We start from the raw sequence: 231517 nt of genomic DNA on the forward strand, positions 1-231517 counted from the left end.
AAGGAACTGGGGTTTCTCAGACCCTCGCTATGGTTAAGAATGTGACTATAGGCCAGTTTGGTTACTTCTCAATAGCTGTGACAAAGAACCACAACCAAGGCAACTTATAAAAGAAAATGTTTACTCTGGGACCTGCTGTCATGGTGAGGAGCATGGCAGCCGTCAGACATGGTACTGGGGCAGTAGCTGAGGGTTTACATCCTTATCTGCATGTAGGAGGCAGAGAGAGAGCTAACTGGGAGTGGGTGGGCTTCTGGAACCTTAAAGCTGTCCCCAGTGACACATTTCCTCAGCTAAGCCACACCTCCTAATCCTTCCCAAACAGTTCTACCAACTAGGGATCAAGTATTCAAACACACAGGCCCAAGAAGACCATATGCAGCAAAAGGAAGGAAGGAAGGAAGGAAGGAAGGAAGGAAGGAAGGAAGGAAGGAAGGAAACTATAGAGAGAGGGCCAGCATCTAGGAAGGAAAGGAGGAAGGAAGGAAAACAGAGAGGTGAGCCAGCATCTAAGAGTCCTTGCTGCTCTGACAGAGGACCCAAGTTCAGTCCCCAGCACCCATGTCAAGTGGCCTGTGGCCCCAGTGCTAGGGCGTCCAATGCCTTCTTTCTGGAATCCTCAGGCACCTGCACGCACAAGGCATGCATAAACAGAGACACAGACATACCTTTATTACTGTAAAAATGAAGTCAGAAACGGACCAAAGCCAAGGAGTGCTGAGACCAGACGTTGCAGAGCCGTTCTGTGCAATCCAGCCTCAGAAACACTGGAGATGAGCATCTGCAGTGTCTGGGTTGGGCTTTTCTGCAGGCTCCCCTTTCGGAGCTCAGCTTTGAGCATATAGACTGGAGCGTTAGCCGAGATACTATAAAAAGCCAGAAATTTAGCAACAGTGGAAAACCACCTGTTTGCAGGAAGTTGGGTTTGGCTTTTAGACTAACACAGTCCTGAAAATGAAGGTACCCATAGGACCTGGCTCTTTTCATTTGCGAGTGCCTACTGCCCTCTGCTGGCAGGATGTAGGAACAGCCAGGAATTGACAGAACATTCTACAACTTCCAGTGCAGGGCTCTCTAATGGGAAAACAGTCTCCCAAGCCTGTCGGTCCACCCTCTCTAAACTCCAGTTTTTATGTAACAGCACGTCCAGCTTCCTGTTTTACGTATCGTTACTGCGTATATATTTTAATGCTTTCAGTGCAACGACTAGCGCTTTGGTGACTTAACATAGTGTTTGCTTTCTTCATGCTTCCAAGGGCATTGGGGAATCATACAGTTAAATACGACATGTTTCCAAGACTTTAAATCTACGATTTACTGAGTGATAATATGGGGCTCTATTTTGTTGCAGCACTCATGAAAAAATATTCATTTTCACCAAAACAGAATCAGAAGTGGTGGTACAGGAATATCATTCTAGTGTCTTGGGAAACTGAGGCAGGAGGATTGCAAGTTCAAAGCTTGCCTGAGTTACAGAGTGAGTCCAAAGCCTGCTTAGGTTATAGGCTTGGGAAATGCCATGGGATGGAGGAAGAATGGCCGATGGATAGGGTGGAGTGTCGCAGACTGCGTCTTCAGCTATGACGTTAGTCATGACGCCATTCAACACTCGGAGGCCATGTTCACTCATACAAGATGGGATTGTCACCAGTCTGTCACAAGCAGGGGATGCTCACAAGTTCCCATCCCTTCTGATGATTTATAAGCAGTTAATGGCAGTTCCTTCAGTAGTGTAGCCACTAGAAGGCAGCCATTCTCTGTAACTAGTCGTTTACCCATGTTCCGGGATGAAACCTTTGTTAAAGTCATTGGTTTACACACATGCGCGCACACTCATACACACAATTTCATACATGCATGAAGATACCACTTGAAACCAATCATTTTGTATGATTAGTATATTCTAATAAAAAGCTAATAAAAAAATAGAGCCATCCTGGGCAACTTAGTGAGATCCAGCCTCTAAATAAAAGGTCAGTCAGTACAGCTCACTGGCAGGGCGCATGCTCAGCACGTCAAAGGTTTTGGGCTCACTGGCAGGGCGCATGCTCAGCACGTCAAAGGCTCCGGGCTCAGTTCTCTACATGCAGATTTCTTCAAAACCTCCAAAGCAGTGTCTGTGCCTTTTAGAATATTACTTTGTTAAGCAAATTTGGGAAGAATGTTCAAATTTCATAAAGGATTCCCTGGAGTTGAGAAGCATTAAGAAAATGCCAAAGGAAGCCATTCATTCTAAGAACACGATCCCCAGACTGTGTAGACACGTGATGCTGTGGGGCTCCGTATTCTCTGAATGAAGGACAGCAAGGACCTCAGCGTCCCTTCTTACATGTCACTAGAGCCACCCTCTGAAATGTGCTTTGGACCATAAAGTCTTTCCGTTTGTTGCAGGTAGATGTTGCACCTTTGATCCCAGGACACAATTGCACCCCATCTTCACACAGCCAGGGATACCCAACCACCCCAGCCTGCCTGAGGTATTCTGGCCTCTCTTAGCTGTCCACTCTCTCTCCCTCACGCCTGTGTGTGGTGACGGTGTTTACGATCTGCTGTCCACTTCCTGTCTTCCCCAGTGAGTCTGTCTTGATCATTCCCGTGTTCTCAGTGCCTGGTGAGTATTTATGTGTCAACGAATGAGTGGATGGGTTGAGTTAACATCCAGACGCGAAGAACACGGAGGTGGATCCAAGCAAGGCCACAGCACAGAGCTCATTTCTGAAATGGAAACAAGGTCCAGGCTTGACGGTGGCAGAGAGGGTTTCGACTGGAGTCAGGTGACAGGTAGAGTTCCGGCTGCATTTTCCCTGAGCCTTGAGATGGCTCTCCACGTTTGAGAGAGGAACAGGAGAACAGCTCAGGAGCCTGGACCACTGGCCTCTGCTGGGAGCTGGAGTTATAAAGGCCACCAGCCACTCGTGGGCTGTCCGTCACTGTATGGGTTCTGATTCAGCCAGCTGGAGAACTCACGAGCAGCAGGCTAATGCCTGGCCTGCCCTGAGCCCATCTCCTGAGCCAGGAAGATCAGTCACCGGAGAAGCTAGATGAGAGCTGTCCCCAGGAGAGGTAGGGAAGAAGAAATGCTTGTGTGGCCTGGGGCAGGAGCTAGCTGATGGCCTGACTCATTCTCTCTGTCAGCGGTGGCCTCTCTAGCGCAGGATCCCGGCAGCTGACAGAGGAACCACCTTGAGGATGAAGTGGACCAGGAAAGGATGAAGCCAGGACTCTTGGGGACCATCTCAGGGCAGCTCGACCTGCGGATTCTTTAGGAAAAGGGCCACTCTCTGGGCCACAGCATCCAGCTCACTGGGGTTAGCTGACTGAAGGAGGTTGCTCTTTGGAACAAAATAATGCTTCAGGAAGTGCTGGCTCACACATCTGTGCAGTTTCCGGACTAGCCGCAGGAGGCCTTGGTGGAAGGCCTGCCAGTCCCTGAGGTGGGGGTATTTCTCGCAAGTCCAGAAGAGCACAGTCTATGGAAGAGAGCCGTTGAAACAAGGTGAGTTTACAGGACAGGAGGGACAAGGCGTCCCGGGGAAACTGGATTCACCAGCAACTACTGAGCCACTGCTTCACCGGGCCTGGGGCTTTCCTAGCTCACACCTCCAAGTTATTCTCTCTACCTTTCCTCTGACACCGGAGCATCCACACTCTCCTGGTGAGTCATGGAGGCCCTGTGCCTCCAGGGGAATGTGGAAGCCCCCATCTCCCAGAGCAGAGAGTTCTGCCAACACAGCAGCCTCTTCCTCTGTGCACCCACACTCTGCAGCAGTGACCTCCATCTCAGGAGGTGGCCTTTGGCCTGGTCAGAGTGACCTGCTCTCCCATGCAGGTCCAAGCACCTTTGCTTGATTCCTCTCCTCCCACACACTCCATGGTGCCTTCATCGACTCCATTGGGAGCCTTCTGACATTAATTCTGAGTGCTGCTCTCTGAGATCTCCAAGCATCAAACCGCAGGCCCCTTTCACCCTCATCCCTGCTTGCCTGCCGGTGGATTGGACAGTTGGCCCACACCCTCCCTTTCTAACCAACTCTTCTTTTGGCCACCAAGACAATGGTCTCCTCTCAACCAAGCTACCCCTCTGCACGACATGCACGACCCCCCCACCCATGCCTGCTCTGCTTTGGGGATCCCTGAGGGACCCTCTCTGGCCTCTTCTGCTCTTACCCCTCCCCCACCTAGCACTCCCTGCAGAGCTGCCTTCTCAGTAAGATGAAAGACTCACGTGGCATCTTTTCCAGCCCAGACTCTGCCTCTGACCTGCTTAGTCTTGCATATTGGCAAGTTACCTCAGTTTCAACATGCCCAGGCTGAAATCAGGACCTCTGCCACAAACCTGCTCTGCCTTAGACCTGCTTACCCAGCCAGCTGTGTCAGACACAACCTGGGGCAGCCTGCTCACTGTCACAGCCCGACCTACCCATCTTCCTGCTCATCGGTCAGACCTGCCACTCAGCTTCCCTTCCCTCCCACCATCCTCTCCACCACACTTAGGTAGAGGTCTAACCTTGTCTGTGCCTATTCCAACTACAAGCCGATCTAAAGTTCTCTGTAGACTACAACTCTTCATTGTTTCTGTTTTTGGGTTTTTGTTTGTTTGTTTGTTTGTTTGTTTTGTTTTGTTTTGGTTTTGGTTTTTGTCAAAATAACAGTTCCTCTCACTGTTGGCAAACTAAGAATACAAGATATCGTCTAACTATGTGGCCCTGGCTAGCCTGGAGCTGTGTCAACTAGACCAGTCCGTTTGTATTCACAGACATCCTCTGCTCTTGCCCCAGGTGCTGGCCATGTGAGCGTCTGGCTGAGGGTACACTCCTGAACGCACTCTCTGAGGTGTGTTCCCTGCCTCACTTGCCGGCCTTCTGAGCGACACTTGTGTCGAGAACGGTGGAGAATCAGGCTGAGTGTCACCAACACCGACACACAGGGAAAACAGGGCTCTAAGGCACAATGGAGGACTGTTCATCTGGGAAGAAAGAACTCCTGTCTTCTACGGCAATATGGAAGGACATGTGTTAAGTAGAACGGGCCAGACTCAGAAGACGGACACTGTGTTCCTCCCCACACGTGGAAAGGAAACAACGAGGTTGATCTGAATATGGCGGGATGAGCGCTGAGAATTTGGAGAGGGTTGGGATGAAGAGGGTCAGGGGGACGTGGTAAGGGAGGCTGGGGTGAAAGGGGGTGGGAAGGGGTGAAGGGGGCAGAGCAAAGGGAGCTTGGATGCGAGTGGTGGACCTTGTACACACATGCAGAGGTGTCACACCAAACCCAATTCACACGTGCAACTAAACATAGCAGCCAAAAGTAATCACTTTTAAAAGAGTGCATATTTGAAGTCCTAGATGGATGGAGAACACCTGCTGCTCATCCAAAGGACCCGAGTTCAGTCCCCAGTGCTCTGGTCTGGCAGTTCACAGTGGCCTGTAAACCAGCTCCAGGACCTGACGCCCTCTTCTGGGCCCCTAGCGCACCTGCATACACGTGACACACACTTACACAGACACATATACATAAGTAAAAATAAAATACATATTTGCGATTTTTAAAGAGTGGATAATCTCTTCAACTAAAGTGGGCCTGGGAAAACAAAGGAGGGAGGAAGAAGGGGGGAGGAGAGAGAGAGAGAGAGAGAGAGAGAGAGAGAGAGAGCAAATATGCACATACATACACACATACATTCCAAAAAAGAAAACTGACCACACCTCTCACCAGATACAATTATGGTGCCAAAACCTAAGGCCTGAAACTCTGGAGCTAGAGAAAGCATGGAGTTATCATAGGCAAAACTTTTTCAGAGAAGACCTGACAGTACAGTCAACGAAAGAGAGAGCAGGTGACTGCGAACATGGAGACACCGAACTCAGATGTGTCTGCGCCGCAGAGCCGTCACCAGGTCAGGCGGGATGGAAGGGGACGTTAGCAAGCTACACACCACTGATATTCAGAATACAGACAGAGCTCAACCGTGGGAGAACAAATAACACCTCGAAAAGCAGACAACTGAGAAGAGGTGCCATTTCTCAAAAGAAAACACGCAGATGGACAATAAGTCACAGTCTTCAGTCAAAGCCAGAGAGATGCCACCTCATTAAAGACAAAAGATGATGTAAGAGGAGGGGACGGTAAGGACAGAGGCAATCCTGCAGGGCTGGCGAGAATATAAATCGGTGTAGCTCTGTGGAAAACAGATCAGAGGGTCCTACAAAATAAAAAAGTTGGCTATGCATACCAAGGGAATGAAATTAGAACACTAAAGAGACCCCTACACTCTATGGCTACTGCGGTATTATTCACAATAGCCAAGAAAGAAAAAAAAAGACCAACCTTGGTGTCCATCAACAAAAGAATAAAGAAAGCATGGTTTGTCTATACTGAGGAATACCGCTCATTCATGAAAATGGGTGGAGTCCCACTATGTGTCAAAGGCTCCAGACACACAGACGAGACAGACATCCGAGACAGACATCCGAGAGAGGAATGCTCATCATCTGACTTGACAGGGGGGATATTCTGTGTCTCCACTCTTACTCTACACCTCACAAATATGGGCTACAACATGTTAATTTGTTCAATAAATCATTCCTAGTGTTACATCAGAAGAAAGGGAGGCGGGACCAGGCTGAGGAGGTCAGGAAGGCAGAAAAGAAGACCTAGTTTCTATGATGCACAGTTGGGGCTTATGTCTCCATGAGCAGAGATGCTTGCAGTGTGGAAATCTGAATTTCCGTGGCTCCATCCTGATCCCATCGCATACCGGGACCCACCTAGAGACAGTTGCCCCAACTCCCCCCACCACGCCCGTGCTCACCTGCAGGTGGTGGGTGGTGATGACTGGCCTCCTCCCTGGACACCACACATCCTCCTTCAGCTGCCTCAGGATCTGAAAGCACTGCCTGCGGCAGCCTCCATCTTCATCTAGCTGCTCAAACAACACCTGCTCTGCCTGGGAGAAACTCAGCTGCCAGTGGTAGATGGACTGGGCTACCAGGTTGAACCCAAATGACTGAGAACAAAACAGGAGTGGGGAAAATGAGAAGCATGAAGCTGGCTAACGTGGAGAGCAGCTCATACCCCCAACTTGTGGTATGTCCATACAATGGAATATTACTCAGCCAATAAAAAAAAAAAATCAAGTCCAGTCATTCACAGAGACATGGATGGGACTGGAGTATAATATGCAAAGTGCAATAAGCTAGCAAAAGACAAACAGCTAGAAAACAAAAAGCTAGAAAAATTGACTATTCTCACTCACACGTGGATGTCAAAACATGGAGGCCTAAAGGCATCATGGGAGAACACAAAGCATCTTGGTACACTCAGGGAGCAGGGCTGACTCAGACCCCTTTCTGGCAGTTGTTTCTACCCATGTCAGAGCCCTTGAGGACTTAACAGCCTTTGCCTATGGTTTTCTAATAAGAAACCTGCATTTCTGACAAGCTCACCCTCAGTGCTGCTGTGGTGGGAGGGGGCTGCATGCATTGGAACAGCAGCTCCAAGGAACTCCCTGCTTCCCTAGGAAGCTGTTACAGGGTCAGTAATGTGATCAGCAAAGCTGACAGCACTCTACTGAACCCCCTGCCTGCTCACCCGTACCTTGATGCACTCCACTCTCTCTGGGGAAGGCCACCTCTTCAGACACCGAGGCCACTGGGCTTTCTCAGGCCAAGTGGTGGGGATCTCCACGGTGGGGGCCAGCTCCAGCTCCACCTGGCCTGTGGACGTTTCCACGGCAACCCAAACAGTAGTGCGTTTTTCTAGCACAGTGACTTTGCCTGATGGGAAAGAATGGGAGGGACACTTGAGCAGGGAAAGCCTTGCTCTACATGCACAACAGGGCAGGAAGCATCGAGCAAATGCAATGGGAGGTGTCAGTGTGGCTGTCACAGTGACGCCAGTCAGCCAAGGTCGGTCACAGTGTTACAAGGAAGGCTCAGGGCTGGCGGGTCTTTGCGTGTCCTCCCCACTCTCCAAAGCTTTGAAGCACATGAAGATGCAGGATCCTGCAGATGTGTGTGGCTCCAGCGCTTGACCCTCAGCCGGGTACAGAAAAGGACTCTTTCTCTTTCTTTCTCCTCCCTCCCTCCCTCCCTTTCCTTCCTTCTTTTTTATTTATTTATTTTTATTTTATTTTAACAAGGGCTCTGGTATCCCAGGCTGGCCTTGAACTTTCTATGCAGTGAACAGATGGTCTTGAATTTCTGACCCGCCCCCCCGCCTCCCAGAGTGCAGTGGTCAAAGGTGTACCAACATGTCACATGTATGCAGTGCGGGGATCGAGTTCCAGGTCTTGTCCATGCCAGGCAAATATTCTACCAACTAAGATATGCACCAGCCCAGTCTCAGTTCGCCACAGAATTAAATAATCCACACGTACCTTCTATAACACCTGTGAGATATGACACGATGGAGACTTTGAAACTATTCTGTTCAGTCAAGCAAACATCTACAAATGTGTCATCCGACACAGTTCTGTAGTCTGTGTAAGTAAGATTTGTGTGTGTGTGTGTGTGTGTGTCTCACTTGGTAGAGGCTGCATACAGTTTACTAGGCAAAGGTGCCATCATTATCTGGACCAATTTTCTGATAGTCGATCAGTATCTTTTTCGCCAGTTGGTCACTATTTCCAAACCTAGAGCAGAGGATAGTCTTGGACGTATTTCTTTGTGTGTTTGCAAAAGCTTATTTGTTAAATGGCCAAGTAAGCACTTCATAAAAATAAATAATGGATAAATGGCCCTTTAAAAATAAAATGCTCTCAAATTTCCTGTTCCCAAGAACAACATGAAAATGCCTGTTTCACCCAACCCACCCATACCCAGCAGGAGCTGGTACTCAGGCATTTTTAGTGTTTCTGTTGTTGCTGGGATTCTTTGTCATTGTTGTTTTCTTTTAGGCTTATTTTTAATTATATATGATGTGTGTATTATGTACACACACACACACACACACACATACACACACACACACACACACACACACACACACAGGTATCATGGAGACCAGCAGAGGGCATCATCCCCTGGAGCTGGAGTTACAAAGGGTTGTGAGTCACTGGGGGTGGAAGCTGGGAACCGAACTCGGGTCTTTTGCAAGTGCAGCTGCTGCTCTTCACCACTGTGGATCTCTCTGCCCTCAATTACATAATTTTAAAAGACAGGTCCTCACTATGTAACCCAGATGGCTTCAAACTTGCAGTAATCCTCCTGCCTCAGCCTTCCCAGTGCTGGGATTGTAGGCATGTACCAGCCACCATGCCTGGCAATCTGCTAGAATGTTTAACACTTTTTCCCTTTAGCTATTTATATTCTTCCCCCATAGTTCCTGTGTTTGTGCTGTTGGTCTTTCCTTCCTTTCTGATGTCTGTTTGTTTTCCTTTGTCATTATTTCATGTTGACCAGCTCCTCTTCCCGACTGGTTTATAACTACTTTCATAATTAAGGAACTCAGTCCGTTTTTCCCACAGTATGCACGTGTGCTTATGTGTGTGCATCTGTGTGTACACATGTCACCTTATATTGTGGCTTCAGTGTTTGCAGTTGTCGAGGTCAGTGTGTCCTCAGGATGAAGGGCTTCTGCCTCGGTAGCTTGGTGCTTTCTAAGCGTTTGGTCTCCACACCCCGTGTGCGGTTGGCATTGCTCAGAAATGTGCTGATGACCAAGGTGTGGGGTGGGGGTGAGTAATCTGCTGCTTTCGGTGAGTATGACGAGGTTGGGGATGAGCACCAAACCCACAGCCTGAGGTTTGCTTGTCAGGGCAGTAATTTCTAAGCCACACAAGTTGCTGAGAATGAATCCCTGTCCCGGGGATTTCATTAACAGACCAGTGCCCCCTCCCCCTCCCCATGGCCACAATGCAAAAGGTGACTGGCTGTAGCCCCCCCATTCCCTTGATTGGCTCACCTGAGAGGTGACAGGTTCTCACTGCATTTTCCACCAGCGTCCGGAACACCTGGAGGACTTTGGCTGGCACGATGTCCCCCTTGATGTTCACATCTGCCTTGTGCCATTGCCACAGGGTCTTCATGAACATCTCGGTCTCCAGCCACTGCTGCAGGCCTTCGGGGTCCCGCAAAGGGCAGGTGAGCTTGGTGCCCTGCAAGTTGTAGTACCGCCAGCGCTGCGTCCCGGTCCCCTTGTACCCTGCAAGACCTTTCAGTGGGACTGTGACGTGGAAGAGGCTGGGGGCCAAAACCTGAGGTCAGAAAAAGAGAGGAGCTGAGCTCACACACCGGGGGAGGTGACCAGCAGAGGGGTGCAGACCTGTCCAGTCAGGCAGCTCAAGTGACATTTGATGAGGTGCACAGAAAACACCTGGGGATTGCTGAGAAGTACACCTTTGCCTTTGCCTTTGTTTGTTTGTTTGTTTGTTTTGTTTTGCCACTAACCCACCTGGGGCTGTGGCAGACAGCGTGACTTGACTCAAGGAGTTCTGGGGTTTTCGAGGCCACAAGTTGAGCATAAAGAAAACCCAGAACTTTGGAGGGAACCCGAAGTTCAGGAGAGAAGGAAGGAAAGCGGAAACAAACCCTCCGAGTCTCACACGCAACCCAAATCTCTGGCTGTGCCCATCCCTTCTGAAGTTGCACCAGCAGGTAACTTGGATGCCACTTTCCCTGGTGTGGTGAGGGACTAAAGCTCAGAGGGGCGACAGACCACCTGGGGAGACCGACAGCAAATGGCAGAGCAGAAACTTTGAGTTCTTGGGGCAGTTTGTTCAGTGGTTCTAGCGTTGGGATAGCTGACTATCTGTCATTAAGAAGACTGTGACGGGACATTAAAGTGTCATGCTTTCTTTCTGCCTGTCACAATGACCCAGGGTCAGTGTGAATGACTAACCCTTACGGAATCCAAGGTGAGATGAAAGTCTGTCTGTCTGGACAATGTGAGCCATTGAGATGATTCTGTGTTCGGTGGGAAGATGGATGGGAATCCGCCCACTCCCACCCTCCAGAAACCAGTGAAGCAGTCCAGGAAGAAAGCAGGCAGGTCAATGCAGAGGACACTGGAAACTGGGTGACCGTGCAGATGTTTCCGAGGGACCCTAAATTCTGTGCCCAGGCAGCTCACTGGCAGCCTCTTTGTTCACCCAGCTACATCTTCTATGAGGAAAGTCATAGAAAGTCCAACCGTAGCGAGCTTTGGTCCCTGGTCTGGGCAGTGACCAACTCATCGGCAACTGATCCTGTCTTGCTTTCTTTCAGAGAGCATTTGGTGCTTTAAGATACAGGGTGACTTCTGGTGTTCAGAGGCTGAATTAAACAGGGAGGTCAGACACCTGAACTACAAAAGCATAGTGTTCACTCGATTTGAATCCCTTGCACATAAGTTCAAGGGCACAACTGTGCGGCTGGACAGGCAGTTTTGCCAATACGGTGCTTGTCCTGTGGGCATGAGCACCTAAGTGCCAACCCCAGCACCACTAAGTCAGGTGTGGAGCTGCGTGCCCAGCCTCACAGCACCGCGGAGGCAGAAACAGGCAGGTCTCTAGGACCTGTTGACCTATAGCCACTATAAATGAATCAGGGGCACCAGGTTCAGTGAGAGACAGTCTCAAACTGTAAAATCAAGAGCCACGAGGGAAGGCAGCCGATGCTGACTTCTACAGCTTCCACAGGTATATCCACAAACATGGAACACACAGCTGAACAGGCGCATCCACATCCACCCAACACCCACATTCCCCCTACAACAACCTCAGATAAAGACTCAAACCACTGCACTGCCAGGCACACACATGCTGCTCAGAAAATACTTACCCAATTTAGTCCAAAATAAAATTAAAGGCATTTTTATGTGTCTTTTGTTCTGGTTTTTTTAAACAGGGTCTCCCATATCCCAGGCTGGTGTCAAATTTGATATAGATATTCCCTCAGAGCTCAGAGCCCCAGTTCATGGCACTATTTGGGGAGGTAGTGTGGCCTTGCTGGAGGAAGTATGCAACTGGAGTGGGGAAGGGTGTGGGGTGGACTCTGAGAGTTCAGAACCTGGCTCCACTTCCAATTCCCTCTGTTTCATATTTGTGATTGAAGATACACTGTGTGCTGCCATGCGTCACCTACTATGTGCTCCCACTGTGTGCTGCCATGCCTCACCTACTATGTGCTCCCACTGTGTGCTGCCATGCGTCACCTACTATGTGCTCCCACTGCCTCACCCACTGTGTGCTGCCATGCCTCAGCCACCATAATAAGGTCAAAGGAATTATTTCTTCCATAGGTGTCTTTGGGCACAGTATTTCATTACAGCAACAATAAAGGAAAACAACACACTAAAACAGATGTCAAGGCTGACCAAGCATCCCATCGTCCAGTGCTGGGTGTGCTGGGGATCGAACCCAGGGCTCCGAGCGTGCCAGTCAAGCACCTTACCAACAACTACATCTGCAATCCCATTTCAAAGCTCAATATCCAGGACATAATGTTAGTTAACACTGGATATATTTTGTCCGTCTCACTAGGACCATATAAGGGGACGGTTTTGGCCCAGTGTTGTGCTCTCTAGTCCTGGGCTGCATTTGCCTGGTCGAGGCTGTCCTGGGAAGGAAGACATGGGCAAGCGTTCTGAAATGACAGGATCAATGCCAGCCTTACAATCTTCACCCTAGAGTCAGGTTCCTGAAATCTGATTCTGCCTCAAAACCCACAAGTCGTAGAACCTTGCGAGTGGGCCTTGTGTCCACCACCCTGAGAGGCACAGGGCCAGTCACAGTTCCTGGTGCCAAGCTCTTTCTTCATAGGCTGGATGTGTACGTGCTGGTCCTTAAAACCAAGGATCTTACAGACTGGAAGGGAAAGGCCTAAAACTAAGGCAAGGTGAGAGGGGTTTGTATGCGGAGTAATGAGGATCCAGGGGCACACAGAGCCTCCCTTCCTGTTTCTCAGTGGAGTGAGAGGCTGTCCTGCTGACAGGCTGAGTGTCTTAGGGTCTGAGTTAGATCCGCTGATGACTGTCATGCACTGGCTTTTGGTGAGACTCAGTGGGATCCCTCAGCAAGGAGGGGCTACGGGGGCTACAGTGCATTCCTATAGTTCCTCAGAGCTGCCTCAGAGCCTTCCTGCCCCCTCATCACCTGTTCCCTAGTCTATCACCTTCAAAGGCTTCCCCATGAGTTAGTTCCCTCACCTCCCTCTGCCTAGTTTCTCATCCACTCGGTTGTGTTTAATGAGTGAGCAGGTGCTTACATGAGCTTGGACCACAAGGCAGCACGCTTCGCCATCAGTCTTTGGAGTGAGATCTGGCTGTGAGGCCAAATAGGACTCAGTCAAGCCCTTTGGCTTCCTCCACCCTAGCACCTGTGATCTAGGAGTGTGTGGACTCTCACACGGGAAACGTCATGTTTCATGTGTGTAAGCTGTGCCTGGAGCAGCTATGGAAACCTGGGGCAGTACTATGTTCTCAGTGGCCTAAGCACCTCTCATACATGGAGTGCCTCCTGTCCAAGGATTTGGGTGTGTCCTGGAGCTCCTCAGACAGGGAGAGCTCTGCTTACCTTAATGTGGTCATTGTATGTGTCAGAGACAGGAACGGCTTCGAAGCGACTGTCCTGGTGGCTGATTTCTGCAGTCAGAAGGTGGATGGTTTTCTGCACCTCCTCCACAGTCTGAGAGATCTGCTGTCGCCTCAGGTCCATCTGGGTGTGAGGAGATCAGAAAAACAGTTAAAGAGCCTGAGGAGGCACCAGCACACAGGTGACAAAGCAAAGGCACAGTACTGCCTGACCCAAGTTCAGGGCAAAAGTCTCGCCGCCCAGGACTCCAAAGGAGTTGAGCTGCTTAGGCCTGACAGTGACCAACATGACGCTTGCTTTCTTCTGAAGCAGGTGCCGTTGCTCAATATTTATCCAGGACTTATTCCTGGGCAGTCATGAGAACAAAGGATCACCACTTCTCAAGAAGCTGGACCACAGAAGCAAACAGATTAGATAAAACCAGCAAGGCCAGCGGCCGGTTGTCTCAACTGACACACTGGCTTAGGCATGTTTAAACGTAGAAGAGGCTGTCCACTAAAGAGGGATTTCCCAGGAGGAAGGTTCATGCAAATCTCCAGGTACTCACCCCCACATCACTTCAGAGGGAAAGAAGAGGGGGAGAGACAGGGAACCGAGAAGGGATGCCGGGAACTGGAGAGATTTCCTGCCTGGTGTCTATTTTCTTCACAGGGTAGGAGCCAAAGCAATGTGGGAACAGGAAGCTGGAGAGGTGGTACTTCCCAGGGGATGAGGGATGGCTTGGGTCCATGTGTAAAGATGGCCAGGTTGTGGGCTATGAGTGGACTCAGTTGTAAGATAGAGAGGATCATCTCTTAACCCGCTGCATTAGGCTGGGGTTGTAAGTTTGGGGTGTACTAGGCAAGACTAGAAGGGGTGGAAGCTTTTTAGTCACTGGGAAGGGAAGGCATATATTCAGGCTGCTAGATTACAGAGCACTGAACAGGGTCAAATCTGCTAAATGAGTGTGGTGGGGGAAAATGATGTAGGATCATTACAAGTAATGTAATACAAAAGCCACGTGAGATGTTCTGACTACGTGGAACACTGCAGTCAGAGTGGCTGACACTGGGGATCAAGGTTAATAATCCCAAACTCCCCAAATCTTTAAGTTTATGGATATAATTCCACAGAACCTGAATGTGAGAAAAATCAATGACCCCCCCCCCCCCCCCCACACACACACAAAAGGCAAGTGTCTAGGTTGCTCTCCATTGCTATGGTGAAAAGTGTATGATTTGGCTTACGCATTCCAATCGTATTCTAACAGCAGGGAAGACAAGGCAGACACTCAAGCAGAGCAGGACCGTGGACACAGAGACTCAAGCAGAACTACAGAGGAAAGCTGTTTATTGCCTTGCTCTCCATGGCTTGCTCAGCCATCTTGGACACAACCTGCCACCTGCCCAGAGGTGGCACTGATCACTGTGGGCTGCCCCCTCACACACCAATCATCAACCAAGAAAGTGACACCACAGACTTGCCTGCAAGCTTGTCTGATGGAGGCATTTTCTCAATGTTCCCTCTTCAAAATGATTCTAGCTAGGTGGGGCTAGCTGATTCAAGGCTAGCCTGGTCTAAAGACTGACTTCCAGAGCAGCCAGGGGTACACAGAAAAACCCTGTCTCAAAGACAACACCAAAACAGCAGCAAAGACAAAAAAAAAAAAGGACTCGAACTTTTGTTTTGAAAAAACAAAAACAAACCAAAAACCCGGCATGCTAAGGGAAGATCCATTATGGTAGTGGTATTACCAAGAAGGAACGGGAGCAAAGTACCCAGGGGAACAGCCCTCCTCGGGGAAAAATTCATTATGAACTTGGCCACAGACTGGGCAGTGACTGGGCAGAACAAGACTGAACGCGTCCTGGATGGTGCCTATAACCACCCTCATTACCTGGGTGCTCATCACCCTGCTGTGTTCTGATCTGCAGACGTGAAAGTCAGAATAGAGGACTCGGTTGTCTAGAAGGCAAGACTACAGATTTTTCTCCGCCACTTCTTATACTTAGGTGCCTTAAACTTAGCATCTTAGAATTATCCCAACCTCAGAAATCATCTGATCTGGTGTCACCGACTAGAGAGTACCAGAGTAGCAGGTGGCTCTCTTACTTCACCCTGGCAAGTAGAAGAAGTAGACCAAATGCATGGGATTTCCCGATAGCATTTTCAGCACTGCCTGCCACACCCTCCATGACAGTGCTGTGGGTACAATGGGCCTCTGATATTCTTCCTGACCTAGAGAAGGCCTCAGCCTGCAGTTAGGGCTCATGAAACAAGTCTAGAACTGCTGGTTTGTGGGTACTGACTCTTCTTGCAGGCCACAAGCACATAAATGTAACCCGGCAGGGGCCAGGCAGTGATGTGGGCATAGACCAGAGTCCCAGACGTGTCTGTCCCTGTGGTGCCTTGGCTGCTGAAGCACGGTTCAGCAAATTCACACTAGGTGATGCTTGGCCCAGTCCCCTCACACCACTGGGCATGCGTGCAGTGTCAGGTTCTCACTAGGACAGGAACATCACCGAGCCATCTATGGAACCCAGATGATTTGTGCTGGGGTTCCCGGACCTGTGGCAGGCTGTAACCCCAGCCTGGACCCTGGCACTCCCCTGGGCCATTGCCTTCGCTTGTCTTGACTGAACCCAGAGAGAGAACAGGAGGATTAAGATTGGACTTCTGGGTGAGGGAATGAGATAAGGCCTCAGGGAGACATCAGGGAGTGATTGGTGAAAGAGGGCTGTTTTGCCACAGTGCAGGCCCCTCCAAGACCAATTCAGAATTCCCCCCCCCTTCAAATGATTTCTCAGATGTCAATGAGCCAGCAACACAGACTCCTCATCAAAATGTATTTCAGGTAAAGAAAAGCTTGAAAATAAATATAAGAGGGAAATGAAGAAATGGATGTAAAACAAAATTCAATCTGAGCTTGATCTTGGGGGCCTAACCAGGTTCACCTACCTTGCTGATAAAATCTACAGACCAAAAGGGGTTCTTTTTCTCTTTTCAAAGGCTACATTTGTGGGTGTGGCAGAGTCTAGGAAGAACCAAGCCATACTGAATCAACCAGGTACAAAAGGCTGGATGCTCCAAGGTCACGCAGAGCAGCAGATGATACCTTCCCACCACAGTTTGCCCAGGGCCTCGTCTCTCCAGGTGTGTCTACGTGCCTGAACTCACGGCTCTGTCTCATCCCAGGCTCCCTCCCTCCTTCTCAGCCTCTGGCTTATTGTTGACCCACAAGTCATTTGTTACTATTAATAGTTCAGGTTTGTGAATAATTTACTGTTTCAAATATAAAGTATTGGGAATTCAAGACTGTTCCCTGTAAGGACGCCATGCTGACTCATGGTGTTATAACCCCGTTCCTGGAACTCCGTGGAAGGGCACTTAAGTAGCGTTCGGGAAAAGCTGTTCTGGGGCCTGGCTGCATCCAGAACAGGTGGTCTGCATGCATGAGCATCAGCCAGGTGGAGGACAGGGAGGAAAAGATGGCCGAGAACTTCCTCCCAGACAACAGAAAGTTAGGCTGTTAGTCTTGGAACTGCTTGGGCCCAATAACTGGTTACACAGAACAAACAGGCACCTTCCCTGTCCTTGAGAGCTTTCTCTTTAAAGAGAGAAAGACATACATTTAATGACAGATGCAGAGGAGACAGTGGGCCTTTCTCTCTGCTAAAACTAACTCTGTGAAGAATGCCTCAACCACCTGGCATTTGTTCTCTGAATACACCAGCAGCGCCACCACCACCAGCAGCACCACCACCAGCAGCGCCACCACCAGCAGCACCACCATCAGCACCACCACCATCAGCACCACCACCATCAGCACCGCCACCATCAGCACCGCCACCATCAGCACCGCCACCATCAGCACCGCCACCATCAGCAGCACCACCATCAGCAGCACCAGCAGCAGCAGCACCAGCAGCAGCAGCAGCACCACCACCACCACCATCAGCACCACCACCATCAGCAGCACCACCATCAGCAGCAGCAGCAGCACTGTGGAGCCTAGATTCCTATACAGACACCTTAGTATTTTGAAATGTCTGTGAGAGAAAACTTTAGAAAATGCTCTAGAGACCAAACAGACCATGAATCCAGGTTGGATCCCACGTCGGGATACCATTTATGATTTCTGCCATCGAGAATGCCCAGAGACAGAGGTTCAGAGGACTGGGCAGGTGAAATCTCTTGAATGCCAAGCTACAAAAATCAGGATGTTGCTGGTTTTCTGGAAAACATGGGACCCCAGGAAGATGCCAGTCCACACTGCCTCTGTGCTGGGGAACCTCTTTGCTGGTGATTGTTTTTGGTACAGGTAGATTTTCCTTATTCTCGCTTGATGTTTAAAAAGTGCACTCATGTCTCACCGTGATAATAATCTTTCTTTTGTTTATATATAAAGGCACAAAAGCCAGAGACCAGTCTCCCACCTCTCAGTTTAAACCTCTTTGTTTAAACATTAACAATGTACCTTAGAAGCTTCATGTGTAAGTGAAATAATGGAACAGATTAAATTAAATAATATTTAAGGTCCCTAGAAAGTCTAACATCAAAAGAGTTTAAAAATGACAGTAGCCTTTTTCTTTCTCCTATCCCCATTTCCCCCATTCTGTCTGTCTGTCTGTCTATTTATCTGTCTGTCTATATTTCTTCTTTTGTCTTGAGACGAGGTCTCACTATAATAGTCCAGGCTAGTCAGGAAACCACTTGATAGATCAGGCTGGCCCTTGAACTAACAGAGCTCTACCTTTCTCTGCCTTTTCAGTGTTGGGACTGAAGGTGGGTACCACCACGCCCAACTTACAAATGAAATAATATTTTTTATAAAGATTTTTTTTTAAAGTTACATGTATAAGTGTTTTGCCTGAATGCATGTCCATGTACCACAAGTGTGCCTGGTATACATGGAGACAGAAGAGGGTATTAGATCCCCTAGAACTGGAATTACAGATGGTTGTGAGCCACCATGTGGATGCTGGGAGTCAAACTTGGGTCTTCTAGAAGAACGGTTAATGCTCTTAATTGCTGAGCCATCTCTCTAGTCTCCAAACAATATTTTAAAACCATCATCAGTTTTGTAGCTTAAAAAAATTTTTTTTTGTCTTAAGTTTTTTGGTTTGGGGGTGTTTGTTTGCTTTTTGAGGCAAGGACTCATGTAGTCCAAAATACTCTCAACTTCTGATCCCCATGCCTGCCATTGTGCCCGACCAGCCATTTCCCGGTGACCCCATTCAGATTCTCGCTTTATGGAGAGAGGTCTGAGGCTCAGGTAATTAACTGGCCGCTTGAACCTCAGACACAAGACCCAACACAGTGAACCTCCTGTGTCTCCAGGAGCAGGGGATTCCTTCTGATCAATGTCCATGGGGTAGAGGATGAGAGGGTGTGCCCAGGAGCGGCCAGCGCTGCCTCACCTTACTCAGCAGGCAATGGTCTAAGTCTCCCTCGGGATGAGACTTCGTGGCTTCTTGGTCAATCCCCAGGATAGCGGCGACCTTCTGCTTCTTCTCCCGATGAAGCACCAACCTAGTGGGCAGCTTTCCCAGCAGCGTTACTCTCTGGATGAAACTTCTCTGCAGCTGAGAACACGGACCGGGGACTTGGCTTCTTCTCGCCTGCTCACTGCAGTTTTCCTTTCCAACATGGGAGAAGTCGGCTGCCATCTTTCAGGAAACTATAGGAAGATTACAAAGGAGATGTGATGAAAATGAATTGGAGCCTATCCTGTTTTGTTTTGTTTTTCTTTATCCTGTTGTCCTGACACCAGGTGCACCCTGGTGCCGGGTATCTTTAGATCTCCTCCTTGTCCTTATCTTGTTGACAGTAAATATCCCTTGCCCTCCACTCCTGAAAATTCTGCAATTGATTTACTTCCTTACCATAAACAAATAAGAAATTGCAAACAAGTCACCTGGTTTCTCATCATGCCCGGCACACGCCTTGTCAATCAGATGAGGGCCAGGGCTGCCATTTAGAAAATCGTGAGCTCAGAGACACTTGAGTATACAGAGGCAAGCTCACATGCTCACACACACACACACACACACACACACACACACACACACACACACACACAGAGAGAGAGAGAGAGAGAGAGAGAGAGAGAGAGAGATTTACTTACAAACAGGCAGACAGACACAGGTAGAAAAAGTAGGGCAGAGAGTCCTGCCTCTCACCTGCTGACCTTAGACTGTGATCTTCTATTCCCACTTGAAAACGCTGGCATTCAAAATATACTCGGCACAAACGGGCCCCTTAAGAGTCTAGGACACATCTAGCTTTACCAGTAAAAACTCATCCTAGAAAACAGACAGCAAGTTTCCAGTCTGACTGGCTGGGGCTAGTTTTAGTACAAGGGGGAAAATATCCCGGCAGCCGTATCTTCCTGAAGCTCCTGAGTATCACTGTCTTTGACCCGAAAGACTGGCAGCAAAACTGGCAATCCAGTTTACAACTGAGCAAGACTTCTAAGCCCAGCTCCCCAAACCAACCTCCACAAGGCTCAACCTCAGCCAATCCCGCCCTTCCACTCTCTCCTGGGGCCCAGAATTTGCATATCCTCCCAGACAGCTCCAAGGGAAAGCCACACCAGACCCCACCCACCTCCTTCCTCCCGGCCCAGGGCTGCCTTCTCTAGGCTCCTTCGGCCAATTCAAGGTCTTAGGAATCCTGAAAAGGATCTGCAGAGGTCCTCGGAATCCCCCTCCGCACTGCCTTGAGTTCCCACCTGCTTTCCCGTGCCCTGGGAAAAGCCCTTCTTTTTACAGCATGTGCTCTGAAATAGTTTGGGAATCTCTGTCCCTTGACTTCTGTAACCATGGTCATCATTCTGAATCTACCACATCAGCTTTTCACCAACGAAACAAGAAGCCCTCCCTAAATCCGCCTTTTGGAATTCTCTTTCCATATCGCTTTCAACTCTGCTGAAATACTCCCACATGCACTACCCCCGCCCCCACTTTTGTGTCTGTCTGCCTTTACTTCTGCTTTTGCTGGGATCACTATGGCACAGCTCCTGTCCTAAGGTAGGGCCTTTCCCCATAACAATCAAGTTGCCCCGGGTTTCTGGAGTCCAATGCCCACACCTCCACCACTCTGGGTCTGACACACACCCATCTCAGTCACTCAGGACTATAGATTCAAACACTGTATCTGGAAACTTCTTGTGCTCCAAGATGGAAAATGGAGAGGGGATTCAGATAATTGAGCTATGGGAGGAGCCCAGAGAAGGAAAGACTCTGTGAACTCAGGGCAGCTGCCTGCCATTGTATTCCCAGCATTGTGAGCACAGCTTAGAGTCACAGCGTGGCCTGGTTCCCCGTGGGTAAGGTCCCCAGGACAGGGCTATGGCACAGACAGGGAGAGGCGAACAGGCTTTACGGGCAGATACGGATCTCTAGTTAATTGGACCATAGGTCAGCAAGTCTGTTGAGTAAGGGTGTGCCTGAAGCTCTGTGCCAGGCCACCAAGAGGGACCTAGTTAACTCGGGGTTTCCTCCGTCCTCAGGAAACAGAAATCCCCCTTCTTTATAACTTGCCAGTTTGAAAGTGGAGGTCAGCTTTAGCTCAATTCAGACTGTAAGGACTGGGCAGACGAGGTGGCTCAGTGGATATAAGCGTCTGCCACCAAGCCAGAGTACTTGAGTTCAATCTCTCCCTACCTCCCAGGACCCACACGGTAGAAGAGTCAACTGCCTCACATGCTCCTACACACACATACACAAATAACAGATACATAACTATATAATAGATTGTGAGGACCAATAGCATGTCTAAAGTCTGCTTACCAAAGTATTCACAACATTTATTTATAGTTTTGTATTGGGGGTTGGGAAGCACAGCGTGCCCACAGAGGTCCAAGGACAAGTTTGGGTGTCAGTCCTCAGGTACCTTCTACCGCTTCCCCAAAACAGCTTTCGTCGTCTGGGAACTTCCCCACTTGCTACCAGGCCTTCTGGGCTCTACCTTCCATTTCGCGGTTGCTGGATCACAGGCATGTGCACCATACCCAGATTTTTACATAGGTTCCGGGGATCTGAACTCACGCCCTGGTGCTTGCAGGACAAGAACCTTATTAGCTGAGCCAGTTCAAGGTCTTCAAAAACCTTCAATCAAACCTAACGGTCACTCTGAGGCTCGAAGCACCCATGTCTGAAAGCGATGTCTAATTGAGTGGCAGACAATGTGACAGATCAGAGAAAGATTAAACAGAATAAGACATGCCCGGCAGTGCAAAAAGAGGGACAATTATAGAGAGAGGCTGCAGAGAGAACAAGCTAGGCACAGGCGAAGACAGAGCGAACCAGAGAATGAGGAGCCAGAAGGTTAGAACAGATTGCCAAAGTTAATATGAGGCCAAACAGAAGAAGAATTCAGTCAGGATGAAAGAGAAGCCAGACTGAATCGGTCATTTTGGAGAGAGTTCGAGCCATAAGAGCTGATTTGAATCAGCCATCCAGCGCTCAGGAAGACCTAGAAAGGGTGAGCCTATTCAGCAGGAAGTTTCAGAGGCTGAAAACACTCTAGGCCTACATGATTGGACAGAGGCTAGAAGCTCCCGGACCTAGGCCTAGGTTAGCAGCCGAGGCAGCAAGCCTCGGAGACGGCAGCAGGTGAATAAAAGTTACTTTTGCAATCTACTTTATTCGCCAAAGGCGGGGGCCTTCCTGTAACCCGTGGGGTCACTCTCCCATGTCTGTCCCATCATTTGTCACAATTCCACCAAAAACCTGTGTCTTTTCCTCGTGTGCTGAGGTCATTTGACATTTTGTCTGGGTTCAGAAGCAAGGGGTTCCCAGACTCACACACGTGTGTGGGTGAGCAGAATCTAACATACGTCAGAGCCTGTAGAAATAGAAGAAGCTGAGACCTAGGGTGAGTTCAGGAGCACATACCCAGGACAGGAGGGGTGGCTCAGTCCATAAAGTACATGTTCAAATATGAGGGGTTAAGTCTGAATCCCAGAACCTGTGTAAAATGAGAAATCTCCCCAGTCCATGCTAGTACCGAGGAGATGGAGAAAGGAGATCTCTGGGGCTTGCTGGGCAGCCAGTCTAGCCTACTCAGGGAGCTCTAGACCAGTGAGACTTCCCTGACTGGGGAAAAAAAAGAGTAGAGGAAAATCTAAGAAACTATACCTGAGGCTGACCTCTGACCTCCACATTCACAAGAACACGAACACGCACACCCAGAAGGAGCAAAGCAACAGGAGATGTGTCTGCACCTGAGGGAAGCCACCTTTCACAGCCTAATGCTGGCAGGAATGCTGAAAAACAGCCCATTGAGAACCTGCTAGGAACTCAGAGTCCTATTCCTATGAAAGCCACCGCCATCTGTTTTCGAGCTACCGAGATTATCCCAGCGCTCCAGAAAGAACAGCACCCCTCACAAAAAGAAAGAAAGAAAGAAAGAAAGAAAGAAAGAAAGAAAGAAAGAAAGAAAGAAAGAAAGAAAAATTGGATGCTTACTTAACAGCAATGGTTCTGCCCGTGCTTAGCCAGAGGTCAGTGAGAGTGGGAAAAGTCAGGCTACGAGGTCCAGCTTTCCACACGGCAAAGATGATCTGGCTTAGATGCAAAAATGAAATGGGACCGGAGAGATTGCCCAGCTGTTGTGAATCCATGCTGCTTATAGAGGACCTGGGTTTGGTCCGGGCAGCTCACAGCTGCCTATAATTCCAGCTCTTGGAGATCTGTCGCCCTCTTCTGGACTCCTTAGGCACTGCACTCACACCAGTGCGTACCTGCATTCACAGAAATTTTAAAAAGATAAATTGTTTAAAAAGAGAGGAAATATGAAAAATGATTTTCTGTAGGTAGGAGCAGGAAAATTTCCCAGGTCTGTGTCTGTCCAAGTACACAAGTTCACTAGGATACTTTTCCTCATTCAGTGGGCTGAGTCCAGAAATCAGACCAGACTTTTTTTTTTTTTTTTTTAAACCACAGAGGACAACCATCAAAGCCATGAAGCTCTTGTTATGGCTTGGATAACATTTTATTTTCAAATCAAATCTCTCTGCCTATTTAGGAAAAAGAAAAAGAACACTGTATTTTCATTCAAAACTCTTCCCAATCCACGATGCCACCCAGTCATGTGAGGCCAGGCTATTTTTAAGTTACAATCACCTGAGAAAGAAAGAGGGCAAGGAAAGCGGTTCAGGAAGTGGGCAGCTTTTTGCTCTTTTCTGTTTTTCTGATGCCGTCTGGTAATTGCTGACCAGCTCACCTCAGTTTCTGGGATGCCTGAGTCAGGAGGAAACACCTGGCTGGTGGAATCCATCATTTCAGCTCTAGGGCGTACAGAGGAAAGCCTCTCCCCTCCCCACACCCATTGTTGCTTACGAACCATGACAAGTCTGTCTGAGTGCTTGCTCTACAAAGACCAACATGAGGATATAGTGAGGGTAGAAGTTTCCCCGTCATAGATTTATGCAAACATGGCCATTTGATCTTTGGCAAAAGAATAAGCAAAACAAACCCCACCGAAGAAAAGATATTCAACAGGTGTTGTGATCAACGGCTGGGGTTAGCACTGGGTGGCGTGAGCAATGGATCCACCACAGGAGAGGAAGCCAGTCTTTTTTGAAAAGCCAGATTGGCCATGGATCACAGACCTCAGTGAAAAACATGTACCCCAAAGCTTGTGGAAGGAAAGGCAGGGTAAGCCTTGTGACTTTGGGTTATACAAGGATTTCCCAGAAGTGACAATCCAGTTAGGCTCTGGCCTCATTCATTGTGAAAGGGACATGATGTCCAACAGGTGTGTGGACGCAGGAAAACAAATTCTCAGGAGAATGGCTTTTGTGGTTTAACCGGCCCAGCCTGTGGTGATCTACAGCAGCCCAGGAAGAGCGGAGCTCTCTGTGGAAGAACTCTGGGGTGTTTGACAGAGCTAGCCAAAAGCATCTTAGGGGCTCCACCCACCAACCCATCTACTATCTGCCCCAGACAGAGACTCCAACCTTTCAGCACGCATCTTTGGATACTTTGTGTCTTACTTTCCCCTCCTTAACACAAGCCTAACCTGTGCTAGGGAAGCTGTATGCCCTGCCCGCCCTGGGTATCACGCAAGTTTTTGAAACAGATTTCTGCTACTTTCTTCGCCCCCACAAGCACCAGAGGGCAGCTTTATCTTCTCTCTTTGATCACAGGAAGCTGGCTGTTACTTGGTCACCACCGGACCCCTGAGGGCCTCTTGCCCTCTACCAGCCCTCGTCAGAAGACTTAGTAAATACTCTGTAAATATGACTTCTGAAGCTTGGTGCTCAGAGTTCCTGAGTAGAGGGGTCAGCGAAGGGACAGGGGCATCTCCAGGACTTGCATATTAAAGCTCATCCATTAGCAGCATGGTCGCCAGAATCCTGATGCTGAGAGGAAGTATGGTGCCCGATGAGTTGGACACTACTAGGAGGTCATTGTCTTGGGGAACACTGACTGTCCTTGGCTGGATTTATGATATTCTCATAGCATCTTGGGTTGGTTTTCCCGAGTTTTACAAAAGAGCAAGACTGGGGTCCGCTCCAAACTCTGGCTTTGTGTCCCACCTTGTGACTGTCGTGCGGCCTTCTGCCATAGCGTCCGGAACCCCCAGAACCAGAACTTAACAACTTTCCTTAAAAATTCACGAGCATCGAGTATTTTGTTACAGTGGCTTAAAAATGAACTGTTCTAGTACCCTAATTAAGAATGTGCTAAAATGAAACTTCCTTCCACATTTTCCTTTGGGACTACAGGATTCCCAGGAATATTCTGGGTTCTTCTGGGAGAGTAACAACCTCTCAAAGCAATGCTGGGGGCCTCACCTTCCACTCTCACTGTGGAGAGCACTGTGTTTGTTGTTGACTTGTGATTGAAAAGGTCAAGTGCTGAGAGAGCGTGGCTCTCCCCAGACGGGCCTCTCAGAGTATATGCTAAGAAAATAAGGCTTGGCCTTTGGGCAGGGACTCCTTCAATAAACGTGACCAAGGTCAGCCCATCCACACAAAGGACATCGGTGGGACATAAAAGGAAGAGATGACAGATGATCTTCAGTACCAGTCAGCCTTTGTGATTAAGCTACTCAGAAACTATAACCAGGACTGGGCCTAATGGCAGGTACTAATTGAGATAGCTGTCTCTCAAACGGCTTTACTTCCTAAACTTACTGTAAAATAATTTTCAAGGTTTCTTGGACCAGGTCTTGTCTCAGTGCCCACACTTCTTAGGGGTCAGGAAGGATATACAGGGACACACTGGTCCACAGTCTTCATAGAACAACTCTCACATCAGGAAGGACAACATGACACTTCATGCCCTAGTCAATGAAAGGCTATCACAAAGTCCTACTAACAAATGATGTGTAGGCTGTTTTCATCTTCTAATGCAGCATCCATCATAGTCACTTCCCAGTGCATTTCCCCTATCACTATGGCAACCCCCATCCATCATAAGCAACTAGTACAACAGTATCCATCAGAGGGAAAAGGGAGGCCCCTTATCTCCAGCTCATGTGGTCATTTCAAACAATGACCTTGTCTCGTGGTGAATTCTGATCATATTATAACCCTGGATAGCCAGCAGCTGACGCTGCTGGAAGGCTCCAAGGACTTCTGGACTTCTTTCTGGCATGAAGGAGTGACCAGATTTCAGTTGCCTTTTTAATGTCCAATGAAGAGCAAGATTATAAAGTCTCAACTTCTGTAGTCAGTCTATGCCTTAGTCATTAAATGATGCTACAATAAAGGCAGAAACAATGCTGACTGACACGGGGCAGCCAAAGGAAACCTATAGCTCTGTGCCCAGGCCAGCTCATATAAATCCTATTGATTAACTACTTCTAGAAGTTTCCCCAACCAAAGTATTTATTATAACTTCTTCAGGTTAATGGAGACAACCCTGTTAGAGATATACCCACTGAGGCATGGCTGAAATTACTCTGCAGTTATAATATCTTTTCACCATGAGCTGGGGATATAGTAATTCTTCATTTAGTTTATAACTCCAAGTTAGGGAAGAGCCCAGAAACCCTATAGCTAAGGCAGACAGAAGAACACATAAATAACACTGCTGTCTGTCTTCATGGGTCTTCTGATAACTTGCTGTTATTGCCCTGTTAAGTGGGTTGCACATTTACCCCTTTAAAGCCTCAGGTCAAGTCTCAGGGGCAGCAGAGGGCATCTGTATTCAGCTGTGGGGCATCGCTGACGCTCTACACTGAACTTGGCGCTTCAGAGTTGTCAATATATGAGGCAGACAGAAAGCATCTAGTCAAGGCCAATGCAGTCACTGCAAGGCAGGATGTCAGGGAAAGGTAAGTCAAATGCACGTGTGCTGGACTATTGTTAGCTAAGAAGTCATGGAGGAAGCATTTGCAGCGAGTCATGAATGGTAGGAAGACTGGTGAGACAGTTTAGAAAGATGTTCCAGATAAAAGCAGGCCAACACCCAGAAGCCAATGAAGTCAGGGCATCACCCTGGGATGGGCAAAGACCAGCAAGACTCGGACAAACAGCAGCTGCTCCCTTTCATTCGCGTTTCCTGGGTTTTATGAGGTGTCTCATGGAGACATCAGATTGCACACAGACACATGGTGTCACGTGTGTGCAAAGCTCTATAGGAGAGCAGAAAGGACTGATAAGGGGTGCTGTGGATATGGGGGGGTGGCTATGCTTAAAGTACAGCATATATCTGTAAAGAAATGCCCTTATCCAAGCGACTACAATGTACAGTGAACACACATCAATAGGAATTACAAAGATAAATACAAAAACCGCTCTAGAAAAACACAGCAAGGAAGCAGGTTAAACCTTGACAGAATGTATTTTTTTTAATAGGATATTAAAGATTTTTTTCTTCTTCTTTTTAAATTTATTTTGTTTTGTTATTTTTAGTGCTGGGCACAGAACTCAGGACCTCACACGCACTAGGCAAGTGCTCTACCACTGAGCTACATCTGTAGCCCTGAGAAATGAAAGACTTTAGACAGTCGGGAGTGGGGGGATTTTTCCTGAGTTAGGAACATGAGCTGGGTGTGTTTTGATGTTTATTGTTTATTCATTAATCCCATTCATATTTCAGTATTCATCTCTGCTGTAGCATTGCAACTTATAGCGAAGACTCTTGGTGAAAAGCCAGTGTTTCGTCGGGCCCCAGGGGCGTCAAAGGGGACTTGAGGTCCTTCGACGTGTCGTCAGCCAGAACCTTAGCTGCTGCAGCATTCCCACACTCCCAGAACCAGAACCACGTCTGCTATTTCCAAGGCCTGGCTCCTGCCACTCAGCTCCTGTACCAGTCTTGCCTGGTGAGTTCCTCCAGAGCCAAGCCTGCCCACACCGTCTCCACAGTGCCAGGCCTGGGCCTGGATGTGCAGTACACGTGCACTGCCCTTTTCTAATGTAGCTTACAGCACCCCCCCAGTAGATGAACACGAGCACAGAAACCCACAACTGGTCAAAAGACGCAGAGAATAGTTGCCGGTGGGTGTTCTGGCTTCTATCCACAACATAGTCTCTATGCCTAAGGCACAGGGAACATTGCAGAAGCGGGTGTAGAAAAGTTGTAAGAGCAGGAAGACCAGAATGACCGCTGGGAGACAAGTATGTTTGGGACATGACTGAGGAGCTACAATCACGAAATCTCAACGCTCCGGTCACTTAAAGAAGATCAGTGTGACAACACAACTGGAATGCCATTGTGGATGGAGAAAAGCTGCAGGCAGCCAATGCCTGCTGAAAGAAGACTCAGTTTTCTCTATGGTCAAGCCCTCTGATCCATTACACTAAACACAAGCATATCAACAACTCTAAATAGACTCATACACACACACATACACACACACACACACACACACACACATACACACACACAATTAAAGATGATGAGGTCATGAGTTGGAGATAGTTTGGGGGAAACATAAAGAAATTGGGGGAAAAGGGAAAGGGTCCTCTGAGTAAAATTCTCAAATAATTAAAAAAAAAAAAAAAAAGTGTCATAGACTTGCAGCTGTTTGGTGCCCCCTTCCTAACACCTTTTCCCTAAGGGAATTTTTCTAAATAGTTACAAGCAATCATTTAGTTTCATAGCTGCCCAAACAAATGGGCAGTTACACATGAGCAAAGAACTTACAGAAAGAGGTTAGGGGATGGGATATCCATAGTCTTTAGTTAGCATCGATTTCTGGATCTAAAAGTCTATGCCTGTGTGAGCCAAACCTATGCCCAAGGCTGAAGAGACCCAAGGAGGCCCCACGTTCTCAATTCTGCTGACTAAAGGCTCTGGGAAAGATGGAGTCAGAACTATGCTCTTGGCAACAGCCGGGAACTTACTGTGATTCCCGCTGTCTGATTATTTGTTGATGAACAGTAGAAGCTGTGTGACCAGAGACTTCGGTAGTCATTCACAGGAAAGAGTGACTTCATAGAACTCCTTCAGAGAAGTCACTGAGCCAGCCAGAACCCTCCTCCTAGCAGACAAATGTAACGAATGGGCAGAATCAATAAGGGAAAAGACCTGACTAATGAACAGAGAAGTATGTGCTATACCACACAAGCAGGGGATGTGAGGATGGCCGGGAAACTCTACACGATAAACAAAGAATCTACAAGGAGATAAAAATAAAATAAGATGATAGTAAAGAACTGAGGACCTTGGCCTCCTCTGTGACAACACTCGGGGACGATGGAGACCGTGGGTAGAAGGTGGGAGGGAAATGCTATCACAGGAACAGAAGGCGGCAAGAATGCTCTCGGGTGCATCAGACTTCAGAAGGCACACAAGTGCACAGCAGTCCGGAAACCCCATCCACACTTGGGAAGTCGACACACCTGTTTGCAGGTGAAGGCTGTCTGATCCCTACCTCACACTATAAGCAAAGCTTCAAGCGGATGAAAGACCTAGCTGCAGACAGTGAGACCACAACACTGACAGTAGCGGGAAGCAGGCAGGACAGCTCATGGCTTTGGATTTGGCAATGGCTGTGATACTGAAAATGGTGGCAACAAAACAAAGCCGATAAATAAGACCTAAGACCCTCGAGTCAACGGTGCTGTCAAGAAAGTGAACTGACAACTAGAAGAAAGCCGATATCTGAATGTCCAATTTGAAACTGAAGTCTGGGGTAAACACGGGGTCCTGCATTCCATAGAGGACAGACAGCCATGATTTCAAATGGCCAAAAGGCTTCAAGAAGACCTAAAAATGGCCAGCAAACACGTGGAGAGATGACGATCATAACTGCTTATAAGGAAACACAAATCAAAGCCATAGGAAGATGTCACCTCCATCATGACAGCTGGGATTAAAACAGGGCGTGAACACGTATGTTTTACCAGTGGGAGGGAGAAATGGTACAGCCCCTGTGGAAACTCATAGGGCAACCCTTCCCCCAGATTAAACACAACCTCGGGATAATTTAACATTTCATCCCTGGGGATATAGTCGAAATCAAAGTAGAGGCTTGAAGAGCTATTCATGTGACCACACACATTCATGGCGGCATCGTTACAACGGCTAAAAGGTAGAAGCGATGATGTCTATCAGCAGTTGGATGAACAAACAAAACGTGGCCTATACCTAAGACGGAGCCTCGGAACCTCGGAGACAGTATTTGACATAGGTTACAGCCTTGAAGAGCGTATGCTGAAAGGAGTCAACCAGTCAGCAAAGGACAAATACCGTGTGGCTTTTCGTGTATGAGACCCACAGAGTAGACCTGCAGCTGCCAAGGGCTGTGGGGAGCGAGGCCAAGATGAGAATGAATGCGCATGTCCAGTTCTGCAACGAGCAGTTTCTGGAGACGGACGGCAATGACCATTGAGCAAAACCAGGAATGTATTTCCTGTCACAGAACTGTTGACTTAAAATGGCTGAGATGGCCGATGTCATTTCATCTTTCAAACCACGACAGAAAAAGAGATGTTGTATGGAGAGAAGACACAAGGCCAGGGGCCGCTGGGAGCGTTCAGCCAGCCCGGGCTTCAGGGTGAGTTCCAAGCTTGCCCGGATTACAAAGGGAGACCCTGTCCCAGACAACCAGACCCAAATCCTCATTAAGACAGGAGAGTGTAAAGACATCAGAGCCCCAACCACCAATCAAGACACTAAATCTCAGTGGGTTGAAGTTCTTCGTGACTCCTTTGGTTGCTAAGCTCTTCTGCTGTCTGTAGGGACTATAAAACGTAAGATTCAAACGAGAATGTACACAAGCCACTGCAAACGATATATCATCATCACTCGGGGGCAGATTGTCAGAGGCTCAAAGGGTGATGGCAGAAACACAGTGGCCCCAGGAGAGGCTCACACAATACCTCTCAACAGGAAACACCATCAAAATAAAGACAGGGGCAATCTTATCAAGCACCCACCGTGAAGACAAAGACAACCTTAAAACTTCTAAAAAGGTATGCTTACACGTCAAAAAAAAAAAAAAAAAAAAGTAAGAAATAACTGCATGCTAATAATCCTGGAAAGGAGGAAATTAAGGAAAATAATTAAAAAAATCAGCAATGGAGACACTCACAGATGTGTTCACTGATCTAAGTAAGTAAAAACAACAGTATACACGCAGGGGTCAGAGAGACAGTTACGTAGGGTTACTCTGTAAAACCTTCAGGTTTAATCGACTTAAAGCCAGAGGTAAATAGGTGATGTCCCAAAAGGCAATTAAGGGAACCGGCAGGAAGGCAGCAATAGACTCTGTAAAGAAAACCATTATAAACTGCACAGCTGTTAGTTTTGTCAGCAAAAAAAAAAAAAAAAAAAAAAAGCTGAGCTTGCTTTTTTAAAAAAAGGATTTATTTTTTCAGTATATATAGGTACACCGTAGCTGTCTTCAGACACACCAGAAGAGGGCATCAGATCCCATTACAGATGGTTGTGAGCCACCATGTGGTTGCTGGGAATTGAACTCAGGACCTCTGGAAGAACACCTAGTGCTCTCAAACGCTGAGCCATCTCTCCAGCCTGAGCTTGCTCTTTTAATTCATGGTTCTTTTAAATTTCCTGAAACTGTGTAATTCATGTAACCATGCATGTATTCCACAACAAAACACCAGAAAAACACAGAAAACATGCCCAGGGAAATCCAAACTCTATACGTGGAAGGATCTGCAATGTTTGCTGTTTTTTTTTTTTTTTTTTTCTCCAGAAACTATAACAGGCAAAATGGTCCCCATAGGGTTGAAGTTAGTCGCCTCTCTTCTTTCTCCCACAGTTCATTTCCTTTCACCCTTCTGCCCAACCTCCTAGAAGCATCCAGAACATCTGGATCCCTAAGGCCTGAAGGTTAGCACACTCTTTCTTTTTTGAGATTAAGCACAAGACCTACCTTTAGGTGAGCCGTCCTGCTGAGCTCTCAGCTCCAGCCCAGGATGGCTCATTTTATTGGTGGAGACAACAGGAGTAGTGAACAACTGGGGGAAAGAAAAATACTCAGCGCATTCAAAACTAGGTAAGGCTAGACCATCACATCATTCTGCTTCATGCCTCAAAATAAATTCTGAGGAAACCGAGACATTTAACATAATAATGAACCCAGGAGAAAGAGATGAGCTCTTATGCATGGGGACTTCAGGAGAAAGAGATGAGCTCATATGCATGGGGACTTCTGTGGTCAGTGCCTCAAACTGGTAAAAACTGAATACTTCAACAGCTGGGAAGCAATGGCTCACACTTTTAATCCCAGCACTTGGGAGACAGAGGCAAGCAGATCTCTGTGAGTTCAAGGCCAGCCTAGTCTACAGAGTGAGTTTTGGGACAGTCAGGGCTACATAGAGAGACCCTGTCTCAAACCAAAAGCAAAACCAAACAAACAAAAGCATAAAACTTCAAAATTAGGAACCATAAATTTGAAGAAATAATGTTCAAAAAAAAAATAGAAATGTTTAATAAACATTTGAAGGACCATATTTCTAGGTGTCACTAATGTGCAAAGTAAGTCCTAAACAGTAAGACAGCCCACCTTAAGGTAGCCCCTTATCCACCCAACAGACACCCCCACCACAACTGATCATTTGACAAAGACTGGGAAATTTTTCTAGTGTCCAAGAGATTCTGAAAATTCTGCCTTCATATATTACAAATAGGAGTAAAATCTTATAAATGTTTCCATTATAACTTACAAAATTGTGCCTACTGATCCAATAAATTATCAGAAAGAAAAAATGGGAGGGATGCTGTCTACATGCATTAAAATGAAGGAAATTTAGACAGGAACTGAATAAGTAACAGTTGGAAATTAACTGGCTAAGTAAACTACAATAAGGCCAGGTAATAAAACTCTGTTTTTAAGCAAGTAGTTAAAAAAAAAGACAATTTAATAATAAAAAATTTTCATGAGAAACATCACAAAGCTTCGGAGTGACTATATCTAGTAAGGTTGCACAGAATTTGTCTTTGTTTTGCTGGGACGGATCTCTCCTTTAGCTAAGAGATGGAGACAGACGGCTCTAAACCTTAGGTTCTCAAACTGTGGGTCATGAGCCTTTGGGTCATGTATTAGATGTCCTACATATCAAATATCTGCATTATGCTTCATAACAGTAGCAAAATTACAGTTATAAAGTTGCAACAAAAATTATTTTTGTGTGTGTGTGTGGGTCACCACAACATGAAGAAATCAGAGTTGCAGCATTAGGAAGGTTGAGAAACACTGCTTTGAACTTTTTAAGTATCCCTGGCTAGGCTTGAACTTGCCACCTGCCTGGCTCGTCCTCTCCAGAGGTAGAATTAGTCAGTTATACCAGCACGCCTCACCAGTGTTTTCAATGTTAGCTTTTCTTGTATTACCCAAGATTATAACCAACAATTATCATTTTTTTTTAAAAAAAAAAAGAGATATTATAAATCACAGAACCCAGTACTCCAAGATGGTGGCATCGAGCACGCTCAGAGAAACCATATAACAGAAAGAAAAAGCATGTAGGAGAGAGCTATAAGGAGAGATAGTGCATGGGAACCAGCTGTGGCAGCCTGCCAAAAAAAAAAACCGTGGATGTGGCCTGCCCATCAACCCTAAAACTGATGCACTTGGCATGGAAGAGAATTTGTCTCCTGCTCATCACCTAGGGCTCCCTTGGGCTACTGTAAAACCAACACTCTTCCCAGGCACACTTGTGAGCAGAGAGAGAGAGAGAGAGAGAGAGAGAGAGAGAGAGAGAGAGAGAGAGAGAGAGAGAGAGAGAGAGAGAGGCCCTCAGTACCAGCTCATCCCCTACTTACCACCGTACCTTCACGGGGTCTGTAGTCCTTTGCTGGAGGAAGTGTATTTTGTGTAACCCTCCACCCCTCCTACCAAAGGCAGCAGCCAGGCCCAAGATTCCTCAGAAAAGTGGGAGGGGCAGTCAGCTTGCTCCAGGGGGCAGGTGGTTTTACAGACATTCCTTCCCAGAAAATGACTTCCAGGACCTTAAAGAAAAGAGAAATGACCTCGTAAATGTCACTTTTGCTCAGTTACATTATTAGTTGGCAAAGGAGTGGCTCTAATCAAAGTAGGAGGCCACTCATATAAAAACTAACAAATAAAAAGGGGAAAAAAACCAACAAAGCTTTCTTTTAAGACTGCTGTGGCTTGACCCTTGAGTCTTTTCCGTATGCTAAGCACAGAACCTGTCACCCAGCCCCGCCCTATTTATTTTATTTTATTGAAAATGGCTTACAGCTGCTAGATTCAAGTAATCGGCTCATCTCAGCACCCTCAATAACTGCCACTGTAGGCACGAAATGCTAGTCAAAATGAAAAAATGTATTCAAAAGCCATCACTTAAAAAAAATATGTGTCATGCCAAGCAGTAATAGTGCCTTCCTGTCTTTAGTCCCAGCACTTGGGAGGCAAAGGCTGGCAGGTCTGAGTTCAAAGTCTTAAAAACAGAACAAAACGAAACAACAACAACAACAACAACAAACCTCCTTGATAGATCTGAGTTCCATACCTTATGGTAGGCCCTACTATGTGAGCTATTTATAATCATCAAAGCAGATTCGCAACCTAAAGGCTATTAGGGTTTTCGGTTGCAGGTGAGGAAAGGGAGGGGCCATTCCAGTCTAAAGCCATTGTTCTTATAAGTTCAGTTACTAAGACTTCAGAGGGCACTGACGTGTCCTCAGAGAATACTTTGAACTATTCCACGGTTAAACAGACACTGACCACGAAATAAAAGGATGCCCCGTGCAATGTGAAAAAGATTTTGATGGCACTGGGCAGGCTTCACTGTCTTCCCCGGGTTACTAACGTGTCTATTCATCCTCCTCAGAAAGCAAACGTTGCTGTTATTAGCTTATCGCCCAGATCTGAGGCCTTCCTCTCCATCTTGGAATACTTGCGCTCCTTCTGCTCTCTTTCCACTTCCTAACCACACAAATCCTAGTCCGGTCAAAGGCTCACAGCAGAGATGCCTGTTTCATTGATTTTTGACTGTCCTAAGGCTACTACAAGTCTTAGTCCTCACATTTCTTGAATGGACTCAAATGCAAAGCAGGTTAACAGTGTCCCCGAGGTAATTACTAAGAGCAACCCCTAGAAACACCCCAAAAGTCATCCATTGTCATAACAATGTCTTACTCTCCACAGCCTGCTAATGAGGGCTCAAACTCCTGACGGGCTGTGTAAGTGACTATAGTCCTACATGCCAGCTCTGCTCGGCGGCCTCCTGTTCTAAGAGCCAGGGATGGGGTGAAGGTGCAGCTAACAGTCTCTCACACAGCACTGCACCTGCTTGAGATCTCTCCCTTCCGAGGAAGGGAGAAGGGCCAAGGAGTTATGTGAGCCTTGTCATCCCCTGGGAAGGTCGCTGTCTCTGGTCCCCATGATTTCACCTGACAGTTTTAAGAACCCTGAGTGGCCTTAACATGGTAGCATGGAGTCAGAACCCTCTGAACAGTAGTTAGTGTGTCAGGTCTCACTAAACAAAGCCCAAAGAAAAGGGAGCTCAGGGGGAAAACAAGTACATGTTATCTGCAAGTTCAGCACCTGTTCCAATGAGACCTGGGATATGGCAGATGCTTGAGAAGTCCCTGAGTAAATACAATTCTTCCTGATGCTCTAGGGTACAAGAAGCTACTTGGATCTTCTAGTCATTTATACACATCCATTTGTGAGTAAGCTTCCAGCTTCCAGAGGCTTTGAAAGGAGACCAGGTGTACAGTACCCCTTACTGCTCACATGACAGGTCATGGGATGCCTGCCAGCTGTGTATACAGACCATTCCCTTCTCTGCGTTACATGTCTTACTTATTCCATGTGACCTAAACAGTGCCCTTTTCCCTCCCTCCCTCCCTCCCTCCTCTCTGGCTCGCCCTAGGTGGCTGCTGCATCAGGCCCCACCTTGTCATTGCAGGTCAGCTGACTCTGGATCCAGCCCTTCCCAGCCCTGTAGACAAGGGTGGGATGGTAAATTCCTTCTCTGTGAAAGTGAGTTTACGAAACAGGCTCTTTGAAAATCTTGCAGAGCCAGCAGTGTGGAGTTCCACAGCACAGAAGACTCAGGACATAACTGTGGTCTCAAAGATGTTCTGGGATCTGTTTACCAAGGGGCCTTTTTACCTTCAGGAGTGTCTAGATGGAAAACAAACTCCAGGCTTGTCAAGTGTCCCCTCAGGCCACGTTTCTGGCTATTTTCATTCATCTGACTAATCTAAAGTATTAGCTGGAAGCTAACTTAAGTCTAAAGTATTGAAGTTAACCCATGAAAGCCAGCTTTTGAGTCCTAACAAAGGAATCTAAACACTGATTTAACAGGGGTTGATTTTTTTAAATGTATTTATCTTCAATGGTTTGGAAAATATGTCACAATTTTTGCAACTATTTTGCAAAAAAGTAAATTGACCAAACTGACAGCACTCCTGAACTTCCAATGTGCTATTAGATGAATTATTATTAGATGAGTTATTAAAAAGATATAAACATTACAACATTGGTGATTAGATCCAAAATTCCTCCAAAGAACGCCTTCACAATGCAGCCTTTGAGGACAGGAAGAAGGTCAGTTAAACACACAGATGGGCACACAAACACATATATTGTGTGCACCATATACACAACCACACATAAAACATTACCACTTCCCAAACATCACACATACACCACAAAGGCCACATACACATATACACATATATTATACACACACACTCATACACATACGGCACCATCGACATACCACACATGTACAAAACACATACTTCCACACAACTCACACACACCACAAATACAGATACCGTAGGCAAACACACACACTCACACACGCACACTCCTCCATCTCCACAGAGCCTATGGGTTAGTAATGAAGATATTGTTCTTTTAACTTACAAAGTTAGCACTAGCATGGAAAAGTATATGCTCCTTAAGAGAACCTAAGAAAACTGAACAACAGAACTGACCTTGCCAAGGCAGCTGCTGAGCATTAGGAGACAAGCGGAATGGCTGAGGGCTAGTATAGTGGCTAGTTCAATGGTAGAGTTTGGCTTGCAAGAGGTGCTGGGTTCAAGCCCCAGCACCAACACAACAAAAAAAGTACAGCAAATGAAACTCAGAAATCAAGACTTGTTAGCTACAACGGTGTTTGTGAGCAACTCAGCTTCTTCCTTCAAACAACAGCCATACTGGCTCTCAGTGGAGACCATGGTTCATCCACACAGGTAGAGAAGATCAATACTCAGAGATTATGGCTGCCATCCATGGTTTCTGTCTGCCTTCTCTGGACAATTAATCATTCCATTGAATTTGCAATGTGTTGAACTACTAGATCAATAATAGTTGATCCAGAGATTCTGTCTGCTTGATGTCTTAATGACACATATTTCAAGAGGTGATAGGCTAAAGTCATTCACATTCCAGTCCCCAGAAGCTGCCTTTTCTTTTACTGCAAGCAATACTTCTGCACTTTAGGTTTAAGGTTAGGGTTAAGATTAGGGTTAAGGCCTTTGGAAGGGAAGATTAGATCGAATTCTTGGGCTGGATTACCCAGGAGCCAGGTTTTGAGGGAGGCAGGAGATCAGAGGGAGAAACGGGCTCATCATTGATCAGGAATGATGACATCAGAGCCAAGGAATACAGCAGCTTCAGGGAGCTAGCTACCAGAGAGAAGGAAGGAACCTTTCAGCAGAGAATCAGGAAGAAAGTCCTGTGGGCAGACATCTTCATTTCTGAAGGAGTTTGAAGACTCTTACTGTATTTTGATCTTCAAAGCCATCATGTCTGAACACAGTCTGAACACAGTGCTAACTAGCTCCATCCAGTTGTAGCAGGAGACAGATACCGCCTCCACCCTTCACACGTACACCTCCACATCATGCCTGAAAGCTACTAAGCCCTTAGAAGTCATCTTTATGGACAAGTAGCTTGACAGGCACTTTTAAACCACTTTTCTGCACCACCCTCTCTACACAAGCAAATGATACTCCATCCTCTCCTTGACTGCAGCGTCTCTTCCAGAGCACTACAATCAGAGCGCCGATTTCCGGGATAATTTCCGGGAACTTCAGAATCGAAATTCTGTTCTATGTGCTGCTTTGGAAGAAGCATGTTATAGACATACCAATCCATCTGGGGGTCACTGTTCTGATAGTGTGCATTCTTTAGGAAGTGGGCATGGCATGTGAGGCTTTAAAACATTTGGTGACCATGGTTAATGTTTTTTTTTTTTTTTTTCTTTCTAGAATCGTCCTCAGGGTATTGATGACAACCTCAGGGTATTAGGGCTCTGTGTGACGAGTTGTATGCCCGATGCCCTCCAGTAGTAGGCAGTATCGAGTGCCTCTTCTATATTCAGATCCATGGGGCTGGTGCCTGACGCACAATGGAGGCACGCTAGCATCCACACATGCTAAATGGTGTCCGTAATAATAAAAGTGACTCCCAGAAGCAACGAGCGTCTGGTATAAACATGCCTGCCAAGAACAGAACAGCTTCAGCCATTCTGAAGGCTCCCTCTTCTGAAGGGACAGCTAGATCCCTACATACGTGTACATTTCCAATATGTTGTCTGCCATTGTTCAAAATTAGGCCTTACAATGTTATACTAAAAAAAACTGACAGAAAAATTATTCCGTGATTATAGAATATGCATATTTTCAACCTGACTTGCTAAAAATCCAGTTGAGCAATTTTATGCTTTTATCATGACATTAGTAAATTCTTTTACTTCAAGTTTCAATATTTGGTAGTCTGACTAATTTTTCTGGAATCTTTTTTTTTTTTTTTTTTGGTGCTACTTATCTTTTTTGATCAAGATTACAATTAATAATTTTGATATCTTGGAAGTCCAGTTGTTTACTGTTTTTTTTTTTAAAGAATGTCTTAACTAATTTTTAAAAAAATTCTTCACTTTCCCATGTGAATTTCAACATCATTTCTGGCTTATATAAAATGTTATTTTAATCATCATTGCCACTAACCATTAACATCTCTAGTAATACTGCCTGAAAGAAATCAACAGGGCCTTATCTTCCACTCTGGAAGGTAACCAGGGCCGAGAGCAATAGCCTATAAGGTTCTGTGGGTCTTCTAGACAACCCTGACCAACAACTGGAGAGAGGTATTCTCAGCCTGGGGTTGGACTTCTTGTTAGGTATGACTCTTGTCAGCTCAGAGGGGAAATTCTTATTTAAACTCCAGGTGTTTATTTATACACTGGTTTCCATGTATCATGGCTATTTTTAGGTAGATCCTCACTGTTTCTTAAAGGTGTTCTTTATGAACTATCTATACAAGCAAAATACGCTACCTAACAAGTAAGATTTCTGTGGCTTTGTACTATCAATATTCATTAACAGCCATCATAGGTAATAAAGTCCATCTTTACAAAGGCAGAGAAATAATTATTAAAACTGTGCTTAGAGGACTACCCAGGGAAAAGGAAAATGTAATAATTTATCCAACAAGAGCAGCTGACAGCCAACCTGGCCTTATTACATGGCACATAATTCACACTGGGGTTTGTCCTTTTACCTCTTAGCTGGGAATTACCTGGACTGTCACTTACTTAGCCAGGAGCAGGAGGAACTTCAACAGCAGCAGGGAATGAATACACCAGAAGCTAAGCCGTGGCACTGCTTTTTCTGTGCCTAGACTGATATGTACATTTTCCACTTCTAATATCAAATTTTCTCTAATGGGTTATTGTCACTCTTTGTAGTCTAATATTAATTGTATCCCCAAAATTGTTTACAGAGGGGTCTACATGTAGCTTATAGGAGACTACCCTCAGTTACTTCTGATTGGTAAACAAAGATGCCAGCAGCCAATAGTTGGGGAGAAGAGAGAGAGGGTGTTTTAGGTTTCCAGGGCTTGGAACCTCAAGGAGGAAGGAAAGAGAGAAGCCATGCCTACGAGTGCAGGACAGAAAGGCGGAGCTGTCATGTAAAGGGGCTGGGTCAGAAGCAGTCAAGATGGAACACAGAAATTAGTAAGTAGTAACTCGGAACTATCGGTGGGAGGTAGATCCTAACAATATGGAGGCTCAGCTGCTGTCTAGCTATTGTGCCGCTTAAAGCATATTAAAATATAAAGGCTGTGTGTGTATCTTTTGTTTTGGAACATAAACCATTGAGGTGAGAAGCAAGCCTGTGTCAGGATATAATTAAAAATAACAATACAGGTTATATTATATAAAAAGATCAAACCAATAAAAATTTACTGCTTTATTGTAGACGCTTTATTCGACAAGAACCAAGAGTTTCTGGAAGCCCTTTTGCTCCTCTCCTAAGGAGAGCTGACCTCCATTTCCCAGAGAGGAGAGCAGCAGGACTTTGTACTTTGGAGTGCGGGACACCGTTTACTGAAATCTGCAGATGCAATGCTGCAGGGAGTTCCATAATCTTCCTGATAGCTAGACACAGGAGTAGGGTCCTCACGGCGTCCCGGCCAGCTCGTGTTCTCCATAGAAACGGCTCCCGCATAACCGAGGACACAAAGGAAAAATGACTTAACAAAGGAGCAGATGGATACAGTAGAAACTGAGACAACATGGAGGAGTCCAGGAACGGATTTGGAGGCTGGCACAGTTTCCAGGGGCATCTCCAGAGCACCTTTCCTTCACATTTGTGTGTTTTCTACTCCCAAGAGATTAGCGTTCACTAATCGATTGCCCACATGTGGATTCCTGGCTTAGATGCTTATTTGAGAGTGTTCATTTTTTTGTGAGAAACAGGTATTAAGTGTGATTTTTGATTCATTTGGAAATCCATGGAAGCACTTAATGAAAACTCACCATTTTCTTTAAAAAAAAAAAAAAAAAAAAAAAAAAAAACCAAACCCACCATCCCTTTTAAATAACAGTAGAGGCGGATGTTGAGCAGGGTTCCAGCCCTGATGTGCTGTGCAAATCCCCCATTGCACCCTGACCACACTGAAAAGAGGATCTTCACCCTCAAGTCGTTTAAAAAGTGCTTAGCGTGTCACTCGCTGACCACCCTCAGTCTGCAAAGTTCCGTTGTTGACTGGGCATGATTTTGAAGTTATTGCTGATGACTAGAATCTCACAAAAAAAAAAAAAAAAAAAAAAAAAAAAAAAAAAAAAAAAAAAAAAATTCCTCAAATGCTTCTACGTGGGGACTGGAAAAATCGCACAACAGAAGTGTCAAAGGGAGCTTCAGTGCCTCGGCCCATCCTCTGATGACAGATAACTGCTCTGCTGATTCTGGCGTATGTTAGTGAATGACCTCACACTAAAGGCACAAGCTGCCTGGCAAACCAGTGAGCTGGGAACCAGCTGATGAGCCCAGGGGAAGCTGGGAGCTCTGTCCACATCAGCCTGCACCAGAAGGTTTCTGGTGGGGAGAAGCAAGTGACAAGGATGGCGTGAAGCTTTCTTAGGGAGATGACATCTCGGGACGGTCTGGCTAACTCTAGTAAAAGTGTGAGCAGTTTCACACACCAGCTCTTAGGTGCCCGAGGAAGGGAAGCAGCGTGAGTCACAAGTCCTACGAGGCGGATCTGAGCTGTGCAGCCAGAGAGGCATGGCGCCGAGCTCAGCCTCAGTCCTGAACAAGTCAGCAAGGACTCTCCCTTGTGGAATCTCTCCTCCAACCGCCTCTTCTGTCTGGAAAGTGTCACTGTGGGCCGAGTGCGTCTCTGGTGCTGAAGCTAGACGAGGCCCTAAGGATGATGGGGCTTTGCTTCTGGGCAGGAATGTGGGCTCTTCACTTTATCATCTGCGTCTCCTCATCTGCATCGTAGAACTCTTCCTCTTCCTCACTCTCGCTCCCCAAGCTGCTGGCCTTGTCTGAGGGCTGCAATGGCAAAGGAGATCTTGTAGAAGGTGATCTTGTCATGATGCCATGACAGACCTAAGTGAGAATTACCACCCAGCCACTCACGGGGAAATTTTGCTGTTGTTTTGAGACAGGGACCCACGCAGACCAAGTTAGCCTCCAATTTGCTAAGTAGCTGAGATCAGTTTCTAATCTTTCTATCTCTACCTCTCAATGGGGTTTACAGGGGTGCACCACACTCCCATTTTAGATGGTTCTGGGGATCAAACCCCAGGGCACCTAGATGGTTACAGCATGTGTCTCTATACCTGTGGAGGATCCAAGGTCTGTAGAGACAGTGCTTCCTCTCTTAATCTCCTATATGAGTACATTTGAAGGTCAGAAAATGTCTCCAGCAAAGGGCTGTTCAGAGTCTCTGGCAATAGCAGGCTCAGGAGGCCTGAGGTTAGGCCTGTGGCTCCAAACACGATGAAGGGCAGGGACCACTGCACGTCCTTCTGTGGGGACAGGAAGTGGAGCAAAATCAAACAAACCCATCAGCCTCTCAGCAGATCATGTCAATAGTCCTGTGACCAAGAACTGCCAGGTGTATAGTTGAGTCAGCACCTTCCCACAAGAACACCACACACCATGATTTCTTTGCTCTAAGACAATTATCCACGGAAGTCACAGAATGTTTCCTCAGGCACACAGAGATGGGTCTGAGTGAGCCAAGGGGCTAGATGAAAACATGGACTAGAAGTCTTGGGTCAACCATGCCAGGCAAGTCATGGCCATGGCTATCTGTGAGCATGGCAGGCTCACGTCGATAGAGCTCACAGGAACTCCTCAGTCCAGCTTCCACCTGAGGGAAAAGTCTGCTCCACACGGATCTCCACGTTCTCTTCATTTGACGACTACCCCGGGCCATCTACCGACAATAAACTTTGCAGTGGTCAAATGTGTTATAATGACATCATCGAGAGACCCGAGATTAAAAGAGTAGAAACCCAAAGAAAAAAGCCCCATGGCACACAGAGTTCGTAAACTATTTGAGTTGAATATGTTGCCGCTAGCAACCACTTCAGATTCAAAGGTTACCCCCCAGAGAAAGTCAATGATTTCTCTCAGCGCACAGGCTCCTGACCACAGTGGGCTGGCTCTATCATTTAGGGTAGTTCTTGTCAAGATCCTCTAGAAAAGTCCCTAAAGGCAGTGTCAAAACCACAGTATAAGTAATATTCGAATGATATTTTATTATGTAATAATAATATTTCATGATATGATACTCTAAAACTATTTCAGGATGTTTAACTATGTGCATGTGTGTGCACGGATGTGCTGGTGCCCATGACAGTGGTGGAGCCCCTGAAGTTATAGGAGGTCACAAGCTGCCTGTCTTGGGTACAGGGATCAAACTTGGCTTCTCTGCAACAACAGCTGTGTTCTAAACCATTGAGCCTTCTCTTCAGTCTCCTTTATAAACGTTCTAGGATTCAGTGTCTTTCTTAGTTTACTTGGGGAAATGTCCTGGACCCTTCCCAAGGACACTGAATAACGAAGGGGCAGTCTGACTCTCAGAAAATACAATATCATGGTTACCACATGTCTGACTCTGAGTTCAAGCCCCTGCCTGATCTCATAACTGTCTATCAGTTAAGACTTCTATTGTCCCAGGGTTGAGACAGTCTGTTATTTTAAAGACAACCTTTATCATGAAAGCTGGGTCTGTAATAGCTTGTCAGCCTCACAAACAGGACTTGGGGTATCTGCAGGACCCCTTTTCTCAGATCTACTATTCATGTCTGACAAAATCCATGAGAGACCTGCAGGGGCCCCTAGGGCTTTCACTGGACTGAACATTTAAGACCTGAGGAGTTTTAAAGGGGCCATTTGTTTTCCTGATCCACACTCTGGTTTTGAGCTACGGAATTTAAAAAATGCCAAAGAGGTCAGGGCATGTGTGCTGCTCGGTGTCTTTGGCTTTCTGTTATTCCCCCAGCAGTGAGCACACGTTTAACCTGCTTCTAAACACTTCCCATCTAAAGAGCTGGTGACAATGCCTACCTCTTACAGCGACTATGAAGGCTACATTCAGTAACGTGTGCGAAGTACTTAGCGTAGAGCCCAGCACTCCACAGAAGACTGTGCACATTAAGTGACTTCTGAATGTTGGCGGGAAGGGGAATGCTGGTATCACAGACCCTCCAGTGAGTCCAGGGGAACAAAAAGTCAGACATACCCGGGGGAAATGGCTCGGTCCATCCACCCTGACAGAGTACGGGGCTCTGTGTTGGAAGGGCACAAGCTTGGCATTTGTGCGGCTGCTCTTGGCCAAACTCACTCATTACCTCTGTCTACACAAAGCACAAATGCGTGCTGAAGCCCAGGGCCAAGAACAGAGACAGGAGGTACAAACCAACCAGGGAGGGAACGAAGGGGGCAATAATCCCACCAACTCGGGAAAACATGGAGCACGTTCCGAGGCCGACGTTTCTGGAAGGCAGGAGAGAAACCAAATTAACTAAATAAATACAATCATTACGTCTGGCGCGGCGGGGGGGAGGGGTGACAATTTAAAGAGCCTGGGTAGAAAGAATACGATGAGCCCAACATACTAAATTCCTAAGGAGAACGTACAGTGCCCCATTAGAGCTTTCTATGAGGCTAAGGAGTTTGGTAATGACATCACCCTGTGCGACAGCACTAGACTCAGGAGGCTTCTCAATGCCCGAAATGTGACTCTTGAGGATAAGGAGAGGAACTGTTATTTAAAGAACAAGGTCTTGCTATGGCTGATCTTGAACTGTACCAATCCTCTTGCCTCTGTCCCCAAGCTCTTCAAATTGAAGACATGGGCCACTAGGTCAGCAGAAACTGACTTCACAAAGATGTATTTACTTTCATGTGTGTAAATGCTTTGACTGTACGTATGTGCCCCATGTCCATGCAGGGACCGTTGCAATGAGAAAGAAGGTGTTGGATCCCCTGGGGCTGAACTTTCAGACAGTTGTGAGCTGCCATGTGGGTGCTGGGAATTGAGTCTGGGTCACCTGCAAGCGCAGCCAGTGCTCCTAGCCACAGAGCTATCTCCAACGGCTGTAATTTTTATCCATTTAAAGTCACAAGAGGATAACAAGAGCCACAGTAGTCAGAAGAACAGAATTAGCATCTGAGCATGTCTCATGGGAAGTAGTGAACTTTAGTTCTATCGGGTCAGATAGCCACAACCAAGGTTTTCTTATCCAAAATCTTTGACTTTTTTTTTTTTTTGCTTGTTTTTTTTTAAACTCAGGTAAGCCTGGTGTGTAAATGGGAAATGATACTGTTAGGCAACCCAGAACAACATGAGCAGTTTAGGCAGAAAAGGTAGTGAGGGAACAGAGAATGGTGCTGCTTCCAGATAGGCCAGCCCTCCACTTCTGCCTCAGCCCTACTGTTAGCCTGGGAAGTGTCCCTGGGTAGATGGTCTGGTACCCAAGTTACTGAACAGGTTGCAGAAGCAAGGATGAGGAGACAGCAGTAAAGCAAGCTGTTTCTGGGGAAAGACTTCACATCCACAGGGGGAAGGCACTTGGAGGCCTCTTGCTTAAGGAAGCAGAAGGGGTTCTTTTCACATGGCAAAGGGTGGACACAGGAAGGACCAGCCCAGGGCACAGGAAGCAGAGCTGAGGCTGCAGCCTAATCCCTGAATCTGGATTTATTCTTGTCCGCATGAAGGGATATTAGGATTAAAGATGTTCTTTCTTATACAAGCCTGCATATACTACCCCTCTAAAACAACCAACTCTGAAACTGTAAGCAGGCCTCCAAGTAAATACTTTCTTTTATAGGAGTTGTCTTGGTTGTGTTTTCTCTCACAGCAATAAAACAGTGTCTAAGACAATGGGTGATTAAATGCTCTCATGACCGACACATGCCTGCACAAAGGTAGCAAATCCCGGACGTCACGAATGGGGCACAGTGCTAGGAGACCCTTACCTGATGACAGTGGGATACAGCTCAGAGGTGTAGATGTAAACAATGTTGAAGGCAGCACTGATTGTCAGCTTCCCCAGCAGGGACAAGGAATGACTGTTGACCACCGCAAACACACCCGTGTCTGAGGAGGACAGACAGTATTAGCGAAGTCCACAGTTTTTGTGGGATGTTCAAAACCTAAAATACCAAAGTATTCCACTGAGGTGAGGGATAGTCTCATGAAGCTTTTGAAAGAAGATATGACAATGTTCTGAAGAGAACAAAAGGTGAAAGAAATTTGGAGAAACTTTTTTTTTCCTCCTCAATTTCCTGCTTGGGTTATTAATTGATAATTAGATTTGAATTTCTTAAACTAGTTACACAAAAAAATAAAAGCATTCCAGTCTCACATTCTTACTGAAATACTATTGATTATCCTATGGCTCTTTCCTTTATTAGCCGGGACTCTACAGTTGTTGTCTGTCTCCGGTGAATCTCTTCTCTTCAAAAATCCACACACTTCTGCCTTCGAAATAGCAACTTTCTCCTTTTGAGAAGAAACCAGTTCTCAAGTTCTCTGTGTCTCCTGTCACATCAACCTTGCCACTGAACTTCTTTTCTAACTCCCAGCTGGCTGCCTTCCTCTCCTCAAAGTCCCCAAAGGCCAGCAGCACTGTCTCATCTCAGATGTAATTGCTTCTCTTATTGACACTTCTGCCAAACAGAAGTCCTTGTCTCCTCCTTGGGACAATGTGGCTCATGAGTCCCTCTTCCCTTAACATCTCAGTGACACAGCTGTTCCTCCTGTACCACCACTGGCTCTGCCTCCCAGTCCACTGACGGGCCGGCACGTCTCGGGCCCTCTCCTGTTGTTACCCACTTTCCATTCCGTTTGCAAAAGTGTATTTCAAGGTATTTTGTGCTAAGGTTGGTGCGCTGTTTATTCTTGTCTGACCCAGAATTCCCTGTGGGATAGGGCACACTGTTGATCATTGTTGAGCTAAGAGGCAGTGGAACTCCATCTGGCATGAATGTGGTGGGAAGAGTGTGTTCATGCTACCTCAGCTGCCAGCGAGGAGGGTGTTGTAGTAAATATTAAAAATAAAAAGGTTTATCTCTTTATTGGCCCTGAGGTCTCACTCCTCAGGCCCGACCCTGATAGGGAGCTTCGAGCACCTCATCCCTTGCTGAGTCACCCCCACGGCCCAACCCTGCCCACTCAACTCCCTTCCCTGGCGGTTTACTACCGCCTGTTCTCTGCCTCTGTCCCGAAACCCCAGAAGAATACAACTCTACAGTCCGATAGCTTTTCATGCAGGTTTATATATTCAACTCTCAATCCACAAACCCTCTACACAACAAGATTACATCAAATAGACAAAGATACAAACTGCCCTTCTATATGAGATACTAGACCCATAAAATCCTTAAAGTTCATAGCATTTTTAACGCCAATCAATCTCACTGAGTCTAGCTGGTCCTTGGGAACCTCCATGTTGCCAGGACCTCCACTCTCTATCGTCTGAACTCCTCGGACCTCTCAGCCCTCTCCACCTCCTTCGCCCCGCCTAGTCACTGGCTTTCCTTGATTTTACTAATTAAAGTGGGAAGGTTCAGTTGAAGTCACCTCAACAGTATGTGACTAGGCAGCCCTTCTTGGGGAAGTGGAATTAACATTAAAATACAAACAGCTTTAGGACAATCTAAGAGGGCATATCACATATCCAGTCCAAAACCCTGTTCATCTACTTTAACACGGTGTCGTGAGACCATGAACAGGCATCTTAAACATGTAGGACTACATTCAACACTGCCAAGATACTTGGGGATGACCATGGCTGGTTTAAGTGATACACAGTTAAGCTACAAGGCCTCTCTAGAAAGAGCTCATGCCTCCCAGCATTTGCTCCAAGGTATGTGTCTAGGACCCTGATCTCACTTCCTCTACTAACAATGTAACTGAATCATTCACTTCGCCATTTAGACCAATGATCAGGAAATATGAGCCTCTTCGCTATGTTCTAGAAAACTGAATCAGGAAAAAAGTATTGAGTAGCATGGATCAAAAACAAAACTGTGTAATTATTTGTGTCGATCGAAGTTCCCCAAATACAAACAAGCAAGACACCTATGCTGAAGACTCTATGTGTCGGAAAGAGTAGCTAGAACTTTGTATTTATGGAGAGTTAGAATGGTACAGATCATAGTCCAATTATCAGGCTTTCTTTAGTGCCCCCATTCCCCACCGCTGTCTTTGATCTAATGTCTTTTGACTATAAAGTAAAGCCTTGTAAATGTACCATGGCCTTCCACCAACTCCGAGGATAGAATGTCACCAGACAGCATCTGAGTGCCATAACACAACTGTTGTTTTGGTAAGTTTGTTGTAACCCTGCAGCATCCCACAAATGCAATTGGTAGACACATTTATTCTTTCATTCTGTGGCTAGTAAATGCCTGTGACTGCTTCTTTAACAGGACATGCTATCCTGGGCACCCTGGATTGATGGGCTCTTGAGGTATGTTGACTTTTAACTGCAGACATTTTTTTTTTTTTTTTTTTTTTTTTTTTTTGGTAGGGAAGGATTTCCCCCACACCCTGCACAGTGGCATCTTTCAGAACCACATGAAGGCAACCTACATCTTTACTAACAGGAGAGAAGATTGCCATCTGGAAATTTAAAATCACATGGAGGACACAGAGACACTCATCTAACCTCCGACAGAGTCCAAAGCTGCAAGAGGGTTCCCACGTGAGGTGGAAGACACCTCCAGCAGTAGCTCATTTGGGGAGGCTGGCTCTGGCCACAGGCCAAAGCTAGTCCATCTGCTGCCTGAACCTTCTCTCCTCTGTGCCTGCCAACACACCTGCAGTCACTGCTTCAGGGGGAGGCCACCTCTCCCCTAAGATGGCTTATGTCAACAGCAGACAGCTTTCTTTGTTGAGGTTCCTACTTGTGCAGCTGCCCGGCTGCTGGCTGTGCTCCGGAAGGCTCTGCAGCCACCGAGCTGGGCCCCTGCCTTCATGACCTACATTCCTACTCATTCCCAGTGAATGGTCAAAGTGTTTGGGGAGGAAGGCGAAGAGATTTAGAGGGAAAACTAAAATGAAATTACAGTTTTTAAAAAGTGGATTTGCATAACATTTGTTTCTTTGCGTGTGCTAAACTCCACAAGGCCATAACTTAGCTCCCACAATGCAGCTTTGAAGGACAGAGTTTCCAGGACTCTCAGGAACCCTCTGGAGCCATCAGAACAAACGTCTTTTTTTGTCCATTTATTACTGAGTTGTAAGATTCCATTCTCTATATTTGATTCAACCTCTCACCATGTGTGTATACCTTACAGATATTTTCTCCTAGTCTGTGCTTTACATTTTTCCCTTTAAGGGTGTTTTGTCTTAGGGGACTCATGTTTCCTCTGCTGCTCAGGTTGGCCTTGAACTCCTAGCTCAAGCAGTAAACTGTTGGTTCTAAATAGCAAACTTCACCTCAGTCATTCTCTTCTTTCACAGAATGATAATCATAAGCCAATTAGTTTCGTTTTGCTGTGTGGTGAGACAGGGTTACAGGTAGCCCAGGCTGTCCCTGAACTTGCTGTGCATCCAAGGATGACCTTGAACTCTTGGTGGTCTCTCCTCCTCCTCCTGAGTGCTTTTCTAAAATTCAACCCCTCCCCCCTGGTCTATCCTATCAAATATTGCACTGTCTTCATTACTATAACTATATAGTAAGTTAAACATGATAAAATTCTACAACTTTTTTATTTGATAAAAATTATCTTGGCTAGTCTAGAATCCTTCGAATAGTCATATTTGTACAAATTTATTCTATCAATAAAAGAGTACTCCTGGACACTTGGTATCGTGGTAAAGATGAATAGGTTTGGTAAGAGACAAAGTTTAAAGAGCTTGGTGATCTCCGTATTTGTGAATATTATTATTGCCAATTCAGTTCTCTAGTGCTCTTTAGTTCCTCCTCCCATGTTTTATGTTATACTTTACACATGCTATGGAGATCTTATCTAAAATTTTTAAACATTTTATTACAGCTCTATTAACTTCACAGTAGATTATTTGCTAATAATATATAGAAATAAAATTATGTGTCACATGATTCTTATTAATTCTATTTTTTAATGTTTAGATTTGTGTGTGTGTGTGTGTGTGTGTGTGGAGAGAGAGAGAGAGAGAGAGAGAGAGAGAGAGAGAGAGAGAGAGCAGATCTCTGTGGGTTTGGTTCTCTCCTTTAACCATATGGTTCCAGGGCTGAACTCAAGTCACCAGGCTTGTTTTCCTGTCTCAGCTTGAGTCCCTTTCCTTTCTTCTCATGGTTACTGGTCTGCTTCTGACCATGTTCCATAGAGAATGGGCATCCAGATGAGAGTGAATATTATTCACCTTTCAGTGATGAATGCAGCATTTGCTAGAGGCTTTCCCTTGATTTCATCTGTCAGGTTAAGGAAATTCCCTTCTGCTTCTAGCAGCTAATATTCCTTTCTCTTTCTTTCTTTCTTTCTTTTTTGATATTTTATGTATTTACATTTCATATGTTATCTCCTTTCCCGGTTTCCCCTCCGGAATCCTCCTATCCCCTCCATCTCCCCCTGCTTCTACGAGGGTGCTCCCCCACCCACCCTTCCACTCCAACCCATCCATTCCCACCTCACTGCCCTGACATTCCCACACTGGGGGATCAAGCCTTGACAGGACCAAGGGCCTCTCCTCCTTTTGATACCAGACAATGCCATCCTCTGCTACGTATGCGGCTGGAGCCATGGGTCCCTCCATGTGTACTCTGGGAGCTCTGGGAACAGAGGGGTGGGGTCTGGTTGGTTGGTATTGTTTTTATGAGGTTGCGAACTCCTTCAGTCCTTTCTCTAACTCCCCCACTGGGGACCCAGTTCTCAGTCCAATGGTTGGTTGAGAGCATCTGCCTCTGTATTTGTCATGCTCTGGCAGAGCCTCTCAGGAGACAGCCACATCAGGCTCCTGTCAGCATGCACTTTTTTGCATCCGCAATAGTGTCTGGGTTTGGTGTCTATATATGGGCTGGATCCCCAGATGGGGCAGTCTCTGGGTGGCCTTTCCTTCATCTCTGCTTCACACTTTCGCCCCTTATTTCCTTTAGATGGGAGTCATTCTGTGTTAAAAACTTGGAAATGAGTTGGTGACCCCATCCCCCAACCAGGGGTCTTGCCTAACCTCTGGATATGGTCTCTACAGGTTCTCCCTCCTTTTGTTGGACATTTCAGTTAATCTCATCCCCAATGGGTCTTGGAAGCCTCTTGTTTTCCTGGCATCTGGGACTTGCTGGTGGCTATCTCCAATTTCCCATCCCCCATTGCTACACACCTCTGTTCAACTTCCTGACCCTTTGTATATCACCCCCATCTCCTCTCATACCTGCTAATATTTCTTATGGAGGATGTAGGCTAAACTCCAAAAAGTACATTTTCTGCCTGTGTTGGGTTTTTTAATATGGTGAATAACGCTGATGGCTGCTTGTATCTGAAAGGTAAAGTTTGCTTTTGTTTGACTTAGTTCTCGGGGTAACTGATGGCATAACGCGAACTGCTGGGAAATCAAATGAGTTGGAATTTCTTCTTATTTACGTGTTTTGTAGAACCTAGGCAATCTCTGTGGGAACGTTCCTAACCTCACACTCAACTTCTCTATAGTAAAGGGCTGCTTGCTCTCACATGAGCTTTCTCAGTTCGCTTCTCTACAGACTGGTCCTAAATTGGATTTACTAGCGCAGGAATATTTGTGACGTTTTCTGATTGCCACTGTCCCTTCAGCGATGGCTCCATCCTCATGTCTGAAATCTGTGATACGTGTCTCCTTATTTTTTTTTTTAAATTAGTTTAGAGGTTTATTCATTTTAATTGATCCTAAACAAAAATATTTTGGTTTTCTTGATTTTCTCTATATCATTTTTCTGTTTTCATTCCTTGCTTTTTTTTTTTCTTTTATATTTATCACTTCATTCTTCTGCGTGCCCTCTGCTTTACTTGGCTTTCCCTTTTTAGAGTTTATCTTCTAGAGACAAAATTGAGATTATCAATCTGTTCTTTTGAGTGTTGGTAATTATATAAATGCTCATACCTGAGCCTTACAAATTTTCTACATGAGTTTTGATATAATATATTTAACATGATTTAACTGAAATACCTTGTAATTCCTTTGTTATTTTATTTGACCTGTGTATCTTTAAAAGAGTGTTGTTTAGTATTCAAATGTTTAGGGTTTCTTTCCAGATACTTTTTGTTACTGATTTCTAGTTTAATTTCATTCTGGTCAAGCAATATTTTTGTAAGTCTTCAATACTTTTTATCCTCCTTGCTTATGTTCATGGCCCAGACTATGGCATCCTACCAGAGGTTCTGTGGCTTTTCAAATGGAAGCCATGCTCCCTTGCACGAGGGTAAGGTGTGTATGAATCGGCTGGTTGTGCTTGTTCTGTCTGGATCTCCTACTTTTTCAGTCAGTCCCTGGGTCAGCTATTGCAGGATCAAGTCTAAGTCCTGCACAGTTTTGTCTTTGGGACTCTGCATGCTTTATAACACACACACACACACACACACACACACACACACACACACACACACATACACACACATATACATACACACACATACATACACACACACATACATACACACACATATACATACACACACATACATACACACACACATACACACACACACATACACACACACACATACACACACATACATACACACACACACATACACACACACATACACACACACACACACACACACACACACACACACACACACACACACACTAGATCCTTACACAGTTACGAAAAGGCCATTCTTCCAACATGTATTAGAAATTTTATCCATTTATGAAGCTCTTAGTCATCATTTCTGCAGATAATACTTTCCCTGGGGCCAACTTACATATCAAGCCACTTGATGTTTTCCAGCAGCTCACTGTGCTGTTAGAGTTTTATTTGTCTTTGTTTGAATTTTATGGTGAGCAGTTTTCCTATAATTTTAGCTATGACTGAAATTCACGGTATCCAGTCTGGTGTTGGGCTCATCTATTGCTTTTGCATGCTGCGTGCTTCCTCTTGAGCTGTTCTGTGCATGTCTTCCTTACGGCTTCATTTATTCTCCTGTCCATTCCAAGGATGTTTCCTGTCTACTTTGGCACATGGGACACAATCATGACAGTCTCTTGGACTTGTCAGCTTAAGCACACGGAGCACAGTCGAGGTAGTGGCTTGAACACATGGGCATCGTTACAGTCGCTGCTTAGATGTCCTGGCTTCCTGGTCCATCACTCATGCATCCCGGGGTTGTTTCTGCTGATTACTCTCCTTGTCAGGAGGTTTTCTCCTGCTTATATGGATGCCTGGAAATTGACTGAAATCTATGCATGACTGATCCTTGGTTGGGTGGTGGGCTCCCTTAGTGACTTTGCCCTATGATGCAGCTCAGTTACTCAGAATCAGTTGATCCTGAAGTGTTTGTGTTAAGCATTTTGGCAAACAGCCTTTCACTTAGGTCGCTTCACTTAGGTCGCTTACTTTTGGTCTTCTCTAATGATTAGTGTCTAGCTAAAGCATGCGCAAAGCACTCATGACCCTGGGTTCCAGTGATGGCTCTATGTGCTACTGCCTGATGATTTCCTCCACTCCTATTTGGTGGTTCTTTGCAATTCCATTTCATTGTTCTCCCCGTTTCTGTCTGGTGGTCCTCCCAGACCAAGCTTATGATCTTCCCCACTCTTGTCTACTGGTCCTCCTCAGCTCCCTCTCACGGTCTTCCCTACTCATACCTGGTGATTCTACCCAGCCTATCTCATGATCCTTCTCACTCGCCTGGCAGTCCTCCCCACTCATGTCACTCCATCTGACTCTTGTCTAGTAGTTTCCTTTTGTCCTCACAAGTATCCTCCACTGCGTGCACAGAGCCCGGGGGATCTTTCTGAAGACCTCTGGAGGTCTTTCTCTGTGTTTTCTACTCCTCTCAATATTTTTGCCCAGAAACATTCAGCCACTTTAATATCTATTTCTCATTTTTTTTTTTTTTTTTTTTTTTGCCTAGGAACTTGTAGACATGCTAAATAGCTAGTTCTTTGATTCTCTGACTGACCCTGAGCAAGGACCCTCTTGGAGCCTGTCTTTGTTTGGAGTCCTTCTCTTGGGGAGCATTGGCATATGTAGCCTATTGTCCAATGACTAAATATGAACATTTTTGCCGTATATTTTTAGTTTTTTAAGAATAGGTTTTCTATTTCAAAGTGGGAAGACAGCTGCTCTCTTCCTATCATGGCTAAAAGTCCAAGCGCTTGTCAGGTCTCCTGTTGCACTGATGCTCATTAGATTTCAAGCTGTCTGAGGCCAGGACAGGAAGTGGGCCTAGGTTACAGGCAGGACCTTGTATTTATAGATGCCGGAGAAGTTGGGACAGAGATGGGCAGATGACTCTGAGGAAGGAGATGGCACATGCTGGTGACTCTGGGCAGTCAGAGCACATAATCTCCAACTTCAATGTTGCTGATTTGGCACATGCTCACATCTTCCAGAGAGGCTACAGCTGCTGTGAGCCTCACCTACAGTGGTCAGTGCCACCCTGAGGTCAGTCTTTTAAACCATGGCTAATCCCCACCAGGCCTGCCACTGGAGAGTTAAGACCTGGCCGTAATCACACAGTGGTAATGCTCAGACACCACAGCTTCACTGCTGAAATCATGGAGGTCGGTACATCTCCCCGAGAGCATAGGCTGTGCTGTGAGTCAGGGATGGAATTCCAACCCCTCGCCGTAAACACTCTACCTGAGTTTCCCTATGTGGTGACACATAGTGACCTTCTGTATATGGACAGAATCCAGCACTTAGTCAACACTCCAAATGGCAATTTATATTGTAAGATTAATTAGGACCCTCCTCTAAGCAAGACTACAGACCAAGTAAAATGTGTGCTGACCAATCTGTTTTAAAAAATGAGTAAGTGAGGAGAGCACACCGGGAGGCTAACCAGGAAGGAAACGCGTGAATAGGAAGCTTCTCTCTCTCAGTGCTGAAAGGTTTTGGATTTTGGAACATTTTAGATTTCAGCTTTTTGGATTAGGGATATTCAACTTATAATCACAGGCTGCAAGATACTAAACATTTGGTTTTTAGCTTGTTTTCTGTGTCTCCTAGAGATATATTGTTAACAGTATTCACAAACACCCCAGAACCACAACCATAAGCAGATGCTAAAAAGAAGCCAGTGGGTAAAGGGCACCTGAGTTGGCAGAAAAGAGAGAGTGCAGGTGTGAAATGTTAGGTAAAGAAAAGCGGGGAAATGAGCAGGAGCGTGGTAGAGAAACGAGTGGGAGCACAGTAGGAAAATGAGCAGGAGCACGGCGGAGAAATGAGCAGGAGCACGGTGGAGAAATGAGCAGGAACACAGCAGGGAAATGAGCAGAAGCACAGGAGAAATGAGCAGGAGCACAGTAGGGAAATGAGCAGGAGCACGGTGGAGAAATGAGCAGAAGCACAGGAGAAAATGAGCATGAGCACAGTAGGGAAATGAGCAGGAGCACGGTGGAGAAATGAGCAGGAGCACAGTAGAAAATGAGCAGGAGCACAGTAGAAAATGAGCAGGAGCACAGTAGGAAAATGAGCAGGAGCATGGTGGAGAAATGAGCAGGAACACAGTAGGGAAATGAGCAGAAGCACAGGAGAAATGAGCAGGAGCACAGTGGGGAAATGAGCAGGAGCATGGTGGAGAAATGAGCAGGAGCACGGTGGAGAAATGAGCAGGAGCACAGTAGAAAATGAGCAGGAGCACAATAGGGAAATGAGCAGAAGCACAGGAGAAATGAGCAGGAACACAGTAGGAAATGAGCAGGAGCACAGTGGGAAACAGTCTTCAAGCTCACATGAGCTGTTAATAGAAACTGCAAGGTTTATTTCTTATTACATACTAATCAGATCTTTCATAACCTATAGTTTGAAACTCTGAAAAATAGATTTAAAAGAAACAAAACAAAACATCTTAAAGAGTAACTATAAATAGTTTGAAGACTTTCTATTAAGCTTAGAGAGGATTCCAGAAAGAAGAGAAAGGGTTATGCACAAAAAGTTGGCCATCTGTTCTCTGTCTTTAGTGATGAATCACACGAGGGGAAATAGACTCAGTCGTAGTGAAAGAGGATTGTTCTAGTAGTCATGGTTATTAAAAACAGAAATCGTTTACTAAGGTACACTGCAGAATTTCTTTCCTGGGAAATTGTTCAAATTTGTCAGGCTGTCCACCTTTTCCAAGCATAACTGCTATGGTATGCTTATTCCCCAAGGCTGTGGAAAGCATTGCTTCACTGTATCTTGAGCATGTTCATCAAGGGGCACAATCCGCAGAGGGTTCCATAGCTCTTAGGACAGATGGGGATAGAGGGCCAGCTGATCTGGTTAGGACATTGCTCATGTGTGTTCATCTTGGATTTTTGTTTTGCTTTTTTACAGTGGAGTCAATGTTAAGGAAAAGTCAAGTGCAGAGTCCCAGGGGTGAGCTGCCTGAATGTGCAAGGAAGTAAGAGAGAAAAGAGATATCCCTTGGCCTTGGCTTCCAGAATGGGATGAGGCACAGAAAATGTTTATGGCAGTATGTCAAAAAGTTTTGTTCTCCAATGTGAGGCACAAATATGACAGTCATGGTAGAAAACTACATCTCCAAGTTGTCTGCACAAAACAAGCTCTGCTGAGCATAAAGCATAAAGCAGTTAGAAGCCCGTTATCTCTTGCCTTAGACAAACAAAAAGAGAAGCTGGCACTGGTATAGGATAAGAAATGGGCAAGCATCCTGAATTCTCTAGTTTCCGTGAAAACAAAAAGAAGTATAAAAAGAATCAACAAAACCAAGGGCTAGTTCTTTGAGAAAATCAACAAGATTGATAAACCCTTAGCCAGACTAACTAGAGGGCACAGAGAGAGTATCCAAATTGACAAAATCAGAAATGAAAGGGGAGAGATAATAACTGAAATTGCGGATATCATCAGATCCTACTACAAAAGCCTATACTCAACAAAACTGGAAAATCTAGAAGAAATGGACAATTTTCTAGACAGATACCAGGTACCAAAGTTAAATCAGGATCAGATAAACCATCTAAACAGCCCCATAACAACTAAATAAATAGAAGCAGTTATCAAAAGCCTCCCAACCCCCCCCCCCCAAATGCCCAGGACCTGATGGGTTTAATGCAGAATTCTATCAAACCTTCATAGAAGACCTAATACCAAAACTCTCCAAACTGTTCCACAAAATAGAAACAGAGGGAGCACTACCCAACTCATTCTTCGAAGCCACAATTATGCTCATTCCTAAACCACACAAAGATCCTACCCTACAAAGAAAGAGAAGTTTAGACCAATTTCGCTCATAAACATTGATGTAAAAATACTCAGTAAAATTTTTGCAAACTGAATCCTAGAACACATCAAAACCAGCATTCACCATGATTAAGTAGGCTTCATTCCAGTGATGTGAGATGGTTCAATATACGGAAATCCATCAATGTCATCCACTATATAGACAAATTCAAAGAAAAAACCCACATGATCATCTCTTTAGATGCTGAGAAAGCATTTGCTAAAATTTCAACACTCCTTCATGTTAAAAGTCTTGGAAAGATCAGGAATTCAAGGCTCATACTTAAATATAGTAAAAGCAATATACAAACCAGTAGCCAACATCAAACTAAATGGTGAGAACCTGGAAGCAATCCCACTAAAATGAGGGACTAGACAAAACTGCCCACTCTCCCCCTATCTATTCAACATAGTACTGGAAATACTAGCCAGAGAAATCAGAGAGCAAAAAGGTCAAAGGAATACAAATTGGAAAGGAAGAATTCAAAATATTACCATTTGCAGATGATAAGATAGTATACTTAAGTGACTCCAAGAATTTCATCAGAGAACTTTTACAGTTGATAAACAACTTTAGCAAAGTTGCTGGATATAAAATTAACTCAAACAAATCAGTATCCTTCCTCTACTCTAAGGACAAACAGATTGAGAAAGAAATTAGAAAATTGACACCGTTCACAATAGTCACAAAAAATATAAAATACCTTGGGGTGACCCTGACCAAGCAAGTGAAGAATCTGTATGACAAGAATTTTAAATTTCTGAAGAAAGAAATTCAAGAAGACCTCATGGAAAGATCTCCCATGCTTATGGACTGGCAGGATCAACATTGTAAAAATGGCCATCTTGCCTAAGGCAATCTACAGATTCAGTGCAATCCCCATAAAAATTTCAACTCAATTCTTCATAGAGTTAGAAAGAACAATTTTCAGATTCATTTGGAATAATAAAAAACCCAGGATAGCTAGAATAGCAAAAACTATTTTCAACAACAACAAAAAAAAACCCATAAACAAAACAAACAAACAAAAAAAACTTCTGGGGAAATCACCATCCCTGACCTCAAGCTTTATTACAGAGCAATAGTGATAAAAACAGCATGGTACTGGTACAGAAACAGGCAGGAATAGAATTGAAGACCCAGAAATGAACCCACTCACCTATGGTTACTTGATCTTTGACAAAGGAGCTAAAAACAATCAAAGGAAATAGGACAGCTTCTTCAACAAATGGTGCTAGTTCAACTGGCAGTCAGCATTCAGAAAAATACAAACCAATCCTTTCTTATCTCTTTGTACAAAGCTCAAGTCCAAGTGGATCAAAGACCTCCACATAAAACAAGTTACACTGAAACTAATAGAATAGAATGTGGGGAAGAGCTTAGAACACATAGGCAGAGGGGAAATTTTCCTAAACAGAACATCAATGGCTTATGCTCTAAGATCAAGAATCAACAAATGAGACCTCATGAAATTGCAAAGCTTCTGTAAGGCTAAGGACTGTTAAGAAGAGAAAGCAGCAGTCAACAAATTGGGAAAGAATCTTTATCAACCCTACATCTGATAGAGGGCTAGTATCCAATATATACAAAGAACTCAAGAAGTTAAATGCTAGAGAATCAAATAATCCTATTAAAGATGGGGTACAGAGCTAAACAAAGAATTCTCAACTGAGGAATATAAAATGGTTGAGAAGCACCTAAACAAATGCTCAACATCTCTAGTCATCAGGGAAATGCAAATCAAAACAACTCTAAGATTCCACCTCACACCAGTCAGAATGACTAAGATCAAAAACTCAGGTGACAGCAGATGCTGGCGAGGATGTAGAGAAAAAGGAACACTCCTCCACTTTTGGTGAGATTGTAAACTGGTACAACCACTCTGGAAATCAGTCTGCCGATTCCTCAGAAAACTGCACATAGTACTATCTGAGGACACAGCTATACCACTCCTGGGCATATACCCAAAAGAAGCTCCAACATGTAACAAGGACACATGCTCCACCATGTTCATAGCAGCCTTATTGCCAGAAGTTGGAAAGAACCCAGATGTCCATCAACAGAGGAATGGATACAGAAATTATGGTATACACAATAGAATACTACTCAGCTATTAAAAACAATAAAATTCCTAGGCAAATGGATGGTACTTGAAGCTATCATTCTGAGTGAGATAACCGAGTCACAAAAGAACACTCATGGTATGTACTCACTGATAAGCGGATACTAACCCAACAAGTTGAATACCCAAGAAGCAATTCACATAGCTTATGAAGCTCAAAGAGAAGGAATTTCAGAAGGTAGATGCCTCAGTTCTTCTTAGAAGAAAGAACAAAACACTCAAGGGAGGAAATAAAGGGACAAATAGAGGAGCAAGGATTGGAGAAAAGATCATCCAGAGACAGCCCCACCAGGAGATCTACCCCATATGCAGCCACCAAACCCAAGCAACTATTGCTGATGCCAAGTAGCACTTACTGACAAGAACATGATATGGATGCCTCCTCAGAGGTTCTGCTAGAGCCTTACTGATACAGAGGAGGATGCTTGCAGCTAAACATTTGACTGAACAGAGAACCCCAATGAAGGAGCTAGAGAAAGGACTGAAGGAGCTGAAATGGTCTGCAACCCCATGGGAAGAACAAAATTATCAACTAACCAAACCCACCACAACTTCCAGGGACTAAAATACCAACCAATGAATTCACATGGAGAGACTCATGGCCCCATGTGCATATAAAGCTGAGGATAGCATTTTCTGGAATTAATGGAAGGAGAGGCCTTTGGTCCAGCAAAGGCTCCTTTTCCCAGTGTAGGGGAATGTCAATGTGCTGAGGTGGGAGAGGGGGGTTGGGAGAGGGAGCACCTTCATGGAGGCAATGGGAGGGGGAGGGGGAATAAGATTGGGAGAAGGGGATAACATCTGAAATGTAAATGCAGAGAATATCTAATAAGAAAAAAATAGGAAAAAACAAAAACAAAACAAACAAACAAACAAACAACAAACAAACCCGGCTGTAGTGCAATCCTTGCCCAGCCGTGGCACAATCCCAGCCTAAATCGCTGTTAAATGGAGAAACAAAAAAAGGTGTGTGATCTGTTTGTGGCACAAAACTTGAGGTGGTGACCAACAGAGGAGCAGGTACATCGCAGGGTCAGGAAGAGTCTGGGCTGCCTGATCGGCTCTGGATAACACAGTAGAGCAACTGAACTTCAGGGAGTAGCAGTTCAGCAGAGGGCGCCTAACATACAGGCTGCTCTGGGGAATGACCACTTCATGCTTCCCAGAAGCTACCAGACTGTCTCCATGATTCCCATCCAGAGCACAAGAGCCACACGACAGCGATCAAAGTCCCCAGACTCAGCTCAGGGTGTTATCAGCCCATGTACCCTGGTAGCAGAGCTGGTCGGACCCTCCTCACTGAAAGCCACACCCCTCTGTGCAGGTACCGGAAAAGGAGCACAAAACATAAAAGCTTAGAAAGTTGCAAATCCCTATGTATCTACAGAACTTTCTCCTCTTTTTTTTTTAAATTATTGAAACAGTGTCTAGCTCTGCAGCCCAGGCCTGCCTCCAATCTGCTACATAGGCAAATCAGCCTCCATCTTGAGATCTACTGCTTCAGTCTCCTAAGTGCTGGAATTGCGAGCATACGCCAGCTTTACGGAATTCCTACATGGGGTAACGATGTTAAATGGGACAACAAGGAGACATTTATTTCTAATTCTAAGTAGGGTCTCATGCATCTGACCTCAGACTTGTAATATAGCCAAGGATGACCGTGAACTTCTAATCTTCCTGCCTTCATCTCCAGAATTCTGGGGTTGCAGATTTGCCACCATGCCCAGATTCTGTGTGTTCCTGGGGACTGAACCCAGGGTTTTGTGTAGTCTAGACAAGTGGTCTACTAACTAAACTACATTCCCACCCCAAAGGAATAGCTTTTGAAGCTATATTGTTTAGAAAAGCTACAGAATTATAAAGGTATCAACGCTCCCTACAAATATACTTTCTTTAAAGTGTGTGTGTGTGTGTGTGTGTGTGTGTGTGTGTGTGTGTGTGTGTGTGTGTGTGCGCGTGCACACGCACCACAGCATATGTGTGGAAGTCAAAGAAAAACTTGTGGGAGCTGTTCTCACCTCCATCATGTAGGTTCTTGTGATCAGACTTAGGTCAAAGGCTTTGTGGCAAGGGCCTTTACCAGCTGAGTCATTTCAGGAGTCCTTAGTCATACTTTAAAATGACCAAGGACTAACCACTGTGATGAACAGTGAATGTTACTCTATGGTGTTGCTGTTATTATCATTATCATCATCATCATCATCATCATCATCATTATTATTATTATTATTTACCTCAGGGTACCAGGTAGAGACATTTAGGGGGTTCTAATATACCTCTGAGAACCAATGTCTAACCTCCAGTTTCCAGACTGGCAGGAGTGTGCAGTTTCATTTGCAGCTCAGAAAGAGTGTCTTTCAGTGCAGAGAGGGCCTTGGCCTTTCCCGTTATCAAGTAAACAACTCCAACATCACCAGAGCTGCATCCCAGACACCCCAGATGGTAGCTCAATAGCTTGAAAGAATTAATAGCACACCTCTGAGCACATTATTCACCCAGAGAATAGTTCAGGCAATGCAAAGACTCCAGCCCATTATCGCCCGCACAATCGCTAAGTGATATGCAATCACAGAAATGAAGCATGGCATATGGTAATCCCTTTACTAGGTTGAGATTCATTGTAATAAAAGTGCTGTTCAAAACCCTCATGGAAATTTGAAAGGCATACCTTTTTTTTCTGGAAGAAACATCACAATAAGACAGGCCAGTCCTCCAAGGCACAAAAACGCTGCTAGTGTTCGCTTCCGACCAAACCTAAACAATGGGAGGAAATCACACGGCTCTCCAAAGAATCTTATAAAGCCATCTTGCCTTTCCTGAAACTTTCCTCCTTAAATGTTCACAATTTAATTTCTTTTTTTTTTTTTTTTTTTGAGTGGGTGGCAAATGTAGCTGGTTAGGAGACAGATGAGGATGTAAACAAGTATGAGAAGGGGACTCCACTGGCCGGCGGGTTCAGATCACGTACACAGGGAGCGAACCATTGTATTTCCGAGAGTGTGCCCTGTGGCAGGACTATTTTAGATGCAAGCCGCCTCTTACCTCACTCCGTCCCAAGAATAAATGTGTAGGCATGTGCGGTTACACGCCCTGTCCTTTAGAGACTAATCTAATAAAGAGAACAGAGCCCTCTAGTTGGTTTAATTCTCTGGTTATAATTCTTATGGTGATTAGTTAAATAATTTAAATTCAAGGTTTGTTGGTCTTTGTATCAAACTTTTAGAGATATAGGCAGGAAAAAAAATCTTGCTAGTGGTTTCAATTTAGGTAAAATGTATTGTACACTTCAATTTCCAAATAAGAGGACCCAGGTTTGGAACAAAGATGTGACATTAATCTTTATTCTGAAGCAACAGGCCAGGTCCTCTGCCAGGAACCTCAGTACCTATTTGTAATTCTGATAACTAATTTGTCAGGGTAATGTTAGGATTGCTGGTTTTAGACCAAGTACAAATGGAGGCTTAGTGGGGGAACTTACTAAAGTCAGAAAGCTAACACGTGGCTCAGACTAGAAGGAAACCCTGGTCTCCTTGACTCCAAAGGTGCTGAACTTCTTCCCTACAGATTTCAGCCCTGCCTTGAAGCAGTAGCTGCTGGAAAACAGAAAAGCTCTGGTGTCTTTTTAACAGCTAGCATGTAATGAATTTCAGTGACATTAGCCATGATAGGCAAGCCCTGGGCATAGGCTACCCTCATGAAAGCTTCCTGGTAATACTAGAAGTGGCCATCAGAGGCATACACAGGAACCTGTAGCTTCAAAAGAAGAGGATGTGCCCTTCCAGGGATGCTGAGTGTGATGGCTGCCCTGCTTCTGGGACCACAGTGAGAGTAATGGTGACCAGCAGAGGACTCAGACAGGTGTCTGCAACGCTCTCTGGGAGGAAAGCCTCCAACTGAACAGAGTCCTGCATTTGACTCTCAGCTGAAACATGCTGTCAGGAGAGGTAGGTGAGTCAGGGGTGGGCTATAAAGGGCATTGCTGCTTATGACCCATTGCTTTTGATGGCTTTTCCCTTCAGCTCACTAGTCCACCCCTATTCCCAGCAATGTTGGGACAGGTTGGCCTGGCACCCAGCATTTGTCTGCTGGTCTTTCTCTTCATCTCTTCAGATACTGGCCAAGAATATTTTCCTTGACACTCTGCACAGCACTGATTCTCTGGCCTCCATGCATAACCTGAAGGCATGGCATTCTCTCTGTCTCTCCTCTGCCCGGATTTCCAGCCTTCCTGCCCTTTTATTTTTCTCTCAAACTTTAATAAAGTTGTCCTCAAGCTTCCTTCCAAGTCTGTTTTTAACTTCTTTCATTAACGAGGCTAAATAACCATTAGAGGACTCTTGGTTTCCTGCCTGATAGTAGAGCGTTGGGTGGTGTTAGAGTTTGGGTTGACATGGTAATGTCTAGACAATGAGATAACTCGCCTGGTCCATCTGTCATTAAAAAACAGAGGGGAGAAAGACAAAGATGCTGATCTCTGTAAAATAACTTGGAATTTCACTCCCTTGCTCACAAGCAACAAAAGCAGGATATACTCTGTCCCTTCCTAGGAGATCTTAGGAGGTAGGGAGTCTTTCTAGTTCTGTCAGGTTTTGTCTTAAAAGAACTTGTGAATTCTGAGTTGATGGGATTCTATCTCCATGGAGCCAGTCACCAGATTGCTTATGCTATGAATCTGCACTGACTACTCAGAGACTATGAGTTAAAGCCTACATAAGCATTCACATACACAAAACCCAAGAACCACTACAATAAAAGGCAAGCTTAGTTGTATTTGACCGGAGTGAAAGTCTGCTAGGCAGTGCTGGGCACACACTGTCTAAAGCCTTAGAGCATAGCAATGGGGTATGCGCAACTGGAAAAATGTGTCCGCTACAGCGCACACCTCTGTGGTATGCCTCATGTTTTCCATACTCACCATCTTTGGTTAATCAGGTAGATGCAGAGAGGGTAGGATGGAATCTCTATGAGGCCAGATAAAGCCAGGTTGGCATAAATGCTCCCCCCTAGGTCACCCGCACTCAAGGTGAGGCCGTAGTACACCAAGCTGCACACAAACCTGTATTGGAGATCAAAAGACTGAGAGGCAAGAGAAAAGTCCACAGGACAGAAACAATCCCCCTCCCCAGGAGAGATTAAACAGTACCATTCAATAGAATACCCTCTGCTTCAAGTAATGAGTCTGACTCTCCCACTGAACCTTCTGTCTTCATCTAAACTTCTATCCTATTAAGAAACAAAAGCATAATGGGGCTTTGTGGGTGATTTATGTCTACGTGTTCTACAAAGCAAATGGATGTATAGTTCCTGCTTGAGAAAAGACATTGTTTCTGTCTCCTCAAGCGTTTCTGCACTGCAGTAGAAACAATGGCCCTGTTCTTACTTCATTGGGTTCAGCAATCTAGGGAACATGGCCTGTGGTCTGGTGATATTATCAGAAGGGCTGAACAGAGCCTCCTATGGGCAAAGCCAATGGGGGATGGCCAGAGAATGGCCTGGATCCTCTGGTGGGTCATCTGCAGGCCACAAAGCCTGGTTCTCCATTTCCCTAGAACCCTAGACACTTCCAATCCCAGGTCTTCAGTGGGCGAATATACTAGAGACCAGAGTAGAGGAGAAAAGGCCAGGGTCACAGCAGAGCAGGACCTCCTGGGAAGAGCAACAAGGAGGGAGGCTCTGGAGAGCCATTAACTCATATGTGCACACCTCCATTGACAGTCACACTCAGGAAGCACCTCCCAGCCCTGGTATTGTGCAGGTCACATGCCTGTCCCCTGCAGTGGGGAATGATGTGCCATGGGGCTCAGCTCTACTGAGTGCCAGCCGGATGCTCCAAATCAGACTGAACTACTTGGGAAACATCGGCGATTAGCAAGCTGCTGTATTAACATCACAACACAGAACAACTGGTCCTAACAACCTGAGTCTGGCCTTGACTGGTATATGAACCCAGCTAGTAAACCACAAGTTCCTACCCAAGCAATAGATTACCTGGGATTTCCAACACCACTGGTTGTATAATGCCCTTTACTTCCTTATATCACACACACACACACACACACACACACACACGAGCGCACATGTATTCTCGCTTACATGTAAACTTTAAGGGTAGATGCTTCCTCCAAAGCAGCTGATGGACTTGTGATAAGCAAACACACAGCTGGGTAGAGCTGAGTTCCTGTGCTCTTGGTACCTGCTTTTTTAAACTAGTAAGACCCTCTAATCAGCAGTGTTGGTACTACACTGCAGGTTTGATTTTCAGTGGTCCTCCATACCTCTAACCCTGGGCCTTGGTTTGACATTCACCATGCACTTATTGTTCCCTGGGACACAAGCCACGTAATTGTCCCTCTGAGACTTCATTCTTCAAAAGGAGCCACCTAGATGCAGCTTATATTAACTCAGAAGCATTCTGAGAGGCAGGCTGGACTATGCTAAGCCAGCGAATATCAGGCTCAGAGTGTTAACACTTCATCTACAGACTTGATGGGTGGTTTTGTCCAGCCCTGGGAACCTATGAGGGCCAGAGATAACATTTCCCAGAGAGCAGAGGGGTTCACACAGCAAGCACTGAGGGGAAAGAGCCTTGGTGTTTTGTTTTGTTTTTGTTTTTACAAAGTAGCCTCGCACTGACAGGGTGGCAATCTTTCTGCAGCCCTGTTTCTTCAGGTAACCCTGGCAAACAGGTTATCAAGAGACCTGTAGCATTCAAACTGAAGATTCCATGAACACCTCTCAGAATTACCAGATGAACATCAGGATCAGAGTATGTCCTAGCAGGATCCGGTAACGGAACAGATCCAGGAAGCTTCCAGTTTCCCTGTAGCTCCTGTTGGCCGGATGTGTTAGTGAGAATGTGCACTTGAGCTTGCGGTTCCTCTTGGCAATGAGGTACAGAGCCTCTTCCGCCTCTCTCAGCCGACCCTGGGAGTATAACCAACGAGGTGATTCAGGAATGAATCTGAAAGACACGTCATTGAAGGCTGGATATTCATACAGGTGCACGTGCAGGGGAAGGAGAAAACATCCCCTCTATGGTGGCTTCCCTCACTATGGCTCACTTCCTTCGGAAGCATAAGTGACTTCCCCAGTGACACAGGAGGGAGAACAAAGGGGGCACTCTGAACACTGTGGTGACAGTAAGTGGTGGCTCATTTTTTTCTGTTGGAACTGAGCTTTTCAAATATTGGTTTCAATGAAAGTAAATAGTTTGCATTTCCTTTTAAATAAGTTTCAGTAAGTAGATGGCAAATCTCCAGTACTGGAGGATGCGTGTTCCTCACAAAGCATGGGCCAGGCCCAGTGCTGAATCCCTACTAGATGTTGTTGATAGACATACGGCAGTGGGTATAGCCTGGCTTTATCTTTTTCTGATCTCACTGTGTAGAACAGGTTGACCTCAAACCTGCTACAAAGTTCAGAATAACTCTGAACTCAAGACCCTCCGGAATGCTGGGATGATAGATTTCCTCCACCATGCCTAAACAATGAGGTTTTTAAGCTCTGAAAAAGTCCAACATTGAGATAAAAATCTTTATCAAACAAAACATTTCAAAGGTGTTTGTAACATAAGATGACATGTGATTTAGGAGGGAGCAGTAAGATTGCACAGGAGCATGAAACAGTATAGCATATCTTTGTTACTTCTGAATGTTCACTGTTTCAAAATGCTCAAACCATCCAGCACAGTAGCTTTGAAGTGTTGGGAGAAGTTTTGCTGTTTTACCAGGACTGCAAAGAATAACTTCCAGTTACAGAACAACAGACATTTCCTCTGTGCTAGGCCACTAGTCTCCTCAGAGTTTCAAAACTTAGGTATGGGATTTTCATCACCCTGTTTTTGGGGGGCTCTCAACCAGGGGGCAGAATGAAAGCCTTTTGTAAGTGTGTGTGTGTGTGTGTGTGTGTGTGTGTGTGTGTGTGTGTCAGGTCCTCTGATCTATCCATCCGTATTCCTTCGAAGCACAGTCTCTCACTTAACCTGGAAGTAATTTTCCTTGGGTTACTGGGCATGTGGCCACATTTTTACACGGGTACTAGGATTTGACCTTAAGTCTTCAAGTTTGCAAGGCAAGCACTCTGACCTACTGAACCATCTTTCTAGACTGGACACCCTCTTTACTAAACATAACATCACAGTACTTTAGTTTTTAAAGTCCAACCTAGTATTTTCTTCCTTAAGTCAAATTTTGTCGAATAAAATAGGTTTTCCCCCCTGAATTCCTGCTACTTCTCAGTAAGGATGGTGAGAGTGGCCAGCACTAGAGGACCTGGAAGCGTGGTAGGCAGACATCCAGACAATAACCACTGAGTGGGCATTTCCATTCTATACAAGGCAGGGTAACGGATGCCGAGAGGAACGGTGTTGAGACAAAAAGGAGTTTCTACAGAACATGGCCACTGGAGACAAGGACACTCATGTACAGCCCTGGACTGTCAATCAAAGCCATCTATAATGTCTTGTGAAACCCTTTAGTCACTCCCTTGTTGCCATTTAACGACTGATGTTGACCGATATGTAAATAACCAAGTCAGTGCTGCTCTGTTGGAAGCTGCATCTGCCAGTGATCAAGTTTGACCCACTGACCCAGATGCATGTAGACCTACTGTGTACATGAACTGATGGAGTCTTTATGTAAACAAAAAGAACTGTTAGGAGACAGCTAACCTGCCTATGCAGGGAAAACATATATGGAGAATTTAAACTGGGTGAAGTTGGAAGGGATGAAAATAGAACCAGCAGGAAGCATCTCAAAATCCAGATGTGATTATCGGTTGCTAACGGCAGCCATGTACTCCTGGGCCTCTTTGTGTTTGTAGAATGGTTAATTAGCAAAAAACAAAACAAACAAAACCCTGCTGCCATGACACCACCAACCATACTGAAGATGACATTTGGGAGTGAGGATGCTTCTAGAAGTCATGCATCCTTTCTCTCTGCTCCCCACTGTTCATGTCCTGACATCAATTCCCAGTGAGGACAGCTCCTCATCTAGCACTAAGCAGTAACTAATTCAGACTGCAGACTCAGTGAAAACAAAGAGACACATTGGCTGGAAGCATCCATTGAGTTTGCAATGCCATTGAAGGGGAGATAAGAGTCAGGCTAGGTGCAGAGGTATGAGCTTTGTTAAATATTTGAAAAGAAAACTCATTTACCCACCAATACGTGGGTAATTTGTTTTTAAACACGTACAATGTGCAAATTATAAAGTGTTATTATTTCCCTTTATAATAAAATCACCTCCGGGCCGTTCATATAACTCAGTCCTGTAATGAGGGTTTTCTTTACTACAGCTAACTATTTTGTGGCAACCATTTCTGCATTTAACTCTTCTTTTGTTCTCGAAGACACATAGAAGCAAGTTTCAGTTCAGATCTCACTGTAGACACAATAAATAGCTACTAAATAACAGAGCCACTGGAGTTAAGATACTGCCACAGGTCTGTCTCACTGTATGCCACAGAAGAAAGATACCGTTGGAATAAATCTTTGTTTATGCAAACGATTTTGGTCTGACACCTTAGAGAAGATACAGCTTTCACCCAACACATTAAAGCTTGCTTAAGTGGGCTGAACGTGGTGGCTTACCACCATAATGCAACACTTGGGTGATTGTTTGTGGAGCCCACCCTGGCCCGGGATTTATTCTAGTATTGCTCTGAGCACTCCTGTAGACAAGGTATCTCTGTGGACTTGGAGATCCTGGGATGAGACTCCTGTGCACGATGGACAGATATTACTACATGGTCAGCACTTATACTAGGCTCCGCAGTATCAGATCTCAGTCTCACACCTAGCCCGTGGTGAGATCCAGCTTGAAGATCTTTAACTTAAGGCATCGGGTTAAAAAATAAGAAAAAGAAAAAGAGGAAAAAGGAAAGAAATTTCCAATAGTCTGAAGGCCAAATGCAGTTTACTGGGAAATTAAACACGAGATACCAATTTGAACTAATTAACTAGCATCTCTCTCTTCAAGGAGCTGGCAAGAATCAAAAGTTTGCAGTTTAGCTCTTCCCAGAATTCGCTGCAGGCAAGCTCCTGGAAGACGTAGTGCTGCTTACTTGCCTGCTCACATTCTTCCAAGACATTTCTGTTTATGGAACAAAAATTCCAAAAGTCTACTTACAGAGATAAGAGAAAGACTACTGTTCCTTGCAGGTTGACCAGAAGAGCCAGGGTCCTCCAGGAGCGGATGAAGTATCCTAACAGGGCGTATTGGGCGATGCCAACAGCAAAGAAGAGACCGCCAATCGACCCTAAAGCAGGGAAGAGAATTGTCACTGGCGAAGATCACCATGGCACCCTTTCCAATCTGATCAGTGTACATTTTCTCCTTGTGAGACGTCAGCTCTGCCCTACTAAGTATACGAGGCAGAAGGGGGCGGGAAGACTGCATAGCACCCAACTTCTAATGAAGGGCCAGAAATCTGTGAAAATGGAGGGAGGGCAGCTGAAAACATGCACCCTGTGTGGACAAGATGCAAGTCCAAGGCTTCAGTCAAGTGCTTTCTGAACTGGGTGCTGCAGTGACTTCTGTCTGCACCTGGGGCTGAGGCTGGAGATATTTTTCCCCCAGTGGGGGTGATATGACTTTTGGGTCATGCAGTTCCTGCAATGCTGATCTTAATATTTTAAAAAAAGGTTGTATTCTGTTTTTATTTACTGTTATGTGTGTGGGCTTGCGTGTGCCACAGTGCACTTGAGGAAGTTGGGAGATTCTTTGTGGTAGCTGGTTCCTTCCTTCCACCACGTGGGTTCCACAGATCAAACTCTGATAGGCTTGTCAGAGAGGGTCTGAATGCACTGAGCCATCTCCCATCCCCTGGCTCTTAATCTGTATTACAGAAGCTATTCACAAAAATATTAACTTAAGCCACCCAAGCTCCCCCCTCTTCTCTCTACTTAGTTTATCATCATCAGATATACGAATCCTTACATTTTCCTGTTTCTCACCTGCCTCTCCCAAGTAGGAACACAAACTGTTTGAAGCAAGGATTTTTGTCAAAGCATTCACGAAAAAATACCAACCCCATAACCGTAAAGAAGCCTAAGTTTTTCTTAGTCTTATTTTTTTCTATGCTAATCTTAGAAACATGTTTTCTTTGATCTTTGTTCATAACAGCCTTGATGACAAACCATGATGACTTGTATAGTGTTGGCCCTGGTGAAAAAAAAAGAGCCAAAGGGGTGTGTGTGTGTTCAGCGTTCTGAAAGCAGGATTCAGGGGGTGAGGGAATAGGGACAGTATGGAGTCCCCTGATGTAAGGCAATCAATACCTATTTGCAGATTCATAAAGTACATCAAATAGCACTTGGCTGGCGTCCAAGAATAAGGCTTCTGTCTCTGTCACTCAGTACTCACCCATGACCACATAGCCAGGGGACAATGTAGACTTGTTTCAGAGGAATCACATTTAAACCTCAGTTTTACCAAATACTAGAGGAATGGTTCTCAATCTGTGGGCTGTGACTTCTTTGGGAGTCAAATGACCCTTTCACAGGGGTCACATATCAGTTATCCTGCATATTAGATATTTACCTTGTGATTTATAACTAGAAAAATTACAGCTATGACATAGCAACAAAAATAATTTTATGATGAGGGGTCGCCACGGCATGAGAAACTGTATTAAAGGGTCGCAGCATTAGGAAGGCTGTACTACAGTGTGGTTTTGAACAAGTCACTATATCACCTTGAATGTTTGTCTTCTCATCATTGAAATAAAAACAATACTGGCCTCAAAGGGTAATGTTCATTATGAATAGCTTCCAAAAATAATGCTTGTTATACAAGTGTTATATTTGTAATCTCTACTTATCTCCGCGCAGTGATGGAATGTCAGGCAGACATCAGTTTAAGGGTGGACGGGTTTATTTTGGCTTACACTCTGAGAGGGCGGGAGTCTGTCATGGTGGAGGAGCTCAGCAGGGAGAGTGTGAGGCTGCTTGTTCAAGTCTGGGTGGACCAGGGGTGGAGAGATGAACGCGGGCGCTCATCTCTTGTTCTTTTCTGCCTTCCTCAGTCTGCACTCTTAGCTCACAGGATGGGGCCGCCTTCCTCTGGGTGGGTCCTCCCCTCTCAGTTCATCTTCTCTAGACTCTATCTCAGCCATGCCCCAAAGTGTGCTCATTAAAGTCTTTCCCAAAACAATCACAGTTGGAATGAACTACCACAGCCTCCTATTACAGTCTGGGTTTGGGTTTGTACTCTGATGTATGACAGGGTCGGGGCAGGGAAGACATGGATGCCTCGGATTATGAGCATCTACTTTAGAATATTTTTCTGCCTTCCTTACCTTTCTAATTCTAAGAACCTCCCAACCACACTTAACTGGAGGACTGATTCTATCTTATGACTCCTGTCAGTCAAGTGGAGGCTACCATTCATGGTTCCCTTAGCTGTTAAGAATAATCCTTGCTGGACCAGTCAGAACACATCATTGCAAATACTGCTGGGGGTCTCACTTCTGGCTGAGAAAATTTTCGGGCAGGATGGAGAACAGAGATGAGAAGCACCCAGGTTCCAGAAATCTCCTCGGCCTAGCTGCACTGTCATGGGATGCTGAGCGAGCGGGCTCCCTCTCTATCCACACTCTTCAGAGTTGAGCATCTGTCACAACCAAATGGACATAGTGGACAAGGGGGATGACCCAAAGGTATGCTGTAGCTCGGTGGATGACCATAACCAGAGGCTTCCAGCTTACACACTGTCATGGCGGCAGCAGGTGGAGGTCCAGACAATAATGTCAGGTGTAGGTGGAGAGAAAGTAATGCTGAATCTGATGGGCTATTGGATGGTCACAGCTGGGGTCCAGCAAGAATCCACACACATACTTGTAACTGACAGTGGGCCTGAGGAGAAGAGCTGCAGGCCTGACATGACTCAAACCGTTGAAGATGTGAGGATTACAAGTCCCTTTGTCATTACAGTCCTGGAATACCGTGTCTGGTCTACTCAATGGTTCTGTGCCTTGGGGTCTTTGTGCTTTTATTCACATTAGTTTTCCATTTATTTCTTAATACATTTCAAGTCTCTTGTTCCTGCTCAGTTAGAATCTGCCTAAATGTCGGCAGGTTAGAAGATACTATTTAGTTCTGACATTATTCTGTAAAAAGCACGAGTGACTGCCCTGGTTTTCAGACCCAGACCATGAAGCCACCCTTAGGCCTATCTCCCCATCTCTGCTGGTCCCTCTCCAGGTCGTGGCCATCCAAATCTAACTCAGCTTTCCCCCTCCCTCTCTGCTGCAGTTCCTACCTAGTCTGAACTATCACTGGGTTCACATAGCCAACTATACGGCTTCTTCAAAGACACCGCGGTTTTATTTTCTCTTTTCTATGAACACACATCCAGGAGAACAATCTTTCTGGAGGTTTTCTGTGAGAGGGAGAAACAGGAGGGCTTGGAGGGCGGTAAGGCAAGGGAGAAATGTTGTAATTATAATCGCAAAGAATTGGACTTAGTTCTAAAGAGTAGAAATGGTATTCTCTCATAATTTTGTCACTTAAGTACATTTAAAAAAAATCAGCCATAAGGACAATTTTGTTCCCATATTGGTACAAAATATTGTTTGTACCAATGACTGTCAAGTAAATGAAAAATTTTTTTTTTCTTTTTTAAAAACCTCCAAAAGTTATCAGTGCAAATTTATAATCTAAAAGGTAGAGAGGTTTGGATATAGGCATATAGGCATTCTCCTAAGATGATATTTGAAGTCACATAGTGTGTGCATGTGTGAGTGTGACTTGTATATGCATGTGTGTGTATGTGTCTGTTTGTGTCTGGTGTATGCATGTATATGTGTGTGTCTCTGGTGTATGCATGTGTGTGTGTGTGTGTATGTGTATGTGTCTGGTGTATGCGTGTGTGTGTGTGTGTCTCTGGTGTATGCATGTGTGTGTGTATATGTGTATGTGTCTGGTGTATGCATGTGTGCGTATGTGTGTGTGTGTAGTATATGCATGTATATATAAAGTGTATGTGTCCGTGTCTGGTGTACACGTGTGGTGTGGTGTGTGTGTGTGTGTGTGTGTGTGTGTGTGTGTGTGTGCAACACAAGGATGTGTGTGCAGGTGCCTGTGCCTGTTCACGTGGAGGCTGGAGGCTGATGTGTGTCTTCCTTTGTTGCTCTCTACATTATGATTTGAAATAGTCACTGAACCAGAACCTTACCATTTCCCCAGTAGAGGTGACAGACATACACTGTCATGCCTGGCTTCTCATATGAATGTTGGGGAATCTGAAACCAGCAAATATTTTACTCACTGAGCCATATCGTCGGCCCCCAGCCTTTAGGCTGGCTACTTTTATGTCAATATAGCACAAGCTAGAGACACTTTTCAAAAAGGAATCTCAGCTAAGAAATGTCCCCACGGGGCTGGATACTGGCGAGCTTGTGTCATATTTTGTTGATTGCTGAGTGATGGGCGGTGACACTCTGGGGCTGGTGGTCTTGGGCGCTGTAAGCACACAGCTTGAGCAAACTATAAAGAGGCAAGCCAATAAACGGCACTCTGCCATAGTTCCTGTGTGCAGGTTCCTGCCTTGAGCGCCTGCCCTCACTTCCCTGGATGGCAGACTACAGAGTAAAGTGAAATAAACCCTTTCCTCCCCAACTTGATTTTAGTCACGGTGTTTCATCACAGCAATAGACACCCCACCTGAGACAACCTAATGAGATGGCTCAGTGGGTAAAGGTGTTTGCCATCAAGCCTGATGCCCTGCATTCAGTCCCCTGGTGCCACACACGATGGAAGGAAAGAACTGACTCCTGCAAGTTTTTCTCTGAGCATGTGCATATGGGCACATGTGCTTGCACACACGTGTGTGTGAATGCATATACACACAAAAATAAAAAGTGTAAAAAAATTAAGTAATTCTTTTTACTCTACATGTGGTCTTGAGAGGATACTGGAGCTATTAGAAAGAATAAATACAAAATATGGTCTCAGTGTAGAAATTTAGCATCAGTAAGAAATGCTACAAGGATGCCCTCTATTGACCAGAGAGAACAGTAAGGATGAGGAAAGCCATAAACGGGAGTCATTAGGATGAAGTAAGGGGCACCTGGAGAAAGAGTTCTGGGTTTTCTGGCCCTGCCCTATTTCCCAGTGTAAGGAGAATGTGCTGAATGCTGTTCTGAGCAAATGAGCCACTTGCCAGTCACCTGCAGACAGGTCATGAGGTGGGTGGCCACCTGTCTGTGAGGCAGGCCCAGGGAAGGCTTCCACCAGGGAATATGTCTGACACCTTGAAGCACTCACTGGCAGGAGCTGGAAGCTAGTACAATACAGGCTGAGCATCCCTAATCTGAAAACCCCTAATCCCAAGTGTTCTAAAACCAGCAACAGTTTGAGAGCTAACACAATTCCTCAGGTGGAAAAAAAAAATCATTCTTTACCTGGATATGATGGTTTAAACCCAAAATAGAGACACTAAAAATTCCACACGGCATCACCCCCGGGGCTACGCACATTAAGCAGCTATGAAATGTAAATGCATTTTGTGTTTAGAATTGGGCCACATCTCCAAGGCATTTCATCATGCATAAAAATGTGGAATCTGGAACGCTTCGGGTCCCCAGCATTAGGGTGAGGAATACTCAACATATACATATGAAGTGCCTCAAGTCCAAGGTGTGTTTTTTGATTCTCCCTTAAACACTCCCATCCAGAGCTGCAGAAGGCGAAGCAGTACCTGCAAGTGCCCAGTAGGCGGTGCCCACGCACTCATTTAGCAAGACAAAGGCCACCAGGGACATCCCTCCATTCATCATGCCCACCAAGAAGCGAGTTACTGCAAAGAATTCATAGGAGGGGGAAAATCCATTTGCGATAGCAAATAAGATGTCAAGAGCAAAACCTGGGAAGAGAGGAACAATATTCAATGACCCAGAAGCAAAACAGCATTTGAAGAAAATAATAAATTATATTCATCAGTTTGTAGAATAAACCTTTGTAAACTTAAATGTCCTGAGATGTCCCTCCCCCCCATCAATTTGCCTTGTAAATGATGAAGAAAAACCAAGGTTTGCTTTCTTTGTTTTACAATTTCTGTCAATCACACCGTTTTCAGTTATTTGTAATAATGCTAGAAATTGAAAATCCTCGCTCATATTCGGCCTGTCAGGACAGCTACACCAGGTCCTATAGAGCTCATTTGAAATAAATCAATACAGAAAAAAACACGGGAAAATGGAAAGGAAGGCTGTGGCAATCCTTCACTGCTCTCTTTAGAAGCAGGGCACAGATTACAATTTGGGGGTTGCAGAAAGCACTGTCCAAAAAAAAAAAAAAAAAAAAAAAAAAAGACTTTAACCAAAGTATCTGGTCTTAGCCAGGTGAGCTCATTCCAGGAAAGGAGTTGGCCAGAGTCAGCGCTAGTGCAGCGTGGCCTGTCGCCAATGCAATAAACAGACGCTCTCTGTCCACCTGCGAACTCACAGAGAACGTTAAGGAAATAACCACCCTTAGTATGTCCATAAGGATCTTAGGAAAATAAAGCCTCTTGTTCAGTGTACACACAAGGGGACAGATTACCTGTGAGATAGACCTTTTTCCTTCCAAAGCGATCTGAAAGCTGACCAAAGGAGATAACACCGACGAACACCCCGCTGAAGAAAAAGGAGCTGGCCGCACTGACTTTGTAAGATCGGTTGGCAATTAAAAACCACTAGATGAAGAAGACGAAGAAAAGAAACAGAAAGGGCACAATTTAGGCCATTAGACAGCAGTGAACTAAATTAGTCTAGTAAACAACCCAGACTGGAGCACTTTACAGCATCAACCACCATTAGCCAGAGTTTTGTATCATCTTAGATAACATCCAAGGAGACAGCTTCAGAAACACTGGAAACCACTGCTGCCATATTTCCAGAGCATTCTTCATATACTTCTAACAGAACTGACCACAGCATGTAAGTGCTAAACGCATATCCGATTGTTGATTACAGCTTTATCCTGAGTCCTTGGCAGTTTTTGGAGAGGAGATGCCTAGTTCCATTTCCATTATTTATTTTTTTTTTTCTGATGCCTGCTCATCTCATGGCACATATGAAGTGACCAGTGAGTAATTCTTTCATTTAACAGATTAGTGTGTTTAAAATTCCTTAAATATGTTCCTCAAAAACTTAAAAAAAATGGGAAGGGGGCTAAAGAGATGGCGCAGAGGCTAGAGAGCACTTGGCTACTCTTCCAGAGGACCCAGGTTTAATTCCCAGCACCCACATGGCAGCTCACAACTGTTGGTAGCCCCGGTTCAGGAGATCCAATGCTGTCTTCCAGGTTCCGAGGGCACCGCACAGACAAACATGCAGGAAAAAGACTCAGAACATGCCATAGTCATACACAACGGAATATTATTCAACTTTTAAAGCCAATGCAGTCTGATTCATGCTACAACCTGGATAAACTTTGAAGACCTTATAGTAAGTGAAGAGAGCAAGGCACAAAGGAATAAATGCTGCACGAAGCTAGTCACATGAGGTACCTGCAAGAACAGTGGTTAGAAGGACTAGAGGAGGAGCAAGGAAGCCATTGTTTAATGGGAACAGACTTTCCATGTAGAATGTTGAAAACCTTCTAGAGATGAACAGAGTGATGGTTGAAAAATAATGTCAATCACTTAAGGTCACAGAATTATAAACATTAAAATAATGTGAATATACTCAAGGTCACAGAATTACACGCTGAAACAGTAAAACGGCACAATGAGAAATTCATAGAGATGATTATCTGCTGTAGGACGATTATGAACTTAGATTCTGAATAGCATCATTTTCTGACATCTGTCTAGTGACAGTTAATAGTAGAGACCAGTACAGTATGTCACAGAGATACTAACTTTGGAGGACACAAGAATATTTATAGTTCATCTTCCCAGTGCTCTTGGGCCACCTTCTCCTTGAGAATGCTCATGGTGGCACTTTACTGAGCTGCCTGTTTCTGTTTTTTATGTTACCCCTTCTCCAGGCTGTGACAGTACTCATTAGGGCTCCCAAAGTATATCTTGTCTCTCTCCTTGCTCTGTATCCCCTATAAGCATGGGCCGATGAAGGTCTTGACAAGACAATCCTAAGTAAGGTTCATGAAGGACAGGGTATAATGTGTGTCAGAATATCATATAAGAGTTCTGAAGAGATCTCTGGCATTTGAAGAAGAGTTTTGCTCTGTGAGAAGTTAATTTACTTTGGATACACTGCTAGCTCTGTAGAAGAATGTTCACCTCAGGAGAAAAGACAATGGTGACATATTCTGAAATGGAAAAATGAGACATTAGATGTCATGCTGTCCTAGAGAATTGTTTTTAAGTATGATTACCCTCCTAATTCAGACGGTTAAAGCCATCTTGTTCTTAACGTTCATGCTTACATGCTTGTAAAAGCTGGCCTTAGCCTTCTTTTCTCTGTTCTTTAGGGATTGACAATCTGTCTACATGGTGAAGACATTGAGGCAGACACTGAGCTCGCTCTGTTAATGAAGAAGAACTGACTATTCTGCTGACTGTGTTTACCACATTTCTCACACCCACTAAAGAGGCTACAGTACTATCTCTCAGCAACTCAACAGCTGCCAACTCGAACACTGATTTTAGGAAGAAATGGCCCAAGGGACAGTTAGCCAGCAAATTCCAATCCTGATTCTCAGGCTGCCAGTCCCAAGTGTCAAGTCATTTCTACTAATCTGTCTTCAAATCAATGTTGGTTAGGCTAATGCACACTCCCATGTCTCCTGAAATTCATCCATGAGTGACCAGAAAAACCCAAAAGCAGATTTTTCCAGTGCCAACTAGAGAGTGGCTAGTTAGAAGATGAGGTATCTCCCTCACAGAGTTCCATGAACGAGAGAGTTGGAGGCAGGCCTTACAGCTCTCCACGACCCTGTCTGTTTTATATGGTTTGTTTCAATGTTTCTAAAGTATCATTTAAATTTGTATTAATTAGATACTATGTAATCAAAAAGGTTTTACTTTGTCCAAACTCTACTAAGATGAAGTAAAACAAGATTGCTGGTTTTGAAGACAATGTATATTTAGCCACCTGGTGTGGGCTGAATGGATACATCAGTTGCTGGCTCATTTTCTTACCCCGTGGTTGATGTTTAGTGCCAAGATAAAATCCAAACCAGGACACAGGGAATTAAACGATAAAAAAAAAAAATCAAAAGATATGACAACTCTGACATTCTCAAGCAACATTTTAATGAATCTTTAGATTTTAAAAATCAAAATGTATAAATTATTCAAGTCCTTATTGGCCAGAGATTATTAAGGCAGTTAGTCCTTTATTTTTTGTTAATGGCAGGCCAAATTCTAAAGCAATTAGAATGAATGTTCTCTTTGCACTAATTCATTTCAAATTGAGGAATCACTTACAAATCCATATTAATAGAAAGAAAGACATATAAAGACATACTTTTTATCTCCTCATGTTGACCTGACTAAACAATCTACATCCATTTTGGTGCGTGTGTTCTCTCTAATCACTAAATAGAAGCCATGAGTATTTATTGTATTTATTTCAAAACAAACTGGAAGGGTCCGGTGTCAAAACCAGATAGCATACTTTGCTCAGCTACGGAAAACAGGCCTGAGAGGAAATCAGGCAGAGTTCGGGCCACAACCAGGAGCAGATGCCTCTACCATAAAAGATGAAAGGAATAGAAACATGTCCAACACAGGTGCGAACCCCGCACCAGGTGCTCAGCAGAGCCTTCCAGCTCCGGAGAGGAGCAGGGGTGATGAGAATGAAGGTGGACTTCCTCTTGGCTGGGTATCAGTGACATGTTTGGGAGGTTTTGTTCAGTCTTCAAGCTTGCTTGTCTAAAGGCTGAGGATAAAGGGGATGCCCCCCATAGGCACTGAAGTATGGGTACAAATCTTCTCTGGGACAGAGGTGCGAAGCTGACTGTACTGAGGCCCAAGATGTAAAAATCCCACTCCCTCTGCATGCATATTAATAGGAAAGAAAGATAAACAGGGTCTTCTAGAAGATAACAGATTCAAGTTAGGCCGGGAGATCTGGTGCTCACAGAGTCGGAGTCTGGGAATAGGAATTACTACTGAATGGACCATACCAGTCAAACACAGGGAAAAGCTTGCAGATGAGTTTTAAAGGGAGTCGTAAATTGTGTCTTCAGCATGTCTTGGATACATCAAATCCCGTGCTTGATGGAGATGTCAGGTCAAATCAATCATTTCTCTGACATGGCAGAAATATTATCATCTGAAAAAGAGAGCCAATGTGCTTCCCTAAAATGGACTCCATGGTCGGGCATAATTCTTAGCAAAGTTAGCAGCCAAGTAAAGAAAGAATACAGACATCAAAGAGCTGTCAAACGGGCGGGCTGCACACTTTACAGCTAGATAATTAACCAACCGACTCTTCCACATTCTCCTCCTCCTGTCCCCACAGCCACCTTTCCAACAGAAATGACAACATACCGGGAAAGTTTCTATTTTTAGCCCTCAGCATGTGTTCTATTCAGGAAACATGCTGGAGAATCAGCTATCAGAAGAAAATTAGGAATTAGTAGATCTTGTAACTTAGAGCAGTGATTTTTTTTCCAACTTTCCTAAATGCTGTGACCCTTTCATACAGTTCCTCCTGTTGTAGTGACCCCAACATAAATTCACTTCTGTTGCTATTTCATAACTATAATTTTGCTACTGTTCTAAATTGTAATGTATACCTGTGTTTTCTGATGCTAGCTGTGCTTTCTGGTGGTCTTAGGTGACTTGACTTAGAGAAACAGACTAAAGTATTGCTGGAAGGTAAGAAACGAGGAAGGGGTGAATGGTCTGTAGCCTCTGTGCTTAGAAACAAAAGGCTGTCAGGGTGGGGGGAGAAGACAATGTTTTAAAGCCACCTTTTACTGTGGCTTTTATTGTAATTTTTCATTTGTGGCTTGCCTTATGTCCCAGGGTGTGCCTTATTCTGTGGTGTGCGTGTGTCTTAAATACAAATGCCCAGTAAGGTTTTTGATTTTAACCTGGGTTTGTATCACCGACTTGCAGTCTGAGTATCATACTCAGGTCCCAACATGACACCAGGTGTCATTATTTTCCTTCCACGCTGCATAGTGCAGGGTTACCTCATCCTCCACGACTGCCCCAGCCCACAGACACTGCAGGGCATGCTCCTCAAGTGAGCAGAACCAGTAGAGGGGCAGGAAGGACCTCTCTGCTGGCATTGAGAACTGTAGTGTGTGCAGCCTGACTCTTAGCATCTCAGCAATGCCACAGGCCTGTCTACTTCATGTTCCCCTTGTGGCCAAAATGACCCACTCTCTCCTACGTCTGTTTATCCTCCTAGTTTATGGTGACATTTTATGGAACGGTAGTTGAGAGATGTGGTCTCAAACACAGGCTCCTCTTTGCAAAGGGAGCTTAGCTATACGTGGTAAGCAAAGAGCTATGCACAGTAGGCTTTTATAAGCATCAGGTCATTTCCCTCCTCCAGGAAGGCCCAGCCCTCTCTTGTTCTTGTTTTGGACCAGGGCAGGTGATGACTCAGCAGCACCCACTCCAGAGTGATATGTGACATACAGTCTGCCTTGCAGGAGCCCCAGTGAGGGCATGACATCGCTTCCAAAGGGAAGCAAACATTTTGGTTTGTGCCAGGAAGTCTTATTCCTGTAGGAAACTGGCATTTCTTTGTACATTGCTAGGCCCCTGCCCCCCATCCCGAGCCTCCCCATCACTGAACTCCTGTTCTTCCTCTGTAACATATGTCCACACCCCAGCCTGACCCTTCTCAGCAGAACTGGCCCTCTCTTCCCCCCTGCCATATCTTCCCACATTTTCTGCATGATGCAGAGTGAGCCACGTGCTTCCTTGTCTCTCTCAATCGATGCCTTGAGTGTCCTGAGGGCACACTTGAAACCCACGTGCTGATCTCACAGTGCCTGCCAACACTACTCCAACACTCACAGAATTCTGTATGTAAGAGAAGATGGTCTTACAGCTATCTTCACAGACAGACGACTTGTGTTTCTGGGTCTGGTTGACCTTGAACCAGAGGTGTTCCTGCTTCCACCCTCTGACTGCTGGGATTCCATCCTGCTTCCACCCTCTGACTGCTGGGATTCCAGCATGCACTACCGTGCATCTTGGCACCGTGACTTCCAGCCTTGCAATTTTGAGTTTACTAGTATGCAGAAACTGGCTAACTGGCCTTCTTGCCTTCAGAGCCACGGAGGGGCACTTGGAGTTTGTGGGGCTGACTTCTTTCTGTAGTCAAACTGCCGCCTAGACTACTTTGTTTTAAGTTTGTCTCATGTCCATTAATGCACAAGTATTTCTACTAAGAACAGTACCCGTCGTCATACACAGATCAGTGTCACGGGTGGGCACACAGTGGATCAATAAAACTGTGAGGCAGGTCAGAGAGTCATGGCACCCCTTGCCTGCTTCTGAGTCTCCTCTGAAAAGTGGACTTGTAATGGGGCTCAGTATATTTTACAAGTACCACCTCAGCTTTCCAAGAATTGGGGGTAGACCTCTGGTGGTTAGTCCAAGTGGTCAAAATGCAAAGGAAGACAATGGCAGTTCCCTGGTTTTTATGGCAGGCTACCTAAACACAGGCGAACAACACTGGCCTGAATCTTGAAGAGACACTTTGGGAAAACCAAGTTGTAACAACTACTTCCATGCCCAGACACCTGGCTCATGGATATTCCAAGACTGAGGAGATGGAACAGAAAGCAGTTTCCTAACATCCCAAGGAATGACCTTGAGGGCCCTACGTGACCTTGAGCAGTTACTGATAGCAATTCCACACAAACATCATCACCAACCTCTTTGCCCTTGTCTTCTCCATAAAAATTACTAATGGCTTTGTGCAGGCAAACCTCACTCCGGGAGCAGATCAGGTAATGAGAGCTCCCGAGAGTGGGGCGTACTTGGACCGGGCATCTCCAGAGCAGTTTCATGGTGATTAACTAACTTGCTTCATTCCCATGTAGTTGTCACTCTGAATCACCACTTAATGGGTGAAGTGTGCAGGCGAGAACAATCCATAGTACAGGCGTAAGGAAGCAAGGCATTAAAAAAAAAATTAGTGCCTACAGCAATTAATTGCATTGAATTTTTCAAATAGTTTTAATACTCTGCCTTTTGACCCCAGGGTCTGGCTTGGGGAAAAATATATTAATCTCAAGATAATAGTCAGTCAACTTCAGCTCTTCAATATCCACAATGATATTAAAGATTCCAACCTTGTGCTTTTTGGTTGCAAACATTAATTAAGCATGATAATTGTGTGTCTCCATGATATTTGGTATTTTCTGTAGGAGTCAGAGCTCAGGGAATAATTTGAATACAGCAGACAGCAATTTGCTACATAAATTCACCCCAATGGCTATTAGCTCATTTGAGAATAGTCAAGACTGCTAGATTAGAGGATTTAAAAAAAATTAAATACCGTGTTAATCACACAACCTTTTATTCACCCTTCCCAAACTGTCCATAAAACAGTCTTGAAGATTGAATATATTAAGATGTTGGTAGAAGCTGTAGACTGTGGATTTTAACACAATATCCTAGACTGTAGAGTTCTGTAAGCACTATCTTGGTATCTCTGTAGACAGGTAAAGAGAACTTCATATTTAATTTTATTTAGGTTTATTTAATATTAATAGTCTGGGAGATGTGTGCCCCCAGGCATTTGTCAAGGTCAGAGGACAAGTGGCTGGCTTTCTCAGTCTTGTGTGGGGCAGGCATCAAGCTAAGATTCTTGGGTTTAGCAGCAAGCACACTTTTTCTCAGCCACCATCTCATCTTTAGACCAGGATGGCTTTAAACTCGTAATTCTCTACTCATTGAATTCTGGGGTTACAGGCATGTTCCACCATGCCCAGCTTTTTTCATTAAATGCCTCTGTGGTATTTTCTGTAGTATTGGAAAGCATGTTCCTTCATGTGGGTTAACAATAAAGCAGGACAGAGCCTGGCCTCTCCCACTGTCCTGTACAGGCTTGTGTGTGCGAGACAGTTGTTACCCAGGCTCCCCAGGTGTAAACCCTACGTTATATCTCCTTGGAAAAGGCAAGTGTGGAACACCATTTATAGACAGTTGCTCCCTTGCCTGCCTGCTCTGTGCTTCAGTAGATCACAGGAGTCAGGGAACCGGCTCCACTCTTTACTAGCAGGACACCTGGCCACTTCAGAAATGCATTATCCTTGTTTCTCTATTTTTCTAAGAGGCACTCTCAAGCAGGTGAGTGGCAGTGGGAAGACCACAGTCTTCTGTCTGATATGTGCCCCACACGGTCTCCTCAGAGTCATCGTGCTAGAGTTCACGATCACCAAACTGCCGGCCATATTTTCACTCCGCACTTCTTGTCACTTGAGTGAAGTTAATACACAGCTCAGGAGACTGAGTGACTGGTCATGCTTTCCAAACAAGGGCTTCCAGAGCTAGTGGAGGCAGAGCTCAGCTTAGACCTCTCTTCAAGGACGGCAGAGTTCCTACTCTTAGATGTGATGGGGCTGGCTCAATAGCCTCAGCAGTTAAAAGCACACACTGCTTTTTGGGGAGACCTGAATTGAATTCCAAACATATTGGGCAGCTCACAACTGCTTATAACTCCAAATCCAGGGGATTCAATGCTTCTGGCCTCTGCAGGCCTCTGTACTCATGCACACATACACTATGAAAGCATCTTAAATATGACACTCTATTTAGGACATGCTTTAAAACTAAGGTTTATATGGAAACGTGTTTGGAAGCCACTAGGCAATGGAAAGAATATAAAATACTAGATCCCAGGAGAGAAGCTTATCTTGGATATGGTTTAGGGCAAACCCCTTGACATCTGTCTTTGTTACTTTTTCTACTGCTATGGTAAGATACCACAACCAAGGTAGCTTAGAAAAGAAAATGTGTATTGAGGGCTTACAGTTTTAGAGGCTGCATTTATGACCTCCATGACGGGGAGCATGGGGGACAAGCAGAATAGCATTGGGCTGGTAGCTGAGAGCTCACACCTTGATCACCAAGTAGGAAGCAGAAAGAGCTAACATAGAATAGCACCAGCCTTTGAAGCTTTAAAGCCTATCCTATAGTGACATACCTCTCCAATAAGGCCACACCTCCTAATCCTTCCAAAGCAGTTCCATCAACTGGGACCAAGCATTTAGATATATATGTCTAAGGGGGACATTCTTATTCCATTGTTGATTTATACAGTAGGGTTACTGGGCTATAAAAAGCCTATGGTATAGTCTCTGACCCATGAGCTCTGAAAGGCAGTCACATTATCTACCTCTCCATCTTTTCTTTGACAGCCGCCCTCCCCTAGGAAACCTGAGGCAACTGGTTAAGAGTTGAGATGCTCCACAGATAATCGTGACTCTAAACATCCTGTAGAGGCGCTACACATCTGCATTACCTAACTGTTCAGCAGAGTAGCCCTCCTCTACCTCAGGTCTATACACACTAGAGTGTTGCTGTAAATATTTAAAAAGAATGGCTTAACCTTTTAACCCCACCCCCCACAGCGGTCTCACTCTGCAGACGCCACTCTAGTGTGGAGCCGAGCACATGGACTTTGTCACTCAGTCCACAAGCCACACTTTCCACAAGATTCCCTTCCCATATGGTTCACTCCGCCTGCCCTGCTGCTTCTGTCCCAAATAGATATGACTGCCTGGTATGTTTCTTTCCACTACACCCAGCACAAACACTACTCTAAAGCCCAGTAACCTTTCAAGCAGGTTTATATATTAACTTCTCAATCCACTAACTCTCTACACAGTAAGATCACATCCAATGGACAAAGATACAACTGCCTTCTATATGAGATAAAAAGACCTATATAATCCCTTAAAATATTCATATCTACTATGATGGTTTGCATATGCTTGGTCTAGGGAGTGGCACTATTAGAAGGTATGGCCTTGTTGGATGAAGTGTGTCACTCAGGGGCTGGGCTTGGAGACACTCCTCCTAGCTGTCTGAGGATGCTTAGTCTGTTCCTGGCTTCCTTTGGATGAAGATGTAGAACTCTCAGCTTCTCCTGCACAATGCCTGCCTGGATGCTGCCATCCTCTTGTCTTGATGATAATGGACTGAACCTCTGAACCTATAAGCAAGCCTCAATTAAATGTTGCTATTTATAAGACTTGCCTTGGTCATGGTGTCTGTTCACAGCAATAAAACCCTAAGACATCTATGTAATGCCACTTAAGTCCACCTAGATCCAGATCACTTTTCTCCAGCTCCATCTTGATTTTTGCCCTTTCTCCCTACCCCCTTTTTTATTTTTCTACCTTTTCTCCACCTACCTCTTCACTGTCCAATCATGTATCTCTTCACATCAATCTACACTAAAGAAATGTTGGAGGTGCAGGCTCACTATATGCAGGGTAATTTGCTCTCTGCAATGCTCTCTGAAGGTAGAATATTGATGCTCAGGTAGGAGAGGAACATAGCATGTGCCTTTATGCCCCAGAGAGACAGTAATTACAAACCTATAATCAAGATGAAGAACAGCATACACACTGAGATATGGGCATCTAAGTAGTACTAGTGAGAATGAGAGGCAGACAAGGACTACAGGAAGAGAGAGAAAGAAACCAAGAGGAAGACAGGATGAGACACAGAAAGAAAGAAGCATCCAAAGAGGACAGAAAATTAGGGTCTCAGTATGTAACTCTGGCTGGCATGGAACTCACTATGTAGACCAGGCTAATCTTGAACTCGTAGCTATCCCCTGCCTCTGCCTCCTCACTACTGGGATTAACGGAATGCACCATCATGCCCAGAAAGTCAGAGACCTTCCAACATGAAAGCTTTACATGGAAGAGAAATGGGGAGCTCAGTTCAGAGAGTGCAGTGATGAAGAAACCTGGAGTCAGAATGACAGAGACAGGAGGAGAAGCAGTCAGGGGAGGGGAGGAGGAAGGAGCCGACACAGATGCAGACGGACAGACAGATGGTGAGAGAGACTGTAACGTACAGATACGCTCTAGTGGGACAGATACATATAGTGTGAAGACAAGGCCCATCTGAGCCCTTTATTTATTTTCTGGCAGGGATGTACTTGCTGGAGAAGCCACTTAATCCCATTTCTCCTTCACCAACCACCTCTGTCTCTGTGGAGAGAGCTGTCTGAGCTCCCACTTGGGAACTCCCACTTCTGTCTAGCCTCAGTCAGTCATGAAGCACTGCTTGCTGTGAGGCTGCAGAGGACCAGCACAGGATGTGGTGAGACAGATGGCCTAGTCCTGCTGCCCTGATGTGCAGGGTCTAATAGCTCTCTGTAGAGGTAGTCCTTTCAGTCACAAGGCAAGCAGTAGTCGCTCAATAAACACTGGTTAATAAAGGTATCCTTCCAGTAATAGAAGGGCGGCTAATTATTCATTTCGTTAGTATTAATTTCACTCAGTTCTGCTACAATAGGTTGTATGCCTGAGGTGCTGAAGTACAGTGTTGCTCTTTTCTAAATTAAAAGTATTTAATGAGGTCAGTGGGATAGTCCACACAAATATCAATGAGGCTTAGTTTTCACAGGCCTATAATCCCAACTTCTTGGAAGGCTGAAGTAGTAGTCAGCCTGGATGAGAGTGAATTCAAGAATGGGCAGGGAAGTCTGCTGAGATCCTGTCTCAAAATAAAACGTAAAGAGAAAGATATGAAGACAGCTATGGTAGAACACTTGCTTAGCATATGCAAGGCTCTAGGTTCAATCCCCAGTACCACAAGAAAATTAAACAGGAAAGAGCTGCTGCTGGTGAACTGCATGGGCTTCAGAATACACACATTAGCTCAGTATATTTTGCCAATGCTCCCTACAATCTGTACTCAGCAGTCTTGTCTCATGCTAGTGGGGGGAGAGGATAAACAGTGCTCAGGATACCTCTAAGAAAGAGTCAGGATTCTCAAGCCTGCAAGAAAGTTGCCTGGGAGCTTCTCTGCTGGTGATAATTTGGTTGAGCGGTGTTTGCATGTAGCAGACTTTGATCTAAGACTCACTTGCATTGTAGTGTGATAATGGACTTGTTAAAGAATAGATCTACAGCTCTCATCCACTTCACAATCCTAGGGGAGACTAAATGGAACCAGGCTTTCCTAGAAAGATGACTAGTACCAGACAGACAGTCAGACAGACAGACACCACCCCCCTCATCTTTTCTTCCTTTCTCCAACTTTTGTGTATGTGTGTGGGGGATTGAACCCAGACCCTTGTGCATGTTAGCTAAGAGTTCTACTATTGGGCCACATCTCTAACCCTTAACAAAGGTGTCTCAAGTACTTTTAAAAATCAAAATGACCTGGGAGGATGCCTACTTTCTAAGGGCAGAGGCACAAGGCAAGAACAAGGTTGACATGCTTTTCCTATTCTCCCCCAAACACTGCTGAGTATTACACATGAAACAAACACAAGATGACTCTGAAAAGTAGAAAAAAAATCCATCTAGGGACCCTAGATCTCAAGAAATGACACAGTGGAGTGCTCCCCAGTTTCTCCAGCTTCACATGCAAGACTAGATGTTGGAGAAACCAGCATGTCAAAAATGAGACAGACAGAAGGGCCCAAGCTTCCATAAAGGTATTGGTTGAGTGCTCAGTAAGCAGCAACTAGTACTGTTAAGAGTGTTAGTGTCCCTGTAAGTACCCAGTAGTGCTTCAGTTTTCTTCCAGATATACTAAGCTTGTTAGGGCGATGATGTCAGAGTTTCCCCCAAGCTCCAGACTTCCAGTGAAGCGGTCAATTCTGGACACCCTACCAGACCAGCATCCTGGCAACCCTACTGCTTAGAACATTCCAGGTAGAAAGAAATTGCAACCACAATGAGTGCTGAAGCTATGACCCTTCAAGAGGCCTTGCTCAAGCTGTGAGCATCAAAATCACAGCTGCTTAGAGAGACTTTGCTTCCTCCAATGCAAGTCTTGGGGAACCCTACCTAAGCTTCAGCCGGTCTCACTCAGGCTTGTGATGGGTGAAAGTAGAAACTGCAACAAAGCTGAGCCTAGTAAAGATGCCTGTAGACTCATATACATGCCAGAGGTGACTCCTAACAGGAAAAAGTCCCCAAAGTATCTATAAAGACAGAATTATTATGTGCAACTTTATTATGTAAAACATATGTGCAAATGGAAGAGAAATGAATTAATGCAATAATTTGGAGAACAAGCAAGCAAGAAGAACCAGTCCAATCTGTCAGAGAACAAGCAAGAAAAACCAGCTCAATCTGTCCCAAGCTTATTAGCAGCTACAATAACATAATCCTAGGCTAGTCAATCAGCAGAGATTTATGCTGAGTGGAAAAAAACAGGCCACAATAGTCTCCAGCAATAAGATTTGGGTCTTTATACAGTTCTTCAAGTGACATCTCCTAAGCAGTGAGGTTTAGGAGAAAGTATCTGTGCTCAGAAGGCACTGTGAAAGGGTGAGCCATGGAGAGAGGCAGGGTGGCTCTAAAGGCCAGCAAGAGAAGCCACAGCAATGTCAGCTGTTACCTGTCGTCGGCTGAGATATCATTAAATGGTTTGATAGGGAGACTGGGCAAAGAGTAATAAGGAATTTTTCTGCGTTATTTCCTGTGACTGCATGTAAACTCACAGTTATTTTCAATTACATTTTAAATTAGAAATAAAAAGGACGCTCCATTGGTAAGCTGGGGGATAATTTAGGTAGTAAAATAATTAAGGGCTGTAACAATCAATCTATAAATCACTAAAGATGTATCTACACAGACATACTTTTGATAGCTATATAAATCTAATATACAGACAGATGGGGAAAAGAAAAAGATGCCAGCTTCCAGACCATGAGCATCATCTATACAGGATCCCACAAGAATCATGGGTGGCCGCTAAGCTGTGCATGGAGGTCTGATAAACAACAGTGACCGTGACCTGAAAGTCAGTCACCGTAGACTTCTTATTTCTTAAAAAACAAATAACAGTAACTGTTCAGTGAGTAGGGGAACGCAGATGATTCCCGGGAAGACATCAGGATCATTAAGGCAGAGGCAACTGGCCTGAGTCAAGACACAACCCACCAACCCAATACAAACAATATTTCAGTTTTTAAAAGGGGAGGTGAAATGGGAATTTCCGGTTTTATTGGAGATTCAGTGGTGTCATGTGACTTTTTTTTTTTCTTCCGGAAACCATCTTATGGTAGGATGCTTTTCTGAGAACAGACATGTGGTGTTTTTCTGGAAGCTGTCTGGTGAGAGGGCTTGTGATGTTTTGTTGGAGTAGACAGTTGAGGGAGCTCTTGATGTTAGGAAAGTGTAAGTTTAACCCAACAGGCAGTGGACGACACTCTGGCAGTGGCTCTCTTTGCTGATCTTTGCTGTGTGTGCACCAAAGAACTTCTGGTGATATGCTGGCATCTTCTTGAGGCTTCTGCAGACTTATGTCAATCGGTAGAGACTCGAGGTTTTTCCTGGATAGAGCCACTGCTACTGACTCATGGGCTGGACTGGCTCTGCAGATTCATGGTAATGGGCTGGACTGTGGGCAGTGAAGATAAGAATTGCCCCAAAGAACTACATCTGAACAGTCCACTTCCACCTCGATCTATTAGCCATCTTCCTCTCATAGCTCCGGTTGGTGGGCTATAAGGGAGGCTGAAGCATTTAAGATCCCTCAACTAAAGTAGGTTTTGAAAAATCTAAGCCTACAGGAAGAGTGTGGTTTGTTTAAAAGAAAACAGAGTCACAAAGACAAGAAAGGTGAAAGCTCACAAGACCCTGAGCAGCTCAGGACAACTGATCCTAGTAGAGGATCCTGGATTAGATTTGACATATTTCGAAGAGAAAAGAATCCTGTTGTGGGAGGTATTAATCACGTGACACAACCGGACATGGATAGAACACGAATTCTAGCTAGGTGTCTGTCTATCTGTTAAGTTGGTAACTGAAGTGTAAGTTGATAATCCTCCCTCTTAAACTGACAGTCTTAATTCTCTTTGTAAAAGAATGTTACTGTTCTCAGGAAACACTGGAATACGTAGTATGAAAACATTGGTGTGTGCACCTTTAAAATGGCTGAAAACCACGGAGAGCTACAGTGCTGCAGAAGCAACAGATGAAACCACAGGATGTAAGGGCTGGCACTTATCCATGATTGGATAGAGAGAGATAGGCAGAGAAAGGTCGAGGAGCAGAAGTAGAGGCAGGAGGGTAGGGGAGAAAAATCAAGGTGGAGATGGAGAAGGAAGACCTAGATCCAGGTGGACTTAATTGGCATTAGGTAGATATGAATATTTTAAGAGATTCTATAGGTCTTTTTATCTCATATAGAAGGGCATTTTTGTATCTTTATTCATTGGCTGGAACCATATTGTGTAGAGGGTTTGTGGGTTGAGAATTTAATATATAAACCTACATGAAAAGTTACCGGGCTTTGGAGTCATGTTTGTGCCAGGCGGTGGAGGAAAGGAACATACCGGGGTGGTCGTATCCACCTGGGACAGAAACAACAGGGGCATGGAGTGAACCATGCCTGAGTTCTCAGAGGTGGCCTGGAGTGCCAAGTGGTGTGGGAACCCAACTGTGTCTCAGCTTCGAACTAGAGCGGCGTCCACGGAGTGAGACTGGGGGTCCCAATAAAAGGTTGAGCAACCAGTTTAATATATACTGCAACACAGTGCCATTGTTTAAATCAGTTAGTTTCCATCACTCTTCCCCTCCCCCAACAGAGACAGAACTTAGGGCCTCATATGTGATAGGCAAGCATATTACGTTTGAGCTGTATTCTCAGCTCTGTCAGTTGGAAATTATTCACAAAGAAGGGCAGAAAATATTAGGCTACTGTTGCCAGTCAAAAAGGACCCCATATATGTGCACCCCAGTCTGGATTCAGATGGTATATTCTTTCTTGGAATCAGCATGAAGAGCATGGGGTTCCAAGTTAAGACAGATCTAGGTTCAAATGCCAACACTGTCATTACGGGTTAAGCTTGACCCCAGAGTCTCAGTTTCTCCACCAGTCAAATGAAGAAAACAGCCAACCTCCACTCCAGAAAACAGCCTGTCCCCACTCCAGAAAACAACCTGTCCCCACTCCAGAAAATCACTCTGAGTGAATAAGACAAACCTATAAAATATCACAATGTCTGATGTCGGGCAAACAGCCACGGCTGCTACTGGTCTCATTACCAGGCCAGCGGTGGGCCGTTACCGAAGTTGCTGTGCCGCAGGCATACAAAGACGATCAAGGCGTGATTTCTTAACGCTGCCCTCAGTAGATGGTTCTCAGCTGCTTCCTCTCGGGTTGGCTCTACAGCACCAGAGTCTCTTGGTCAGCAGCGGCCCCACAGAGCAGGGTTTCCTGCTTACACTGGGGAAACCATCTGTACTTTCTCCCGTGCAGCCAAGGTGTCCTGTGTCTCCATACAGCCTGGTGCTAAAGCACAAACTCAGCGGGTTACAGGTCACTTGCAGGTTTTTGCCTTACTCAGCTAATGTGGCTTTTAATTCACTTTGTAAAGGTCTCTACAGTCAACATAGGCCCTTTCAGAACGGATATCTTTTGTCACCTGGCTGGTTTGGTGGCCCACTTACCTCAGAGGCGATAGAGGTGAAGCTGTTGCTGAAATGCACGTGCTTATGAATCTCACTGCCATTGGCGGTCAGAAGCCAGTCCCCAAAGGCCTGGCCTTTGCCCGCAGACTGGTTGCTGTGGCTCTGGTTGGGCAGGAGTTCCGCCATGTCCCAGTGGTATGCTGGTGTGGCTCCAATTAGTGCAATGAGGATGGCTTCTGTGGCCACATAAAGCTGGAAGTAAACACATAAGAATTAATGCTGCGCACACAGACATGAACAGCAGAAAACCTGGGGAGCCCGCAAACCTTGAAAGATAAAGTGATTGGGCTAGGGAGTGAAGCTCTGCTGGTCGAGTGCTGGCCCAGCACTGCATAAACCATGCATGCTATCTCACTTCTGCGTACCCAGCACTTAGCAAGTGGAGGCAGAAGGGTCCCAAGTCCAAGGTCATCCTCAGTTACACGCTGAGTTCAAGAAAGCTTGAAATACCTGCCATACTTACTCAAGAAGACAAAGAAGCAAAGGGCAAAGAAGAGAGAAGGGGAGAGGGCTGGAGAGATGGCTCAGCAGCCAAGAGCCCTGGCTCTTCTTCCAGAGTTTATTCCTAGCACCCACGTGGCAGCTCATAACCATCCATAACTCCAGTTCCAGGGAATCCTATACTTACAGGCACCAGGCATGCAGATAGTACACACATATACATGCAGACAAAGACATGAACATGCATAAAGTAAAAATAAACAATCAAAGAAGAAGAGGGGGAAGAGGAGGGAGAGAGGAGGGAGAGAGAGAGGGAGAAGAGAAGAAGGTTGTGTGTGGCTAGTTCTTCCTTCTGTGTTTTGTTTTGTTTTGTTTGGGCTACAGAAGTAAACCACATCCGAAGCCCGGAAGAAAGAAAGGTGAAAAGGCACCCCATGTTAGGAGAGGGTCATCAGCGGTGCACTCACAGAGCACGCTGTGCTTCCTGAGACCGTTTTCCTCCCATATCTGCAATGTGTCTGATGCTGCAGGCCCTGTGTGCTATGGTCCAACGCTGGCTTAAGGCCCACATCGCTGGCTCTGCTTTAAATGATCAAGGTTCCAGTTATTTCCTTACAGCACAGGGTTTTCAGCTCAGACAATCTGTTACCAGGAGCCCGAGGCTCTTGGCTTGGGATTCATGATCTAAAGACATTGTTTTAACATGTGGCATTCAACTCATAAGACTTAAAAAGGTCCACAATCTCAGGCATATTCAGATTGCAACTTGTAGCTGTCTAATCTTTGTTTACTCTAACCATAACTGTCCACTAAAAAATGCAGCACCAATTCATATGCCATCTGCTGATCTAGATCTTGTGGCTTCTTCAATTGGGTTTATGGGGTGTTGAGCCCTATCAGACTTTACTGATACGGACATCTGTTTGTGTTAGCTCTCATTACTGGATGATTATTTCAGATTTAAAATTCATTAAGAAAATACGTAATTTGTCTACAAGTTGAGAAGAACGTATTTCAAAGAAATAAGATCCCTGTTAACTTTGAACTTGGTCTTAAAATAAACAGACTGTGTATCTAAAAGATACAAAGCATGTGAATTCTATCACTGTGTGGCCATGAGTCCACATGCTATAAGGGATGACTCAGCACTTGAAGACAGGGAGTCTGTCAGAAGATTCCTCTTCTGTCTACCAAGAACTCTAGACTGGGCTCTTTCCACACCATTCTGTAGGGGGAGTGTTCAGCTAAGCAGGTAAATACAGGCGCCAACAGCGCTGCCATTTATCTGAGGCAGATGATGGAATTAGTTATGGACAGAGAAAGAAGTCAGGATATGTTGCGCACTGTATCAGAAACCAATGTAAAACTTGGGTTGTGATTTCTTCCCTCTTGGTAAGGCTGAAGGGAGACAAGGCATTCCCAATCTATTTTAAGTCTATAGACTGTGGACTTCTGGGAGAAGTGCAAAGGTACCATGGGTCCGTATGCTGCAAGATTGCTTATGAGATGCAAGGGAAAATCTGTTTCTAGGCTTGCATACTTCCTGGAGCTTATTTGCATGCTATTAAGGACATTTAGAAGAGGAGGCAATCAGCTTATAAAAATAAAAACCTTAATAACCACAAGAACAAATAGATTACACATCTAGCAGTAGCTATAATTACGAAGCCACTTTCGTCCACTTAGTAACTGCCCCTCTGATTACAATCTGCTGAAATTTAATTGATGGGTATAAAAAAAATGAAAAACACGGGCCGAGGGAATGTAGGAGATGACTCAAAGCACAGCCTTTCATCAGGTAAAACAAACCGCCACGTTCCCTCTCTGACTGTGCCCCCTTCCACTTCTGTGCATTTAGTATCCTGTCCCTGGAGGCACCATCTCCTGTCAGCAACAGCAGGATGCTCCCTTGAATTCTCTGAAAGTCCGCTTCATTTACCTGCTCCCTTCCCAACTCCGCCTCCTCTCCAATGGCCCAGTTCTGCTCATGCGTATTTGTTATGTCTGATTCATCTTTGGGCTTCCAAAGTAGATATCCCAGGGTCCCCACACTCAACAAGGGTCTGAGTAAATGGCCAAGAAGGATACCAGTGATAATAGCACATGTTTTTATGTTGGCTATGTGCCATTCCTAGTCTAGGTTTCTATGAAAATGTGTTAGCACATAATGGTTTTATCTGGATTGTTTTAGGACAAGCAATATTTCAGATAGAGAAGAAATTCTCTAAGGGGTCCTCTCCTTTGAGTTGTGTCTCATTATGACGGTCACACCGTTCTTGGTATATTCTACAGTTTGGGGGAAGCAGTTCAAGATGAATGAGTGGTGGAATCTAGTTAACCAGCACTGCGAAGTGTGAGCTCACATCATCACTAGTTGTTTGTAAGAGTAGCGCACACTCTTCATCCTCTCTGCCCTTCTCCATCTCTCACAGCGTATCCTTGGCCCCTTTATGGACAAGTGTGAGTATGCATGATGTGATATACACACACATTTGAAGTCCTTAATACATGTGTTCATCATTTTATGTTAACAGAAAGGCTGACATATAGAGTTCTTCTATGCAGTGCCAGCCCATGGTCATGCTTGGCTTTGTGACTCATCAGGGAGACATAGTAGGCAGGTAGCACCGTGCTGTGTAATAAACGTTACACAGGGCACCATGAGATGAGGTCAGACGTGAGGTTCAAAGCCCAGGAAATGTCGGTCTTCCACCCCAGAGTCACATCCTGCAGTTACATGGTCATATGAAGTCAAAGATGCCACAACCATGGGAGGTACCACACAGAGAACATGTGGGGGCTTTTCCTTGGTTCACCAGTTTTGACTGTGACACAGTTCACATCCTCCTCTGTCCCCCAAAGAATCAAAGTGGCCTCTCATTCTTTACCACCACTCTGCCATGTATGAACTCACCCACATTTTTGTCTAATGAAATCACACCTATTAGCAGACGGGCTTCAAAGCCACAGTGAAAAACCACCATCTATGTGCGGGAATAACATCTCAGACAAATCATTATCTCCCCTGGCTCTAGCTCCGGAGAGGAACAAGTGCCCCAGATGGCTGGATTCCCCTCCCCCACCCCATCCCCACCCGCCCCTGTGTAATTAAAATTACAAAAATGACTCGAGGGTATTGAAAATTTGTTCTGAAAGTGAAGGTTTCTGAAGTAATTTTGTAGTAACACCATTATGGGCTTTCACAATGTGTCTGGGGAAACCATCACACAGCCCTGCACTGTGAAGTCACGGTAATGCCTGATGTTTACTTTGTGAGTTGGAACAAGATACAGAGCGATTAAAAACCATTCAAGGTTTCCTATAACAGCAAAACCAAGACGAGAGTCGGGTCACCTACCTCCTGGACAGATGGTTTTCAGGGGAATGGAAAGAGTATAAGTCAAAGCTGATTTCACTGCTGACATTACTATTAGTCCTCATGCACTTGGGACTTGGCTGTTTGAATGGTCAGCCAGAGACACTGTGTGAGTAAGCCCCCAGTCATGAAAGCAAGGCCATATGCCTGGTGTCTGTAGCAGAGAGCACTCTGAGTTGTTAGTGACTGTCCTACTGATAAGGATGTATTCGAGGGGTTTTAAATGTGGACCTCACATGACTACACTGTCACCAGCTCAGTCCTGAAACTCCTCAACAAACTTCTGGTCCAAACATACTAATGGGTGCAGGATTATTTTCCTATCACCCAGTTGCTCACTAGTCCACACTCAAGCTTTCTGCAGTGCCCTACTCACTGCCCACGTGTGACTTCCCATGCTCAGCTACACCTCTCCAAGCCTACCACATTCTTGCAGTGCAACTGGATGCTAACGTATGTCTCTGTCCAAAGCACTCCTGTCTAACAAGCCTCTCCAGAGGGTCCAATGGAATACTTCTCTACTGAACAGCAAGTTTGTACAGTGCTATGGGAACAGTGTGCACCAGGGCTTCCCAAACTTTAATAGGCAATTCCTAGATTAGGGGTGCAGGGGTTCACTCATTTGTTTTAATGTAGTGTATGGTGTGTGTGTGTGTGTGTGTGTGTGTGTGTGTGTGTGTGTGTGCATGTCAGTGGAGACCAGAAGAGAGTATGGGATCCTCTGGAGCTGGCTACAGGTACTTGTATGCTGCCTGATAGAATACTGGGAATCAGACTCAGCTCAGCACTTTAGGGATATCACACTATGGTGTCTGGAAGAAACTGAGATCTATTTTCATGATCTCCCCCCTGACTGGGCTATTGCTTTTGTTAATAATTCCTTTTCCCCAAACTTTACCACACCCACAGCAGCCTCTCTTTTCTTACTCCAATATGACATATACAACTTTTCCCTGGAAGAGCCACAACTCCTGAGCCATCTCTCCAACCCCATCCAATACACATGGAAGCAGAGATAGGAGGTTTTCTCTGCTTCTGCAATGGTGTTTTTCCATCTAAAATTACCTCCAGGTTTCTCTCCAAACCTAAGCTTCAAGTTCAGCTGCTCAGCTTTCTGAAGACTGCAGCAAACCCTAGTCTCCATCCTTTGTTTCCAAGGCACTGTCTGGGTGCATTGATCACTGGGGGAATGGTATTTGCATAACCATGTGTATGGAGGTAAGCTCTAACTTTCAAAAGAGCTGTGAAGACACATTCATGTACTATCTAAACCCTCTTGTGCCACTATGAAAGTAGCACATTATATGCATGTTTACACTGATTCCTTCCACAGTGGTATGGCAGAAAGTTAACCAAACCCAGCAATTTTGGGCCAGGCATGGTGGTGCATGTCTGTAATCACAACACTTACGCAGCAGAGGCAGAAGGATCTCTGAGTTTGAGGCCAACCAGGGCTACATAGTGAGACCTTGTCTCAAAAATAAGCACAGAAACGAACAAAGAAAACGATTCTGGTGTCTCGGTTTTTAATCCTACTGAGATTCTGGAAAATTCTTTTATCAGTACTTATTTCTGTCCTTCAAGTCACATGAAGTTCATAAGAACACAGAGAGGATGCACAGGAAAACGTGCATGTCATACTTGTGTAAGTGCAGAGAGGCTGCTGACGGGGAATTGAAGCTCAGGGGAAGAAGGGATTCCTGGCAAAAGCAACAGCCGCTCAGGAGGGGGAGCAGAGAGCACACTTCTTAGGGTCCCATGAAATTACCCTAGAGCTAACCCAGCTTCTTTCCAAACTCTGCCATGGGATGTCCCGAAAAGTGCTTTGGGCCTATTTGCTTTACACTTTTATTCACTGGTTTCTTCTAAATCAATTCAATTTCTAAAATTTTGTCACATTTGTATCTATTGCTAGGGGTGGGGTGTGGACATCAGAGGACAAACTGTGGGGGAGTCGGGTTCCCTTCTTTTACCATGTGGGTTCAGGGAATTGAACTCAGGTCTTCAGGCTTTGCACCAGACACCACACCTGGCTAAACTAGCTCACCAACCCTTAATTAAAATCTTTGTAAGTAAGTCAACATAAAAGTACAATGTGTTATCAACACAGCTATCATTTGGCAGATGGAACCAGCAGAGGTACACACAAACTCATGTATTGCCTGGGATATTCTTGTCTAAGATGACCTCCAAAAAATATTGCAGGCAAGATCTAGGGAGGGGGTGTGGATGTGAAGGGCAGCTATTTTTGGTTTTGTGCTCAGAAGGTTGGGGTGGGTGCTTCTGTGTTCCACATTCTCTGTCAGTAGTGGCTTGCTCAGGTCAAGCAGTACAGCAGCTGGGCCTGCAACTGCTCCTCCATCTGGGTCTGCCTTCACCTGCTCTGACTTCTTGTCCGTGTTTAAGTTTATGATCAGAGGCATCTTTTTCATTGAGGATGCAAGCAATGAGAATGGCATAGATTCTGGTCAGTTCTGATAAGCCTCCAACCATATCCCCCCTTCCCAACAGCCTGCCCTACCTAGTCTGAGCTTCAAGATTACATACCAGTTCCTATATCAATGTGTGTTCAGGTCTTAAAAGCACAATGTTCACTAGTTACAGACACCTATCTCCCAGCCTAGGTGTTATGTGCCGTGCCTTACAAGCTAAACTATAACAGCATCTTAAGCAAAGATGGAAAAAGTATTAGTATCATTCAACCTGAATGTAAGTACATGTGTGTTTGTGAAATATTCTCTACATTATTTGAAGTAATTTAAAATCACAAACAATTTTTAAAAGAAAGTGAATTAAAAAGAAATACAGTGAAATAAAGCAGTACCATTAGGTCATGTTTTCTCTCTGTGCTTGAGAAGGGGAGGGTCAAACAGGCAAGAGGTGGGGTCCGGAACAAAGAAGAGCCCAGCATCACAGTGTGTGGTTCTGAACTGAAAACATGAACTGATAAGCGAGCTAAGGTATAGTCATATGTCAAGGATCATATGTGGTAGTTGTTAAAAATAAAATATAAGCTGTTGATTTGCGACTATTGTAACAGGCCCCCAACCTTAGCACAACTAATGCCATACTGAAGGTACCATTCTGACCTTAGAACCCAGGATATAGACACTACACCTGCCAAAAACAAGAGCAAAGACCTAATCCGCCAAAGACCTAGTCCATAGTTCCAGGATCCTGGAAAATCCCTAGATGTACTAATCTTGCTCTTTGGCTTCTGTAGCTTGACTTTGTGCTAACCAATGTGTATCTATTAGTATGTGGTATTTGGACATGACAGACAAAGGGCAGCAGGTTTGAGGCTGCACGATTTGGGCCAGCTCTCTGTGCAGCTGCTGGCTGGCAATACAGATTTTCTAATGGGCTTTAAGAGTGTCTGTTGTGTCTTCTCTGGTGGAGTTACCTCTCAATAGCAGCAAGGCATCTAAGCATCTCCAAGAGACAAACCCAAGCAAGAATATGTGTTTCTGGAAAAAAAAAAAAAGAGCTATATGTATATTTAATAAAACATTGGAAGGCCACAAACCAAAATGTGACTCTAGTAGATACTCTGAAGAACTTTTTTTTTTTTAACTCTTCTTTCTTTTTTCAATAATTTTTCTTTCCCTACGATCACCAAATACGGCCTGTGGCATGCCTACAGTTCTTGAGAATGCAGACATTGGTTTGCTTGAGTTTTGGTCAAGGAAACAAGAGAGAAAATTGCTAACATGTGTGCCTTTTGGTTTGCTGACCTCTTGGTCATAAAATACCTTCCAACTGTGGTAAGGACACAATCCAATGTTCTAAAAACCTCTAGGTCTACAAATTATGCCAACCATTATTACTAAATACTACTAAAACCTTTCAACTGGAACCCAAAGGGATAGCTACAAATGCACCTTTAACGATGCATTCAGTCTATATTCATATTCATCAGATACACTCTGAGTGTTAAAGACTAAAAACACTATCTAAATTTGCAAAACAAACTTTCCCAAAGGGTCTTTTGCATAAGGCCACTCAGTGACTCTGCAGCAGGGGTAGGTGACAGGACCTTTCCACTCTGTTCACTTCAGCTACTTCCCTATTTGTAATGCCTTCTTTTGTCCTTCCTTGAAAGGTGACACCTGCTCTGTTGGGGCACCATCACAGAGAGAGCTGTGTGTGGCCTTGCCAGGCATGCTGTTGAGATGTAAAGGCAGCAGACTAGATGCTTTCTGGACCACATTCCACTTCTTGAGATATTCCAAACCCAAAGGAGTCCTCTATACTGCCTCATGGACCTTGATGGCCTCCCCAAGAGGAACTACACAGAGGATTCACAACTTTATCTATGTTACACACGAGGACAGTTCAAGGCAACCACTGTTCCTAAAACTATACTCAGGGACGTGTGGCTTAGGGTCCCACTCACTTAAACAGTTAAAGGGAATAGGTCAAAAATTCCCAGTTGATCATAATCCTCAAGAGGCCTGTGATGGCTATCCTTAGTTGTCAAGTTGACTCCATCTGGAACGAACTAAAACACACGTGGCTGAGCACATCACTGAGGGTGGTTTGCTTGTTTTTTAAAATTAAATTAGTTAAAGTGGGAAGCACCTCTTTAAATCCATATCTTTTGAGGTGAGAAGATACATCTTTAATCTGAGCCACGCCTATATAAAGGACATGAAAAAAGGAAACTTTTGCTGTTTGCCTGCTTGTTCTTGCTAGCAAGTTCATTTCTTTACTAGTGTAAGAGCCTATTTCTTTGAGATTCTACTGATTAGCTGAGACATCCAGCCTTGTGAACAAAGTAACTATAGGACTCTTGGACCTTCTGTTGGTATAGAGCCATCGTCGAACTAGCTGAGCCATATATGTATATTTCATTCTATAAGTGCTGTTCCTCTATAGAGAACCATGACTAATACAAGTCTCAACCAAGCTCCAAGCCCAGGAGTAGCATACAACTTATTCCAGCTCACAGAGAACTCTGGTGACTAGTCATTATGTTCTGGAGGCACCATTAGAAAGTTCTTACTAGATAAAAACAGGTCCTCTTCCTGGCTGAACTCCATAGATAGGAACAGGTTCTTCTCGTGGCTGAACCCTTCTGTTGCAATGGGCTGGACTTAGACCATGATACAGTAAGGTCTTCAATAATGCTTATGATGGGACGCACATAGCTTGTTTATGGCAGGGACTTCAGAAAAGCCAGCTATCCTTTCAACCATATTGCATCATAAAGTAGTCTTCCTGTGGAACTCCTGTAGAGGAAGGGACATGGGAACACATACAGCCCACACCTACAAGATAAACATTTATCCACGTGAAGACCTGTGACCATAAATAGTGACCATAAATCAACCAACGGTTGCTGAGCAAAAACATCATGGGCTTGGAACTCTCCCTACCAAAGTACACGAAACTAGGTCGACCATTAATAAAAGCACAGGGGGAGTGGGAATAAAGTATAGATCAGCAGCAAAGCTCTCGTGTACAAAGCACAAGGCCCTGGATCTCCAGCTGGTCATGGGGGAATAAAAGTCCAGAAAAATTGACAGGTCCTGACTCCGAACTGGTCTTTTCAGTATCACACTCAAAATGATTTTATTCTAAGTTGGCAGCCACCTGGTAACGACACTAACACAGGAAGTGGAGCCAGAAGGGACTGTCAGGAGAGGGGATATACACTTGGAACTCCTGGTTAGACAGGATATTGTGAAAGGTACTAATAGATGTGAAGACCAGACGTTGCAGTTACAGTTTTTTTTTCTCCATACTAATTATAAGAGAAGGGTTTCCAATGATCATCACTTGAACCACTGTTCTGCCTCGTGCTGAAGTCAATTGAACTTTTGAAGACTTGAATGGGGAAAGAGAATTAGTAGATCAAGTTCTACCTTCAAGCCTCTTGAGCGAGGAGCTAGCTTCATTTTCTGGCCCCAGTGGTAGGGATCAAACCCAGAGCCTTACACATGCTAGGCTGACTTGCACATGCTAGGCTGATTTGCACATGCTAAGCTGACTTGCACATGCTAGGGCTTTACCACTGACTTGCTTCCCAGGGACTCTGAGCCATTCAGGCTGGCTTTGAATTTGCCTGGAAGAACCATCCTTTTCCTGCCTGGGTTTCCATAGTGCTGTGATTACAAGAGCCCAAGGACCCCTAGAATCAAGAGTTTTAGGTTGAGGTGTGCAAATGGGTTCTGAGAATTCTATTCAAGTAGTCACACTATGTATATGGTATCATTACTTCTCTATACCAAAGCTGGCCTCAGATCTTAATAAGCAGAGAGAAATAAATTCCCGTGCATGGAAAGTCCCCTTAATAGGAAGTCCCCTCAGTCTCAGAGAGGGTGGAAGGAGGCCGTCCTAGACCTGATCTTTTGTGGGCAAGCTGTCCATGCTGTCTCTGTCTTAGCCTGCAAGGTGTTAAGAGCCAACGGGTTAGGGTGAAGACTCCTTTTGATTTTTTCCCCCCCAGCGGATCCCAGGTACTGTTTTTCACCTCTAAACTAGCTTTGGCGATGAAGTGTCAGTGCCAGGCTCCGGGTGACAGCCTGGAAGAGCTCAGGGGCTGGCCCGCCACCGCGCGGCGCCCGACCCCTCCCGCCCTGCGCTCTCGCGCCACTTCTGGGGCCAGGCTGAGCCGAGAGCGCCCCGGGGGCCGCGGGGAGCCGGGGACTCACCTGCAGCAGCACGGCCAGCAGGAAGCACAAGTACATCTGATAGAGGCCCATCTCGCCCACCGCCTGGAACGCCTCCTCCACCTCCATGGCGGGCTCGCGCCTGAGGACCCGGCCGCCACCGCGACGGAGGACCAGGCTGCTCGGGGGCCGAAGATCGGACGACAGAGGGACCGAGGACTGGGTCGAGCGGCGGGGACGGAGAGGGAGGACCTGGCGGCCCGCAGCCGAGGCGGGGACAGAGGGCTGGGCCGAGCCGCGGGCAGAGGGCCGGGCGGAGCTGGGGCCCAGGCGCAGGCGGGACCCTGCAGCCGACCAGGTCCGGGGCGCGGCGGAGATGCGAGGCTGGTCGTCCCGGCGTGGCCTCCCAGCTTCCTGTCAGAGGTGACAGGAATTTTTGGCGAGCGGTTGGCTGGCGCGCGGAAGGGAAAGAGGAAGTGGGTGCGGCGCGGGCGGCCACGGCGACTCACGGGAGGGGCGGGCAGCTCCACGCCGCGTCCCGCCGGGTTCGCCAATTCGCACAAAGCGGTGGAATGCGGGGGCGCTCGGAGCTCTAGAGCCTTGGAAGGAGGGCCGGGAAGCATGGGTCCCCTTCCTCCTTTGTCCTGCTTTAGGTACAGGGTCCGAAGTAAGACACACTTAGAGAAGTGCCCTCTAGGCCCACAGACAAGAGCAGGGGGTCAAGGTTGCCAAGATCTGTCAATGGAGTTTGGCAAAGGGCTGGAGAAGTGTGGGGACAGATTACTAGTGTTAGTCTTCTCATGTCCCCACTCCTAATCCTGTTTTGTTTATAAACTATTCCAAGTATCTAAACCAGCATTTCTCAATCTATGGGTGAGGACCAAAGACCCTTTCACAAGGGTCGTATATCAGATATCATTTACATTTACGATATTTACATTACGATCCATAACAGTAGCAAAACTACAGTTATGAAGTAGCAAAAATAATGTCATGGTTAGGGGGGTCACCAGAACATGAGGAACTGTGTTAAAGGGTCACAGCATTAGGAAGGTTGAGCACTACTGATCTAAACTATCTCTCAGTTTGACTTTATTTTCTGTTGGTGTAATAAGAATAGCAGGACAGGAAAAACTTAAGGGAGAACGTTTATTTGGCAGCAAAGCTTAGAGCCCATCATTGCTGGGAAGTAAAGGCACCAGAAACTTAAGTAGCTCACAACATGACATCCACAGTCAAGATCAGAGAGCAGGGGACAGACGTGCACACCAATGATCTGATATTTCCCTCTCATTCATTCAGACTAGGCCCCATCCCAGGAAATGGCCTCACCCATTTTCAGGGTGGGCCTTCCTATCTCAACCCAGTTTTAAAAAGAAAAAAATCCCTCAGAAGCACGTTCAGGGCCAACTTAATCTAGACTGCTCCTCACTGAACTGAATGAATGGGAACTCTCTTCCCAGTTGAGGCTAGGAGTTCATTATTAAAACGAGCCATCCCTTGAATATAACACAGAGCAGAGCATAATGGATGGCCAGGAGGTCCCCTGGTCTGGCAAGCATCCTTGTTGGGCTCCCACAATTTCAATTTCGCATTAATTAAGTCTGCTGTTTATAACTGTCCTTTTGTGGTCATCTACCAAATGATTGTTAACAAAATGATACAGTGTTGAATATGGGAGGGTTGGAAGTGGCGAGTGTAGTAGCCACTTAAGATGAACTGGAAGTGTGTAAGCCAGTGGTGGTGGCAGCAGCCACAGAGGCTACAGAGACCTGTTATCCCAGCATTGGGGAAGCAGAGGCTAGGCTGGTCTGCAGAGTGAAGTCCAAGGCAGCCAGGACAATGTAGAGAAAGATAAAAAGCAGCAAAATTTTTCTTTCACCATATGGATCTAGCTTTCTTGTCAGGCAGTGCTCTGAGAGAAGAAGAAAAGGGAGGGAGAAGGAGAGGAGTCACATGGCTTTGTTTCTTCTTAAAGAACTTTTACTACTTTTTTCAAAAGTGTTTCAATTTTTATTTACAACAAACAATTTTGGGAATAAACTTGCACATTTTGCCTCTTGAATCTGCATAATCTGGCTGTGTTTACACCCCACTTTTCATTATTTTTATTATGCTGTACTTTACTTAGTATGTCTTACATTGTTATTTGTTGCATAATTCCTTATTTGTTTTGCATTTCCCCATGTTTTTTTTCTAACCAGGAAATATTTGAATATAAAATTGTAGTTCGCAGACTGAATTTTTCCTATATTTTGTTTAGCTTTGTCACTTTGCAATTCTTTTCCTAGCTAGATAGCTTCAGTGTTTAGCTTGTTTGCTTTCAAGTCTCTCTCTACCCATCTTTGATCTATTTGAGATAAGGACTACCTTAGCCCAAGTTGGCTTCAAATGTGTTATAGAGCTAGGGCTATCCTTAAACTCCTGAACCTCCTGCCTTTGTCTTCTAAAAGGCTAAGAGAGCATGCCAGTCTACTACACCTTGCTACAATTCTCCTTTGTAAAGAGTAATTATAGAAATGGGTATACAATTCTCTAAGTGCTATTGTGCCATTATTAACAAGTTCTCCTAAGCAACAGTTTGATTTAAAATATGTTGTGATGCTGCAATTTGTTAAACAACAAGTTATATTTCTGAGCATTCTTTTTAACTTTCCAGTCGAAAGTTGTGCCTTTTTAATATTTTTTAATTTATTATTCATTTGAATGTTTTGTGCACAAAGACAATATTAAATCCTGGAACTGTCTGACTCTTCCTGGGACCCAGCATCATTGTTTTACAGTGTATTCACTGTAAAAACCTGCACCATATGTGTTGAAAATAACACATGGTTCCCATTTGTTTTGGATTCAGAACATTCTGTAAGTACATCATACTTGTGATCTTACTAAAATCATTGGCATTCATACTAAAGGCTTATATCAGTTTTTAATAAATATATCAACATCTTCTAGGATTGTTTTCTTTTTAGATTCTCTTCTTAAATTTGTAAGTTAACAGGAGGACAAACTAAATCACTTGTTAGTCATTATTAATACTTCCCTTAAAGTCTCATCATATTCTTACTTTGTTTACTGTTTCTTCTTTTGGATGTTGATGGAAGAAGAACTTTCTTTTTTCATTCACCTTGATATTCTCTTGTTGAGGTTTGGTCAGTTGCTCTGTATGCTAAATACTGTTATGCTAAATACTGGCCTTGTTTGCCTCAGAGAAAGGAGATTCTCATAACCCCCTCCCCAAGTTATCCCTGATTGGTCAATTAAAAAACCTATGGCCTATGGCTTAGTTAGGAAATAGGAGGTGGGGCATCCATAAGGAGAAAGAATTCTGGGATAGAACCAGGTTGAAAGGCTACCAGGGGAAGACGTGAGGAGACAGACACACTACATGTTACCTGAGCACAGGTAACCAGCCATATAGTAAGTGTGTATTAAAATAAATGCGTTGTCTTAAGTTCTATTTATTCAGAGAAGAACCTAGCTATATGGCCAAGGATTTTAAATTGACAGGTGATACATCCACACAATACACAAGATAGTCTCTCTACAGTCTTTTTCCATCCAACCTGACAGCCTGTTGTTTGTTCCTTTGCTTTGTCTGCTTGCTTTGCTTTTGTTTTGTTGAGTTGTTTTTCAGATAGTTAGCCCTTGGTAGCCTGAAGCTTGATATGTAAACTAGGCTGTCAATGAAGTCACAGAAGTTCACATGCATCTGCCCCATTGCTCCTTCTGCTGCCCCTCTGCCTCCTGAGTGCTGGGATTAAAGATATATATCACTACACTAGGCATCTTAGTAGGAGAATAAATCTCTATATTTGTGATGAATTACATAGTCAAAATTATTTCTGCCTCTTGTTCTGTTCTTTTAACTTTCTCTGTCATCTATTGTATTACTACATTTATTTTTAAAGACAAGGTTTCACTATGTACCCCTGGCTGGCCTAGAACTCACTCTGTAGACCAGGATAGATATCAATTTAGAGACACACCTTCCACTGTCTTCCAAGTACTGGGATTTAACCTTTTTTTTTTTTTTTAAATCCATCTTTCTTTTGCTACTCTGAAAGCTATGAATCACATCACTATTAGTGTTTTGTAAATCACACCTACATAACTGTGTTTTTCTACAACGTTCATATTTCTACATTCTACATAGATAAAATCTATGTGTGTATCCTCTTTGCAAAGTGATTAAGAACTTGTACAAGGTTTTTGGGAATATTGTATCTGAGAGAACTCAGGGGGACAGAATGATGTCACATTCTGGAAATGTTTGTAAATGGCTGTCAGCTTGACAAGTTTTAAATTACCTAGGAGACAACCTTCTAGAACCGTCTGTGAAGGGTGTCTCAAGGAGCAGGGCGCAGCCAAAGCACCAGCCCTTCCTCCCTCAGCTTTCTGAGCCTCTAACCCAGGGACGCGAGGTTCATGTGAAGAGTTTTGATTAGAAAAATTCCGAACACTTTTTATTGCTAAGAATAATTATTTTTAATGTAGAAGTGAGAAGGCAGAAAGGAGGTGTGTTTCACTGTAGTGACAGTGTATTCGCAGACCTAGCCCAAGCTCTTTTAATAGCAAACTGGGAAGCTATGGGCCAGCTCACAGATGCTCTGTGTGTGGAAAGTGGCAAGTGATTTCTCTTACAGGAAAGACAGTGGGACTGTGTTGCTCTGCAGTAGCGCCCTGGCATTCACACCCTGCACACCCTGTGTGCAGCCATTATTTCAAAGGCTGCGGGCGCCATCTTTGCCTCCCTTCAGTTCCCTCAGATGTGCTCTAGTTGCAGAAAACCTAACAAGGCTTCAGCCCATTTTGGACCAAAGAGAGACATGTATTTAATTTTTTTTCTTTTCTTTTCTTTTTTCTTTTCAAAGACAGGGCTTCTTTGTGTAGTACCCAGTGCCTGACCTGGAACACTTTTGTAGACCAAGCTGCCCTCAAACTCAGGTTCTCCTGGCTCTGTCTCCCAGGTTAAAGGTGTGCGCCGATACACCCAGCAATGAGCATTTAACTTTAAACCCCTTTCTTTGATAGCATGGAGTGTTTGAGTGAAAAAAAAAAAGCCTTAAAATTAACATTATATATGACATATAGTTAAATTAATATATTGTTAAGTAGAAGGTGAGCTCTTGCATCCTGTACTCAAAAGCAGAAGTATTTTCAGTTGACCAAAGCTTGTTCTGTATGGTCAGTCCCTGCTTTTAATCGGTGTGTGTGTGTGTGTGTGTGTGTGTGTGTGTGTGTGTGTGTGTGTGTGTTGGGGCACACATGTCAGAAGAAATGGTCCTCTGAAAACAGACAATGCAGCCTGCAGAGTGTGAAGCAATGCTTCCTGGGCATCAGACAATCTGGCTACTCTCCTACAGGTAAAGGAGACTGACATCTCCTTCTAAATTGGAGAGGTCTGATTTGCATAATCTAATTTGGCAGCAGTGAGGTGGAAAATACACTTAAGACCAGTGGGAAAGTGAAAGCAAGACCCAGAGAGAGAACTTAAACCCAAAGAACCACAGATGGAGAAACAAAGTCACATCTAAAGTGAAATCAGCTAAAATGGATAGAGATTATATTTTGCAAATACAATCACGGTGAAACCAGGATCTGCCTCTAAATTCAGTCCTGAAAGCCAGAGTAAAATAGTGGAGGAGCTGTTAGCTGAGGCAGGGACCAGAAGTATGGACGTTTGTGGTAGAGGTCTATTCCAGAATGGAAGGGCCAACATTGCTCTTTTAAATGACTATTGTCCCTTTAAGATCCTGCCCTCCCCCCTTAACCCAGCCAGGTCCCTGCTGGCTTTCCTTGCCCTAATTTACAGTTAGTGGCAGAGCTTCTGAGCATGCGCTCTAGTAAGAGCCAGGCTAATTAAAGGTCTCCTGAGGTTCAAGGTTTTGCTTCTGTGGCTCTCGGCAATGGCTTCCATTTGAGCATGTATTTCCCTCATCTCACCTCCCTCACCCCACCTCACTTTGGTTTTCCTTAAGTCTATTTTTTTTAAAAAACCACAATTTTATAATATCTGTATCTTTATTTATAAATCAGGAACAGTACATGATGTTTTTTTCATAATTAAAAAATTAGAATAATGCTTGGAATACAGTGCCTATCAAATGCCCTTTGAAAGCATGGCTATTTTAAAAAAAAAAAAAAAGCAAAAGATCAATGTTGAAGCCCGTGTCACCCATCACTATCTTCTTCATGGTGAACCTGTGTCCCTGAGCTCTGCCCTGCCTTTTGTTTCATTGGTAATTTGGTGTCCCATGTGGCTACTGAAATTTAGTATGTGAGATATCAGATTAGGGTACAGTAAATGTTCTACACCAACTACATATATATCCAGGGGAACAAGTCTTCCATCATCTGAAGAATATTTTCCTCTGCAAAACCTTCATTCACACTGCATTGTGAGTGTGGCACAGGTAAAGAGAGCTGTTGTACACATATCTGGTTTAACAGTAAATGGCTAGAAAAACATACCCCATCTATGGTTGGAATGCACGGGTCACAAAGTAGCCAATAGTATTTCCAGGATGGATCCCTAGGAGGAAAAGGCAAGAAAACAAAGGAAAAAGAAAAGTGTTCCCTGTGAGATGGATGCATGCCTCTGTCGTCTAGGCTTTGGAAACAACAACTTTTATTCAAAAACCGTTGCTAGACTGGTGAAAAACATTCAACGGGCCCCCAAGTAATGTGGAGAAATTGGCTATTTCTGGATCTCTAGCCTTAGCAGTAAAGTGTAAACAGAGCCAGGCTGAGATTCAGGAGGTTAAAGGAGAGAAATATGAGGGAAATTAGCCATTAATTATGTTTGAATTTAGATAGTAGAGTGTTTTGCTTGCTAAGAGTCTAATTTTACATGTTGTCCAAGAGGCACGAAGTCTAGATAATAGGCCATTCATTCAATTCAGCAGATCCATCCCCCAGTGCCCGTCTTTAATGAAAACGTCAGTGGTGCTGCTGTTCCTGTTATTGCTGCTGTTTCTTGCATCGAAGAGTTCTATAATAGGGGAAAGAAACTGAAATGTTGAATTTGGTGTACTCATGGGCTCAATAAATTGAGGATATGATTCATTTGGATGGATCAAAATTTACCCTGGTATAGAAACAAATGCCCCTCAGTTTCCCAGTGTTTATGTATGGAGACTTGCTGAAATTGCTCCAAACCAGTGCAGCTGATGGGATATTGCACGAGGGTGAAAATAACCCACATATCTCTGGGCTGACCTGCATGGGTTTATAAATCAAGAACAGCAGTGGTTACTGCTTGTGGGGAGCAAAGTTCTGTAGACTTCAGAGAATGGAGTTTGTTGTTCTTGGTCTACTCGGGCTCAGAAATAAGGTATCATGATTCTGAGAACCTCCCACACATTCATCATAGTTGCTGATTTCTGGCTCAGTAAAGAGATGGTCTGCTCTAGTGCTAACAACAGTGTTCAGTGGAGGGAAGTTTTTTTCCTTGCAAGCTCACTTAGACTCCTGGGGAAGACCTCTCCTTCCCTCCTGGGGAAGACCTCTCCTTCCCTCCTGGGGAAGACCTCTCCTTCCCGGCAGTACTGAATGGGATGACAGGGTGAGAGCAAGGAGGAGGAAGAGGAAGTTGTAGCACAGGAGAACCACTGGCTTGTTCTGTTATCTGAACATGAAATCAACCCCAGTCAAAACAGCAGCTTGGGCAGATTGTAGAGGAGGATGGTACCCATTAAACCTTTGCTGTACTGACTTTTCCCTAGGGTCATCCTCCACAGGAAGTATAGAGCGGGATCTTTCCCTGCGGTGAGAGTCATACTACAAAGTTATATTAATGCACAAATTCACAAAGAGAATTTACATGATTTTCAGAACCAAATTAATTCTTAATTTACTGTCACACAGCTAGTTGAGCCAAAAGATCATATTGCGTTTTAAACAATATAAACCCAGTCTTTCTCAGTCTTCATTTACATAAGAAGGGTGACTTACTCTCAGCCAAATGGAGCAAATCAAATCCTCCTGTAATTTCTCTCTTCCATCTGAAGACTGAATATTCTAAGCCTCATTTTCCAGTTCTATGGTTAATATGCTATGGCCCACCGTATATTTTGATCAAGTTTTCACCTCCCCAAATTTCTTCCAGATTTTTCTACCCACCTCTTTACCCACCTAACTTTGTCTTCTCCCTCTTTCTCTCTCTCTTTCTCCATATATGTGTTTTCTCTCCTAGCAGAAATTTGAGTATTTTTTTGATTTTATTATTTTTTAAACTTTTTATTGACTGCGAATTTCACATCATGCACCGAAATCCCATTCATCCCCCTGTCCCCTTATGTACCCTCCGCCCACGCAGCCACCCTCAGCCAAAATAAATAAATAAGTAAAATAAAAATAAATAAACAAAAACAAATAAAAAGCAAACAAACAAAAAGACCCCCCTCAAAAGAAAACCCGTCTTATTGTGGAAGCTGTGGTGTGTCAGTGTGTCCCACAATACACCCTTTTGTCCATACATCTTTACTGGCAAATTTCCATTACAATGACTCATTGGTCTGGTTCCTGGCCTCTGGTTTCTGTTACACCATCAATACTGGATCCTCATTGAGACTCCTTGCCGACATCCCATTGTTAGCCTGTGTGTCATGGAGATCCTGCAGCTTTGTGTTTGCAGGACTGGACCCTTCGTGACCTTCAGCAGTTCATAGATGGAGTAACGGTTGAGGAGGGCCATCTCAAAGCCCTGGACCTGGGCCTGGCTTGTAACTGCGTTGCTCAACCACCATCTCTCCACCTTCCAGACCAGGGTGAGCTCTTCAGCCTTGTTCCAGTTAGCTCACCCAGTACCACAACCAGCAACACACACACACACACACACACACACACACACACACACACACACACACACACGCACGCAAAACCTCTTCCACTCTCATGCCCTCAGGGCCAGGTCACCTTTGTCACCAGGGTCATCTCAACTGTGCTGCCCACACACGCTGTGTGAGGGCCAGCTCTTCCACCTGCTGCAGGTCGCTAAGCGAGGAGGAAGGCATCCCTTCCCACATTCACACCACCTCAGAGCAGGCAGGGGCATGGACAGCTCTCCAAAGTCATCCCCTCAAAGCCAGCTTACTCCATCCCCACCACCAGGGTCAGCTCTACTGTGCTGCCCAGGCAAGCTGTGGCCTGCTCTTCAGAATCCTGCAGCCAGTGGGGGGGGGGGGGGGGTGTCTCATTACCTCAGGACCTCCTGCAGCTTGTGGTGACCTGCAGGGCTGGAGGAAATCTCTCTTGGGCCCATGCCACCTCATGGCCAACAAGGGATGGGGCCAACACTCCCACCCTCTGACTAGCTCTCTCACATCGCTGCCCTGTGCTGCCTGGACTAGGTTCAGCAAGAAGGAGTGGGACCAGCTCTCCTTAGTGCTGTAGCCAGTGAGGGTCAGCTTTGCACAGCCCTTGGATATTAACATGGTACCAGGCAGCAGCCTAGATCAAGGATGTCTGCATGGCCTTTGGTGATAATGTGGGGTACGGACATTGATGTCAACACAGATTCTTGCTGATGCACATTCACAGACCCAGACATGGCCCTTAGCAGCAATATGGGTTTGGATTTTACTATGGCCTCAGGTGACAGGGCAGGATACTCACATCAGGCTCTTCCTCTTCACCCTGTGTCTCCAGATCCACCTATCTTCATAGTGTTCAAACCATTGGGCTTCTGCAGTGGTTTGAATAGGTATGGCCCATGGACTCATGTGTGTAAATGTTTGGCCCATAGGGAGTGGCATTATTAGAAGGTGTGGCCTTGTTGGAGAAGATGTTGCCTTGTTGAAGGAAGTGTGCTACTGTGGGAGTAGGCTTTGAAGAATATGCTCAAGCTATGCCCAGTGTGGTACACAGTCTCCTTCTTGATGCCTTTGAATCAAGATATAGAATTCTCAGCTCCTTCTCTAGCACCAGTCTGCCGCATGAGCCATTATCCCTATCATGACAATAATGAGCTAAACCTTTAAACCTATTAAGCTATCCCAAATTAAGTGATTTCTTTCATAAAAGTTTGCATGGTCATGGTGTCTCTTCACAGCAGTGAAACCCAAACTAAGACAGCTTCTCTTTCCTATCTCTCCACTACATACTTGCACATCATAGTGGCTCCCACTGCAGGTGAGCCACAAGGCAGGCGTGGCCTCTGAGTGTCTTCAAATGTTTGCTCAACCCAAATATTACAATGGAAATACATTCCTGACCAAAGTTAAACACAGTGCAATAAAGCTGTAATTCAACAAAGTCATGTGGAAAGTCACACCAAAGCAGTGACTGGAACTAACTTCTCAAAAGTGTGTGTTCCCACCCATGCGTACTATCACAGACTACTCTTGGATATAAGTTGCTGTCTGTGGGACACTTTCTCTTAGTATACATTAGCTTGGCAGTCTTGTATTCTGGTTTTTCTGTCAGAAGAATCAATGTTTTGTGTCTCCAGTTCTACAGTGATTTTGGGGTTCAGACAAAGGCAAAAGTAAGAACCTTGCCATATCTCCAAAGCTAGAAGCCCCAGTTGGGCACATACAGTAGCTCAACCAAGCAACCTTAGCCACAAGCACATGCAGACCGCTTGTCTATTGTGTTTGGAGCCAGAGAATGGGATTGTGTTTGTCAGTTCATGGAAGGTTATTTCTTATGTCATGACCATTCTGCCTCTGACTAGAAAGATCTTACACCTTAGGATACACTTACTATAGTTCAGGGTATGGCTAGTTACAATGCCCACCTCCTTAAATACTCTACAATCCGCTAAATGCTATTCAGTCCCTTTGTCTTACTGTGTGTAGTACTTTTGCAAGCAGTGTAGTCAGTGTTTCCACCAGACACACTTGTAATCTTTTAAATGGTGACATAGCTGGGCTATTAATGACACATTCTTAGCCTCTCTGTTCAGTAACATATCCCTAATAATGTGGTCTTTGCCACTGTCAGTGCCCTGGGGGACCATTTTTCTCTTCCTCTCTGCCATCCTTCCATGGTGTATACATTGTCTGTTGAAGATGAAGTGACAACTATGTTGGGAGGGGAGAGGATAAGGAAGGTGATACTTTGGCAACAAAATGACTGTGGCATAAAACAAATGTGTAGCAATGATAACTAGAGATGGTTGAAGTCAGTCCTTCCTTATTATATCTTGTTTTTTTTCTCTTTTCAGCTGTATTTCTGAAGCAAAAAAAAAAAAAAAAATAGTGTCTCTTAAAACAACATAAATGGAAAGATACTGGCTCTGTGTTAATTTTGTTTTTAATTTGTTAGATATTAAGATGCAAGCCGGTAACTAAATATCACTTAAGCAGAGAGGTTTTACCCATAATGAAGTGCTTTGCACAGGGGGAGGACGGTCTGAGAAAGACATTCTGTTTGTTGTCAAGTGTAGAAGGGCAAGATGAATTTCTCCCCAGAGCTCTTTGCTGGCCCTGCCAACAGGTGCCCAGCTGGCACTGGGTATGAACATGACAGCTTGACGCATTCAACTGAGACCCATGTTTCCATTTTCCTTCAACCGGGGAGCAGCTAAGAACACGACCTCTAATTCCCTACTGTGTGGAGGATCTATAGAAGTAAATGAGCTTCCGGTTAAAGGCTCCAAGTAGGACTGGCTCCAGTAGTTTTGGTTTTTAAAGTTTAGCTGCAGAATAGGTTGGGAGTCCCTCATCTGAAATCACTGGGACCAGAAGTGTTTCAGAATTTCTGATTGTTCTTCTCAGAGTCAGGAATATATGCATCTATGATGGGATGCTTTGGGGAGGGAATCCAACACTGAACATGAAGAAGATTTTGTATTTCATGTCTAGCTCACACACAGCCTGGTGGTTATTTTACAATGTGCTAAATTGACTCGTGGATCCTGAGTCCTTGACCACGTGAACAAATTCGGAAAAGCTGACCGTCTGGGAGATTCCAAATTTGGAAATTTAATTTCAGGATCAAGGTCAGGCTTTATGTATTTTTTAATGAGACCTGTGTTCCAGGATGCAATTCATATACAATGGAGAGAAGGTTTGTTCCCTTTTCTGTGAACTCTAATTTGTTTAATTTGACCTAAACCTGACATTGCTGCCGTAGGCTCACAAGTAATTCAAATTAGCCTTTGAACATGAATGTTTTCTTTCTAATTGATAGTTCTCTTTTTATTTTAAGCATCTCTTATATTCCATTAAGGTTCCCAGAGGATCCTGTAAAACAAGAAAGAGCTGGTAAGATGGCTCAGAGGGTAAAGGTGCTTCCAGCTCAGGCCTGACAGCTGTGACCCCCAGGACCCACATAAAGGTGAAAGGAGAGGGCCAACTCCACAAAATTTCCCTCTGATCTTCACACACATATGCCATGGAATACACACACGCACACACACACACACACACACACACACACACACACACACTAACACTAAAGAAAATAAAAATTAGGTTGGGTGTGGCGGAGCACACCTTTAATCCTAGCACTCAGGAGACAGAGGCATATTTCTGAGAGTTTCAGTCTAGCCCGCTCTACATAGCAACTTCCAGGTCAGTCTGAGCTATAATCTGAGATCTTGTTCTAGTTAATTAATTAATTAATTAATTAATTAATTAATTAATTAAATGCAATCTAAAATAAGATTGCATGATGATAAGCACTATGATAAGCATTTGAGAGATCCTACACTAGCATGGGCGGGTCAGGGAAGATGGACCAATTAGGCAGGTGGACCTTACTTGCTACAATTGTGAGCACTGGCCAGAGGGGCTCCTACAGCCCAGCCCAAGGCCCTGGTTTGCAGACCAGAAGTCTTACAAGCTGTGGGAATCAAGAAGAGCAGAAATGTGTTTACATTTCTCTCACAATCACAACTACTCCCACATGTGCCATTTTAAACATGTATAGGATATATTTCTCTAGGTAATTATTAAAAAAACAAACCAAAACATTGAAACACAAAATTAACTGCAATAAAATATCTACAGAAGAGGGTGTAGGCTTGCATCCCATTTCTCTCTCTCTCTCTCTCTCTCTCTCTCTCTCTCTGTGTGTGTGTGTGTGTGTGTGTGTGTGTGCTTCTATTTTTCTTTTTATGCCTATCATTTCTTATATATTTATGTTATTCTTTAAATATGCCTTTGATTTTTTTTATCGTACATTAGAAACATTTTTGGGCAGGTGGTGGTGGCGCACACTTTTAATCCCAGCACTTGGGAGGCAGACAGATCTCTGAGTTACAGGCCAGCCTGGTCTACAGAGTGAATTCCTGGAGATCCAGGGCTAAAGAGAAACTCTGTCTCAAAACAAACAAACAAACAAACAAACAAACAAAAAAACCCATTTTTCTTTCTTGTCATCTTTCTTAAAACAGGGTAGATTTTGTTTCTGTAGGCAGTTCATTTACTAGCCCATCAGCCTGTAGAAGTGCAAGCCAGATAAACCCTTCCCCCCTTCCCCTCTCAAGTGTCTTTGGCCATGGTGATTCATAGCAGCAACTACAACCCCAACACCCTTCTACAGCTGTGCCAACTGTTGACTCTTCCTGCTCATCCTTCTGTTTCCTGATTAGTGGCCACTTCCTTCCCAAAGCCACACCCTTGGCTTGACTAGGCTGGGACATTCTATGAGCCACTTTCTTCTGTTCTCTGTCATTTTACCTCAGAGCACTTTGGGACAATTATGTATGGAGGACAGAGGCAAGGCCTCAGTTACGGTCAGAGTCAGGGTGCACCAGCACCTCAGACGGAGCTGTCTGGTGCAAAGGGGACATGGGGGGACCATGGAGTGCACTGAAGGAGTCCAGAGAGCCTTTCCTGCCAAGGCACTCCATGAATGGCCTCAAGAGTTTTTCAGAGGGGGGAGGCAGCCAGATAAAGTTCTCATGTTTAAATCTGTGGGCCTCTGCTGGTTACACCTCCATGACTGACGGATTTCTTAGTTACTGGGTCTCTAGCTCCTGATACTTCTGGCTGTTCAACAGGAGAAAGGGATGAGAGATGTCTGAAGTCACCCTTTAATCACAAGTTCCTCTCACCCTATTCTACCATCCGTCTCCTCCCACTCAACCCAGATAGCGTTGTTTGTTCTGTGTACACGTGGAGGTCGCTCCCCATCTGCCTCCGTGTGTGGGACGTTCCCTCTGCCTGACTTTTACAATGCAAGTACCACTTTCGGAACTAATGCTTACGAATCTCGCAGACTCACTAGCTTTACTGTGACATTTCCACATGTGTAGACTGTGTCTTGCACATCCACCCCCCCCCTTCCTTCTGCCTTGTCTCTTGTCTCTCCTCCTGTCCCATTCTTCCGGTCACCTTTGATTCCCTAATAGTTCCCACCTCTATTTCAGGGTTTCTGTTGGGGGGTTGTTTAGTTTGTGTTTGTTTTGAATGTTTGGTTGGTTGGTTTGTTGACAGGGTCTAACTTTGTAGACCTGGAATCTACAGAGATTTGCATATCTCTGCCTCCCTAGTTCTGGGATTAAAGGCATGTCCTACCACCACCAGACACTTTTTACTTTCTTTGTGCTTCTACATACTAGACAAAACATATACCATTTTCTTATATCTAGCTTATATTACTTAGCACAGTTTCCTTCAGTTCTATGTGATTTCCTGCAAGAACATACTGCGTTCCTCTGTATGGTGAGGAAGGCAGCACATCGTCATCCACACATCTATTGATTGGCACTAGGCTCGTGAACAGAGCTTCGGAAAACATAGGAAGACTCTTGCTGACTTCCTTTCATATACCCAGTAATAGGGTGGCTGGGCCATATGTAAGATCTATTCTCAGTGTTTTGAAACACCTTCAAAACTGATTCCCATAGTGACCGGATGACCAAACTAATTTGCAGTCCCACCAACAATGTATAAAATTTTCTTTTCTTCATCTCCTCCCCAGAAAGTATTTATTTATTTTGAAAATGGCTGTTCTAACTGGGCTAAGATGAAAGGTCATTGTGTGTTTTGTTTGTTTGTTTCTTTGAGATGCAGTTTTTCTCAGTAGGCAGGCTGACCTCAGACTAGCAATCCTCCTGTTTGAGCCTCCTGAGTTCTGGGAATGATTCCATGATGTCTAAATATGTAGAACATTTCTTCACACATTTGGTTATTTGTATTTCTTTTGCTGCTAAGTGTCTGATCAGATCACTTGCCCATATTTTATTGGCCTTGTTCTTTTGTGGTTCAGGCTTTTGATATTCAGGATATACAAGTACCACTTCTAAGGAGCCTCTTCTGTCCTGGTACCTCCCACAGTTGGTCATTTTGTTCCTATCTCCTTTATCAATCAGTAAATAAGGTAAGGACTGAGTCTCTTACATTCTCTGTTATGTTCCTGGTCTAGCATGGTGCCTAAGGCATAACTCATCATGAATGTACTGAATAAATGAATTAATCTTAGCAATAAACTAGAGCTGATAGTTTTACTAATTATCCGTTATACCAAAAATAGCTGGAAAAAAATAAATTGGAGTGTTTTGAATGTGACAGTGGTTCGGTACATGAATCATAGGAGTAAGTGTGAAGTTGAGTTTGATTAAATTTCATTACAAAAGGCCTAGGCACTGAGAGAGGGGAAGGGAAGGGGGCAGGTTTGAGAATGGATAAAAGATAAGAGAATATGAGGAGGCAAATGCCACACAGGGTATTTAACCCTTTAACCTGCGTTCCCTGGAGAACTTAGACATTTCTATATTCTATGTTTTAAGTCTGAAAATTTTTATACATTTTATAAAAATTATATCTTAAAGTGAATTTAGCCAACCCACTGGGACCCCCCAAATCACTTTTTTTTATTGCTGATACCTGGGGACCTAGCCTCTAACACACAGTCCTTCACAGAACGGTCTTATTTTGACCTACCTCTCCTGTTTCTCATGTTTGGAATCTGAACGCATACTGTGCCCATCCCACTGCCGCATCCTGGAGCTATGTAACCCATTTAACATCATGAGAACTCACGGCTCAGTTCGCCTCATGAATGATGCTGGAAGAGCTAGGGCCTTAGAGACTCCTTGCAATGTGAGATGCCAGACATGAGCCTTGGAGACCAGATGCAGACTGCTACACTTTTAGAGGGAACTGCGAGACACCCACACATTCCACTTCTTCTTTTGCTTTCTGGTTATGAGGTGAAATATCATTTCACCATGTGCCCTACGATGGCCTCTGGTACCCCAACTAGAGACCCCAAAACAGTGAATCTGCTTGATCATGGTCCTGAGTCCTTAAAACTGTGGCCAAAACAAACCTTTAATTGTTCAGGTATTTTGTTAGGGTGTGAGAAATCAATATGCTTTCCTAACTTCCTGGAATCTCCAGTTGAGCTTTGGCTTTATGTTCATGGTACCATGTGTCACTCGGGGTTTGTGGCAGGGATGGTGAGCCTGTACTGTACTACCTGGCCTCTTCTCTTTCCTTCGAAAAGCGTTCCTGCAGAAGAATTTGTAAACTCATGAATAGTTGCATACTGCGTGCCTGCAAGACCAGCTGTATGAAGCCAAGGTCTGCCACTGGTGCTGCTGTTTCAGTGCCTGAACCACAGCTGCAGTATGAGACTGGACAAATATAAACATCCCAGAGCGTTGATTCCTGAGGTGGACCTGGGTATGCAAGGCATCTGGGGGCTCTTTTATGAAAGGGCTCTGTCCTAACAAGTCTTTGAACCAAGGGCTGGGGGTGAATTGCAGCATGTGAGAGACTTTGCTTTAATCCTCAGTACTGAAGAAGAAATAAGTCCTTTGAAACCGATTAGCATCATTGTCCTTTGGGCCTGTGTGGGTGGGGTGGCCTTGGAGAGCTTCATGATGGACTCCGGCATCTGTCCTACTGTGCCCACTGAGGACCGCTTGCCTGCTCCTTATCCCTCCTTAGCACTTGCATCTTTTCTTGGACGCATCTTTATATATGCTCTGCTTTTGGTCAAGGGTCCATTTTTAAAATCTTTCCACTTGGCTACTCTCTGATTCAAATTTCCACTGTGAAACTGACTAAAAAGCAGCCAGTAATGTTCTTGCTGTAGCCCGAATACATTGCCATCTTGAATATTTTCTCTACACCAGAAAAACTAGCCCATACCTCTGACTTCAGTCTCCCTCAGAGTTATAGATTATCATGATATTGTGGTTTGAATTTGATGCTTCCCCTTAGAGACTCATGTTTTGGACACTTGGTCCCTCTCTGGTAGTCCTCTTTTGGGAGGTTCTAGAAAACTTAGGAGGTTGGATCTAGTTAAAGAGAAGAGTTCACTGGGGGTTAGTTCTTAGGGATACATTATTTCTGGCCACTTCCTTTTTTTTCCCTCTGCTTCCTGTCTTTCCAGATGTGAATAGTTACTCTCTGCCACAGATTTCTACTGCCAAGACATTCTGCTCAACTGTGGGGCAAAGTGATTGAACCATGAGCCACATGAACCTTCTTTTCTATAAGTTGTTTCTATAAGGTGTTCTCTTAGTCGGGGTTACTACTGCTCTGATGAAACATCATGACCAAAAGCAATTTGAGGAGAAAAGGGTTTATTCTGCTTACACTATCAAGGAAGTTGGGACAGGCACCTAGAGGCAGGAGCTGATGTAGCGACCTGGAGGGATGCTGCTTACTGGGGTGGCACCACCACAATGGCCTGGGCCCCCCTCCATCAACCACTAGTTAAGAAAATGCCCTACATACATGCCTACAGCCAGCTCTTACTGCAGTATTTTCTCAACTGAAGTTTCCTCCACACGGGTTACTATAGTTTGTGTCAAATTGACCTCTAACTAGTCAGTGCAGGCCTTTTCATAACAGCAATACAAGTTATTAAGAACAGAGGATAAAGAAACTGTGCGACTTTTTAAAAGATTGTTTTTATTTTACGTGTATGAGTGCTTTGCCTATGTGTATGTGTGTGTGCCATCTGTGTCTGATACCACTGGAGATCAGAAGAACATGTCAAATTCCGTGGAGCTGGAGTTACAAGTGCTTGTGAGATACCACATGAGAACCATATCTAGGTCCCCTGCAAGAGCATCATGTGGTCTTAACCAGTAGGCTATCTTGCTAGCCCTGCATACAATCCCTTCCCCCAAACAGTATGAGGATGCCCTCTGCTCTGATTCTTGGTAGAATCCCATTTTCATTCAAAATCTCATTAGCATGGCCTTTTCTAAAAGTCCACTTTCCTATTAGAACTTTGGTTTTCTAAGCTACACCAGAATCCCCAGTATGTTCTGTTTAGCCCAATCCAGGTTCCCTCTAGCTTTCTCCTCCATGTTTTTCCAAGATCTTCCTAAAAGCCAGAGTTAAAGGTTCCTCTCTGTCATTGGGAATGCCTATAATTAATGACCTCACTTTTGGTACCCAACTTCAGATTGGTCGGTTTCCTGTCTCTAACAAAATATGGGAAGTGATTAGTAAAGGAAAAAGGTTTACTTTGGCTCAGACTTTCCAGTCTAGAGTGAATGGCCCCCCAAGCTTTGAACTAGTGTAAAGTGACGAGATCACATGCAGTGTCCCAAGCTGTCCTGGAACTTACTGTGTAATGTGGGCTGGTTCTCCTGCTGCAGCTTCCTGAGTGCCTTTCTTCTCTCTCTCTGTCTCTCTCTCGCTCTGTGTCTCTCTCTCTCCGTGTTTCTGTCTCTCCATGTCTTTGTGTCCCTGTCTCCCTCCCTCTTCTCTCTCTCTCTCTCTCTCTCTCTCTCTCTCTCTCTCTCTCTCTCTCTCTCTCCCTCTCTCTCTCTGTGTCTCTCTCTGTCTCTGTTTGTCTCTGTCTCTGTCTCTGTCTCTGTCTCTCTCTCTCTCTCTCTCTCTCACTCTCATATGTCCAGCTCAGGAGCAGAAAAGAAAGAAATGCTGGTTGAGAACCTGGTGGTTGGTTGCTCAACCCATGAAGGCAGATGTACCAGCAATCCTAGTCAGTCATTGAAGGGCAGGATTCCTGGAGAGACACTGGTCTTCAGCCTGTGTTAGAAGGCTGAGAAGTTGGTTTCAGTTATCAGCAAAGGATACCACCAGCAGCATCAGACTTCCGATACAATAGATGCATCCAGATCCTGCCAGCAAGAAGCAAAGACAGCTAGCACTGCGCTTCCCCCAGACTCTGTATCTGGGCCACTGTCAATGTGCTTCTCACTCTGGGGAAGACTCTTCCTCCTCTCAGTTTGTCATTCCCTAGAAATGTCTTCAGAGACCTGCTTGGAGCCATTCTTTTAGCTAATTTGTGCTGTTACAGGACTTTACAAAAGGTCCCACCTTACCTCTCGAAGGTTTCACCGTTTTCCAGAAGTTTCATTCAAATAACTAATGCTTAACATAAGTCCTTTTGGGAGACAGTTACCATCTAAACTACGACAAAGCCTCTTCCGTTTCCCAGTGGCAGCTGGCATCCCTTGACTTCTGTTATTTACTCCCGTTTCTAGTTGGGTGGTCACGTGGCCTCTTCCTCTATAAAACTGTAATTACACTGCTCTCTCATTTTCCCATACATTTCAGATCCACTCAGATACCCCTGATTATCCCATATCAAGATGGCATCCCTTTACCAGGATCCTTAATCACACCCACAAAAGCTAGTGGCAATGCTCTTGGGTTCCAGGGTTTAGGGAAGGGTTACTTTTGAAAGCCATCACCTATCCTATGACAGTTCTGTTTCTAACTTGAACTTTCAGATGGCCTTCCTAATGTTTTGTTTTTAAGTAGATGCTCTTTTTGTGCTCTTTATAATTGGTTTTCTTTGGAATTCTAGAAACTGTTCACCAGATTTTGGCTCTGAGTGGGTCATGTCTCAATCTCTTGTTCTTCAAACTGTTCTCATAAGAGAAAGTGCACTGTGAGTGATCAAAAACAAACAAACAAACAAACAAACAAACAAACAAAAACCCCCCAAAAACTGATTTCAGCTTTGTTTTGTCTCTTTTGAAAGATGTTTTCAGTGCAATCAACTTAAATAAATCTTTATCTAACTTGATCTGCTTGTGAGCTCTCACGAAACAAGACTTCCAGAGATTTTTGGTTGGCAAAGCAGGGAAGAGCAGGCCTCAGCTCTAGCCTATCTGGTGCCCGCTGCCTGGTTGAAGTTGGAATCTGCACCAGGAGCATCTGTTTCTCTACTGCTCTCTACAGAAGCAGCGCTGGAAATCCAGCTCTGTGCTTTCTCTCCGGCTGTTGTATACTAGCCCCGAGGCCCACAGGCAGCTCCAGGTTAAAGTCAGGTGATTGATTTTCTCCGTGTATATGAGTGTCTGTTAGCACGGGTGTCTGTCTGTGCCCCATGTGTGTGGAGCAGCAGGGGCTGGAACAGGGTGTTCGATCCTTTGGGTCTGGAATTAAAGGCAGTTGTGAGCCACTATGTGGGTTCTGAGACTTGAATCCGGGTCCTCTTGAAGAGCAACAGCCGCTCTTAACCAATGAGCGATCTCTCTTGCCCCAAAGTCAAGTTATTCTTAAGGAAGTGAGGTAACAGTGGCTCACAGGAGTTATGCAAGCCTCTCACTGGTGCTTCAGAACTTTCTCCCATGCTTCAGTGGACGTGAACCTGCATGGAATTCTGAAAGCCTTGCTTTCTTAGTGAGTCAGGAGACTTTGGCCAGTTAATTGAAATTCTTTGAGCCTCAGGGTACTCATTAAGAAAATGATGAAGTTGGAGTGCATCAGCGATTTTCTGTAAGTAGTGAATGTGTTTTCTAAACAAACAAAACTTAACAGAGAATCCAAATGGACCAAACAGGCCAAGGTGAAGTTGTTTCATTCTTGAAGGACAGGGGCTATGTGGATAGAGACACAGGGGAGCAAAGTGGGCCCAAGGACCATCGCTTCCATCTTTTTAACCTGAGGAACACTTGAAAGCTTAGACTTGAAAGTTCCCTACAAGCATGCCCAGAAGCCCATTTCCCAGTGATTCTGGATACTGACAAGTTGACAATTAACACTGAATAACCATCATAGACTACACGTGTTTCCTTTGGCACTCCACTGTGCTTCTCCATTCCAAAAGCATACTTTACAACATGTCACCATGGCCCAGTTCTACACATTCCAGGGACTAAACATGACACAGCAAAACTGGCAAGTATGTGCAGTCCTCCGTGTTCTTCCTGTAACTTCTCTTCAGTCCCAAATCGCCCCATCTATCAGCTGGGATATCAAAAACATCCAGGTGGAGAGACTAAAATGATAAATAAATAAATGGAGAGAATGTAAATCTTTCAGTAGAATTGAAGCTCGATCTGATAGTCAGTCTTGATCGACAACTTGACCAGGTTTTGAATCAACATGGGCATGTCTGGGAGGGCATTGCCAAAGAAGTTTAATGAGGAGAGGAAGACCCATCCGACCGTCGGGCTAATCCTGAGTGAATAGAAAGGGAGAAAGGATGAACCAAGCTGAGCAACAGCATTCATCTCTCTCTGCTTCCTGGACACAAGGTGACCAGCTGTCTCATGCTCCTGTCCCCAGGACCTCTGACATGATAACTGTATCCTTAAAGCCAGCTGTCACACGGTCCTGTCTCTATGACCTCCTTTCCACAATAAACGGAATCTCCTAAAACCTTGACTCAAACAAACAAACAAACAAACAAAAACCCTTCTTCCCTTAACTTGCTTCTGTTAAGTATTTTGTCCCAGGGATAAGAAATTAGCTAATAAATAAAATTCAAAAGAAATACTAAAATACTTGTTGTAGACTCGAGTGACCTTTCTGGGTATGTTGCTATTGACATGTCTTGTCTGACACCTCTTCCCAACTGGATGTCTGGGTCCTTCGCTCTCCCAGACAGAAACAGTAGGTTGGCAAAGAGAAGCTCTTCAATTGCTGCTGCTATTTGGTGGCACGTCCCTTGGAGCAGCAGCATCTGATAGGTGAGATCAAAAGCAAGCAGGACTTAGTGTTATGGCTCCATGTAGGCCTGGACTAGATGAACTCTGTGGTCCTGGGGGAGTCAGGGAGTCAGGAAGCTTTAGCCCTTGGCAGCAGCTGGCACTGCAGTGCCTCGGCAGACCCTGCTAGCAGGATTCTTTAGCTTGTTGTCAGCAGCCAAAGTTACAGCTCCTGGGCCTGAGCTGTCTGAGACCTTGAACTCTGAAAGTGTGGCAGTTTGGGAACTCTTCCAGTGACCAGGGCCTGCTGTTTCTCTTCACTGGCTCCACTGGCCCTTTGCCTCACTATCCTGGTTTCCGCCCTGGCTACTGTCTAGGACTGTTCACCTGCCTCTTGTTACAGCCACCGTCAAAGGAATGGAACACATCTCCTCGGGAAGGTGTTAGTTCCACTTGCTTTCTGCTGTGGTCAGCTGACAGTCTCGGGGTTCTGCCTTTGAGGTAACAGGTTGTAATAGAGCATTTGCAGCTCAGCATCTGCCACTGTCAAGTATCTGGCCACCTCTGCCATTTCTACACTTCAACATCAATCTGCTGGGCTGTGACTTCCACTCTGTCCCCTCTGCCCCTGTTCCACTGTCTCTGCTTCTTCTTTCTTCATGTTCTCAACTCAGCCCACACTCCGGAAGATAGACAGAAAAAGCTGCTTGAGCCCTTTAAGTGGCTTAATGTTGCCATAACAGGGGAGAGTGGTGGTGCAACCAATCGGCTGTGTGATCCAAGTAGCTTGATGATGAAATCAGAGGAACGAGAGTTGTGTTAGCCACAGCAAACCTCAAGTAAAATTAAAGGTTGGTTCACAGTCCTGTTCCAGGAACAGAAAAAAGGATGCAGGGTCACCTAGAGTTCAAGGTTGGTGACATCAAACTGTCTGTCTCAAGCTGTTTGAAACAGTCCTGGCTGAGATGGCACCTTCAGAAGGTGGCACCATCAGCCGTGAGTGTTGTGTAGTTTCCTCAAGGCATTTGGGGAGTCCACAAAAGCGCTGGTGCTGGCAGAACAATCTGGCAGGTCGTTTGGCTGACAATCCTTTTGTTTAAGGCAGTGAGGCCAGCGAGGGAAGAGGCCAGCAGTTATGGAGTCAGGTTGCTGTACCCGTCATCTTTGCTTATTAAAAAAAAAGTCAGAAAGTATTTACAATCAGAACTTAAGGAAATCATTACCCACACTAATAGCAATTTTAACAGATGTTAACAATGCTTTGACAGTGCCCCCAGAGAAATGTAGTTCCCCCTCATCTGTCTTCATTTACTATGAAAAAAAATATGCATGTCTAGCTGAGGAAAGTGACATCAATACAAAACTGAAATTTTGTTTTTATAATGTACTTGATACTTCAAATCGCAAACTTAGACAATATTTCATTTTGTGGCACCACCCTAGAATGAAATTCTTCTATTTGTTTCATTGAACAATATAGTTTTCCCCACTTAACTAAGTTTATGATGCTTTCTGGTGTGTGTGTGTGTGTGTGTGTGTGTGTGTGTGCATGTGTTTGTGTGTTCATGTGTGCGAAGGTACATGTGTCTGTGATGGTGAATGTACATATTTGTCCTCATACACAGAAGCCAGAGGACAACTTTAGGTGTTCTTCTTCAGGTACCATCCACTCTTCCCTAGTGACAAAGTGTCTGGCTTAGAATTCACCAAGTAGGATACTGTCTGTCTAGCAAGTGCCAGGGATCCCCTGAAGGCTACTTCCCTCAGAGCATTTGCTGCTTAAATATCATAACTAAGGTGTGAGAGCCAAGCTTTTCTATTCTGATAAGAGGGTTTCATTTGTTCCCTGAGTTTCATTCCAAGGACGTCAATGAAGAGATTGATGAACTGTCAAAACCATTAAAATAATCAGAAAGAAACAAAGTCAATTCAGAAAAAAATAACAATAAGAAATGTTTTTGTTGTTTTTTTTAAAAGATTTATGTATTTATTCTATATAAGTACACTGTAGCTGTCTTCAGACACACCAGAAGAGGGCATCGGATCCCATTACAGATAGTTGTGAGCCACCATGTGGTTGCCGGGAAATGAACTCAGGACCACTCAGAAGAGCAGTCAATGCTCTTACCCACGGAGCCATCTCTCCTGCCTCAAGAAATGTTTTAATGACTTAGAGAAACCACATTGAGGATGGCCCCATAGGCATATATATTTAAAGACTTGGTCCCCAGTTGGTGGAACTGTTGAGAAAGATTAGAAGGTGTGGCCTTGGTGGAATAGATATGTCACAGGGACGGGCTTTGAGGCTTCAAACCCTTCTGATCGTCACCAGTGCTCTCTGCCTCCTGAATGTGTTGGAAATGCTGTCTCTTAGCTCTTCCTGCCACCACACTCTTCCTCTACCACCACCCATTCGACTCCTCAGGAACTGGAAGCCCAATGAGATTCTTTCTTTTCTGAGTTGTCTAGGTCACGGTCAAGGTAGTGCCATAGCTTTCTGCCATGCCAGTTACATTTCTCCGCTTTTCTGTTTTAGATTCTCAATTTTGAGGTAGTATATGCCTATGCCTGAAACAAATATAATAAACAGAATGTAAGTAGCGCCCACGGTCAGGACACATTTAGTCAGTGCTAGGTAGACAAGGAAAAGAACCATTCGTTATAACTTCTTGGCTTTTAGTTACTTTTAGAAGGGCTAACCTCTCACCTTATTTAATGTTATTTTTTTAAAGTCCCTGTTTGATAGTTCAGGCATCGGGCCATATCTGAAGCAGGTTTTCAGTTGGTTGGTGCTGTTCTTTCTTGATTTTTTTTCTTTTTATTTCAGACTTAAGTTTTGATTGGATGTAAGACACTGGGTGTAGAACAGTGGGTATTGACACACAGAACATATATGTCCACAAGTAGGCAGGTATCTTTTCCTATCAAGTTATCAACACAAAGGGATAAAGTAATCTCGTCAGAATTGAGTTGAGTCTCCTCCTTTTAATACAAGGCAAGATTTCTGTTCAGTCATGAAACCCCAAACAAGTGCAATTAACTGAGAGAAGATAATCCCATCATCCAACAGAGCTAGAAATTGCTGCTTATCTAAAAAAACAGAGGGGCTGGAGAGATGGCTCAGTGGTTAAGAGCACTGACTGCTCTTGCAAAGGTCCTGAGTTCAAATCCCAGCAACCACATGGTGGCTCACAACCATCTGTAATGGGATCTGATGCCCTCTTCTGGTCTGTCTGAAGACAGCTACAGTGTACTCATATTAAAAAATAATAATAATAATAAAATAGATAATCTAAAAAAAAAAAAAAAAAAAAAAAAAAACAGAAAAACCCATTGAAAAGATGGGATACACATTCATGTGGGCAACCCTCAGAAGACGGTAGCAGAACAGCTACAAAGAATGTGAAGACGGGAGCTTTTTCTCCTGGACGCCTGGGCTGAGGACACGATGTCGGGAACGGCAGCGAAGTTTCAAACGTGACTGACACGCCGACCACGACCAGCAAAGTGGTCCCGATGACGCTCATGCCCACCAAGCCGCCAGAAACCTGTGAGAACTTCACCAGCTGTGATTCCTGTGTTAATGCCACCATTACTAATAATATTACCTGCTTTTGGATATATTGCCAAGAAGAAAATAAGACCCATTGTTCAAGTGAAGTAAGTAATTGTACCCTGGTGAACAGCACTGAATGTTCTGTAACTCCTATCATTCCAGTGCCAACCAGTTCTACAGCTAAACCCACAACTCAGCCTTCCTCTCCTACTACACCTACTCCCTCAGTTGTCACATCAGGTACAGCAAACACCACCCTGACTCCAACCTCACAGCCAGAGCAGAAGTCCACTTTTGATGCAGCCAGCTTCATTGGAGGGATCGTCCTTGTCCTGGGTGTGCAGGCTGTAATTTTCTTTCTCTATAAGTTCTGCAAATCTAAAGAACGAAATTACCATACTCTGTAAACAGACCCATTAAATTAATGTGGACTGTCAGTTAACTTGTGTAACTCAATGAAACCAAAATATTCAACAAGTCCCACATGGAAGACGCTGTTCCAGGATCTTTACATTTCCAAAGGATGCATACAGGATATTTTGGAGCATTATCATTGAAGAAAAGTCAGTTAAACCTTTTTGCTCAACAGGAATATTTAAAATATTCTGCATGAATCCATGTGGCTGTCGTCTTTTGTTTAAAATGGCTGCTGCTGTGGGATTGTGTTCTTTCCTCTGACATGCCAAATGTAACTTCCTGTAAGTTGTGGAAAGTGCTGTCCTATGCAGGCGGCTTCTGACTCTGCAGTTTAAATGTAGTCCTCTAGAAACCCGAAGTCTGTTAGTTCATTTTAACTCCAGATGTAACTTAGGGCCAGAATGGCGGAGAGTGCCAAATGACCACCCGTCAGGCAGATTGAGGGCCATCTCTTCAAGCAGAGATTACATTTATTTAGTACTAAATTATCCCTAGAGTAAAATTTTGTGCTTGATAAGTTGTATTTTATAGATTAGAAATAAGATGCCACACGGGGCATTCCAGATTTAGAATAAGGAAAGGATACACAGACATTAATATGCAACAGGTCTTGTTCATAAAGTACCATATTAGGAAATCAGAACAGTGCCTTAAGACAGACCGAGATGTCGGCAGAACGGAAAATGTGTTCACACTGGGAGGAAAGCTTGGTCTAAGAATGTAACTTGGTGTGAGCAGCAGAAACCTGCATTTAGATAACATACTGTTAATATTTAATTAAAAAACATTGTTTTTTCCAGGGCTGAGAAATAAAATAGAAGCTAAAAAATAATTCTAAGCTGAAAGGATTCCTTATATCAAACCATCTAACATTTTTCTTAGGGCTGTTGAATAGGCCTAAAATTGATTTATCTTTCTTTGTACACAATGTATCCAAATATTAGTATACCTTAAGGATTCCCACCAGGTTTTCCCGAAAAGTATCTTACATGAGACATGAATGAAGTAGTTGTGGATAGAATCATTTTCTAGTTCTTTAAATGAGACAATCAGTTTGTTTCCTAATAGATGTGACCTGTGTAACTTAAAAGCCTGAGGGTTTGAAAGAGATTGCTGTAGACTTCCAATGATGATACCCTGGCTGAACAGGCTTTTCTCTTTCTTTGGCCTTTACTACTTTTCTTCCTTCTTGGTTTCAGTTCTCATGTGCTATAATCATGCATACTTTTATTTCAGTAGCTTCTGTAAAGCACTAGGTTTTTAGTTTGGGGGTTACTTCTTCCTTGCCTCCAGCACTGCACTAGTCTAGAGGCTGTAATTGGAAATAGGCTTTTGGTTTCCTACATCATTGAAGTTTTTGTGTGTTCGTTTCTTTCCAGTAGCAGAGTTTAGCACTTGGTTTTCAGGGTTTTATAATAGAAACGGCAGGTTGATGTGGGTTGGTTCATAAAGTGAAACTTATGAAGTCTCGATTTCCTTGTCACCTGCTGGTACAGCTGAAGTTTGTTTTACTTGCACATTTGTACATATATCTAATGTTTAAGTGCCTTACTTGTTTAAACTCTGGCTTCAAAGATTTTGGGGGAAAGATAGGTTTACCTCACAGTTACGTTTTCATTATAATAGTCTAGGTTCCTCACAAAAATCTATTTCAGTGCTGTGGCTAATGTTTTGTGAGTTTTAAGTGAGTGCTAATGTTTTGAAAGTACATAGAGTTTCCATTCCTTTACAAAGGTGGCAGAATTGGTTTAATTGTCATTTGCTTCCATGTGACTCCTTGTCCCATATAAATGTCAGTATATGTAGCAAGTTTTATGAGAATGTAACTTAATTTGAAGCTCCTGTAGTTTTGAGCACCGCTCTAACAGTAGGAAGTTAGTGACATTTTGCAAGTCTCAACATAAGCTCTTGCCACAGAATTCACAGCTGCCCTGACTCTCTCCCATCTTTGTTTAGCAAGGTAGTATTTTGAGCCATTAATGATTTTGGGTTTTTAATCCAGAAGGTAATAGAAACCTTTTCAGAGTTTTCATCTGATTTGTCCTGAGGATCTAGTTCTATCACATACCTTGTTTAACCTTCCCTCTATTTGCTGCACAAGCAGACACTGCTGTACTTAGAAATTTCTATTTGAGTTCATTAAAAACCTACAAAACTAATATGTATGTGTACCAAACTGATTTAAAATAAACGTGTTTATTAGTCAAAAAAAAAAAAAATAATAATAATGTGAAGACGGGCTCTTTATTCTTCCTCTCCACAACTGAACACTTTTACTACATTTCACCAGTCACATCACCCAAAATTAAAACATCCGAATAGGTGAATTGACAGTAGGTGCTGCCAAGAACACAGGCCCAGGTGTGACTTGTGAGCCGGGTGCTGGTTTTTGGTGGAATCACTACAAGCATCTCTAGTTAGAGTCTTATATAGGAGCCTCGCCAATCACATATTACCAATCACATATTAATCTCTCGGTAAATGCATATTTAGTGAAAATATGAAGGTGTCAATCAACTCAGCCCTCCATTGCTAGGGTTGCCGGGATGAAGCTGTTTTCAAGGAATGTGTTTGATGATACCAGACTTCAAAGTATTGTGGTGTGCCCAGAAATCTGTAAGGGCCTTCTATGTACTATCATAGTTGCTCTCAGACTGCTGCATGGCATCTTTTACCTAGAAGATTCTGCCAGGTTAAGCTGACGAGCCCTCGGATATAAGACAGAGCTGGGTTTGAACCTAAGCACCTGGCTCCTGCAGCCAATCACGGAACCCTGCGATTGTGGACCACCTGCCTTCTGTACCAGGATGCTTGGGCACACCTGTCCCACGGTGTGTCTATTCACTCCACCTCTGGCAACCTAGCGTTGCTGACCTTCTCCTTTGTCAAAAGTCATCCTCCAGTGCATCGGAGCAACCCAACACTTTCCTCCACAGTGCAAGAGTCTCTCACAGCCACTGCAGGTCCCAAGTGAGGAGCTGGGCCTCTTTTTCCTAGTCTGCTTGAGACACGTTTTCACATGCTATCGGTGTTGCTGTGGTGCCCTGCTTGAGGTCCCTTTCCTCTGGGCCACAGGCATATCCGGTCTTACCCAGATCTTCTGCAGATGATTGCACACATGGGAGCCACTGCAGCAGACTGTGAGCAGAGATTACGGTAGAGCAATGGCCCCCTACCTGGAAGGAGCCCCAAGAGACCCAGCCCTTTTATGTATTTATTCTCTCTTGTACTGCTGCTTGCTACCTGAGTGGGTGGAGGTTGGGGAATTGGAATACACAGCTAGGTAGAATTGTACACAAGGAAGCCACCCAGTCCTAGACCCAGTACTTAAGGTCTCCCTGCATGGGCTTGGTGGTTGTTCTAGGCCATCCTAGTTTACCCGTATGGCTTCCCTGAGAGACAGAAACATGCATCTTTTGGGGACACTGAACGCCAGGAGTAGAGCCTCCAGAGATGAAATAGTTAAGGACAGCTGAGCTGGAATTCAGCTCCAGGTCTTTCAGCTTGACTACCTCAAAGTCTTCTATTCTTTTTTTATTCCTTCTGATTTCCATGGTCTAAATTGCCAGTTAATTAACCTCTATTTAAAGGTACATTTATATACTTAATTTCCTCTTCCCCCACCCCCTAGAATAAGCAAGTTAGCTATAATTTAAAATACTCTCTTACTTTGGAATATTCAGGGGCTTGCAAGACTAATTAGAAAATGGAAATTTCCTACAAGGGAAACACATTCCTGTAACAGGAAGCACAATCTACCTCCTTTCAGCCCCATTTGCAGCAGCCTGGTTGCCCTTTTATGGAAGACTCTTGTCTCCTTGGAGTGAACTCACACTTTTCTATAGAGTACTGTGTACTAAGCACCACCCTGGACCCTTCCCAGATGGTACTTTGCCAACTAAATTCACTTTATCCTGCAGGTAGAAATGAGCCATCAGCCAGCCTTCTAGATGACAAAACGAAATTCAGAGAACTCAAGATTGTCCCGCGCAACCATCTCGCCAGCAAGAACGACGCGGCACACGATAGGATTCTTCTGCGGTAAAGCTTTAATGCATCTTGAGAGGCAGAGCATAAGCTTGCAACAAGTGAAGACGAAGACCCCGAACTATCTAGCCCGTCCCCTTATGTAGGAATCAGTCCTCGCCTTGGACGTGGAGCCCCCTGATTGGTTGAAACTCATCAGGCCCTATGACGCCATGGGAGAGGCAGAGCTCAAGGAGTGGAAAGTTACCCAGCGCATGCGCACATGACTTGTTTACTGCTAACTCCAGCCGGATGTCAGCGCCATCTTGTAATGGAGAATGTGCAGGCAGCGCCCCACACAAGATATCACTTCTCAAATACCTCGAACTCAAGCTTACCGTTTTCTCTGATAACCCACCATCTATGTTAGGCCAGCATAGTGGAGTGCCCTCGGGGGAGGGATCGGAAGCAGGAGACAGCCAAGGGAACTTTCTCTGTGGCAGGGCTCAAATAGTTGGAAGCACAAAGGTGACTAAGCCTCGCCCTTCTGGAGAGCCTCTACTAATTCCTTTGTATTACAGGGTCAGTGTCATGGGACAGAGAGGGAGATAACCCATGGCACCCTTCACCCTACCACACCCTTCACCACACCACACCTTCACCCCACCACACCCTTCACCCCACCACACCCTTCACCCACACCACACCCTTTACCACACCACACCTTCACCCCACCACACCCTTCACCACACCACACCCTTCACCCCACCACACCTTCACCCCACCACACCCTTCACCCCACCACACCCTTGACCCCACCACACCCTTCACCCCATCACACCCTTCACCCCACCACACCCTTCACCCCACCACACCCTTCACCCCATCACACCCTTCACCCCACCACACCCTTCACCCCACCACACCCTTCACCCCATCACACCCTTCACCCCATCATACCCTTCACCCCATCACACCCTTCACCCCATCACACCCTTCACCCCATCACACCCTTCACCCCCATCACACCCTTCACCCCACCACACCCTTCACCCCACCACACCCTTCACCCCACCACACCCTTCACCCCACCATACCCTTCACCCCACCATACCCTTCACCCACACCAAACCCTTCACCCACACCACACCCTTCACCCCACCACACCCTTTCACCCTCTCCATACCACCTATTCCCACACCTCTTGCCTAGCTGGCCTTGCTTTTGTCTGTGAGAGATTCCTGTGCAGAGGACTGTGGGAGTCATTAGCTAAGCTACACCAAGATGACTGCCTACTCCACCTTTTCCTTTCAAATCTAGTTTGGAATTTTAGAGGGAGGACCCAGTATACGTTTGGGACACCCTAGATTCAAGTAGGGCAGGTTTTGAATCAGCAAATATGTATATAATGCATGTATAATATATTATTATAACATACAATATGCATATTATATTATATATTACATATTATTTATATTATATATAAATAATATATATTAAAATATGTTTTACAAGAAAATTCATAATATGTTTCAGTATATCAATGAAATTGTAAAAGAAAAAGAAGGCTCTTTGTTTTCTGCTTTGGCATTTACAGAGTACAAGCTGCTCTCAGTTCTGTGTTCATCCACAGAGGGGAGCAAAGAGGTTATAAAAGCCTGGGTTTTAACATGAAATAATCATGCTCTGCCCTTTAGCGCCTGCATCTGTCTGTGGCCTGTCCAGAGGGCGTCTGCATTCCAGTCTGCGATTCACAGAGTGTACGTGAGCTTCCCTGGGATGTTCCCATGTTTGGCATCACAGCCTCCATCCCTCTGCCTCACCTTTGCTTCACCGAGAGCATCCTGTTCGAAGTTCCCCGATGCCCAATTTCCAAAAGAGCTCTGTGTGCGGCACAGCACGGCTTACGGAGGGAGGCTGCTTAAGCCACAGGTCACTCCAGGAGGATGGCCCAGGCAGGTTGCTCATTGCATTTCCATTATGTCAGTTAGTGTAAAACACATTTGCCCCAGGTACGAGGTCTAGATAGAGGTGGGTGCTGCCCTTACGGAGGCTTGAAGGTGGACGGGCCCAGAAAATGAAGGCAGTGCAGGCCAGGGGCAGCTCGGCTGAAATGTGTCCATGGCCTGGAACCACTCTTTAAAGGTAACTCCCAGCTCTTGGGCCTCTGACTTTACATTTAAAAATGATCAATATCTTTATGGCCCTTCCAAAGCAGAACCCTCTGGATGGCCTCCGAGATCGATGCCTTTGATACCAACTTCCACCATGGTGAACCGCAGTGCACATACTTTATAGAGTACAATCTATGGCCTTAGTTTATGCTAGCAAAGGTGGGGGGTGTTAAGCTGGTTTGTTGGAAAAACCTCAGGCCTTTGCAGGAGGCCAGTGATCTCCACAGGGGCATGTTCATCTTTACAGCACGGGCAAGTCACACTAAAGGACTTGACCCGGTACCTGGATCATGTTAAGAATTCAGCAAGTGGCCAGGGAGACGGCAGAGAGGGAAAGAGCAGTTGTTTTGTAAGTGTGCCAACCTGAGCCCAAGTCCCCAGCACCCACATAAAAAGCTGGTTGTGGCTTTGTGTGTTGGTGACACCGACACTCGGGAGCAGAGGAAAGCAAATCCCGAAAGCTTCCTGGCTGGCCAGCCTGACTGCAGGCTGAGCTTCTGAACCAGTGGGGAAGCCTGTCTCAGGCAATAAGGTGGAGGTGATGGAGGACAGCCGGTGTCCTGCTCTGCCCTTTGCATATGCGTGCATGGTACATATACCTACATACCCACACACGTGCTCCATAGCACACAGATGTATATACACACACTCACAGACACACACACACACACATATCCCATGTCCCCAACAACATGCACACACTCACAGACAGACAGACAGGCAGACAGACACACACACACACATATCCCATATCACCAACAACATGCACACACTCACAGACACACACACACACACACACACACACACACATATCCCATATCACCAACAACATGCACACACTCACAGACACACAGACACACCCTACAGCAACACCAACAACATACACACACTCACAGACAGACACACAGACACATACACATCCCATATCACCAACAACATACACACACGCACAGACAGACAGACACACACACACACACACACACACACACACATATCCCATATCACCAACAACATGCACACACTCACAGACAGACACACAGACACACACATCCCATATCACCAACAACATACACACACTCACAGACAGACACACACACACAGACACACGCACACACACGCATACACCACAGCATCGCCATCACCATCACAAGAAACAAGCATGAAAATGCTACTTGTCTCTACTCTCATGTCCCCGATCATAGTTCAGGATTTTTGGGCTTAAATATAACCCAGAGGATGGTATTTAAATGAACTAGTAGAGATTTGGGGTTCTCTAAACTCTAGCAGGACCCCTGGGTCCCTCCTGCTCCTCTCTTGCTTTCCAGGAACTGAGAGCCATAGCTCAGATCTAAGGGAGCTACTGCTGCTGCTGTTCATCCCAGCCGCTCACACCCTGGCCAGCACAAGCCCAGCACAGCACGAGGTCCTACCACACGGAACTGCTATTGGTTTTGTTCCTCACTCATGGATTCCAGGTGATGTGGCAGCCATCTTGGCACCATGAGGGAAGACACTGCCCAGCAGTGGAAGGCAAGGGGTGTTAGAAAGAGCCTGTAGACTGCTTTCCTCCAATTCTTGATTTAAATTTATTAGGCTTTAAGTAATTTCCATTTGTTTTAGATTTCTTTCTTTCTTTCTTTCTTTCTTTCTTCCTTCCTTCCTTTCTTTCTTTCTTTCTTTCTTTCTTTCTTTCTTTCTTTCTTTCTTTTTTTCTTTCTTTCTTGTGCCCTTGTGCATGCAGTGCCTGTGGAGGTCAGAGAGGGTGTCAGACATAAACCTGGAGTTACACATGGTTGTGAGCTGCCATGTGGGTGCTGGGAATTGAACCTGTATTTGCTCAGAGGAGGAGACAATGCTCATTATAATTTCTGGGCTAAGGTTTCATGCATGCGCGGTAGCCATGGACCCACTCAGCTAGATAAAGTACCACCTTCCTCTTCCGTGTATTGCTGGTTTCGCTGAACCCAGGGCACACTGACCTATTTGCTCTCAGTTGGCTCGATAGGGTATTCAAAGTTTGGTCCCTCGAATTGTATAAGAGATGTGGCCTAATGAGGCCACGGGAGGTGTGCCCTGGGAGGGAACAATGATTCTCTGGTCTAGAGAAAAGACAGAAACGAAGAGAAAATGGAGCACAGAGGTTGAGGCTAGCCTGTGGTAAGGCCACTGCTTCCTCCACGCTGTCATTGTTGGTTGGGTCTAAGACAGACTGACTGATGTGGGGCCCCAAGACCCAGGCCCTCTGAACCATGACTAGAACCAATTTTTATCCAACTGGGAAATAATTTTACACTCAATAATAACTTTGCGCTCTTTTGTTTTCTAGTTTTAGGTCTTATTTTTGTATTTTATATTCAAGGTTGAATGCAGGACCTCATTTGTACTAAGGGCGTGTTCTGCTATTTATTTATTAAAAGTTAGAGTAACAGTTACATCTAAATGTATATACAATGTATAGTCTATGCACTATTGTGTAATTGTGTGTGTGTGTGTGAAATAGAGCCAAGATTTAGTTATGTAAAAATGTTGAGTTTAGGTGTTATCTTGGTCTGCTCTGACCAGCACAACATGGTGCCAAAAAAGAATGCTACAGATGGGGTAGCTTTAACAACAGAAGTGCACTGCTCACAGCTTCGGGGTCTGGAAAGTTGAGGGTCAAAGGTGCTGACAGTCCGGGTAGGCCTGTCTTCCCGGCTTGCAGACAGCTGCTCGCAGACGGTCTTCCTGGGTGTTTATGCTTACGTGCACAGACAGGGACACAGACTACATCCTGCTGCTGTCTGATCTTCAATAGCATTCATTCCACAAAACCAGAGCCTGGCTCTCATGAAATCATCTGATCCTAATGGTGACTGGAGTCTCTGCCACTGAATTTTGGGGTGGCGGGGTAAGTTTTGACATTCAGTTCATACTAAGTAGTGCTTTTAAAAAAATATGTATAAGTATTAAAAAATCCTGTTTTTTCAAATTGAGGGCAAACAGCCCTTCATCCACTTACTATGTGCCTACTTTGAGCACCTACTATGTGCTAAATCTATGCTTTCTCAGGGTCTGAGTGCTCACTCAGGTTCCATGGTCCTGCGTCACATGTTAAATAAACACCCTCACCAGCTTCTCCCTCCCCCCATTGTCTCTCATGTTTACCTAGTGAATAGATTTCCCATGGGGGCTTAAATACTTTTCTTCTTAGATTTCCCCTTTCCCTTTGAATGCGGCCAAGCACACAGACCTCTGCACACCCCATGCTTCTCAGTGTGACTTCCCGGAGCCTGGGCTTTGCAATTAGTTTGCACGTCTCACAGGAGTGGCCTCTGTGCCCACAGGTGCTATATTTGGCGGCTGAGTGCTTAATAATTAATTGCTCAGATTTGCGATTCTTCTCATGAATTCTAGATGGCATCTAATTCACTTATAGGGTTGATTTGGATTTTTAAATGGCTACTTAAAAAAAAAAAAAACTAAAACCAAACAAAGCTCTTGTTTTAAAACTCATGTCCACGCAGTGTTAAAAACTATTTAAAACAGCGTTGCCAATCTACTACTACCCCTGTTAGAATTAGAATGGAAAACCGTGGCTACTGGAGAAAAAGAAAGTTCTTCTGTCCATGGTTAGCATTGTAAACACTGCTGTCTCTCCCACGAGCTGGCTGGACGCTGCCACACTTGCCAGTGCGGGTTGGTTGGTAGTGTGTTCACTTTATCTGACTTGAATAATAACATCGCCCTTAAGGTTGAGGAATGAGGTTGGTTTCGTGTACTCGGGATCTCCCACATCATCCTGTCTTGCTGCCCTCCATGTCAGGAAGTCTTCAGAGCGAACTTGAGGGTGGAAGACATAATTGAGAGAAAGTATCAGATTCTCAGCCATCTCAGCCCTGCCCAGCCCCCTGGTAGGCCCTGGGAGGCGAGTGTAGAACCACCGTGCTCAAGCCCAGGTATCCTACTCGGTTTTCTTGTTGCTGTTCTAGAACATTCTGAACAAAAGCCACTTGTAGAGGCAGAGATTTATTTGGCTTCTAGGTGCTGGTCGATCACCAAGGGTTTGCCGAGACAGCAGTTCAAAGCAGGAACCTGGAAATAGGAGCTGAAGAGGAGCCCGTGGAGAAACGCTGCTTCTCGGCTCGCTTTCTCCCATCTGCACAGCCATCTTTCTTACACAGCCCCGCCCCCACGCCTAGGGAGGGCGCTGCTCACGGTGGGCTGGCCCTCCTGTGTCAATTAGCCAAGGAGATGCCCCATGGACATGCTCAGAAGATTAAGTCCATCGAGGCGGTTCTTCATTTGAGTTTTCCCTTCCCAGGTGTGTCTGGTTGACAATAAAATCAAGCAGATTAACAGTGAAACAGCAGAACTGTTCAGAAAATACACAGCCGTAAGAAATATTAAATAATTCTTCTTCGTCTCTGTAAATGTGGGGGACTTAACGTATAGTGTAATCGGCAGTTAGAATGAAGGTTTTCCTTATTGTCCACAGGCACTCGAGGCCTGCCCACACGTACTCAGGACTTACTAGCATCTTCTCCAGAGACGACCAGGTGAACAAGACTGAACAGCACCTTCATACCTTCAACCAGAGCGGGAAGACCTGCTGGTTGATCCTAAATGCCCCTGCAGCCTGGGGCGGTGGACTGAAGGCTTGGGGAGAAAGGAGGATGTTCCATTTCGTGTAGTTAGGGAGTTTCCCCGGGGTGCAGTTTCCTGGTTTGTAACTCACACCACGTGAAGGATGAGGGTGGGCGTCCCGGCTGATCAGCGTTCAGGGTCACAGTGGAGGCTTGGGTCTCAGGAATCCAGCAGTTTGGCTAACGTTACCAATTACTAGCACTAACATAATTTCTCCTGAATCTCAGTTGAAGACTGTACATTCAAAGTCAATTTCATACGTATTTGGGGTTTCACTGATTGATTTAGTTTAGTTTTGCCTGCAGGAGAATGCATTCTCACCAGTAACAGCCAAATTCTTAGGTATTTTTGGTTGGTTGGTACTGGGAACTAAGTGCAAAGTCCTGAACGTTTGCAGATGAGTTAACACTACCAGTGAGCTTCTATGAACTACGTTCTTCAACCTCCATGAACTCGAAGTCCTGGACAGCCCGGCTTCTGCAGGCACAATTTTCTAAAATAGATCAGTTTTTTCAGAAGATGAAAGAGAGGAGTAAGTAACTTACCACATTAGTTAAGTTAAAGTACTTCTTAAAACACACTGGTCACAAGGCCTTGATCCCCAGACCCTCTTTCCTCACCACTGTGTGTGTGCACACATGTATGTGTGTGTGCATGTGTGTATGTGTATATATATATATATATATATATTTTATATGTATTTTATATGTACTCCTGGAGAGGAAACTACAGAATGAGACTTAAAGGAAACAAGTATTGATATGGAGTTTGGTACTTTTGTACTTTAATGATTTTAATGATTACAAGTCACTGCATCAACTAACTGCCCCCCCCAACCCAAATACATTCTACACCCAGAAAAGATGCCCTGAGACAAAAGCAGTGAAGGCCACCGAAATGGCTGCATAGACCCCTTAGAGGTGTTCCAAGTGTCTCAGATAGGACAATTAGTGTATTAAGCCTGGACTCACTCACTAAACCTTATTTGAGTGAAAGTACATGAATGTATGGGGGAACAAGGGGAGCCATCTAGAAAATAGTCTTCAAAGCATGGTTTTAATTAGTTGAGTAAGGAGACTAATTAATATGCAAATGAGGAACCTACCAATATTAATCATCTGTTTTACTAGGCTGCTTTTTACTAAAGAGTTTCTAACGAGTTTGCAAATTAAGTTTCTATGACATTAAAAATCAGCAAAATGCTTGTCTGAGAATAATCTCTTCAAACTCAAGGGTGGGAAGGGGGACATTTTTTCCTTCTTTGGATGAAAACCAGCAGTGTTGAAAAACCAATTCCCATGTTGGCAAGCACGGTGCGTGAGTTCTGCATCAACCCTTTCCAGGCTCTAATTGAAACCATTTCGGCAAGAGAGAGACACCAGAAAGCAGTTGGAAAGGGGACAAATGTGAGCTGCAGGGATTTAAAGACACACAAACTGGTGAGTGGCGTCGCAAAATTCATATGACAAGTCAGCGGGCACCATGTCACAACCTCAAAGAGGTAACAAGTATGCTTTGAGTCTCCCTTTAAGGCCCTTAACATTCACCTAGGATTCTGCTTCCTTGAATGTATTGGAGATGGTTGGACCCTGATCTGCCAGGAGTGACTTCAGTGGTAGGAGGGATCTGCAGGGTTCCCGGGGGCCTCTTGACCTTCAGGATAAGGTCACAGGCTCAAATTCAATTACTCTGTTATGTGCGGTCCCAGGCAACTCCACCATCACTCTAGTGGGCCATTAGTACACAATGATACAAACACACACACTGCTTTGAGGGCCTGTGTCCTAGAAGAATGTCAGTAGGCGCCTTCAACCAAAGGGCACCAGAGACTTGGTCTTCTCTCATCGTTGGCTTTAGCAACAGAAACACAAAGTTATCCTCTTCTCTTTTCTCTCAAACAGTAGTTCTAGTCTCTGCTTACTTTTTGGCAGAAGGCTGGTCTTAAACTCACTGAGATCTGCCTGCCTCTGCCCGCTGTGTTCTGGGATCAAAGTGTCTGGTACCTGCAGAAGTCAGAAAAGGGTGTTGGAGTTACAGATAGTTGTGAACTGTTACGTGGGTACTGAGAATTGAATCCAGGTCTTCTGGAAGAGAAGCCAGTGAGCCATCTCTCCAGCCCCACACAGTTCTTCAAAGAAGCTTGGGAAGAACACCTTTCCTGTCAGCTCACACTTTGGAATTTGCACCTCTCCCCCCCTCCATTTTTCTCTGTAGAGTTCTGTGTAGTTGACACAGTTCTAACTTGACACATTTGTCACTGACATTCTCGTGTGTGTGTGTGTGTGTGTGTGTGTGTGTGTGTGTGTACGTGCACACACATACGCGCGCACACACACACACACACACGCATGAATAAAAAATAAAAGTAAATAAATAAATATTGATTGGCTGATGGAGGCTGAACCAAAGAGCTCAGCACCCCCCCCCCCCCCCGACATCAGGTAGGGGTAAAATACAAATCTGTGAAATTCGGCTTCAAGGGACTTCATACTACTAAGAAAATAAAACGGGACTAGTGAGCCCACTCTGGAGAATAAAATGGATAAGAATCAAGAGAGGTGCATATCTTATGAGATCACTGAAAATGACTATGAGCCTTCTGTGGAAAAGTTCTGGTCTATTCTCCAACATATGAAAGATATTCTCAGAAATGAGATGAAGTTGGAAAAGGGCATAGGCTTGCTGATATTTTGCTTTTAATGGCTAGTTTTTACAAGTCTAAAGGGGCAAATGGCTGGAGAAAATCCCCATCTTTTCCTTGTAGGGAGAGACCCTTCTTCAGACTGCAGGATTTTTTCAATTGCTGACAGTCAGCCAAGGTGAGCCAACGGCATTCACCTTGCCACGCCCACTCCTGAGCCTGGCATTTATCTTCAGGTCTTGGATACAGTACTGGCTTGTGTGAAGCCTTACTTCTTCTGGTCAGTGCTAATTCTAAATGTCATGGCTGGCAGGAAACACTGTTCAAGTCCAGAGTCATTGAGATTCATGACAAAAAGAAAGAAAGCCCTTAATCGGAGGCACGGGCTGGATCTTGCAAAGAAACGTTGGCCAGAAAATTAATCCAAAACGTGCTTCGCTTTGGGCTTCTGTACAAGCGTGTCTTGGCGGCGGGTCTGGATGGAGGTTCGGGGAGCTGCAGGAGTGGAAAATGGAAATGGTCCGTCTGCACCTGCCCTTTCTCCAGAGATTTGGCTCTTCGGCTGCTGTGACACCCAGGACCAGTTCACACTCTGACAAAGGAGGCTCCAGGCCACCCAAGCCAGGCCTCAGCAGACTGGCCCTGCAGTCAGTGAAACCTTATACATTGCTTTACAAATGACTGTGTAGGACGTACTTCTGCGACATGTGCGGCTTCCAGACTTTTGCATAAGAACAGCCGTGTCCAATAGTGTGTCTTGCCGGAGACAAGAAAGAAAAAACCCTGAAAAATCTGCACTTCTTCACACTGGAGCTATTAGCCACATGACTATGAAGTTCTTAAAATGGGCTGCTCAGTTGTTTTGTTTTAAATTGAGCTGCAATTAATTTTAACTTAAATGGTTACATACAACGGGTTCCTACTGTCATAGAAACGACACCCGTTTGGATTTCTGTGAATGAAAAGGGATCCGTGGTTATCCTATGAGAATAACTCAGAGACACAATTTGGACACAGGCAGAATGAGTAAATGTCTGAAGATGTTGACTCCCAGCATTAGGCGGCGTCTCTGGCCATGTGTTTTCGACACCCCAGTATCAACATGAAAGTAAGATCTTTCAGCAGGTGCTCTGAACATCAGCAGGTAATTATAGTCAGGTTTCTCTCCATCCTCAATCAGTCGCCTGACGATAGGCAAAAAGGGATGATGTAATCAGGCCAGGAGAGAGAGGAAACAGTCACAGATGGTTGCCAACAGAGAAAGGCTCGAAAGCCCATTATCTCGACTTGGTATGTAAGTTGCCAATGGCTTTCTGTGACTCACCTGCCCCCCCCCCCACTCACCCTATATTGTGTTGAATTCCCAGCCGTAGACAAGTAAGACCAACCCCTTTTTATTTTGCTAGTTTCTCATCTTAAAAGCAACACAAAACACTCTCCGGATTCAAAATTAGAGAGCTGGGCATGGTGGCCCACACCTCTAAGGCTGGCTCTTAGGAAGTAGAAGCAAAGGGGTAGAGGGTTGTGGGTCATCCTCTGCTACATGTGGAGCTCTAAGCCAGCCTTAGCTCTGGGAGACCCTGATTCAATATAATCCCAGCCTTTTAGAAGAGCAAGGTTCAAGGTCATACTAGGCTGTTTCTCTAGTTCATGCCTACTGGGGCTACCTGAGAGTCTGTCGTAAACGAGGGTGAATAAAGATGTGACTAACCCCTACAGAATTTTAGATCCTGCTCTTCACTGGATTAGATCTGCCATTTTTGAAAATGATTACTTCAGGTATCATAAACAGTATGTCCTAGTAAGGAAGACAATCTGCTCTTGAGTACGTGGTTTATATATACCACAGAGTACAACGAAGATAACAAGAGTGGTTATTTATACACACATATATGTACACACACACACCTATAAAACATATACACCTACAAAAAACAAAACAAACGCAAAGCCACACATCCTCCAGAGGCTTTCATTTTAGGATTTGTGATATCTCCGAAGTTAGCACACAGCGTCTGGGAGGAAATGGCCCTCGTGTCTGAAGCAGAGTTCCCAATTTGGAAGTTAGCAGAGACTCTGGTTCTAAAGGCTGGGGAGTAAGCTCTCCTGGGGTCCCCAATGCTGTGCCCCCCACACCACAGACTGCTCTGCACTCATTAGCACAGATGCACCCAACATGCAAGAATATCACTGTTTTAAGATCAACCATTAGGTTGCCACCTCGTCCACTACTAGGATAGATTTAGGAAAGACTGAGATGTGGTGGTTCAGATAACCAGGAGGGTCAGCCTGAGTCTGGAGTGAGCTGGAGAGGACCACTCACTCCTCTGGGCAACTTGATGCAACTGCAGGAAAAATTGACCTGCCTGTTTATACAGCTTGTCTTCCTTCACCGGGTTCTTATTTGAACCAAATGAGATCCTGGGAGAGTTCCGCTCCGGCAGAGCCATAGCACGGGCGGAGAAGCTGTCGGAGTACTTTAGTCCAGACCTCAGGTTTTCCTTAATGGCTTCACATTTCTGTTCTCCCGCCCGCTGTCTGCGTCTCAGAATGTCCACGAAGGTCACAGGACACACCCTCTGTGAGCACAGCCCTTAGCTACAATTCTGTCAGACGGAGAGATTTCCGGTCACTGGATTAGCTGGTCCTCATTGACCTCTCTTGTCTCCTGGTCACCAGTTGCATACAGACAACAAAGTGATTGTCTGGGATCAGTGGCATGATCTGTGAAGGTGAAATTGACTGCGACAAAAGGTCCCATGAAAGGCCTCTGATCCAAGCGCTTGACATTAGTAAGTTCACCTGGTGATCTACCTTCAGTCAATGCAGCCTTCTGACCTTTTGCCCACTTAGTCTCTCGGTCAGCAACTGGAGGCCCAGCCAGGGACAGGGCAGGGAGCCCCAGGTCACCCTCACTGCATATTACCTTGAGAATATTCAAGAAGAATTACAAAAGGTCCCCAGACTTGTCATTTTACTTTTAAGCAAACCAATAAAATCTCCCAGACAATGAGCATCCTACCTGGACAAGAACGCAGGATTGATTAGATTCAGACTGTTAGTCACCATCCTGTGGTCAGCAAAGGGACATGGCAAGGCCTCTCGATTCCCTGGAAACAAACCATACAAAAGCACTCAGAGAACTGGAGGTAAAATGGGTTCAAATGCCTGTTCCTCCATATACTCAAGATAATGGATTCAAAGTGTTCCTTAAAATACTTAGTTTAGTGACAGTTCTCTCTGCAACGGACAAGCAATAAACTCTGATGATTATTGTTAAGATCATATTCGGGCACCGTTTTTTTTTTCCCCTGTAAATCCTGAGTGAGGAACTGAAGCTTCTGCCATTTTAATTCCTTTGTTAACGTCTTTATGAACGCAATTAACACTTCATTCACGATCCTTTGTTTCTGGATCCCATTAGGATGTGGTTTATGCCAGTTTCTCTCCTAGGAGACATCCCACATCACACAACACTTCATTCGGCTGTGGGGCTGAGTACTGACAAACCCAATTTCCAGAGGACACATGGATTGACACCATCCCGCAGCAGCTGTCCTGAAGGGAGCAAATGATTCCTTCCACTCCAAGGTGGAACTCAGCTCCTCAGAGAAGCATGCTTGTGCTGGAGTGTGCCATGGACACGGAGGGAAGGAAAGGCTCCAGGCAAGAACTGAAGCCAAAGAAATGCTTTCAGAGGTTTTGGTTGTTTGTTTTCATTCGTTTATGTATTTATGCATTTTAGAAAGAAAGACAAAAACCCCTCAATAGGCTGAGGCAGGAGGATTGCTTGTAGCAGATCTCAACAAAACCAATTCAGGACTGGGGAGATGACTTACCCTATAAAGTACTTGTTGCCCAAGCATGAGGACCTGAGTTCAGATCACCAACACACACATAAAAAGCTGGGTATGGTGGCCAGTGCCTGTAATTCTAGTGCCGGGGAAGCAGCAATAGGAGGACCTGTGGAACGTGCCAGCCAGTCTAGAATTGGAGAACTTCTGATTCTGTGAGAGATGCTGTCTCAAAAAATAAGGTAGAGAGTAACTGAAGAAAATAGTGTCAATCTGTGGACCTCTGTCATACACACACACACACACACACACTAAATTGCAAAATGCAATTATAAAATTGCAATTTATCTATGAATAGATAAACTAATGAAAACAGCCAAAACCTCTCAAAGCTCGGTGTGCATTTCCTTATAGGTTTCACAGGCTCCTTTCTCCTCGGCAAACTTGTGGTGGGTGGCAGGTCAGTACACAGTAAAGGGAGACCCCCATGGAGAAGTGGCATGGTCTCCATCCTCTGGAGCTCACCATTTAGAGAGGAAAGAGGCACTCCATGGCTGCTCCGAGTGAGAAGCAGAGACAGAGTTCAGCACTCTGGGGCGGGGGTTGCAGGAAAAACCCGCACTTGAGCAAACCGCTTTCCCAGGCTGTTCTGCCATCTCGAGCCTCAACAAGAGGAGGCAGTAGGCGGAACTGCAGAGACTCTGGCTGCAGCCACGGCGTGGAGGTGAGAAGTGAATAGGGGGTTCGTGGCCATGACAAATTATTTTCCTTTTATATTAAAGTCTCTCCTTCAATTGATGAAATCATTTCTATTTCAAATACCAGTGTGATATTTGCTTAACAGCCAAAGGCACTGCAGATGAATCTATCTGAAGCTTGCTAAGGTCCTGTGCCTGAGGAGAGGCGGGAAGTCTGGAGGAATAAGAGGCAGGGGGAAGCAGAAAGCATTGCCCACGATGGCACTGGATCTGCTCTTACCTGCAGGCCCATTTCTGGATGCTAGCTTTATTTTTCCTAATTTTCTCCAGGAAGCTGAAAAAAATAGAATTTTGGGTAGCTGTTACCAAGCATGAAAAATTGCAGAAAGGGAGAAAGACAGGCTGTAGCAACGGTCATCTGTGCCTATTGCTAATGCCAAGGGACTAAGTCAAGGACACTACTTCCAATGCAGTTTTGACTTTATTAGATAGCATGATGGTTGTTTCCCTGTGCTACAGCTACGTCAAATATCTCGCCTTGGTCCCATTTGGGTCGGTCCTCAATACCAAGGTCTTTCTCAGATGTCTGTCAACCAGACCTGGGCTATGAACCACAGCACATTATAATACCACACAAGTATGTCCGTGACAAATAGGGAAGTCCCTAGGACTTAAAGCCTTGCAAACTACAGCCAAGCCCAGGTGCCTTTTGCATTAGGAAGGATCATGCAGAATCAGGAGGGGTTGTGCATGCCTGAAAAACCAGCATGGAGTCAGAGGAGGCAGAGTCAGTAGTTCATCCTCAGCAGCAAAACAGTCTGGGACTAGCCTAGACTATAGGAGAGTATGTCTCAAACAAGCCATAATAAAGATCATGTTGGTTATATCTCATTATATAGATTTCTGAATTATAGCTAATTCTTGGCCAAAGAGCAACTCATTTTAACAAGACCTTTGGTCCCAATCACAGATTAAAGTATTGGTAATTTTTTGCATAGGTGTTTCTTTTCACGAAGCAAATAGTTGTCAACTGTGTATTGGGACTGCACTGTAGTCTGCTGGAAGACTGGCAATTCATTAGCATGAGTGAGTTAATTCTTAAACATTAAAAGGGGTAAGACAGGGGATTGTATCTGTGTCTGGACAGTGGACTCCAAAGTTAAAAATCTGTGTGTGCGTGAATATGCATGCTGGGCATGCATGTGTGGTATATGTATATATGTATGATGTGCATTTGTGTGTATGGTGTGTGTTTGGTGTGTGCGTGTGTGTTAACTAAAAAAAAAAGCCTCTCTGTATCCTCTAGCCTGAAGCCACTGTGTAGCTGTGTAAAACCACACCCAGGACCTGTGTTCTGCCGCTTCTGAGAAAGATGTAAATGTGTAAGTATGATGGAAGAGGTTTTATTTTCTCCCCCCTCTGAGAAATGGTCTGACAGCCACAGGCTGGAGAATGTGTCTCTCCCAAGTACTCTGTCACCCTGGTAACCATGGAGACTGTGACGATCGATTAGATGCCATCTGATCTCAACCTCATAAAAAAAGGCAGCAGATGGCAACCAGGCCACTAGACCTGTCTCAAGAGAGACGGAGAGGAAGAGAAAGGAGAAGGAAGGAGAGAGAAGGGAAAGCAGGGGGTGGGGGAGCTCATCCAGGGAAAGGGACACAGAAGCAGGCAGAAATGGGAGAAGAACAGAGACACACACAGAAACCAGGGAGATCGGAGCAAAGGGGAGGAGAGACACAAACAGAAATGAAATTAAAACCCAACTGTGCACCAGGGCTCCCGAGCGAGCTGCAGTGGGAAACTCCTCTAGGGGAGAAACATCAGCCATCTCCTGACTTCTGCAATGTCGGTCTAAATAGTGATGAAGAACAGCACAGAACCTGGGGCTCCAGGCCTCTCTGAAGGACACACAAGCTTGACCTTGTAGCTCTGGTGACAGCTGAAACCCGAGGTGCCCTTCAGATTCACAAACCCGGTTCTCAGATGGAGCCTTTCAGAAAATGCCTATGCCAAGCCTGGGGGCACTTTGTCACGCCAGAGCAGCAGTGTTAGAGTCAGCCCCTCTAAGGAAGATGTGACAGAAACCCAAGGTGGAAAGACAAGAACCACTGAGCCGGCGATGGTAATGTTTAAAGTTAATGAAGACTTTGTCATTTCTAATGTATCGTAATTTATTCAGTGGCATCCTCATTTCTTCATTTCCAGATTGTTATTCAACATATAAGCAATGATCTTATGATCATTGATTTTGAATGGAAATTCTTTATTGTCTTCTTACCTTTTCCTTAGGGTAAAAGCACCAGTATTAAGTTAAAGAGGTTGTTCCCTTGAAATTGTTATACTGAGATGTAATAAATACAGTAAAGTGAATGAATATTGAGGCAGCTGAATAATCACACACACACACACTCACACACACACTCACACACACACACTCACACACACACTCACATATACACACTCACTCACACACACTCACACATACACTCATACTCACTCACACACACACACACACTCACACTCACTCACACACACACTCACTCACACACACTCACACACACTCACTCACACACACACTCACTCACACTCACTCACACACACACTCACTCACACACACTCACACACACTCACTCACACACACACACACTCACACACACACTCACACACACACTCACACACACACACACTCACACACACACACTCACACATACACATACTCACACACTCACACACACACACACTCATACACACACACAATCACAATTATGCTTGCAAACATACAACTACATAAGTACCACCCATGTATGTAGTGGCCATCTATACTACCCTAGAGTGTTTATAATGTTTATGCCCTTCCAAGTCAATTCTACCCTATGTTCTTGAACTTGGTACAAATGGGATCATAGAGTGTGCTTTTCGGTTTCTGGTTTTATTCCCTCAATATAATGTTTGTTAAATTGGTTTCACTGTAATGTCTAATAGCTTATTCTTTTCAATCTGCTTTTTAAACCTTTATCTTTTTATTATTTTGTTTACATAAGTGTTTTGCCTGCACAGATTTCTGCACACCATGTACATGCTTTTTCTTTCAGAGGCCAGAAGAGGGCACTAGATCTACTAGGACTGCAGTTATAGATGGTGTGAGCCTCCCTACTGGTGCTAGGAATGGAACCCAGGTCCCCTGGAAGAGCAGCTGGTGCTCTTAACTGCTGATTCATCTCTCTAGTCCCTTGTTCTATTTTTAACACAAATTATTGATTCATTTTATTTTGGTAGACATTTAGGCTGTTATGAATAAACTTGCCATTATTATTCTTGAATGTCTTTCAGAGGTTCCCATACACACACTATGTAGCTCTGGCTGGCTTGGAACTTAATATATAGGCCAAGCTGCCGTCAAATTTCCACAGCTCCTTCTTCTAAATATTGGGGTCCCTAACATCACTTTACTGACACAGCAATTTCTTCTGACTACATTCCACATATTTACCTTCATATATACAAGAAAGTGTAGCTCTTATTAATGAAAGAAAAGGAGATCATTACAGAAAACCACAACAAATGCAGAGCACAAGACAGCATGTGGAGCCCAGCCCCAATTGATACATCAAGAACATAACTCCTATTCTCAAGGCTCAGGAAATATCTCAGGAGAGGGGAAAGATTGTAGGAGCCAGAGGAACCTGAAATCTTCTGTTAGACTGCACCCCTTATAAATGTCAGGGAAGCTACATCCACAAAGTCTCATCAATGTGGCTGCTTAAACCCAAGAAGGCTAACTAACAGATATACTAACAGAGGAGACATATCTCCAGATCCTAGACAAAGAACTATAGGTGAGTAAAAAGTCTGAGATCAGGAAAAATAACTTTCCTTAAGAAAGAGCACTGCTCAAGTTGGTTATTCAGTACCACGTGGTCAGCCCTAAAATAGTATTCATAAAGTAAGTCACATTAAATGGGCTGATCAGGTTGTGTGTTTATCTAGCAAACAATAAAGAAAAGAGGCCATGGATTTGAGAGAGAACAAGTCAGAGTCTGACACGGAAAGGGCTGATGGGGAGGAAAGGGAAGAAAGAAATGATGTGATACTTTAATTTCAAAAAAATTATTAGTTTTTTTAAAAAAGAAAAACAAAGGCGTACATCAGCATGCCTGGCTTGATTTTTTTCTTTGTCTTATGTAAGTAAGGACTGCAAATGTGCGTTACCAAGTGCTGAGCTTTTAGTGCAGGGTAAATGCAAGCCTACTTTTACACTGCCTTTCAAAAGCTTGCCCATTTGAACTCCAACTACTTAATACTTTGAGTGTGCCTTTCCCCTTTCTCCTGCCAAAAGCCAAGTGGGCATTCCAACTCTTAGTCTTCTTCAGTCAACAGGACGACATGGCCCCTGCATGTTTACACTGCTTGGATAAGCAAGTGTGCTAGTCAGCAAACACTCTTATTTCTCTTATAAATTGCATATGTATGCCACCATTGTCATTAGCTTCAGGATAAGGCAGAAAGATACAACACGGTCCAAATAATCCATTCAAACTCATGGCCATGGAGCGAAAGAAAACTCCCTGCATTGGCGTTTATGAGCAGAGCAGATTTACACCGTGTTAGTTGTATCCCGTGTCCTGTATTTCCAAAGGCAGTAACACTCATGAACACATACTATGATCATGACATCTCTTTAAACAGCCCATAGCAGTTGTACCTCAACTTAAATTTCACAAGACTTTAAATAAACATCTAATATTCTGTCTCTGTTTTGCATATTTAGAAGCTGTGGCTTATGAACACAAAACTATGCCAATACCATGGCTGGGGTTTAAACCTGAAACACTGCTTGTCCAAATTAAAGTTCTTCTCTGTTCTTTAGGCAACTGTGATAGGGGCTTAATAATTTCCTTTTCACAGTTTGCATGTTGAAATCCTCACCGTCAAGCTGATGGTACAGTGGGAAGGCACTGGAAGGCAACATGCCTCTGCTCTCAACAAATGGGGTTAACATCCTTGTGAAAATGTCCAGCCCCTCCCCCACTGACCTGGTGCTGATCTGGAAGCTGGCCCTCCTTCGATAATAAATTTGATGCTCACTTGATCTTGAGCTCCTGATCCCCAGAACTGTAAGCAATGCTCCCCAGCTGTTTATGATCCGGGTGGGTATGTTCCCCTTTATAATCCCCAAGAAGGCTTCTTCATTCAAAACCCTATTCTTAACCACCTTCCATCCCCAATTTACCCACATCCCACTGTTCCAGCACCAAACCTCAGAATGATGTCACAATCTGTGTCACCAAGATGGAGAAGATGACAAAAATTCATCCAGTTCATTTTATTTTCTTTAGAAATATTACTTTTGTGTTTCAATGTGTTTGATGCGGGCCTTTTAAACTGGAAAGAAAATGACTTGATGAATCTAGAGTGTCCTAAGAAAACAAGATGGATCTATAAGCTTTCTCTCTTAACTGAATGTTTTTTGGCATCTGACACTCCTATAATTTTAGATGCCTAAATAAGAGCAGATAAAAATCAGTCTGATGTGGTTGTGCTTGCCTGAAATCCCAATATATGAGGGTGGAGGTAGATGGGATTCGGGGCCAGCTCTGGCTACATAAGACCCTGTCTCAAAAATCCAGAAGAGAAAGGAAGGGGAAGAAGACAAGAAAATAAGATTATTAAGGTAAAAATTTTCATGTAAAAACATTTAACCCTGGTGGTGCACACCTTTAATCCTAGCACATGGAAGGCAGAAGCAGGCAGATCTCTGGGAGTTCAAGGCCAGCCTGGTCTACAGAACAAATTCTAGGACAGCCAGGCCTACACAGAGAAACTCTGATTTGGGGGAAAAAATTAAAAACTAAAAACATCACAAAATCCCAAACAAGACAAAAAGTTAATAATGTTTTTGTTGTTGCTTATTTTCCCTGATAGTCTTGTCATTTTTTTTCCTGTTTAGTCAGGGTGAAATCATCTCCACACACAATCTTCAAACCCAAATGTTCTGTGATTCATGCCGCTAAGAGAATATAAATTTGAATCAGTATTTCTTGAAACATATTTAGTCAAATTAGTTCTAAATTAGTTGTTTAGAAAAGTATCTATGAGCTTCCAAAATTGCTGATGGTATCATGAAATACATGTTTAAGATGATTGTCAGCCCTGAGAGACACTTAGGGGTTACTTGTAAGTGTGTTTTGATGTATTGGCCCTCACCATCTCACCGTTACCTCTTTTGTTTACAGTGTTCTTGGTGGATTCAAATCTTATCTACCACCAACTCCTACCCACCCCATCCCTGTGTGTGCAGCATACATATGTGTTCTTGGGACAGAGGCCCTCACTGGGTGACAGGCAGGCAACAAACCCCAGTGATGCTCCTGTCTCTGTCCCCTGTCCTCTGCCATGCGAAGCTCTTTAATAGGTATTAGGGTTCTGAGCTCAGGTCCTCATGTTCAAGCAGTAAGCACTCTTACCCATTGAACCATCATCTTCCAAACCTTTATAACTTTTTCTTTTGGGATGGGCATTGGTGACCTAACCCAGGTCCCCACAAACTCCAAGCACTCACTAGTTGATGAGCTAAGCCTTCACATTGGTAGACCTACTGTTTCTCATGTCCCATCTTTCAATATGAATATTCTTGCCATGTCTAAACCAATTTAAACATTTTAAAACATGTCCCTACTGTTCTTGACTGATTAAATTATTCAGTAACTGTGTTGGCTATTCTTGGTTGTCAACTTGACTACATCTGGAATGATCTACAATCCAGACATGGAGGGCACACCTGTGAGAGGTTTTGCTTGGTTTGAGGTGGATGGATTTACTTCTAGTCCAGATCTTTGAGGCAAAAAGATGCACACCTTTGATCCTAAAGACACATCTTTAGTCTAGGCCACACCTTCTAGTGGAAGTTTATATAAGGACTTGAAAGCAATAAGGTTTTGCTGTTTTTCTCACTTGCCCTCACTTTGCTAGCACATCCATTCCTTCACTGGCATTAGAGTCTACTTCTTTGGGATGCCAGTTTATACAGAAGACCAGTTGAGGCATTCAGCTTTGTGGGATGAGCAACTACTGGGTTTGTGAACTTTCCCTTCTCGGGTAACCATTGTTGGATTAGCTACACTGAAGCCTATGAGTCATTCCAGTACACACACACACAAACACACACACACACACACACACACACATGCACACGCATGAGCATGAATGCATGTGTGTTCATTCTATAAGCTCTGTTTCTCTAGAGAACTCTAACTAATACAGATTTTGATACCAGGGACTTAAGTATTGCTATGCCGGGCCTAACCATGCTTTTGTTTGGCAGAATGTAGACTTTGGGATTTTGGATTAGGAAAGCAGTTGAGCATTTTAAGTGAAAATTAATGGTCCATATTAGTAGGAATTGGGAAAACAATGATGCTGGGAGCAATATAGATTATTATGGTCTGGCTCAAGAAGTTTCAGAGGGGAAGAATATTAATAAGAGGCCTAGAGATGGTTCTTGTAATATTTTGATGAAGAATGTAGTTCCTTTCTGTCCTTATCCAAACAATATTCCTGAGACTAAATTGAAGAGTTACAGATTAACAGCTTTGACAGAGTAGGTTTCCAAACAGCCAATACTGACTGCGTTGCTTAGTTGTTAGTGGCTGCTTATGCAGCTCTATAATAAAAAGGAGCAAGCCAGGAGTCAGCACCCCTGGACGGCCTCTGCATCAGCTCCTGCCTCCAGGTTCCTGCCCTGCCTGAGTTCCTGCCCTGACTTCCTTCAGTGATAGATTATGATGTGGAAGTGTAAGCCCAATAAACCCTTTCCTCCCCAACTTGCTTTTTGGTCATGGTGTTTCATCACAGCAATAGAAACACTAGTTAAGACAAGCAAACAAGAAATTATTGTTTATTTACCAATTAAATTCTCAACTTAATTCTCCTAATGATTTCCTGCTTTTACAGGAATCTATTTTTATTATAGTTTACTTCTGGATGTTAAGATAATTCCTGTTGACTTTGTGTGCAAACCCATAAAAATGCTCTTCTTAAATGAAGCAAAAAGATAACAATATATCAATGCACCTACACATGTATCCCTACAGGAAAAAGAACCTTTGCTTTAATTATGCATGTAGCACAGATTAGGCACCTCTTTAGTTGCTAGGTTACAGAAGGTTATGATGGAGTGCTAATGAGACAGAAAGCTGATGCCACCTCCACAATGGCCGAGGAAGTCTTTGCTGAGATTTCTTCCCTCCCCCTCCCTCCTTTCCTCCATTCCTCTCCCCCCCCTTCCCCTTCTTTCTGTCCCTACAGTATTATAAAAGCCAATTTTCTCAAAAACTTTTTTTTGTTGGTCCTGGGGATCAAACCCAGGCCCCTGTGCTTGCATTTCGTGTGCAAACGGGGTGATGATACCTCCAACTCTGAAAATATTATTTGTGTGAATTCTTTAAGACACAAAGAGAAGCGCAGCCAGCTCAGCAAACTTCCTTTAAGAGGTTTAAGTTGGTGAAGGGGGAGAAAGGGAGGGAGAGAAGAGAAGTCAGCAAAGGCTTCTTCCCCTACACCTTCAGGTAGTTTTGAATAAAAATGAGGATGATGGGGATAGTAGTGGTGGTGGTAATGATGGTGGTGGTGGTGGTGATGATGATGGTGGTGGTGGTGATGATGATGGTGGTGGTGATGATGGTGGTGGTGGTGATGATGGTGGTGGTGGTGGTGGTGATGATGGTGGTGGTGGTGATGATGGTGGTGGTGATGATGATGGTGGTGGTGATGGTGATGATAGTGGTGGTGGTGGTGATGATGGTGGTGGTGATGGTGATGATGATGGTGGTGGTGGTGGTGATGATAATGATGGTGGTGGTGGTGGTGGTGGTGATGATGGTGGTGGTGGTGATGATGGTGGTGGTGGTGATGATGATGGTGATGGTGGTGATGGTGGTGGTGATGATGGTGGTTGTGGTGGTGGTGGTGATGATGGCGGTGATGATGATGATGATGGTAGTAGTGGTGGTGATGATGGTGGTGGTGGTGGTGATGATAATGGTGGTGGTGATGGTGATGATGATGGTGGTGGTGGTAGTGATGATGGTGGTGGTGGTGGTGGTGGTGGTGATGATGGTGGTGGTGATGATGATGGTGATGGTGATGGTGCTGGTGGTGATGGTGATGGTGGTGGTGATGATGATGGTGGTGGTGGTGGTGATGATGGTGGTGATGATGATGATGATGGTGATGGTGATGATGATGGTGGTGATAGTGAGGGTAGAAATCTATTCTAGAAGTTACCTTGTCTTTCATAATTTACTGGCTCCAGATTGGACCTGCCTCTCCTTTCCTCTGTTGAAGCAATGTTTTTGTACATTGTGTAAAGATGTGTCTTGGCTGTCCTTCCTTGCCTGCCTAAGCTACCTTCTGATTGGTTAAAATAAAAAGTTGATAACCTATAGCAAAAGTTCGGATAGTCGGGTGGGGCATCTGGCAAAGAAAGGAACCCTGGGAAAGAGAAACATAGGAGATTCTCCTCCCAGACTCGGAGGAAGTAGGCTGTATGACACTGAGGAGGGCTCACTGACCAGGAGGTGGCAGATGTAGTATGACTGGGTTAGTGTAAGTCGACAGATAGTTGGGGAACAAGCCTAAGCTTGGGCCGAAAGCATTGTAAATAAGTTAAGCCTTCGTGTCATTATTTGGGGACTGGGGCGGCATAGAAACAGCCTAAGGATGGTTGCCTTACTCCCTGGGAAAGTCTCAAACTGGTAAGTGATAAGCTAAGTCGTATTTACTCACCATTGCAGAGGGTCTTGTTAATATCTTCTGAATATGCTAATAGTCCTTTCTGAGGGAAATTATACAAACAAACAAACTATTAATTAAATCAAGAGCATCATCCTCCATGCCTACAATATGCAAATGTGCAGATCTGAAAAGATTTGAGCCAGGCAGTGGCCTTTGGCTGAAAGGGACATGAGAAGCTATTTCTGTGTGCCTCTGTGCACCTCACAGGAAGGACAACAAGACCCTTGTGTCTGCTCACCTCTGGGAGATCCCAGAGACCTCACCACCTCAGGGTAAGAGCCTGGGGAAGCCTTTTGGTGCACTACTTGAAGTTTCTAGAAAGATGGTGAGGGGCTCCGTGACTATACAGGACTCAGGAGGCTGTGTGGAATTTTACAAAGACCCTCTTGAATTCTTTGTCATTAGAGTTCTTGGGTGAGGTTCCCAGAAATGGAGCAGGTTCCCTGTATGAAGAAATCCCACACAGAGTATGGAGTGTGCGCCATCTAAACTAGACTGGCTGGGTGTGTCTCCTCGGAGGACTACCCCAGGGCCTATGGGTGGACACACACGATGCTGATGGATGTTCATTCTGTCTGAGGGCCTGTGCTGTGGGCCCCTGGTCCCAGGTGTGCTCCGGTTTCCTCGTTGGCTCAGACTGGCCCTGGCTCTCTCTTGACGCTTTATTACCCTGGCAGCCTCTCTCCATCTCACTGGCTGCTTGCTTTCCCCACTGGGTGACTGTCAGTAGCGCAGCTGCGGACAGAGTGGTGTGCGAGCTCCCCCTCTCTCGCTCTGGGACTGGTCTGTCTCTCCCAAGAGCAATCTTTGCTTGTCTAAGTTTTTAAACTCCCCTTTCCTCCTCAATTCTTCTCCCCACCCCCCACCCCGTCCTAAGATTTTTCCCTTTCTTCCTAAAACATCACTGGGTGTTGCTCCGTGAACTTTGCCAAGTGCATTCCTATGCAAAAATGCCTTACTTTAAAAGCCTTAGTAGGGCTAACAAGCAAAGAAAGACTCTGTATCTGCCTCGTCCAGCTATGTGTGCAGATTCAAAAGGCCTCTTCCTTCCTCCCATGGAGAACAGGAATCAAATGTCATGGAGAGTCATGGAGAGTCTTGGAGACCACAAGAGTGAATCCTGAAAGCCACTAAAGGCCCAGGTGTTGAAGGCCTGGTGGCCACACTTTTGATACCAATGGCAGCTGCTAAAACATTTAGTTGGTGGAACCTATGCAAAGAAAGTGAGGTCATCAAGGGTGGGCTTTGAAGGGTATATTGGGACCTCAGTCTTTCTTGCCTCTGTTCTTGCTGACTTGTCATAGCTGCAACTTCTGGTCCAAGAATCCCAGACAAGTGCTTTTTTCTTTTACTGTACTTTATCTCAGACATTTTATCCATAACAATACAAGCTGACTAACAGAAACTTCCTTTCATGTTATTTATTGTTTGTTTTGAGGTGGTCTTACTATGTAGTTCTGCCAGGCCTGGAACTCATTATGTAGACCAGGGAAGCTTTGAACTCACAGAGATCCCCCTGCCTCTCCAGTGCTGTAATTAAAGGTGTGCACCACTAGACCCAGCTGAAACTTTCCTTTTACTGGCTTAAGGACACCTGAGATGCCACCACTGGAAATTCTAGTCTCTTTGGCCTTGTAAAATATTCCCTAGTTCAAGTTAATACTTCAAAGAGAGGTGGCTCCTTTAAAAGCAGCAAGTCACCTGACTTTCCAAAGCCAGCCCTGTGGGGGTGAGGGTGGTAAGGGTTTGGAGAGAGTAGCTGTCATTCAAGATCTCAGCAAGAATCAGGTTGGGAGAGGTGAAAGACAGAGGCAAGAGGGGTGTGTTCTTTGAACAGTCTTACCTTGGACTTTTGCTGAGGGTCAGGCCTCCCAAGACTCAGGCAGGGTCCCAAATCATCCTGGACCCTTACTGACCTCAGTAGCATTCTTGGACTCTGCAAAATTGTTTGTTAACCCAATGGAAAAAAATCCAGCTGCTGTTTGTGGGACTCTCCCTTTCCTGTTCTCTTCATTGAAGGGTTGTCTCTTGGGATAGAGTCACGTGTCACTGACACAACTCTTCTGCTTGCTGAAGACTCACAAAGAAAATGACAGGGCCAGTCCTTTGTTATCACTGCCTTTAGGAAGCAGCCTTTCTTGTCTTTGTTGCTAGTCTTAAAGGACTGATCTATGTCTCCCTGGGCAAAGGGCCCAGTCCTAAGTATTTCATCTGCAAATGGGGTATTGGAAATGTCTATCCTGTAGAGTTGGGTTTTAAAAATGTATTTGTTGTTATTATTTTCAATTATATATGCTGTTAAGGGGTTGGGGCAGTCCCTTAGAGTCAGTACAGAGCATACCAGTGCACAAAATTCTCTGCCCAAGGGAGATTTATTACTCAAGAGGGACAAGGGGGTGGGGAGTGCCTCTGGATCGGGCAAAGGCAGAGAGTAAGGAGCAGCGGCACAGGTGTTTTCCGCAGGAATGAGTTTTTAAAGAAGAAAAGGAAATGTCTGTGTTAGGGTGGGTTGGTAAATCCTGATTGGACAGGTTAGACAGTATGGCCAAATAATGAAATTTGACTGCTAGACCTTGTTGTTCTGATATTTGGACCTTAGTCACTAGTCTCAGGAATAAGTCAGTGGCCAAATAAGGGAATAGACCTTGGGGGCTAGCTTTAGAAATGTAATCTAGTGGATTTTGGCAAGAGAGAGAGAAGGGGAAGGGGCAGAACCTATCAGCGCTATGCTCGGGCCTGATAGAGCTCTTCATATACTTATGTGTAGGTGCCCTCAGAGGCCAGAGGATCCCCTGGAACTGCAGTTTCGGGCAGTCATGTGTTGTATTGTGAACTGAACTTGGAGTCCTCTGCAAGAGCAGCGCAGCCTCTTAGCCACCGAAGCATCTCTCTGGCCTCATCTTGTAGAGGTCTTGAAGAACAAATGATAATGAATGATAATGTGCTTAATTATTTGCTGAAAGCCTGGCAATCGCTCAGCATCCGATAGATGCCAGCCCTTCTTTTTAATATTTTTAGAAAGTCATCAGACTAGTTAATTCACAAGAAATATCTTGACAATCAAGGAAGATCCGAACCATCTTTCCAACACATATGATCTCTCCCCAGAAAGTATATCTGGGGAAGACACAGCTGCAGGCTTCTTTCCCACCTGTGGACAGGGATAGGGGACTGAAAGCTCTCTCCCCCAAATCCACTGAAATGCATCACTGCATGTATGGTTTCATATGTAGCACCCAAATGGAGCATGCCCTACCTGGGAGTGGGGAACCTGAAGATTCTCAGCCTTACCAGTGGTTGGCTTATTGCTCTCAGAAATGGGATGTGCCCCCTCACATAAGTGAATGACCTTAGTGTGTGTACATGTATGTGGAGGGTGGACACACATGCACGCGGTGTGTTTTCTCTGCTCTCCTTCCCGGCTCCTGTAGTCTTGCAGTCCGTTTGGACGTAATTATGATTGCTCTGCGGGCTGGCTTCTACAGCTCTCCAGAGTGGAGCAGATGTCGGCAGCTCTGAAAGATCTTGTGCTGTTACACAGAAGAACAAAGGAGGATGTCAGAAACGCTCTTCAGTCTCACAAGAAAACAGAGGAAGGAGACAAAAAAGATAAAGCCTTGGGAGACCTGCAGACTCTCTCTGATTAGACCTTATGCTAACGTGCCGCCCAGTCTGCGCACCAACAGTGATTTAATATGTTTAAATGATATGGAGGACAATGTGTCTGGGGGCGGAAGGGAGAACAGAGAAAACAGAATTTCTTCTCTGGCAGGCATGATTAAGATAGTGTGAGGTTCCTTGCAAAATGTGCCAGCAGCCCTAGACTGTCATGTGCTGTCTCAAGAATATTAACTTACAATGCCCGGCGCTGTCTCATTACACTGGGCAGAGCAGGCTTTCTCCACCGCTGGCTGGGAGGGGAGCTGTGTCAGGTGGCTTCTGGGACTGGAAATGTTCATCTTTCTGGTGTTTATTGTTTTTTTCCTTACTTAAAAAAAAAAAAAAAAGGCTATAATTTTCAAGATATTTTTTACTTGAAGCTATCAGTCTACAAATCTTAATTATAAAAAAGAAAGGAAAAAAGAAAGAAAGAAAGAAAGAAAGAAAGAAAGAAAGAAAGGAGAGAAAAGAAAAACTCTAGAAGGTTTTGGAAGGGAAAGGAGGTCCTAACCAATCAAAATGGATGAAATAATGTCCATGTATACTGATGTAACGTCTTCAGAGCCCAATGCTGGACCTATTTATTCACTTTCAACTTCCAATTATAATTGCTGTTGCAGTCAGCTCTATCAGTGGAAATGACTTAGCAGGTCTGGGATGGGAAAGTTGGACTGTAAGGCTGTCACACGAAAATGAATCCTGACAAGAGGTATCCAGTGGGTGACAGGAAGTGAGATGACAGACCACACGGAGGTGGAGGATTTCTTGTTCATTCAGGTATTGGCTCCTTTAATTCTTCCATGACTGAGGACTGACCTATAGCAGCTACTTAGGGCTTTTGTTATCCGAGCAAAGGATAGTGCTTACTTCAGACATCCCTGAAAATAAAGGTTAAAAACCAAAGCCGGGCATGTAATCCAGGAATTTGGGAGACAGAGGTAGGTGAATCTCTGTAAACTCAAGTTCCATCTGGTCTACATAGAGTTGCAGGCCAGCTAGGACCATGACCCTGTCTACAACAAAAAACAAACAAACAGAAACAAACACGTCTGAGCTGGACATAGTAGCACACACTTTTAATCCCAGGCCTCAGAAGGTAGAAGCAAGGAGATCTTTGTGAGTTCAAAGACAACCTGGTCTACGGAGTGAGTTACAAGACAGCCAGAGATACATAGTGAGACTGTCTTGAAAACAAACAAAGGAGAAGTCTGAAGACAAATTAAAGACCAAAATGTCAGAAGCATAAAAGCAAAACTTCCCAAAGAAACAAGTTGTCAAGGTCGTTGTTGAGCAGGAAGACATTAGAAACCCCTGGGAATGCACGTGTGTCTCAAAGTATCTCTGATCTGACATAGAACCTCAAGGTCCAGCGTCTGCTCCTGAAACGTCACCCGAATGGCTGTGGTACAGGGCTTCTAATGCTGGGGCCTCATTCTCTGGAGACATTCTAATCTATTGTTAGAATGTTCTAGTTATTGGAAAGCTTGGGTTCGAAGTCCCAAGTAACTTCACCTTTATCCCTGGCACTGCCCAGCTCCCAGTGAGGCAGGAGCTGAGGCTGCTACACAGAGGAGAAGAATCACAGCACTCTTTCCAACTGTCCGTATGAACATCACCTTCCTCATATTTTTATTTCCTCACCATGTAGATCAGGCTGGCCTTGAACAAACAGAGACCTCTGGCTCTCCCTTTGCTGGGAGCTAGGAGGCTCCTTTGGACTCTTCTCTACCTCTCCATCACCCTGAAGCTCCCAGGACACAAGCGACTCATTTTGAACTTAGAGTCAACCGAACCAACTCTGTCTTTCTCATCAAGGCTTTGGTCAAGCAGTACCTGCCCCACCTGTCATGTGTCCCCTTAAATTTGCTTGTTTATTTTAACCACATGTAATCTTGTTGGACCGGATCCACTGTTTGACTCTATCATGTCTTTTATCGCACTGTGGCTCTGCTGTCCAGTGTATTAGCTGCCCCTTCCAGCTTCCTGTCATCCACAAATTTTATCACTGGGCCATCAATGTCTTCATCAAAGGCATTAATAACAATGCTTAATAAGGCGAGACGAAGGCCAGAAGCTGGTGCAGTGGAAGATCCCTTCTGGAGATGGACGCCAATCTATTAATTAACACTTTCAGCCAATCAGTTGCTCATCTTCCTTGGCTGCCACTAGTTCTTGTCTGAGGTGTATGGTGTCTGGAGGGACCAAGATTCTACGAAGTCACAGCACCACAGGTCTGATGACACTGGGAAAACCAGTCCAGCAACTCCCTATCTCCTCCCACACCTGGGACCAACATTCATGTCAGCAGGCAAAAGTTCCCAAACTGCCTGACCTTTGTTTTAAAATTTTCCTTGTATTTGTGTGTGCATGTGTGGAAGTATGTGGTGCGTGTGCGTGCACGTGCATGTGCATGTGTGATTTCAAAGGATTCAGGAGAATACTCCTGTGGCTGGTGCCTGCACCTGTAAAGCTTACTAGAGCTTTCTCCCTTGCCCAAGAAAGATGAATATTTTCCATGAAAACCAACACGTTTGTGTGCATTATATCCTTTGTAATCTGAGTAAAGGCCAACAACTTATAACCTACCAAGGACAATGGAGACTGTAGCTACTTAGTCCTTTCAAGCTGAAAAGATTATAAAACCCAATATTCAGACTCCATTTATATTGTATACACCTGCTTTGGTCTCCTAGAGTTCTTTTAAGAGCTGAAAGGAAGGGCTGGAGAGATGATCAGTTAAAAGCACTTAGTGCTCATGCAGAAGACCTGGATTCTGTTCCTAGCACCTACCTGGTAGCATGCAACACCTTCTATATATGTTTATATAAATAGACATGCAACACCTTCTATATATGTTTATATAAATAGACATGCAACACCTTCTATATATGTTTATATAAATAGACATGCAACACCTTCTATATATGTTTATATAAATAGACATGCAACACCTTCTATATATGTTTATATAAATAGACATGCAACAACTTCTATATATGTTTAGATAAATAGATATGCAACAACTTCTATAAATGTCTATAACCCAACTTCCAGGAGATACAGCACTCTCTTCTGACCTTCATGGGTTCCGGCATGCATGAATTACACATCCATATACTCACACACACACATACACACACACACACACACACACACACACAAACATACACATAAACACACACACATGCATATGCATATAAACAGACAAACTTTTAAAAAAGAAAAAAACTATAGGAAAAAATCAGGGTGAAGTGTCATGCCTTTAATGCTAGCACTTGAGAGACTGAAGTAAGAAGACAGTAAGTTTGAGGTCACCTTGAGCTACATAGAGAAATCTTGACTCAGAAAATATAAGTAAAACTAACCACCCAACCCAACCCAACCAAACCACAATAGCAGCTGGAGAGAGAACATAGAGTTAGCCAGACATAGACAGAAAGACAGAAATGATGAAGACAAGTCTGAAAATAGGGGCCGTTGAAAACAAAGGATAGAAGAAAATTGACACAGCCAAAAAATGATCTTAACAGGAAAATTAATAAAATTGACAATGCCTTTTACTAAGGAAGACATAGAAACGGTAAGCAACCATATGAAAAATAAAAGTTCCCGACATGAGAGATAATGATGGGTCACGGCAAACAGCCCCATCTGCTGCCTTTGACAAGGTAAATGAAGTGCCTGGGTCCCTTGAGAAACAGGACTAGTCACAACTGACAAAGATACAATAAACACCATGAATATCTTTAAGGAACTCTTGGGAGGAGGATGGGTTTAGTGGGGAGTTTTATCCGTATATGGGGAAAAAAACAGAGCACCCGTCTTAGGGCAGATATCATTGCCTTTCCGTGAAGTGACAAATTCCTAATGCCCAGACCTGAGGGGCACAGCTTGAGAAAGTACAGACCAATCCTCCTAGTGAGTGAAAAGTAAAATCCCTCATCATAAGAATCTCACTGACCGGCATCTGTAAGCATAACACATCAGCAGAGGCATAACACCTCAGGACCAGCAGGGCCTTATCGAACACACAAAAAATGCAACATTGGTTAAATCGTGAGAAGAAATGACCGGTTTACTTCATGCAACTGAATAAAGGAGATGAATGTCCACACCTCAGGGGAAGCCAGCAGAATAGTAGAAATGGTTTCATCTTCATCCCATGATAAACACTCTCAGCAAACTAGGAATAGACAGGAACTTTTTCAATCTGATAAACAGCATTTGTCAAAACACAAAAAACAAAACCAGCCAATGTTTGGCATGATCATTGAATCAAGAGTGGTGTCTTGGGCCAGGTCTGGGTCATGGTTCTACTTCAGCCAGGGTTACCATAAACGGCCATGTGATGTCTGTGGTCTGTGCTGCAGCTTCAAGTCATGTTGATGTCCTTGCCCTGTGCTGCCGCAGAAGATTGTGATGGCCTGTGCATCCTCAGAGACCCTGTCTGGGGCCTATACTGCCACCAGAGACCATGCTGAAGTCCGTGACACATGCCGACTCTGGAGACCATGTGGAAGTCTGTGGTCTGGGCTGTTTCCAGAAAGCATGTGTAAGTCCATGATCCAGGTTCCCACTGACTGTAAAGGGCAAGGAAGCTACTTCTGCAGTGGCATCGATGACGAGGACTCACAGCTGATAAAGAGGGACACAGAAAGCTTTCTGTGACAACCCTTCCCTGCCCCTCAAAACAGGTAACAGCTGAGACAAAAAGCCATCAAAGAGAACTCTTAAAAATTGTGTTAAATGTGCTGAATTGTAGCTTTTCACAGTTCCAGAGTTGATGGCTCCTGGTGGGGGTGCAGGAAGGGAAGGACTCAGGTTTCTTTAAAGAATTTGACCATGCTCCAGTGATTATATGGGCAACACCAATTAGTTATTATTATTATTATTATTATTATTATTATTATTATTATTATTATTATTATTATTATTATTTCTATTGATGAGTGAGGAGGGCATAAGATGGGAGAAGCAAACTAGGAAGAGCTGACAAGGGACTCTGCTTGGGTTGAGAATGTGAAATTCCCAAATAATCTATTAAAATATTATGAAAAGCCAAAAAAAAAAAAAAGAAAAAGAAAGAAAGAAAGAAAGAAAAGATGAAATGATCGATTCTCCCAGCCCCAAACCACATTCAACTTCTTAAAAAAAAAAAATCTCTGTCTGATTCACCATCAAGACCCAATCTGTCTAACTCTGCCAAGAATCTAGCTGTTTGTAAACAAAGGAAAAATGTGTTATCTCACATACCTAACACATCCAAATAAAGCCAGATATATAAAAGAGAAAAGTTTGAATGCACTCAAACTTGAAAATATCAAGATTAAAATTGGTTGGTGTTCTGGGTGGGAAAGAATTTTTCTAAACCGTTACACGTTAGAAGGGGTGAAAATGAAATAGGGACTACTTCAAAGAAAATGAGAATTAACACAAAGATATCAGTATAATGTCATTTTTTTAGATGGGAAAAAACAGAGGTAAAGTACTACACATATTTCAGGCAGTGGATTTATAGCCTTAATAACTAAAATAACTTATTCTTTAAAAATATGACTCATGCTGGGACCCAGAACTCCAAAATACAGTTAGTCTGGCTAGTCAGCTTCCGCCAGGGATCTGTTTCTCTCTTTCTAATGCTAGAGTCACAGCCAGACAACCCCCACCTTGCATTTACATGGGTCCTAGTGATCCAAACTTGGAACCACTTTATTCATTGAGCCATCTTCTCTGGCCAGGTGAACACAATATTATTCACAAAGATGTTTAACCAAAAAGAAATATTGCTTAAAGGGTTAATATAATTTAGTTGACTGAATAAAATTATCAGTTTATCAAAATGATCCCATCATTTTTTAATAGCCTTTAAATCTCAAGCCTTTTCATTTTGTTGTTATTGTTTTTGAGACAGGGATTCATGTGTCCCAGGCTGGCCTTGAAATCACTACATAACCGAGGATGACCTTGCAGCTCTAATCCTCCTGTCTGTACCTGAGCAGCTGGGATTACAGGCATATGCCACTGGGTCTGGTGTATGTACCTCTGGGGCTCAGACTCTGGGCTACTTTTATTCTAGGCAAGCACCCTACCAACTGAGCTTTATGCTTTGCCTCTAAAAGTCAAACTTCGGTGAATAAATTTAAAGACTTCAAAGACATCCAAATATGTCAATTAAAAAGGCTACAAAGCTGAGTACTTCTTGATTTCATTGTGCAATAAAATAAGACACACACACACACAGAGAGGTGGGGGAACAGACAGGCAGACAGAGAAACAGATGGGGGCAAAGGTGTGACTGAGCACTCCAGCCCCTAGGAGTGAGCAAACCTACAATGCCAAACCTTTCCACAGGAAAGGAAAATGCTTCTTCCCACTGGAGGCCCATTGATAGCACTCAGGACCTTCCAGACTGTCTCTAGCATCAGAAGGTCCTAAAGCATCCCTCACGACTTCTTCATTAAACACACAAGAAGCTCAGACTGAGGAAAGAGTCAGGTTCATGGCATCCCGACTGGAGCACTTGGGTCCAAACGTTTGCTGTTAACCAGAAAGCCGAATCTAAACCAAACAATACAAGGCACAAAGCAGTGCTTGTTACATTGTAAAGGTCTAGGCAGCAGAGTACCTGTAGTGTTTCTTAGCTTGAGTAGGAGCTGACCTTCTTTTTAGACTGGGAAATCTGAGCAGGGATGAGGTAATGCCTTTCCCTAATATGGGGAGGAAACAAGTAGGGGCAAAGAGGATGTGATGCTGAAGAACAGTCCCCAGGGGTCCTGATGTTGCTCTGCTCCGCTACACCGTGACCTTGGATGAGTCACTTTCTCTACACATCTTCGATTACAAAAGGGGCACAGTGGCACCTGCCAGGTTTGTTTCTCTGGGTCTAGGGAGGATTAAATTTGCTAGGTATGCACCGTGGAATTGTTTTATGATGCAAACCCCAAGGAATGACTATGTATTTTCTATATACCTGATGGTTATTAGATCAGGATTGAAACCTTGTGTGACCTTGTTTTTCATCTGCTGTGTAATTTGGGAAGGCAGCACATGCTCACAAATAAAAACATTTCCCTGCTAATCACGAAGCTGGCTGACTGGTTGTGCGCCACGTTTAACATATGATCAGTAAGGCCACATAAAAGTAAACAAACCAGAACAACGGTCTCATTGAGGGGAAATCGAATCCTGGGAGTCGCAGCCCTCTCTCCCTAACCCTTTTTAAATCACTGGATCTTAATCATCACAGAGCCAGATGGTAGCCCAAGGTGGCTGCAGCCAGTAAGGAACGGAATGGCTGGTCTGTTAACAAGCAGACAGTAGAGACCTCGTACCTGTTATAGCTGATGGATCTAAGCCACATTAAGTAAGATACCACTGGACACAGAACCAATGAGACTGTAATTACAGAAAAACGAAGGGTTCTTAGTATTGGCTCGGCTATTGTTTTTCCTGTTAAAAGCTAAGGCAGGTGATGCGGTTCTAGAATCGCTACAATTGATAATAATGATACGCTAGGGTCAGCCTGGCTGGATTTGTCACTCAGTGGAGGAGCCTCCTGCCTGAGCCCCTGTGTAACTCCTCCATGTAACCTTGGACTGTGTTCAAACTCAAAGGTCAGCAACGAGAACAAAGGAGCTGTGTGTGAACTCAAAGTTGAAACACTGTGCTCTGCAAATGGAAACTAAACTAAGGAGTAAGTGGCCACTCGCCACTGTTTCCACAAACGTTTCCCTCACAGTCAGTTGCATTTTTAATAAAGTAACAGTCAAGTAGGGGAAAATGCTGTTTAAAAAAGAGGTAACATTTACAATCTCCCCCTCTCCCTCCCTCCCTCCCTCCCTCTCTCCCTCTCTCTCTCTCTCTCTCTCTCTCTCTCTCTCTGAGACAGGACAGCATATGAGCTAATTTAAAGCTTTTCTCTCAGAGACAGTATGTGTCACTTCTTACATCTCATTGACTAAAGCGAGTCACATGACCACGTGATTATGTGTGTAGTTACAAGCCAACACATTCCAGGGAATTGGGAAAAAGCACGATGTCTGTAAACAATCCAATTGCCTATGACTCATAGCTGATGACAAGTTGGTGACTGTTGTTATGAACGTTTCATACATTTCACTGAAACATGTAAAAAGGGTCTGTTCATGCTGACAAAACACTCAGAGGAGTAAGAAGGTAGATTTAGATTGTACCCAAGTCCCATCCAGCTGTCTTACTAAGTGTATGTGCATGTGTGTGTGTGTGTGCATATGTGTGATTTGTAAAGGTGTGAGACCATGTGGAAGTCAAAGTCTGACAATGAAATGTCTTCCTAAATTGTTTCTCATTGTTATTATTTATTATTATTATCATAGAGTCAATCTTAGAACCAGGAGTTCACCCACGGGCTTAAATTGACTAACCAAAGAGTCCTCCCACTCAAAAAAATTTGCCCATCTTCAACCCCAAGCACAAGGGCTATAATTGTGTGTAAAAATGCCTAGATTTTATGTGGTGTTAGAGATCTGAACTCAGGCCATCATGTTTGAGCAGCAAGGATTTTATCCACTGAGCCATCTCTCCCAGCCCTGGACCACAACTTAATATTTGGGTTGTTGATATCTAGAAGCAGTTGGTCACTATCAGTAAATGACAAGACAGAAGGTAGTGAACAACTGGCCAAAGCATAAAGGACAGTTCTGGGGAACATCCCTAATGGGACAGCCTGGGCTACTCCCAGATTACTACTCCTCACACAGACTTTCTGGGCATCACTCAAAAACGGAAAGTTCTGGAAAGAAGAGACGTGTAGGCTATCATGGCTGCCATGAGTCCTTAGGTTCTTTGCTAACTGGTAACACCAGCAAATGAAATGTTTCCTGTGGACTTTGCTCTCCTGGGACTTTTAGAGGTGTACCCAGAGGTGTACTAACCATAGGTGGAGAATAGGAAAGCTTGGGGAGGGAGAGGCTCACCACAAGCATGGTTGTGTGGAAAAGGCACATGGAAATCTATTACTTTGTAATCTAGTTAAAAAAGATAGAGTTTGAATGGAGGCGCCCTCTAAGGGTAAATAACGGTGTTCCCCAAAGCCACAAATTATTCCGTGAAATCCCATGGTCAAGTATGGGATAGGGTGTCTAGTATTCCTTAGGAAGACCTCAGAGGCCTCCCAAACAGGCCTTTGCCATTGTTTGTGGTTACTTACCAGAACTAGATGGTAAGATCTTATTACCGAAGAGACCACCATAGTTTGGTTTCAGGACACAGAGAAATCAAGGAGGACGTGCCTGGAAGCTTCCTCCCTACTGTCAAGCTTTCATGGTGCTGAAAAGTAGTGTGAGAGAGAAAGTCACCAGTGATTTTACCCAGCGGTAAAACCTGTGAGTTATAAGAGCAATCTGCCAGGCTGGGTGTGGCCACTGGTGCAATGGTGGCACGCTTGTTGCGGGGGGAAAACAACCACTCTCTGATTGAGTTTGAGAACTGCTTGGCAGGATGGAGTTCATGCCTAGTACTGTAAGAATATTCAAAAGCCCAATGGCTGGGAGGCCTGAGACCTTTTGACTTGTCAAAATGCTCCAGTGATAGGGGACAGAAAGATGGAAAGGAATGTTGTGGCATGCTGTCTTTGTCCATGACATGGTTACTGCACCCATGAACTCATAGCAGTGGTGCCCAACTAACTGAACAAGATTTGCTCAATCCTGGACCTACCAACATTTCATCAGGTTGGGGAAAGCGCTCATGAGACCTTAGTCCATTAAAGAGAGGTGTCATATTGTTCACTGGTTCCCTCACTCCCCCCATACACACACACACACACACACATGCACACAGACACACACACAGACACATACAGACAAGTGTCATATTGTTCACTGGTCCCTTCCCCCATACACACACACACAGACACAGAGACACACACACACACAGACACACACATACACACACAGACACACACATACACACATACACACGCACGGCCATAAAGTAGAAGGCAGACATGTTGGAACAAGGGGGTCAGTAGGACAGAAAGGAGGGGAAGAGCATAATGAAGGAAGCATATTCAAGGGCCATTAATATTGTGCAGAACAAAACATAAAAACAAACGAGGTAGTGTGCCCCACCATCACAGAAGTGCACATCGACTGTTCATGCCAGGGGTGGTGGCATGTGCCATTCGGCTTTAATCCTAGCACTCTGGAGGCGAAGACGGATGCAGAGGTGGGACGGAGGCAGACATGGGGATGGAGGCAGGGTGGGGGGTGGGGAGGCAGAGGCAGAGGTGGAGGCGGGGCAGAGGTGGGGGGCGGAGGCAGGCAGTTCTCTGTGAGTTCAAGGTCAGCCTGGTTTAAATAGTGTGATCCTGTCTCAAAGAGGGGAACAAAAGGTCAAGTCTTTAACAATACGAATATTGTTTAAGTCAATGTTTTGAAGATATTTTGATATTAAATAAAACAAATTTCGAACCCTTATAGCTAATAATCAATGAAATCCTTTCATTTTAGGGTAGACAATCTTTGTTCATGAGAATAGCATTTTAAAACCACTAGAGGAAACCTTTACAAATGCAGATTTTCTGAACAGGTAACCAGCCAGAAGAGCCACCAATATCCTGAAACCTACGATGAGTAAGTTGGTGGCGAAGGGCTCTAATGTGAGAGCAGGAATTCCAAAACAGCTCTGAGTCTAGGCTCCTCTAACTCAGGAGCCTCAAGTCTTCGAGCAAAGTCTTGCTGAGTAGATTTACGAGCGCAGAGTCAAGCTTTCGCACAATTGAGGGGCGGATCTGTGAGTTATGTGTGTGACTGCATAAGACTACTTAACCCAACCATCACTCATTGTTTCTATGTCCACAAAAATAAGAGAGTCAAGATTCTCCCTAGGAGAAAGCTGATGCCTGTGATTCAAAAAGGGGAGAACCTTGTAGGGTGGACCTAATACATTAGGTAGAGAACTAGTGTAGTGGTTTGGCCTGATGATGTATTAAATGCTAATTTAATTTCATTGTATTTAAATGCTAAATTCTGTACCCTAAGATTTGATTTTTCCAGGATGAGCAGATCCTCACACACACTAGCTTTTGTTGTATAAACTTGCTCCCTCCCCAAGTTATCTGTGATTGGTTAATAAAGATGCCTACAGCCTACAGCTGGGGCAGAACAGAGAAAGGTGGGGCTTTGGTTCCTGGACTTGGGGTATGGAGCAGGGACCATGAGGAGACATGAGAGGAAGGAACAAGGCGCCATAGGGCTGGTGGACTGTGAGCACTTGGCCATGAGGGCCACCTGATGGAGTAAGAGTGGCCTGGGCAGAAGCTGGCAAGAGATATCTCAGGATTATTGACAGGGAAGTAAACAAAATGCACAGAGGGCTGATATCTGCTCTGCTCTAGTGCTTTGAGGTTTATTTATAAATGTATAGGTTTTGTATCTTTTGTTTGGGAACTAAATAATCTAAGTAAGGTAGGGTAGAAACCCTGAAGTAATCTTTACTGCAGCGACCTAGAGCAGAGGGCAAATATTTCCTTAGTGAGTCCTCTATGGAGGATGGGGTGGAGATGAGTTGAGTATGTCCTGGCTGAAGAGAGGAGGTGATAGGTCAGCATGTCAAAGGTCAGAGGGTCAGAATGTGAAGGTGGGAGGGTAATGTAGAGACTCTGGCCTCAGGTATTCATTCTATGGACCAAGTATTGAGTTATGAAGGATCCTCCCAGAATCCTTAGTTGACTCTACACTGTAATACCTTGGCCCTTGCCCTTCAGTCCAGGGTGTGGACGCCATTAGTAAGGGCAATGGTAACGCTGGCTCTGCCACACCATTCATTTAAGTAAAAACTAAAGCCCACATTACAAAAATAGTTTATTCCTTAAAGATGAGAAAAGCTAATTTCTGAACATTGTAAATGAAAATCAGCAGTGCACAGAAACTGAAAGGAGATAAACCCAGGAGATAAAAGTCTTCTTTTCTTGCCTGTACTTCAGTAGGCATTTTGCATAGACTGGCTTTTGAGCAACATAAAAAGAAAATAAAAATAAAAACCAAAACTCACCCTGCTCAGTATTGTCTCTCCTACTTACTACAATCCCAAACTCTCAAAGTACATTAATGAAGCCTCAGAAATCCCTGAAAAGCAGGCAAAGCAGGCAAAGCAGGCAAGGATGCCAGACTCAGAGGATGAGCTGGCGATAATTTTTTTAGGGATTCATTAAATCTGCCCCCTCAACCCCATGCATCCGATGTGAGTGAGAGAATAACCTTCTCTAGAAACCAGGATGCCGAGGTGATGCCCAGAGGGCAGAATCCTATTGCCCTCCTGGCCTGTCATCGGGCAAGTACTAGCCAAGAGGACAACCCTTGTTTCTTTACTAGAGCTACAGGCCCAGCAGTGGGGCCTGGGGAAACTCAGAGTTTCTAACTGGAGTATCTGGAAGGGGAGGTGCTGGAGTCCAGAGGATGTGGGAGGAGGTGAGCATCGTGGGGAAGAGGTCAGAAGACAGGGATGCTTTCAGACAGCATGGACCTCAAGACTGTAAACGCTGAACTTCCCGGCTTCCAGACTGGGTGGTGCATAGGCAAGAATGGCCACAATAGTATTGTCAGTGCTTTAGAAAGTGGACAAGAGTGTGCAGGCTGAACTTAGACTGCTTAACTGTTTTCAAAGACAATTCTTGTTTATTAAAGAAGATTTTAATAGATTATATATATATTTACGGCAGAATATTTTAAACTTAAAAGATACACCCTAAAACGGCTTGGCAGACAAAGGACCAGAAAAGTCTAAAAAGCTCCCTGGGACAGACTTCTTATATGCTGTAATCTCTAACAATGGGGAGATGACTTCATGCTTTGTTGATTTTCGAGATGTTGAGCCTCAAGCACACCAGGCCAGTGCTCTGCTGTGGAGCTTGAGCCCAGCCTCAGGGGGATGTCTTAAAAGGGAATCCAACTGTACAGTATGAAAATACAACCTCTGAGACATTCCCAGTCTGCGTGTCATAATCAAGGTGTCTTATGTTCCAGTGGATAGCATCTCTCCTTACAGCTTTCCCCTCTGCTGGCCCCAAGCAGGCACAGGGGGAGAAAGATAAGACTAGACATACAGGAAGTATCAGAGGAAGGGGACTGGATTCAGAAATCGGAACCTTTCTCTTTTGCTCATGGTTGATGCTTATAAGAAACTTCAAACTGCAGAGCAGACACTAGAAAAGGGACCATTCTGTCCTTTGGTGCCCACATGGCCCTGCTCCAGATGGAGGTCTCAGGTAACCTGGCTTTCCTATCTGTAGGTGTGGGTAGAAGGATGGAAGGGTGAGAATTCAGAGGAGACCAGGTTACAAACAGAATAGTGGTGTTTTTTATTTACATAGAGTAAGACCAACTCATTCACCAAGAGATAAAAAGCTATGGCAGCATACGTGTATCTCTCAAACAACGAAGGAACACACACACACACACAGAGAGAGAGAGAGAGAGAGAGAGAAAGAGAGAGAGAGAGAGAGAGAGAGAGAGAGAGAGAGAAAGGGGGGGTCTCAGATGGCCAAGGAGATTAACACTGCTGTGACTATTTTCATTTCAAAGAGGGTCCACTTAAAATATTTACTCTGGTGTTTCCTTCAAGTGGGGACCACCTCAGGGCATTGAGATATTTTTTTCATAAATCATTAAGCACGAAGCCAGCAAGGGAGAGTTCAGGGCCCTTGTCAATGTAAGATCAATGGAGGCTGGGCTAAATCATCTCAGAGACGGTGATGCTGGGCAACATACTTATGCTTAGGGCTGCAGGAACTCAAGGGCAGAACGAAGGGAGAGGTGGTCCCTAGGTGGGTACCATCCCTAGGACGTGAAGGTGGGTATCATTCTTCCCAAGGTGAGCTCCTGGGTGCCTCCGAGAATAGCGGCCATTTACTGTCACCCCTCCTGTTTGTCCTCCCTTCATTCCCAGGGCCTACAACTGGTTGTGACAGGTAGTGGGGAGAAGGGGTCAATCCATCTGCCTCCTGGGCCCCACTTGCTCATTATGAAAGCTGCAATTTCATCTCAGATGGGCGGTAAAAGGCCTGTTGTCATATGTTATGTGATGATGTTAACTCTGCTATGAAATTATACCCTGAGAATGCCCCAGAGCCGGCTCAATACATATAAATAGCCATTTATCAGATGCAACCCATAATCTCCTTGTTGCCATGACCCATCCTGTAATTTTCCCTTAGCCGACAATCTACACATAAGGAGCACACTTAGGTTGCAGTTATGAGTTTTAAAATATGAATGTGCATTTTAAAAACAAAGCTAAGAGACCAGGGAATTTCCCTGTTAAATTCTAGAGACTTTGGCCCATCTAGTTTATAATTAAGCAAAGATTCTGAGACACTTTTCCTGGCCGCTCCCAGAAAGTCCTGCCCACCAACACTGGCAGCTCCCTCCTCTTAGCTCTTGTTCCTTGCTCACCCTAACATTTCTGTTATCCTTTATAGACTGCTGCAGCAAGCTAAGGGCCTCATGTGCTGGGGGATATGGCATAAGCTTTGCAGACATGCAATAATCTTTCCCATAAAAACTAACGGGGAACCAGTGTGTGTTAGAACCATGTTGCTCCATAACAGAGGCCCCTTACACATATGCTCCCATTTCATATATGAGGAGACTAAGGTTCAGACAACAAGGCTAAAGACTACAGTTAATAGTTGGAGCTATGATTTGGATCAAGACTAACGCTTTGGATTATGTTTTGTGGCTTCTGTAATACTAGCAAATGGTGTAGTTTAAAGATAGAAATGTCTTCTGTCAAGGATCCAGAGACCAGGAATCTGAAGATAAGACACAGACAGGAAAGACACTCTTTGGGGACTCTAAGGGACAGTCAGCTCCCTGCTGCTTCTAGTTTCTAGAGGCCAACTGTGTGTCCTTTAGCTTTCGACAGTACATCTCCTCCACCTTCACACCTGCTGGCCACGGCTATCACCACAGCCCACTCTCCCCCATAGAGATCATGTGATCACACAGAAGCCTGCTCAGATAATCTGGGGTCCACTCTTGCTCTCAAGGTTTCCAACTTAACCTTTTGTCATGTGTGGTCACATTTGTCACTTTTAGACATTCAATATAGGTAACTTTAGGGGGTGCTTTTTTTTTTAGCCCACCACAGACTACAAGACCAGAATCCCCATCACTACTTACACACACACAAGACATCCTTAAATTTGGGGAACCAGAAGTAGAAACTGCCAAGCTTGTCAAGGACAAGTTGCCCTCCGGTCAATTTTCATGAACATAAAATGCCTCGGGACCCTAACGTCATAAAGTCCTTTAGATTCAAGTTTGAAACATTAAAAAAAAAAAAAAAACGAAAACAAGAGAGCTGAGAGAAGTAATAGTCATCTCATTTCGGATATGCGTCCTAGATGGCCTTGGCTCTTCAGAGCCACACCAGAGAAGACACACAGCAGGTCTCATCTGACCACCAAGATGAGCAGTCACACTTCTTGTCTACATGGTTACAACATAGGCAGTGTCTTTGAAATGCCCTTGAGCCAATTCCTTTTTGAGGTTGTTTTTCCCTCTGTTGGGCACAGGAACAGTTGGATGGGAAAATGAAGCACTTCATTAATTACGTGTACATCTCTCTACATAATAACTTTGACATGCTGATTATCCACAGAAGTCAATCATCCACAAATCCCTTTATAGGAGGAAATTGTCAAATCTGCCACCTTGACACATATGTTTGCTGTCACAACACATGTCCTCCCATGGCTTGGATCTCTCCCAAAATATTTTGCTTTTCTTGCTAGAAGAGACTTTTCTGTAACCTTTTTAAAAAGCATATTTTTCTCAAAGAAATTTGTGTCAACAGTAAAAGGCATTTTTGAAATGGCTGAAAAAGAAAATCGTCTATAATCCCAACAACCTAGCAAACAGTTGTCATGCTGGTGGAGGAGCCAACCTGACCGAGCATCGCAGGGTGCTTGCGTCAACAGCTGGAGGCCGTACACAAAAGGTAAACAGAAAAATATTTGCTCTTCAGTTGTGCGGCATAGATCTATTTCGAGATTTGATTAAAGCTCTTGGGTGCCCTGGCAGCTACACCCTCTGAGTAAATAGATCCTCACTGTGCTCCAGCACCTGAATCCAGAGGAGAGAAAAATAGGTAGGTGACAGTCTGGAAAATTCCAAGGTACTTGAAGTTTATTTAAAGTCATCAGGCCAATGCCAGGTCTTTGGCATGTGAGGCCAGATAGGGTGACGATTGGTAACAATCGATACTTGGTGATGACTTCGTGTTTCCTGGTGCAGACGGTCTTTCAAAAGGTTCACACCAACTTTCAAGTCATCATTCCCCATCATCTATTGACTCTGTAGATGTTACTTTAGGATGTCCAGGAAGTACTCCCAAGGAAGATACTAGCATATGGAATATGAATTAAATCTAAATGATTGTTTCCTATCTTATGAACATTGTCGAGACAATATAAATGAAGATAACTACAAGTTCATTGCAGGCAAAAATCATAAGGTTCATGGGCTTTCCTGATGGTGATGTCATGCTATATTCCTGAAATAGAGCATCCCTGGGGTGCTCTCATGCTTGATCTTGGCCATCATGACTAAGACTGATAGCAGTTCATACTCTCTAAATTATAAAGGAGCAATACAGAGCCCTTCCCACAACTTGTTTTCTGAAACTTCCAAATGTTGCAACCCTTTAAGACAGTTCTTCATGTTGTGATGACCCTCCCAACCATAAAATTATGTCATTGCTACTTCATTACTATAATTTTGTTACTGCTATAAATCATAATGTAAATATCCAATATGCAGGATGTCTGATATATGACCCCTGGATGGGTCGCAATCTGCAGGTTGAGGACCTAAGTTCTGGAGCCTTCATGAGCCAACTGCTATGCTTCTTAGACGTTGACTATGGGTCTTGTGACAAATGAAAGCTTTCCTGGAGCACCTAGACCCTCAAATTATGTCTGGGTGGCATCTGTATGTGCTTAACACTGTATCTTCTCATTGGATCACTATCTTGGGGGTGTGTTTGATTTTGAAAGGGAAATCAAACAATAGAGAGTAAATAAATTTCACAGATCATCACACCAAAGGACATCATCAAGTAAGACTGGCAGCAAATATGATTAAAGGAGCATGTCTTGTTTTTCCATCTTTTTGGTTAGTAAGGCTAAGGTAGCAGGAAGATGCATGGGAAGGGGCTGGACTAGAAAGCAAGGGAGACATAGGTTCTCTGTGTCACTGTATTAATCAGGGCTCTTTAGAATCACAGAACTTATAGGATGTCTCTCTGTATTGAGAGAATTTATTATGATGACTTACAGTCTGTAGTCCAACTAACCCCACAATGGGCAGCTGTGGATGAGAAGTCCAAGAATCTAGTAGTTGCTCAGTCCCATAAGGTTAGTTGTTTCAGCTAGCATGGCTAACACAGAGGAGGTTAGACTATGTTCCCATTGACATTTTTGGTCTCACCTGGTAGTCATTTTCAGAGTCAGAGACATATTAAATTCAGTGACTCTTGGAAATCTGAACAACCAATCATGTAGTGGGACTTGACTAGGGTGTGACCTCTGGGTTCTAAATGACTGCTCCCTGCTCCACCCCTTCCCCCCTCCTTACTCTCAGTTTTTTGTTTTTTTTTTTTTTTTAGAGTTTTGGAACCAGGTCTCATCATGCAATCCAGGCTAGGCACAAAATCACTGTATAGCCCAGGCTAGACTTAAACTCCCGATTCTCCTGCCTCTTCCTCTCAAATGCTAAGATTACGGTTTGGTGCCTGTTTCCCCCCTCCTTCCTTTTTAATTCTTTGAGACTTTCATACATGCATACAATAGATGTTGATCATATCTGTCCTCCACTCCCTTGTTCCAGCTCCCACAGTACCCTCACATGCCCTCTTTTGATATCATTTCTTTTTAACATTATTTTGTATTGATTTTCAGAATTTCCTGCTCTGGGCATGACCTGCTTCTCTGTTAACCAGCCTTCTCTCATGCTGTCTACTGCTGTCTCATCTGCCCTATCTCCAGTTCCACCCAGCTTGAACCACCCCATCCTCCATCTTTCCTTCCTCTCCATCACAAAGGCATTCGTCTTAGTAGCATTGGCAACTGCAGTGTGTCCTGCAGTATACCCTTTTGCCCAAATAACCTTACTTGCAAGTGTTTGTGGCAATGGGACCTTGGTCTGGTTCAAGGCCTCTGGCATCTGCTACACCATCAATATTGGACCTTCACTGAGATTCCTCTGCAGGAACCACCCCTTCACACATTACAATACTTCATAGATGAGATAGATGTTGGGGTGGGCCAGTTCAAGGCCCTGGATCTGGGCCAGGGTAGTAGCTGATCTGGTCAGCTGGGGTCTCTGCTGGGCATCCCCTCCTCCAATTGCAGGATAGGTCCAGCTCTCACATTTCAGGGAGTGAGAATGGGAGTGGGGCTTGTGGGGGGCAGTTCTGAACCTTCACCATTGGGGTCAGCTCTCCCAGCCATCCTGGCAAAGGGTGGGACCAGCTTCCCTGCATGGCCTCAAGTAAGGTGTGGAGACAGCTTTCCTGTAGCTGGTAAGGGGTAGGGAGAGCTCAACACAGCACTTGAACAGTCTCAGGGGGCAGCTCAGACACAAGCATCCACATAGCATAGCATATGGGCTTCACACATCAACACAGACCACTGCCGCCACCCCCCACTGCTAAAGGGCAACAGACACAAACACAGCTCAGTGGCAGCATGGTCCAGACATGACAGTTCGGGACATTTAGATCAGGCACAGCCCCCAGCAACATTATGTTCCGGACATTACCATGGCCTCAGGTGACTGAGCGGCTACCTCATCAGCATCCTGTTTCCAGTTCTGCTCTTTCCACAGCACAGGGACCACACTGATTCTCTTTGACTCTCATCTCTCTACCATGTACTCTTTTTCATCTCTGTCACATATGTGTGCATTGTAGTGGAACCCGTGCTCCTGGGCCTGGGAGTCAGGGTCTGGGTACCTGTATGTCTTCTGGCAAGCAGACACTTCTAACTTTTTATTTATTTATTGCAAGAATATTTGACCCACAGAGTCAATTCGTGTTGCCCATATATGCGTGGGTATAAGGTTCTCCTATCAATGTCCACATCTCCATCATTTCTGGCTGTCTCTGTTCTTTATAACCACATAAGTTCTGTTCTTGATAGGTCTTCTAACACCTCATACAAATAAACTAGTCTTTTCCTTTTGGATATGAAGCTCTTTGGTCCAAATATCTGCTAAAGGAGTTACAATGGTCAGGTGTTTGTATTTCTTTCACAGTAACTGTCAAACTGACTTTCTGGATCAGTCACCACCATGTTAGAATCTATGTCTAAACAAAACTTATGCAGACAGCATTTTGGGTCCTTTTGTAATTTGTCAGCCTCTCTCAGGAGACCAGTGCCTTTGTTGTACAGGCATCTGACCGTGTCCCTAGTGAATTGTGCCCTGCTGAATAGCTGTGTTCTATTTCGTATTAGTGTCCCTTTGAAGGCTCTGTCTGAGTTCCCCGAGGTTCTCAGGAAACTCTGAGCTCCCCTAATTCTGTGGACAGCCAACACTCTTCTTTGAACCTTCCACATGTCACAGTGCTGAGCCTAGCCCTGGCCCTGGGGACTCAGCATGATGGCTTAGAGAGTTGCTGTGTTAAAAGCCTGTGACTTTTCTTCTCCAGTGTCCTTACCATCTATCACTCAAAGATGCTGTTGTCGTCACAGAAACTTTGAGGGGTCAGGTGTTTCTTGGCTTATGCTCTATAATTCAGTGTTTGAAACTAAAAGCCAGGGGCTGGAGAGATGGCTCAGTGGTTAAGAGCACTGACTGCTCTTCCGAGTGGTCCTGAGTTCAATTCCCAACAACCGTATGGTGGCTCACAACCATCTGTAATGGGATCTGATGCCCTCTTCTGGTCTGTCTGAAAACAGGTACAGTGTACTTATATATAATAAACAAACAAACAAATAAATAAATAAATCTTTAAAAAGAAAAGAAACTAAAACCCGAGTTTTGTGGTAACTTCTGCTAAAAGTCTTTTCTTGGATGCTGCAGAGCACTACTCTCCAAAATAAAGGTCCCTGTGTTCAAAATAAAGGTCTGTGTGGTCTGTAGCTCTGTCACCCACCTTACTAGTTACTAGTCCAGGCAGTGTTACCTGGACATGGTTCATTCAACAAGCACTATCCAAGCCCACGTAAGTGTTTGAGAAAACTCTACAGGGAAGTACTGTGTTAGGTTAAAAGATATAGTACCGTCATTTTTACAAATACAGAGTACTCAGGCATGACGTTGTTCCTGGGGTTCTAGGCTGGCACTAGACCATCAAGAGTCTCCAGCTGATCCAGTGTGGTGGTACATGACTTTAATCCACCCAGCATTCTGGAAGCAGGAGGGATCTCTGAGCTCAACACCAGCCTGGCATACAAAATGAGTTCTAGGCCACCAGGGCTACAAGGTGAGACCCCATCTTTAAAAAAAAAGGCTACAGTCTTAGCTGCTTTGCTGTGTACCGTTTGGTCCTGCAGCGATGAGGTGGCCTTTGTTACGGGATCACACCGAGCTCCCACCCCACCACCACACAGAATCAGCTACTTTTCCAAAAGCATCGCGGAGTATAAGAATTCTTCTTTATGGCCGTGGTTGGATTTAGAATCACCTAAGAGATTAGTAAAGCTGGGTCAGAGAAGGCATTTTCAGAAGGACCAACTGAGAGAGATTACCCCCTCCCCAGGATGTTAGTGGCTCCTCACAGGACCTTGGACAGAACAGGAGACGTGGGAACCCGCCTTGTGCCAGCACTTTGCTGTCTGTTCTGTGGTAGCATGCGCTGTTCTGCAAAGCTGTTTTCTTCTTTTCTTTCTTCTCGCTGCATCTTTGATTTATTCAGATAGGATGTATCTATTTGCTCTCTGAAACTTAACAAATTATAATAGTTTATGCTGCAGGCTTTTTCTCCCCTGTGGTAGGTTTCTTCTCTGCTGGGTTTTTGGTCACCACCCTTTCCCCCTGCAGGCTTCTTCAGCTTCTTGACATCCACTGGCTTCTTTCCTTTCTTTCTGACCACAGGCTTCTTGTCTGCAGCCCTCTTCTCTGGACCAATCTTCTCAGGTTTGGCTGCCTGTGCAGCAGCTGCTGCTTCCAGTTTTTTCACCAAGCACCACGCAAGAAGAATCCACTGAAGAGCCCGAGAACCATGTTGGAGCTGAACCCTTATGCAAAGACTATGTGCAGGAACACCATTCTTCGCCAGGCCAGAGGTCACAAACTTCCGGGAGCAAAGCTGTTCTCAACACAATGGACGGAAGCCTATGAACTCCAGAACCCAAGTAAGACCTTTTCAAGTTATCTCTGCCAAGTATGTTGCTCTCTCAATGGGAAAAGACACTGGTGTGTGGGCAACATGGGGGCAGTGCCCAGGGTACCATCTCTTACAAGTCCTTTCATCTCCTATGGCTGAGGCCTTCTCATCTAGAAGTAGGGGCAATGGCAGAATCTGTTTCCCAGGATCCTCGGCAGCCCGGCTGAGTGGAGCACTTGGAGAGTTCCTGGCACTTTCAGATGCTCTGACCACGTTGAGGATCCTTTCCTTGGTTCATCATGCTGAATCAGTTCTCTTGGCTCCTTCATTTCAGCACTTTGCAAGCTGTTAATTAAATCAGCCTGGAATCTTCACAGGGTCTAACACCCAGCTTCCCTGCTAATAGTTTCTGAAATACACATTGCACTTTTGCACATAAGCCCATTTTTAAAATTTATTTATGTATTTATTTTGTGTGCATTGGTGTTTTTGCCTGCATATATGTCTATGTGAGGGTATCAGATCTTGGAGCTGTGAGCTCTGTTGTGTGGGTGATGGGAATTGAACCTGAGTCCTCTGGAAAAGCATTCAGTGCTCCTAAATACAGGACAATCTCTCCAGCCCCCAATCTCTGCATCTTAAGCCTTTCAAAATAATTCTTTCTGGCCTATGTCCCCAAGGTTGCACAGGCCAAGTTGTGAACTTGCTAACCAGCTAGCATTTACCACGAGCTGAGGGATCCTATTATTTATGCAACTGGTTAGCTAGCATTTCAGGGGTATAGCACTGCCTTTAGCTGGGAATCTCTGATATAGATAGCGACATACTTTTTTATGCCTCCTCCAAACTCCTCACTGCCAGCTCCATGCTAAGTCCATCCTCTGATGCCTGGTTGTCACCACAGCTGTGTGTCCCGATAGGCAGGGCTGATAGATACTTGGGGTTCTTATTTTTTAAACATCATCTGATCGGCTCCATGTTTATTGTTCAAGTGGCATTTAACAGCAAGGGTTAAGAGCTCTGCTTCTCCCTGTCATCGAAGAGACAGAGGACAAACTAGCAGGCAAGTGCAAGGTGCCCAGCATGAGGGCCGTGGTTTTGGATGAGCAGAGTTCCCTGCTTCCTCTCCTAAATTTCATTTTGAAATTCTCTTCCTCAGAGTCCCTCACCAAACATGTTCATACTCATTTTCCGAGAGCTGATTTCCTGCCAGGAGCCTATCATTCACGTATGGCTAGCTTTGCTTTAAAAGACCAAATCCTGATTTGGGGTACCATCTATGTAACCAGCTGTTCATTTCTCTTCTTCTGCCCCTTCCAAAATCACAAGCCTCTGGGTGGATTTCTCTACCGGCATGACAACAGGATCTCAGCAGATGCTCTTGTGGTTCTCAAGGGCACAGGGACCACCTTATCCTGGGATCTGCAGTCAAGGCCAGTGGACAGATCTACAGGATGGAAAACTCCTGTTCATATTTCTCTTGTATCAGAGCCACACACCTGTTGGGATGCCCCTCTGTCATTCAAAACATTTAAGTCCATGATTACTACATTCGGCCATACTTTTCCCACCCAGTCTTTGGTCTTTGTACTGAAGATAGTGGGAATCTTTCACCCTTGCTCAAAAGACCAATAAAACGTTTGAGAGGAGGGAGGCAGAGATATTATATACCTCTATATGAAACACATTATGTACGTATATGACCATACATTTGTGGTTTTCTTATTAACGAAATTTCACCTTAAAAGGTGCTTTAAATGTATATTTGTCAAAATTTGGGGAGTAAGAGAAAATATTTCTAAAAAGTTTACTAGTCAGGTAGGCAAATAGTGAAAAGATATTATATAAAACGTTGCAAATTTATGCTGCTAAATGCATCCTCTAGAATAACAGCTCTCAAGCTTCCTAATGGAGAGAGCCTTTAATGAAGTTGTGCTGACCCTTAACCATAACATTTTCATCACTACTTCATATTTGTAATCTTGCTACTGCCGTGAATTGTAACATAAATATCCGATATGTTGGATATTGTGTGCGACCCTTGTAAAAGGGTCATTCCAATCCCAACAGGGTCTACACACGGGTTGAGAACTGCTGCTCTAGAAGCTGTTGTCTAAACAACAGGTTGATGAACATCAAAATCAATCCAAAATTGTTTAAGACTGCCATCCCCTAGCCCAGCTAGTATGCTTATGACAGCTGGTGGCAGATGCTACTCTCAGCTGAAACCAGAGAAGCTTCTCTTTGCTGCAGAAGGAGGTGGGCATAAACCTGCTCAAGGTGTAGAAGCTGAGTAAAGGCTGAGTTCTCTGCCATAAGCAAAACATTTATACAGCGCTCTGTGGCTCAGGAGTACCGAGGAAGAGGGAAAGTTATGAGAGGGATCATAGGAAGTGGGCTGTGGAATGCCATCTTCTGGGAGGGATACAGCCATTCCAATCATGACTTCACCCGTGCTTTCCTACACTGAGGCTGTTTAAGAAAAGGCCTGTTAACAGCCAACTGTGGATGAGGGAGGGGCTTGAGAGACCCCGTTCGTTCCTCTTACCGAGCTAGTGGTCCACTGATAGATTCTGAGAATGGGCTGATTAACCACTGGTGAGCACACTGGACAGTGATGGAGGGACAGTAAGCCCATAGCGTACTCGCTGCTTCTTGTAGCTGGGATAAAGCACCGTGACCAAAATCAACTATTGAAGAAAGAGTTTATTTGGGTTTATGGTTCCAGAGAGAGAGAGAGAGGGGTGTGGGGGGCAGGGGGGGTGGAGAGGCATGGCAACAGAATACCAGAGCAGAAAGCTGAGAAGTCACATCTCAACCACACAGAGGAAGTAGAGAGAGACATGGAAGTGGGGTGACTCATCCAAGAACCATAGAGATGGCCCTGGGTTAAATCACTAGGTCCCCGATACAAACCAAAAACATGGGGAATTGTGGGAACGGGAGGAGGGTGATGGGACGGGAGGTAGGATAAGGGGCAAGAGTTATCAGGATGCAATGTGCACATAGATGAAAGTGCTGAGGAAAAGATTTAACTAATAAACAAATGAGCATGAATATGTGTGTGTGTCCTGGAACTCTGGAGCAAGGCCCGCTCTGACTGTCCTGGAACTTGCTATGTAGACCAGGCTGGCCTTGGACTCAGGGAGATCCTCTTGCCTCTGCCTCCCAAATGCTGGGATTAAAGGCACATAGTACAATGCCTGGCTAACTAATATATTTTAAAAGGTTTATCTGATTTGATTTGATTTGTGTACCATGTATGTGATTGGTTCTCTTGAAGGTCTGAAAAGAACATCAAATCCCCTAAAACTGGAATTATAGAGGTCTGAGTCATCCTGTGGGTGCTGGGAGCAAAGCCCTCCTTTGTAAGAGCAGCCAGTGCTCAACAGTTGAACCATATCTCTGGCCCTAAAAAAAAAAATAATAATTCATTTAAAAAAGAAAGGGAAAAAAAGAGATTGCAAAAACACACTCTTGCAGATCCTGTGTCTTTATAATTCACACATAAGTCCTAACACACCTAGACATTCCGTACATTATAAGCAACCATAATACCCAAACAGGAATACTCAGACAGTAAATCAATTCTATTTTAAAATCATATTCACTTGTAATCAATATGAGAGGATGAGCAAAAGAAAACAGCTGCCTGTGTCCTTCCCACCACCTGAGGCTGGAGCGGAAAGAAACTGCTGTAAGTCCCCCGGTCTCTGTTGTTGTCTTCAGAGTTCCTGGTCTCTTGGGGACCCAGGATAATGGTGCCTTGAATCAACATGGCTGTTTTCCTCTCTCTCATTTGACTCCTGATATCTGTGAGCTATTGGTAACTGGCCACAAATAGCACTAGCAATGAAGCAAGTTGAGTCCTTCCAGTAAACACAGAAAGGTGGCTGTGATTGGCAGAGCTCCATCCACATTTCTCCAGCCTTGCCTCGAGTGCCCTTTTATACTGCTGGTCTCATATCATAAATCTTGAGAGTCACATGACTATCTCAAGGCTTTTTTCTCAATGAAATAGAAAGTTAATTAGCATATGTGTGTCTATACACATAATGTGTGTGCACACTTATTATGTAATACCTATTCTTAAATCAAGAAAATCTAGTGCTTTAAAACAATGCTTACAGTAAAATATTTACCAACAATCACACACACACACACACACACACACACACACACACACACACGTATGTATGTATATGTGTTTATATGCACAAAAAACTGATAAAAAGTGCTATAACTGACTTGTATGACTTTTTTTGTTTTTCAAGGGTCTTTTTTAACATTTTCCTAAGTGTTCCCCACAGCTTCTGGGATTTGTAGAAATTAGCTTTCACATCACTGACATTTGATACATTCTTACCTTTGAGTTCAGCACTTCTGCACACACTGTCTGAGCACATCAAATCAATGATTTTAAACTGCCATCCATATGAACATTAGTCTCCTGATGTGACAGGCACACTGTGGCTCTGTCCTTGTCTCAGCAAATAGACACCAAAGGATTTGAAAACAAGAGTACAGGCCAATGCTCATTTCCAAATGGTCAGTGCCTGTTTGATCATATTTATTATTTATTTATTTATTTAGCTTCCTCTGTGTTGGTCTTGTGTGTGTGTGTGTGTGTGTGTGTGTGTGTGTGTGTGCACGCGTGCGCGAGTATGCATGTTCACACAGCATGTGTGAGATGAAAGAGTGTCCTCACTGGCATCTGCCAGGGCATGTGTGTGTGTAGAGATCAGAGAACAGCCTGTGGGTGTTAAGTTCTCTCTTTCTACCCATGTGAGTCCCAGATATTAAGTTCAGGTCACCAGGCTTGGTGACAAGAAACTTTACAGAATCATCTGAATCATCCTGCCAGCCCTCTCAAATTATTTAAACACACACACACACACACACACACACACACACACACGTGTATATATAAATATATAAATATATATACATATATGTATATATATTAGTGAATGGGCATGAGGGAGAAAACTCAGATAGAGATGAGATGTCTACTGGTTATTCTGAAACTTGAAACATAAAATACATTGTAGAAACTTACTAGTTAAGTATTATCAATATAAAGTTCTTACATAACAGGTTAATATATTTATATTGCTGAACATCCTTGTCATGGCTAATCTTGGTTGTCAACTTGACACGCCTGGGAAGAGAGAACCTCAACAGAAGAGCTGTCCCTATCAGCTTGGCCTGTGAGCTTTCCTTTGGGACAGCTTTCTTATTAATTATATGGATAGCTTAGCCACTATGGGCAGTACCATCTGCATTCATTACTTTTTTTTGTTGCTGCAACAAAGCACCAGGACCAGACAAAGTTATAAAAGGAGGAATTTAATTTGGTTCATGGTTTCAGAGGGTTAGGGTCCATAGTGGCAGAGCAAAGGCATGGTAGCAGGAACTGGTGAGAGCTCACATCTTGATCCGTAAGCAGAGGGAAGAGAAAGAACACACTAAAGATAGCAGAGGCTTTGGGAACCTCAAATTTTGTCCCTGACTCCCATCTATTGCGCACTTCATCTAGCAAAGCCACACCTCGAAATTCTTCCCAAACATTTCTGCCAACGGGGGACCAAGCATTCAAACATATGAGCCTGTGGAGGTAAGTGGGATGGTAGCTGAGGGGGAATAGGCATCATTAGTCATGGCCTCTGCTTCATTTCCTGCCTCTAAATTCTCCTCTTGACTCATCCTGACTTCCCTCAATGATAGACTGCTCCTTCGAGGTATATGATGAAATAAACCCTCTCCTCCCTAAATTGCCTTTGGCCATAGTCTTTATCATAGCAACAGAAAACACTCTAGGACTTTAATCTGTAGACAGTTCTATCCAAACATATAGATCACAAAGCACAATGAAATGAACCCTCTGGCCATCCAGTCTGGTCAAAACAATATTGTGAGCTTTGGGTTCTGTGAAATACAGTGTCTCAAGATGGTTGGGTGTAGAGCACTAGAGAAAGCTACTTGATTTCCTACACTGGCTGTGTTATCTCACATCCATGCCCCTTGCCTATCTTCAGACACCCTACAACTATTTCTGTTGATAATAGAGACTTCTTTTAAGTCTTACAAGAATATATTGGGTTAATTTGTTAAAATCTTGGTTAACAACTTTTGTGTATGTGTGTGTGTGTGTGTGTGATCCTGCCTTTTAACTTAGTGTATCCTGTTCATTGTTCCTATTGTTGATTTGGTTTTTTTTTGGGGGGGAGGGGGTATTGGGAACTGAGCTACTCCTTAGATAGTGGACCTTGGCTTCAAAGACTGTCATGAGAGAGAGGATGTCCATAGAGAAGGCATCACAAGGCATGGGCTACTCGCACGTTTTATTGAAGTTTGGCCATCATAGCTGCAGGTCTTCTTGAAGTCACCTTTCCTTGCACCAGGTTTGACTATTTAAGACATCTGGATTTAACATTTACTTAGTACCCTTGTTTTGAAAAGCTTTTAAATAGACATTTAAATTATTTCTAATTGGTGCACAACTTTAATCCTAGCATTCAGGAGATAGAGGCAGGCAGAGCTCTCTGAGTTCGAGGCCAGCCTAGCCTACATAGTGAGTTATAGGACAGGCTACATATTGAGACCCTGTTTCAAAAAAAAAAAAAAAAAAAGTAGAAAAGGAAAGGAAGCCCGTAGGTTTTGACTTACTCTGCCTACCTTCTTTCAGCTGTATGACCTGACCTGCTGCAATGCCCTGCCTTGCCAAGCCTTTAACAATGGAACTGGCTGACCATGGAGAGCTGGGCAAAGGCAACCTACCAACAGATCTGAAGCCTGTACCTCATTGTTGGTAATCAGAGCAACAAAACCCATACCTAATTTAATTCCGGACAGGATGAATCAACACTCCACAAAACTGTCTTTCATAAGGACACTCAGGTGCATTTCCCAGCATTAACATTGACCTCAGCCTCTGCACAATGTCATCTGCATATAGCTAATGGCACTCAGGATTTATTGTGATTGAAGTACTGATCCTCAAGGTGGCTTTAATGGGAAGTCTTTACTTCATCAGGGGTGTGTCCTTACAGACAACTGGTAGACCCAAGTCTCTCTGTTCTTTCTCTAAATGTGATGATTTGCTCTTACCTATCCTTCTGCCAAGATGTCTGCCCTCTCCCATTCTTGCCTGGGTTGTATAAGTTGCTAGGTTTGACTCCCAGACTCACAAACAACAACAACAACAACAACAACAAACATTTATTTTCAACATCTGCCTCACTTCATCACACTGAAGAAAAGATAAAGTAACACACAGCTGCTCTACACACAACAGTGAAAAACACACACACATATACATATGTGCAAGTGTATGCTTACACACACACAGCCAGTAAGTGAAATAAGAAACTTTAAATTTTTGATGAGAATTCAGATGAGAAGAAGAAACATGTTAGACACAGAATAAAGATACGAGCAGAGCTGACTTCTCATTAGAAAATACACACACGAAAAGAGAACATATTCTACTTAATTCTAGAAAAAAAAAAAAAAGAAGAAGGCAGCTGCCAACATGGACTTCCACAGCCAGAGCTCATCTTTCAAAAATGAAAGCCAATACATTTTCAGAAAAACAAGGGGTAAGAAAATTCAGTGCCAACCAACGTACCTGGCAATGAACACTAATGGAAGTGCTTCAGATCGGAGAACCAGTTGCCAAATAGAAGCTCCAATCTACACATAAAATGAAGAACTAAGGGAGGGATAAAAAGACAACTTGTGAGCAATGAAAGTGGAGTGTGGATAGTTGAGTCTCAAGATGAGAATCGTTTAAAAGAGAGGAGACAAGTGAGGGGGGCACGATACCTGATTGTGTTCACACACAATTCTAAAAGCACACAATAGTCTCTAGTGGCAGGACTTGTGGCTTCTTGTGCGGTGACGGGAATGGAGCACGTGGAGCACAGACAATGGAGACTGGCGGATATGCTTAGTACTTTGAATGGTGGGAAGGGAAGTATCAAGGCTGTACATACACACATCAACTCTCTCTCTCTCTCTCTCTCTCTCTCTCTCTCTCTCTCTCTCTCTCTCACACACACACACACACACACACACACACACAAACTTTTTAAAAATAAAATTAGCTAACTTCAGAGTAATAAAGTGGAAAAGACTGTGAGTCTGTAGTGTACTTACGAATGGTACTATTTGGTTTTATGTTTTGGGGGGTTGGGTTTTTGTTTGTTTGTTTGCCTTGTGCAACCCATGTTTTATAATGTCTCTCTATGGGGTCTGTCCAAAGAGGCATTTTCATATGAAAGGGCTAATACTGTGTAAGGTCTTTGTGTCTTGTTTTCTTCATTCTGTATGCCACTGAGGTGCATCCATGCCTCATCACACACCAGAGTTATGTTCCACGTTATGATGTAGAGATGTTCCACTGTAGAATATATCATGCAGGATGTATCCATGAAACAGCTGAAGGGCTTTTAGTCTGAATCATTTTATCACTATGTTTACATTTACAAACAAAATCATATATATTTATAGCATGCAAACGAATTTTTGAAGTTGATTTTGAGTTAAGTGTGTCTGTGAGTATGTGTGTGTAAGTTACTACAGATGCTGAAGAAAGCTAAGAGAGGCCATCAGATCTCCTGAGTTACAGGCAGTTGTGAGTTTTCTAACAGAGGTGCTGGGAACTGAACTCATGTCCTCTGGAAGAGCATTACATGGTCTTAACTGCCATCTCTCTAGACCCAGACTTAATGTTTGATATACCCATATTGTAGAATGCTCACTGGCCATCTAACATGGTTGCCAGGATGGTGTATGCTGTGTGTGTGTGTGTATGTGTGTGTGTGTGTGTGTGTGTTAATATTTGAACATTTGTGTTATCTCCCATGTTAGGCATAAAAACTGGATTGTGATATAAACTGAGTTTGAAAGCAGACCATCAAATTGCTTTATCATAAATGGTTAAACAGTGGCTGAAAAAGACTATTAATCTTGAAAACCATGTACCACCAATATCTTGTGCATATGCTTTTGTATTTATAAATAAAATCAGTTATTACATGCATAGTACTAAGTTTGTTTTTCATTTTAAAATTCCTTTTGTAGATTTATAATGAAATATTATGCTATACTATATGCAGCATATATATAGAGCTTATTAATGATTAATAGACAAATGTTAGTCATATATGCTCAAAACTTTGGTGATGGAGTCCAAATTTTAAAAGAATGCATTGCAAACAGATGTCTTTGTGTCTTATCTGTAAGAAGAAATGAATGAGGCACTTAAGGGCACACAAACTCACGAAGCACAGTGAGTACAGGAAAGAGTGGTGACTAAGTCTGTTTCCTGTGTATGTGCATTTGTCCTACAGCTCACACACTTCACAGGGTACAACATTCTCCGGCATGGGGTAATTGCACAGGGCACAGGGCACAGGGTACAGGGCACAGAGCACAGGGCCGGACATGTTGGGTGAAAATCATCTAGTTCCTGAATCTAGGTCATCTTAACCTGTTTTGTTTGTACATGTGTTCACTCCATGTGTGCACAAGTGTATATACAGACCACATACACACACCTGCATGTCATCTCATGCATGGGAGGGCTAAAAGACAATCCCCCGTGTGTGTGTGTGTGTGTGTGTGTGTGTGTGTGTGTGTGTTTGTACACTTACAAACGCCTGTGTGCTGTGGTATGGTGTGATTTGGAGTCAGAAGACAACTTTCTGGAGTTGGTTTTTCCTTCTACACCAAGCACTGAAGGGATCCAACTCAGGTGTTCAGCCTTGGTGACAACTGCTTTTTCCGCCCCCCACCGTAATCTAAATCTTGGCTCTGTGAGTTAGTAGCTGTGTGTCTTTCACTGTCTTAGTTTCTCTCTGTATAAAGTAGGGGCAGCAGAGTGTGTTGCTTAACTTTCTGTTGAAGAAAGATTGAGGTAATACATGAACAATCTTACATTTATGGTTTAAGGCTGGGGTAGTATTTACTCTGGGTCAGCCATTGATCCATGAACACACAGGCAATCTGATGAGTATACTTGATTGAGTATGTTAGTATTTCTATGTAATATATACTGAATATGTTCATATTTAATAACCCTATTGAGAGCATTCAACAGTTTGTCTTTTTACATGTGTTACTTTTAAAGGTTTGTTTTATTTTTAATCATATGTATGTGTATGCATACATGTGTGTGTGTGTGTGTGTGTGTGTGTGTGTGTGTGTGTGTGTGTGCATAGCCTGTTTCCTTTATTCTCACTTTTCAGGTTAGAAAACTGGGGACCAGAAAGGCTTGGACTTCTAGCTAACAGAAGCCTCACAGTTAGCCGGTGAGGCTGGGAAACCTGGCTTTTAAAGTCACCACCTGCCTTCTCCTTCTTGCTCTAATGCTATGTGATGTTCTTACACTTTAAGACGCCCTAATCTGCGTGGTGCCTAGCATCTTGTCAGATATTTGCACATCCGCTGAGTGTCACAGCAAGTGGTGCAGGGAGAGAGGTGCTTGTTACACACACTTTCATGAATAGAAGCCATCAAAATGGAAGGCTGGGCTTCTGTGGGTGGAAGTGGTCCATTTGCAGTTTCCTGGGAACCTCTGTACACAGAAAGCTACAAACTTGGTGCATAGAGTGTGTCAAGGTCAGACATGGAGGTGTAAGCTACAGACCTTTCCTGGAAATGCCCCAGCCTCGTGGGAGAGACAGATATGAAACCCAAGAACCATAGTGTACAATATATAGTCTCCAAGGGAGATATGAGAAGAGGAGCCATCTGTGCCTGGGATGTCTTAGAAAGGGCAAATGGGGAGAGGAATGGGAGCCTTCCCACCAGAGAGGATGTACCTGTGTGTGAACCCACGTCTGTGTTTATAATGGCCTGTGTAAGCATCACTGTGTGTGGATCTGAAATGTTTCTACACAGTTTTGATCGAATTTAATATTAATTTACGAATGTGCAGGTTGTCACTGGCCTGGCTAGAAAAGAGAATTGGTCCTGGATTCTTATACACCATAGCAGAATCAGGCCAGCCATGGTTTGAGCATCCTCTTCCCCATCCAACTCCCAACACTAGGATAACCAGGGACACTGGCCACTCCTATCCTAGCAGCTGTGCTTTCTAGAGCTCAGGTGACAAAACCCACCACAGTTTTCAATCCATCTGCCCAAACATCTAATTGAGCCAGACAGCTTGTATGAGTGCTGCACGGTGAGGAGGCACGGGATCCGAGGGTGCGCATCTGTGTGTACATTTCTGCTGTGTGTTCCTGCTTCGTGTTGGCTGCTGCTAGCCAGGCTGGGAAACCTTCCCCCCCCCCCCTCCCCCGTCTTCGCTCCCAGCCCCCACCAGCCCTGCGGGGGAGGGGCTTATCTATTCACCTGTCTCTATGCTTGGGGTATGCTGAGGCTGAGCAGAGCTGAGGTTGGGCTGCTCTGGTACCATATTGCTTTCTCTCCCTCTACCCTGACTATTCTTGGTCCAGGACCTTCCCAGACAGAGCTGAAGCGAGCAAAGGCAAACAGGGTCCATCACAGCCATGAGAAAGCCAGAGGGCCAGTCTCTAGGTGGGAAGCTCCACACTCCTCCCCATGAGGACACCACCTCTTTATAGGACAAAGGTGATTATGGAGAGAAAAGTGAAAGTTCTCCTCTCCACCAAAATTCACCCAGGAATAGGGAAACAGGAGGAGGCTATTATTTCCTCTAAGCTTGACCGGTTCTTAAAAAGTAGTAGTTAGGTGTGGTGGTGCATGCGTTGAATCCCACACATGGGAAGCAGAAACAAGCATCTAGGACTTTGAGATCAGTCTGGTCTCTATGGTGAGGTTCGGGCCAGCCAGGGCTACATACTGAGACCTTGTCTAAAATACCAAAAAGGAAGGAAGGGAGGAATGGAAGGAAGGAAAAAAGGAAGATGGACAAAAAGAAGACAGAATTAATGGTGTCACTGGCGGATGTGTAATTAATAGCAAATAATATGTAATTGATGGTGACTACCAGTAAGTTTTCCTTACTTTTGTAAAACATGTAAATTTGGGACTGGAGGTCAGTCATATAAGGCAAAGGCATTGCATGTTAGAATACTTAATATTTACATTTTAGCACAATACATTGCCACCCGGCTAAATGTATCCACTCACATGTTAAGATGGGCAAGAATGAAGTATCTTTGGCACATACTGTATGTCATATTTTACAGCAAATAATGATCATAAATAAATAGGTAAAGGGGAAAAAACAACCACAACTTAAAAAGTAGAATTATCTAGTGGTCTCTAACTACTTGGATTCTGTTCCTAATTCTACCAATGATTTAAACTAAAATGTCAAAAGTCCTTTAAATTGTCTATTAATAAGTTACTCTCATAGTAGGACATTTCTCTGAAGCATCAATATGTTTAATAATCATGATTAAAGTGTCTTTTAAAAGACACTTCACTTTAAATAAATATTAGTATTGCATACCCAAATATTTCACCTTATTTATAGTGTCATATATAGTATATGTTAAGCACAACTAATTTTTTAACTATTGATTAAAAAAAAAAAAAAAAACGCTGGCTCACAGAATGCCAGAGGAATTTTCCATATTTCATAGTGTTTACTTGCACTTAAATAGTGCATCAATAATCCGAAAACAAGAACTCGCCTGTGTGGCCAGACACTGTTTAGATGCTATGGACTGCTTTCAACTGCTGTATTTTATGGCACAGATTCAGTGGGAATCTGATCTGCTAAAATATTTGGGCTGTGAAAACTCCCACACTGTGACAGATGTCAAGTCCAATTAAGTGACTCGTGTCCAGGTTTCTGTCCAATAGGATTTCCCATTAAATATCAATTTAGGGGGGAAAATTCCATCCCCCTTCTTAAGCCTTTATCTCTTCCACCATCTCCAGGCTAAATCAATTGGTACCAGAAGAGCCAAGAAGCCACACAGGCAGCTGCCTCTTTGCTCTGGCTCTCCCAACCTCTCCTTTCTCTGCTTCCGTGTCACTGTTACTCCAAAAGACGTCCACTTCTCTCCAACCTTTCTCAAGCATCTCCAAGCTACTGACTATATAGATTTTACCACAAGGTAAAGAGGGGAAGAAGTGGGGTAGGGGAGGGGGTGTAACCAAACCTTGAAAGACTTTGAAAGTGGAAGATAGGCATCTGTCTATACAACATATAAGTAAATGAGGGACAAGACAGAGGCAACCTTAAGCCCTAGTTACTGTATTGTGTTCCTGGGAACTGGGGAGACATTGGCTGAACAAAGCATTATCTTGAAGAAGAAGAAAAAAAATCACTTCTGAGCCCCATCCATCCGTGCCTGCATTTCCTAGTTTCGCCCCAGCCCGATTAAGAGGAAAGGGAAGGAGTCCTCAAGGAATGGAATTTTATCTTAACCATCGTTCTTATTGATTATTCTGTTATTAGAAAAGTGGAGGGATCGGCCTTTTGATGTGGTTTGTATTTATCTCTGCATCTCTTTTGTTATTTATAGAGCCCTAGGAGTGGGGAAGCGCGAGGTTTCAACACTTCGACTTAAAAAGATCAACAACGAATTTTCCGAAATGTTTAAGAACAATTAAAAAGCACGGGCGTTTTCAATCCATCAACTAAGTGAACAACCATCCCTTCCACCCAAGACACCATCGCTCGTCGTCGCGGCCGGCGAGATGACAGCTGCTTTTTCATCTGCGAATGTAATAAATATTGGCTGCTTTTAATATTTGCCAGGATCTCTCCGCCTTGTTTCCTGGAATTTTAACTCTAAAAGATAGGCGAAAAGATTATCGACAGGGCTCTTGAAAGGTAAGACATCTTCACGTCTTTTTCTTTAGATTAAGTTGACTCATATTGTATTTTATAGATGCATTTCCCGCACATGGTCATAGATATAAATGACCAGGAGAAATACCATTTATGACTATTTAAATATCTAGAAAATTTAAACCCGTGGGGGACAACCCGGGAACTTTTTGTCCTATCTGTAACTATGTCCTGGTTTGTTGTGATTTTTCTCCCCGTGTATTTCTGCCTCTTCTGTGTAGGCGTGAGTTGTTTTGTTTTACGTATAAACGTAGAGATAAGCTCTTAGGGGATTGCAAGCGGTTCGTTTGGATCATTTATTGTTATTTTGTGAATCCGTTTTCCTTGCTCTGAAAGCCGTTTCCGAGCTCAGGTCGCTCCTGGGCAGGTCTGCGGGCCGGGAGCCGAACCTACATCCCCTGGCTTTTGTTTCTGTGGAGCGAGCCTCTTACTCAGGATGGTTCTGAGCCTTGCTTGTCAGGGGCACAGTGGGGCACAGGGGTCGCAGCCCTGCCGTTCCTCCTGGTGGCCGAGACAGGCCCAAACGCTCACCTAGGGCAGGTTTCTGTCCCCACCCGCCCGCCCGGATCCCTCCCCCCCAAAGCCCAGTGGTTCCCGAAGACGCGCAGCCAGAGGTCTTCCTCCAGGCGCCCTCGAGCAGCCAGCCCAAGGTGGCTTTTCCAGGAGGGCATCGTCTGGGGAAAGCTGGGCACAGACCTGGGCCGCGGTCAGGCCTCCCGGGGCCGCCGGTGCGCTGCGGGACTCCGGTCCCCTGAGCTCACCAACTTCACCCGCAGAGATACAGCTTGCGCCCGGGGCGTCCCGCACCCGAGCCTCCGAGCCCATCCTTCTCTTGCCCTCTCCAGCCCCTTCGCTCCTAGCAATCCGGCCGCCTGCGTTTTCCCGGGAGGCGGTCGGCAGACTGCCGGGCATTGTGTGATCCACGTCCCTAGGTCCCCAATGTGTGTGGCAGTCTGCGTGACAGATGGTGCTCCGGGAGGGTATGAGGGCCGAGGAGTCAATTTTCTTTTGAAAGGACCGAACACATGTGTTCGGTCATTTCTTTATTATTTCGGAGAAACCTGGGGAGGGGGGCGGCAGGAAAGCCTTTCTATGACTGGCCTAGGTTCCAGGATGAGGTTCGCCCGCACCCCAGCGCAGCCCAGACCCTCAGGCGCTGGGAGTCTCCAGCTGCCTTGCCCTAGGCCCTCGGATGGGAAGCACACTCTGCATCTCCATTAAAACTCAGATGCATCCATCCTTCGGGCATCCATCCTTCTAGATCTTTCGTGTGTCTGGGAAGGGGACGGAGCCAGGGAGGCGTGATAAAGCAGCTGATGTCGGGCCAGAGGAGACACAAGATGTCAGCCGGCTCCAGAGGTCCATGGTCGTTCTCCAGTACCAGGACCAGTGGCCGCTCCACCTGCAGGCTTCAGTGTGGCATTTGGAATGCGCTCTGGTGCCGGCACTTTACCTCCCCATTTGTGTGGGCCTGATAGGAGGAAAGGACTCAGGTTCACGGGTCCCTGGGTCCCCAGGTCCCCTCCTAGGAGTTCAGGCTTGCTAGGCCCTCGTCTGCCACTCCTCCTTGCAAACCAAGAACCAGATTCCTTTTATTAACTGACTTTCTGACTCTCCATCAGCCTCCAAAATGATGCTGAGTCCGGACCAAGCCGCAGACTCAGATCACCCCAGCTCAACGCACTCGGACCCGGAGTCTCTGGGTGGCGCAGACACCAAGGTGCTGGGCAGTGTGTCGGACCTGGAGCCGGTGGAGGAGGCAGATGGCGACGGCAAGGGCGGCAGCCGGGCCGCGCTCTACCCGCACCCGCAGCAGCTGAGCCGCGAGGAGAAGCGCCGCCGCCGGCGCGCCACGGCCAAGTACCGCTCGGCCCACGCAACCCGCGAGCGCATCCGAGTGGAGGCCTTCAACCTGGCCTTCGCCGAGCTCCGCAAACTGCTACCTACGCTGCCCCCGGACAAGAAGCTCTCCAAGATCGAGATCCTGCGCTTGGCCATCTGCTACATCTCCTATCTCAACCACGTCCTGGACGTGTAGAGGCGTGGGGGTGGGGGGGCGCCGCGGGAGGCCGCCGGTCCTGGCGACTGCCAAAGGCGACGCACCGGACTGCTAGGCTAGAGATTTGCCCAGAGACATCTGAACGCAGGAGAAAGCTTTGCAGCCCGTTCTTTCTGGTCATCAAGGCAACAGGGGAAGATTTCCAAGCCTGGGAGGTGGAGTTGCATAGTAAGACCTGGGGCTTGAAAGGGTATTTTCCTGGCCAGAAAAACCTTTTGGAGGCACCTAGTGTGAGTTGCCCTGGGGCCTCCCCTTGGTGTGTTAGAATCCCTGGGTGGTTGCTTTAACCCACTGGAGGCTTTCAGACCCCTGTATTTATATCTTATACATCATTGCGTTCTGAAAGAAAGAGAGCAGTTTAGCTCAGGCCGATGGCTTCAGACTAGGACTATCTGGGATTTTTTCTAACTGACAAATGACCAAACCTTGGGGAGAGAAAGGAAAAAGGGGGAAATCTTCTCCATACAGAGATTAAGACACAGAAAGGTGTACCAGCGAAGTTTTTGTTACCATGTCAAATGAAAAACTACATTCTAATCTAAATAAAATCCTGAATATTTGGTAAGGTAAAAAGAAAATACATTCAGAACAGACATACTGTGGGAGGAGCTTGGTGAGACTTTAACCCCAAGATAGGACACTAAAGCAGATAGAAAAATCCGTAAATGGAAAGTTTAACATCTGGTTGCTTTTTCGGGCGAAGTGCTCCTTTAAGTATCCAAAAACACCCCGTCTGTTTGTGACCTTAACATCTGGACTCATAGATGCAGTTAGAAAAAGACAACCTATTTTTATTTATGTTAGAGGGAGTAGAGTATTTTTTTCAAGACATTTATTTTTCAGAGTGGTGATAATTTTACTTTGGATACTCTGTGTCAATTTATTTCTAGTCACGTGTTTACACTTTTCCCCCAGTGAAATCATTGCGTCTCTTTATGTGTTTGTTGAGATTATCTTGTGGTCTTGCCTTTTATTTTCTTCTGATTATATTGCACTTGTGAAAGAGAGTTCCGGCTCCCCCCCCCCCACCGTTTCTAAGCATATTTTATATATTAAGAAGTTGGTTCTTTGGTTGTGAGATCAGCAACACTAGCCCTTCACTATTATAGTTTTATAAAAAGTTAAGTGTTGTTATTCTTACCTGTAGTTTTGTCTGAAGAGTACTTTACAAACTGTTTTTAAGGAGAGTAGCTTCTTTGTGTGTGCGTGTGCGTGACATTTGTGCGTGGGATGATTTTAGGAAATTACATTATTTTCCTAAAAAAGAAAAGAAAAAAAGAATTCAGAACTACTTTCCTCTGTGACAACCAAAAAGAAAAGTCTATGACCTAGAAATGTTTCATGTTCTCAGCTGTGAAACTCTTAAAGTAAGAGGTGTATTTTAGAGACAAGGAAGAAAGGAAGGAAGGAAGGAAGGTGAAAAAGAAGAAGAAGAAGAAGAAGAAGAAGAAGAAGAAGAAGAAGAAGAAGAAGAAGAAGAAGAAGAAGAAGACACATCTGCTATCCAAAGATTTTAGTCTTTTCAGGGTTTTTTTGTGTCTCTGTTGCTTTATATAATGCAATATTTTGTAGTGAAAATAGATATAACCTGGTTTCTACCTGACAAGTTTTTCATATCTCATGACTGGTGCGCTGTTTTGCATATAAATAAAGGTATCAGATTAAAGTCCTCCTCTTTATTTTAAGCATCTGTCTAGAAATCAAACATGCTGGCCAGGCATGAAATGTCATAACGGGCTCATTTCTTTAGAAGGGAATTAGAAAAGCAAAATAAGAAGAGAACAGATACTCATGTAAAATCTGGATACAGCACAGCCTGGGACAATGTAGATCATGTCACATCCCGGGGGAAAAACAGGGTAATGTGTCTATAAAAAACAGTATAGTATAGGGATCATAAGATGCCTTCTCTCTCTCTCTCTCTCTCTCTCTCTCTCTCTCTCTCTCTCTCTCTCTCTCTGTCTGTCTTTCTCTGTGTCTCTCTCTCTCTCTCTGTCTTTCTCTGTGTGTCTCTCTCTCTGTCTCTCTCTCTCTCTAAAAGGAAACTTTGTAACTGTGCTCTTGGGAAAACTCAGGGTCAAGAGGGTGTCTACATTAAGTGACAGGGAAGAGCAGTGTGTGGTCCCCTACCTACACCCACATTCCCAAACCTGAAACCTGAGAGTTGGAGATGGGAGAACCAGGAGTTCAAGGTCATCCTCAGCTATGCATGGAATTTGAGGCCAGCCTGGGCTACATGAAACTCTGCCCAAAAGCAAAAGGCAGTGAGTAGACTGTTTTGACAGTTTTCCCTCTGGGCACTGAAGTGCAAGGCGAGTGTGGCTGGAACATCTAGTCAGTGCCCACATCTAGCACATGACACACTTGCAAAGAGAAATGGCCTTAAGACAACCTTAAACAGGAAAACTCATTTGCACAGACCTCTGTCTGGCATAAAACATGAACCACTGTATAAGCAGACCCATGAATAACTTCCAACCGCATTCCTGTATGTACGTGCACATATAGATTATTGTGAACTATATCACACCAAATCTCTGGCTTCCATATAAAAAAATGATTATATGAATTCTCAGATTATGTCCATACAGCTCATAGTGGTTTTGGTTTTCTCCCAGGTTTCTCATAGCAAGCTTTACTAAAACTTAGCAAGTAAGGCTTTCTTCTTCTATCTGGAGGTGTTGGGTTTGAAAGCACTTCCTGCCGAAGGTATGGAAAAGAACATCCCCCTTTTATTCCTCATGGAAAAGGACTTGGCTTCCAGTCTCCACAGCGTCTATCTAGTAAATACTCCTGTGTTCAAGAGACTTCTAACCCCTGGAAACCTTCCACAGACCTTGTCTTGCTAATGAGTTGAAATCTAACTGACCAACATGGCCCTCCCCTTTACACCTGCGAAGGATTTATTCGTGGATTTCCTGGGACTAAATGTGTCCTTGCTCTTGAAATAGGACAAAGTACAACATCCCCAGGTCCACAGCCTACAGGGTCCCAGAGGAGGATCTTTACAATGTTGTTTCAAGTCCTCCAGAGAGAGACTAAAGTGTTGTGACTCTCACTAGAGCAGAGAGTTACTGGCTTATCCCTTAGCAAGGACCCAGCACCATGAGGACTGGGAAGACTAGAAGATTCTCTGAAAAATGATGGTGAGATAATTTGCTCTCACTCTGACCATTTGCTGAGGACATACTTAGTGCCATGAGATGTCCTAGGTCCTAAAGAGTGAGACCAAATTAGACAATGTGGAACAGGACTCTGACAACAAATGGCTAAACCATTGAATTTGAATGACATTAAATGCCAAGCAGAGTTATGTTTAACAAAGAATGGAAGAAGAGCCATGGAGGTGTGTGGGGGAGGGGGAGCTGTGTACTAGGCAGGGCTAAGAAAGGCCTTGCAGAGAGACACAGATCTACTTGACCAGCTCTCACAGTTGCTGCCACATGCATTCCCACAGCCTTTAATGTCTTGTCATGCTGTGAAAACAGTCCAAACGTAAGCTACACCTTACTCTAAGTTAGCACAAGGAAAGCTGCCACAGCAAGGATCGGCTGACTGCCTACTTCAACCACCTTTCCTAGCTGGCTCCAGCCTGGTCCTTCAGTCAGAGTGGCTTTCTATGCATGATGTAGAGCAGGGTTTTCTCTTGCTGCTCCTCCCACCTCCTCAGCTGCTCAGTGACTTGTTGGACCTTGCTGCTCTCCATCTATCCTTGGGCAGGCCACAGGGAGGGGCCGAATGCTCGTTTGCTCCGAGACTTCTCCTCACTCGGATCACCTGTCCATAGACTCTCCACTCATTAGGCATAAAGGTGCTAAGCACAAACATATTCCTTCCAGGGAGAGCCACACGAAGGGGAGTGCATTCCTGATAGGGTGGAGCGGGAAGGAAGGGAAGACTGAGGGAAAGGAGGTGGTATAGAGTGAGTCAGGTTGGATGGGAGGTTGGGGGAGGGCAGGGAACACCTATAGGATGGGAACTTTCTCTAAGACCCTCTGGAATCTCAGATCCTGCTGGTAACCCCATCCTTACAGAAAAAAACTGAGGAAGGAAATGGGTTTCTTCAAAGCTGGACCTGAAGATGACGCAATCTCAGATCTCTCTCAGCGGGCTTTAGGGCTCATGCTTTGGTGGGAAAAAAATGAAACAGAGGAATACAGTGTGGCAATGGTTACAAGTCCACGTGCTGGGCGTGGTCTCTGTCATCCAGAGACACATCTTCCATTGGCTAGAGCCTCACCATGGGTTTTGCTCTCCTGCAGCTGATCAACCTGAACCTGATAATAACTTCTCTACAGCACAAAGGACCAGGAAAAAGAGAAAATGTCAAAGGGAGGGAGAGTGGAGCAGCTATTTTTGAGACCTTCATATAACCCCTGTCCATGTCCCCACATGGCACAGGGAGGTAAGAAGCTAGCCTCTGCGCTGCTGGGACTTATGTTACACTTTTCCTGCAGTTTGAGAGCATGACTGGCCAGTACCCTTTCCTGGGTTAATTGTTTATTATTATAATTCATTTATTATTATAAAGAGTTCTCATTTATTGCTGATAGTGATGCCAATAGGCAGTGTGTTGAATATAGTAGACTCTGGACATACTGTGAGTGACATTTTGTGTGCATTATTTCATGTGATTCTCACACTCAACAAGGTGGATACTTTCCTCATTTCCGTTATACGGAGTAGAAGTGAAGCCCAAAGCAGTTACAACTTGCCTAAGTCATGAGGTCACGTTGGTCGGTTAACAGATCAGTCCTTACTTGTCACATTCTAGAGCTGTGTACTGACATCTCCATGCCACGTGCACACCTGCCCCTTGACTCCTGTACAGACATCATCCATCCACATACTTAGATGCCTCGGCCCAGGCAGCACCTCGGGACTGTAATGATGAATGAGTGGAATCCTAGCAGAGCTGTGCCCTTAGCCAAGCCAAGCATGCTGTAATGTGGAATGATGGAGCTGGAGGAATGGGGGCCTTTGCTTTTTTTACTTTGTAAGATGACCCAGGGTCAACCCTAGGGAGGGGTTTGCAGTTAATCTGGCACTGTCCCTGGCTTTCCAGTCATCTCAACCATGTACCTCACCTAAGTGCACCATCTCCCAGTCTCACACAGGCCTAGAACCATCTTTTAAAATTAGCATGCCATTCTATTGCGTGAAATCTCTCAGTGCCTTCTTAGGGGGGGCATGAGATTCAGTTCATGTTCTAGGCATAGTAATAACTCACAGTTTTATTTTAAACCAATGTTTCTCAGTCTATGGGTTGTAACCACTGGAAAACACGGATTTCTTAGGAATGGAGACACCACTCAGTAGCCAAATTACCGTTAAAAAAATTACAAGAACAAAGTCCAAAACTATTGGAAATATGTGTTTTCCTGTGGTCAAGACCTACAGTTTGAGAACCACTATTCTAGACTCTTGCTAGCACTGTCTTCAGTCAAAGGCTAAACATTGTTGCTAAACCCAGATCTACACACACGCACACACACACACACACACAAACAAACACCAGCATACCTAGTTCTTCCTAACCTGGGCCTTTGTACCTCCATTGTGATCCAGTTTACATTGAATTACGCTACTGCCGCCACTGCTTTCTCCCATGTCTTTGGACAACATCATTGCTCTGTTCTTTGGTTTCTACTTACACATCTCATTACATGGGAATCCATTTTTTATCTTGTCACTGTGCCAAGACTATAAAGTCAAATTCAGACACTGCCTGTGACTTGGTTGACTATGTCACCAACACCTCTTAAAGGTCAGTGTCTTCAAGGATAAGACAATATACAGTGCTCTCAGATGTGTGTGTGTGTGTGAGAGAGAGAGAGAGAGAGAGAGAGACAGACAGAGAGAGAGAGAGAGAGAGAGAGAGAGAGAGAGAGAGAGAGAGAGAGAGAGATTTTCTCTTGGAATAGTATATAGTTTCACAGAATAGCAAAGCACGAGCCATGATCAATGAACGTGAGCTGTTATCAGCATCTTTGTGTCTATACTTGCCTAGAAGCAGTGTAGAAGGAGCTAAGTCTATCTTAATCTTTAAGTCTGAAGTTATGCATCTGTGTATGTGGGTGTTGGTATGTGCAAATGAGTACAGAGCTCGCAGAGGCCAGGAGAGGACGCCCCACCCCCGAGAGCCAAGTTATAGGTGGTTTCCAGTCACTGATTATGGGTGCCCAAAACCAAACTTCAATCCATTTGAGGAGCAGAACTCACTCTTAACCACTGAGCTATCTCTCCAGCCTCTCAAGCTAGAATTAATTCGTGAAGGTACTAATGATTTGCGAGCCCCACCGACTGTACCCATCTGCATGGGACACATTATGAACTCCACAAAGAGCCAGTCAGAAATCATCCCGGTGATGGTTATTAACAGGGAACAGTGGGATTTACCATAACTACATAATTTAAATCACCTATACTTCTGACAGCTTTATTCCATTACCAGACCTTGGCATTTTTTCTTTTTACAAGATCAAGAGTATGGAAAAGCAAGCTCATTGTAAATCTCTCTTGCAATGGGTCATGGCCTTGACCAAGTTACTTAATTCTCTGCTGTAGTTTCTGCATCTGTCAAACAGGGAGATAGAGGCAGGACGTAATCTCTAATTTTTAAAAAGTTTTCAAACGTATGTATGTATGTATGTATGCATTATGTATGTATGTATACGTACATGCATGTACCCAGAAGAGGGCATCAGATCCCTTGGAGCTGGAGTCATAGGTGGTTGTGAGCTAGCTGATGTGAGGGCTAGAAATCAAACTCAGCTTCTCTCAATTGCTGAGCCATCTCTCCAGCTGCAGAGCACCAAAATGGTAGCATTTTAAGGAAGGACAATTAGTTCAGGTAAAACACTTTTTACATTGTTTTGTGCACGTTAAAAAACTCAGTAGCACTGTTTTAGATATTTTGTTAAGTGGCCTTTAAAAAAATGGGTCTTACCAGCAAAATTTATAAGGCAATGGGCAGAGAAAAATTTGTTGGGATTTCCTGTTCAAATTTGCTAAGTACTTCCAGGTCCAAACTGAAATTTCTCATTTTGTGGGTCATTGTGGAAAGCTATCTGGAAAGGTATTGGGGGAAGGGCACACTCAGGAACTTCTTTCTCACACAAAGAGGGTATAATTATAAACGTGGGGAAGAGGGTCTGTCTCTCCAGGAGCTCCTGAGTCAAGATAGATGGCCTGACCATTGAGTTCTGCCTCCTAGGGAGGAGAGGGACCAACTTAGGGGGGAGCTGGAAAAGAAAAGAATTCCCTCAGAGAGGAATGGCCAAGCCTGGGGACTTCCTGAGTGTGGCAAGTGAGTTGTGGTGAGGTGGAACCATGAGGGTGAGAGATTGTCTTAGTTCACTTGAGTCCTTGGAGGTGTCAGTAGACAGTGCTCTGTCTTCAGGAACTTGCCAAGCACAACATTTTCAAAGACACTCTTACGGAGTGCTACCATATGTACAAAGCAGGGGCATCAAATGACTTGTGGCATGTCCAGCAGACACCTTTACTGAGTTCGTTTCCTTTATAGTCTTATTCTCTCTGTTCTATTATTCCCTTGGACTTTATAATTTTTTATTGCCTATAAATATTAACGCATGCTATACCTGCATAATCAATAATAAATACTACCTCACGTTTTATTTTTTAAAAAATGATTAAAACATAAATGCATTGGGCTTTTTTTTAGAACAAAAATGGGCCTTTTAAATACATTTGAAAGCAAATCATGACACTAATTTTTAAGATCTCCTTTCTAATATCTCCAAGGTTTATTGCTTTTAGGATTAAAGATAAAACAAAACAGAATCAAATAGCGACACATTTCAGTCTTAATATTTTAAAAGAAAATATATTAGCATATATTGAAGCCAATAGTTACTTAAAATACTTCAAAGGGGGCTTTTGATTTGGGAGTACTTAAACTAATTTTTAGAAACATTGGGATGAATGGTTGTACACATCATGACTTCTGAACTGGGAAAAAGCAACTTCAACCATGGGAACTGAAAAACCCAAACCCAACAAACTTAAATCCCACAATTTTAAGTAAAATGTGAGCCTGTGAAACAATACACCCATGTCCACCAGAGGCACAGAAAATGAGCATTTATACAACTCATATGTAACTTGATGTAACATCTTTATTACAGAAGCCAATGTGCCTTTAACCCCCTCTCCTCAAAAGCCATACTATTTCTGGAAATTCTCATTATCTGGGAGGGATGTGTTCATCCAAATAAAAATGATGTGAAGGGAGATGTCTGTATGCCCTCAGGGATTCTCTGTTCAGCTTTTTCCATGTAAAACTACAAGGCATTAATAAACAGTAAGTTAAAAATCAACCATTTGCTTTCTGAAGCAAGCCCTTAAACCCGACAGCATCATTTCATCCATGAAACCATGAGCAAGTATCTCTAAAAGCTGAGGACTCTTTCATTCCTTTTAGCATAATAAAAATATCACCATCGCCCAGCACCCACTCCGTGAGGGGAGTTTCACTAAAGGCCCAACTCATTTCTTCCAGATGGCCCTCTCCTCTAGTCCACTGGGTCCTCTCTAGTCACCCCCTTTCTACTGTAAAGTTTGACCCCTAGCCCTCACCTTTAGCAGTTTTTTTTCACATTCTATGAACATCCCTCCCTCCTTTTCCTGTCATGAGTGATATACCTCAGAAGTGGGTCTCAGTCCAGAAAGCCGCACCACCAGCCAAGGCTGTAGTTGGTAGAAAAGGTGAAGAAGATCATATGGGAAATGGTTAGAAGGAGTTTGAATGGGCACACAGCCTTACTTTAGGCAGAATTGTTTTGTTTTGTATAAGCCACATGAATTTTCTGAGATGTTGGTTACGCACTGGGGACAGGAGGTGACCTGGAGTAGGAAGCTCTTTGGGGACAGAAGAGAACCTGTGGGTCTCCTCTGAGAGCAGGAGCTTGTGTGTCCCTGGGGTCCCCATTTCAGTGAGGACCACTGGTGCTGAGGGCAAGTGATTCATCATACCTTCAGGACAGAGACCCGCCCAGGGGCTTCTATCACCAGTCCTGTGCTCTGACCATATGTAGACCCAAGTGGGCTCCTGGGTTGCATTTCCAGGGCTAGCACTTACAGAGGCAAAAGCTCTTGCAGAGGTGGGACTTTCTTTCCATCTTCGACTGCTCAATCCTCTCAAAATCCAGTGAAACGGGTAGGAAGCTACTGAGTCCTAAATTACAGGTAAAGACACCCAGATTTCAGGTCTGAGCTTGGTAGATTAAGAAAATGTAAAAGCTTGTGATTTGACAAAGTGGTGGTGCTCTCTCTCTCTCTCTCTCTCTCTCTCTCTCTCTCTCTCTCTCTCTCTCTCTCTCTCTCTCTCTCTCTCTCTCTGTCTCTCTCTCTCTGTCCCCTCCCTCCTTCCCAACCCCCATTTTGAGGAAGCAAAAGACCTACATTTGGAAGCAGCAACATTTTATCACTGGGGGTGGGGAGAGAGAGGGAGGGAAGGAGGGAGAGAAAGAGAGAGAGAGAGAGAGAGAGAGAGAGAGAGAGAGAGAGAGAGAGAGAGAGAGAGAGAGAGAGTCCCAATACTCTCTAATTTGAACTTGGTGGCACAGATTATCAGGCTCTGTTTATACCGCGGTGGGTGTCGGGGAAGTAAATGATGTTCACTGTAGGAGTAGAGGAGTAGTTCTCTGATTTTCTTTTAAGTGAAAACTTGAAAATGAGAGCTTCTGGTGGCATTTAGGAGTTTGAACTTGAGGAGTTCCTAGCTGTCTGTAGCTGCAGGCTGCTCCTCTCTTCCCTCCGGTCCTGTTTGCATGTGGGCTCGGATTTGTCTCTGGCTTCTTGTACGGTTTGGGATGAGACCCTGGCGTCCCAGGGGAGGGGGGCAGGTGTTGCTCCAGTCGAGCGAATGGAACCAAATTACAGGCCCGTCTGTCACCTCCTCTGGGAGAAGGAAGGAGGGGGTCGGGAGCCGAGGAGGGGCAGGAGGGGGAGGGGAGGGCCGGAGGGGAATGAAAACTCTGGCGACGGGCGGGGCGGGATGAGGCGCCCGCCAGCGCCTCCACCACCACAGCGACCCCGCATGGGGACAGTGGGACCTCAGGCTCGTCTGCACGGCGCCGGCCTCGCGTCAAACTGGAATTGCCTTTCACTAAATTGACTGATCTATCTCCCTACTGTCCTGACTAGAGACCCTGTCTCTAGACTGGTGAAAAACAAAACAAACACCCACCAGCATATACACACACCAGGGTCCGCAATTTACCTCTTGATCTTAGCCCAGAGGTTGTGGAGCTAGGCTTCTGTCCTACACACAGATTTGACCTACACACCCTTAGTGGTGTCAGCAGAATTTCTAAGGCTGGGAGGTTACCTTGGGGCCTTCTGACTTAACCCGGGACTAGTAATATCTTGCCGGGGTCTGGGGTCAGGGTGGGTAGAATCTCCAGAGTTCTTTGGCAGCAGAAGGTCCCGTTGGGGCTGAACAACATAAACAGGCAACAGGGCTCCTTTGTGGAACTCCGTGGATAGGAATTACAAATGGCCATCACCTTGTTTTCTCTTATAGGTGGAATGACAAAAAGCTAGGTGGGGCTGGGCTGGAGATAGAAAGAAGGTTTCTATAAGGGGTAAGGTCTTGTCAAAAACTAGACCTCCCGTATTCTTCTGCCCTGCCTTCAGGACAGGAAAGATTAAAAAACTGTCAGTTCTTACAATGAGAATCAAGGCTTAGACTTGTCTTGGCTACCGCATGGGCCAAGAAGAGACTGGACCCCCATCCCTTTGACAAAGACATGATTGGCAGATATAATTTCCCACGTGGGAGGGGATCTAGTAAATAATGGGCCCTGCTTAGAGTGTGGCTGATAGGACTCTGTCCATCTGATGTCAAGTGATGACTAAGGAGTGAAAAATTAATTCCATTATCCAGCTGTTACTGCTGGGAGGTGCCCAAATATCCAGATGTTTCTAAACATCTGGATATTTGACAGCATGTTTCAAACTACACATCCAGATGGTTGGTGTTTGCAGACAAAGAGCAAACCTGGACCCAGAAAACAGAACTCACAAACTGGATGGCAGGAAGGGAGGGGTTAAGAAGGACATGAAAGGAGGAATGGAAAATGGAATAATGGGGGAGAAAGCTAAGGGGAAAAATGTGAGGAGAGGTTAAAATACTCTTAAAGTACATTTTAAAAAAGAAAACAATCTTTTGTTTTTAAACAGCTCATACCTTTTGGCTCCATGAAAAACATGCCTGTTTATCTATGTCTAGGTGACCAAGGACTGTGTATAAGAGAGTGACCAAGACATGAAGTCTAGTCTTGGTACAGGCTGCACAGGGAGGCAACCATATGGGACTGCAGAGAGGAAAGCTGACGACTGTCAGCGTAGAGGCAGGGGAGTAGCTTCTACTACTGGGGAAAGACCAGTCAAGACTGAAGCAAAGGATAGCCACAGGAAGTGAATGCAGAACCGTGAGATCGCTGGCAGGCTGACTAGTCAACTTCCTTTCCTGTTATCCGTCGGGATGCCGGGCATCCTTGGAGCCAGTGCTGGTATAATAGAGGGAAACGAGTGGGGGAAGGTGGTACAGTTTGGTGACAGATTTAGGGGAGGAGACATGATGTTACTGGGGTGATGGTGGGTGTAAGTGTTATGCTTTCAGAACTCACACAAAGGCTCTGTACATCCCAAGCTGTCTGTTAACGATGAAATGCAAATCAGGAGGGGAGTGACATCATGTCGGATTATGGCCACAGGGAGTAATTATTTAGACATTAAAGGCTATTGAAGGGAGTGGTTGACAATATTAATGATGTCCAGATGGACAGAGTGTGATGCTAAAATTATTCCCTAGTACAAAAAAACAGGGAATTAAAGAATCAGGCTTATTCTTCTATTGCATAGCCTGTCTCTGGAAGATCTGCCCCTCAAGAGCTGGTGGTGACTCTGAGAGATGACCTGATCCCTGGAACCAAGCAGAGAGAGATTTGTAGAAGAGGCTGCATTCTCCAGCTCCAGGGGAGAAGTATGATCAAAACTCAAAACATTTACACATAAGTGTAGCCATCAAGATAAGAAATCAACTTAAGGAGATGTGTTAAGTGGCAGACTGTCACTGGAAACCCTCTCTCAACAGCCCCCCACCCATTGTCTTCCTTCCCTCAATGTTAGAACGTGTGTAACCTTTTGCCTGAGCAGCGCTTCCCCTTTGCAGTGCTGCCTTAAGCTACCTTACCTTCTGATAAGGCCTGCGGAAGAGGAAACGGAGCAAAGCCAGTGCCACTCTGGACAAAAGGGAGACGCCCCTAGCGGTGAGCCTAAGGAAGTGCCGGGACAAATAGAGCCAGTTCCAGAAGATGCAGAGGCCCAGAGCATGGGTGAGAGGGGTGCTCTCCCCACACACTGGGCACCTGATTCTTGAGCGGGAACTTAGCGGGTCTCCAAACCTTCTGCCCACGTTTCTGACTGGCATAGCAATGGATGAATCAGCCAGACAAAGCCAGAACCTCTCTCTGATACACGTGGACTTTCCGAAGAAATAAAAAAGAGCAGGGACTGTCATTAAATTGGCAAACAGTGGGGGTCAATTCTAGAAGTGAATAGATATTTCTAAAGTTGGTCTTCACCCCTCCAGTCCCACATTTGTCCTTTTGAGACTGTGTCTTACAGTACAGATATGCAGCCACGTGGTTTTCCTAAGCTAGGAGTCTTTTGTTTTTCCTTTTCCTTTTCCTTTTCCTTTCCTTTCCTTTCCTTTCCTTTCCTTTCCTTTCCTTTCCTTTCCTTTCCTTTCCTTTCCTTTCCTTTCCTTTCCTTTTCTTTTGGAGTTAGATTCTTTACTAGCTATTTAGGCAGATGCCCCGGCTCTGCGTCTCCTCTCCCTACAGGTTACAGTGAGCGGGTTTCTTCAGAAGAACTTGAGGGGCTGGGACTGCTGAGTCCCAGGGTTAGAAGCAGAACTGGAAAGCTTCAGATGCATGTTGCTCCCATGTTTCCAGGCTGGGCAGCAGGGAGGAAAGACCCATGACGTGCCGGTCTCTCCATCACATATCTTGGAGGTTTGGTAGGACAGCAGCTGTGCACCCGCCTCTGCCAGGAGGCCGATCATAGTGGGCAGCATTGCAGGGTTGGAGGGCTGAGCCCGGAACATGAGCAGGGGCTGCTGGCCCCTGTGTAGTAGCACCTCTGGCCTGAAGACAGCTCCGTTGAGCATCTACAACATTGGTGTGATACCCTGGACCAAGCCCACAGCTTGGTGGGGGCACATGCCAGGGCCACAGTCAGGAGGTATTCCCCACAGCTCTGCTCCCCTGGGACCACAGGGCTGTGGGAGGTGACATTGAGGCCAGACACTTTCACCGGTAGCTTAGCGTTCACCAAGTTCACATCTGCATGCTTTGATGATTCTCTCAGAAGAATCAACCCCTGTTAGAGATTTCCCCTTCACCATGTCCACAAACTGGACTGTGATTTCCTCCCCACAGGAGCTCTGGGTCTCCTTGGTGCTGGTGCCCAGGTGGGGACAGCTGATGATGTTCTCCCATGATGTTGTCCCAAGGTAGCTCTTCTGTAAACACATCCAGTGCAGCACCAGCACACTGACCAGACTGCAGGGCACAGAACAGGGCACCTTCTTCCACAATGCCTCCTCCAGCACAGTTCACCACTTGTCACACCGTTTTTGCACTGGGTAAAGGTGCTGCCAGTGAGCAAGCCTGTGGTGGAGGGCAGGAGTGGGGTATGGACAGTGATGAAGTCACAGAGGCTAGATTTCCTCTAGCGGCAGCTGCTGAACACCAAAGGAGGCAGTGACTTCCAGAGAAATGACGGGGTTCATAGCCTACAGTCTTCATTCCAAAGAACTGCATTCCGGTGGCCACCTCTCTTCCAATTCTTCCTAGGTCAAGAATTCCCAGTGTCTTCCTGTTCAGTTCTGTCCCCATAAACTTCTTCTGGTTCCATTTGCCATCTTTCATCTTACATTGCCTGGGAGCCTGCCTGGCCAGGCACATGATCATCCCACAGGTGAGTTTCGCAGCACTGAGGCTGTTTCCGTTGCGGGTGTTCGTGACTAGATGCCCTTCCACATGGCAGCCTCCAGATTTACACTGTCCATGCCTCTACCAGCCCTCCCCATGCCCTGGAGCTTCTCTGAAGTGTTGGTGACATCAGCAGTGGCCTTAGTAGCTGACTGGACGATAAGGCCTTCACAGTCCTGGAGTTCGGCTATCAGCTCCTCCTTGCTCAAGTTCTGCTTCTTCACCACCTGCAGCCCTCCATCTTGCAGGATCTTCCGGCAGCAGGGGTCCAGGCTGTCACTGATGAGTACTTTGCGCAGATTTGCGAAGGCCATTGCTAGAGCCAGGCCTTGGAAACAGTTGCTCTGGTGGGCAGAAGCACTTAGAACAGGAAGCTGCAGGCAGGGCTGGCTCCCAAGACTGGGCCAAGCGTCTTGTATATGTCCTCATAACCCCTGCTGTCAGCTTTTAGGATAATATGGATACTGACATACACATGAATGTATTTATTGTTTTGGCTTGTCTTCTATGTTATGAGCTTGCTGAAGGAAGGTAATCTGACTTATTAGTGCCTGCCATGGGCTGGGGAGATGACAAACCCTTTGTCAGTGTTTGAATAACGAACTGGAAGAACACAGAGGCAAACCCTACAAACCATTCAAGAGGGTTTAACATGGAAACTTGGCCTGGAGGAAGTAAATGTTGATGGAGTCATTAAACCTGCTGTGATGGGGAGTAATAGCCGTGACCCGTGAAGAACAACCTCTGTGGGAAAGGCACTTGGGAACAGTCAAGAGAAAATATTTGTGAAGAGTCTCAAGAATGAAATGTGTTGTCTCGCCCGTGCACCAACTGAATTCAGGTCTTTGAGTTCAGCAGATCCGTAGTGACCACCTGCGCCAGTGTGCGTGTATCGTAAATCTCAGGAGTTTAAAAAAATGCACATTTTAAGGCACAGCGATACATGTTTTATAGAAAGTACTTCAAGCCTGGTTGTTTAGAAACCTGAAGGGAAAACTGTGACTAGTTCCCATAGAAAACATTGCACACCAGGCTTCAGATTAAGGGTTAATAAGGCTCATGATTCAAATTATGTAGCATTCACATTTCAGAAAAAGAAAAATTTGGTGGAGTGTAGCCATAGCCACCTGGTCTGTGATTTTACTGGTGAGTGTCCTTGATCTACAGAGGTGGAGTTCGGCAGTGGCAGCAAAGATTTTATGACTCTCAAAACTTAAGTCACTCCTACCTGGATCCTTTGAGAAAGTGCAGTAAACCATAATGTAGAGAAAGAAGTCACAATCAGTATCTGCTCTCGAATTCCAGAGCCACATCCACCAGCCAGCCCTGAGACTAAAAGGAAGTCACTAATCACGTTTACCTTGATGTCTTCTACTCAAAGGAAAGCCGTAAAGGTACCTTCTTCAGGGGACTTGTAGAAGAAATGAATTGTTTCCGGGTCATAGTTCAGAAAGGATCCAGCACATACAGAGTTCTCAGGACCCTGAATATAAAGAGTTCTCAAAACACTGGAGTAAGACAACAAGAACAGAGACTTAAAACAGTCATGTCACTGAGGAAGATGAATCAAATCAAGCCTGGGATGAGATATTGTTGCATAACTGTTTAGATTTTTTAAAATTGATTTTTTGTGATTTTCACATCATGTACTCCAATCCCAGTTGTCTCCCTGTCCCTTCATTGCTGCCCTCTGCCCTTGTAACCTGTCCCCCAAAACAAAATAAACAAAAATGCAAAAATAAACAAGACAAAATAAATTATAAAAAATGTCATTGGGACAGCAGCTGTAGTCTGTCACCATGTGTCCCACCATTGTCCACCCTTCTTGGCTTCTGCTATACTGTCAATACTGGATTCTCACCAGGCCTCCTCCCGGTTATCCTGCTGATGCCCTGTATCATGGAGGTCCTGTTGGATCTGCAGGACCAGCCCTTTACAAGCTCTATCAGTTCATAGATGAGGTAAATTTGGGGATGGGCCAACACAAAGCCCTGGATCTGAGCCTGAGTAGTATCTAGGTTGGTGAGCTCACCAGCTCTTCTGTGCTTACACCACCAGAACAAGCTCTCCTGCTTTGCCTTGGCCAGCCTTGCCTTGACCAGCCTTGCCTTGACCAGCCTTGCCTTGACCAGCCTTGCCTTGACCAGCCTTGCCTTGACCAGCCTTGCCTTGACCAGCCTTGACTTGACCAGCCTTGCCTTGACCAGCCTTGCAAGAAGCAAGATCAGCTCTCTCACTACTATGCCCACTCAACCACACCCACATCCCCAGAACCAGATCTACCATGCTGCCCAGGAGAGGTGCAGGGCCCATTCTCCTGAGTGATGCCGCTGTCCAGCTCTCCCAATCTCATACCTCTGGATGTCTCACCCATGCCCTTGACACCATGGTCAGCTCTACTCTGCTGCCTGTGAGAGGTACAGGGCCCACTCTCCCGAATGCTGCTGCAGATGCGAAGTGAGGTCAGCTCTGCACAGCCTCTGGATATCAACATGGTCCCTGGAGGCTGCCCAGAACAGGGATATCTCCATGGGCTTTAGTGGTAATGTGAGCCATGAACATAGGCACAGACTCACGCTGCTGTACAGCCACAGCCACAGACATGGCTCTCCGCGGCAGCATAGATCTGGGCTTCACCATAGCCTCAGGTGGCAGCTCAGGCAACTCACAGCTGCTCTTCCCCAGCCCTTGTGTCTCCATTTCCCTCTCTTCACAATGCTCAAACAGCTCTGCTTCTCATCTGTCCACCACACACTTGTATATCGCTGTGGCTCCTGCTGCAAGGTTCCTTCCCACCCTCGTCAATGTGTCTTTTCTTGTGTGATCTTCATGGTGCTGTGGTCACTCACCTGGACTCCTTAGGTCTTATGAAGATATTTTAACATATCAGTAAATGTTCAGATTGATATTTTGCAATGAAGTGAATGCTCTGGAAAGTCATATCCTGCCATCTTGCTGATGTCACCCTCAAGTAACTCTGACATTAGAGTTAAGAAAGAAGGTTGGGTGTGGTGGTCCCAGAGGTGGGAGGCAGGTGGATCTCTGAGTTTGAAGCCAGTCTGATCTACAGAGTGAGTTCCAGAACAGCCAGGGCTACACAGAGAAGCCTTGTTTTTTAAAAAAAAAAAACTGAAAAGAAAGAGAGAAATAAAGAACTAGGAAGGACAATACAGGAAATAAATGCTATCTATTAACTTTTAAAAAATTCTTAAGAGATTTATTATATTCATAAAGACATTTCTATTAAAAGACAAAAAAAATATAGGGGAAAAAATCAGTGATCAGAGTAATGTTTTGGAATATGCATCATGCTTGAAAACCAAATGTGGAGTTTTCTGATATTTCTAAAGACATGAAAAATATAAGAGAAAAGATAAGTCATGTGACATCAATGTCAGGAGAACAAAACCAATAATTCTAGAAAGGCAAAGTATGTGGAAGGGAGAGAAATCATAAAAAAGTAATTAAAATTTTTTTCATAGATAAAAGGTCTTATTTATTTTATCTATTATCTATTTTATCTATTATCTATCTTATCTACCATTATTCAAGATGAAAGAATACTGAATAAAAATTCTTTCTACTTCAGTTTTTCCATCTGTAAAGTGGGAGAAATACTGATATTGCAAGGTTGCTGTATATTGTGATATGTCTAAATATATGCCTGAAAAATAATAAGTGCTTAATAAACTTTATTTCATATTTATACTTGAATTATTTAGAGGCAAGATGAATACATACACATTCATACATAAGTCCTATTTTAAGAAAACTTAGATTTTGAAAAATAAAAAGAAAATTTAGGAGTTTTCCCTATTTGTAACAACATAAGCAAAATACACCAAAGTGCAAGAGCAGATGCTCAAAAGTGAAACTAATCTTTACCTCATAGTTTCAATACCCAGCCAGACTATCAAGTATGAGGGCTTAAATGAAATACCAAGACACAATGAAAGTTAAAAAAAAATCATTCTAGTTATGAAAGGAAAAAAAAGAAAAGAAGCTGTAACTCTAGGATGACAATGCTATAAGCAACCAAGTCCATTGTCTTACCTGTTCTACAGGGGAAGTTCAAGGACGGATTAGGCAACTCAGCAAGAGCCTGGTTCAAAAACAAAACATAAAAGGAAGAGCCAGGGAGAGAGCTCAGAACAGTGGAAGAGAGCCTGCCTGGCATCATGTTTGTGCCCAGCAAAACACACACACAGCAAGTCATTGGAAAAATACAAAGTTTCACTAAAATGTCAAAGTTAAGATATGAAACAGCCAGTACCAACACAGACAAGAAATTGTAGGACTTGGAGAAAATCAAACTTAGGAAAAGACCTCAACTCAAAAAAAAAAATTTTTTTTTTCTTTGAAAGGTCCAGACTAAAACAAATAAATAATGTTATTTTATTTTCCTGTGTATAATATTTCCATAGTCATAAAATATTAGTGCTGTTTGTGGTTTGTTTCTCACTTTTACAAAAATCAAAACAAGTAAAAACCCCCTTGGGACACCCACAGAAGTATCACACATTACAGTGAACTATCTGCTTGCCTACTGTCCTCTGGGGTCCAGCTCACAGTGAGTTGTGTATCACACTTTTTCCCACTCCCTGTGGCATTTGAAAACACACCAGTTTTTTCTATCATTATACATTTATAAAAAAAAATTGGCATGAATAATAATCTCCCAAATAAACTCTACACGTGAGTTGGTACATACTGTACATATATACTGTAGCTTAGATCTTAAGTGTTTTTCAAAGAACCTTGTAAGAAAGGCAGCCTTCTCTGGCTGAAGGCAGTGTTGGGAGACAGTGGAACTCCACAGGTTGGCTTCAGGGTCCCTTTGACATGATTGTAGTGTTTCCAGCTACATTTGCTTCTGGTTTGACAAGCTGTTCTCAGAGCATCTTGAACATTTTCTTTTCTGGTTCTAAAATTAGCCATTTCTCTGGAGTGCTCTAGTTCCTGCCAGTTCACAGTGATGCCCAAGACCATAGCAGGTAAGGATTCTCTCTGCCATTACTGGCTTGGGCTTGGCCATTGCTGCTAAGCATGTCTCTTCCTGATTTCTGACATGGCCCCATAACTACCCCCTTGTGATGCGAAGGACCGGGAGTCACTTTTGTTTGCTAGTTTGGCTCCAGGAAAGGTCATTCCTTCTGATTTAAACTCAAAACTCTTGTCTATTGTAGATTGTCCTGAAGCTATTTGCATTTTAATGCTAATTCCACTTCCCCAAGAAGGGCTGGCTAGTCACGTGACTCCAACTGAACCTTCCTATTTTAATTAGTAAAATAAAGGCAAGTCAGTGACTGGGCGGGGCGAGGGAAGTAGAGAGGGCGGAAGAGGTCAGAGGACAGAGGTTAAAGGTCATGGCAACGTGGAGCTTCCCAAGGACCAGCTGGACCCAGGTGGGATTTATTGGTGTTAAAAAGCTATGAACATTAAGGATTTTAATATGTCATATAGAAGGGCAGTTTGTATCTTTGTCTATTTGATTCAATCTTGTTGTGTAGAGGGTTTGTGGATTGAGAGTTGGATATATAAACCTTTATGAAAAGCTATCAGGCTATAGAGTTGTGTTTGTGGGATTTTTGGGTACAGAAACAATCCAGGACAGAGGCAGAGAACAGGCAGTAGAAAAACGCCAAGGGAAGGGAGTTGCTAAGACAAGTTGGACCGTGGTGACGGCTCAGACAGGGCACCAGTGGAGCACGCAGCTCCAAACTAAAATCGGGCCTGAGGAGTAAGACCTTAGGGCTGATAGAGATAAACGTTTTTTTTTTTTTTTTTTTTTTTTTTTTTTTTTTTTAATATTTACTGCAAGAGTCTATTGATTGTTTCTTCATAACTTTATATGTTGGCTGCTTTCTGCCATGTTAATAAAGCAGCTTTCTATGCTGTAATGGTCTATTTATTTGCATCCTTCTTTTTAGAAGCACAATGCAATCCTAGGGATAGCAGAACCAAAGTCACGATGACAATCCATGATTGCTTTTCTAGAAGCCTCTGTGTCATAGAGCATGTGACTCTGGGGACATGCAGTCATATTTATTGTATCTTAAAACTTACTTAAAACAGTATCTCTCCGTGTAGCAACACTGCCAACTAGATTTATAGTTATAATAATTTCTTTCATTTTGCTTTCAATTTTTCATAATTGGTTTTATAAATTTGATCTTCCTTTGGAATTATGGAGGTTATTTGCACAGTTCAAACACTTTACGTACATGGGAAAAGACTTTGCTTCCTGTATTTCCATCCCTCTTCCACCCTGTTTTCTGACTTTCCCTTAGGAAATCTGTCTTGACGTTTCCTTGTGTGTGTGTGTGTGTGTAAGCAAGTCTATACGAATGTATATATGACTATGCAGAGATATTATTACCATTTTCTTTATTCCATTTCACGTATAGAGTTTTCCAGGTTGGAGAATTGTAGGGAGTCTGTGTTGAGCAAGTTTATCTTTGCCATTCTCCACCAGTAAGTACCATTGTCAGCAACTATTAGCAATTACAGAAGTAGAGGGGGAGGGTGCACCCGTGTGTGACCTTATATTCACTGCATGCATGCAGTTGCTCACAAAGGCCAAAAGAGAAGCTTGGACACACTGGCACTGGAGTCACAGGTGGCTGAGAACCGCCTAATACGGGTGCTGGGAACTGAACTCAGAAGGTGTACGGAAAGCTTTGGAATTCAACACTGGGCGGGCCTCAGTGAGGTTTGCCTGGACCCTGAGAAAGGTGACATATCACGATGCGTGGGTGGGTAATGACTTCTGGTAGGTTTCAGCTCTCACCCAGCCCTGTTTCTCTCCAGTTTTTCTATTTATTTTCAATATATATTGAGGAGATGTTTTGCCTACATAGGTGTCTGAAGAGGGTCTTGGATGCCTGAGTACTAGTGTTACAAACGGTTGTGAGCTACCATGTGGGTGCTGGGATTTGAACCAGGTCCTTTGGAAGAGCAGACAGTACTCTTAACCACTGAGCCATCTCTCCAGCTCCATATTTTTTTCCCTTTCAAGTACAATTCATGACTAACTTGTCTATGTTAGTAATGGGATAGGGCAGAAATCTTGCTGGGACTAAAGAGATAGCCCTTTGTGGCTTCCTTGAGCATCACGTATGCACATGGTACACAGACATACATGCAGGGTAATACTTATACACATAAACCAAACTAAACCAATTAAAATTCTTGTTGCTATATTTATTACCCTATACTAAGTTTATGAAACTGGGGGAAAGATGTTGTTTCTTCCTAGTCAAGATTATATATATATATTTAACCAAGGCTATATTATATATCGAATATATGTTTTAGCTCTGAGCATAAAATCTATAGCCAAATTCAAGTACTAAGAACAGTTACAGAACAATCACTTTTAAATTTTGGTGATATAGAAGGAAGAATATAGTTGATTATAGGTGAGGGAGAAAGGAAGCTTGACTGAGGTAGACAGAAGGCTGGGACTTTGGTATCCTCACTTTAGAGAGGAGTTGAAAACTAAGAAAGTATGGTTTATGTGTTAAATTGGAGAAATCAGAGCTATAGACGGCTCAGTAATTAAGACCTTTACAGAGAATCCAGATACCATCCATTGCACCCACATGATGACTCATAATCATCTGTAACTTCAGTACCAAAGGATCCAGTGCCCTCTTCTGGCCTCTTCAGGCACCAGGTACACACATGATTGTAGATTGTTGTCTGTAAGCAGGTGAGGGCACGTGACAGACAAGGTTAGAGCCTGTGATTGAACAGTAGAAAAGGAGGGAGGGCTGAGAGATTTTGAGAGGCAGGAGAGATAGGAGAGAGGGGGAAGGAAAGCAGATGGAGGAAGAATGACCCAGATCTGTGTGGCCTGAAATAGCCACAGGTAGCTATGAATATCTTCTAAGGAATGGATCATTATGGGACAATTTGTCCTATCTGGGTGGGCAGTTTATAGCAATATCAATTGGCTCTGAGTTTATTGTGTGGATGTTTTGTGGGGTGAGAATTTACTGATAAAAATCTGATTGACAAATTACAAGCCTCTAGAGTTTTGATTTTACCGGGTCACTGGGAATTATGACAATAACTACAGGAGGCAGATGCCGGGAATGTGAGCAGAGTCCTCAACGAGAGAGCAGGTGATCTCTACCTGGGACTAGCCATAGAGGTGGCGAGAATGCTGGGGCCAGAGAGTAGCTGGCGCTAGCGTGGCAGGGTGACTTTTCTTTTTTGATTATTTAACACAACGCATGATGCTGATCATAATGCTGTGACTTTAAGATACAGAAAGAACCTCTGTCAGAGTAAAAGGAGTAAGAAAAGAAAGGATAAAAAGCCGCCCACCTGTTAGACAGCAGGCACATATGAGGAGCCCATGTATCTCGCAAATACCTGTTCTGATAGCTGTCTTAATTACATATTTCACCAACATAGAAATAATTCTAATGTACCATAAATTTTAAAAAACAGTCCTATTGTATTAGGTGTAGTTCTCTAGAACAAAATCATATACACACATGGTAACACAGGGTTACAAAAGGGTCGAGGGAGTTTCAACCCCAAATACCTCAAACATGGGGACGTCAGTTGGCTACCTTCCTGCTCCCACCATAACACCAGAAAGCCAGCCACCCACCATCAACCCCAGCAGGCATTTCTTACCCTGACATTCATCAGGCTTCACTCGCTGTTTGACCTTATAAGGTGTTTTCTCCAGGACCCTACAGTTCCTGATTATGTAGATGAATTATCCACTAATACCCCTGCCCTGGCCATTGATACACAGCCACACAGACTTTGCCCCAGAGACCCTGGCCACCTCCCCAGAGGCATAAGTACCCCCCACCTCCAGTAAACTGCAGTTCTCCAAAGCTGTTTCTGGGTGAATTCATTGCCTGTGCACACACAGCAGAGAGAGATCCTGAACTGCACCCACCCATGCCTGGTTAAGGTGCCCTCCCCTCCAGTCCAGCTTGGTGTGTGACATGCCTGACTACCCCAAGGGGGCAGTGGATATGGAACAGTATGCATATATGTAGACAGATGTAAACATAGACATATGCATACACAACATAGACATCACATTCATCATACACATATGCATCCGTCCTAGTCAGGGTTTCTATTCCTACACAAACATCATGGCCAAGTTGGGGAGCAAAGGCTTATTCAGCTAATACTTCCAAAATGCTGTTATCACCAAGGAAGTCAGGACTGGAACTAAAGCAGGTCAGGAAGCAGGAGCTGATGCAGAGGCCATGGAAGGATGTTGCTTCCAGTAGGCTTACTTCTGGGTTGCTCAGCTTGCTTTCTTATAGAATCCAGGTCTACCAGCCCAGGGCTAGCACCACCCACAGTGGGCTGGGCCCTCCCCCTTGATCGCTAGTTGAGAAAATGTCTTAAAGCTGGATCTCATGGAGGCATTTCCTCAACTGAGGCTCCTTTCTCTGTGATAACTCCAGCTTGTGTCAAGTTGACACAAAACCAGCTACTACAGCATCATTACATATAAATCCTGTGTGTGTGTGTGTGTGTGTGTGTGTGTGTGTGAGAGAGAGAGAGAGAGAGAGAGAGAGAGAGAGAGAGAGAGAGACAGAGAGACAGAGAGACAGAGAGAGACAGAGAGAGAGAGAAAGATAGATAGAGAGAGAGAGAGAGAGAGAGAGAGAGAGAGAGAGAGAGAGAGAGAAACACATACATATAGCTTGTTAGATTGGCTTGAACAATAGGGTAGCCCAATGATCTTCTGCAACCTAGAGAGGCTGAGAACCTGGATCTGCTCAGTCCATGAAGCTGGATACCCCAGCAATCCCAACCTACCAACGAAAGCCTGGAGGTTCCCTATAGAACCACTAATGTTGAATCCACACAGAAAAGCCTCAGAAGCTACAGCATGACCTGAACTGACCTCACATGTGCTTGCTCAGAGAGACAAGGGCAGACAGATGCATGCACACTGCTCTCTCCTTAGGCCTGTTCATCTGGGAAGATGAAGCTCAGTGAGAGTGAACCTCTGGAGAAGCTCCTACAGACCTGTTGGGAAAGTATATCTTCTAGAAGATTCTAAATCCAATCAAGCTGATAATCAAGACCAATCGCAACACTTGGATTGTGCTGTGACTTGGTTAATTTATGGTTTGGGTGTGTGCCCAACTGGCCCTCTGTGCAAGAAGTAGTAGAACAGTTAGAAGGTAGAGTCTAGTGAGAGTTGATTGGGTTACTTGGGGTGTTGCCTCTGAAGGAGTCGAGACAGTTCCCATGAGTCTGAGATTTAGTGTTATAAAAAGAACTCTGCCCTTTTCTCTAGCTTCATGTCTTGCTCTGTGATCTTGTCTCTGGCTGTGTGGTAGGTACCATGCCTTTGAACCTCCAGAAATGCCAGTTAAATATACCTCTTTATGGTCACTCAGCCAGCCTCAGGTATGTCTTTGTAGTGATAGAAAGCAGACCAATTTAGCATATTACCTTATGAAGGAGAGAGCAGTGGAGTCAATAGTCATTAAGGCTGGGGACATAGGTGGTGAGTAGAAAATGTGGCCCGAGTAAACCAGGCATGGTGGCGTGTACCTGTAATCCCAGGAGGATCAGAGTTTGAAGCCATCTTTAGCAGCAAAGTTAGTTTGTGGCCAGCTTTGGCTGCATGAAACCCTGTCTCAGACAGAAAATAAAAAAGTTATCAAACCTATTTTGGAGATATTTCTTCTAAACAACAAAGATGGGCAGTTGCAAACCAATTTGTAGGCATGGCTCCTGCTTGGAGGACTATGTGACAGTTGGGAGAGATTTACTCAATTAGATGTTGGGTTTCTTTTCCATTTTGTTCTTGAGCCCCAAGAGGAATATTTAAAGCAATTATAGGGACCAGAGAGATGACCCAGACACTAAGAGGACATATTGTTCTTGGAGTGAACCTGAGTCCCAACCACTTGTAACTCCAGCTCCAGGAGATCTGACACCTCAGGCTTTTGTGGGCACCTGCACTCATACGTGCACACACACACACACACACACAGAGAGAGAGAGAGAGAGAGAGAGAGAGAGAGAGAGAGAGAGAGAGAGAGAGAGAGAGAGGGAACTGTAAAATAACATTTTAAAACTATATTCCAGGAAATAATTTGATTACTCATGCATACTAAGAAAAAGAAAGTAAGCTATAAGTTCCTGACTTGAGTTTACAGAATTCAGTCTGCAATCCCAAGTAGTGATATGGGGAGTTGAAGAAGATGTAGAAGATTCCAGGCTACTTGGGTTAGTATTAAAAAAGGCCCCAGCTGCATATGTAACGAGTCCTTAAATCCTTGTCTGACCTTGGCACAGCCTCTTCCCACTCATGACCCCTTTGATCTCAGCCTCAGAGCCTTTGTTACACCTTCTATGTCTACTTCTGAGATGTCTGCTCACTCTGCTTAGGTAAAAATCTATGCAGTGGTCAGTGAGGGTAGGACCAAGGAAGGAGTAGGAAATTCTAGAGTGTTGTCTGATCCCTGTCTTATACACAAGAAAGGCATTATTCTATAGACTGAGTTTTCAGGTTGCAGCCCACCCAACCCTGACTTCACTCTTGTGGTAAGTTTGCAAGATAAAATGAATTATAACCTGAAAAACCTTTGGTGAGTCCTGTATCCTGCATGACTTGATCATGGAAATTGGACTGGGGCATTGGGGGACCAAAGAAAAGACAGACAAATGTACAGAAAAGCTGGGATCAGGTGGGTTGCGCTTGCTCTAAAGGAGCACACCTATTATAAAACCCAGAACTAGGTGAGGCAACACTTAGCCAAGTCTGGTGGGAAGTCTCTGTAGGTGAGCAGTCTCTCAGGCTGTGAGAGAAGTTGCTGGTTTGCACACATTGGCTGATTGTTAGTAAGCATGACTATTTGAATGCATCATCAACATTTTTGCATGAACCCGAAGAAGTCTTTGCCATTCCTCAGAGCATCACCGCAGGGGAAGGTTTTGCCGCTCCTTGATGTGGCTGTGCACCATTCAGCCAATACACATCCACTCGGGGCTGTTCTTTATGTTTTCACACAAAGCCTTTTCTGCTCCCCACAGGTGGGTATGGAGAAAGAAAGCAGGAGGCCAGCCTCCGCCACAAATAGAGACAAAGGGCGCTGGCCACCAGCTTCCAATCTGCACCATCCCACTGGTCCTTGAAGTATCTCAGGTGTTCGGGAAGCTTTCACCAAAGCTGGACAAGGAAAGCCAGTGCTTACTGTGCCCCTGTCCCCTACCCCCTGAGGTTGTTCAAGGCTAACTACTAAGACGTACAAGAGCATGGTTCTGCCCTGGGCTGGTGGCTGAGCACACACCCTTCAGCACACGGTGCTTACTCTCAAGGGCTTCATTCTCGAGCGATGTAAGTTGGAAAGTAACTGGTTTGACTTTCTTGCCATTTGTCACTGGATATGACCACATGCTTTTTTTCAAGAAAATGAATTATGCTTAGAAACATTAGCTTGGAAGAAATGGAAGCTATTGATTTGGGTATTGAGACAGTTATGGAAGACAAGGTGAGCTAACGTGACCTATGTATGGGAAGGAAGGCAGAGGCAAGGAGGAAAAACATAAATGAGAAAGGTGGAGAGAAAACCCCAGGAGGAGCACAGGACAAGGTGGCTAGTCTTGTGCCAGAGAAAGAGCTATGTGCTGGCTGGTTTTATGTCAATTTGACACAAAGGAGGAAAACTTGACTAAGAAAATGCCTCCATAAAATCCAGCCGTAGGGCATTTTTAAAATTAATGATTGCTAGGAGAGGGCCCAGCCCATCATGGATGGTGCCATCCCTGGGTGGGCAGTCCTGGGTTCTGTAAGAAAATAGGCTGAGCAAGCCATTAGAAGCAAGCCAGTAAGCAGCACCCCTCCATGGCCTCTGTATCAGCTCCTGTTTTCAGGTTTCTGCCCTATTTAAGTTCCTGCCCTGACTCCCTTTGATGATGAACAGTGCTGTGGGAGTGTAAACCAAATAACCTTTTCTCCCCACTTGCTTTTGGTCATGGAGTTTCGTTACAGCAACAGTAACTCTAAGACAAGCTGTGACACGGTGTGAGTTGGGGGATGACCTGTCCTTTTGATCAAGTCACCATCTCTTGTCTTTCACAGGCAGAGGGCTATACTATTCTCAGAGTTTCTCATACCAGGCAGATGCTAATAGTCCAAGATAGGCTCTAGACTCCCCTCTCATTGGATTTAGGGCCATTTTGAGATTTGGAGTCTGAGTTGGAGGGAGGCACACATAAAGAAAGTTTCATCTTATGTCCATGTGGTGCCTAATGCCAGAGAGCCAGGAAATCTCAGCTCATTCTCCGCTCTATGTAAAGTTTGAAGATTCTAGAAGCCTTTAGAAACTTCTAGAATGAACTTTGATAAATCTCTGGCCTTAAAAGCCTAACTTGGTTTTGACTCTGGTGACTTCTACTGTGGTATAATTTTTCCCTGACAGCTTTCCGTGAAGCTCCATCTTGCAGACTTGGTCTGGCCCCATCCACATTTCTTCCTTTGCTTTTGCCACCACCTCTCATTTTGGCAATCCAATTGATGTTTGCACTGTGTGGTTGTTTTCTAGTTAGAAGGAGGTAGCAACAGCAGTTGCTAACACAAGCATAGGACAGAAGGAGGTAGAATGGGTGAATACATTAGCCCTCGGAGAAGTGCAAGAGAAAAGGTGAATAATTACTGCTAAATGACTCAGGAAATAATTCATGGGGATTTTCTCTTTGCTGAGCCTCCATGGACAGGTTTCCACAGGCAGAGTGGGAAAAAGGCATGCTCAGCAAAAGGAATGATGTAAGACAGGCTCAAAGCTGGCAAAGCTCAGGGCAGGTAAAGTCCTGAGCATCCCGGTCCTCCAACGCTGCATCTAGAATTGGGGATGTCACTTTCTAAACAATGGCCGACTAGCAATAGCCTCCAAGAAGAGACTGGAAGGAAACTGTCAGTGTTTACCACTAATGATGATCCAAGCCTTCACACTGGCCCCATGAGGATAATGAACAGGTTTGGGAAGGAGCCAGACCAGCGTGGCCAGGGAAGAGGTGGTGGGGAAGGCAGTGGATGGTTTAGGCTCCTGTCCCTATGGCTTGATGTTTACTAGCAGTGAGAAGTACAGAGCAAATTCTGGGAGATTAATTCAGTAGACATGGTGGCGATTCGTTCACAGAGCCTGGCATCCATAGTTCCCACCAGAAACCCAACTCACAAGAGGGTGCTTTGCTCTCAGTTGAATATGAAATGTAGAGGCTCAGGAGAGTTATAGCAATGAGGGGTTTTTCGGTGGAGCCAGATGGGAGGCCAGCCAGGATAGAGGGCAAAGTTGGTTTGAAGTAACAAAAGCTCTTTGCATGTAACCTGCACTGGGCTGAGCGGTAATAGATATTCCCTTGCTTCACACAAAGGAGCCCTTTGCCTGTAGTCCCCACTTCATTCTGAGGAAACCAGCTCATGCTCCCAAACACCAGGCCTAAGAAGCACGGTGGAGTCTATGCCTCTGACTGCATGTATAAGAAGACAAATTGTCAGGAAGCTGGCAAGACAGGTCTAGACAAGTCTGGCTCATTCCCACATCTAGTCACAGGTTTGTTAGTTTACATTCTGTTATTCATGGGCTAAGCACATATCAGGAGCCGATTATTCAGCAGAAACTGCGAGGTATTTGGGAAAGGAACAGATACCATTTCTTTTGTTATCATCAAGAATATTCTAAAAGTAAAGCCAATGAGGGAGCAGACAACTAGACTGGGTAGAGAAGGGCCCTAAGCTGCCGTCAGAGGTGAGGAGGAGGCATTTCTGAGGTGATAGACAGACTCTGTCTGGAAGGAATGGCTAGGCTCAGGCAAGGGAGAGAAGAGGCTGATGTTCTAGTCAGGAGAGCCAGGGCGAAGGCAGAGGCGAGACCAAGGAGTAGGTGATCTGGATGAGTTCCACAAACAATGCTGGTTGCCAAGTGCAAGAATGGGCCATGAGGAGGTTCCACTAACAGCCAAGGAATTTGGAGTTCATCTTCTAGTCCATCGGGAGACTTTGGCAGACACAGCTCCATCCTTAGGCTGGGAACAGGGGTCTGACTGAACACCTATGGTTACAAGGACACCAAGAGATTATGGACAGGAACTTCCTTACTTAGACCTCTGAGCAGGAAGGGCATCTTTATAATACTCCCCTCCTTCTGAGGATTTGACTTTAGGAATACCCAGGGAAGATGAGCTCAGAGCCTCCAGAATATACTTTTGGTTTGTGGTTTTTTATATACTGGAGTCCTGGGTCTACAAGATTGTTATCAGGTAGCCAGAATGTTCTTGGGTAGACATGGGCTTTGGCACTTTGGGACTAGAATCTGAATAGTTGAAGCCAGTCACGTAACTGTAGTGTTTCTGGTCACCAAGGACCGTGAGCCTCCTTAGCATGTGATTCCATATACCAACACTGAAAGAATCAAACACATTCCCAACAGCTCCTCTGAGAGGAACACTTGAAGGTCACCTGGCCTCTGGACTTTGTCCCATGCATCTTTTCCACTTGCCAATGACCAGTAACCTGGAACCAGTCTCTTGAGTCTCTGCTAATGAGTCATAAAGTCTGAGGCAGGTCTTGGCTCTCTGACATAAACCACACTCTACCATGTACGAGAAACCGAAGGTTAGGGAAACATACGGAACCTGCCATTTCATCCCGGAAGTAGCATATCAGGATGTCTACTGCTGCAATGAAACTCCATGACCAAAAGCAGCTTGGAGAGGAAAGGGTTTATTTTGTTTTACAGTTTATAGTATGTTATCCAGAGAAGTCAGGGCAGGAACTCAATGTGGGACCTGAGACAGAGGCCATGGAACACCTGCTTATTGGGTTGTTTTCCTCAACTGACTCAGTTTGCTTCCTTTCTTTCTCCCTCCCTCTCTTTCTTCCTTCAAGGTCTCATCATGTAACTCTGGCTAGCCTAGAACTTGCTGCATAGACTAGTCTGGCCTTGAATTCATAGGGATCCTCTGCCTCCACATGCTGGAAGCAAAGGCATGAACCACCATGCCCATCAGCCTGTTTTCTTATATGTCGTGGCTCTACCTGCCCAGGGATGGCACCACCCACAATGGGCTGGACTCTCCTCATATCAATCATTAATTAAGGAAATGCACCAGAGGGTTGCCTAAAGGTCAGTCTCATGGAGGCTTTTTCTCTGTGGTGGCTCTCAGATGACTCTAGCCTGTGTCATGTTGACAAAAACAGCAGGACAAGTAGGTTCGACAGAACAGGTTGCAATGATCAGTCCTGGAGAGTGCTGGCAGATGTTTCCAGGTCACCCAAGGCCACTGTGCCCTTCTAGCTGCCTGGGACCAGAGTACTCACTTGGTTCTCACTTTAGTGTCTAACAGAATATTACATTTTCTTGCTTTCAGCTTTTTCATGAACTTTAACTATCCTTTTTTCTGTCCCTCCCATCTGTTTCTTTTGCCAGATAGTTATGATGACATTGTATAATTTTTAGGTGCTATGAAGCAAAATTTACCCTGAGCAACAGATGTGAGTTTCCAGTTGTCCTTGTTTGTTGTTTGTTACTGTGAGAAACACTGACCAAAACCAACTTGGAAGAGAAAGAGTTCGTCTGTCTTCCCTATCTCAGCCAGAGTCCGTTATCCAGACATGTTAGAATAGGAACTGAAGCAGGAGCAGAGGCAGGAAGCATGGAGAACCCTGCTTACCTGCTTACTCCTTAGCTTTTGCTCAGCTATCTCTCTCCTACGGCCAGGGTCCGCCTGCCTAGGGAGAGAACTAACCACAGCCAGCCAGCCTTCTTACATCAATTAACATGACCCCCACTCAATCCCATGGAGGTCTTTCTCCAGTGTGGCTCCCTCTTCCCAGATGTGTCAAGGTGGCAGCTGTGGTTAGTTATTACACCGGCAGGCTCTAGAAACAAAATATGCTGTTTAATAGTTACTCAAATAACCTGCTGTGACGTAGCAGGGAAATTAGGCTTCTTGGCATGGATGTCATCCCTGAGAGCCTTAGAGTCACTGTCATGTGACTCCAAGTTTCTGCACAGCCTTAGCCTCATTTTTCACCCTTTCCCCATCTCATCTACAGAATGTGCTAGACACTTAGTAAATGATGCCTACTTCCTATTGCTTTCCTCCTTGCTGTGACAAAGTATCTGACAAAAGTAACTTATGGAAGCCAGGAGGGGTTTATCTTGGCTCACAGTCTGAATGTGGTGCAGTCCACGATGCTGGGAAAATCATGGCAAACAGCTTGAGGCAGCCGGTCCCACTGCATCTCCATTTGGGAGCAGAGAGGGATGCATGCTGTCTCCTTTTAATGCACTCAGGGACCACAACCCATGGAGTGGCTCCTTTCATAATTAGGTTGAGGTTTTTCTATCTTAATTAGCTCATTCTAGAAGCTCTTGTAACAAACAGGCCCAGAGGTTTGTCTCCTAGGTGATCCTGGGTCCTGCCACGTTAACATATTAACAATTACCCTTCAAGTTCTGTCCTATCATTCTGAGGGCCTTCAAAACAATCTCCAGGCTGTAAGGAATTCTATGCCTAAGGAATGGGGGAGGAATACAAACACAAATATAAATAAAATGTATTCTTAGAAATGTCCTAGAATAGATATATAGATTTTTAAAAAGGAGATGAAGAAGAAGAAAGAGAAGGTGGAGAAGGAGAAGGGGGAGGGAAGGAGGAAGGGAAGGAGGAGGAGGAAAAGAAGAAGGAGGAGGAGGAGCACAGCCTGACACTTGGAAGTGAGATGCTCAAATAGCTTAATCAGAAGAGGAGAAATGTGAAGGATAGAAATGTTATAAATGTTATCTATGTTTGGGATAGAGTTACACATCTGTGCACATTTGCTTATTTTAGAAAAATAAAAAGCTTGTTTTCTGTGCACTCACTGATAGGTAGATGTTAGCCCCCAAACTCAGAAAAGCCAAGATACAGTTCACAGACCATATGAAGCTTAAGAAGAAGGAAGACCAAAATGTGGATGCTCTAATCCTTCTTAGAAGGGGGAACAAAATACTCATGGGAGGAAACACAGGGACAAAGTGTGGAGCAGAGACTGAAGGAAAGACCATCCAGAGACTGCCCCACCTGGGGATCCATCCCATATGCAGCCACCAAACCCAGTCACTATTGCTGATGCCAAGAAGTGCTTGGTGACAGGAGCCTAATATAGATGTCTCCTGAAAGGCTCTGCCAGAGCCTTACTGATATAGATGAAGATGCTTGCAGCTATCGGACTGAGCACAGGGACCCCAATGGAGGAGATAGAGAAACGACTGAAGAAGCTGAAGGGGTTTGCAACCTCTTAGGAAGAACAACAATATCAATAAACAAACACTTCCAGAGCTCCCAAGGACTAACACCAACCAATGAATACAAATGGAGGGACCCATGGCTACACATATGTAGCAGAGGATGGCATTGCCTGGCACCAATAAAGGAAAAGCCCTTGGTCCTGTGAAGGCTCATTTCCCCAGTGTAGGGAAACACTGTGGTGTTAAGGTGGGAGTGGGTGGGTATGAGGGAGAACAACCTCAGAGAACATCCTCATAGAAGGAGAGGGAGGAGAGATGGGAGAGGGAGAAAACAGGAAAGGGTATAAGATTTGAAATGTAAATACATAAACTATCCAAAAAAAAAAAAAAAAAAAAACCTGGTTTTCCAAAAGAGAGTTTTGAACTCTTCAACTATTCGTTTATACAAGCCTCTCTCTGTGTCTCTAAAGAGGTCTTTCAAGAGCCACAGAGGTGACTAAGATTTCCCTGCTTTGCCATCCAATTCAGCGCAAACTTTAAGTCTATATGGTGGCTGGGAGTTTAAGAAATGGCTCTTGGTTGCTTGGAGGCAGGATGGGGAGGCTATCTACAGTAGCAACACTGCCTCCTCCTGGAGGCTTTGTGAACAGCACAGATTGGCTAGAGGAGTGGAAAAGAAGTGTAAGCAGATGCTATGCAGTGACCAAGAGGGGAGACAGGTTTCTGGACATGTACGTGGTACCTTTGTGGTGACAATCCTGAATGCAGGAGTGGGGAAGGCAAGAATGTGAGAAGGTCAGGGAAGCTGATGGAGACAGAGATAATAAAAATAGAATGTTGGCAAACAAAAATATAGAAATACTATCTGCCAACAGAAGGAGCAAGGTTTGGACTGTACACGGTTCTAAGTGGTGACATTAATGAAATGGGAAGGGGTGGGAACCCCCCATGAGGCCACTATTGTAAGAATTATCTGGCAGGAAGGCTAAACTTTTCCTCCCTCTGGATAATAGCTTGTCTGTCTCCTTGGACACTCCAGGGCCTAGATTAGCTTTTGATTACTGCAAAGTTCTCTTCCAACATTATTTCCATCCTGGACCCCTCCCCAAGCACATACACATGTGCCCATGTCTCTTTTGTTTGACCTTGAAGACATTATTTAAGTTCTATAGTGATTCAAAGATTATTTCAAAGACTGGGGATCAGTGGGCACTGTGAGGCAATTGCCTGTTAGTGATGGTGTAAGAGGTTAAGCCTCAAGTGAAGGCAGAAGGGAATCAGCGAACCTGCTGAAGTTTCCTCTAATTTGTGACCCAACTGTTCCCGGCAACTATATCCTTACTAACTAATTCTCAACCGCTTTTTCTCCAGCTCCTGGTTTCTATCTAAGAGTGGGTGCTGGCAGTGAGTCTAGAGATGGAAAGATCCTGGGGTCGCTCCGTTAGTGCCATGCTTTTAGTTTTCAGGAAACAAGCTCTATTTTGAGGAGCCCCATTACTCTCCAGCACTACTCTGGGTACCTTCTGTGACCATCACCAGGATACTTAAGGGAGCTACAAGGCAAGGATAAATGTGTAATTTCTCATTTTTAAAATCAGCAAAGGTAACCTGCACCCGTACCTCAGCCTCTTCTGTCTAGGGCTGGTCTTTTAGTTTTGAATTTAAATGGGCGTTTGAATGGGCGTTGGGTCAATCCACCTTATATGAACTACAGACAGGACTAACAGAGAATTCAAACCCATAAGTGTCTGCATTTGCTTCATTGGTTGACCTGCTTCCTTCTTTCCCTTTCTCATTATTTGAGACAGGACAGGGTCTCATTCTGTAATTCAGGATAGCCTCCAACTTGTGGCTATTCTCCTGCCTCAGGTTCCTGAGTTCTGGGACTACAGGCATGTTCCACGACCCTCAGTGGTCTGAGTCATCCTGTTCTTCAAAACAAGCATCATGAGGTGTGGAGGAAAAAAAATCAGTTCAGAAATAAGAGTGGGAGAGAGAGAAGGAGGAAGGGAGGGAGGGAGGAATTTGAAATGGAAATAGGATGGAGACTTATCTATTAAGACAGAAATGCATTGGGGACATTTGCTTTTTGAAGGCTATCCCAGAACTGTTTCTAGGATAATTCTGAAGGAAGAAGTTGAAGATACCCAACAGTGAGCATTTAAGAATTCAGATGAATTCATAAGAAGGATGGAGGCCTGAAAGCCTGAGAATTTGCACATTGCAATGTGACCTGGGAAAGGACAGACCGGTTTAAGACGTGTTACTTTAAAACAGCTGTGGACCTTTTGCAGCAGGTGGTGACAGTGCCACTGGTAGTTTGGAGGCCGTGGTTCTCCTGTGCACTGTAAAAGGTTTGGCTTGTAGCTCTCTCATCCTGGTCTGGTCTTGATGACCCAAATATGTCCCTAGGCATTTCTAAGTGTCCCCTACCAGACCCAATCATTCCCAGTTGGCAATTACTTTTTAGAGATAAACTTGGGATTCTATGGGTAGACTCACAATGGCAGGGTTGAGTCCTGGAGAAGGAAGGCAAGGGAGCTGCTGCCTCCGGACCTGGAAAGTTGCTAATTCCATTTGTATCTTACACAGTTCTTCTAAGGTGTCCTCAGGTGTACAAAACACCCCTCTTAGCATCTTCTCTGGTTCATACATATCACCATCCTTAATGGCTGGTCTGTCATTAACTCTTCAGCTTTCAAGAGCATAGCTTTTCCTTTGAGCTGGGCTGTTGGAGCAGTCCTTTACCTCCTTCCATCACCTGTGTTGTAGTCAGGGTTTCTATTCCTACAAAAACATCATGACCAAGAAGCAAGTTGGGAAGGAAAGCAAGTTGTTCAGAATACACTTCCACATAGCTGTTC

The 231517-nt window shown here is 44.6% G+C and overlaps 4 protein-coding genes and 1 pseudogene across 5 annotated transcripts; 2 read left to right on the forward strand and 3 right to left on the reverse strand.

The window, feature by feature from the left end:
• Nucleotides 1-3236: 3236 nt before the first annotated feature.
• MAB21L3 (mab-21 like 3) lies at nt 3237-19158 on the reverse strand (the record flags this gene model as incomplete). Its single annotated transcript, XM_080916419.1, has 6 exons — nt 3237-3470; nt 6812-7006; nt 7597-7775; nt 9904-10195; nt 13493-13633; nt 18910-19158. The coding sequence occupies 6 exons, from the start codon at nt 19156-19158 to the stop codon at nt 3237-3239; spliced, it is 1290 nt and encodes a 429-aa protein (XP_080772545.1).
• Nucleotides 19159-41007: 21849 nt separating this feature from the next.
• SLC22A15 (solute carrier family 22 member 15) lies at nt 41008-102239 on the reverse strand (the record flags this gene model as incomplete). Its single annotated transcript, XM_080916402.1, has 12 exons — nt 41008-41691; nt 41982-42170; nt 44076-44148; nt 45634-45754; nt 61803-61888; nt 64050-64190; nt 65880-66095; nt 69265-69394; nt 74836-75000; nt 75678-75810; nt 91659-91871; nt 102153-102239. 12 exons carry the CDS (start codon nt 102237-102239, stop codon nt 41602-41604), a joined length of 1644 nt encoding a protein of 547 aa, XP_080772528.1. The 3' UTR covers nt 41008-41601.
• LOC308420054 (sialomucin core protein 24-like) lies at nt 102238-128195 on the forward strand (the record flags this gene model as incomplete). The annotated part of the gene is made up of 2 exons (XM_080916004.1): nt 102238-102533; nt 127344-128195. The coding sequence occupies 2 exons, from the start codon at nt 102238-102240 to the stop codon at nt 127840-127842; spliced, it is 795 nt and encodes a 264-aa protein (XP_080772130.1). The 3' UTR covers nt 127843-128195.
• Nucleotides 128196-195952: 67757 nt separating this feature from the next.
• NHLH2 (nescient helix-loop-helix 2) lies at nt 195953-196360 on the forward strand (the record flags this gene model as incomplete). The annotated part of the gene is made up of 1 exon (XM_080915538.1): nt 195953-196360. The coding sequence occupies one exon, from the start codon at nt 195953-195955 to the stop codon at nt 196358-196360; it is 408 nt and encodes a 135-aa protein (XP_080771664.1).
• A 12956-nt stretch (nt 196361-209316) lies between these two features.
• LOC308420177 (D-3-phosphoglycerate dehydrogenase-like) lies at nt 209317-210722 on the reverse strand (annotated as a pseudogene). The gene has a single exon. The product of its transcript is annotated as a D-3-phosphoglycerate dehydrogenase-like (transcript).
• Between the last annotated feature and the right edge of the window lie 20795 nt (nt 210723-231517).

The sequence above is a fragment of the Micromys minutus genome (assembly GCF_963924665.1).
Source record: "Micromys minutus genome assembly, chromosome: 4".
Taxonomy (NCBI): Eukaryota; Metazoa; Chordata; class Mammalia; order Rodentia; family Muridae; genus Micromys; species Micromys minutus.